At 39.1% G+C, this 288,358-nt stretch overlaps 1 protein-coding gene across 7 annotated transcripts; it reads left to right on the top strand.

Moving 5' to 3' along the window:
* The first annotated feature begins 96,833 nt into the window (after positions 1–96,833).
* Megf10 (multiple EGF like domains 10) lies at positions 96,834–266,141 on the top strand. Of its 7 annotated transcripts, none has more exons than XM_063232420.1 (25): positions 96,834–96,988; positions 153,176–153,311; positions 160,010–160,111; positions 161,498–161,598; positions 183,609–183,701; positions 204,903–205,149; positions 206,717–206,837; positions 210,774–210,910; positions 216,637–216,849; positions 223,543–223,717; positions 225,063–225,183; positions 225,961–226,124; positions 228,168–228,270; positions 241,435–241,581; positions 242,728–242,862; positions 243,369–243,497; positions 245,707–245,835; positions 247,914–248,042; positions 250,222–250,350; positions 252,390–252,755; positions 253,657–253,784; positions 255,390–255,513; positions 258,991–259,035; positions 260,246–260,452; positions 261,933–266,141. In XM_063232420.1, exons 2-25 carry the CDS (start codon positions 153,196–153,198, stop codon positions 262,145–262,147), a joined length of 3,576 nt encoding a protein of 1,191 aa, XP_063088490.1. In that variant the 5' UTR covers positions 96,834–96,988; positions 153,176–153,195; the 3' UTR covers positions 262,148–266,141. The 7 variants fall into 7 exon arrangements, with proteins under 7 accessions (XP_063088490.1, XP_063088491.1, XP_063088489.1 ...); XM_063232421.1 differs by lacking the exon at positions 96,834–96,988 and adding an exon at positions 104,217–104,563; XM_063232419.1 differs by lacking the exon at positions 96,834–96,988 and adding an exon at positions 104,217–104,668.
* Positions 266,142–288,358: the final 22,217 nt, after the last annotated feature.

Here is a 288,358-nt window from a genome sequence, read left to right as displayed (position 1 = left end):
TTTGCAACTTGAACAACTATTTCTAAGATGAGAATATGTAATCTATTAACTAGTGATTTCTTACTGTTTATTTTTTAAATTTTGTATTACTTGTACCCTTGTTCTATTTTTTTTCTTTTTGTCCTTAAATAAAAGTTAAAAAAAAAAAACTATCTCATTTATCCATCGATTTTAAAAGATAGTTGTGCAGGGTACATCAGTCTGGGTTGGAAGTTACTTTCATTCAGGATTTGAAACACTTCACCCCAAACTTTTCTTTACTTGATGGTTTGTGTTGACAAGTCTACCACGATTCTGACTTGTTTTCCTTTATATGTGATGTTTCTTTTCCTTAATAGCTTTTAATTAATATTCTGTTCTTGTTCTGAACTTTTGGGATTTGATTATTATATGTCTGAGTATAGATTTACTTCGATTATGGCTAGTTGTAGTTCTGTATGCCTTGATTATCTGTATGCCAGTTCTTTTTCCCACGTTTGGGAAGTTTTCTGCTATTATCTTTATAAATAGCCTTTTAATTTCATTTGTGTTGTCCCCTGCTTCTTTACTGATATTTATCACTCTTAGATTATGATTCTTTGCATCATCTTGCAGCCACTGAATTGTTATTTCCTAATTTCTTGTTATTTTTAAGAAATCCTGAAAGCAAATAACTTCCATTTTCTTCCATGACTGTATCTCCCAGGCTTGTTCTGTGTGGGCTGGAGGTCTGAGATTGTCTTTTGCTCCTCCCCTCTTGACATTCTCCTGGGCTCTTCCCAACGAACTCTTTGTTGGGCCCCAGCCACTTCCCACTTTGGCTGCCCCTCCATGGTGTAGTGGAATGGGACAAGCACCTGGGTTCTTCCAACCCCACATTTACAGGGAGGTAGCAGGGTGTGGAGCAGTTTTCTCCAGATCTGTGTGGCTACACTGGGGCTTCCCCCAATGACCAGGTGTGCATGGAGGTTAGGCTGCTTCTCTCAGCCTGTGTGTCTACACTGGGACTCCTGTGATGGTGCCAGGCACACAGGGGTGTGTTTGTCTGATTCTCCTGGTGGGTGATGACTGCCCAAAGGAATCAAGGGCCTCTAATGGTGTCCTACAGTTGCACAAGGCTTACCTGGCTGTGTGTTCCTGTGCCTGCTGGCTGCCTGCAGGAATGAGCCTTTTGGTGGCAGCGTCCGGCGGGCAGAGGCAGATCTGCTAGCTCTCTCTGCCCATGCTGGCTGTCTGCAGGAAGAAGAATGCCTGTATTTTTAAAAAGGAGAAAAATCTTAAATAAATAACCAGACTTTATACATCAGGTGCTTTAAAAAAAAAATCAAAAGGACAAACTGAACCCAAGTTGACAGAAAAAAAAAAAAAATAACCGAGATCAAAGTAGAAATAAATGAAGTAGAAAAAATTTTTTAAAAGTCCGTGAAAGTGCGTTAGAGTCTTAAAAAAAAAATAACATAGACTAACTTTTAACTAGACTAAAAAAAGACATAAAATCATAAATGAAGGAAATGTTACAACTGATTGTGCAGAAATAAAAAGAATAAGAACCCATTATGAATAATTACAGACCAAAAATCTGAATACCTTAGAGGATTGATAAGTTCTTAGAAACATATGGCCTACCAAGGCTAAATTATAAAGAAAGTTTGCAGAGTCCTATAAAGTAGTAGTGAGACTGAGTCAGTAAACCAAAACTTCCAAACAAGGAAAAGCCCAAAATGAGATTTACGATGAATTCTACCAGACAGTTAAAGAATTAATGACAGTCTTTCTCAAACTCTTCTAAAAAATTACCAAGAGAATACTTCTACACACATGAGACCAGCGTTACACAGATACCAAAGCCAAATAAAGGCAATATAAGAAAAGAAACTGCAGGCAAATATTTGCAAAGAATATTGATTAAAACAAAACAAACTAAAAACCTCAGCAAAATGCTAGCAAACCAAATCCAACAGCACACTGAAAAGATCAGACAAGACGGGCAAGTAGGATTTATTAGTGGGATGAAAGTATGGTCCAAACTGCAAAAACTATGATACACCACACTAACAGAACAAAGGATAAAAATCACATGCTCTTTTCAATGAATGCAGAAAAAGCACCTGGCAACATTCAACACCCTTTCTTGATAAAAATTCACAACAAACTAGGAAGAAAATGCTTTAGCATAATGAAGACTGCATATGAAAAGCCTATATAACACCATACACAATGGTGAAAAACTGAAAATTTTCCCTCTAAGATCATCAGTAAGATCAGGAAAGAATGCCCACTCTCACACCTTTTGTTTAATAGATAATGGAAGTACTTGCTAGAACAATTAAGAAAGCAAAATAAAGATTAGAGGAAAAAATAAAATTGTGTCTGTTAGCAAACAGTATATATTTACAAAGCCCTAAAGACTTCATTAAAACAGTTAGAACTAATGAAATTAATTTAGTAAAGTTGAAGAATATAAAATCAACATGCAAAAATCAGATGTATATATATACACTAAAAAGAATGAACTAAAAAGGAAAAGGAGACATTTTCATCCACAATAGCACCAAAAATTATAAAACACTTAAGAATAAGCTAATGTAGTTTTTAGCATGTAAAATACTTATATACTAAAAACCATAAAACATTGAAAGAACAAAGATATATAATAGAAAGACATTTTATGTTTATGAACTGAAAAGCTTAATATTATTAAAATAGGGACTTACCAGAGTTCAAAAAATGGCCAGACTGACTCTGAGAATGAAATAATGCTGGAGACATCAGAATTCATTTTACAATATATTACAAAACCATTGTAATCAAAGCAGTATGGTGCTGACAATACAGACTAACAGTGGGGGAAAAATCCATGCCATAAAGTTAACTGATCTTTGACAAGGATGCCTTGAGTACACAAAAAATGTAGGATAGTCTTTTTAATAAATAACTTTGGAAAAACTGGATATCCAATCCACAGGCAAAATAATTGATTAGACTCTTACTGTATACCATATATAAGTTAAGTCCTTACTTTATAATGTCTCAAAGTAGGTTAAATTCTTTTTTTTTTTTTTGCACCAGGAATCAAACTTACAACCTCATGCTTGCCAGGCAGGTGCTTGTTCCATTGAGCTATATCTCCTGGTTGCTTAAAATCTTTTTTTTTTTTTTATTTAAGGAGAAAAGAAAAGAAAGAAAAAAAAAACAGTGAAGGGGTACAAGTTATACAGATTTACAGAATAAAAAATGCGTAGTAGGAAATCACTAGTTAATGGATTACATATTGCCATCTTAGAAATAATTGTTCAAGTCACAAAATTAAAGCTTGTAGAGTGGACATTCCAACAATGGTACTGCAAACAGTTCTGTTCATTGATCCAATAAAACTCTGTGATATCATTTTCTATCTTATACACTTAAATATACATGCAGTTATATAGTTTAGAGCACTTTCTTTTCCTCTCTTTTGTACAGTGACTATTACACATTTTGGGTTTCACTGCTCCCACAGTTCTTATTGCTTTTTTTGGAAGAGAGTAAAACCAAATGTGACATAACAGAACAGAATCGGTCAAGTCAAAAGGGTGGACATAATAGATAATATAAAAACATAATACAAGGTGATCAACAATGGTTACCATAATGCCTCCCGCTATTTCTAATAGAATTGCCTATACCATTAGTTGTACTACAATTGAACAAAACCGTAAAGAATAAAACCGACAAAACCAAAACATTGGAGATATTGTAGGTCTTCAAAAGTAGATAAAAGTCAACGAGAATGGGCGTTATAATGAATCTCATTATCTTCTCAGCTGATGCCTAAACTTTCGAACCTGATACTATCCAGCAAAACAGAATAGAGGAACCTCAGTCAAAAACAAGATGGTGAGAGTAATACAGGGCTTCAAATCGAGATAATAGAAAGTCAAAGTGGGTTACTATATTATATCCTGCTATATTTTTCCCTTTAATTAAATGGATAAAAATAAAAAAGTAAATAATGGAGTGGAGATTGAGAAAAAAGAGGGCATAACAGCGAAACAGGGCAGATCAAAACATAACCATTTAAGCAGAATAGTGTTTCACCACCAGATAATCCTGACCCAAAAATAGTTACCATATTGACTCCCTCCCTGAAGTCCTTGAGTACAACTTCATATACTGTAGCATTAAGTATATCAAAACAATGTAAATCCATTTAAGAGAATGACAGCGTTATAGAGTATTTAGAATCGACTAACAGAAAATGAACAATGGTCTCTGTATAATCTCCTTGTCTTTAAAAGGTTTTTTCTTATACTATCGTACATAACAAAATCCAATAAGATACAACCTGTTTAGACCATTGGAGACAGAAAACAAACGCTAGATGAGACTTCAAACCAAGATGGTACTAAATCAGCATTACCTATTAAGATGTCATTTTCTCCAAAAAAAGCTGTTCCTATCATCCAATCTTCTCTGTCTCATTTCTGTTGAGCTCTTTTTCTGTCAGTAGCTGTCAGTTTGTCTTCTTCATTTTGTTCTCTGCTCCATTCGTTGTGGCCTCCCCGCCCCTATTTCTGGGTTCTTTGTATTTTTCTTTTTTTAGAATATCCTGCAATACTTTCTGTAGGGTTGAATTGGTGGTTGCAAATTCCCCCAGTTCCTCTTTATCCTGGAAGCACCTCGTTTTTCCATCAATTTCCAGGGACAGTTGTGCAGGATATCTCAATCTTGGCTGGAGATTATTATCTTTCAAAGCTTGAATTATTTCTCCCCATGCTCTTCGTGATTTGATGGTTTGTGAAGAGAAATCTGCTGTAATTCTGATGGGTATTCCCTTGTAAGTGATCTGTTTCTTGTCTCTTACAGCTTTTAATATTCTGTTCTTGTATTGAATTTCTGGAATTTTTATTATTATATGCCTGGGTGTTTCTCTGTTAGGGTTGTAGGTAGCTGGGGTCCTGTATGCCTCATACATTTGAGTATCTTTACCTTTTGCTAAATTAGGAAAATTCTCCTGGATTATTTCTGTGAGTAGCTTTTGTAGTTCACTTGTTTGTGTCCCTACTTCTTCTTTTATGTTCTTAATCCTTAAGTTATGGCTCCTCTTATCATCTTCTTGTCTTTGTATTATTGCTGTGTGTTTCTTTGTTATTTTTAAGAAGTTTTTCATTTCATTCTCCCATGTTTCAAGTCTGCCCTCCAATTCAGATAGTCTGTCCTTAGTTTCTTTCAAGCTGTTATGCCAGTCTTGGGTAGACTTCTTAATTTCTTGATAGTCCCTTTGCACCTGCTTCACATACTCAATGCTTTCTCTGTTTTCTCCATCAAGCAATTCTCCCCTCTTTTCCTGTTCTTCCATTCCACCATCTGCTTTTTCCTGGGTGGTGCTTAGCATTTCTCTAACTATTCTGCATACTTCTAGCTTCAGGTCATTGATAACTTCATTCCTGAATTGGTCTATGAGGCTCTCTAAATGGCGCTTAATGTATATTGGTGCAGTGTCCACTATTGCCTGATTCTCAGGATTGGGGGCCGGGGAGCCTTTTTTGTTGCTTCCCTTCCCCATATTTTCTGTTCCTTATAAAATGCAATCTTACACAGGAGGCCCGGCTTCCCTGCCTGTCAGCCACAGCCTGATCAAATTGCGCTGGGTAGGTGTTCCCGCCCACCGCTGCGCACCAGGGAGTTGCGGAGGAGGCAGCCTACTCGGGAGTCGGTCGCTCCTCCGGGCCACCGTCAGGCTCTGGGATCTGGGCTAGGCCAGCCTAGGGAGTCCGCCATCAGCGTCACTCCGGCCAGGCACCTTTCACCAATCCCGTCTGAGAGGGAAACGTGCGGTTGCAGTTGCCACCGCGCCCTGCTCTTACAGGACTGCCCAAGCCCAGAAAAAACCTCCGCTGGAGTCAAACTGCGGTAGGGAGTCAGTTCCTCGCTCACCTCGCCACCAGTCAGCCTTCCTCCCTGTCCGTCGCGTTTCCGACTCCGTTCGCAAACTCCCGTTCCCAGAGCTCGGCGGTCGCATCTCTTCTTGCCGAGCCGCTGTGGAGGCAGCCAGCCGCTGGGCGGCGGGAAATCCAAACCGCGGTTTCCAATGGCGCGGAGTCGAGCCTCCACACCGAGATTTTTCTGTTCCTATTTTAGCGCCAGGACTGTATTCCAAGTTGGATTCTTTCAGCCCAGTTCGTTCCTGAGTCAGCAGAGCATATCTCTACTGGTTCGTATCTCCTTAGTCCGCATCATTCCTGGCCTCTGAGCCGAGCCTTTAGAGAGCGTTCAGTAGCTGCTGTTGTCTGTCCGCCATGTTCTCTCACTATCTGCTTAAAATCTTAAATGCAAACTGGAAAACTCATTAGAAGAAACAAAGGAGAAAAGCTTCTTGACTCTAATGTTGGTGATGATTTCATAGGTATTATCTTAAAAGCATAGACAAAAAAGCAAACATAAACAAGTCATATCAAATTAAAAACTGCAGAGCAAAAGAAACATTAAACAGACTTGAATAGACAGTCTGTGAAGTGGACGGAAACATTCGCAAATCATGTATTTAATAAGAAGGTAATCTTCAAAATATGTAAAGGACTTCTAAAGTTCAATAGCACAAAAACAAATTACTGAAAAAGGGCTAAGACTGTGAGCAGATGTTTCTCTAAAGAAGATACGTGAAAGGCCAATAGATCAAAGAGAAGTGCTCAGTGTCACTAATCATCAGGGAATTTAAGTCCAGACCACAGTGAGAATCACTTCACCCCTATCAGGATGACTATTGAAAAATCCCAACCAACCAACAAACAAAAACCCAAAGGTCATAAATATTGGTGAGGCTGAGATGAAATTGAGATCATTGTACACTTCTTATGAGAATGCAAAATAGTGCGATGTGATTGGACAACAGTATGAAAGTTCCTAAAGGAATCAGAAAGTAGAGCTACCACTTGATCTAGCTATCTCATTTCTGGGCATTTACCTAGATAAAATGAAATCAGCGTCTCAAAGAGATAGACATGTCCCATGTTCATTGCATCCCTGTCCATAATAACGAAAGACATGGAAACAGCCTAAAAGTTTATCAACAAATGATGGGATAAAGAAGAGAGAATATTTCCACAATGGAATATTATCCAGCCATGAAGGGAAAGGAACCCAGGAATATGTGACACCATGGATGAAGCTTGAGGATATTATGCTAAATGAAATGTTTGTCATGGAAAGGAAATGATTCCACTTATATGAGTTATTTAAATTGGTAAAATCCTAGAATCAAAAAGCATAGTGGTGATTACCAAGAGCTGGGACATAGGAGTTACTAATCAGCAGGTATAAAGTTTCAGTTAAACAAGGAAAGTAAGCTGTAGAGAGGTGCTGGACAATATTGTGCCTATCATCACAATAATCATTGCACATTTAAACATTTGTTAAGAGGGTAATCCTTAGCTTAAGGATTCTTTATGAATTTTAGTTTCTTAGTAGTATATGATGCTTGCATTCCTTCTGGGATGTTGGTACATGCACCTAACACATCTTAATTCCTTTCCCATCCTTTTCCCTTCCTTCCCTCCACCCTTCAATTGTCTCCTGATGCTCCTCCTTATTTTCTTTGAATGACTGCAGTACGTACTGCTTCATTCTTTGTGTGCAGTTGATACACGTTCTTACCACAATACAAGCTAATACTAATTTAGAGAAATGAAACCTGTACAGCCATCCTGTGATTCAGGAATTTTCTGCTCAGATGTGAGCCCAGAAAGGCAATTTCTCTTCAATTTTGTTTACTTCATGGAACTCCCCAGGAAAAAGACGAGATGTATGCGTGTACCCTAAACATTCCCAGGGCCATTTCTGTTCATTACACCTGCTCTGAGTCTCGTTTGGCTCAGAGCAGAAAAATTTTCCCTGAGATAACATGGTTCAGCTCTCAGGAGATAAAGTATCTGTACAATACATACATTTCCCTTTCAGATCCCATTTTTTCATGCTCTTTCACGCAAATTCTCATCTCCATTCAGGGCATGCTTTAATTAAACCTAGAAACACATAGAAATGGAAAAAGCTGATGCCAAAAATGACACATCAAAAAGTGCATAGGTAGATATATAATTTTTATGGATATTTCCTTACTATAGAAATGCATGTTCATCAAAAATTTTTAAAAAGATATAAGTAAAAGATTTAAAAAATCTCTCTTATTCATCTTAGTTTTCAACACTGTGAACATCAGAAAACCTATTGCAGCATTCTATTTCTCAAAGTCTTTAGTCTTGTCTTCTTAAAAATTCACTCTAAAATATTTTTGAACAGAGTAGTAATTTCTACATACAAATGTATTAATGATTTTTCCCTTGCATTACTATATTGATAGCCCTGCTAAGGGAGATGTTTGTATTGTATTTTAACATTGTTCTTCTGTAATCAGTGCAAGGAAACAAATCTAGCGGTTGGTCCTAGCGGAGATGTTTTAAAATAAGAGTTTTCTCATGTTTATATCATGACATAGAGATGGTCCATCCATTTGTCCACTAATGACTGTACCCTAAAATGAACTTTTCTCCTATCTCTCACAGCTGTTTTTATAGAGGGAAGGGAGAAATCCAACTCACTATTCATTTTAACTGACATAGATTAAAGGTCTCTCTGCTTATGCTTGGCATTTTGTATCAATGTCAAGTACACCTTTGAACACGATGCATGACTGGTTGTAGCGGTTAGCTACCGTCACATTTTAGAGTGTGTGGTTTCTTAGTTTAATCTTCTGTGTCACATGATGCTGTTAGATTTGGAAGAGGACAAAGGGACATCCCACATTAGCTATTTCTGTCACTATTTGTCAGAATATATGTTAATGAATAAATGCGTCCTTTTTCTGTGCCAATATCTTTGTGAGGAGATAGATGGCACTTCACCAGCTGGACAACATCGTCTTTCAAAATCAGGCACTATGTTTAGCTTAGGTAATGTAATGCCAGGGAGGTGTTTGGAGGAAAGGAAGTTGCTGGCAAGTGAGACTGAAAATGCCTAATACTGTCAGACTGAAAGTGGGCAGACGGTTAACCTTCCACAGCCAGTGAATGAGACTGGATTTGTGGTCCAAACCAGGACAAACTCCAGGAAGATCTTTTGTGTATTTTTTAATATGCTGATCAATTTGCCTAAGGTATCTCATAACAGAGGCCATAACCAAGTAGCGTCAAAAATCTAGACACAGTGTCAAGAGGCAAATGGCAGCGGTGGGTCAACTCTCATCTCATGCAAAAAGTGGCAAACTAGCTTATCACAGGGTCTGAGATGAGACCCAGCTGGGATCATCAGGTGGAAGCCAGTGTGCAACAAGCAGCTAAATAGGCTTCCTATGAGGGTTCATGTTCAGAACTAGAGGTTGGTCCTAACAATGCCACTAGCACATCTAACAAGACCCTAGAAGGAATAAAGATAAGTCATGCAAGGCACAGGATTACAAGCAAGACAGCAACATTCTGATTGTTGTTTCAGATGGATCGCATGTTAGACGTGTGAGAGGGAATGGTAGAAGATGAGGCTGAGAAGGCAGAAGTGACCCAATAGACAATGGTGAAGAGGATTAACATGGAAGAGGAGGGTGATCATGAGCTGGCTGGGACAATCAGCAGAATGGGTAAGGATATATGTTGCAGCATTATTTGCAGGGACAAAACACTTGAAACAACCCAAATAGTGAGTAACAGGAGTTGGAGACATCTTATTGTGCAAAAGAATAAGACAGCACTCCCTACATACTGACATGTTACTTGAAAAGGGCTAAATGTGCATACTATCGCAAGAAGTTGAGTGAAAAAAATGGAAAATAAAATCGTGTTTGCATATGTATACAATCTAGTGTGAAGGTTGGTTTACTGTAGGACTTTGGATAAAAAGGGGTTATTTTTCATTGCATAGTCTTTCATACGGTTTGAATTGTTTGTGTGGAAGTATTATAATTTGTAAAAGTTGATTAAAAATTCTTATCAAATAGCTTATGTGAGAGAGGAGTTTGGAACTCATGAATTCCAGGGTATGGATTTTCCTTAAAGCAAATCTGTTAACTGCAGCTACCAGGGCTTACTTTCGAGAGTAGAGCAGTTTGAACTATTTATTTACTTATTTATTTATTTTTGATGGTGGCATCATGCTGTTCTATCCCACATTTTCTGGCCTAGGTGGGTGATGACTTGTGAAATTGGGAATTAGAAGACCAAATTTGGACCAGGATGCCTCCTTCCCCTCAATTGCTTAAACTAAAGTTTCTTTGCCATGACATAGAATTACAAGTGCTCTCTTTAGCCATAGAAGCCAGTTATATGAGATAAGTTATAGGTAAAATATAAAAGGTGGCACAATATTTGATAGATAATACAAATTGTATTTAACACAGCTGTTATAACAACTGCAGTGAACATTGGGATTTTCGGGGTGACATGGAAAACAATGCTCTTTCCCATCTGCCTAATCCACTATTTGAAACCATTGTTATTCCTTTGGAGCTTTTAAAATTTTTAACTTCTGGTATAATGTGTAAATATAAAGCCAAGCTGAGATCTCACTCCCCGTAGGTTATTCATGAGGCTATTTTTTGTCCAAAATACTTCAGTTTTTTCATGTTGTTTTAAGTCTTTGAAAAAAAACAATAACCCTACAACTCTGTGGTGTATAGATTTTCCAGTCTCCCTGAAGCACCCAGAATTTTTTGTTTCCTTCTGAGTCCTGGAAAACAAGCCTTTTTTAAAAAAAATAGTTTTATTCACACATCATTAAGCTGATTTACCATATTATGTACCAGTGTGGACTTAGTAATCGTAGCTTTGTCTCATCAAGAGAATGCAATGATTATGATTACTCTAAGTCTAGTATAATGAAAGGATTTTGCCCAATTCTGAAAGTATCCATCTTTGGGGATTTTTCTAAAATTCCTGATTTCATTAAAGTTCCCAAGGGGAATGGGTATTAAGTAAATTATAAATGCAATAAATGAAATGTAAACTATAAAGTAGGAGTGCATGGCCCTTAGGGCTTGGCTGACTAATGTAGAGCATTCTGAGGGAGTAGAATTTTTACCTGGGGTTTGCTCTGTGTTTTGGAATCTCTTGATTCCAAGTTTTCTTTCTTAAAACACACATAAACACAGGCACACACATGCACATACACACTGACACACACAAGCACACGATTTTTTGTTTCTTTCAGTAAATGCTAGACTTTAAATAGTCTGTGCTTCTCTGTAACATGACAAAGGGGAGGATCAAAAGTGATTATTCACCTTGGTTGGGCTCTCCAAAGGCCACATCACGCAGGATAATGAGCAGGAGTATGCAGCACAGAGTAGAGAGGAGGGAATGAGGGGCATTATTGCCTGCAGTGAGCAACCACCCAGAGGCTGAGACAGTGGCATGTCCTAATCAGAAAAACAAATGACCAGCTGCAAGGTTAAAAGCTTGTCATTCAAGGAGTGTCCTTCATATATTTGAAAGCATCTGGAAAGCAACTGGCATCGGCAGTAACTACAAACTCATTTACAAAGCTTGGCAGCATCGCTCCACTTTGACACCTCCTTAATCACTCATCCTGTGGGCCCAGAGTGCTTGCGCTGTGCTCATAAATAGCCAAAGCAAAACTGAAAACCAGCAGGATTTTATTGGCTGGATGCTTGCCCGGTGGACCCAGAGTACCCTGGAGAGACCTGAATCTTTAGTCTTTTGGTGCCGTTTCCCACTCCGTCAAGTGCTGTAGGGCTATATCTTCACTTCTCTCCTCTTTTCTTTCTGTCTCTCTCTTTCTGTTTCTTTCTCTTTATTTTGATTGTCTCTTCTTTCTTGCTCTTTCTTCAGAAAAGACCCAGAGAGGAACAGTATTATTAATGTTCAAAATGAAAATGCAACACAGGCACTTCTGTAAATCATCCACAGATTTACTTTAAAAGACACTGTTAGAAATGGAAGTGCGTGCAATACATTATTCTTCAGATGCTATATGTGGAGTCAAAGTGATAGATGTAAAGGCCAGATGTCTGCTTTCAAAATGTGCCTTATGAAGGAGAACTTAGCCACAAATTGTCCTCATGTTGGAGAAAGCTTTTCCCATACACTGGAGGAAGATATCCTACTGATGGAAGGTTGGAAATATCCCTCCGGGAGGAGTAAGGAGCCTGCCTAATGTTCTGTTGAGTCTCTGAGCTGATCAAACAATGAGAGTAAAAATGTATCCTAAGATTTTCACAGGTTTGGGAAGGTCCAACATAGAAGGTAAAACCTGGAAAAGTGCTATTCCCCTTCACATGTAGCACAATGCTTTGCATCACGAATGGTTCACCAATTCCAAAAGATAATCAGCTCTAACGGTCACCCATGTTTCCATTTCCTTAGTGTTTGGGTTTTATGGCTTCTCCAAACTCATGAAATCATGTTGATTATATTTTAGGAAATGATAAAATTGGAGGATGACACAGGTAGTTTTATATGTAAAAAGTGCTAAGAGAAAACTTATTATAAATCAACTAGGAGAAAAGCTGCTTTAGGTTAGAGTGAGGCATCCAGTAAAGGTGAAGAACCAATCAATGCCTTCGAATGACAGTTCTCAGTGCCTCAGAATATTATCATCACTGTTACACTAAATGAACCAAATGCATGGCCAACCAACACTTGCTTCATATTTTAGAATCTGTTTTACTGTAGAACAATACTTCCAGTTCACTCACAAGAATCTCAGTGCAGCCTGGACTTCTGATGAGAACTGCTAACAGCTTAGAAGAAATTTACAATTATGTAAGAACTAGGAAACTTGTGAGAATTATTTCAATATCAATTAGTTATTTTAATATTAATTATTTTAATTCATAACATCAAATTTAAAATATATATGAGGGATAAAGCTCAAATATTGAGAGATGAGATCTTTAGTATCTAGAAACATCTTCAAACATTTTAGTATGATCTTCTATTCTCTGTTTTGTGGATTTGGAAATGCACATTTTTGTTCATTGATTTCCTGGAAGAATGATACAGTTGTTCAGGTTCAGGGGAAAGCAACATCATGAGAATACTCACAAAGAACAGATGTTGACATAGGGGACAATTCACTTCTGTACCCAATAGAGAGGATCAGATACAGCTCCTGAGTTTGCTTCACTCTGTTTGGTTAAAGACTCCTTATTTATTTTTTGGTCAGGGACTCAGTAAGAACCCAGGCTGGCCTCCAACTTGAAGTTCTTCTGCCTCAACCTCCAGGGTAGCTGGGATTATAGGTATGTGTCATCCCCTATGTAATGATAGCCTTGATTCCTGATTTGAAAATGAACACTTTAAGCCTTGTGATGGGAACAGGGTAGATGCTTGGGGAAATGCTGGGATAACACTGAAGAAGGACATAATCAACTTATTTTGCTTTGCTGAATGTCCTACTAAGTGATTTCCCTACACTTTCTTTAGAGGCTTATCCATGGTCTCATATGCTAGACAGGAGGGAAATCCAGTGGAGCCCAGGGCCCCAAACCAATGGCTGTCTATGGTCCTCAGAAGATTGTGACTACATGTGTAAATAAGCAATAAGATGGAGAGGAATGAGTACCCATTTAGTCCCTAAAATCAGGATCAGTTCGTTTTGTGAGTGCCAGAGGGGCAGTGACTCTAGTTCAAGTTGAATAATAACTCTGTGACTGTTAGATATGGTCACATGATAGTTGACCTGATTAAAAAGGTTGCACTATCCAGTCTTGAAAATGCTGAGTGAATTTAGAATAAATCAGTGAAACTACCAGCCCTTTAAATTATGGATAATGTAACCGTGGAACATGTTATCCCAAGAGGAAAGAAACTGAAAGCATAAAGGCTTTTTGGAAAGCTGCAGAAGAATTCATGATGACAGAGCTAAGTGTGTTAGTAAGAGACTAAGCTATTTGGAGGATCTGACTTTTATCTTTTCTGCATAAGAGAGGACAATCCTTTTTCTTCACAGGGAATGTCTTGGGGATGACAATCTTTCATTCTATCAGAGGGGCGGGGGGAATAGCTATCTGACCTACCAGATCTACCATCAGACGGACAGTGATGCTGCCTACAGAGTTAGGTGTGGGCCATCAGAGGATGGCCTCCCACAGTGATGCATGGCGACCTCTCCGCATGGGGCTCTAACATTTGTGAGGCGTCTTTCCATCACAGGAGCACTTCATAGAGTGAAGCTGATCCCTGCAGTCTCTCCTCAGAAGACTGTGACTGTGTGTATAAAGAAATAAGCATCACTCACAGGGCAGGTGGCGCAGAGGGTCCTGAGTGAGGCCTGAGACTGGTCCAACTCCTAGCATGCTCTGTCTCTCCTTGAACAGTCTCAGAACCTACTTCACCAGACCTTTACTCAGGTGAATCAAAACCGAGCCACCATATGATCTGTTCTCTCCTTCCTGTCCTCAAACACCTGAGTTTTAAATAATCAAACTTCAACTTCACCAGAAAGCCAGGTTCACATCCTTTTGTTTGGGACCCTGTTCTGAGCATGGCTATGGGGATGAACTACAGTAAAAGAAGAGCACTAGAACACTACTTACTGGTGAAGGACCGGGGACAACAAGAAAGTCTCCATTGGATTCTGGGTCATTTCAATTTATTTGAGGTTCTTGGGATGCTGAAAGATAAATGTTTTTCACAATAGGATTCCAAATATGGTGGCACATTTGGGTTGCATCAGACAAAGACAAATAATGCTTTGAAGACCAGAAAGCTCCCAAAACTCTATGTAGCATCTTATTTGGGGAAAAGGTTGAAAGTTGACCTTTGGGTCCCTTTGTAAGAATGATGCCTGAGATAATTGGCCTGATTCACCTTGTCATAAGCCTCGGAAGCTGAGACTGAATCTTTGTGAACATTTAATAGGAGGATCAGTAATGATTTTGAGATTTGGTTACATGGAATAATGCCCTGAAAAATAACATTTTAAACAAGATAGTCTATATGTCTCTCACATAAAAGAAACCTAAATAGAAAGTTGGTGTAGACCAGAATGGCAGCAGTAATAGCAAGAAACTGTGTCTGTTTGTTAATTTCTCTATGTAGTTTCCATCCTCAAGGCAATGTCATAGTCCAGGATGGCTGCTTAAGTCTAGCCATCATATTGTAATTCTAAACAGCAGGTTGGAGGAAAGTGACAGAGGAAATATACTCTGTTACAGAAGTTTTCCCCAGGTTTAGCACAAAACACCTCTTCATCTAGCTCACTGGCCAAAACTAGTTATATCCTAGGGTCCCTGAAAAGCAGGTTATGAAATGTCATCCTTTAGCTGCATAACAACATGTTCCACTTAACATAGATTCGGGATTATTCATAAGTTCCTACCATCAGCTGAAGCCTTCTGTATCCCACTCTCATGTTTATTTTCTTTGCCTGTCCTAATCCAGGCAGAGCTCTGCCACTGTTGGTTTCTTCTGGCTTCTTCTCCACCATTGTTTTTTACTGACCTGATCATCCGTGTCCAGCACCAGGAAGCTGAAGTGTTCTCACCACAAGGATAAACACACACATTCTCCTACCTCACTTCCCTCGATGCTCCCTGAAACCTCTGTACTGCTCTGTGGATGTTCATGGCATTGATCTCTGCCTCCTCCATGGACACAGTCCATGCTGCCGTTAATCATCTCATGCAGTTCTAGGGCTTCCAAGGCTGCCAACAGTGGGGTGATGCTTTGTGGAACTGATTAACATTTCATAGAGCTATTGTTTTGGCAGAATATTAGTTCTTCAGGTAAAATGTCCTTGGCTTGTTTAGTTCCTATTGATTTGATTGAATCAGTTTAATCGCTTTGTTCTTTTCATCCCAGTATGTTTGCTGATCACCAGGGGATGGGGCTAGGAAAAACAAGCTGCACGTGAGAGGGGTGCAGACGTGAGGCCAGAATGAAGGTGCCTGGATGCTGTGTTCTTCTGGGAGGGCTGAGGAGGACTGACTGCCTCAGTGCAGGCTATGTCTGTGCCGAACAGGTGAGAGTGACCACTGGGTGGCTGGCCAGTTGCCTAGCACAAATCTGAATATCAGGTCTGGACAATACTCTTGCCACATCTGTCATTGTATCTCAGTCACCATTTGCTTTCCAATGTGATTTTAGGATTTTAGTTGTTCTGGGAATTTTACAAAAATTTCAGTATGCCCAGCAGGGGGATATTATCTGAGGAATATTATCTGCCAATATTATATACTGATAAATAAATGAGAGAGAATCATGGGACTGAGGCATTATGGTAATCTTTAATTAGGCTTCATCATCTTGAATATTCTTGACAAGTTTACCTATGATATTCTTGAGGGTGAGAAAAGATATAGCATATTTGAGTTTGATCGAATTAGCATATCCAGTGGATGCTGATTAATGGAAGTAGGTACCTAATGGGTGTCACTAGCCTCTGACCTTGCCTAATGAAGATATAGAAGGTATGCTAATCAGGTTTTCACTAAATTGAGAGTGATAGCTCGTATGTCGAGAATGTTAGACTCAGGATCCTAAAACATCTCAGCTGCCAGTGATGAGCTGAGCATAATGACATGAAGGTCAGTGGAGGGTAAATGTGATATCCTCTCTGGAATCCAAAAATGCCAAGCTCACACATACAATTTGGAGGAAACACACCTAAGTTCATCATGATTGAGTAAAAATTTTAAACTCACATTATTTCATTCCTTCATTCTTTTGTTCAACAAATATTTTTCAATGCTTTTTTGTTCAAGGTTGAAAATTTAACAATGAACAAGATAAAATAATTTATTTTCTTATGGAAATAAATAAGTATAACAAGGCTGACACATGTAATAGCAGAATAAAAATGTAACCATTCAGGGAAGCTCACCTTGGGAAAGGGACATCAAGGCTGACATTTGAAGGGTGTGTAGAAGCTTCCCAGACAATGGGCGAGAAAAGAATGCTTCAGTAAGAGGGAACAGAATGTGCAGGAATGGGCGGTGTCATTAACACTGTGGTATGAAGGGCGTAGGGGAGTAATGAAGGAAGAAATTAGAGAGGTAGGCCTAGGGTAGGCGTCAAAGAGTTTTGCAATTCACTTAAAGAGCTATTTATGTGGGGTGGGAAACCACAAAAACATTTGGAACAGGAAGTTACTTCATCAGAGTTTCCTTCTTCAAGGTCCCTTCCAGCATCACTCTAGGAGTGATGAGTCAGGAGAAGGGCAGAACTAAATGCCCAGTGACCTGGGAGGAGACTACTGGAGTCATTCAGATGAGAGATTTGGTAATCTCCCCCAGTGACACTGTAGATGGAAAGAAGGGGGCAGAGATTTTAAAAAAATGCACAGAAGAGAAATCAAAGAGTTGGTGATGATCTGGGTGTGGGAGCAAGTAGAGGATTCAAGGATGACTCTCGGGCTTTTTGTACTGAAACAATTGAGTGAATAGTGAAGCCCTTTATTGATTTTTGGGAAGCAGGAGAGGAGAATAGTTATGAGCGAAGGTAATGTGTTCATCTTGGGACATGTTGAGTTTGAGGCAGTCAGGGGTAGTCCAAATGGCTGTTGTCCAGAGAACATTTGAATGCAAGAATCTAGGAAGGAAGAGAAAAGTTTGGGCTGGAGATATAGATTTTGGAACAACTGTGGACCAACAGAAAGAGAAAATTTGGTTCTCATCCATATTCATAACAGTAGGAAAGTGATATTTCTGAACTGGGTTATAGGATAACACGGCGCTAAAAGCTTTGACCCTGATCAATTGTGATTCTGCTTCACATAATTGTGTGAGCCTAAGGGTAGTGACTTATATCTTTGAGTTTCAGTTTTCATCTGTAAATTGGGAGTATTAAAAAATACAGGTGGTTTTGTGAGAATGAAATAAGATGATGAATATAAAATGCGTAATGGAGTGTTTGGCATTAATAAGTACTTTGAGAAATAAAAGTATCTTTATTTTTGTTGTTGTGATTGTATTTTGCTTGTTGTTTGGATGAACTTGCTATATGAGAGACAGTCTGTGTTTTATGCAGAGGAGATACTAAAACTTTGTCCTGTGAGGAATGATTAAAGAGCCTGGGGCTGGTCAGCTTTGGGACAAGAAGCTTGAAATAGCACATTTCAAATACACGAATAATTTGGAGGAAAAAGAATTCAGAATTACCCTGTAGGACCCCAGAGGGGAAAACAGGATGAACTGACAGAGGGTTCAGAAAGACTCAACTCAGCAGACTATAATAGGAAACTCCTAATGGCCCAAGATTGCTAATTTGTTTTTTTTCAGAAAGTAAGGACTTCTTCGTGATTTCTCTAAATTAGAGATCCTATTATTGCAATTGGAAGAGCCATCCTTGTTTCTGGAGATGGAGTTGGATGTGGCCTTACTAACTGTATATAGAACTAGTGCCCAGTTTATCTATGGCTTGGTGTCCTTGGAAAATTCATTAAAATTTATGAACATTACATTACAACATTTAATCTCAAACTGTACTTACTTACTCCCTCACCACAAGAGACTGTTTCTTCCCTGGGTTGGGCAGAAGCTGAGATGTTTTAGATGGGACCATCTCCCTCCTGTGGGGCTATGTGCCACAATTCCCTGCTTCCATGTTCCAAATGCGCACAAACAGTGTCATGGGTAGAGGGCACTCATTGTCCAGGAGAGCCGCTGTGATGTTCTGTTGGCCCCTTTCCCCTGCATGTGTCATTATCTCCCCTTCCCTCACGGTGCAGCCCCAGAAAAGACACAGTGCTAAGTAATAAATTAGAAGAGAACGAGATTTTTAATCTCACTACCCTGTTTCCTTTCTGACAGTAAAATGGAACCTGCATTTGTGGGCTCCTTTCCTTTCAGAGGTTTTCCAGTTGTATCTTTGCACTATGCTTAGCATTTATGATATAAGGTATTAATATTTGGAAAGGACAGCCCCTGGTGCTAATCAGTCATACCTGCTCTGATAGTGAACTGGTGAGCAACACTCACATTGTCAGATCCGATCTATGCATTAAGTTCTTCACCTAAAATAGGTGGGAGTTATAAGGCACTATGGGTTTAGCCATTAGATTTCATGGAGAGTCTATGGGATAGACTAGTAAATCAACCATGATAGGGCTGCTGAAAAGCAAGCCAATACCTGTCTGATAAACAGAGTCCTCACGAGAGACTTTGAGTCAAGAAGTGTGCCAGAGACATTAAGAGGATATGAGGGTGGAAAATGGAATTAACTTTTCTTAATTCAGAAAGGAAAATGCTTGCTTCCTCCTCCAATTCTTTGGGTTGTCAGATGTACTTTATTTCTAGTAGCTATTTGTAATATTAATCATTTTAACAGTATCAAACAGACTGGGTTTTTACACTTGATAAATTTTTGATGTTGAACCTTTGAAAAATGCAGTGGTAAGACATTTTTTCTTTTCTCAAGAGTTTCTCCCCAGAAGCCAGTGTTAATTTGCAGATGCCAACACATGACTAATGATTTTATCTCAAAAGATTAATACACATTAAATTAACATAAGATGGAAGCCTCAAGACTGTAGACTTTTGTTGTGAATGTGGGCGTTGTCAGTTTGACAGTGACGGGCACATTTATGAGGGATGATCATGGTCAGTGGTTAGTCAATTGGTCAGTCAGCTTGATAACCCAGTTTTGCCTACTCTTTTCCTTGCCCAAAAACAGTAACTTAATTCAGGGAGAAATGTGCTCCACCCCAGGTGATGGGACTGGTGTGCATCAGTTTTAGTGAATGAAATTCCCTTCCTTTCTGATTGATTTAGGGGAAAAGAGGTGATTCAGTTCTTACCAATGCAATGTAAGAAAAGGGAAATATTTGGAAAGATTGAAGGCAGACAGGGTAATAGTTTTCGGAAAAGAAATAAATGAGGTCATCATGCTAGTCTTTTCATCTCTACTAATTTCTTTCCTGACATGGGACACTGTTGTATATAAACCTACCTGGAGCCAGCAGCCATGACGGATCATGAGTGGAGATCATAGCCTGTGCTCAGGGGATGGGGCAGAAAGACAGAAAGGGCCTCATTGTTGCCATCGAACCATTAATTTATCGTAAATAGTTGTTTTCCATTCTTATTGAGAGTAAAGTGTTTTTCATTTTAATGTTCAGATAGTGGTGGTGAACATATGGTATGCATGCTTTAGCAGGTTGTGTCATTCAAAGGTCTAAAAGATTTGCTATTGATGGCCTAAATCGTCAGTCTCTTAATCTTTTTATTTGTTGAATGAAAAGCTCTTTCTGAGACCATATTAGAGTAGTTTCTCTTACCCAGAGTCAACTGTGGTCTAACAGTATTAATGGAACATTCTCAAAAGAAACAACTCATAACTTTTAAATTGCATGCTGCTCTGAGTGGCATGATAAATCCAGTGCTGTTTTATGCCACTTCCTCCAGGATGTGACCCACCCCTTTGCCCAGTGTATCCATGCTATATTCACTACCTGCCCATTCATATTTTAGTAGCCATTTTGGCAGATGAATTATTGAAGTGTCCCAGTGCTTATGTTCAAGGTAACCCTTATTTTACTTATTAATGGACTCAAAGCACCAGAGTTAATGATGCCTGCAATTCAGACAAGGCCAAAAGGAATCTGTAAAGTGCTTCTTTTAAATGAAAAGACAAAAGTACTGCTTTTACTACAGTGTTATAATTGTTCTATTTTATTGTTATTATTAATATTTTACTGTGCTGAATTTAACATATAAACTTTATTCTAGATACCTATATACAAGAAAAAGCCCTATAAATGAGTTTTGGCACTCTGCAGCTTCAGACACCCTCTGGGGGTTAGGGAACACATCCCTCTCCAACTGCATGTTGGGGATGTCACTGCAATTTCTTAGGTGTCTCACTTCTTATTCTAATTTGGCTATAAAATATTCACAAAGAACTATAGAAAGACAGAGTTCCCTCTTCTAGCAGTATTGCAGATGAGAGGCTTTGTGCCAATTTAAAGTTTCCTGTAACTTTTCCTTAATCTTTTTAGCCTTCTTTCTTTAGTGTTCAAGTCCATAAAAATGGAATTGGGAGTAGGCATTTATATACCATATTTACTCTGCTTAATACTCAATCTTAAATCATTATTATTATATCTTCCTGGAAATTTTCTTCTCTTCATTCTTTTAAAAAAATAATGTTTAATTCATATAATCTAAAATTTCACTTTCTGGGCCTGGGATATATAGCTCAGTGACACAGTGTCTGCCTGGCAAGCACAAGGTTCTAAGTTTGATTCCCAGTACCAAAAAATAAATAAAATTCCACCTTTCAAAGCATACAATGAACTGGTTTTTGTGTAATCAGACAGTTGTGCTACCATCATCACTACGTAGTTTTAAAACATTTTCATCACCCCCCAAATAAGCCCTGTATCCATTAACAGACAGTAGTTCTCCATTTCCCTTTTCTCCAATCTCTTGGTGACCAGTAATCTTTCTGATGGCTTTATCCTGGGGACTTCATATAGATGGACTTATAGAACACAAGGCCTTTATGTCTGGTTTCTTTCACTCAATCTAAAATTTTTAAGATTCAACCTTGTTGTAGCATGGAAATGTTAATACTTCCTTCTTTTATGAATAACGTTTCATTATAGTCTTATATTACATTTTATGTATCCATTATTCAAATATTTTAAAAATATTTTTCTTCAGGGCATTTTTTCAGTTCTCCCCGATACTTCCATGAGGTAAATGTAGCACTTCTATTGATTCTTTATGATTTTAACTTTTCTGCTGTATTTTTAAATTTCCTTTTGCTTATCATTTTGATAAATTATCTTGATTTTTTCAGCCTTTCTGATATAGGTAAAAAAATTTTTAGTAGTCACATTTTAAGTTTTTGCTAATACTTTTTTATCCTCTGGTTATTCCTTTTTTTTTTTTGTAACAGGGATCGAGGCAGGCTTGTGCTTGCCAGGCAGGTATTTGTGCCACTAAGCTAAATCCCTGGCCCTGGTTATTCCTTTTTAAAAGTCTCTTTTACTTCACTTTTGCTTTACAACATTTAGTTTACATTTACTGAGCAACTATCTAGCTGTCCTAGGTTGATGGAAGACACCTCCAAATGTCTTCCCTAGGGAGACAAGGGGTATCTTCCTCGGCAGATACATAAGGTCTTTTGGATGCCTAGACCTGCCGTGTTCTTACTCTACACTGGGACTAACAACCCTCTGGCACCTGAGTCAGTAAGCATTGCTAAGGTGTCACCAGGCTTTCTGTCTGTCAGTACTCCACGCTGTCAGAGAAGGGAGCTCTCCAAAACTGCTGCAAAGCAAATTGGATGCCAAGGACTCTTGCCTTCCTTCCTTTCATGGTTTTTGCTTCTTTTTTGAAGTTCAGGTTTGCTGACAATATGCTTTACAGACAATAAAATGCATGCTTTTAAGGTGTTCAGTTTGATGATTTTTGATAAATGTATACAGGCATGTTACTTTCACCATTATCAAGATACAAGATAGTTTCATTGACCCCAAAGCTCCCTTGGGTTCTTCTCTAACTCTCATGTTGACTGTGGGCTTCTTCGGTATTTAGTGATGATCGATTTAGCACTGTCCTGGGTTTTCCTGATCTGTTTGCTTATAAATTTTCCTTGACTGTCAGGGCTGAGAGGTCTGATTGTGAACTCTGTGGGGATGACATGCTTTCCTTTAGGGTATGTGGGTGTGGAGAAAGGCAGCTCAGATTCCAGTCTCCTGATCACTTTGATATAAGGAATGCAGTGGGAGGGACTGTCTGTGCCAGGTAGTTCACAATTAGTCCTTTACTCCATTATCCCAGCTATCGATATATGGCCTGTGATTTGTTTCTTGTTATGTACAAAGTTAGAGACAAAGTCTCTAAGATGCTGTCATAGAGAAGCCCCCACCTGCCATCATTCTTCCAAATTATCCTCTAGGTTTCTGCTTTCTTTGTGCTAGCTTATACAGTAATGGGTTCCATCTTCCTTTTGTTGCCAAGAAATTCATCAGAACATACTCCTCCCTGATGGTCTTCCTTCCCTGTAGTCACAAGGATGTCTCGCCTTCACTCCTGCTTTATTTCTTCACTGTGAATGCCACGTTACTTGGTGAGGCAGTCACAAACATGTGTGCCCCCCGTGCCATCCTGAAGTGTAAATCTTAGGGTACACTGTGTATATCCAACGTCAGCAGTCACACGTAATGTGGTGCCTTTAGATGAAATATTTGTACAGGAAAAAGAAGTATGATAGCTACCAGTGAGAAATCACAAGGCTCATGCTACCATTAACTGCATTCAAGCTAGTTTTTTGTCTTTGTTTTTTAAGTACAACAGAGTCCTAATAAGAAAAATGAACAGCCTGTTACAGGTAATTTCAAGAAGTGTTCCAAAAAGGCAGTTAAGATTTTGACCATTTAAGAGAAGTTCAGTTTTAGCCTTTCTGTAAATAGGGCCTGACAGAAGGCTGCCTCACCAATTTTATATAACATTTGGGAAACTGATGGAAGCTACAGTGAAGTTTTTACCAAGGTAGATTCGGGAACAGGGCAGCTTGATCGCGCCACCGATAAATTCAAAAGGGAACCAAAACATTGTATTAACATCAGTTCTACTACAGCGGGTCTCAGGTGATTCGTGCGTTTGACTTTACTATTACTTTCGCTAAATAAAATTTGTATGCTGTATTAACAAAAACTGACTTGAGTGGGTTAGAAAACTCTAAAATACACAATGGAGCATCTTGACTCCTACTAACTTTCTGAGAGAAGTTCTTTAGCAAAGTCACTTAAAACTAGTACATCCATTTCTTGTTTCAAACCACAGGTTACTACGGAGATAGCTTTCACATGTGCTATTTTCTTTCTCTGCTTTAAAAATTCAAAGGGCGCTGGAGAGGTTATAAAAATAGTCTGCGTTACATCTGCAAAGGGAAAAGCATGGGGCGGCAGTCCTGGGCCGGTGGGAGAAGCAGGGCGCAGCAGTCCCGGGCGGGTGGGCCGCCGCTCCTCCGGGCTCGCCCAGCCGCCACCCGGCCGAGGTCCCGGTGTGTGGAGGCGGAGGCCGGGGCGCTGTGCAGGCCGTGGGGAGGGCGAGGAGGCCCTGTAGGCCCGGCCGGCCGTGCCCGTCCCGCGGTTCTTGCAGCGCCCACCCTGGAGGCGTCCAGAAACTCGGGCAGCGCTGCAGGCCGCGTCCGCCGAGCTCCGTCGCTGGGGTGGGACCGGGCCACGTCGGTACCGGGCCGAGTGGTTCTCACCTGCGGGCTGCGTTAAGTCGCGCGCGTGTGCGTAGCTCGGGAATGCAGGGCTCCGGGTCCCGCGCGGCCCGGCCCACCACATCGGCCGCGCGGCTTCGGGACGGCCCGCGGACCGGGGCCCTGCGCGGGAAGGGCGGCCCGGCCCGGCGGCTGCGGAGGGGCGCGCGCCCGGCGTGGGTGGAGGCGGCGGCCGCGCGCCGGGGCCGGGACCGCACTGCCCCCCCGCGGCCGGCGCGGGAACTGCCTGCCGGGCGCCGCGCCGGGGCCTGCAGAGCGCTTCCTTCCCAGAAGTCCCCGCGGCAGGAGCTCGCAGGTGCAGTGGCAGAGGAGAAGACGCAGAGGCGCACCTGCGCGTCCCGTCCTGCAGCCCAGGGCGGCGCGGCTCGCTCCCGCGTGCGCTCTGCAGATGGGGACACTGAGGCACACGGGGTCAGCTTGCTGTCTGTGAGCCTTCGGTTGAAGTCCAGTTTCTGCCATTCGAGTTTGTTTTTTCTCGAAATGGAAATTCCACTACCGCCACTAAAAAACTCCAAACATACATCCTAAAACTCAGTAGAACTGTGATATTTTAGTGCTGAGGAAGTGACCAGGGCTGCCTATTCCATTTCTTTCAACGCCTTCATTTCAAAGTTAGAGAACCAAATTGCTCAGGATTGCGCAAGCCAGACTCGGTGCTTTCTGATGTCAGTAAAGGGCACTGCCATTCAAACAAGTCTTCCAGCCCGCATCTAATACCATCTGAGTGACCCACATGCAATCCATGTGGAAGTCCTAAAAAGCTCTGGCTCCAAAGAATCAAATTTTACTCCTTGTCTCTCTCGAATACGTGTAGCAGCCTCCTAATCATGAATTATAATTCCCCTCTCTACCAAGTAGTCATATTGATGTTTAAAAAATGAAATGGTTTTGTACTTCTGCTTAAAGCATATCAAATACATTCTAAACTAAATAAATACAAATTTATTTTTCCTAGCCTAACTAAAGTGGTTCTCTTTAGGCTCCCTGTGCTTGCCACACTGACTTCCCTTCTGTGCTTTGGACATATTAAAACTGAGATGTCAGAAATGCTCTTCCTTGGAATCTATCACCTTCCCAATTATCTGTTAGATTGCTTAAACATCACAAAAGCCTTCCTCGACAAGCATATCCCAAGTTATCTACAATGACCATCACATCATTTCTATGTATTTCTTTTATAGCATCTATATAATATTGATAATTTGTGTATTTGTGAATTTTATGCCTTCACAAAAATGTAAGCTTCTTGTGGACAGAGAGCTCACTATCTTTTTCATGACTTTTCTAGGGCTTAGATTAATGCCTGACACATTGCAAATGCTCAAAAATATTTGTTGAATGAATAAAGGACTAAATTAAGTGAGGCCTCTTGGTTCCAGCTCCATTTTGCAGTAGTAACTGTGTTATTAAATATGTAACTCCCTGGAAATTGACAACAAAGCTTTCCCCCAAATGCTAGTGAGTCTGCAGAATGGGAAACTGGAAAGAAAAAACTTACACCCAGTCCAAGAAGATGGAAAGGACGCGAGAAACTGCGTGGTAACTGTGGCATGTGCCAGGTCTCCAGTGAATGTTTCTTGATTTATCCAAAAAATTTGTGATAGGGTCTTATTACACATGACAGCAAATTCCAAAGCAGCAGTGACAACCAAAAAGAATGAAAGGCTAAAAAAATAAGCCCTGGGAAGCAAAAGTAGGTTTTAAGACAATAGTTCCATGCATTCAGCATTCTTCATGGATTTTAAGTTGCAGTTATTTTTACTTGTATATTTGACAATAAAAACTCTTGTCTATTTATAAAATGGAGATAATTAAACCATACTTTTAAGGTTTCCTTGTTATTCTATTATGCTTGTAAGTGTAATAGTTCCACCCCAGTCTAGAGAGCATATTCTGTAGCACCCAAAAACTGTCTCCCTAATTATCTTCTCAGTTTTGCTTACCTTTCCTATTAGTAACAGAATGGTGTTTTAAGACACAAACAATTAATATGGATAAACACTCATTGAGAATTTACTGTTTAGAAGCCAGTGAGCCTTGTATACACCACACAGACCTCTAGAACCTCAAGGGCAGCATATTGGTTAGCGTTCTGTCACTGCAGCAAACACCCGGTAAAACCAACCTGAAGGAGGGTTTATTTAGCTTGCAGTTTGGAAGGTTTCAGTCCACAGTCACACGGTCCCATTATTTTTGGACCTGCTAAGGCAGAAGATCACTGCAGAAAAGTGCAGCAGAAGAAAGCTGCTTACTTCATGGTGGACAGAAGGCTGAGTGAGAGGCAGGGTCAGCGGAAAAGACCAGGGGTGGGATACACCCTGCACATGCTTGATCCCAGTGCCATACTACCCGCTAATAGCTCATTCATCCCTGAACTACCAATGGATTAACCTGTAGGTGAGGTTGGTGCCCTCAGGCTCCAGTCGTTTCGCAGGGTTTCGTCTGTGAACACTACAGCATGGAGGATGAAGCCTTCAAATACATACGTCTTTGGGGGTACTTCATACTTAAGCCATAGCAGGTAGGATCCATGTGCTGTTCATTTTGTCCTTGGATCTGGGACACAGTGGATGCTCACAAAATATTTGCTAGATAAAATTAAGACATGGAGCATGAGGGATCAAAAGGCAGAGGGGATGTTTAAATTGAAAAAAAATACTCATTATAGTGAAAGACACATTGTCAGGGATGATTTGAAATGAGAATAGTGAGTATTTTGAGGAAGATTAATGATCATGTGTCTTTTGCTACAATACATTTTAAATTTAATACTCATTGTAGTTTTGATCATTGCATATGTACTATGCTAGGTACTTGGGAAGCAGACAGTCACTATGTTCATGGTGCAAAGCAGGTATTCAATGACTTTTTAGAAATACAAAGTAGGTAAGCAGGTGATTGCAACACAAAATTTGAAGAGTAAGCATCCTAAGTGAAATGCAGCACTGAAGTTGGAGGAGACTGAGATCATTGCAGTTTACCACAGAGATTAGGAAGGGCTTATGAAGAGAAAATATTTGAGAATATAAAAGGTGGACATTCCTGATTGAATGAGTGAATGATTTTTTATTTTTATTTTTGCAACAGTACTGAAAATTCCAAGTGAAAACATACAGGATAGTGCAAGGGGTAGGATTCAGGCGGAAAAAGAAAAGCCACGGGTGTACCAGTTCAGGAAACTGCGGTGTTGATACCCTGCAGGCCAGCAGACTCCACTGTAGTGGGCTATGTGAGATATCCCTCTCACCCTTCTACCTACCCTGCTAGTGATTTATTCAGTGTGTGGTGTGGGGCTGTCTTTCCCTTCCGCGGTATATGGCAGACTTCACTAATGCCTTGAAAAACACGAGAACTGCCTCTTTGTTTTGGCTCATCATGGTGAGCTTTCTGTCAAAGTTGTTAGAGACGCCTGAGTGGCAATGGCTTTGGGTCTCATTATTTTTGGCCCGCAGGTATCTTTCTTCACCATGGAGCTCTGGGCAGGGCTATGGCCTCCCTCCATGTCATCTCCCTAGGGAATGGCAGAAGCAAGACACAGGTTTCTGGAACCACCACACCTTCCCAGGGTAGGGAAATCTCCTGTCCTTTGCCTGTCTCCTCTGCCACTCCTCTCCTCCAACATAATGCGCTGCAGGGATTCAAAGACCAGTCACCAGGCAGGGGCAGTAGAAATTGTGCTTCGAGCTTCTGCCACACACTTCCCTGGCAGCACTTAGACTACTTACTTGGAATCAGGGAGGGAAACAGACGCAGTACAAAGTGCAGATTAAAATTCCATAAATTATCCCACATGTGCTTAATTGGGTGGACAATGAGAAGGCACTGAAGGTTAATGAATAATGGCATTTGCACTTTACTGTTCATTTTCTTCTTTTATTAGGTTAAGGATAAAGGAAAAGATGAAAAGCAAAGGGAAAACGTTGTAAAGGATGCTAGAGTTTGGAGATCTGGTGCACACAGTCAGCTAACCTGGCTGCCCACTTCCTGCTTTCCTGATCTGGTTTTGTTGCAGGTGGAAGCAGGTGGCTCTTGTGCCAGGAAAGAGCCGTTTCCAGTAGCATCTAGGTGGGAATCAGGCCTCCGTGTTTTCCTCGAATATTATATTAACTTTGCAGGTTTTCCACCTGCAAAGTTTTAACCTGAGACTGTTTTCAAACAGGGCTTTCTTTTTGCTGGAAATTCGCCGGCCACACGTAATGAGTTATATTGGGAAGTGAGGAAGTCTAGGGCTGGTGTGGGACTTCTTGGAGCCCCCTGGACCTTCCATACTTGGATTCAGTAATTATTGTGTTCTTGGGGGCCTCGTGATCATAATGCGTGTGCCCGCTCCAGCATTAGGTTTCCAGACAGGATGAGGGGGGAGGGCAAAGGATCCTCTCGGCTGATTCTATCTGCCTCTCTGTCCCAAGGTGCCATCCATTGATTTTATTTTATTACGTTCCCTAGAATTATGTCAAATGGCCACGACAAGTGCGAAAGGGTCTAAAAAATGACATTTTCAGCCGAGATTACATTGCTGCCCTGAGAAAAATTAAGCCTCTGTTAGTAAACTGGGGACGGGTGGCGGGGAGTGAATACTGAACAGGCAATAGCGGGAACTGCTACTCTCCAAATCATTTTTCTCATCTGTCCAACTTAATGTGGCTTCTGGGAGAATAAACTGAGTTCTGACAAACAGAAGTAAGTTTTTGTAATCTTTTTCTGCGCCATGCCCCCACTAAGATGAATATATGATTTTTCTATGGACATTTCATAGCGTATAATTCACAGTTCCCTCACTGGTATAGATCATCCTGAACGTATTCTACTTATGGATGCTTATGCAGTTATTAATACAGCTGCCCCTGGTGGGTTGGTTGATTATTCAGCACCCTTTAGCGTTTTCTTCTCATTATCTACCTCTTGATGTGGACCGTCATCTTAATCTGTATTACTTGGTTCAACAACCGCTTAGTCCCAATTCCCAGATCTGTATGTCTGAGCCAGTCTTGACTCATGATGGTGTAGTCCTGTGCATCCGACTGCAGTCTCCCGGGTTTCTTAAATTCAACTCGGCCAAATGGCCTTACTGTCTTTCCCGCCCAAACTCCTACATCTCCTGTGTTTGCTCATCGCGGAAAACATAACTGGGTTGTTTTCGGGAGTTGTTCCACGTCTTCCCTCACATTCCCTCCTCCCCACAATTTGATGTTTGTTATACTAAGATGCTAAAAAATTAAAATAGTTGATTAAAAGATAATTAGCAAAAATAGTTAAAAAGATAGTTACTAGCAGTATTGCCATTCTGTACCAAGCTCGTTACCTTAGTAACTTTTGTTCCCCTTGTAAGAGACAAATGATGCTGTGTCAACCATTGTTTCCTTTATGAGAGACAAATGTTCTTGGAATTGACAGACCAAGGGCTATGAATCCGCTAACCACCCACTGTGAAATGCCTCTTGCCTCAAGCAAAGGGGAACAAAGGCCCCCCTTATTTCTGTTTCTCATCACTATGTACTTAATGATCAATGAGCTAATCATAAATGAACTATAAAAATCAGTCAGAACTCTAACTCAGTTGCACAGCTTTGCAAATTCCATCTGCACTGTGTCGCTGGGCCAGCTAAAATAAAAGCGCTTCTTTTAAAAAAGACATCTTGCTCCATTTATCATCTCGGGGATCTTGTCCCGTTTTTCATCATGCGGCCCTTCTTTTTGGGTGGGTTACAACAATGTTAAGTTTTGTTCAGATAACGTACTGAATATTCTAAATGCATCCCTTTCTCTCTAATTTACTATTTCTCAGCTCTCCTTGCCTGGACCAGCTGTTTTTAGCTAAATTATTGCCACCTGAATATCAGACACTTAGATTTCATTAGTAACTGAATATAATCTGATATCCAAAGCTCTTTGTATAATTTAAAAATATACTTCCATTAGGATAATACAGTATTTTAAAAACCTAAGCAGTTGTGGATTACTTGAGTGACTTTCTCAGTACTGAATAAAAACAGCTAATTTTGGTGTGTGCACATCCGTTTCTGTTTTCCTTGGGCCTTGCTCTAACAGTGACTCCTTGATTGTTGAACACAATTCATCCCATATTCATGTTCAAACACTGAGAAGTTTGAGAACTGAACATATTTTTCCCATTAGAAAGAATGGAAAACCAAATGATTGGTTCTGAGGCTCTAAATTAGTTTTACAGATTCATTTTTCCAGCCCTTTAACAAATTTTACAATGATTTCTTTAACTCTACCATGGCTCTCAGTTTTTCTGTTAGCTTTACTGCTGGTATCTTAACTTTCTTTGGAACCATGGTTTTGATATTTTATGCAAATAAAGAACACACACCAAAAGCACAATGATGCATTTTTTGTAATTTAGTTTGGTACAGTTAGACATGCATAATGACCACATTTATCACAGGGAGTTTGTAACTGTATATGTTTTCCCCATTCCCCTCCTCTCTCTTCAATTCTTCTTCTCTTACTTACAAAACTATGTCTCCATTTTATCCTTTCTTTCACATTTTTCCTTTCCCTTCAACCCCCCCAACACCTCTTTCCCACTGAACAATTCTTATTTCACACTTATTGGTTCTTATTTACACTTTCAGTTTCTCAAACCAGAGAGACAATGTGATATTTATACATATGTGTTCGATTTATTTCACTTGAGTATGGTCTCAAGGTCTATCCATCTAGCTATAAATGTCTGAAGTTTATCCTTCTTTATGGCTGAGTAGTACTCCATTATGTAAAAAAATTCTTACATCTTTTTTTATCCATTCATCAGTTGATTCATCAGGGGATTTGGTTTGTTTCCAAGGCTTAGCTGTTACAAACTTTGCTACTATAAACATGGGTGCACATACATCACGGTGGTATGATGCTTTTAATTCTTTTGGGAAGATATCAAGAAGGGCAATAACTGTGTTGAATAGAATCTCTAATCTTACTTTTTTGAGGAATCTCCACACTGATTTCTACAGTGGTTGCAGCGGTCTATACTCCCACCAACAGTGGAGAAGTATTCCTTTTCCCCCACAGCTTGCTTGTATTTGTTATTGGTTGATTCGTTGATAATAGCTATTCTTTCTGGAGTGGATGGAACCTCAGTGTTGTTTTAATGTTTTTCAAATGATCTGTGATGTTGAACATTTTTTCATGCATTTATTTGCCATTTATACTTTTTCTGAGAGGTGTATATTCATTTCAGATGGCTGTTTATGGAACAGGTCCTTAAATCTGGGGGGTCTGATTTTTTAAAATTCTTTTTATGTTTTAGATATAAGTCCTTTTTCTGAAGAACACCTGGCTAAGTTTTTTTCCCCATTCTGTGGTTGTCTCTTCACTGTTTGTGTGATTTATTTTGCTGTGCAAAGCTTTTTAACAAGATGAGGTCCCAGTTGTTGAGTCTTTTTGTAGTTGAGGTTTTTTTCATGAAGTCTTTGCTGACACGTATCTCGTCAAGAGTCCTAACTATTCTCCCTTCCAGCAGATTTAGTGTTTAACACAGTAACACAACACTGTATGTTGACTGGGTGAGAGAAGCACTTAGACTGAAGCATCACTCCTTTGGGTCCCTGGTGAGAGTCACTGTCCACCTGCCAGGGTTTTTTAAGTGGGACTTTCAATACAACTCTCAAGCAAAGTTAAAACACTGAGCAAATTTTCTTTAAACTTTGTTGTTCAAGTAGTGGAAAGTTGAGCTTAGAGCCATTTGACAACCAAGGTACTGCTGTATTAATAGAAATAGGAGAAGGAGAAAGAGAGAGAATTGCATTCTCAATTGAGGCATCTGAGATAAAGGCCAAAGAAGTCGCTGTCTTTTGTTAACAAAAGTTTTTACCTTTGATCAAATAACTAAAACCATCATCTGGCCCAGTGTTATAATTACTGGATTAAAATAATCTGTATTGTGTCAGTTGGTCCAATATTAACTGTAGGAATTTGTTATCAGGCAAATGATATCATCTATTATATCAAATTAATACCATTAATTTAAATGTTATTCTTTATGTTAGTTTAATTTTAATACTCATTTTATAATAGCAAAATTGTTGTAAACTTAAGGTATTTATACTTAATCATAAGTATATATGCATCTAAACAATATACTACAAAAAATCTAAGTGGAACTTTAAGTATATAAGAACTTTTCCTTTTAAGAAGCTTCCTGTGATATTGGTTGCATTTCATCATTAAAATTACTATTTATTTTTTGAGGGATATTAATGCTGGTCATCTAGTTGTTAAGACCAAATTCATTTGCTCTAAGTAGTTCTCATTAGATGATGATGGTAGTGACTCAACATGAGTATATTTTATCATGTGATATTTCTAACCGAGCCCCATTTTCAAAATATACATCACTGTGATTGACCCCAGAGTGTTTGCACTGAGTTACATTCCCAACTCCCTTTCCTTCTTTCAAGACAGTGTCTTGTTAGTTTTCTCAGTCTGGGCTCAAACTTGCAGTCTTTCTGCTTCAGTCTCCCAGAGTGCTAAGATTACAGGCATGTGCCACCCCGCTTGCCTCAGGTAATATATTTTATAAAGCAGGGAGGCTGGTGGTCCTTTATTAGAAGCATCATCAAAGTCACCACGCCATTGACTGAGAGCTTTTCACATGCCAGGCATTGCACATGGGACACTGCAAGGCTCATGCCAAAAGTACCATGAGTTTCATGGTTACCTGGGATGCAGGGGAAGCAAACCCAGAAGGGTGAAATAACTTGCCTCAAATCTCACGGGTGTTAGCAGCAGCATCAGGACAACTTCCCTGCAGTGCGGCTCTTGAGGCTGTGCACCTCGCACCCACGCTCCACGTTTCATCTGCCAGGATTTTATTTCCTAAGCATGCTAATTTTCCTTAATTGTTGCAGGATATTCATTCCCCATCAGTGTCGATTTATGATCTATATCCTCCTTTCCTGAATAAAAACCAATAAAGCTTTGTCTATATAAATGACCTGTGTAAATGTCTTTTGGCATTACGATGGCCCATGAGGAAATAGAAATTATATTTTGCAGTCCTTGTCTGGTTTGCTGGGTAATGGATTATGTCTACAGGATATGAATTCAATCAGTTGAAAAAGTGAAAGAAGCATCATTAATAACTATGCAGCTGACATCATAGGACTCCAAACGTGACATGCCGAAAAGGACTCAGCATCACCCCTGTGACAGCACTGCCAAAAATGCTTCACCTGAGTCTCATCACAGGAAGAAGGTCGGACAAACCCACTAAGGACATTCTGTAAGGCAATCAAGGTCATGAAAAACAAAATGACTTGAGGAATTCTTTAAGAGTCATGGAACCAGCTCAGGAGGAGAACCAGAGTTCCCAAGACCGGCCATGGTGGGACTCAGGCAGCTTATTCTCCTGCCCCCTTGGTTAGTGTCCCCTGCGAGGGCCAGGAGGAGAACCACTGGCTCCTGTGAGCCTACCGGCACATGGGCTGAAAATCAACACCCCCCCCGTAGCTACTGGGGATAGATGTCTCAGCATCTCTTGGGAGGATGACTATATGATATAGCAAATATGGGGGATTTCCTTTATCTTCTGTTTGAAGGCAAAGGTTGTTTTCACTCTTTTGTTATGTTTGTTTTGCTCTATGCATTACTCTCAATTGGTTTTATAACGTTCTGTTTTTGGTTTGATTTTGCTATACCTAATTGCCTGGACAACCATTATGAAGTTAACGAGATCTACCACAGTACCTATTACTACTATCCCAGTATCCTACTGTGAAATCCTGTGCCAATTTCACTGTATTGTCTCGATTGGCTTTCGATTGGCTTTGTTCTCTTTGGTGCTGTTGCATTTTTACTACTTTCAAAAAAAAAAAAAGCAAGCTTCGTGGAACCTTAGGAGACAGACAACATGCAATGCATGATCTTTGTTTTGGTTCTCAATTGGGGAAAGTAATAACTACAAAGGATACTTTTGGGATAAATAGGAAATATGGAACATGGACTATACAATAGATAATTTAAAGTTTCCTGGTAATAATTGTATGATAATTTTTATAGAAGAATATCTTTTAGGGGTAGGTGATGAAATAACACATAATACATATGCTATACATAGTTTATGTAATACAAAGTTACTGAAATATCAACAATTAATGCATCTTAATAAATAGCAAATATTGTGCTATTTTCACACCTTTCTGAGGATTTGAGCTATTCCTAATTTTAAAAATGTGTATGAGAATGGAGAAGTGAGTGGAGATCATACAAGATTACTCTCAGGTTTGTTGTTACTGGAGCTTGCTGTTGTGTACATTAGAGAGTCACTGTAGCATTCTGCTTGTTACTTTAGGTGTTTAAGATTTTCCACAGTTGGGAGGCTGAGGCAAGAGGATTGCTGTGAGTTCTGTTGGGCGCAGGCGCTCAACATACCATACCCCACCCGGGACTAAGGACCATGCCAGCTTCCGCAATGCGCTATGTCCCTCTCCAAATTAGCCACCCCATGCTCACTTCTTATTCGCCCCGTGCTGACTCTGTGGCAACCCCTGATTGACCACAGCTGGGTATATTAGCCAGAGCCCGCGTCTCATTCCAGCCCTTCCTCCTCGTGGCAGCCCTCGTGGCAGCCTGATTGTCCACAGTCAGATATATAAGCCAGAACCCGCAACAATAAAGTTGGCAGTTACCTGTTACCCACAAGAGCGTCCTCTATCTCATTGCGGGGCTGCGCCGGTCAAGTTCTAGGCCAGCTTGGGCTACAAGGTGAGTTTAAGGTAAAATGGATAGCAAGACCCTGTCTCAAAAAGACAGGGGGGGGTGGAAGGAAAAGGAAAAGGATTCTCCACAGTAAAGTTTTAAAGAAAAGAATGATTTAGTTTGGCTTCCTGATACTGGTTATCACTAAGTGTTTGATAAGGGTAAGTAGCCAAACCAGTAATTTCTTTCTGTATCTTGTGATCACTTCACTCCTACCCAGCTGCCATTTTCTTTTGTCTGTACCGTGAGACCTCCTCTCTCCCCGACTTCTTACCCAACAGGAAGCCAAGGTGATTTTGTTAAGCATGCAAAACCAATCATCCCAGGACCGCCTGACTTCTACTTGCCTTGTTAGGAACAAGCATCTCATTATGCATGCTCAGCCTGGGCCCTGTCTTTCTCCAACTTCTCTCCTTGGCTTCTGGTCACATGGCTGACCAGCGCCCAGCCTGGTCTACTCTGTGCCTCTGTAGAGGCTTGTTCCTCTGACTAGCATGCTTTTTCCCCTCTTTACCTAGTTACCATAATGCCTACTCATTTTCCAGTATGACTTGTTCAGGAAATCCCTCTGTGGTCTCTGGTTAGGGGAAAGCTCCCCACATGGGCTTCTATGGTAGCAGGTACCTTACTGAAGTAACCTCTCAATGGAAGTTTTAATTCTCTGTGATTGAATTAATACTTTCCTCCCTCCTAGATTGCCACCTGTTTGATGTATCTATTTAACTCACCATTGTGTGCTTAAAAATGATCTCATATTGGTACATATTTTAAAACAGCTTTTACTAATACATTTTTTGTCACCAAAAGTATTTAGAATTTTTGTCTTTGTAGAGTTTTATTGTACTTTTCCTATAAAGGACAGGAAAATGTCTTCTGAGGCTTGATATCAGTTTTTAAATTGATATGGCCCTGTCTCCAATGCAGAAACATTATCATGATCATTCTTGCAAAACAGGTTAAGTCACTTGGCTTCTGTTTCTTTGCACAATTGCTATGACTTCATGCAAAGTGATGTAGTCATTCACAGCATTCTGTCAGCCCCCATCAAGGAAATACTGTTTTCCAAAATTAAAATTATGAATCAACTAACAGGAGGATATTGTTAAATAAACAAAGAATCATTGCTTACATTACGCTGCCAAATTTTTGATAAGCTTAATTCCTCTAAATGCATTTAAGTTTAATGAAGAGCAATACAATTTAATAACAGCATAAAATACAATCATTTATCTTCCTGGCTCAAGACATTGGGCAGATGTCTGCCACTTAATGCATTGTTTCAAGATGGAAAAGTTTGTTCCTTCTTCAAATTTGCCTCACCTCATTTGTATAGATGTGACAAGAGAATGCTCTACATGTACATGGTTAACTAAATCACTTATTGGACTATCGTGTTTATGGTTAGGAATCTGTAGGATTTGTTGTTTCAAGTTCCTGATGCAATGTAACATATATAACCCAATAAAATCTTAATTATTAGTATAGTAATGATTATTTCAGTTGCAAGTGACAAAATCTAATTTAAACTGATTTAGACAAAAGTGGAATTTACTGGCACATGTTACTGGGAGGCCAAAGGCATAGAGGCTGGTGTCAGGGACTTAGTTGAAGTTGACAGGGACCTCTCCTCAGCTCTCGGCTTACTTACCATTGTGCTGGCTCAATTCTCAGGTAAGCTCTCTCCTTACAGGTAATGAAGGAATGTTCCTTAAGCAGCACAGTGAGTTATTCACTTTCCTTTGGATATTTATCAGTAGGGTAAGGGGTCCCAACAGAAGGCCAACTGGGATTTAGAATGCGCCTGGGTATCTATTTGTGTGATCTTCCATTTGTGTTTTTGTTTTTGATTTGTCTGTTTACTTTGGTTTAAGGAGAGATTTTGTCACAAAGCTGCCGAGAAGAGGCAGAATGAGAGATTTTATCTGGTGGTATGTCTCTCATGAGGCCCTCAGTCTAGTTATTGATCCTTTGTGGAAAGCAGGGTGAGAGTGAAATAGTCGCTTTTTATGAAGAATTTTATAAATTATAAAGGGAATGCAGCAAGATTTGGTGCATTAAGTGTGTGACAGTTTTGAAATGTTGGGAGACAGCATCAGTGCGAGAGAAGACAAGGCCATGCTGATAACCACAAAGATCCTATTTCATTCTGGTTCACTCTCTGGGGCTCTTGGAACTGCTGATGTCCCTGGGGCTCAGAGCCAAAGCAGAGTGGATTATAGAAACAGCAGATCCAGCCCCTTGTTTTATGGAGGATGCTTCTAATTAGTTTTATAGAAATAAATTATGTAACCCAGAAAAATTTCTTAAAAGGAGAAAAATGATGTAGAAAACATTGTCAGCACTGCATCAGGGCAAATGAATACAAAGATATAAATCGGGGACTGCATGTTGACAAATCTTTCAAATTGATAAAACGACAAAACAGGCATTTTATGTGGAAAGCCGATGGTATCATCACAGACTGTTTCTCATACACTCCCCGTCAGGAAGTCATGTTACTGCTCTGGATGAGCCTGGGGAGACAGTAAAGTCTTAGAAGAGCCATGCCAGTTATGCTGCAAATGATGGAGCAATATTAAGATTTCCCCACATTGGAAACGCTCTCCTTCTATAACCTCTTTTCTGGACAAAAGCACTTAAAAATTTGAAGAACCACATGAAGTACAGTTTTGGTGACTTATATATTATTCACATCAGTTATGTTGCCTGCAGAAGTTAACTGTAAGGTGTTATCTAGGTAAAACTCTATTATCTTTGTGTAAACTAGGATCCTGAAATAAAACCGCCTCTGGCAGAATGCTCATTAAAGTGGATTTAAATTTCAAATGAAAACCTATTGATTTCAAAAAGAACAAACACAGCTAAGTGTCTGGAATCATCTGAAGTTATTGAATTACCTATTTATATACTGTTATTATATTTAATATTTTGCTTGTTTATTAAGTACACTGTGTGATGCATAATGCTTGAAATGAGATGGAAAGATACTACTACTAGTAGGTACTTTTTATGTACATTTAAAAGTTAATGGTGTGCTGAAAAGAAATGGTGATGGGTTTTGGTTTCCTTTCCCCAATTCTCCTGGCTCTCATAAAAATATAACCCACTTCATGTCTATGGGAAAGAAGGATTAAGATAGGATCAGATGATAAATTTTCAGCCATCAGTATCTGACTAAAAGAGCCTAACTTAACCCTATCGCATTTCCCATGTATATTTATGTACTGTACCATTCAAGGATTATAATAAACATTTTTTATATGCCCCTGGAGGCAAAATTGAGTTATATATTAAATGGCTATTTTCTTTGTTTTCTGCTTAGGTATGCATGTAATGTGGCAGTATAATATATATTCCACACTTGTTTCATTCCTGCAGAGAGATAATATTTTTGCAGCTGACAGAGAAAAGACATCCTGTGCTTCCAGAATAAGAGAGGACATATTGGCAGGAAAAAATTACAGATGTTTCCAGTGGTTTTTCTCTCATGGCTGTTTTTGGCAAAGCTTCACTTTCATGGGCATTATTTCCCTGTCTTTGTCTGGGAAGTTGGACATAGAAGTGCACAATACATTCGAGATTATAAAATATGATTTTAAGAAAAGTATTTCAAAAACGTTTTTAGTTAAGGAAAATTAACTTAAAAATCCATCCCTCCCAAAAGAGCTTTTTTCATAAGAATGTTGAAATCAAAGTAACTTTCCCACATCTCTGTAAGAAAGGAATTGGAAAGATATGAAGATTTTCTTTTAAAGAACTTAATGTCTTTTAGGATAAAGACAAACATAAAACTTTTCTTATCACGGTCTAGAAAAATAAAAGGAAATTTCTGTACCAAAGATGGTATTGTAATTATGTTTGGTGCCTTCCCTTTCCTATTCCAGAACAAAACAAGCCAAGGCATATAAAAAAGATATAACAAGATTTTTCAGGTATCACCATCAGAAACTTTCTACCTATGTACATGCAGGTGAGAAGTTTTAAATGGAGATGAGAGAGCTGAGAGTGAATGGGGAGACGCTGAGCAGCCACTGCTCACATTGTGGGTGTGTTTGTGCTTTAATTCTTCCTCTGTAATGATAAAAGTTGCTCAAGAAATTCAGTGGTTCAAATACAGTGGATCAAATCTGTACATTCAGATTAAATGATCTTTGTTGAAAGAGTTGCCACAGAATAAAGGTAAGAAGTTGGGTGGGGAAACCTAATTTTTTGCTCAGATTCAAAAGGATCAGATTGAACATAAAAAGCAAAAATCTAGAAATAACAAATGTAAGTCTTTGAAAAGAAGAGCAGCTATGGAACATTATTCCAAAGGCAGAACATAAACTCCAAGGGTTGAAAATTTAATTCAGAAGGAGAAAAAAAAAAGGAGAAGCAATATTGTCATCATAGAATTTCCAGAAGGAGAAAAATAGAAAACGATTGAAAAGCAATAATTAAAGAATATAATTTCTCTGAGTTGCAGATTTAGTCTTCACACTGAGGTGGCATACCATACACTGGGGCGGTATAATAGAAAAGCAGTCATATTCGTGTGGTTCATCATATCCAGATAAGAACAAATGCCAGGGGCAGCCCACTGGGAGAAAGGGATCACACACACACACAGACTCACACACATACGGACACACTCATGCACATACACACACTCCCACCCATGTACACATGAGTTTGACATTAGACTTCTTATTTGCAACACTAAGGGTAGGCAACCTCAGAAGAAATAACATAGCTTCTCAGGAGAAATCATTGTGTAGACCAATCCAAATTGTGATCTACATGCAACGCAAGTGAAAACCTGATACAGATTTGTAAGAATTCAAAGATGATATAATTCACGAATGCTTTTTAAAAAATGTAACTCAAAGTAGACCTTCAAACAAGAACTAATCTAGATAAAGGATTTAAGAAAGTAGAGAAATCAACAATGGACAACAAAACCTTAGGTTAAAGTGCAATAAATTATTTGTAATGTTGTTATAAAACCATATATATATATATATATATCTCCCTAGCAGTATGGAGATGAGGGAGATGGAGAAATAGAAGGGTAAACTTTTTACTTTTATCTCTGGACTGCAAAGTCCATATATGTACTGTGTTCTTGATATTAGAGAACAATAAATTTTATTTTAAAAAAAACGTTAAACAAAATAATTTCAAATGAGACACATAGTTATTCCAAAGGATGTACACTGTGTGTGTGTGTGTGTGTGTGTGTGTGTGTGTGTGTGTCTAAGGAGGGTTCAGCAAGAAATTATGATTAAAAGAATCTATAAGGTAAGATGCAAGCAATGAAAAGAAACACATCAATTATGTTTGTCTGTTACAATCATTTCCAGGCCCCAGCAGAGTACTTATTATATTATCCTTCCTCTATGAGACCAAACAGAATACTATTTTTAGCATTGGGAAGGAGGCAGTGTGAGCGTAAGGTCTGAGATGAGGTGAATAGTACATTCGACCTCATTTCATGTCTGGGAGAGCTTTCCTGAACGTGGCACAGAGAGGTGCAGCCTGAGGGAAAATCATCAGTCTTTCTGAGCTCAGAAGGCAGAAGTTAAACACTGACCTGAGAGGCAGCTGGCATTTTCAGCATCAGAGTCCAAAGAAAAGGTAGCTGCTCAGGGAGAGGTGGCAGAAGCCTGTGTGGGTATTGTAGCTTTGGATGAGAGCTGGTCTCTGCTTTGCATGTATAGCTTGGGATTCACAGGCCCTCGGGATTCTGCAAGGGAACAGTTGGTATGGAGCTAAAACATGACTGGAAATGCTGGAGGTTTGCAGTTTAAAGAGGTCCTGGGATTCCAGTCATTCAGTTGAGATCTCAGCAAGGCAACTCTTTAGAAAGGAGTCAAGGTAAAAAAAATGACATAGATTAGCCCAAACCAAGCATAAAATGAAACCTATAACTATGATAGCAGTGTAATTTTTGGCCCTAAAATATTATATATTTGAAAGAGAAACAATATAATCCCAACCATCTATAAAGTATCACTCATAACATACAGAATATGATAAAATTGCTATATATGCAAAGAATCAGAAACATGTGACCTATAATCAAGATTTTGAAAGCAATCAAAAAGTTCTGGTACTGTACATCTGTAATCCCAGTACTTAGGAGGCTGAGGCAAGAGGATCACTGTAAGTTCAAGGCCACCCTGAACTACACAGTGAGACTCTATCTAAAAAAAAAAGATAAGAAAGAAAAACACAAAAAACAAAAAGAAGCAAGCAAAAGAAGATCTGAGATAGTTTGGATTGTAGTTAGGACACAATCTGTAAGTGAAAGATTGTATGTTCAAGGACTTGAAGGAGAACATGGACATACAGAATGAACAGAAAAGAAATCTCAAAAGAGAAATACAAGATACAAAAAATAACCAATTAAAATATGCCACAACCATGTGGCTGTTGAAGTTCTTGGAGTAAAGGCCCATGAGAGGATAAGAAAATATAGAAGAGAAAGTTTGGGTCAGGTGGAGCCTTTACTCTTGATGGGAGAGAAGGAACTGCTCAGCCAATGAAGCACATGTATTTATACACTCAAGAGGAAGGCGTCAATTTCAGCTCTGCTGCCTTGCAACTTGTTTGCATGGCTGGCCTGGGCCCCTTTCCATCTTGGAGCTGGAATGGCGTGTTTCAGTGGCTTGTTTAGTGCTCTTTGTGCTTTCAAGGCTGTCTTGCTTTAGCCCCACACGTGTCATCCGTCTCCAGCTTCAAGGGCTTCTTACAAAAATAGAAATGCAATTTTCCCTCAACGACTCAAGAAAAGATAGAAGACAACAGTATGGAAAGGAAACTGGAAAACACCCATGGACAATATCGAAGCTGAAAAACAGATAGAATAGATTTTTAAAGTTAACAGAGCCTTAGTATTTTGTAGGATGAGGTCAATTGCCACACATATAACCAAAGACTCAGAATAAAAGAAGAATAGATATAAAAATTGTCTAAATAAATAATAACCCAAAAAAGCCAAAACTTGGTGGAAAATAAATCTATAGTTTTATGAAAGTAATAAAACCCAACGGAACACAAAATATTCTTTAAAACTGAAGGTTAAACATATTTTCAGATGAATGTAAATGGAAAGAATTTGTTTACAGTATAATAGCATCAAAAAAAGAGCCATACTGAAGAAAGTTTATTAGGCTGAAGATATAATTTAGAACTATAGTAAAGCATGAGCTCACTAGACATGATAAATACTTGAGCAAGCATAAATGAATTTTATTTTTTCACTTTTAATTATTTTTAAAAAGTAATGTATTGGTTAAGGTAAAAGTAATAACATGTTGTTGAATTTCTAACATTGTACAGTACACTACTGAAATACAATGATAGTACTAATATTTGGTAGGGTAAGTAGAATTCCACATTTTGAAAATGCTTAAATTCTATGTGAAATGTAATAATATTAATTAGAAATATAATAAGTTAAGGATTTATACAGTAATTCCTAGAGAAATCATGAATGCATGTACACACACACACACACCCGGGTGGAGGGGGATAAGAAAATGATCAAGAGAGCAAGAGTGCAAATAGAAATGATAAAACAGAGTCCCCCAAAATATTCTGTTGATCCAAGAACCTGAAGAGGACCAACAAAGACACAAACATGAGACGAAATAAATAGCAAAGTGCAAGCTGATAGAATTAAAGCCAACCATCTCAATAAGCATTTTCAATGTAAGTTTACTAAATATTCCAATTAAGACACAGATATTATTAAACTATATATGAGGAAGCCAACTAAATATCTCTGAATGTCAACTAAATGTCTCTAAGAAGTACTATTTTAATGAAATCACATAGATTTTAAGGAAAGGCATGGATAATATAAACCAAACAATAACCAAAAGATAATTTATGTGGCTGTATTAATAAGAATTATTAGCAGAGATTTTAAAAAATTCATAATACTTAGAATATATAAAGAACTCAAGAAATTTGATCCCTCAACATGAAAGACCGAATCAAAAATGAGCAAAAGAAATGAGTAGATAAATACATGAAGAAATGTTCAATATCACTGATCATTAAAGGAATGCAAATTAAAGCAATGTTGAGGTTCCATCTTACATTAAAACAAATGGCCACATAAATAAACCACATGTAACAAATGCTAGTAAGGCCTTCATGACAAAGACACCCTTCTACATTGTTGGTAGGAATGAATACCAGCATGTCCACTATAGAAATCAGTAGGGAGATGTACCAAAAAGCTAAAAATGGAATTCCTTTTAGCTCATCTGTTCTCCTGCTAGCTATCTTCCTGAAAGTGTTACAGACACAAGAGTACAGTGATTAATGCCCATCCATGTTTATAGCAGCAGAATTCATGATTGAAAGTGGCCAATGTGTTCATCAAAAGATAAATGAAGAAAATGCAATGTTTACAAATGATGGAGTACTACTGTGCTATAAAGAAGGAAACGTCTGAGTCATTTGTAGGAAAGTAGTTGCGCCTTGAGACCATAATGTCAAGTGGAACAAATCTGACACACAATTTAAATATTCTATGATTAAAAATATTGCATAATTTTTATTATATGAGGAAACCCAAATTATAAATAAAAAGCAAAATAAAAGATAGCTAATAGGAAGTAGGGAGATAGATCTTTCTCAGATGATAAATGAATTAAGAGATGGAGCGAGGGAAAAAAAGGAGGGAGAAGTGAGGAGAAAGGAAATTACAGTGTGTTAGGGACTTGCACCAGCTCTACATAAGAAATGTAAATTGAAAACAGGTACTAATAAAAATGAATAAATACAAATTCAGAATAAAAAGAGTCAATTTTCCAAGAGGAATGAGCAATCCTAAATATTTGTTTACCTAGTAACTGTATTTAATATAGTTCCTGGAACAGGGTACAAGTATATTAAACAGGTATTTTTAATGCAAGGCCAGCTCGGCATTATGAAATCCATTAGTGTAATTTGCTAGGTAAATAGAGCAAAGGAAGAAAAACTGAAGATATTTAAATATGGGCAAATAAATCATTTGCTAAAATTCAATAACCACTGTTGTTAAAAATGAGTCAACAATAAGCCTCAGTAAGCCAGCAATAAAAAGAAAACTTCTCAAGTGAATATTCACTTAAGAAGTGAATACAGATTAGTATAAACTAAAGGCAAATAATATATTAATGTAAAAAACTGGCAACCTTCCTACCAACCTAGAAATATGACAGATTTCTTCCTACCACTGCTATTGTTAAACCTTGTAATGGAGGGTCTAAGTCTAACCAATGAAATAAAGCAAAAAGAATAACATAACATAAATATTATAAAGGAAAACAAAAGCATAATTATTTGACAAAATTGCCTCGAAAAATCCAAGAAATTACATGAAAAAATTATTAGAGTCAATGGAATGTTTAGTGACTATATTAATAATGGTAACAAAATTAGTGCAGAAAAAATTAATGCTTTCATATATATTATCAACAATGTAATAAAGAATGAACTACAAAAAAGAGAATCAATCTAATAACAATAAAAAGTAAAAATGCCCAGCAAAATATAAGATTCAGATGTTGAAAGCTATAAAACGCAGGAGAAAGAAAAATGAAGGTCCAATAAATGCAGATATATAGCTTCTTCCTAAATTGAACAATCATTTTGAGATATCAGCCCTTGCCAGTTTAATTTTGAAATGTAATGTAATACCTTTCATGTCTTATGAAATGTAATAATCTGATTCTGTAGGTCAAATGGTGCAGAAAAAAATAGAAGAAAAAAAATAAGAAAACTTCTGTTTCTGAACTTAAACCATATTTGAAAATATCACTCAAAGCAGAGGGTTCTGCGGGTATAGGCAGAGATACTGATTAACAAGGATGCATAAAAGGTAATCTGTGGCAGGGGAAGAGAATGAGGAGTCACCAAAAAGCAAGCCCTCCCTGCAAATCTGCACCATGAGTGGGCCACGGGGGGACAGCCAGGTGCAACCCTTTTCAGTGCACTTCACAGACTGCAGGGGAAGAGAACAAAAAGTCAGCAGTAAGTGAGCCCTCCCTGCGAATCGGTGCCATGTGCAGGCTGCTGTGGGGAGAGCCAGATGCCAGCCCCTTCCACACATGGGCTGGGAAACAAGACGAGCCAACCCCCGCCCTGACAAGTGACCAGCCAATCTGGAGAAATTGAGTGCTGATAGCTATTGGGGTAAAATACAATTTACTACCTGTAGTGTTTAGTGCTTCACTGACTTTGCAGATCTAAAGCTGGTGGTCTGATCATCTATCTATTCAGAGGATAACTATACACATTGTAGCATCTATGGGGATCTCCTTCTGAAAGTGGTGACCATTGTTGATTCTCTATTGTCTAGTTTTGAAGTCCTATATCATTTTTATTGTTTCGTTGGGTTGGTTTTTGTTTTGTTTTGTTTGATGTTATTATATCCGATGACATGGGCAGTTATTTCAAAGATAACAAGATACATTATGGTAGCTATTTTGCTCTTATCTTGTTTTGAAGTCATTTATTGCATTCATAGTTTTGTTCTTATTGGTTCTCTTCTATTCTGTTTCATTTTTACTATGTCTGAAGGTATCTGCAGCTATTTTGAAGACAACAAGAGGCATTATGGTAGCAATTGTTGATTTCCTGTTGCTTTGAAGTTCTGTGTCACACTGGTTTGTCTTGATCAGCTTTATTTCTGTTTTATTTTGCTTGGTTTTATCCTTTTTAAAATAAAAATTTTAAAAATGTAGTTAGTATGTACCTTGCAATTTAGCACAGTTGTTAAGATCTTGATTCTCTCGCCAGGCTACATAGTAGTTATATATTCCTGGGAAGTTACTTAAACTCTTAGTTTCCTTACTGATGAAAGAGAGGTCATTATATCACGTACCATCCCCTTGTCATAAACAGTAAGTCAATAGTCATACAGCACACAGGGTATAGAACATGATCGGAACTATGTAAGTGCTATCTGATCTTAAGGCTATGGATGGTAAATTAGTTGTAAAATGATACAGTACTTTTCTAATTAGGCTGAAAATTGATTAACCATTTTTGAAAAACAGCAGAGGTGAATGGTTGAAATGCAGTTACATGTGTGATCAAAGATGGTGGTGAATATTTCAATTTTTTAAAAAAAATCACTGCATTAAGGACCATTGTCATTAATTCACCCCTTGAAATATTGTCTCTTCACTTTGAACACAGTTATTCCATCCTTCTTGCCACTTTCTGAAGCAGTTCTGCAAGGTTTCCTTCACATCTTTAGTTGTGCCATTGTGGCTGCCTCAGTGGCTAAGCCAAGTCAAATGTTGACCCTTCACGGTCATTTTAATTTTGAGGAGGAGTCAGAAATTGCATGGTGCCAGCTCTGGTGAATAAGGTGGATGAGGACACACCATTAATGTTTTTATTTGACAGAAATTACCATAAATGTTTGATCAATGAGAAGGTATCATAAAATATGGTGCATCATTTCAGTTAAAAATGTATTACACCTGCTGCACCCCCTCCAGGGGGAGAACCACCAGCAACTCCTGAGATCTGCTCCATGTTGGAACTTAGGACCCTGGGAAACCAAGCAACCAGCCTGCCTCCCTGCTAAGCAATAGTGAACCTACTGGTGCACGGCCTAGAGTCAAATATCCCACTTCCCCCTCTCTCCTTCCCCTGTCCCCCATTAGCAAAAGGGAACCAGAAATCTGAGCATCTCCTGGGACATTGACCATAGCAAATAAGGGGGACTTCCTTCTACCATCTCTTTGAAGGCAAATATTTTTATTACTGTTTTGCTCTATTCTGATTAATGGTACTGCTCTATTCAATATTCTGTTTTGATAAGTTCTATAATGTTCTGTATTTCATTTTATTTTGATATATGTGATTGAAAGAACAACTTTTGTAAAGATAACAAAATATACTGTGATACCTATTACTGTTATCCCGGGAACCTGCTGTGAAGTTCTGTACCAATTTCACTACACGGTCTCAGTTGGCTTTATTCTGTCTTGTTCTGTTGTATTTTACTACCTCCAAAAAAAAAATGTATTACAGTAAAAAGCACATTGTCATTAATGTCCTTCAAAATACTCAAAATACCACCCCTCTTTTAAGCAGTTATACCACTATTCTTGGCAATGTGTCTATCACTGTAATATTTTTATTTTAATTGGGACTTTCATACTATTTTTCAATCATTCCTTGTAACTTAAATCATACCCAAAGATCTAAACAAAGCAGTGTTCAAAAATATAAGGTTGGACTGAACCTACCTGAGGAAGATATAAGATATTAAAGCCAGAAAGCAAATAATTACTTATTTAAGCAATAAAAAAGCTGGAAAGGAAACTTCTGCTTGCAAAAGATGTAATAAACATCAACAGACAACTGACAGCCTGAAAACATATTTTCACTCTATTAGCAAAAGATTGATATAATGAGTCAATAAGAAAAAGATAAACACTCTAATAGAAAGATGAGAAATAATATTGAAAAGCAACTTATAGGAAAACAAACATAAGCTGGGTGTGGTGGTGTATGCCTATAATCCCAGCACTGAGGAGGCTGAGGCAGGAGAATCGCCATGAGTTCAAGGCCAGCCTAAGCTACATAGTCAGGTCTTGTCTCAGAGAGAGAAAGAGAGGGACAGAGACACAGAGAGAAGAGAGAGACAGAGAGAGAGAGAGAGAAACAGAGAGAGAGAGAGAGAGAGAGGTGTTCAGTAAATCCTATAAAAATACTCAACCTCATTAGTACCATGACACATTAATGAATTTTCTTCCATCAGAATACCAAAAATGTAAAAGCTTGACAACCCAGGGTTGGCAAAGATGTGGCACATGGGAATGTTGAAACCATATGGTAAGGGAGAAAGAATAAAGTTCTAGGATACAGTGGACCCCAGAAATTCACGAGGGTTGTATTCCTAAAGCACCTGCAAATTGTGAAAAATCAACGAATTTCAGATATAGACAGAAAAATGCCTGCAAATGTCTATTTTTATAGTTTAAACCCTAAATATATTGTGTCTCCCACAGTTATGTACTTTAATAAAACACTGTGCCAATAAAGCCTTAGAGGGTATCAGATGTTTTGGCGGCCTCTTAGGGAACTGGGGTTTTAAGAAGAACAAAACCAAGACCAGTGGAGCCAGAAGGCCTCGCCCTGCAGGGCTGCTGCTGCGTCCACAGGAAGCGGGTCACAGGGCAGCCCCCAATCCGAAGCATGCAGAACCGAGTCACTCTGGGTTTGGCCACTTGCAAACCTCCCCGCCACAAAAACAGCTGTGGGAGGGTATTTTCGGTTTCCTTGAAATTGCAGGAGTCTCTGCGAACAATTATTAGTTAAATTCTAACGAAAAATCCACAATGACTGAAGCTGCGAACTCTGAACTGTGACTTCACAAGGGATACGCACATACACACATGGTGTGTTTACATAGAATATGTCAAAATAGAGAAAAACTACAGAAAAGAGAGTGCTAAACTGTAACCCTAGTTAACCCGGGGAAGGGAGGGAGAGGGGATTAGACTCTTAAGCTTTCCTTCGTCACTCTTAGGTACAGTTTTAACTTTTAATAGTGAAAGCTCACTCATGCTTCCCACGGGTAGTACAGGTCAGAGAAACGTAACAGAAAGTCTTGTGCAGAGGGCAGATCGTTTTCTTGGCAAGTGTTCTTAATGTCATAGGTAACTCCTATGACTTTAAAGCTGTTTTGGAGACAAGACATAGTTAACAAAATCCCAAAACCAAATCTGACAAAAATAACATATAACTAAGTTGCAATTTATACTCATATGCACAGATACAAACATTTAAAAGAAATTATTAGCAAGTCCAGGTAATAATGAAGTCATGTGCAAAACTTGTTTAATAATATGACATATATTAATGCTGTCATGGATTAAAAGTAATAGAACACCTGACCGTCTAAAGGTGACCTTTCCAACTAATTATCCATTCATTTGAATATTTATGTTGATTTAAGGATTATTCTCGGTTTTGCATAAAATCAAACAGTAATGTGATAAGGTATAAGGAGAGAATTTCTAGATGTAAAAAATTTATTTTTAAGTTTGTATTTGATATCAATAGAAAACGTTTCATGTTGAGGAAAACTAGGAATATTCTCATTCAAGATGAAAGTAATACAATTAATTGTTCCTGTTATTAATGTATTCAACAAGTGCTACCTCACTGGAAAGGAAAATCATAGTATGCAATGATAATTACTTATATATATATGTGATTGTCTATGTGGAAAATTGAAGATAATTGTTTGAAAAAGTATTAGAAAATAAGCGTTCAGTAAGGCAGCAAGTTACAAGCTTTCCTAGGCACTGACAACATTCGTAATATAATTGGAAAAGACTCTATCATAATTGTAAAAATATGTCTAGGCATTAACAATAGAAAATGCATAAGACTTGTAAGAAGAAAATGATAGAACTGTATTTGAGGGTAGAAAATAAGTCTAACCATGTTTCTAGAGGAATAATCTCAGGATTATAAAGACGTTAATTCCCTAAATTATATTTTTATAAACACAATAGAATTCTAGTAATATAGTAATGCAATTTGGGGGGATTTAAAAGTGATTCTTAAATTTTTAATTTTTGGAAATTTTCATTGACTGATAATCGTACCTCTTTGTGGGGTATGGTGTGATTTTTTTTTATACATTTGTACATTGTATTGTGGGAATTCGAGGTACTTCAATTATCTATTATCTCAAACACTTATTTCTTTCTGACAAGAACAAAACTTTTTTGGGGGGTTGCAGAAATGGAACTCACGACCTTGCGCTTGCCAGGCAGACATCATGCCACAGAGCTACACCTCTGGCCCTCAAAACTTTATTTTTATCAAAATTATACACATGCAGTTTAATTATGCTGAGTACTACTAGCTTAAACAGCAGTCATCGGCTTTACTTTTCCCAGTCTCTGATTCCTGCTTCCAAAGTCAATAATTTCCAGTAATTTAGATAGTTTTCACTGATGTCTACATGTCTATTTTTAGGCGTGTGGATTTTTTTTAGCTACTTTTATTTTTGTTGTATTGGAGTTTAAAATATGGACCAAGCTACATCTCCCACCTATTTTATTTTGACAAAAAGTCCTTAAATTGCTTAGTTTCTCAGGCTGTCCTCAAACTTGTGATCATCCTGCCTCAGCATCCCAGAGTACTAGTATTACAGGAAAATGCCACGACATCCAAGTGGCTATTTAAATTTCATTTTTATTTTCAATTTTGAATATTATCCATGGATCTCAAATATGGAATACAAGATTTAATGTTCTTACCCTCAAACCCTCACCTGTCTGCTTCCTTCCATTCAAATACACACCACACAAATGCAAAGGCATTTTTTCTCTTTATCCTGATAATGTTTTTGTTCCAACACCCAATGTTAGAATTAGAACATTTACATAAATATTATTCTCGGGTATGTTTCACAGCATCCTACAATTCTCTTTCATATAACCTGATTTTCCAGGATGAATAATTATCCACCTCTTAAAATTGATGCAAACTATTTACGGGGTAAAAATAATGGTTTGATGTTAGGAAGTGTCAAATTGGTGTAATTGATAGGACTATCACTTTACACATTAACCATTTTATTGTGATGATAGCATTCAAAAGCCGCTTTTGGAGCAGAAGGGAGACAGCTAAAGAAGGGAGTGGGGATCGGGCAGAAAGGGCGGGAAGGCAGGAGGAGAAACATGACCAAAGTATGTTACCTGCACGTGCGACTGTGCCCAAATGAAATGCATTCTTCTGCATAACTAATATGCACTGATTAACTTTAAAAGCGCTCTAGCTATTTGGAAGTATTTTGTGCATTGTTGTCAACTGTTCCCCTTCCTGTGTGGCAGAGTACTAACACTCATCACCCTCCCTGTGACCTGTGACCGCCCCTGCTGAGAATCACCAGCTGTTACCATTGCTTTCTTGTTGGAGGGAGAGAGACAAAAACAGACACCCGGGAAACAGAGACAGAGGACACAGAGAGAAAACTCCTACACAGCAAAGCCCTTGGGGACAATGTAAGGATGCCACTTTCTGAGAGCGCACATGCTGGACCCGCCCGGTCACTCCACACAGGGTTGGCTGTTCTTCAGGCTCATTGCTGGTCTGTGCTTAGGGCCTTCCCTTCATCCTGAGAGCACAGCTTTTCTTTTGTTGGGGCTGGAGTCCATGTCTTCGTCCTTTATTATTTCCAGTCTCTTGTGTGGTGGCACTTTCTCTAGATTTCTGGGGACAGCCACATTACTGGCCTATGAGGGCAATGCTACTGCCACTGCACTGCCACACCCTTCTGTCACTTCTGCCCTGCTACCATGGACTAATCACCCTCGCCTTCTGGGACTGGATTCTCTCATGACTGCGCTCACTGAAGCCCAGGAGCCTCTGCATTTGCACATCAGAAATTCTGCCTCACATTTTATTTAAAAATTAATGTTAGATCTTTTTACTTAAATACATCTTAATCTGTTAAACCCTTTTCTATAAATACATCTTTACAAGCTACACATCTACATGTTGAGAGACGTTAATGTTAAGAAAACCTCCATTCTTTCTACATAGGTTGGAATAGTTTGAGCTCAATCAGATAGTGTCCAAAATGATCCTAAGTTAGCAAGTACAACCAACCTAGTACAATAAATCTAGTTCATAATCTTAACATACACAGTTTTAAAACATAACATCGCAACAAGGACTTTCTCCTTTGACTAAAACTTTAGGCAGGCTTCCCCAAGTTCTCTGTTTGTGTGACTTTGGGATTCCCTCCCCCTGCTTGTAGAAAACCATCTGAGCAAGAATCCCGCTGAGACATTTTAGGAAAGATCCTCCACACTCAGAACCTGGCCACCCTTGCTGCCCCCACATCTATCTTCTTCCCACAATAATTCCATCAAACCGATTTAACCAGAATCCGTTATCTGGATTTTTCAGCACACCCACTCTGCTCATGGGTTATAAATCCCCCTTGTGCCTGTTGGTGTACGAGTTCAGGGTCAGTCCCACTTGCCTGATGCCGGGCCCTGTCGTAGATACTGTCTTGGCTGCTTCCTCTCTCAGAAAAGCCCACCTTACCTTTGCAAGCATGACAGATGAGTTTTTCTTTAGTAATCTATAACACATGATCTAATTACAAATCGCCAATTCTGTACAAATATTAAAAGCAACTCTAACTCTTAACTATGATAGGAAGGCTTTGTCCTTAGGAAACAAACCTAGGAACATTCGACCTTGTTGTGACAAAATTTAAACTTCTTAGTGATAGACATGAACATAACATTACTTATTAACATTACTTATCTATTTATAAATATTTAAGAACACAAGAAATAAACAGGTTAACTTTTCTTTTTTAATTAAAAAGTAAGAACTGTTTCTATATTCCAGTAACATTTTCTAGCCAGTATTCACTCATTAACATGGTGATGAAATGTAAGAATCAAATTATTTTCTGCAAGTTGATGGACTAAATTTCTTCTATAGAAGTCTGATAATAGGCATCAGATGGAGACTGTCAATCTGATAATCAGCTTTACTTTTCCAATTTTGTACAGTAGTCTTAATTTCATAGTAAATTCTCTGTCTTCTAGAATAAAAACATGAAAAATGTCCCTTATTCTCAAAACTGAGACATTTGTGTTAACCTCAGTCTCTCCCTGAAGTCATTTATAACCACCTAGAGAAAATGGGATTTGTTAAGATGCTGTACCACATATAGGAGGAAAATGATAGTAATTACATGATGCTTGTTTCATGCACTATGCTGCTTCAATTCTAAAACAGTCTTAAATGAAGACAGTTGTTAAATACTTTCATGTTCCAAGCAAGACCAACTTTGAGTTGAATATTACGCATCAGTAGTTATTTAAAATTTATTTTTTACAACAGTTTTGGAACAATATGTCTTCAGGAGACAGGTAAGGAAGGAGCATAGTATGGTGGAACAGAATTTATGACCATTTTCATAAGTTTCTCTTACCTAGTACTTTGGTTGGAGTGCTTGTCTCCTTCAAAACTTACTCCAAAGTTTAACTGTATTGAGAAGTGACCTTTAGGAATTGTTTCAGTCATGAAAGCTTCAGCCTCCCGAGTGGATTAATGTCAGGAAGAGAATGGATTTGCCCCCTTTGCTCTTTATTCATCATCCCCTTAACAGATGCTGGCACCTTGATCTTAGCCTTCCCAGCTTCAGAACTCTAAGCAATACGTTTATGCTTGTTATAAGATATTCGGTTATAACAGCACAAAATGGACTAACACTAGTTACATATACATTTTTAAATGAAGAAGTCAGTGGTGGTCACAGGTTGTGAAAGTGGTCAAAGGTTACCAGTTCTACAAGGAAACCTCATCATCGGGTGTATCAGTAGTACTCACTAGAGAAGCAGATTTAATGTAACATATACAAATATATAAGGCTTTACAGGGCAGGCAGACAATAGCTGCCTGCAGACTCATGTGTGAAACAGTGCAAAAGGGAGATGCAAAGGTTCCAGCCACAGTGCAAAGGCCTGGAGCTCACTGCAGTGTCCTAAGTGAGTCTGCATCAGGAGGCTGTAGGGTCTGATCTAGAAGCCAGCAAAGGCATCCACAGTGAAGGTAAAGGCAGGAGCTTCTCAGAAGAAACAGAAGCCAGCTGTTTTTCTTTGCTCACCTTCGGTTCCATTCGGGCAATGATCCTGTCGGTGCCATTCACACCCAGGCTGGGTCGTGTGTCTTCAGCACGTCTTTAATCACACTCAGAACTATGCTGACCCAATTAGTTTGGGGCATTTCCTATTCCAGCTGACACAATCAGTTAAGTATCACACCAGGGCTGTAATGATGATATAAGTTCTGCTGGGTGAGATGATCTGAGCAGTTCTACATGAGAACACAGAGCAGAGGAGAGTGTGGTGAGGCCAAATGTGACCCTCCATGAGGGTACAACGGGGGACAGAGTGGGGCTATTCAAAGTACCCACAGATCCCCTTCCTCCCTCCCACTGATGAAAGAAAGAGTGTTGCACAATTGAAATGTACACTTCTAGGACTGTAACTCATAACTTCACTTATTTTTTGTGGTCTCACAATCTCGATCTTAAGCTTCCATTCTGTTGTATAACGGAAAGTTAACTGAGACCGTATGTTGTAGTCAGGGGTTGTACACAGAGGACAATTCAGATCAGGACATGGAGTTTATAATATTTTTATAATGGTCACCTGAAGTTAACACAGGAGAATGCAGGAAATCTATCTGCAACACCAACGACATAGATTATTTAGTCAAGAGTCTAAACCCCACGGCAATGTCCCAAATGAGTCCAGATAAAAACCCAGAGCTCAGAACAACACCTCCACAAGTCCAACTGGAAGTCCAGCGCCTACAAGAAGGACTCACGCCAGTCTCTTTTACAGATCCGTGCCAGGAAGACCCAACGGTCAGCGGTGGAAGCCAGAAAGTCTATGCCAGCAGGATGAAGGAGCTGTGCTAGTGGGATGAGGGTTCTACGCTGGAGCCAAGAAGTCACACTCACAACAAAGAGCGGGGCTGTCCTGAAAGGAACCACAGCTATCCTCAGCAACACGGAGGCCCCGAGCTCCTCCGACGACAAGCACAGTCGGGTATGTGCCAGGAAGCAGCGTGACGAGTTCATCCTGGAGACCAGGCAGCACATGTCTTCCCCTCCGGAGCCAGGAAGCAATGCTCAATGTGAAGACCAAAGCTTCTCCAGGAGAACCAACATCTCAGACAGCAACTTGTAGGAGAACCAACAATGCCTCCATAATGCCTCAATTCCTCTCCACACCTCTCTTCTTCTCCACCTATTTATCCTGGCAACCCTCCTCAGGTGGAGCATCTTCTCTCAATGCATGCTGATGTAATCCAGCTGGCGTTAAGTTGACCACTAGTTATCAAACCATAACACCGTACATCAAATTTCCAAGTGGTGAGGGATTAGGACAGGGGCCTTAAATTGGCTTGAGGTGTCAAGTGGGGACAATGGGACTCCAAGATACCATCTGTCCTGCATGCATTTGCTGTGTCACGGGCACCATCTGGATTCTGATCGTTGCACAGAATCAGCTGTGGGTCAGGTCTCTGGTTTTCTGCACCTTGTGCTGCTGTTTCCCCTCATGGTGGCTGTGAAAATCTTCAAGTTCAGCACTGAGGTAAATTTCACAGCCTTTCGGAGTAACTCTTGAACTTTAGGAATCTTATCTCACCCTGGAGCTGTGAAACTTAGATGGCGTCTCAACTACTCTCTGCCTAGAGGGGTTATCAAACCAATAATGGCTCAAAGTATTATTTCCAACTGCTTTAAGGGGAGATACTAATTTATATAATAAGTGAGGAGATCAGGTGGGCTTCAGGCTGTGTTGATCCCGACAGCAGTTCAATAAATGCACTTGAAGACCTGCATTCTCCTCCCTGCCTCTGTATTACCCTTCTAAAACAAGATCTTGTTTTGGTTGTATAATAGCTGTCAGCAGAAATTAGAGATTTCTCTTTTGTAATTAATTGGTTTTTCATGATTGTTTCTTAAGAATGAAGAAGGTTGCTCCCAGGAGTCTTTGGTAGAATTCTCTTCTTCCATTAGAATGAACTGGATCGCAAGTCCACTTTTGAACCAATTTTCAGCAGAGAAAAGAGATTACCCTTGGGCCTAAACCAGGCTGAACTCTGAAGCTGTGCGTAGAATCCCTGTCTCCAGAGGTGCCTGGCTGGCTACTTGGGAGACAGATGAGTCCCTGAAAAAGAATGAACATCTTAGGAAGAGAACAAGGAAGACGGATGCTCTCCAGGCATTAATATCAGTCAGAATCTGGTTAGGAAGATGAACAACTTTAAGGATTTCATCAGAGTAGGATTTAGCACAAGGAATTAACCTGAAAAATCATTAAAAAGAGTGAAAGAAAGGATAAGGTGATGTTAGTCCAAGTTAAGGAACATTCGGAAACTATGGCAGCTGCGGCGAGACGTGCCTGTTTAGTCCCGTGTTTCTGAGTCCACGGTCTCCCCCCCTGGGACCAGGGTATGTCCCACCAGGCACGTTGCTGCCTTGGTCAAACCCAAAGAACACGGCTTTGACTCCTTCTTCCCTGCAATCTTTTCCCCACATGGTACTTGGGATTGAACCGAAGACCTTCACCCTGGGTTCCTTCCTCAGCCAGATTTTTATTTTTATTTCGAGATAATGTCTCAATAAGTCACTGAATTTCCCAGGCTGGGCTCAGAGTTGTGATCTTTCTGTCTCAGCCTCACAGATTGCTGGGATTACAGGAATGCAGCAATACACATTGCTTTCATCCATTTTTAAAAAAGCAGATATAGTGAGATATAATTTATGTGTTAAACAATTCATTCATTTAAAGTATAAAATGAACTACCTTTAAAATATTCGTAGAGTTGTGATTTCACCACAACCATAAGTTTTAGAACATTTTCATCGCCTCAAAAATGACTTTCTATTTAGCTATCATCTTCATCTTATGCCTCTTTTTCTTCAGACTTGGGTAACAACCAATCTGCTTTTAATTTCTATAAATTTGCTAATTCTAGAAATTTCATACAGATAGACTCTTACAATAGTGGTCCTTTATAATTGGATTCTTTCATAAAGCACATTGCTCTTAGCATTACAGTTGATTCATGTTGTAGTATATGTCAGCACTTTATTTTTATTGCCAAATAATATTCTATTTTATTGATATATTGTATTTTTTATCCACTTATTAGGTAATAGACATTTGAGTTAATTCTGCCTTTTGGCTATTGTGAATAATATTGCCATTGCCGTGAATGTACAAGTTTTTAATGTGAGAATATAAATATATGATAATATATCATAAATATATATAGTCAGAAGTGGAATGGCTGAGTGATACGGTAACTCTATGTTTAGCATTTTGAAGAACTGCTGAACTGATTTTCAAAGTAGCTGCAGTACTCTCCACTAGCAATGTAATCATTCCACATTCTCACCAACACTTGTTATCCATTATTTAAAATATTATCATTCTGGTAGCTTTTTTAGTGGGAAATTCTTAAAGCGTTTGCTGAAAGTAACCATGAAGCCCACGCTAAGACAAAACACCAAAAAATTCCTACTACTGGGTCGGGGCAGAGCTCATTGGTAAGTAGATGTGTGTTCAGCATACAGAAGGCCCCGAGTTCAGTCCCTAGCAAGGCCTCCACCCCATTCCTCCTGCTTTAAGAAACATATTAGGTAGTCGGGGGTGCCTACCCTTGCAATATATTGCATTGCTTTTCTTAATTTTGGAACAATTTGAAACACACTATGGTAAACTTTAAAAATAAAGAAAATCTTAAAGGTATATGAGATTATTTTAGACAGATTATGAGACATTATAAAGCAGTCTTTTACCTGATAGATTGGGATAATGCTTCATGAATGGGATGCATTGTGTCAGAATCAATGATGAGGCTTCGGAAAAGGGAACTAAATAATTATAGATAAGGAGCTAATACTAATAGGCAAGCAGGACATTCATAGCTTGGCTAGAGATTGCCATTTGTGACTATGCAGTTATTCGGGGTAATTTAAGGATGATTTTACAACTGTATTTTACAATGAGCCCTAGCATACTAATATAGTCTGAACTGTTTAAATATCTTGGAGACTTTAATTTGTTCAGCTTAAGAGCTTAGTTAAAGAAAGAAAGAGAGGAAGAGGGTATGCTGTAGGACTACATTTCTAGAATTCTAAATTTAGCTTAAATATAATCCTTTATTCCAGGGATATCTTCTTGAAAGTGCATTAGAATTTCTTAATCTTAGCACCTGCATTAGTGCAGGGATTCAGATTGGCAGAAGCATGCTTATTGAGTTTTCACTGTGTCAATTTTTGGCCTAGCTAATTCTGCAAATGATTAGTTAATTATATTCAGTCTGATTATTAAGCTACTTAATTTAAACCCAGTATGATCACAAAAAGTGAGTCAATCTTCACTGCCAATAAAAAAGACTCCATGCATGTCATGTCTGAGAGGCAAAGGCACTGTGCTGTGTAACTAGAGCACTCATAGAATAATCGCTGGTACACTAACAATAAATCAAAAAGGAATAGACTGTGGGTAGAGCCACACATCCCCCTTCTGAGTCCATGACCCAAAGGAAACATTGCTCCCTAAACTGAATCTCTTGTGAAATGTGGTGAGAAACGTCCCATGACCACTTGTTTGAAATATTCATCCCCATTTTAAAGGTCCTGGGTGGTCTCACATTACATACAGGTATAAATGAACTTTTAAAGAAGAAGCAGAGGGGCTGGGGATTTAGCTCAGCGGCATAAGCGCCTGCCTTGCAAGCAAGCAGTTGTGAGTTCAATTCCCGGTACCAATAAAAAAAAGAAAAAGACAAAAAAAAATAGATGAAGCAGAAAAGGAAAATTGTGTTTGCAGGCTGAAGGACAGCTCTCAGGGGAAATTCAGAAAGGGAACCAGCACATTCAGGGTATTTCTAATATGCAGAACATACTAACATCTCATTTAGTTTCCCATGACAGGCCAGAGAAGAAAGCATTGTTCTACATGTGGAAACTTTACCTGAGATATATTAATTCTAGTTCATCTGATTCCTGTTTGATACATTTTGACAGCACTCTCAGGCACAAGACAGAAACACCATTCGAATTAGATTAGTAAACATAGAGAATGTATTGTCTCATAAAACAGAAAAGTACAGACATGCTTCTCTTCAGTCAGTGTCACTGGCTACAGGAATGGTTGGATACAAAGATCTACAAAAATGGAACCCTTTTTTCTCTGATTCTTAGTTCTGCTTGCCTCTGTGTTGTACTGGTCATCCAGTGGGCTCATATTTTTTTCTTTCAGTTCCATGGAAAAAAAAAAGATAATACTCTCTCTAAGTTGGTAAAAAATCCCAGTATTGAATATCATTGTTTGGTATGGTTTAAGTAATACAAATAGCAGGCAATAAGAAATTTAAAAGAAAAGTGAACACATAGAAAATATGTGTTTCAGAAAACCTGAATCCTAGCTAACGATATATATGCTAATAATCCTAGCTAATGATATATATGCTAACGATATAAAGTGCAAAGACGTAGATTTTTTTTACATGGATCACACACCTAGATAATGATAGCAATCAGTGCTGGTCATGAGGATTCCTGAAGCAAATAAATGATCTTCTCTACTGTTGAAAAGGTTTTAACTACACAATAAGGTCAAGTGTACAGGTTACTTTTCATCTATAGGAGGGTATATTTTATAGCACACTTTCTTTAAAGTGATTTTGGAAAGCAAATACCTACTTCTGTAAAGGCAAAATATAGACACTTTGTATTCACCTTTGTAACACACAAATGATTCAGTAGGCACTAAACATGTGGCTACGTAGGTTTAAAATTAATGAATTAGAATTAAATTAAAATTTAGTTCCTTGGTCACATTAGCTTTACTTCAAGTATTGAATAGCTCCACAAGACTAATTGCTATCATAATGAATAGCATAACTGCAAACCATTTCCATTGTCAAAGACAATTCCTTTGGAAAGTTCTGGAAATATGTCTGTTGTTTACTCTTTTCTTTTTTTGAAACTGGATCCAGTGCTTTTAAATCATATTAAACAACAGCATGAAGAAGCGGCCTGTACAGAAGGTGGAATTTTATATGAGAAAACAGATCTAGAAAAGTCAATGTCTTCAGAAATTCTGTAAGAAAAATCAATGTGAGCTTAGACAAGGCAAAGTCCTGGGAAAAAGCAGTGGGAGTAGAAGGGACTCTTCTCCATCTCAAAAAGTTCCACAGGGGTAACAATAAGTGGAATGTTCAATCCTCAACGGAACAGAAACAGATAAAAACATTCTACTGTGTTAAAAAAGAAAATTTGAAACTTGACTATTAGAAAATGTTTTGGAGTTACAGTAATTTTATTAGATGACAAAGATATTGTGGTTTTGTAAGAGTATCATCATAGTGATTTTCTCTCATTTTGAGACAAAATACTTGACACCCAAAGTAAAAAGGGGAAAGGTTTATTATCTCACAGCTTGTAGAGGTTTTAGTCCATAGTCAGCTAACTGCAAGGCAGGATGGCATGGCAGACAGGCATCACAGAGGAGTAACAGTTCAAAACGGTGGACAGAAGCTAGGAAAACAAGGGAAAAGACAAACCTCTTTCTGTCCCTTACATGGTGCCAAATGAATCAGTGGACTGACTTAGCAATCACCCACCCTTAATCCTAGCATTGCACCGTGAATCTATCACACACTTTAGATTCAGCCACCTCTGAAAAAGCCCCACCTGTGACCACATGGGGCTTTGAGGGGATAGCTAAATACAAGCCATAATAGATATATTCTAAGTTTTTGGCTATCCAAACTGAAGTAGTTAGAAGTGAACTGTCTTGATATTTACATTTTCTCTGGAATAGTAGCATAAAGGACACAGAGAGGGAATTAAACAATTCTGACACAATACAATGTAAAATCCAGTGGTAGGCATTATTGTTTCTAATTTTGGTATATTTTAAAATCTCTAAATTGAAAAGATTTTAAAAATCTATCTTAAAAATAGGTTTGGCATTTGGTGTTATATTTTGAAAGTATTTTCTCTAATGATTCACTGAGACTGTCTTCCAATACTTCTTATGGGTCATTGCTTTTACCAATTAGATTTTTTATCTATTTGTTTGAGAGTAATATACAAGATTAAGATTATTTTTATTTTTGGCACCTAGGTGGCAGTGACTATTTTGTTTGCTTCTTTAAATTCTTTTACCAGTTTTCTAGAAAAAAGCCTTTATTTTCATTTAGGAACTCACATTCTTCTGGTTATATGTTTTGAGTAGCACAGAATCAGAAAACTAACCTTTACATTCTTTAATTTATCCTTGCCTAGGAATAACTAGAACAGAAATCATAGTCATCGTTGGCACCTTAGTAGGCAGCTCAATGAATGAGACTCTGCCAAGCCCATAGGAGCCAGCCTCACACCCTGCTTAATAGACGGGGCGAGACTTGGGAGCATTTAGCTTGGGACAGTATCTCCACCATGAAATGAAAGATAACGTTATATGTTCATTTTTGTATTACCTCAAAAAGCAGAATTTCTCAGTTTCCTAAGAAGAATATTTCAGCCGTGATTCAGACAAGAACATAGTAAGCACTCGAGGTGTTCCAAGCAGAGGAATGAACAGAGGACGTGAGGTGCTTACATAATAAAGAGCAAAAGGAGGTCAAATGAAAGGTCTACCTTTGATTACTTACTTTTGACTGTCTCCAAGTTCCAGGGATGTGCAGAGCTCCTACTTATCTTGTGTAGCTCCACGTAGGGAGAATGGCTGAGACAGAGCCCCTGCAGACATCCCCATCTGGGAGCTCATGCTACACACTCTACTCCTGCCAGCAGAGGAAGAGAAATGCTTCTCGTGTCCTGTCTGTGTTCTTTCAAGTAACGTGCGAGTTTATCTCTAAGATAGAGCCTTCAAATGCCTCCAAGACTCTGCTATTGAGGGCATCAGAGGAAAACAGAAATACTTCTCAAGCAGCAAAAGGCACCCACTCCCCCACCATGATATTTCAGTTTGTTAGCCGCCTAGGTGGTAGTTCTGATTATAGTTAGTTTTTTAGAATCGGCTGATCACTGTGCTGCATCGCTGGTCACAATGTGTAAGAACCAATCCCCAATTGACAAGCCATTCTGCTTCTGTACTTCCTGCTTGCTCATCCCATAGAAGCCCTAGACCACCAGAGATTAAGGCCTGATATTTTGGGAATGATCCTGATCAGGGCCTGTTGACAGTAAAATAAATCTACCTTCAAATCCTGAGTGTGGTTTCAATGTTTCTGCTTGCTGTTGCAATTGGACTTCTAGACAGAGCAGTATAAGATACAGACAAATTTATAAAGCGAAATGCGTGTAAATACACAAGTCCAGCGGAAAGCTGAGGGACTGTCCTACAATAGTCAGGTGTTCATTTTAAAAATTCAAGATATTGTTAACTTGAAACACTGAGAGTGGACTATGTTTGTGATAGGAAAATGTATTTGTGAGAATGCTGATGTTGAAAGTAATTTGAAGGTATAAACCATGGGTGGCCTACAGGAATGGTTTCACCCATCCCCTGGCAAGAATGAACTTCCTGTGACTTCACTGGATTTAGCAATAGGTGGGTCAGCCAGACCAGGACCTGGCAGAGCTGCAAGCAGAGCCAGTCACAGAGAAGCCAGGTGGAGCCTCCAGGACCTCTCCTTTACCTCACTGTGCCCCATAAACACAGCTGCTAGTGCATTATGAAAATGACAAAGAGGCACTATATTTTAGTAAAAGAGTTTCCTACTATTTTAATGTGAATAATACTCTAGAATGTGAGGCACAAGAAGTGCAAGAGAAAGGCTGTGGGGGGTGCATTCACTCTTCACCCCTGTGTACATATCATGGCTATAGAAGCCTATAAATTTCAAATACAATACTGATATTCCAAGGGATAACATTAGTTAAGTAACAAAGTAGACTGATATAAATTCCCTGGATTTCCAGAAAAGTTAAAGCCTTGATTAATTAATTCTTTATCTGCAGTTCCTCCTCTGTTTCTTTGTTTTTACAGCAGGAGCGAGATAATGATTATAATCTGAAAGATAAACATGCTCCTTTTGCAAGATTCAGGCAACTCTGTGGTTTGGGCAAAAGTATTAAGTGAAATGAATAAATAAATTCATGTGCATAAGACTCTGATCTTAAAAATAATTTGCTACTTAGAAAAGATAATTTCCAAGTGGAAAAATTTTAAAAAGCCTCTACTGAGGTGTAAAGCTTTCATTTAGTATACGTTCATTATATTTGAGAATTAGTTTGCACCAGGGTATCTCTCTGTGCTTGAGATGCATCAGTAAACAAAACAGATAAAGATCCCAGCCTTTGAGAAGCTTATGTTGTAGTGGGAGAAAGACAGATATCAAACAATACACATAATGAATAGTTAAATTATATAGAAGCTTGGGAGGTGCAAAAGGAATACAAAAAGAGAAAGTAGGTCATGGGAAAGGGGATCAGGTCTGCTGGGAAGCCAAGTGGGCTGCAGATCAAACGTGAATGTTAACTGGAAGACAAGTAAGCAAGTGAGAGGTCAAGGAGCCAGCCACACATTCTAGGCGGAAGGGCTGGGAGGAGTGAGGCTGGTGTGTTGGAAGAAAAGCCAGGAGAAAGGGTGTGGGGCAGAGGGGGAAGGAGAATAGCCAGAGGTGAAACTGGAGAGGTATTCAGAGCCTGTAGTGGGCGCTAGTATGTGCTCCAGGACCAAGGCACACATTTCCCTGACTGCAAAGATTGTTGGCTACAGATGACACTTAGCTGAGTTTCTTACTTACAGTGCCCAAGTGGACCCCCGTCCCCAGCTTATACTCTTTCCCTGGGTGCAGCCCATATCCAGTAACTGTGCTGTAATGGGGGATAAGAATTGGGGACGCATGCCTTAATGCAAGCCCACTCTGGAGGACCCTCTGCGTTTAGTCTACACTTCCTTCTGCCCAGTTCTGCTTTCTCTCCCTCTGCACGGGTGCTGTTTCTTCCATTCTGCCTTGAGGCCTTTCCAAATAGACTTCCACTGTAGAAACAAACTCCAGATGCAGCCCCCGTGAAGGCCAGCTGATCTGGAAGCAATGACTACGTAATATGTGCATCATAGAACAAAATAAACAACCTAATGCTTTATCTCAAGCTTCTAGAAAAAGAAGAGCAAGTTAAACCCAGAGCTCATAGAAGAGAGGAAATTGTAAAGATTAGAGCAGAAATCAATGCAATTGAACTAAAAAAAAATACAGAGAATTAATGAATCAAAAAGCTGTTTTTTTGAGAGAATCAACAAAATTGACAAACCTCTAGCTAACCTTATCAAGAAAAAGAAAGAAAAAACCCCAAATCTATGCAATAAGGACTGAAAAGAAAGAAATTACTACAACTCCCATGGAAATTCAAAAGATCATGAATACCTACTTTGAAAACCTCCACTCATATAGAGTGGAAAACACAGAGGAAATGGACAGATTTCTAGAAACATATGAACTACCAAAGCTCAATAAGAAGATATAGCAATTTTGAATAACCCAATATCAGCTATTGAAATTGAAAATGTAATTAAAAACTTACCCCCCCCCCCAAGCCCAGGTCCTGATGGATTCAAGGCTAAATTCTAAAAGAAATTTAGAGATTTGATGCCAATACTCCTTAAACTCTTCAATGAAATTGAAAAAGGAGCAATCCTCCCTAAATCATTCCTGGAGGCAAGTATTACTCTGATACCAAAACCAGAGAAACACCCAATCAAAAAGGAGAACTATAGGCCAATCTCACTAATAAACATTGATGCAAAGATTCTCAAAAAAAACATGGCAAATAGAATGCAGCAAATCATCAAGAAGAATATATATCACGACCAAGTAGGATTTATTTCAGGAATGCAGGGATGGTTTAACGTATGCAAATCAATAAATGTAATACACCACATCAACAGAGCCAAAAACAAAAACCACATGGTCAACTCAATAGATGCAGAAAAGCTTTCAATAAAGTCCAACACGTTCATGATAAAAACCCTTTAGAAACTCAGAGTACATGGTGTCTACCTCAATCTTCTAAAGGCCATCTATGACAAACCAACAGCCAACATTATACTAAATGGACAAAATCTGAAAGCTTTCATTTTAAAATCAGGAACAAGACAAGAATGTACACTCTCACCACTCCTATTCAATACAGCTCTGGAAACACTAACCACAACAATCAGACAAGAGAGAGAAATAAAAGGAATAAAGATAGGAAAGGAAGAAATTAAATTATCACTATTTGCACATGACATGATTCTCTATACAGAAGGCCCAAAAAAACTCTGTTAGAAGACTAGTAGAGGTAATAAATAAATTCAGTAGTATAGCTGGATAGAAAGTCAGCACTCAAAAATCAACAGCATTCCTGTACACAAACAAAACTCTCACTGAGAAAGAAATTATGGAAATATTGCCCTTCACAGTAGCATCTAAAAAAGTGAAATACTTTGGACCTAATAAACCTAACTAAGAATGTAAAAGACCTATATGCTGAAAATTATGCTATGCTAAAAAAAGGAGATTGAAGAGGATATTAGAAAATGGAGGGATATTCCTTGCTCTTGGATAGGAAGAACCAACATTTGTGAAAATGGCCATACTCCCAAAATTGTTATATAGTTTTAATGCAACCCTAATCAAAATACCATTAACATACCTTACAGATCTAGAGAAAACACTCCTAAAATTCATTTGGAAACAGAAAAAAACCTAGAATATCAAAGGCAACTCTGGGCAACAAAGGCAAGGCAGGACGTATCTCAATTTCTACTTGAAACTACACCACAAAGCTACAGTGATACAATCATCATGGTACTGACAAAGAAATAGACCCGAGGATCAATAGAACAGATTAGAAAATGCAAACACAACTATGAAGACACTCAGTCACCTGATATTTGACAGAGGGGCTAAACATGTTCACTGGAAGAAGGATACCCTCTTTAATAAATGGTGTTGGAAAAATTGGCTCTCCACATGCCAAAGACTGAAACTAGACCCATGCCTATCATCATGCACAAAACTAAAGTCTAAATGGTTCAAAGACCTAAATATTAAAACAGAAACACTAAATCTACTGGAAGACAAGGTAGGTAGAAGTCTTGGCGACCTAGAGGTAGGCAGAGAATTCATGAACAAAACACAAACTGCACAGGAAACACTATAAAGAATCAACAACTGGTATCTCATATTATTGAAAAGTTTCTGCACTTCAAAAGAAATCACCAACAGAGTGAAAAGAAAAGCCACAGAATGGGAAAGAATTTTAGCCAGTAATCCCTCACACAAAAGATTTATATCCAGAACATACAAAGAATTGAAAAACATCAGGCCCCCCAAATTCAAAGGCCCTTTCCAAAAGTGGACATCTGAGATGAACACACAGTTCTCAGATGAAGATATACAAATGTCAAATAAATACATGAAGAAATGTTCATTACTGGTCATTCAAGAAATGCAAATTAAAACAGCTTTGAGATTTCATCTCACTCCGGAAAGAATGGCTGCCATCAAGAAATCAACTGATACCGAATGTTGGCGAGGCTGTGGGGAAAAAGGAACACTGCTCCACTGTTGGTGGGGGTATAGACTGGTGCAGCCACTATGGAGGTCAGCATGAAGATTTCTCAGAAGACTAGGATTGGAAGTTCCATTCAACCCAGCTATTCCCCTCCTATGTATTTTCCCAGAAAAACTGAAAAGGTCATATCACAGTGACATATGTGCACCCATGTTTATAGCAGCACAATTTGAAATAGCTAAATCTAGGAAACAACCAAGATGCCCTTCAACTGCAGAGAGAATGAAAAAGATGTGGTATTTTTATACAATGGAATATTACTCAGCTATAAAACAGGATGAGGCTTTCAGAGGCAAATGGAGACAACTTGAGGCTATCTTCATTAGTGAAATAAGTAAGAATCACATTTATAAATATCACATCATGTCTCTAGTGTAAAAAGTAATAAGAAATGTAGGAGTAATAAAACCCAAAATGTGTAAGTGCTATTATAAGAAAGAGAGGAAAAGAGAGTGCTCTAAAGGATATAACTGCATCTATGTTTAAGTGTGTAGGGCTGATAATCATATTAGCAAGTTTTTCTTGGATCATTGAACAGAACTGTTTGCAGTCTCACTGTTTGAGTGTCTATTTTGTATGCTTTAATTTTGTAACCTAAACAACTATTTCAAAGGGGACAATATGTAATAATTTATCAACTAGTGATTTCTTATGGTTTTTTTGAAATTGTGTATTATTTCTACCCTTTTTCTGTTTTGCTTTTTTTTCTCTTTAAATAAAATTTAAAAACATATGTGCATTGTAGCATTGATCTGATGGAGGATGATGGTATAGAAAAATCATTTCATTGTATCAAATCCATTTTCCCTTCTGACTAGTCAACGTCAAAATGATCTGATTGATATGCTTTTTCTGTATATTTCTGTTATTTCCAGAATTAGAAAAACAATAACTTACAAGTGTTTATTTTTAAATGTATAGCATGTATGCATGTTAATGAGCTTCTGTAGCATATGATTCAGATGTGCCCACTCTCTGTCAGTGCCACTGAGACCTTCATTCATCCACAGCCAAATTCCACGCATGATGCAAGAACAGAGGCACTTACTTCATACTGATGGTTAGTTTTACAATAAGTGTGAAAGTCCAATTTTTTGTCCAGCTTTTGTTCACCCATTTTGGTTTTATAACACCATTTCTCCATTAGGTCTTCATTATGCTGCACGTTCGCCTTCTGCCCTCTGTCTTTCTCCATAGCGGGTCTTCCTCTAGTATGTTATCTCTTTCAGCTGCTTCACTTTTTATATTTAAGAAACACTCACTTTATTAAAAGGGTTACTGCATAGAGTTGTTCAATGTGTGTCCTGCATTCAGGCACCTAGCCAAGGGGGAGGGAGGTCTACAATCCGGGTGTGCTTTGTCCCCACACCCTGACAGTGACCTAAAATCACCGGAGAGAGGAAAGACCTTTGCTAATATTGCTAACAGAGACACGTATTTTCTGCTTTTTTTGCCAATAGCACTATAGAGGCTTATCAAAACCTTGATCTAAGCTTGATCAAAGGAAGCAACTTCCTTGCAGGAAAGAGACAAGAGGATAAGTACTTGATTCTTCTATCTCCTTTGTAGCAGGGCACTGGACATGTGACCGAGGCTCAGCCACCCAGGTACATCTACTGCTGACTTTGGATTTGGATCTTGAACAACAGAGAATTCTTTCTGGCAGCTTAGTGGAGGCAGCAGCCACCCATGGCCAGTGGTTGACTCAGGCTCAATGTCCAGAGCTGGTGGTACCAATGGCAAGAACTGCAGCATCTGAGATCAGGGTGTGGGGCAGGGCTTCCCGGGCAAGCTCCAAGGAGTGAGGTCAGCTCCACGTGCAGAACCTCACTGTCCCTGTGTACCTTCCCAATCTATTCCTCAGCCTTCTGATAGAGTTATTTCCAAAAGATGAAAAATATTAACAAAAGATGAGAAATATAAAATAAAAGTGGCCTTTATTCTGAGAACACGGAGAGAGATGACCGGCACCCACCGCTGGCATCCGGCGATCTCTCCGGCGGACACGTGGCGTGGGGGCCTGTAAATAGCCTCGGTTTGGGATGGAACCTAAGGCGGGCCTTAGGGATACACAGGTAGCCCATTGGTCCTAGGTTTGGCACCATATGTAAATTTCCAGGGGTGGGAAGATGGCGTCACAGGTAAATTCCTAGGGGCGGGGGAGATAGGGGCTTCCTGCTTCCCGTTGTGGCTTTCCAGACAGTGTCCTGTCTGGGCCAAAACCCTTTCAGAAGCATAGTGCTTGGGTGGGCTCTTGAGGAGGCCCTGCTGGGGCTCACCTGCATGGGCCTATCCACCACAAGCTGCCTCCTCTCCTTGCCCTTTCAGTTTCTGCCTCTTGGTTATGCTCCTTTACCAGCAGGCAATCTTCTCGGCAGGGCAATAACAATAACACTGCTTAAGCCCATAGCTTCAGCAGTTTTTGTTCTGCCCCAAGGAAACTCAGGCTCATGCTCCAGCGAACAGCGGGAACAGAAGTTTCCCACTGTTGTCTTTTTTCGATCTCTGTCCTCCTATTCAAATGTGTATGCATGCACATACACACACACACACACACACACACACACACACACACAGATCTACCTGCTATGCACAAACAGAAGTAAACCCAGTTTTGAGTAGAGATTCTGGCTTCCACCTCTTGCTAGCACCCCTCATCTCTGTGATCATGGCTTTTTCTTCCCCTCTCCTTCTATCCTTACTTGTCATCCGGAGGAAAAAATATTTTCCTTCACTCTCATATTGGGAAGGAAAAGATACCACTTGGATGATGACTTCTCTATGACAGGGATTCTGATAAACTAGAATTCTTCATTTTTTTTCTTATAGGAGTTTGGATGGGGAAGGAGGGACTTACTGGTGCTAGCAGAGCTAGTTTCCTGATTGTTTTTTTAAGTCCTGCAAGAGTTTGGATCCTGTGTTTAGAATGTGGGCCATTTGTACTCCTTGGCTTTGGTACGATAGTCACAGTTCCCTAAGAAAATCTATTCCTCCTCCTGCTGTGCTGGCGGGAAGAGCCCTGACTGATTCACAGAGCTCTGTGCAGTACACCTCACTGACATCTTAACACTCATTTCTTCTTCCTGGTGGCTTCTTGACTGAGTTTTGGGACATTTCACCTCCTCAGTTTTCTGTGCTCTTGGAAGGTTGTCTGTCCCTCTACTATGGAAGTCCTGTTTTCCTAGGACAGCCAGAAAGCAATGTGGAACTCTAGTTCAGTCAAATAAATGCCCTGTCCTGTGATTCTGGTCTTGAGGTCACCATGTGAGGACTAATGAAAAAGGTGGTCCAAGTGCATTGACCTCAGGGGCGGAAGTCTGGCCTGGTGTGTTCTGCTTGGAGAACATGACTTTAATTCCTTTTTCCCAGGCCTCTAGAGCTGTTCTTAATCATTTTTCAGCTTTAGTCTCACAGTTGACCACTGTCTGTTTTGGAATCCCTTGGTAACATTCCCAGTTTTGCTTTTCTTGGGTTACTCAGACTTGGCCTCTGTTACTTGAAAATAAGCATCCTGACTGGCACGGTGAGCATTCCTATGGCAAACTAAAAGAGACGTCATGCAGGACTGGTTTTCTGATGTATGTCACTGTCACAGTCACCTTCAAGATCTGTGAATTTCTTTTCACACATTATTATAAAAAATTCTCAGTATGCAAAATGCTTAGATTTGAAACTGCAATAGATTTAGCCATCATGTCAAATGTTGCAATTAGGAAAAGCATTGCCAAGAAGATACTGTGGCCTCTTCCCCTGCATCAATTTCTGGTCCTGGTATATGAGAGATGAAGACTTTTTAAAACCACTTCCAACACACATATTCCTGAGGAGGTCTGCTTCTACATGAATATTATAGATAGGCACGCTGTCAACTCAGACCTGCCCCAAGTGTGGCGCTACACCAAGGAACACATGAACAAAGCTTTTACAAATTGCTTGATATGTTCAAAAGTCATAAGAACAGTGTAACATTTAAATAAAATGTCCCAGAAATAGAAGCAGCTACCTAGGAGTTTGACAAATGCAGGCATTATTCCAGACATGAAATCAGAATCTCACATTTAGGAAAAATCCCTACCTGATTAACCTGCACCTCAAAATTCAAGGATTAATACAGAAAATGTCAGAAAATATTAACAGTGGTTTTATCAAACTTGTTCTAGATGTAGGGAGCAGTTCAGAATGGCTGCCACTGTCCTGCCCCTCCCACCTGAGGGCATTTTGTGTGTCAGCCTACATTTCCCATGATCCTCCCCTTGCCTACTATGCACATGATGTAAGCACTTTCCCGCTTCAGCCTGTATCTCCCATAATCCCCTCTTGTTAACAACACTTCCACTTACCTATGTGCCTACGTATGACTTCCTGCTAGTCTGATAGGCCCATGGCATATGAGGAGATCCAAGCCGGCCCATCCTGTAAAGCCACATCCCCTTTGACTCTTATATAAGCCATGTACACTTCCTGAATAAACGAGGACTTGATTGGAATTGGTCAACTTGTCCTCATCTCTCTTTCCTCTTGACCAGCCCCCCATCCCCGTTCTCTCTCCAGGCGAGGCCTACAGACTGATCCGTGGGCTGGATCATCTAATCACATGCATACACACACTGAATTTGGTCATCATGATAAATGCACTTCTCGCTAACATCACATTCAAGAAGGGTTTCTTTTCCCTGAACAACACTGAGCCAGGGGAAATAAGCGACCAATTTGGAATCTGTTGTTGGTCTTCTGTATAAGAATTCTGGAATTTTCTCACATCTGTGGAAACACGCTGAATACAAGAGACAGAAAAACATCCCTAACCTCTAGTATAGGGTCAGAAACTACAAATAGGATTCCTTCATTCATTTTTTTCTCTGCCCTCTTTTTTTCCAATACTTTTAAAAGTGACTCATATTTTCAAAATGCTGGACAAGTATCATGCACCATCCTTGAGAAGGGAGGGTAAAGAAAATCTAGAACAAGGGGGAAGGAAACGGAAGTGACATTTGAAAAGACACCCATGAGTCAAGACCTCGACTCTTCCAATCCTCCCATTCATGGTAAGTGATACAGCCTACCCAGTGTGGTCTGATTTTATGTTGTGCGGAGAAATGAAACTGTGTTTGCCCAAGAGTTTCTAAGTCTAAGCAAAGATTGATTCTAAGAAAAATCAAACTCCATAAGGCAAAATTGCAGTGTCTATGGGGAAAAAGATTTCAAAACTAACCCATTGGTGAACTTTGAAGAACCACGGCAGGCACTCAGGAGACCAGAACAGACCAATGCAGCTCTGAGACAGCTGAAGGGAAGAGGCAGCGAAGCTTTGGAGTCAGACATCAGACCATCCCCTCCCGTGCCATTTTGTGACCATGAGTGAGTTCAGTGATCTCTCCGAGCCTGCAAAACAGAAATAATGACACATAGCTCTTGTCATTGTTAGGACTGATGAAATAAAAAATGTTAAGCTTCTGCTATATTTATATGTGGAATATATCCAAATTCTATTGAATTTGTTAGTTAGTATTCTTTTCAGGATTTCTGTGCCCATATTCAGGATGAATATTGGTTTATGTTTTTATTTTCTCATGATCTTATTTGATTAGTTATTATGTTGTAGCTTGGCATAACTAACGCCATCTTGTGCCCTGCATTTAACTTGCGCCCTGTATTTGACCCAGTGGAGTAAGAAATTACTCAGGGTATAAGTGCCATGAGAAAAGCAGAATGAGCAGAACCCATAAGAGAAAAAGTTAACTTGCTCAATAAAGAAGCAGAATACAGGTGTCAACCAAAATTAATGTAAGATTCTAGCTAAATTGTTCCCAACAGGATGTTGTGCTTTGTGGTTTCTGTTAAATGCCCTGTAACTCTCCAGTTCAGGACCACTCATTTTGACTCTAAAATAGGAGTCTACAGGTGGTCACTGAGCTCAGCTAGTAAAATTCCAAAATTTATCAATTTGGCTGCTTGGATTCCTATATTGTTTAAGAACCAACTTCAATTCAATCAATTTTTAAAAAAAAATCTATTCAGTCACTCTTGTTTTAATACAATTAATAATTCAAAGATGGTTTAAAAATAATTCAATCAATTAATACTAGGAAGGATTAAAAATGTCCAATAAATTCAGTTGATGCAGAGAACATCTGACAAAATTAAAAGTCATTCATGGCAAAACATGAATGAAAGGAACTTTCTGAATCAGTAGAAAAGTGTTTTATAAAATTTACAACATTTTACTTAGTGATAAAAGGCTTCTTTTGACCTAGGATGAGAAATAAAGCTAAGATATTATTTCTTATAAGTTTGTACTGAGTATCCTATTCAATGCAATAAGGCAAGAAAAATAAATAAAAACAAAACAAAATCACATTTCTTTGCATATAGAAAATTTTATGGAATCTTTCTCTTAAAAAGCAGATACTATTAGAACTAGTAAATTTAGTCATGTTAGAGTAGAAAGCTACTATACAAAATTCTACTGTACAGAGATTGAACATGGCTGAATGAAGGAGGACTCACACTGGTGTTTCTCAGAAGAAATCAATTAAAAATGCAGGTAATTGCAAGAAAGAGTGGGACATACATCCTGATGCTAAAATGAATCTGAGATGAGGGGCTTGTAGAACAAACAAAACATAGGCATAGGACTTTACAAAATGACAAACCAACCCACAGTGCTGGCCGTGTGTTCCCACCAATGGGATTGGGATTGGAGCAAGAATCCCCATTCCCAGGAAGACTCCCACAGCCAAAATACAAAAACAAAAAACCAGAGAGATGGCAAAGGTGTGGCAAAGGCAAACTCAATTCACCCAAGACAGACCTAGAATAAGGGCCCTTACCTCCTTCGATCTCCTGAAAATAAAGGATACTGCAGCTTGGCAACAAATTTCACTGGCACACATAGTGGTGAGTGACTGCACCCTCCATGATGGGCTACCAGTTTTTTTTCTCATTCTTCTTCTTTTTCTTTCTTGGTTGAGCACCGTAATTGCTAATTGGAACAACAAGGTTAGTGACAAGCCACAGCACTGAGGACTGCTAGTGAAACAACACAATTCCTCCTGCCCTATGACTAGCACAAGGGAGGGACTTGGTGGCCAGCTACGGCCCTTCCAGGGGGAGAACCACCAGTGTCTCCTGAGATCCGCACCATGTTGGAACTTAGGACACTGGGAAACCAAGCAAGCAGCTCCCCTCCCTGGTAAGTGGCTGCGGTGTGGCAGACTGTGGTCCTTCTATGGGGAGAACCATCAGGAGCTCCTGAGATCTGGGCCAAGTTGGAACTAAGGACACTGGGAAACCAAGCAAGCAGCTTGCCTCCCTAGTAAGTGGCTGCGGTGTGGCCGTCTGTGGCCTTTCCAGGGGGAGAATCACCAGTGTCTCCTGAGATCTGCACCATGTTGGAACTTAGGAGGCTGGGAAACCAAGCAAGCACCTCTCCTCCCTGGTAAGTGGCTACAGTGTGGCAGACTATGGCCCCTCCAAGGGGAGAACTGCCAGTGTCTCCTGAGATCCATACGATGTTGGAACTTTCGAAGCTGGGAAACCAAGCAACCAGCCAGCCTCCCTGTTAAGCAATAGTGAACCTAGAGTCAAACATCCCACTTCCCCTACCCTTCCCCCCACCCCACTGCCCATTAGCAAATGGGAACCAGAAATCTGAGCATCTCTTGGGAAGTTGACCATAGCAAATAAGGGGATTTCCTTCTACCATCTCTTTGAAGGCAAATATTTTTATTACTGTTTTGCTCTATTCTGATCAATGGTACTGCTCTATTTAATATTCTGTTTTGATAAGTTCTATAATGTTCTGTATTTCATTTTATTTTGATATACGTGATTAAAAGAACAACTGTTATAAAGATAACAAAATATACTGTGATACCTATTACTGTTATCCCAGTAACCTGCTGTGAAGTTCTGTACCAGTTTCACTGTACGATCTTAGTTGACTTTATTCTGTCTTGTTCTGTTGTATTTTACTCTTTTCAAAATAAAATTTAAAAAAACAAGAGAGGGACTTGAGCCATTCCATAGTACATGGGACAAACACATAACTGCTCTGAAACTGAAGTGGGTTCATAAGCAATGTAAGAAACCAAGGAGCCAAATTGATAAATTTCGAATTTTATTAGCTGAGCTCAGCGACCATCCATGAACCTGTTTCAGAGTCCAAACAAGTGGCCCTGAAAGTTACAAAGCTTTTTAAAGAGAAAACCACAAAGCTAGACATCCTGTTGGAAATAATTTAGCTAGAATCTTGTATTAATTTTTGGTTGACATCTGTATCCTGCTTCTTTATGGAGCAGGTTAATTTTTCTCTTATGGATGCAGCTCATTCTGCTTTTCTCATGGAATTTATACCCTGAGTAATTTTTTGCTGCTCTGGGTCAAATACAGGGCACAATATGGCATTAGTTATGCTGAGTTACAACACTAGCGACCACCAACTCAAGCACCCTTGAGCAGGGAATTCTGTACTCTCACTGACTTGGGATAACCAGCCCAGGACAAACTTGTAACCACCAGCACAACACAGAGCCAAAAGGACAGAGTGTGAGAGGAGGCAGTGACGTGGAACAGAGCAGGCTGTACAAAGTCCAGGATGAGCCAACTGTACATGGGACTGTTTGAGCGTCTTTGGACCAACTGTTTGAGGGTGCCACTGCAATTGGGAGAGCAGTGCAGACACAACAGGCAAGGAGCAGTGAGCAGGCCATCCAGAAAGCTGCAGACCCCACATCCAGCAGCTAAATGCAGACACCACATCCAGAGGCCAACAACAGTTTCACATGCAATCCAGCACTAACCTTATCAGAGAGTTGGTGAGATGCTGACTTAGACACTACCACAGACTAGTGGATACCAGAGGGATTTAAATTTTTTCTTTCCCTTTAAAAAAAAATCTGATTGCTTCTTTCTTTCTCTAGATTTATACATATATTTTGTTCTATCTATTCATGTTCTGTCTCCCTCTCCTCAATCATCTCTCTTAAGATATCTTCATATGAGTAAACATTTTCTCTAGCCTCTCATATTTGCTTCAATAATCTTTTGCTTTTTCCTTCATTATTTCTGTCCTGGCCTATCCTCCAGCTTCCCAAAGCTTGCATGATCATGCTTTGTCCTCCAGCCTTGCTTCAACTATATTTCTCAACTTTCTCTGTTTTGACCTCCAATACCTCTTAAATTGCCCCACTACCAAGTAAAAGTATTCTACGGGGTGGTGGTGGTGGTGGTGGTGGTGGTGGTGGTGGTGGTGGGAATCATTGCATACAAGTTCCTGATTTATATTGGACTTTGCTATATAATTGTGGATCTTGCCCCTATGGTTAAAGATACCAAATCAAGAATTGCCATAGTTTGTCAGATTCTAGGCCAGGATAATGCTACTGTTATTGCTAATTATAAAACTTTTACCCATGTCATGCTGGTTGCAATTAGTTTTTATTCCTTTAGTAACAGCACAATGATTATTTGGGAGTAATAATCATAGTTCAGTTCCAAATGACAGTGGGCTGAGCCAAATAGATAGCAACATGTTTCCTTAATAAATTTGAAAGGTAGGATCTTGGGACAGACACAAACACCAAGAATTTCCTACACATAGATGACATCTCTGAAGGACAGAAGTTTCATAGGGAGGCTTCAAAATTGGTGATAAAGCTACCTACTATGAGAAATATACAGGCATCAACCCAGAAAAAATGAAATAAATAAAACAAAATGAGAAAATGACAAGATGCATAAGGAAAGCCCAATTCTAGACCTCCAGCCCAATCAGGAAAAATTCAAGAGACAATGGGAAAGAAGAAAATGGAGATCTCCCATTTCAAATTTCTGAAATGATAGCAGTAGAAATTCAAGAACAGGTACATGAGACTATAGAGGAAATCAGATAGTAAATAATCTCCCAGTTAAAAAAAGAGATAATGACCATAATGAAAGACTTACTCAGCAAGTCTAGAATAGACATAGATTTAAAAATAGAGGAGCATAGGAAAATGATGGAAACCAAGAATGCCCAACATAGGAAAGAAATGGAATCCATGAAGTGGATTAAAAAAGATGTCCCCTGTTGTACTCTGACTAAAATGCCACCATCTTGTTCTGTATGTGTTGTTACCCTGGTAACCCTGTGCTCTGTCTCAACGTTTGTCCCCTTTTGTGAAAGACAGTTGTTCCTGGAATCAGTTGACCTCAAGTTACCTATATTCTGTTTAACCCTTTGCCCCCATTGTGAAGGACAGTTGTTCCTGCAATTAGCCAACCACAAATTGTCAAGTTTCTGTAAAGGAGGAACTCACTGACCACCAGCTGTAAAACTTCCCACAAAGGCAACTGATTAAGCAAATAACTCTGTCCTCAGGCCAAATAAGAGAACAAAAGCCTTCTCCACCCTTATCCCGTCTCACCCTTGCTTTGTGGTTTTTTTCTTGATAAGCCTCCCAAAAATCTAACCTAGTGCACAGTCTTGCAAATTCCAATGCACTGTGACACTGATGCCAGCATAAATAAAGCACTTCTATTTCTTTTAAAGATATCTTGCCCCATCTTTTGAACAACATTTTGGGGTCTCGTTTTTGGGGTAAAACATTTGGGGGCTCATCTGGGATATCTTGAGGATCCCTCCTCAAATTATTGTTCGCTGATCAGCTTAACATCTGTAAGTATCCTGTTTGTAATTTGGGGCTTTTTGCCCATTTGGGTGTGCACATTTGTAACTGCAGACAAGCCTAGTGCTCCTTCAGTACTGGAGTGGGATGCCTTCTGGGGGCTTTTCACCCATTTTTAATTTGGGGCTTTTTACCCATTTGTAATTTGGGACTTTTTGCCCATTTGACTTTATGTTCAGTGCTTTTGTACTTTGTTGCTCTCTGCCCATTTGAATCTCTTACTAACTTTGGGGTTTTTTGCCCATTTGAACTTATTTAATTTGTTACTAACTTAGGGGCTCATCACCCATTTCTGTTGCAGGCTCCATGTGGCTTATTGGACTCAAAGGTCATAATAAAAATTGTTTCCCTTTAGGTCACCAGACCATGGACAGAAAAAACTTTGTTTGTGTCTTTAATGTTGGTCTTGTCTTTTGTGGTGCCTTGTTTATTGTTTTAGTCCTCAACTGGTGACTTGCAACATCGGCATGCCTTTAAAAAGTATTTTTTCTTTCTGATTAAAATGTGCATATATATATATATATATATATATATATATATATATATATGTTTTTAAAATCATATTAACTTTACCATGTGAAACCAGGTCACACTGTTATTGAGCCAGTTAAGAAAATTACAGTTTTTAAAGTGTAGCATTTTAAGGTGGTGAAAAGACATGAAATGATTCAATATATTTTAAACTACTGAAAGAAAGTCACTTCAAGGATTTTGTTGAAAGTTTTAATGTCTGAAAAGCAAGAGAGAAGGTACTTGACTGGTAATAAGTAAAAAAAAAAAAAAAAGAGGAACAAAGAAAATGGTTTTGTCTTCAAATAAAAATGTCTGGTTGTGCCAGAATGTGAGAGAGGATAGAAAAAGCTCAATTTGAGGGTTTGTAGTAAGTAGTAGAAAGCTTGAGGGGATGTAAATTTTGTTTGCTTTGTTTATAATACCTGTAAATAACATTTTTTTTTTAAAAAGAGAAATAAATGTGTTCAGAATTGGATCAGTAAACCTTTGCTGCAAAATATTTCCATTAAAATGAGATTATACTCCAAAAGGGGAAGGACAAACTGGAGCCCTCTGTCATCCCAAATTTATATAATAATGATAAGTCACTGTTGTTCATTATATAAAATATATTTTCCAATGGAAAAAAAATTTAAAAGGACTGTAATTCTCAGTCTCATCCAGACTAGGAGTCATTGGTGTTCAGAATCGTCTGCCTCCTCTTCCTTAACCTCCTTTTTCTAAGGACCCTCAGAGCCTTATTTCTCTTTTGGAATCTGTCTTCTCCACTCATTGCCCCACTTGGGACAACTGCGAGCAGATTTTTTGGGTTCTGTTTACAGCAGAAGAGAGAGAGAGCATTCGTAACCTGGGACAAAAAAGCAGTGTGCAATCCAGATGGAAACCTGTCCTCTGATCCCGAATGCCAGAACCATGTTTTCCCTTTGTCCCGTCTCTATTTGACAACCAGAGGTAAGGAGGCTCTCCATTGGTATCACCAGTTGTTCTCAGAAGCCCTTAAGGGTGCTGCCAGAAAACCCACTAAATTTGTCCAAGGTAGCAGAGGTGAGACAATTGGCTAAGGAGTCTTCTGGAAAGATTGCTAGGGTTTCTGAAAAGATTGCTAGAGGCCTATCATATTTATACACCCATAGATCTGGTAGCACCTGAAAATGCAAGGACCATTAATATTGCCTTTGTAACCCAGGGCCCCTGATATTAAGTGAAAATTGCAAAAGCTTGAGGGATTTGAGGAAATGCCCCTCAGTCAGTTATTAGAGATTGCTTAAAAGATATTTGACAACTGGGAGGATCCTAAAGACCAGAAGTGGACAAAGGTGCTGAGAATGCTAGCTGACAAAGTGACCCAACCCAATGCAAAGTCTCATCTGCCCCTAGACAAAAATCAATGTGCTTATTATAAAGACAATGGGAATTTGCAAAAGAACTGTCCCAAGATCTTCTATGGGCCTTAGATGAGCTGAGCTATAATGTCTCTACTAAAAAGGCCCAACTATGCCAAAAGCATGCAACCTACTTAAGTTACCAAATCCATGAAGGAAAACATACTCTTTCATCTCAGCAGGTGCAAGCCATCCAACAGATTCCAGTCCCTGTGACTAAAAAGCAAGTGTGAGAATTTCTAGGAGCCATAGGATATTTCTGGCTTTGGATTATTAATTTTTCTGAGATAGCTCAGCCTGTTTATGACTCATTAAGGGGAGCCACCTAGGACCCTCTAGAGTGGACAGATTCTCAAGATCAGGCTTTTAAACAGCTGAAACTTGTCTTAACTGAGGCTGCTGCCTTGGCACTCCCAGACCTGCAAAACCATTTTTCCTCTACGTTGATGAGAGGTGAGGGATAGTAAAAGGGGTATTGACCCAGAGTTTGGGACCATGGCAGAGGCCTGTTGCCTATCTTTCCAAGAGGTTTGATAACATGGCAGCCAGATGGCCACCTTGTCTGCAGGTGATTTCCTCAGTGGTCCTCCTGGTAAAGGAAGCTCAAAAATTCACTTTTGGACAAAACTCTTAATTGTCTTCTCTCATTCACTGGAGACCCTTATCAAGGCTCCACTAAACCGGTGGCTGTCCGATTCCCAAGTCATGCATTATCAGGCACTACTTCTGGATCCAACTACTATCAGTTTCAAGGAGACAGTAGCTTTAAATCCTGCTACTCTGCTGCCAGATGATGACCCCTCCATGACTGTATTGAGGTTATTGATCACCTCACGGGGCTCTGATTGGACTTGATAGATCAGCCCCCTATCCGGAGTTCCATCATACTTTTCCAATGGGAACAGTTACTTCTGTCAAGGTAAGTGGATTATGGGAGCTGCCATTACCACATACTCTCAGATTCTATGGGAACAAACCTTGGAGCCAGGAACATTGGCCCAATGGGCTGAACTCATTGCCCTCACTGAGGCCCTTAAGTTTTCAGAAGGTAAAGAGATAAATATTTACACTGATAGCAGATACGCATTTGCTACTGCCTGTGTTCATGGGGCCATTTATCAAGAATGGGGTTTATTGACTTCTGGGGGCCAAAAGATCAAAAATGCTCCCCAAATTTTAGATTCATTAGTTGCCATTTGGATGCCGAGGAAAGTGGCTATCATTCACCATAAAGCCCATCAAGTGGGAGATGATCCTGTTATACGAGGAAACAATCTGGCCGACGGCACCACCAGAAAGGTGGCCATAAAATCAGTGGGGACTGACATTACTGCTGATCCCATCTACTATGTCAGAGCCCATTTACACTTGAAAAGACTTGCATCTGGCGGCTCAACTTCAAGCAAAGCCTAATATCCCTGGGGGCTGGTATCAAAGCTTACCCCATCTGTGAGCCTCAGATGCCCTCAGTGTCAATTAGTGAACCCAAAGCAACAGCAACAAATAGAAACCTCACTACTGTGGGACCATGCCTAGAGAACATTGGGAAATAGATTTCACAGAAATAGGAGGGCCTATATTTCAAGGGAATTAGTACTTATTAGTAATGGTTGATACTTTCACTGGATGGGTCGAAGGCTTTCCTGCTAAGTCTGAGTCAGCTCTGAGAGTAGTTAAAAAGCTCTTATATGAGATTATCCCCTGATTTGGCTTCCCCTTATCTATGGGGTCTGACAGTGACCTGACTTGTATAGCCCAGATAACTCAAAAATTGACCCAAGCCTTGCAGATTGATTGGAAACTGCATTGTGTTTACCAGCCTCAAAGTTAAGGACAAGTGGAAAGGATGAACCAGACTTTAAAATTCTAAGATGGCCTTGGAAACTGGTGAGAACTAAGTGAATCTCCTTCCTTTTTGCCCTCTTGTGTGCACCATGTACCCCTTATGTTGCTGGTATTTCCCCTTTTGAGGCTCTATATGGGAGACCCCTTCCCCTCATCCCTAAGATTTCTGAAGAAAAACTAGCTGATCTAGCTAACCAAGATCTTAAGTCCCCCTAGGCCCTTCAGCCAGTTCTGACTTCTATCCACTGGTTATTCCAACAGCATCCTCCAGCAGCCCATTCCAAGAACAAACACCCTGCAGTGGAACCTGGGACACTAGTCCTCATCAGAAGACATCACTGAGAATCTCTCGAACCATGGTGGCAGGGCCCCTACACCATGGTCCTCAGCATTCCAACTGCCGTCAAAGTCATTAGGAAACCTGCCTGAGTTCATCATTCCCACTTGAAGCTGGTCCCAGCCTCTGAAGGTGATCGACCTGCAGAAAAGTGGACTGTTATCCCCTCCAAGGACCCCTTAAAGCTTAAGATTGCCAAATGTACCTAATAGTCCTGTTCCTATGGGTACTCCCTTATGGAGACTTCAGGGGCACATCTCATGATCTTCAATTTGGAACTTGGAAGATAACTGGTTACAATACTGGCGAGATGTTGGCAACCAACACCACTGTCCATGGAATAATTAAACTAGATTTATGTGCTCTGTTAAATAAGATCCCAGTAAAAATTAGACAAAAGAGGATAAAAACAGGACAGTGTGCCATGCAGCATGTCTGGCAGACTAAAGAAAGACGAACTGGGCCTGCAAAGACCTAAATGGTCACAAGAGATTACAGTCCATTGGCTGGTACCTCTGCCCCCAAATATAACAACCAGCTACTGACCTTGCCCATATTGGAGTATCTAGAGATTATCATACCTAGAGGTGTTCACAGACCTTAGATACAAAATGCTTTTGTAGATATTGGGGTGGCAGGATCAATGGGTGTAGGAGTGTCCAGCCTAGTAATTGGAGAGCAGAATTATAGGCACTTAGTGCTCTTATTGATCAGGATCTAGCCACACTCAATGACTCTGTCTCCAAGATAGAAGATTCCTTGAGTTTCCTGGCTGAGATGGTTTTACAAAACTGATGGGGACTAGATCTATTCCTAAAAGAAGAAGGTCTCTGTTTGGCTTTAAGGGAAAACTGCTGTCTGCATGCCAATCATTCTGGAGTCATCAGGCAGAACGTGACTAACCTCAAAAAAGTGATTGCAAGACCAAGAATGAGCCAGGAAGGCTGGACAGAGCTGGTTTGAATGTTGGGTTTCTTTATCCCCTTGGCTAACAACTAATAATGGCAGCTGCAGGGCCTTTGTTAATCTTCCTTGTCTGTGTAACTATCAGGCTTTGTATTACAGACAAATTGATATGTTAAAGACCAAGTTCAACCTGTTAAATTAATTATCTTAAGGACACAGGCTATGAACAGGTACCCTAACTGAAGCTTCTTCAGTGAGTCAATGATTTGACTCACGGGCAAAAACCAGTGGGGAATGTTCTACTCTGACTAAAATGCTGCCATTCTGTTCTGTATGTGTCGTTACCCTGGTAACCTTGTGCTCTGTCTCAACCTTTGTCCCCCTTTGTGAAAGACAATTGTTCCTGGAATCAATTGACCTCAAGTTACCTATATTCCATCTAACCCTTTGCCCCCATTGTGAACCACAGTTCCTGCAATTAGCCAGCCACAAGTTGTCAAGTTTCTGTAAAGGAGGAACTCACTGACCACCAGCTGCAAAACTTCCCATAAAGGCAACTGATTAAGCAAAGAACTCTGTCCCCAGGCCAAATAAGAGGACAAAAGCCTTCTCCACCCTTATACTGTCTCACTCTTGCTTTGTGGTTTTTTCCTTGATAAGCCTCCCCAAAATCTAGCCTAGTTGCACAGTCTTGCAAATTCCAATGCACTGTGTCACTGGTGCCAACTTACATAGAGTGCTTCTTCTTCTTTTAAAGAAAGATTGCCCCATTTTTTGGACAAAATTTTGGGGTCTCATTTTTGGGGTACAACATCCCCAAAATCAAAAACTGCCTCAACGAAAGTGAATATAGAATTTCATACCTAGAACATAAGATTGTAGCTAACAATTAGGAAAGATCTCTTAAAAATATCAAATGACCATAAAAAATAACTTAACAGCTACAAGATGATGTAAAGAAACATGAAAAAGCAGGTGTCAGCACAACTGACATAAAAAACCTGTTCACAGATGTCATGGCAGAAAACTTCCAAATATGAAAAGAGAATTTGACATACAGAGAAGTGAGGCATATAGCTCAATTAGCTATGACCAAAATAAATCTATATTAAGGAATATAATTAGATTCCAAAAATTCAGCACACAAAAACAATATTAAAAGCTGTTAGGCAGAAGACAGAAATCACCTATAAAGGAAAATCCATCAGAATTATAGCAGACTTATCAACAAAACCCTTAAGTCAAGAAGAGGTTGGAGTGAACTATTTAATAGTCTGAAAGAGAATAACTTCCAACCCAGATAGATGTACACTGCAAAATTTTCTTTCAAAATCAATGTAAAAATGAAATACTTCCATGACAAAGAACAGCTGAAGAAATTCATGACTATCAATCAGCTTTACAATAAACCAAGCAATTAGACAGAGGGTAAAGAAGAGGATACTAACATGATCCTCATGTTAAGTCAGGATAAGTCAATACATGTCAGTTATAACCATCAACATAAATGGTATCAACTCACCAATCAAAAGAAACAGATTGGCAGAATGGATCAAAAAGCGAGCAAGATCTAATAATATGCTGAATGCAAGAAACACATTTAACTCAAAAAAGAAATTCATATATTGAAATTCAAGGAGAAAAGCCAGCATCTCCCGTGAATCCACCATGCCAGAACTTGGGGGACCCACCTGGAAAGCAATGATCCAGCCTTATTGGTAAGCAGCGCAAGGCTACCAGAGCACAGGCTGAGAATTAACACCCACCCCCTAACAACTGTATAGTTCCGAGGACAGCCTGAGTTGATAGCAACTAAGGTTCATAAAGTGACTAAATGCTTATATTGTTTGGTTGATTATGCAGGCCTGGGGTCAGAGGTCTGAGCATCTCTTGGGAGGAAGACAGTATGCAAAATAGCAAATATGGGTGATTTCTTTCTGTTTTGTTTTTGAAGTCCAACACTGTTTTCACTGTTTTGCTATGTTCTGATTAATTGTTTTGCTTTATTCAGTATTCTGTTTTGACTGGTTTTATTGTGTTGTGTTTTTGGTTTGATTTTGCTCTACCTGATGGAATGCACAACTATTGTGAAGATGACAAGACATACTATGGAAGCTATTGTTGTTTTCTCAGAATCCTGCTCTGAAGTTCTATTCCAATTTTGCTGTATTGTCTTGATGGTTTTCTGTCTTGCTTTGTTGTATTTTACTATTTAAAAAAAAAAAGAAAGTTAAAGGATAGCAAACAATATTCCAGTGATGGGAACCCAGAAAAAAGCAGGGGTAGCTATTCTTTTTGCAAACACTGTGAAATTCAAGCCACGACAGATGCAAAGAGATAAAGGTCACTACATTCTTGTTAAGGGAAAACTCCACCAAGAAAAATCTATAATCATAAAAATATATACACTAAATACAGGAGTGCTCAACTATATAAAACAAATATTATGGGACATGAGAAATCAAGTAAACATTAACACAGTAATAATAGGATACATTAACACTCCATTGTCATAAATAGATAGATCATCTAGACAAAAAAATCAATGAAGAAGTATCAGAACTGAATCAAACTGAACAAATGGACTTACGAGATGTTTACAGAACTTCTACTCACAACCCGGGGGTACACAGTCTTCTCAGCTGCACATGGAAAGTTCTCCAAAATAGATCCACAAACTGGCCCATGGAACACACTTAAGTAAATGCAAAGGAACTGAAATTATTCCATGCATATTATATGCATTATATATGCATATATATTATATGCACTATATATAGTGCAATGAAATTGGAAAACAACAGTAAAAGAAAGCACAAAACAATCCATTAATGCATGGAAATTAACTAATACCTTACTGAACAATAAATGGATTACAGATGAAATTAAAGAACAAATTTAAAAATATGTATAACTAAATGATAATGCCAAAACAACATATAAGAACTTACAGGACTCAATGAAAGCAGTCCTAAGAAGGAATTTTACAGCCATGAACACTTATATCAAGAAGATAGAATGAGCTCAAATTAAAAAAACCCTAATTTTGAATCTCAAATGTGTAGAAAAAGAATGAGTCAAGTTCAAAGCTCTTATGAGGGAAGAAATTGTAAAGACCAGAGCAGAAATTAATGCAACTGTAACTTAGAAAACAATACAAAGAATCAATGAATTGAAGAGTCAGTTCTTTAAAAGATTAAATAAAGCTGATAAGCCCTTAGCCAATCTTATCAGAAAAAGGAAGGACTCAAATTCATGCAATTAGAAATGAAAAGAGTGAAATCACAACAGATCCCGAACAAATTAAAAAAAAAAATAGCTACTTTGAGAAAATTTATTCTAAGAGAAAACACAGATGAAATGGACAGATTCCTAGATACATATGAACTACCAAAGTGGAATCAAGAGGATATAAAAATCCTAAATAACCCAATATCAGTCAATGAAATTGAAAATGTAACTAAAAACCTATTAACAAAGAAAAATTCAGGTCCTGATGGATACACAGCTGAATTCTACAAGAAATTTAGAAAAGATCTAATGCAATTACTTCTCCTACTGTTCAATGAAATAGAAAGGGAAGAAATGCTCCCAAACTTATTTCTGAAAGTATTACCCTGTTCCTGTTACTAAAATCAGAGAAGAATCCAATGAAAAAAGAGAACTACAGGCCAATGAGCTTTGATGCAAAAATCCTCAGTAAGATACTGGCAAACAGAATGCAACAAATCATCAAGAAAATTATACACCATGGTCAAGTAAGGATTCATTCCAGGTATGCAGGGTTGGTTCAATATATACAAATCAATAAATGTAATCCACCATATCAACAGGGCAAAGGACAAAAATCACATGATAATCTCAATAAATGCAGAAAAAGTATTTGACAAAGTCCAACACTCATTCATGATAAAAACCTTACAGAAAATTGGAATACATGGTCTTTATTTCAGCCTGGCAAAAACCGTCTATGACAAACCAACAGCCAACATCATATTAAGTGATCAAAAACTGAAAGCTTTCACTCTAAAGTCAGGAACAAGACAAGGGTGTCCAGTGTCATCACTGCTACACAATATTGTTCTGGAAACATAAACCAGAAAAATTGGACAAGAGAAAGAAAAGAAATAAAAGGAATAAAAATGGGGACAGAAGATAAATTATTTGCAGATGATACAATACTCTACACAGAAGACCCCCACAACTCTACCAAAAGACAAATAGATTTAATAATCAAATTCAGTCATGTAGTTGGATACAAAATCAACACCTAAAAATCAAATGCATTTCTGTACACAAATAACAAATTCACTGAGAGTGAAGTTAGGGAAATCACAACCCTCATGACAGCATTAAAAAAATGCTTAATCAATTTAACAAAGAGAGTAAAAGATTTATACATCAAAAATTACATTGAAAAAAGAGATCAAGGAGGATTTCAGAAAATGGAATAATATCTGTTATGGATTAAAAACTGGTGGTCAACTTAACAACAGTGGAATTAAATCACCATGGTGCTGAGCATTGCTGTTTCACCTGAGGAAAGTTGCCAGCTGAAAGGGTTTTGGCTCAGACAGGACACTGTAGCCAGAAAAGCCTCAGCCGGAAGCAGGAAGCCCCTATCTCCCCTGCCCCTAAGAAGTTACCTGTGATGCCATCTTCCCGCCCCTGGAAATTTACATATGGTGCAAAACCTAGGACCAATGGGCTACCTGTGCATCCCTAATGCCCACCTTAGGTTCCACCCAAACCGAGGCTATTTACATACCCCACGCCACGTGTCCATCAGAGAGATCACCAGACGCCAGCGGTGGGGGTGCCGGTCATCTCTCTCCATGTTCTCAGAATAAAGGCCGCTTTTTATTTTATACTTCTCATCTTTTGGAAATATTTTTCATCTTTTGGAAATAATCCTAGCATTTGGTGCCGTGACTCGATCGGCAGGCGATTGACTCCTGGGACACACCCAGTTGAGTCCCCTAGCTGATTACCAGATAACATCCTGGATTAATTCTGAGGTTTTTCCTCTCCCGAGACGTCCCTGTCACCAGCCACCTGCACTCATTATCAGCCAGATTGATTTCAGGTGAGCACTCCACGGGGAACTCTTGGCACTGGGCAGCCCCAGTCGACTGTTCTCCCCATTCACGTGGGTCTGTGCATTTTCATGTCCTTAGGACAGCCCAGGGCAGGGTTCTTTCTGGGCAAACCTGTGTCCACACTATAAAATCTCTCACGTTCTTTGGGTTCTGATAGCCCAAAGCAGAGATTTTTGGACTGCCCACACTGAAAGAACTACCTCACTTCCCTTAAAGCCTCATGCTTTCACGGGCAAAACTGTTACTGACCCCACGTGGGCTCCACTCGTAAATCTCTCAGTGACGACTGGAATATATGAGATTTTGGAACCATAGCTGCCGCATGGTGCCACAAACGAGTGATGGCTTGTTCTGGACCACAGGCTTTTTTCTTGCCTGAATCAGTCATGGGGAATGTATTTTCTAACTCCCAAAAGATGCCTTTACAATGCCTAATTTCCAATTTACATACTCTAAAAATTAAAAGTACCATAAAAACTAAACAATTAACTTTTTACTGCCAGAAAGTCTGGCCAACCTACCCACTTATCAGCAAGCGTTGGCCCAAGGAAGGAACATTTGACCCCTGCATTCTCAGGAACTTGTATGATTTCTGTCAAGCTGGCAACAAGTTATTAGAACTCCCTTATATTCAGGCCTTTCTTATTCTGAGAACATGCCCATCTCTCATTAAGTCTTGTGTTCCCACTCAGATACTTTTAGCTAACTCTACTGTGCAGCAAACTTTTCCGTCCTGCCCTCCGGTGTTTTCCCAGCTGCCGCCTGCCTACCCCCAAACTCGTTCCCTGCCGTTACCTCCCACCGGACTGCTCTCCCCTCCCCCATGCCTGATTCTCTCAGCAGCTCTAACCCCTCTCTGTTGCAGACACCTCCCGCTGTGCGATCATCTCCCTCTCTGCTTTCCGGGACCCATAACTCTCCCAGCAACTCTAATCACTCTGTTAGCGCTTCCTCAAAGTCTCTGATTTCTTGTTCTCCTGAGAATTCTCTATCCCCTACAGCATTCTCACCACCCGCCCACCATACTAGGTCTCGATCACTATGTCCTTCTAGCAGGCTGTGTGATTGTTCCAGCTTGTGCTGGGAAGAGTCGCCATGTTGCAACCCTCTGCCACGTGGCATGGCACCGCCATGTTCAGGAGAGTCACATAGCGACAGGGCGCCGCCATGTTTTGGGCCACGTGACAAGGCACCGCCATGTTCCCAGGACCCTCACTGTTAACAGGCGCCCCCTTGTGGCTCCTCTTGTGAACTGCAACAGCCACCCTGTTGCAGTGCACATGATACTTCACTGTGCTGCCAACAGCAGTCCTCTCACTGCAAGGCACACAGTGAGATGCCATCTGCCTGTGTTTCCCAGGGTGACCAGCAGCAGCTCTGTAGCCGCTCTACAGATGATTGCTCACATGCGTCTACTGGATGGATGGCTGCCCAAAGGCCCTCTGCTCCGGAATCTTCTCCTCAGGCTCTGCTACCGCTTCGGGAGCAAGCTGCCCCCGAGGGACTTGTTAACATCCATGTGCCTTTTTCCCTTTCTGATCTACCTCAGATTACCCATAAAGTAGGTAGCTTCTCTGTTGACCCACAGAATTATATCAGGCAATTTGAATTTATTACTAATTGTTATAATTTACATTTTAAGGACGTTTATGTGATTCCAAATACCACTCTCAGCTCACAAGAACAAAATCAGCTATGGCAAGCAGTTCAAAAAGCTGATCACAGACATAAGGTAAACACCACTGATAATGACCCTGGGCCTATAGCTGTGCCAGAGCAGGATAAACATACTAACTATAACAAACTTTTAAAACAGGTCCAGGAGGCTAATCAAAACCCAGCTATGTTCCTAACTTGGCTTTCTAATCCTTGTGCCCCGCGAACAGTTCCAGCTTTCCATGCTGCGTCATGCCGCCTCCCAGGCCCTCCCCATGCGCCATCCCAGCCCCTCCCTCCCCTGTGCGCCGTCATCGTCGCTGCCTTACGCATTTCCAGGGGCAGTCCCAGCCCCACGCTGGGCGTGCTTTGCTGGCGCGCCACAAAACAGCAGCTCAGCGGCTCCGCTCGGCATGCTTTTTTTTTACAATTCGGCTCCGCTCAAGAGATGCTATTTTTTTAAAATCACAATTCTCAAACCATTCAATCAAAGTTACTGGCCACCTGATAATTTTACCAGCCTTGTTTATCAATCAAAGTCTTCACCAATCTCCTGTTTAACAATGAAGGTTATAAATTCCTTTTTGCTGGGAACCAGTAGCTTTATTTCAAGATGAGGGTTTTCTTCAAAGTTTTATTATGTGTCTTGGTTCATACTACTGCAAATAACAGGTTTTAAAAAAACTAAATTGTTCAAAATTTGACAGTATTAGATCAGTTTTGATAGATTTATTCATAAGATTGACAAACCTTTACTGCAAAATGTTTCTATTAAATCCTTTTTAGATAGATTAAAGCCTTTTTTTGTTAATTCCACGTGGCACCCTAATTAAAAAAAAAGCAGTGTGCCATCCAGATAAAGCCTGCTCTCTGATCTGAAATAAATTCCTGCATACTTACTTAACTCCACTGTAGTCCAAATCCCAAACAAAAAGGCAAAACTTGACCTTCAAACCTTATAGAGATCTTAATATAGTTTATCATATTTTAACACTTTTGACACTTGGAGTTCTGAGGCAGGTAAACCTACACAAGGTGGAGCTGCCTGGCCCCCCATGGAGCATGCTCAAATGCAGCAGAAGACATTGGGCAACAAAATGCCCCATCCTGGTGTTCTTTGAGACCTTACTTCAGGGCTGCTGGACTGTCCTAGCCACCAAAGCGTGGGTAAGCCATCCTAACTTCTAGCCCTCACAGGAAATGTCGACACTGCCAGATTCATTGCTGAAAAAAATTGCTGCTGAAGACTGAGGGGGGGTTCAGGGCAACAATAGCCCCCTTTAAGGTGTCTGTCTCAGAGTCCAAGTTGCACTAAAGTCTCAGGTAAGACAATTTTCTATATTTGTGGACATAGAGGCCATATATACAGAGTTCTTCCTGAGTTTTCAGGCTGCTATAATAAGCCCTCAATCTCTATGACAGGATATTGATGGTCAATCTATGCCATTTACAAACAGGGCCTATATGGAGCAGGTCCCAGTCCTAAATCTTAAAATGCTTTCACTCCCTTATGTTTATGCAGGCTCACTTAGACACACTGAGGCCTCAACAGCTTCCACCTGTTGTTGCTGGTGGACCCTTCCTCAGTGATATAAAACCACCCACTTCTTATTCACCAATTTGTCAGACAGATACATTTTGTCTTCTCACTTTGTTTATACTTTTTCAGGATACATAAAAGCCTTTCCCACAACCAGGTAAACGGCTGATACAACCAGGTTATAGCAACCCATGCCTAAATCAAAGTTGCTAGACTTCCATTCTGGTTTCGCATCATTCAAGCCCTAAATCTGATCATTCTGAGTGGTCATCTCATCTTCTGTCGCCTACCTGTCTCTGTCTCACAAAGGCCTTGCAGCCACAGTTAACAGGCTAAGTCATGTTTTGTTACCTACTTTGGTTCCTAATTTCTTACGTTCTATTAATGATCATTTTTACAGCAGGACTCTTTAACAGTATTGCCTGCAGACTGCAACGTCATGCATACCAGAGACAAGCCTTACACACCTACCCTTTTTAACTTTTACGCTTTTAGATGGGGGAGTAATCACCACTCATAACATCATCTCTCCTAACCTCACACTTAATTTTCAGAATTCTGCCTTAATGTAGAACATGTCTAAATCAAAGGCACCTTTCCCTCTACCTTACCTGGGTCCTTAAATATGACAGTGCCATGTCTCCTCATAACATCTTGTCTCTTTGTTTTTCCAGTCTAACATATGTGATTCACCAGTGAAGTTGTCCTGGCAAAACACCTGGCACCAGCTTCTACCTGGGCATCAACCTTCATCCCGTCGACTCCCCTAGGCTCCAGTACAGTGCCCTCTGCCAGCAGGAAGTAGTTAAAGAGAGGCTTCTTCACCCCTTTTCATAATAATAATCATAATATGGGATATGAAAGGGTTTTGGCCCAGACAAGACACTGTAGCCAGGAAAGCCTTAACTGGAAGCAGGAAGCCCCTATCTCCCCTGCCCCTAGGAAGTTACCTGTGACGCCATCTTCCCACCCCTGGAAATTTACATATGGCACCAAACCTAGGACCAATGGGCTACCTGTGCATCCCTAATGCCCACCTTAGTTTCCACCCCAAACTGAGGCTATTTACATACCCCCACGCCACGTGTCCGCCGGAGAGATCGGTGGACGCCAGCGGTGGGGGTGCTGGTCATCTCTCTCCATGTTCTCAGAATAAAGGCCACTTTTTATTTTATACTTCTCATCTTTTGGAAATATTTTTCATCTTTTAGAAATAATCCTAGCACCAGCATAAATAGAGACATGGAGGAGAAGGGAGGCATTGAGGTGTTGTGGATTCTTCTATGAGTTGTTGTTTGAGCTATTGGTTCTCCTGGAGAAGCTCTGGTTCTCACATTGAGCATTGCTTCCTGGCTCTGGAGAGGAAGATGTGTGTCTTCAGGTCTCCAGGATGAACTTGTCATGCTGACTTCCTGGCACGTACTTGACTGTGCTTATCGTTGGAGGAGCTCGGGGTCTCTGTGTCTCTGAGGATGGCTGTGGTGCTTTTCAGGACAGCCCTGGTCTTTGTTTTGAGCATGATGTGTCGGCTCCAGGTAAAACCCTCAGCCTCCCAGCACAGCTCCCTTCACCCTGCTGGCATGGACTTTCTAGCTTTCACCACTGACCTTTGGGCCTTCCCAGCCCAGATCTGTAAAACAGACTGGCGTGAGTCCCCTTGTGGGCTCTAGACCTCCAGCTGGACTCATGGGTGGCACTGTCATGTGCTCAAGGTTTTCATATGGACTCATGTGGGACACTGCTGTGGGATTCAGGCCCTTGGCTAAATATTCTGTGTCTTTGGTGTTGTGGATAGATTTCCTGCACTTTCTTATGTTAACTCTGGGTGACCATCATAAAATAATATAAATTCTGTATCCTGTTCCAATTGTTCTTTACACAACCTCCGACTCCAACAATATCCCTTTCTCATAGACAGGAAGGACCAACATAGTAAAAATCACTATACTCCCAAAATTATTATATAGATTTAATGCAGTGTTAATCAAAATATCATTAATGTATCTCACAGAATTAGAGAAATTATTTCTAAAATTTATTTGGAAACAGAAGAAGAATCCTAGAATAGCAAAAGCAATTTTGGGAAACAAAGGCAAGGTAGGAGGCATCACAACCCCTGACTTGAAATTATACTACAAAGCTACTGTGATAAAATCAGCACAGTACCAGCAGAAAATAGACCACAACAGAGGATCAGTGGAACAGGTTAGAAGATGCAGACACAACTCCAAACTCTCTCAGCTGCCTTATCTACCTTATCTATGACAAAGAAGTCAAACACATTCACCAGAAGAAAGACAGCCTCTTTAATAAGTGGTGCTAGAAAAACTGGCTTTCTGTATGCTGAAGACTAAAAATAGACCCATGTCTACCACCATACACTAAACTAAAGCCAAAAAGGAACCAAAGATCTAAATATTAAAACACAAACACTAAATTTATCAGAAGACAAGGTAGGTAGAAATCTTGAAGACATAGGAGTAGGCAGAGTTCATGAACAAAACCCAGACTGCAAGAAAAATACTTCAAAGAATCAACAACTGTGACCACATCTTATTAAAAAGCTTTTGCATATTAAAAGAAATCTTTCTCTGACAGTGAAAAGGCAACCCACAGTTGGGAAAAAATTTTAGCTAGTTGTCCCTCAGACAAAGGACTTCTAACTAGAACATACAAAGAGTTAAAAAAAAATCAGTCCCCCAAATTCAAGGACTCAATTAAAAAATGGACATTGGAGATAATATACACTTCTCAGATGAAAAAAATACAAATGGCAAATATGATAAAATGTTCAACATCGTGGTCATTTGAGAAATGCAGATTAAAATAACACTGAAATTCCATCTCACCCTGAAAGAATAGCTATTATCAAGAAATTAACCAATAAGAAATGCTAGCGGAGCTGTGGGAAGAAAAGAACACTTACCCATTGCTGATGGAGCGTAGACTGGTACAACTACTGTGGAAATCATTGTCGAGAAAGAATTAGAGGTCCCATTTAATCCAGCTATTCCCCTGCTGAGTATATTCCTACAAGAATTAAAAACATCATACCTCAGAGATGTATGGGCACCCATATTTATAGTAGCACAATTCGTAACAGCTAAATCTCGAGAAACAACCCAAATGCTCACCAACCGAAGAATAGATAAAAAAGATGTTTTTTGTACAGTGGGATACCTCTCAGCCATAATGATAAACCTTAGACTTCTACAGGTAAATGGATGCAATGCAAGACCATACTCATAAGTGAAATAAATGAGACGTACATATGTAAAACTTGTATTGTTTCCTTGCTGTGAGAAACTAAAAGAGTAAATAAGGTTCAAAATGCACAACAGATGCTGTAAAAGAAATTGTTCAAAAGGAAAAAGGAACTAGCATGGGGAAAGGGGAAATGGAAGAGAAAAGGAAAAATAAAACCAAATATATGACAGTTATACTACTAGTTTTTCTTACTTTATTGAAAAAGTTGTGCTAATGTTTGGAGAATGTTTTTATACACATATCTTGTACTCTGACTAGCTCGTTTATAGATAATAATAAATATATTAACTCTTGTTATCCTACTATGATTTTGTTGTCAAAATGACAAAAGTAACTCCATTTTGTTTCAGGGCTCCATTTTGGTTTGTAGTTAACCTTTAGATGAACTTACTACTCAAACCCCCACCCAGTTAACCATAAATTCCACAAGGAGGAACAAATGGTAACTTCAAACACCAGGCATGCTGACCCTGGCCTGTGTCCTCTGACGAACCACCCAGGTGCTCAGGAAGACCCTGTAACATTCCTGTAAGACTCTAAGTAAGGTGATAAGGTTTCTATGATGACTGAGGAACTCCTTAATGTACAAAAACCTTAGAAAACAAAGATTCCTGGTCGATGCGTCTTAGCTGAGTGCTGACCACATAGTCTGCTGGCTGAATAAAGCTTGCTTGCATCCGTACCTGGCCTCCATGAATATGTATCCCACTTTTATGAATTTTTAAAAACTTTTTTCCATTAAAAAACCCACAAAACAAATTTGTATTATATTTTCCTTTCCTAGAAATGAAAAAGGATCCTAAAGTTTAAAAATAATTTCATGTCCAATAGCATAAAATAAAAAATAATAGGAAAAAAAATTTAAAGTATGTAGAAAATTGCCATTCTGAAAACTATAAGATATTTTTGAGATAAGTTAAAGAATACATAAATTAATGGAGAAATATAGCATGTACACAGATTGGAGGAGTCAATATTGTTCACATGTTAGTTCTCTGTAAATTGATTCATGGGAAGAAGATAAGCAAACTAACAGAAAAAAAGACATTGATTAGTTGATTCAAGATGCTTTCAGTTTAAAAAGTGTTTTAAAAACATTGACAAGGTAATTGTCAAAAATGACATGGAAGATATAAATCAAGATAAACTTCAAAAAGTAGAAGAGCTAAATACATTTTGAGAAAAAGATAAAGACAGAAAAGTTGAAAGATTTTAGCTGTTAGAATTTTATTATAAACTTATAGTAATCAGGACAACATGATATTAGCACAAGAATAGAAATATAGACCAAATAAAGGAGCAGAGACTCAAGAAACAAAGAGTCAATGCATATGGCAAATTGCTTTTCAGTAACAATGTTGACACCATTCAAAGGGAAAAACAGCCCAAACTGGATATTCGGTAATGAACCTCAGCCCTCACTGCACACCATACACAAAAATTAACCTGGAATGTGTTATAGACTTAAATATGAATTCAAACGATAAAATTCTGTAAGCAGACAGACTAGAATCTTCATGATGGAAAAGAGCAAAGATATTTAGATATGACAAACACAACCATAAGAGAAAAAATTGATAAACTAGACTTCATCAAAATTAAAAATACTAGTTTTAAAGACAACATAAATCAAAAAGCAAGAAAAGATGTGTGCATTTGCTATACACACATGTGATAAAAGTCTTAAGGACTCCTATAGCCCAACAACAATACAAACGAGTCAATTCAAAACTGAGCAAAAGTATGGATACTTTATCAAAGAACAAAAGGGAAGAAAAACACATGAAATAGTAGTAAACATCTCTGACAGTCACCATCCTTCGCCATTAAGGAGAAGCAAGTTAACACTTCAATGAGATGCCTCTTGTACATCCTAGAGAGTGGCTAAAATAAAAATACAACGAACATGTACATGGCTGTTGGGAATAACAAACGATACAACCACCTTGGAAAATGGCTAAACACATTTCTTTATGAACTGGGGATCCCTTTCTATGAGATGTGGGGAAATTGTGCCTCTAATCCCAGAACTCTGGGAGGCTGGGGCAGGAAGGTCACAAATTTGAGCCCAACCTGGGCATACCTTGTGTCAAAATTTTTAAAAAGTTAAAAAGAGATGGGGCTGTGAAGCGAAGTGGGGGTTGACTTAGAAGTTTTGGGGACACGGGATTATTCATGATGTCAACCGTGGCAGCGGCTAAACAGGAGTGTATGTTGTTCAAAACTTGTCAGACTGTGCCCTTCATACACCTGCAGTGCACTGAGCAAAACTCATATCAAAAAAATCGATTAAAACATTCAAAAGAAAGTGGTACATGTCCATAAAGCAGATTACCCCTGAGGAACAAGTGGCCTAAAATAATGGCCCAAGTTCCTAGAAAACAGTCATAGGGCTCCGTCTGCTCCAAATGTGTTTGTCCTTACACTGCTCTGATCAAAGTCCAGACTCCCAGGAGGACGGGACTGAGGAACCAGCTTAGGTCAGTGTCCACTTCGGAGTAGGCCGAAGCTGGACGGTCCTCGCTGACCTCCCCACCTAGACTGTACTCCGCACATGGGGCACGGGGCTTCCCTGGCGAGAATCGAGGCTCTGCTGCCGAGGACTGTGGTGCCTGAGCTCAACGGGCTGATCAGCGAGGCGGTCCTTCCCCGTGGGTTTCCAGGGGGGGACGCCGCTAGCTCATTCCCGCTGGGCATTCACCGGACGTAACGCGCAGCCTGGACGGTGCGCCAGGAGCCGCTCCCGGCTGGTCCAGAGGAGCAGGCACTCAAATCTCTCTAAAAATAAAGAATTCACAGCCATGCGAGGAAGAGATCATCTGGTGCAACTTCAGAACCGTGTTTGTTTTCGCGTGGGGAGTTAACGCGAGAAAGCACTTTCTGGCGACCGGGCTGGTCTGCACCCTCCGTCCCCCTCGGTCGCCTAGAAAGCCTGCGGGCGGTCGGGAGGGGCCGGCGGACCGCGAGGGGTCCGCTCCGTGAGACCCCGGGGGGGGGGGCGGGGGCGCCGCCTTCCTCGGGGTTCGCTCCGGCCCGGGCCTGCGGGGCTCCGCGGGCGCCGGCAGAGGGCGCCGTCTGCCAGGACACCGCGGCAGGGACGCCCGGGCGCCCCCCTGCGCCCCGGTCCGCCCACCTCCCGGACCCCGCCGCGCCGCTCTCTGCCGGACGCCGCCGGGGACGCGCTGTCCACTCTTGTGGCAGCGGGGCGCTGGCCGGGACCTCGCATCAGCTCGTCGTCGGCCTCCAGGGGACTTGGCGAGGGTCTCGCGCCCTGCGTGGGTTTGCAAACTGCTCGCCCGAGCGTCGGCGGGGTCGCCCCAGGCGGTGGGAGGCGCCCGGGCCGGGGCGACCCGCGAGGGGGCGCGGCGTCGGCGAGGACCCGCGGGCTGCATGCAGAGGGACCTCGAGCTGCGCCAGGCGCGCCCGGCCCCAGCCTGCACCGCCTGGCAGCTGCGGCGCACCCCGGCCGGCTCAGGTTACTGTGCTCCTCCTCCTCCAGCATCCCAGGCCAGGCGGGGGAAACCTTGCTCAAGTTTGCAGCGACGACTTTCCCGGTGCGCGAAACCCGGAGTCTGGAGACGCGCGGGGACGTCGCCACCTGTCCCGCGTCCCCGCCTCCGCGCTCCAGCCGGGACTCCGGGCTCGCCCTCCTCCGGGGCGCTGTGTGCAGGCGAACTGCGCCGTCTAGAAGAGGTTTCCCGTCTTGGCTGGCGTTGGGGGAAGATCAGGTTGCGCTGAGAATTTCAAGTTTTCTGAATCTGGTAAGAGTGAGACAAACTCGACTCGGGAGGCCGTCGAGCGTGGCCGGACGCTGCGAGGCTTCTTAGGGGCGAGGGGCGCGTGAATCCCTTGGATAAGGAACCTGGGGTGCAGGTCGAGGTGGGGGCGCGGTGGGCTCTGTCTGGATTGTTTGCATGTCTCGCAGGTTTAATGTTACCGTTTGTATTTGCGTGTGTCACTTGGCACTGTGAAGGAAATTTTTAGACTGTTTTTGCTAGGAGAACTTCACCACTGTGCACCGCATTTTGCATTAGCTTCTATCCTTGCATCGCCGTGGCTGTGCAGTGTTTGTTCCGCGTTGAACCATGACGTACCTGGATGGAGGGAGATTTGGGGAGAATCCGACTCTGGAAAGCATTTTCAGCTGGGGCTTTCTTTTCAGCGCTGCTGCACTTGTCTGGGATCTTGTTTTCTAAACTTTTCTTTCTCTAGTATTTGCTATTTAGATTGCGCAGGCTTGCGGGATGCTCCCCCTTCTACATCCTTAGCATTCCTCAGGGGTCCCGGGGCTACCGGCTGGGTCCTTGTCAGAATGCCTGGCTTTTCTGGGAATGCTAGAAGGGCCAGTGCTCCAAGCCATAGTTACTTAAGAAAAGTGTATCTCACGTGTTACTTTTTCTCCTAAATTCCTTTGATCTGGGGCATTTTGCCCTGGTTTAGGAAAATGTGTTGTCTTTATTTTTCTTTCTGAAAGCATTTTCCTTAATGGTGTCACTGAATAGGTAAAATATAGTGATATTTTCGTGGCTTCCAAAAATATCCTCTCATAAAGAGAAGACCTACATTGTTCAGTGAGATTTAGTTGTGGTTTTGTGTTATTGATCCTCTTTATCACCATCTGTAAAATCAGCCTGGTAATAATAGTGTTTATCCTAGAGAGTTAAGAGGACTTAAATCAATTGATGCATGTGAAGCCCTCACTTGCCACATACTAGGCAAGTACTAGTTACTATTTTATTACTGAGGCGGTGTTAACTTTACTAGTTATTATGATATTACTTGGCTGTGTTAACTTTCTCATGGCTATAATGTATCTTTTTATTAGCTGTCACTGTTACTTTATTGCTATTTGGGTGGATTTTGAACATTGCTCATGTGTGAGCCTCAGACTGATGAATTTTAAAACTTAGCTCAGATGCAGCCTTTATATTGCTTTTTGTTTGGACACAGTCAGTGAGGGAAAAGTGCCCAAGGCAGGACTGGGATTTGGGTGAGTGCTGGCATTGGCTGAACACAAAAGAGTACTTGGAACAGATTAGAAGTTTGGAAATCTATACTCAGTTCACAACCTACTTCCTTGGAAATGCTTTGCGTTAATATACCTCCTTTAACGTAGTTTTAGAGGCCAACCGTTCACTCATAAATATTTATTAGGCATCATTACATTTGAAAACTGCCCTAACTTTTGTATCATTTAAGTTCTGTGGTTACATTTTATAAATGAGTGTGCATACGTATTTGCTTTATGACTACCCTACTTCGTTTCAAGCCTGTTAGACACTTGCACCCTGTAAAGTAATTGCCCAAACTTTTTAGTTACAGTGATTTTAGTACCTGTTATACTAAAAGGTAAAAGCAGGTAAAAGCAGGCATTGTTGAGGAACTGAATAAAATATTCAACATGACCTCAAGCAGTGTGCTTCTCAACCTTTAGGCGTGAAACACGCCTCATGGATCAACCTGTATTGGACGGGGGAGATGGACACTCTTGTGTTCCTTCTGACGCAAAAGTCCTTAAATTAGTTGCCTTATTTGGTGGCTGTTTTATTCCTTTTTTTTTTGGTATCAGGAATTGAACTCAGGACCTGACGCTTGCCAGGCAGGCACAGCACCACTGAGTTAAATCCCTGGCCCTCTGGTGGCTGTTTTTGATCCCCTTTTTACTTCTGACATTTGTTTTAGGTACATAAATTATGAAGCCTGCATCTTTGCACATTAATGATAGTGATAATAAAAAGAGAAGAGCGTTTGTTTTTGCTTGTACTTCATCTACTGTTTCAAATTTTGGTGTAGTTCAGAGGCATAGAGGATGTTTGTTAAAAATGTTAGATTGAAGTAGAAGAAATTGCTTGATGATTTTTGACCTAAAAAGTGTAACAATTTTATATGGTTCAACCTAATGGAAATCTTGCCCCATCCACCTTGATTCAGATGCATTAAGTCCTGGGTGAGGTGTGAAGTCTGCATTTTCAGCCCTTCCCCAGGTGGCTTCAGAGCAATGCAAGACACATGCTCATTTAGCGATAGCCTATTTTTAAAATATAGGCTGGGGATTTAGCTCAGCGGCATAAGCTCCTGCCTTGCAAGCAGGCAGTCTTGAGTTCGATCCCCGGTACTGATAAAAAGGAAAAAGACAACAACAACAAAAAAACCCCAAAATATAAAACTGATCGTGGCATTCTCTTGTTTGGAAAAACTTTGGCAGATCTCCAGATGGTAAGTGTGCCTGTTGAAAATATGGATCCAGGACTTTATCTTTAAGGGCCATAAGTGTGCACGTGGAGATGTCTTCTAGAGGTGGATCTCAGTTTATACTTGGAGATACGCTGGCTTATGGCATGAAGCCAATCTTTCTCATAATACACAAGACCACTTTGCTCTGTCTTCCATGAGTTGTTTCCTTGCTTCCTGTTCCCTACCTCTTTGGCCACCACAAATGTTCATATTGTTACTGTGCCCCAAATATATTGTATCCTTTCATTCCTCCACGTCCTCGCTGTGTGTGTCATCTCCTCTGCTGGAAATGCCTTTGACCCTCTTTTCTTCCTTGTTGAAATGGCTGGCATATAGTCGTTACATCATAAATGCCCAGAGAATGTGGGAAGAGAATGAATGAAAGAATAATAGTTTACTTTTTCAGTGCACAGAGTGTTTGGGGCAATTGCTATGCAGAGTTTTAGGGAAGCCAGTAAACAAATTATTATTGGGCCGGGGCTTAGTTCAGTGGTACAAGCATCTACCTGGCAAGCACAAAGTCACAAGTTCAATTCCTGATACCAAAAGAAAAAGAAACATTATTATTTGGTTGCACATTCTCTACAACAGTGATGGCGAACCATTTAGAGACGAGTGTCCAACCTGCAACCCAAAACCATTATTTATCACAAGTGCCAACACTGCAATTAAACCTGAACACTGAGGTTTTAATTGAGAAAAAAGACAACTTAGACCTTAACACCTTTAGGTACATAATTTATATACCCAAAACAAATGTCTTAAAAGAAATGCAAGTAATTTATGGACCACCGAGGTTTACCACCCTGCTCTACAATACTCAGAGCCTAGAATGGGAAAAAGATGTGGTAGGTTATTCTAAGTGGGCTCTGAAACATCAAAGAGCACTGAATTAACATTACATGTTCAACATTATGTGGAAACATTGACCGAAGAACTGAGCTCCTACTTTGGGGTGGTTTGGGTTGTAAATGACTGTGGGAGGGCCTTGGAATAGAAGTGCCAATGCCAATGTAAATAACTGCCTTTGCAGTATGCTTTTCATTTATAAAACATGGTGATGGATGATCACTATGTTTCCTGCTTTCCTGGAAGTACATCTGATGATGGTGCAAAGGCTGTGTGTCACACGGAGTGCTGGCTCCCAAAAACTAAATGCACTGCAAAATCTCTAATGATTCTTTGCCACTTGCACAGCATTCAATATATATGCCACTAATTCCTTCGTTAAGCTTTCTACAAATATAGTTATTTCCTTCTCATTTAAACAATTGTTGATCTATTTGAGTTCAGTAAATGTGTGATTCAGACTAAAGATTTGCCACTGTCGATGTATGGTAACTTCCATTTTTGTATGATTTAGGTCAAGTTTATCAGGAAGATGTTTCTTCTGATTTCTATTAGGCTTTGAATTTTTCCACTTCCCATTTCTTTTTGTTGTTGTGATAAGGAAAATTTGCAAAAACATTTGAGTCAATGAATGAATAATTTCTAGGATAATGACAAAGATGCTGCTGCTGCCAAAATTGAACAACTCGGCTCATGGACAGCTCTGCCACCAACTGAACAAGAAGCAATGTCCATTCATCAGCTACTGTATGGAAGCCTCTGTTTCACAGGGCAGGAGATGGCAGTATCAATAAATGCAGCACAAAGTCCAGATGGTGTGGCTCCAAACACAGCCACATGAAGGGTTGTCTGTACTCTCAGGTTCTCAGGGGTATGCACCCAGTGTTTAGTTTTAAACCATAGCTTAGCCTTAAGAATTAATGTGAGTTCTGGTGATTTGCTGTCTTTTATAATTCTGTTTCTTTTTCGGTACCGGGGATAGAACTCACGACTGCATGCTTGCAAGGCAGACAGGCAGGCAGGCACTTATGCCACTGAGCTAAATCCCCAGCCCCTACAATTCCGTATCTAAGGTAAATCTTTACAGCTGCGCACAGAGGCACAGGCCTGTAATCTCAGTTCTCTGGGAGACTGAGGCAGGAAGATTGAAAATTTAAGGCTAGTCTGGGCAGTTTAGCAATTTAGCTCTGCCCTATGTCAACATAAAAAATGAGAGAAGGATGGGCTTGTAGCTTGATGTGAAGGCCCTGGGTTCAGACTGCAGTACCAAAACAAACAAACAGCGAAGTTTTCTACCTTAGTGGCGCTTGCATGCTTTTCAGCATGGACTGCTGCGTGTCTTGTGACTGGTCTAAGAAGCTCTTCATACATTGTCATCCATTTTATGTGAATTTCCCCAATTTTTTTATGGATTGCTTCATTGTTTAATATTTTTCACTGTAATCATTGTAGAGGATTAATTGGGAACACTTAGCAGAAGCATTTCTTATACTATAAGGAAAAAAATAATAAGATACAAGCCAATATCGCTGTACTTCTTAGGACTTCCTACGTGGACCCACAGTGGCTATGTGGATGGGACTCAGGGCTGCATTCTCTGTGTCATTAGCCCATGTGAAAGTGTGAATGTGATATTATATCCTGTTATTATCCCTATTCACCTCTACGGATTTCCTCTCCTGCTTCATTTCTAGTGATTTATTCTCCTAGATAAAGAAACTCTGTAAAGCATTAACCACCTCAACTTCCTACTCAGAAGGCATAAATCATACTCTTCCCACTTCTAAGACAATAGTATTTCAGTGTAGAAGCTCGTTAGCTTCCTATGTGGGATAATAATGTCTAGTAAGAAGTCTTATCTTTGGGAGCAAAGAGGTTCATGGTCCGGGCTGCCTGAGCACTTTGTCATTAACATAGTGTCCAACCCAGGTGAGCAGCAAGGATTTAGCTGATAGACAGCAGTCTCAGAGACTGTGGTATTTCTGGCAAACACTTCTGTTTGTCTTTACAAATAATTATGGGTCACAAATTTAACATTAAAGCACAAGAACTATGAAACCTTTGTTTTGAGCCCAGGGATTAATCCTACAATCAAAACAAACAAGAAAAAATATAAATCTCGATTTCCATTGATATCTTGAGGAAAGTATTTTTCTGTTTTCAAGAAATTTGGATGAGGAATTGGTGGCAGGATGAAACTTTGGTTCCTTTAAAAATGTGACTGCCATCAGGAGCAGTGATATACCCTTGTATTTCCAGCTACTCAAGAGCCTGTTGCACAAAGATCACAAATTTGAAGCTTGGGCAAGTTGGTGAACACCTGTCTCAAAACAAAATGGTACAAATGGGTGGGGATATAAATGTGGTGGTAGGTATCCACCTCTGGGCTCAATCCTTGGCACTGCAAAAAAAAAAAGGGTCTGATCAGTTTTGTTCCATCAAATATTTATTAGGTATATAGAGCAGAGCAATAAATACTATGGGTAATTATTAAGAAGTTCTTGCCTTTAAAAAAAGAAGTCTAGCTGGGTGTGGTGGTGCATACCTGTAATCTCAGCCCTCAGGAGGCTGTGGCAGGAAGATCACCAAGTCCTCAAGGCCAGCCTGGAATAGAGTTTAAGACCAGTCTGTAACACAGTAAGACTTTTTTGTCAGAACAACAAACAGGGCCAGGGATTTAGCTCAGTGGCATAAGCACCTGCCTGGCAAGCTCAGGAGTTCAATCCTCGGTACCAAAAATCAAAAAACGAACCAAAGCAAAAAAGTTACAACAAACAAAATGATGACAGGTAATACCTGATCACTTAAGGCTGGGTGTAGTAGGATCCAATGGATGGTACTGAGGGCTCACTTCAGGTGGGGCTCTGTGAGCTCATCAGAGATGTCATGGTACCATGGCAAAGGGAATTTGAAGGGATGGGGCATCCGAGGCAAGGGAACAGGCTCAGCAAACACAGGGGCTGTTGGACTGGGTCTTGCTTAGCTCTATATGCATTAATGAAACTCTTCATAGTATGTTGCTATTATTGTATTATATAAATCAGATGTGGGTTGGGGCATCTTACTGAAAGTCAAGTAAAAATTGGTGAGAGTCCTCCATCCTACCACTGTGAGAAGATGTTTTATTCCTTCTAATCACAATGAAATTCTTAGGCATAGACGTGGGGACAGGACTCATGTATTTTTCTAGTGTCATTTGACGCTAAATTTATGTTTATCCCTAAGAAGCTTAAAGATAATCTTACCACCACTGCTGTACTGTCTCTTTTAGCATGAAGCCCCCCACCCCAGCATCAGTGTCACTGTGATTCCTTCACTTTGTAAAATGCATATCTCATGTCTAAGATTTGAGACTATGAATAAGCTCCAATCATAAAAGTCAAAGCCAAATGTGAAGCCTACTTGTTTTTGAAAAGCTCTTCCTTCCATTAGTACTTTCTCACCATTCCCTTCCCTGAAAATCTCTACCAGATTGCTCCAGGGGCCCCCTCCTACTCTCCCTGCACCCCTGCTTCTGCTCATGGTGACCTGCTTTCCAAGTTTGCCAACTTTGGAACCACCATTAACTTTTAAAAAAGGTTCCTGCCTCCTTTCCCACATAGGCTCATCTTATTTTCACCTGTCTTCTTCCTGAGTGATTTTTGCCTCCCATAGAAAGAAGGGTCATCATGGTGTGAAGTCCTTTCAGTACGGCCCTTGCCTGTAGTTCATCCCCTACTCAGAGGTGCAAAGTCTGAGCTTTAGTAAGGTGGGACACTCTTGAGGGTTCTCTTTAGCCTATGTTGCCTAACTTCTAAGGCATGAGAGTCACTTGCAAATACTGGTGTTTGTCTGAATGTTGATTTAGTAAGTGGTTGGGCTCCAGGTTGTGTATTTCTAACAAGGTGTGGCGATGCAGGTGGTCCATGAGGGCATAAGAATCCTTGTCAGGAGTATAGCACCCCCTTCAAAAAGTGTGTCTTGTAAAAAATTTTAGTAACTTGGCCAGAATGGGTCATGGAGAATAGCTGGCCTGTGGGAACCCATGCCTTTCGTCCCTGCTTGCAGGGACAATGGCTGAAATGCAACTCTGTTCATGTGACAGCCAGAGAAAGGGGCTCATTGTTCCAGGGTTGGCTGATGCTTCCCCAGGCTCTGGCCAGCCATCCCGCTGAGCTTGGTAGACCCAAGGAAACAGACACACTTGAATCAGAGAGACAAAGAAAGGAGGTCAAGGCCTTCTGAGTTAAACTGCTTGCAGCAGTGTGTCAGAGGTAGGATTTGGGGAGGGAAATAGCAATTCCTTGGAAGCGTCATTAATCTGCTGGTTTTGGAGCTGCAGACACTGGTGTTAGAGAATCACGTCTGTTAGAATGCCGGTAGGTTTTGGCTCACAGAGAAACTGTTTTCTCCGATGTGTGCCACTGACTTAACTGATTGCATTTATTATTGATTTTTCAAAGTGAAGAAAATATCTTCTGTCTGTGATAGGCAAAGACACACATCTCAGCCAGGCATCTGTGGGGAAGGACGGCCAAAATCAAGGCTGACCACCTCTGAGAAAATTCCTTTGCTTTGGGTAATGCTTGCTGTGTTTGTGAAGTATTAATAACTCCCTCTCAAATTTATATTCAGAGGCCAGTTTTAAAGTTAAGAATTTTTTGAAATATATTTAAGTTCCTTTAAAAGTGACTGATATATTTGGATAGTTACGAGGTTGGAGGAGTCTCTAGATATCACTTAATACCACTCGGCACTTCCAACTTCTACAATTGAATTCTAACCCTGCAGGGAAAGAGTTGCAAACTTCCTGTGACGATCTAATCACGAGCTCAATAATTGTGTACAGTTTTTGTGTCGGAAGAAGATTCAAAGTCAAGGTCATGCCCTTTGCAAGGCATGCCGCATTGTTCCTTTAGCCTGATTGCTCCCTTTATGGAAAATATGTCATTCATTCAGACTTTGCCTCTGGGTTCCTTTTAGAGAGAGACTTAGTCCCTAGTTCCTGTGGATATTTGTAGGTGGCTTTTCCTGTTAAAAATATTGGGCATATAATAGGAACTTGCGGGAAGCAGAACAGGGGAAGCCTTTCCTGGGGGGAATGGGGTCTGGGGAGTTCACTTAAGCGTCCAGGCAGCTGGTGCTTGTGGGCCAGTGGGGACCCTTTTGTCTGTGAGATAAGAGGTTTCCTGACTGGGAGTGTTTTATTTAAGTTGGTTTGTGTACCAGAGAAGGCGATATATAATTTGCCTGAAGTTACTTAGAGCTTCTTGTAATTAAGTCTGTCCTTGTTCCTTGATTATAGATTATCATTGTAAATCCATTAAAGAGGGAGGTGTAAGTGCATTGCAGAGGTAAGTGGTTGCACTTTCCTCATTAGCCTTCCATTGCCTCCTCCCTTGCAATCTGTTTATCCTGTATTAAGTAGCTATTTGGCCTTGTCAGTGGTACAATGCCTTTGAGGTGGAGAAGGGAAAGAGGCGACTTCACAGGTGGCAAAAGGGTTGTGTTAAATAAACACTCCCCTGATTAGTTGGTTAATTTTGAACTCATTGTCAGCAGGCTTGCTCATTTGGCCCTGTGTGACTTAGTCTTACCCCTTGGTACTGTGAGGAACAAGTGCATGCTGTTTTTGAAGTTTTGCCTAGGTATAGTGTTTGTTGTATATGTGTGTTGATTTATGACATTGTACGCTTTAAATATTTGCAGTTTTTTTTATTAGTCAGTTATATGTCAATAAACTTAGAACTATCCAAGGCTATTGTGGCCTAATGTCAGAGTTCCAAGTTATAGACAATGGAGTTTTCATTTGGACATTGTTTTATTTTTTACTTATTTTATTTTTATTTTAAAAATATTTTTAGAGGAAAAAAACACAGAAAAACAAAAAACAAAACCCAAACAACAATAACAACAGCCCCTCCGCCCCCAAATAGCAATTAGGATTTCAAGACAAGGTGATAGGAATTTAATAATAGTTGTCATATTACATACTGTTAGCTTCAGAAGCGTTGCTCAGATTACCAGATAACAGGCATACAAAATGATTAAACAATATGAGCACTAACTGTTCTTTCCTTGAGCTAATAGAATTATCTTAGCTATCATACATATTTATGTTTTTTTTCTTTCCTTTTTTCCTCCTTTTTTCTTCCCCATGTATAGTACTTTAAAATATTTCTTGCAATTTGTTATGGGATGTATCATAGAAAAGTCTCAGCTTGTATGATACTTGACAAATATTGGCCTTGGAAAATTCTGTTTTCTTAATGTTTTTGTGTAGCAATTTGGAGAACTTGGGGACTAGTCCAAAGATGAACCTTTGTTTTACTTGAGTAATCTTTACTCTTAAGCTTAAAAAAAAACAGGCTGGATATTTAGCTCAGTGGCTTGCCCAGCAAGCATAAGGTTGTGAGTTCAATCCCTGATACCAAAAACCAAAACCAAAACCCAAACCAAAACAAAAATTAGAAAAAGCAGCATATTTTATTTTACTTGGAAGGAATTGCATGAATTAATGGATACAAAGTTTCTTGTGAAATTTTTGTGGGTGTTAGCATCACATTTATTCATGAAAAAGGTGAGAAATATAATATGGTGGACCAGAGTGACACATTATTTACCATTTCATTGTGCTCAGTGACACAGCTTCGGTAATTTTTCATTAATGCTATTCGCAAATCTTACCTTTTCTTGGTGTAACTGAAGCATTCTAGGAAAAACCATTTATGTTAAAGGTGACAGCACTGTCTGTTTTGGAACATGTACTTGGCAAGGAATTCATTAGCCAGTTAAATGTTTATGTCACTGTCACATTGCAGTTGCTAACTTTTTTGTTTCTGCTTGTGGGAATAACACAAGCTATTAGACATTAATAGGCAGCATGTAACTTCTTATAACTTTTCCTAAAATTAGATGATCTGAAAGAAACACCAGCCATTATTTCCAAGGATAACTTAGCACTGCTGTATTCTTGATACAAGCTTAAATGGGCATGAGTTCAGAGGTAACTAGAAATACCTGTATCAACAACAGGAAAACTGTTTATCAATGCAGAAAACAACTGGAGCTTCTTATGAGAAAGAAAATTAATAAATAACCTACTGAGGAGTTGAGAATACACACACACACATATATTGCATATATATTTGTCACATGTATATGTTTGAGAAGGAAAAGTATTTAGAGGGATAACAAAGTTAGCAGGAAAAGTGAGAGGTTTGTGTATAAATAAAAATGAGATTCAAGGAAGCTGAAACAAAGGTGTCAGAAGGATAAATGTAAGTACTACCATTCAGCAAGAATTAGTGCTATAGGCAAAACAAAACAAGAATATCAACCTATCCTCAAGATTAAGGCAGACTGGAAATGTCAACCTCTACAAGGAATATAAGAAGAGGTGTAATTATGGGAGAATTGATTATCAATTTTAAATGGCAGTGACACGCCGGAGTGGAAATCTTGGAGAGAGCTGGAGAGAAGTTTCGCAGCCATTCAGATCGCCCATCCCAGAAATGGACGTCCTGGAGCACAGCGAGGCTCCGTGGATTGCCTAGGGAGTGAGGCTCTCGGGACCTCTCTCTGTGTTTCTTGGACTGTGTTGCATACCGAGGTGCCTTGTCAGTGCCTCATGGACAATAAGTGAAAGAGGAGAGATTATACTTAAAGGATGGAGTACAGAAGTTTGAAGCAGGTTCGAGGAAATATTTTAGAATCAGGTTCTAAGGATGGAAGACATCAAGAAAGAGACATTTGGGAAAGAATTGGCTAAAACCTCAAACAGAAAGACTGTGTACCTGCAGGATCTGTATGGAAGTTCCCAGGGCACTAAAGTCCTAAGTAACGCTCGGAGTTTGGGTGACGCCAGTTCCTGGTACCATGGTGATGGTGCTCCATGTTCCTATAATACACCTAAGAAACTTAAAGTGGTCCTGTGACAGACTTGGGGTCTCTGTTGGGTCAGATGTGTCAATTTGCCTTGATCACTCTGACTGGATATTTGAAAATTAGCTTGGTAAACTTGGGGAGTCCAATTGAAACCTCAAATAATGTCAGAAAAGGCTTGGGACATAGTTAGTTGCTAATCTGGTTAGAAGCCAGCCCTGCTGTTTTGAGAATCTGAAGGCTTCTTAGGGGGATGTGGGGATGATGATGGTAGTTAAGAGATAGTGAGTTCAGGGGTTGATCCCGACTCTTCAGGGACTGTGTAGGACAACTATGTCTACTTGTGGGTTGCAGAGTATCTTCTACAGCCTCAAGTGACTCTCTCTGTGAGTGTGGCTGAAGGGGAGCTTCCTGTGCTTCTTAGCATTTCTCTGCAGCCTTCTGGGCTAGCTCACCTGTTTTATCCAACAGAGCCTTTTCTCTTGCCTCGAGAGAGTGTCTGAGAGTGCCTGTGAAGCGCACTGCTTAATGAGATTTGGGAGGCTCAAGGAACTGATGAGGGCTGGTTTCAAGGGTTTATTAAAGAGTTGCTTCCGGGAGCAGTATGCCAAGTGGTTAGTGCATTCGCACTGCACTTTGACACCCTCTAGCTCTGTGATCTTGGGCAACTATTACTTCTGTGATCTCTGAATTTCAGTTTCTCCACTTGTCAAATGGATATAATAAAATAGCCTCCCTTGTGGAACTCCAGAGATTATTAAATTAGGTAATGTAACATTGTAGGAGAACACACTGGGAAAAATTTGTTCAATTCAAATCTTACTGTTGTCATATCTGTTGAGTGAGGGTCTGTACTTGATGGGTCCTTTGGCATTCTGAGTCCTGGGGTGCAGTAGATGTTAAGTAGTGACTTGGTTTCTCAAAATATAACAAGAGGATCTTTCCAAGATTCACTACTTAGCTTGTTGTTGTTTTTTGTGGCTGAGACAAGATACCTGACACTTTCATCTTAAAGAGGAGAGGTTTAATTTGACTCACAGCTTCGAAGGTTTTGGTCCATGATCAGCTGGCTGCAAGACACAAACATCATGACAAAAGAGCACAGTGGAGCAGAACTGTTCACATAATGGCAGCTGGGATTCAGAGGACAGGGTAAGCATGGTAGACAAGGGCCGGGGAGAGATATATACCCCAGGGTCACACCTCCATACCCCACCTAGAGGAGCTGTTTACTAAGTAGGTAGGCAGTTCCCAAGCCAATGAAACTGGCAGTTAAGCATAATCATCACATCAGCCTCAAGGACACCCAGTAACTCAAATCTGCATGAATTCAGAAGGAAAGAAGAACATGGCCATGGAAGGTGAACTCAGCTCCACCTTCAAGGAAGTGAAGTCTGTGTACCCTGGAGGCTGTGAACTCTGGTGTTCTGATCCCAAGCATTACTTTACCATAAGTCCAGGTGTGGAGCTTTCTGAGTCTGGGTACCAGCAGGAACAAAAGTATTTGGATGTTTAGGGAGAATCTGGGACCAGGGTCTAGACATTATAAGAATCCATGGGGAGTAAATTACTGCTACCTAGTATGGGAAGTACTATAAGACACTACTGACAGACGAAGGGTGTGGCATTATTTGCCACTTCCAGGCATGTTTGGAGGAGCTGGTGTTGTGGCTTAGAAGATGAACTGTGAATCTAGAGGATACTGCACACATGGAGAATTCCTGCCTGCTATGGAAGGCTTTGAGTGTAGCAGTGGTAACTAACAATGGTACTGCCAGGGACAGTGGAAGCCTGTTATTCTGCACTAGTTGTGCTTTATACCATCCGTGCATGTGGCATAGCCTTCCTCAGGTTCCCATGTTCAAATGTCAGACTCTCCACATCTCCATGTGGTCAAGCGAGGCCTCCCCTTCCTCCCCCCCCCCACTGGCAGTCCTGCCCCTGTTTTCCACTTAACTGAGATAGTTCATGATATTTACAAGCACCGCTGCTGTGAAAAATAGTGAACAGTTTCACGTTAGCTCATGTGTCCTTCATGTATGTTTTTCCTATTAAAAAAAAAGCTTTCAATGCTGGCATACAAATAAAAATGCCTTAAAATGTGCACTGAATAAAGTTATAATATTTCACTTCCTTTGAAATCTTCTTTGCATTTCTGTCTATAAGTCATTTCCCTTGGACCGGCTAGTTATTCTTGTTTCTCAAGCATCAAACTGCAAATACAAAGCTTAAATGCAATATTCCCACAAATTGTTACTTCTCCTTTCTTTATTTCTCTTTGTTCTCGTTTTCTTCCCACTAGAATCCCCTTAGACATTTTCAGTGGTGCCAGAATGTTTGACCTTCAGTATGAATGATCACTGAACACAAGAAGCGTTTAGAGAACTCTTTGCTCATAAATTTGCTTCTTTAAAAATATTTTTAAGTTTATTTCTTTTTATCCAGTAAGTTTATTTCACATTGAAAAAGTTATTAAAACTCTTACATGTAAGATATTGACTTTTCTAGGCTTAAGCCTAATTATGTTTTTCCATAAATAGAATATGCAGGCAAACAATACAAAATCATTCTTCTTGTGTCCTCATAGGACAAGGTGGCTGTTTTTATTTTGTACACATCCCCTTACTTATTTTGCAAAACCAAGAATTTCTCCAACCTTAAATGTAGGTAAAAATTTACATTGAGATTCAGGTATCAGCTAAAATGTGAAAATAGATATTGGTACCTGATCTAAACTGCATTTGGGTTAAGTGTCTTTTCAGTAGACACTGCTGTAAGTTATGCTGTTTTCTAGATTCATATATTCAACAAATATTTATTGATAAATTACCATATGCCACAATGTTCTTGGCACATGGGGTGCATTAATGAACAAAATGAAGTCCTTATCCTCATTCTGTGGTGTGTGCATTTGAGAAGGGGTAGTGGGAAGGAGAAAGCAAACAGAAAATGTGACAAATCAATAAGTCTGCTGTTTGTCAGGTGAGGGTGTTAAAATCAGAACATGCTAAGGGGGATGTAGGCAAGAGAGGAGCTTTCGCAGGTCTGCATAGGGTCTGGGGAAAATAATAGGCTCTGGAGCCTTTTAATGCAAAGTCTATGGTGTTTTGTGAAGTAAGATCTTATATTATTGCTGGGATGTGATGGGTTCAGCTTTTCACAAGTTCTCACCTTGTTGAAAGTGCCGTTGTTGAAATAAGTCAATAAAGACATAATAATAACATGTCAGGATAAGGGTATTTCTAGAAAATGACTCTCTAATGCTTATATGTAGCTCCATTCTGTGCCAGGGGGAAAAGGTCAGAGCAGTGAATCCTCAGCTCTTCATCTTAGTTACTATCAGGACTGGTAAAGGTGGATTAAAAGTGAGACATGGACGTCACAATTAAGGGGTGTTGGGCAGGCCTAGTCCTAATGTTTATGGGGTTCTCAGTAAGAAATTCTTTCCAGTTGTATCCTGAGTGTGATCTAGAAAGGGCCTGTGGGCTCTGGGTGGACTGAGTCTCTTGGCTGCAGGTTCTGTTTTTATTTTTATTTTTTTGGTACTGGGGATGGAACTCATGACCTGGTGCTTGCCAGGCAGGCACTTGTGTTGCTGAGCTAAACCTATGGCCCCAGCTACAGATTCTTAAGTGAGTGTGATGGGCCAGAGAATCACCAGAGCGGGCTGTAGACACAGGGCTCACCTGTGTCCCATTTGTCCTGAATGAAGGCCAGGGATGTACAGGGACAACAGAGAGATCCAATAGCAAATGGAGAAAGGCATTATGAACCCTGTATTGTGTAGTCTTTATCAGTGGCACTAGTTTCGAAACATACCCAGTTCCATTTTACTGCTAAACCTGAATAGGAAAGATGATTACCTGCAACCAGTAACATCATGAAGGCACGTATTATCTTAGTCCCTTTCTTGTTATGGGACATAATGCTGAATACCTATGTCTTAAAGGAAGAGAGGCTTCTTATGGCTTGTATTTCTAGTCCATAGTTGGTTGGCACCAGAGTAGAAGTGGCACAGTAGGAGGGTCTGACAGAGAATAGCTTCTCATGTCTCGATAGCCAGGAAGCAGAGAGAGAAGGGAGGAGCAGGAGGGAGCGATGCCCTTTCATACTATGGCCCCGTGGACCTCCTTTTCTGATCAGGCACCGCTGATAGTACCACATTCAGCTATAGCACCCGTAGAATCCAATCAGCCTCTAGAAGCCCTGCCTCTGAGCACATGAGAGTTTTGGTAATCATGTTTGATCTAAATCATAAGACACACTTATGTTCTAGAATGACTTCCTAGGCATTCCTCAAAGACAAAGGGGATTTCAGAAACATTGTATTTGCCAGGTAGTGTGGCACACGCCTGTAATTCCAGCATTCTAAGAAGCTGAGGCAGGAGAATTGCAAGTTATAATCCAGTATGAGCATTAGGGAGACCCTGTCTTAAAATAAAAAGGGGCTGAGGTTGGAGCTCGGTGATAGTGTGTTTGCCTGGATGTGCAGATCTCTGGCTTCTTTCCCCAGTACCACACAACAAATCATTTTATTTAACTATTTTTGTGAGATATTATATGAGCAAAATGCAAAATTGAGAGGATATAAAAGATATTCAGTAAAACATAAATCTTTTAAAATAAATAAAAAAGAAAATATCTCCTCTAATCACCTGGTTTTCCTTTTAGAGACAACCATCATTACCAATTGTGTGTGTGTGTTACAGAGAGTATCATGTTTTTATCACTTAAAGATGTAGACATGGTTATACAACCTAATTTTTAAGCCATAACACAACTTGGATATTATTCTGTAAATAGAATCAGAATATAATACAGAAACTGATAGTGTTTGCTTTTACACTCTGTTTCTAGTAATAAGTAACTGACCTATATTTAAAGATTTTAAAAAGAAAATTCTTCCATAATCTTTCTTGAAAATGTGCCAATCTTTGGTAGATTTTTTACATTTCCTTTTCAGGCCCTGTTTTTTATTATTCAGTATAAAATTTAAGGGTTAAAAGGGCCTCTCACTCAGAACTATATTGAGATTCAGTTTCCAGTCCAGTTGCAATTATCATTAAGTAGATGAGACACAGAGGAAATCAAAGATAAAAACCAAATAGATTCTTCCACTGAATCATGGGAAGGAAGAGAAGACGCCATCACAGTTTCCCAGCCACCTGCTTTGATAAGAAACATTTGGGCATATGGACTTTTCCTTGTTTGAGGAATCTCTCAGTGGGTCTGGATCGGGGTCTGGAGAGGGCCCTGGAGATATCATTATAACAAATACCACGTTACTGTTTAGTTATGTCTTGCCACAGAACTTGGTGACTGCAAACATTACATTATGTAACTTACGTGTTATGTGGTCCTGTTGGCCATTTTTAAGTAGGGCACAGTGCTTGTCTCTCCTCCTGATGCCTGAGATCTCTGCTGGAAATCTGAGGTTTTGTTTCTTCCTGTATGTGGCTAGTGATCCTGACTGTCAGCTGATGCCCTGATGGGGCTGTCAGCCCACAAACTTATAGATGTAGCCTATGTGTGTGTCCATGGCTTCCAATCAGAATGGGTCCGTGTCTCATAGAGAGTGGGATGGAGAGAGAACAAATACTGATTTTTATTATATTCTAGACTCAGAGGCTTACAAAGCATCATTTCTGCCATGCTCCATTATGGGGGGCAGCCATCTTTCCCCTCCCAATTTGAAGTAAAAATAAAACAGATCCACTTTTTGGTGGCAGTCATATTGTAAGAAGAACATGTAGGATGGGGTAAATATATTCAGACAAAGTACCATCTCTCAGATCACTCTGGCTACTATGGTCACATTTCTCTGCCACATAGAATGTATCCCATCCTTTGGACCCTTGATTACTGTCCTTTATAAGAGTAGGGTCAGGATTTAGGCTGGAGGGTGGGCTGGCCTCCAGAATTGCTCTCGCATGAGCCACACTTCCTGCTATCCATACCTTTGGGCTGTTGCCTGTGTTGCATTAGAACTGGGCCTCACACCAAAGCAATATAACAGAATTGCCACTGTGTGACTTCTAAGCACAGACTCTCGAAGGCTTCTGCAAAGGGTGCTGATGCATGTTTCAGAGGAAGCTAGTCACTGTGCCACTGTGATGACACTGAGCAGCACTGTGGAGAAGCCCACATGAAGTGGAACTAAGGCTTTCTGATGACAACCAGCTCTCATTTGCCAGCCAAGAAAGGGAACCACCTGGGGAGTGCATCTTCTCTGTCAGTCTAGCCATTAGTAGAAGAAGACTAAAACTTGACCCATGTCTATCACTATGCTCCAACTAAGGTCAAAATGGATCAAGGATCTAAATATTACAACAGAATCACTAAATCTGGAAGACAAAGTAGATAGAACTTTTGAAGACATAGAGGTAGGCAGAGAATTCATGAACAAAAACCAAACTGCACTGGAAGTACTTCAAAGAATCAACAATGGGGGGGAGTCCCATCTTATTTAAAAGTTTTTGAACGTTTAAAGAAATCATCAACCGAGCAAAAAGAAAACCCAGAGTGGGAAAAAAACTGTCCCTCAGACAAAGGACTTCTATCTAAAACATACAAAGAATTGACAAAAATCAGGCTCACGAAATTCAAAGACCCAATCCAAAAATGGATATCTGAGATGAATACGTATTTGTCAGTGAAGAAATACAAACAGCAAATAAATATATGAAAAAATGTTCAGCATCATTGGTCATGTGAGAAATGTGAATTAAAATAGCACTATATTCCATCTCACCCCAGATATAATGGCTATTATCAAGAAATCAATCAATTAGAAATGCTGGAGGGCCATGGGGAAAAGGAACCCTTCTCTACTGTTGGTGGCCATGTAGACGGGTGCAACCACTATAGAAATCTGTGCAGAAATTCCTTGAAAACTAGGATTAGAGGCCCCATTGGACCTAGCTATTCCCTTTCTGGGTATTTTCTAGAAGAAATAAAAACATCATACCACAGCAATATATGTGTACGTATTTATAGCAGCACTATTTGTAACAGTGGAATCTTGGAAACAACTCAGATGCCCATCAACTAAGGGATGGATACAAAAGATGTTGGTATTTCTGTACAATGCAATACTACTTCAGTATGAAATAAATCATACTCACATGTGTAAACATTGGATTGGCTCCCTAATCTAAGAAACTGGAGGAGTAAATAAAACCCAAAATGAAAAGTAAATATTGTGAAAGGGAAAGGAACTGTTCAAAAGGATAGAACAACTAGTTTGGGGGAAAGGAGAAAAGAAGGAAGAGAAAAGAAAAAATACATGTACATACACAAGATAGCTTAGATAATTATACTAATAATTTCTTTGAGTTCACTAAAGAGAACTGTTTGTGCTTATATTGTTTGATCAATTTTGCATGCCTGTATCTTATAATGTGAGTAACTACTTTGAAGGTAACAACACATAATATATTAACCATTCTCTCTTAAGAAATTCTGTATCATTGTTTTTATTGGTTTTTCTCTTTAATATTAAAAAATGAATGCTAATTATAGAAATAGACTTCAAAACAGGGACAGAGCATAAGAAAAAAGATTTTTGATGATGGAAACACCTTCCATTATCATAATCGATCTTATTAGAAATAAACTGTGCACACCAAAAGTGGAAAGTGAGTGTTCTGCTGGGTTTTGAGAGATAGCATGCTACAGGATAAAGCTTTACCTCCAGATTAAAAAATAAGGAAATCAGGCACATTTTCCAATTTGTGGTAAAGCAATTTTGAATTTCAGGTTGTTGAGACAGAAACTCCACCATGTGAGAATTTATTCTTAGACTTGGACTTGAGATTGTGTGTGTCATGGCTGGGTCCCGTAAGAGCAGAACTGTAGAGCACCGTATTTGACTGTCACACCTCAGGCTGGTTACCCATGCAAATAAGCTCCCTGCCCTGGTTGTGTTTCCTGTAGGTCATCTTCAGAGTAAGCCTAGCAGACTAATTCAGCTCTTATATTCCTATTATCTGCCAGGGGCAGGGATGTCAATGTGAGTTTGAAAGAGCAGAAGCCTCTTTTCAGTGAGACAGTTTGTTATGCTGTCAGCTACAAATATATTATTATTGCAGGTGACCAGAGTTTCTTAAAATGTCAAACAGTTCCTCAACTATTCCATGATTTCTTTTATTTTTTTATTCCCTTTGGAAAAGTACTACTGAAATGTTTGGTTATGGTATATTTCTACAGTAAACTTGTGGAATAAACATAAAAAGTTCTTCTAAAGGTAATGGGATAACTAAAGATTAGTATCAGGAGTTTATCAAACCCATTGCTTGTGGCAGCCCTCAGCCATCGTGTCTTCTATCTGCAGCCTTTGAGCCCCTCACTGTTGCCTGACATTTACTCCTTTATTGGTAAGTTAGTGTGTGTCTAGGTGTACAAGAAGCTGGAGGACTCAGGGCCAACAAGTAGCTAAGGGGTTTTGTCAGAGAAACTGAGACAAATACATAGGTATCGATGACACAGCTCCGGGATGATATGAGTGATAAATGAGGGCTTGGATATCTAAAATGGGGTGGCTTGAGAGCTCCTTTTAAAATACAGTTGAAGTGATGATTCAGTTAATGACCAATCACACATATGCCAGTCGTCGTGGAGCTGAAGACGACCTACTGCCTAAGTGATGTCGCCATTTTATCATTTATAACACACGACACGTGTGTGGTTATGGTGGTAAGAATAAACTGCCCTGCAAGTAATATAAATGTAAACATGCATAATTTCTATGTAATATGACACCTGATAATTTAAATAGCAGTTGTTGCTGATTTGTTTCTAAATAAAAGAAAATCCATTATTTTACTATGCAAAAATAATCATTGTTAACAGTTCATTGTGCAATTTTAAGTTTCTAGCTAATTATCTAGATATGATCAATCTGTTTATAAGATTTTTAAAAATAAAATCAAGATTACATCGTACAAATTCTACTGCTGTCTTTTTCCATTAATAAATACCTCTTCTTACTACTTTTAATGAATGCATGTTTTATCAGATATGATACTAATGAGCATTTAAATAGTTTCTAATTTATCCAACTATGGACTGTAATAATATAAAATTCTGTTAGCCAACTTTTTGGTGCACATTCATCATTTTTTTAAAGAGTAAAATCCTAAATGTGAAATTTTCAGATAGAAGAGAATGCATAATTTCAGAACTTCTAAGTCATTGTTTTGCAAATAGGCTGTGCCAATGAAAGGTTCATTACAGGTATATGTAATTTTGGTAGTATTGTTAGGGAGGAAAGAAACTCGTATGTGAAAGGTATAGAAAACAGTATGCATTTCCCTGCAGAGAATGTAGTATGAGAAATGAATTGAAAATGGGGTCCAGGAAATTTGACTGGAGAACAGATTCTGAGTAGCACTGGGACCAGAAATATGAATAAGAAGATTGCATAAGACTAGAATATAGAAGGTTTGAATGGCAAAGAAGGGCTTTTGCAAATTTTCCTTCAGCAAGCAATTGAGAATCACTAAAGTTTTGGAAGACAGTGACAGAATCAGAATGAAAAAAAGTCTTCACATATTATTCTCCAAGACTTTATAAAGTAGTATCGTCAGACTATTTTGGAGGACACAAATGTAGTGGCAGCAGATGACAGAACATTTTCTAAGGACAGCATATTGATGATGATTATTTGAGACACTTGGAATGTGAGGCAGGAGGCAGCATTAAAGAGCACTATGGTGTTTGGGGCCTGTACTATAATGACATTCAATGGGTTACAGGGAGCCAGTAGGTTATAAATGTTAGAAGAAAGAGTTGCTGAAAACAGAAGATGGTAATTTGTGTTTTGGACGTTGTATCAGTCAGCTTTCTATCGCTGTACTGAATACCCGAGATAGTCAATTTATAAAGTGAGAAGATTAAGTTTGATTCATAGTTTCGGAGCTTTCATCCATGGTCAGTTGTTTCCATTGCTTTTGGGCTTGTGGCAAGGTGATTCATCGTAGTAAGAGTTCATGACAGCCTGAAGCTGTTCAGCTCATGGCCAGGAAATGCAAGATGGAGCGAGAAGGGGCTGGAATCCCACTAACTGCTCCAGGGCACACCTCCAGTGACCTGAGAGCTCTCAGTAGTTCTTCCTTAAAAAGATTCTTCCACCTCCCAACAGTGTCTAGCTGGGTTCTGACGCTTTACTACAAGGACCTTTGAAGGACATGTAAAATCCAAATTATAGCAGAGATAATTGTATTTAAAGTGATGGTGGACATTCAGCTAAGACGTCCATCAGATCACAGGAAAATACCAAATTTCAACTCAGGAGAAGTAAAAAGTTTAGCTGGAATCTTCTTAGATGTTTCATTATTGAGGCAGTTTGATTGATGAAAACTGGGAAAAACAAAATTAAATATTGTAAATGTAGGTTAGCAGTGAGACTAAAATGCCACAAACCATATAAAACACATAATTATATTAAATCAAGGTACACTTTTAGAAACATTGTCTATGCTGGATTACAATTTTATTCCTCTTTTTTCCTATTGCCTATCTTTTATTTTGCATTTTATTTAAATACTGGCATGAGATATTTAAGCTTGTGTGTCTGATTTACTTCACTTAATGTTATGGAGGTCTCAGGGTGCATCCATTTTCCTATAAATATCCCAAATTTATCTTATGGCAGAGTAGTACTTCATTGTATTAAGTACTCTGTTTTCTTTATTCATTCACCTACTGATGGATATATAGGCCGTTTTCAAGATTTAGCTATTGTAAATTGTGCTGCTAGAAACATGGGCATGCTTATATCACAGTGGTGTGTTGTCTTTGACTCTTTTAGGAAGATATATAGAAGGGGAAGAGCTGAGTCCAATGAAATCTCTATTTTTAATTTTTTGAAGGAGCTCCATATTGATTTTTATAGTGATTGTACCAGGCTGGGGATTTAAAAGCTCAGTGGCACAAGCGCCTACCTGGCAAGCACAGGGTCATGAGTTCAATCTCTGGTGCCAAAAATAAAATAAAAACCCATAGTGGTTGTACCTGTTTCCATTCTCATGAACAATAACGAAGTGGTGCTTCCCCTTCATTGTGAAGCCTCTTCATTATTCATTATTGTTTGATTTCATGATTGTAGCTATTCTTTCTGGAGTAAGATGGAGTCTCAGTGCTTAGATTTATATTTCTCAAATAGCTATTTTTTTCATGTACTTGTTGACCATTTGTACTTTTTCATCAGAGTCTATTCATTTCAGATGCTCATTTTTTTGATTAGGTCTTTACATTTGAAGAGAGTCTAATTTTTGAATTTTATATTTATTCTAGATATGGTATTAGATCTTTGAGGAGTAGCTGACAAATTTTTTCCCAATTCTGTACATTGCTTCTTGACTCTGTTGGTTTTCTCCACTATATGAAAGTTTTTAAATTTGATTTGGTTCCATTTGTTGATTCTTGATGTTATTTCTTTTTTTCTTTTCTTTTTTTGGCACTGGGAATCGAACTTACAACCTCACACTTGCCAGGCAGGCACTTATGCTGCTGAGTTAAATCCCCAGCCCTGATTCTTGATATTACTTCTAATACAACTGGGGTTCTGTTCAGAAAGTCTTTGCCTGTGCCTAGATATTTCAGGGTCCCATCTTTTTTGTCTTCCTTTGTACTGTTTCTGTTTTAACATTTAAGTCTTTGATTTGTTTTAGTTCTAGTTGAGTGCATGGTTAACTTTGTCTAAGTTCAATCTTCAGCATGTGGATGACCAATTTTTTTAGCACCATTTGTTAAAGATGCTGTCTTTCTTCCAGTGAAGGGATTTGGCCCCTTTGTCAAGGAAACACGTCTAAGGGTGCCTGCAGTTGTTTCTGTGTCTTCTATTCTCTTCCATTGATCCATTAATCTTTTTTTTTTAACCAAAATGTGAAATTTTTAAAAATCACTATAGCTTTGTAGTATAACTTGAAGTTTGGGGTTGTAATGCCTCCTGCCTGCCTTTGTTGCCCAGAACTGTTTTCTTGTTCTATGTCTCTTCTGTATGAATTTTAGTTCTGTGAAGAATTCTATTGGTATTTTTATTGGGAGTGTGTTAAATTTATGTAGCAGTTTTGGAAGATGATCATTTTAACTACCTGGTTCTGCTTATCCAGGAGCAGGTTATCTTTTCATTTTCTGATGTCTTCTTAAATCTCCCTTTTCATCGTAGAGGTCTTTCCCTTGTTTAGATTAATTCCAAAGTATTTCTTGATGCTATTTATAAAAGTATTGTTTCCCCCATTTCTCTTTAGCAAGTTTATTATTTGTGTATAGGAATGCTATTGATCTTTGAGTGCTGACTTTGTGTACTGCTATGCTATTGAATGTGGTTTTTCTAGAAACATTTTGGTGGAGTTTTGGGGGTCTTCTACATAGAAGATCATGCAATGTGTGAATGTGATTTATCTTCTTTTTTTTCCCTGCCTACATCCCTTTTCTTCTTTTCTCTTGTCTAACTTCACTGGTTAATATTTTGAGAACTATACAGAAGTGATGATAGCAGACATATTTTTCTTGTTCCTGATTTCAGAGGGAAAGCTTTCAGTTTCTCTCCATTTAGTGTGATGTTAGCTATTGATTTGTCATAGATGACTTTTGTTAGGTTGAGATAAACACTTTACCCATTTTCTTCAAGGCCAACGTGATATTTTATCACTCTACTCAGACTATCAGGCAGTTTAAAACTTGTAAGTTGTTTATTTCTCAATTTTTCATTTAACATTTTGGGGTGACAGTTGACTGCAGATAGTGGAAACCTATGGAAAGATAAACCATGAGTTGGGCAGGGGTGGTGGATGGATATTGTACTTATAATAGTTGGCGTTTCCAAAGAAGACAGTAGAAAATTATATATAGAAAAATGATGATATAAAAAGTAGTTGAAGAGAAAGCCAAAATTAAAAAAAATTTGTTGATAATTATAAACTCATAGATCTGTAAATCTCAGTGAAACTCAAGCCAATAAACATGAAGAAAAACATGTAAAAGTAGGATATATTAAAAATCGCTCAGAGAGTATCTTAAGAACGTCCATAAGAAAAGACATGTTACCTACAGAAGAACAAAGACAAGGAGATTATAGCAGGCTTTTTTTTTTTTTCAAAAAGCAATGTAAATAAGAAGTGAAGGAGCAGTTATTAAAGTGCTGGTGGAAAATTGTTAGCAAAGGATTCTATGCCCACTGAAAATATCTTTCAAAATTTAAGGCAGAAGTGAAGAGTTTAATATATAAGGTTACTTATACATTGATTTTAAAATAATGCAGTACGAATTGGTAACATATATAAAGTGAAATGTATAGCAAAAAGAAAAGGCACAAGTGTTGGAAGAGAAGTAAAAATATAGCAATGTAAGTTTCATATACTATATATGAAATGGTATAAAATAAGTGAAGTGCATATAAATTCCCAGATGGAAAGAAAAATATTGCCAGATGGGATCAGAAGAAAGCAAACCTGAAGCCATATCTTGCTAACAAGAAATACTCTTGAAATGTAAAGACACAAACAAGTTAAAAGTAAAGGAGGGAGCATAATTTTCATGCTAACATTTGTTGAAACAAAGAGTGGCTGCATTATTATTGTATGTTAGAGAAAGTAAATTTTAGAGAAAAGAATATTACCAGGGTGAGAGATGGTTATTTCTTAAAGATCAAGTTTGTATTACTTAAAAAAATAGTACCATGCATTGAAAATCAAATATGAGAAAACAATGCTCTATGTGACCGAGAACCAGAGAGTAATAGGGGCAACTAGACCGGTATTTGTGGATAGGTTGGAAACACAGGCTTTAACAGCTAAAGGAATACAATTAGAGATCAAGTCTAGGAGAGAAGGTTTGGAACCACTTAGGTAAATAGCAGGTTGTGTGTCCTCCCCGCCCCAAAACCAAGGGTCTTGGTGAGACCCAAAAATGTACAGTGTACCCTGGGGAAGTGAAAGGGGAGGGAGAGTCTTAAAAAAGATGGCAGAAGATATTGTTAATAGTGTATCAGGATTTAAAACCCACATTACTCACACCACTCTGCTTAGATAGATTTTATTCTGTCCCAGTTTGTCTACTTGCATTAGATTTGAGGGCACAGATAGCTATCCCAAAACAGGATATAGCACAGTAATCATCTTTAATTTCCTGTTAATTTAATCTGGATCCCTGTATGACTTACACTATTTTATCATGACTGAGCTTAGTTAAATCTGGTTTGTTTGATTGCTGTTTGGTATCAATAGATTTTATTCAAAACTAATATGATTGATAGTATTAAGTCTGAGAATATAGGCAACTACACTAAAGATAACAAGACTCACTATGATATACATTCTGGTTTGATTACTGCCTGTTTTTGAAGTTTTATACTATATACAAAGTTGTGTTTTTATTAATACTGTTAGGTACTGATATATTCAATTATACTATGTCTGATGATATAGCCAATTCTATTGGAGATAACAAGAAACAACACAGGAAGTATGGTAGAACTCCTTGTACAATGGTCTTATATGTCTTTTTTGTTTCATGTGTTTGTAGGAATATGTTTTGTTTTGTCTTGCTTTGTTTTGCTTTTCCCTCTAATATAGAAAGGATAGAAATATATGTTAAGACTCATGGATGTGTAGAATCTATAAACAGTTTATGAGAACTGATCTTATGACACATGATGAAATGAACAAATACTTTGAAGAAAAAGAGACACTAAAATGCACAGTGCTGACCCTGGAGTGTCATAATGTGACACGCAGCAACAGTATTATTCTTTGTTCAGAATGATATTAGCCTGCTTTGGTTTGTTCAATCTCAACATAATTGAAGATATTGATAACTGCATGTATGTTTAAGTGTATAGGATTGATAACCATATTACTAAGTTTTTGTTGGATAATTGGACAGAACTGGTTGCAGTCTCACTGTTTGAATCCCTACTTTATATGCTCCACTTTAGTATCTTGAATAACTATTTATAAGAGGACAATCTGTAATCATCAACTAGTGATTTCTTACTGTTTATTTTTTTCTTTGAAAGTATGTATTATTTATACCTGTTTTCTGTTTTGTTTAGTATTTCTTTAAATAAAATTAAAAAAAAAAGAAATAGTACCAAGGTAAAAATCCTCATTATTTTTTAAGATAATTGGATAGGACATTTCACCAAGGGGAGATAATTTTTCTAACTTGTCTGACTTACAGTTCAACTTATACAATCAACTTATATGATGGAAAATACAGAGACGCCTGGTTTCATGGTGAACTGGTTCAACATCTCAAATATATCATAAGGAATCAGGTTATTTCCATATTTTTGCCCTGCCATACCCAGGACATCAACGTGGCCCTCAGACTTTCTCTCCCATAAATACAAGATGCTGCCATCACTCTAGGAATCATATCCATATACCCAAGGAGTAAAAGGAATAATTTCTTTCCAATTACCCTCCTGTAGACTTTACAATATCAGAGCACTTGCCTACCTATAAACTAAACCAAACACTGGCAAGAAACGTGGTACTACTATGACTGACTTGTATAAGTAATTTGTAGTCTTTTCCTGTAAAGGAGACAGATGGCAAGTTTTACAGTTTTTCAGGCCATATGACCACAACTACTCATTTCAGCTACTTTAACATGAAAACATCCACTGACTATACATAAATGAATGTAATGTTTGTAGCACCTTTTTATTTACAAAAGCAAAGGGCAAGATTTGCCATATGAACAAGTTTGCTGACCTTGGACTTAGATTAATTGGCTGAAGTGGGTAGGATACTTCAAAATTCACGGTCTCTGCAATAGAATTGGAAAGGATGGCTGTTGGACAAACACTCAGCAGCATCTGCCACATACTGTGTTCCCTTATCCGCCACAGTATCTGGCGGTTACAGGTGCTCAGTAGAGGTTGAGTGAATGGTGACTGACTTATGTAGTAATATGGTAAGAGCACATTTGCAGACCACTTTAAGCTCTGATAGTTTGGGGCTCTGGGAATTGTTTTTACTACTTCTCACCTCTTTGCCTTAGGGTCTTGCAAATCCTTGAGATAATACTTGCTCTCCTTTGCATGGCACATCATAGGTGATCTGGAAAGAAATCAGGTGAGGAAGAGAGATCATGAAGCCAAAGTCACATACCTTCTTCCCTAGGATGACATCATTTACTTACTCAACTCCCTACATGAAAACTTCAAGAGGTAGAAGCAACATAAATAATAAATTTGAAAGGAAAAAGATCAGTCATGGTGCTATATGTCAGATAAGCTGAATTACAATGTTAAGAAAAGAGAGAATGGGAGCCTATTTTAAAAAATGTAGACTTGTTTTTCTTCTTTCCTCAGTAAACACAGTCCTGTTATTCTTTTTTTTAAATTTTATTTTAAAGAAAATAAAATCAAACAAAATAAATTGGAATAAAGCCAATCAAAACAAAACAGTGAAAGTGATACAGGACTTCGAAACAGGGTAACAGGGAATCAACAATGGCTGCCATAATGCCTTTTGGTATCTTCAAAATTGCTGCCCATAATAAAATCAAACAAAACAGAACAGAATAAAACGAATCAAAACAACATTGAATAAAACAAAATAATCAAATGAATTTAAAAAAAACCAATGAGAACAATATTGGATTTCAAAACCAAGACAGAGGGATATCTCTTTTATTGCATATTGTTATCCTCCCAGTAGATGCTCAGACTGCCAGGTTTAGGCCTGCAAAGTCAATCAAATGATTCAAGCATTAAGTTGTGTTTTGTACCTCAGTTGCTAACAGCTCAGATTGCATTACTCTGAATCAGCTGGTTGCTTACAGGGTGTGGTGAGAGGTGTTTTTGTCTTCCTGCCCGCACACTGGCTGGCTCACGGAAAGGATGAATTGGCTTCCTGTTTCTCCTTCCAGTCCCACATGGCTTGTGCCGGCTCATGGGAAGGGTGAATTGATTTCTTGTTACTCCTCCTGGGACCTGCATGGCTTCTACTGGCTCATAGGAAGGACAGATTGGCTTCTTGTTTCTCCTCCCAGAGTCCTGTTAGTTCTGTTATTCCATTTTTCTGAACTGAATGTGTACATGCTGTGAAAATACGTGTGTGCTCCTGCTTAGATGATCCACTTCGTGGTATTGAATCCTGGCTCATTTCATCATTTATTAGATATATGTCCTCACACCAGCTGCCCTATTCTTCAGTTTCTTCACCAGTTAGATGGGGATCATACAGCAACTTTTTACATAGTTGCTGTGATGATTTAAGTACCTGGAATATAGAAAATACTCCATAAACCTTACTTATTTGCTTGCTTATATCTGATTGATTTCTACCCAGGGACTTGTCTAAGTCATTTGTGGTTTTATTTCAATGAGTGTGTTCTGTAAGCTTTGCATGTTGTATCTCAGCTCTAAGCACTTTTTAATATACCATACAATGCTGGATATGAACTTGTTGAGTTAACCAACATACAAACTTTGTCTTTATATTTCACATAACAGCAGTCTTGGGGGAGGAGACTGCATAAACTTTCAAAATCCTTCTCTCTTTAGCATAAATTGATCCTAGAATGTAAGTTCCAAGGATCTAACATATTTTTATTTCTAGTCTCCAAAGGTCAGGCATAATGCTATGATGAGTTATGTCCCTCTTCTGCCCTAAACTCCAGTGGTAAAGTGCTAATCCCTGATGGGCGATAAGCCTGTGAGGAGGTGATAAAGGTTAATTTGAGTCAGACAGTGGAACCCTAATTTGCTAATTTGCTACTACTAACCAAAATGTCCTTCCTATTTGGCATATGAGGACATGGTGAGACAGTGGCCACTTACATGCCAGGAAGAGAACCCTCCCCAGAAACCAAGCTGGCAGGTACCTTGATCTTTGACTTTTAGCCTCCTGAATGCTGAGAAAACCCAGCCAGTCTGTAGTAGTTTGTTGTAGCAAACTAACACAAAGAGATAAAAACATTAAAAAAAATGTTATGTGGTCCTGAATAATTTCAAGATTATTCAGAGCTATAGCAACACATGAATAACATAGTCCTATGCTCGTTACATGAATAATTTTGATTTTTCTTCTGTCACACACCAGTGAGGTCCAAAAATTGAATCCTTGCTTTATTCAAACTCCCCAACCCCATCTCTCCTCTACTATGGGTACTGATGAAGAGAAATGTGGTCAAAAGCCAGTGAGGACTATTGTTGGCAGGATATGAGGTAAAGGAAGAGCCTGGGAAGTTTACATTTTGGCTTTTAGTTTTGGAAGGGTTGGCTTTAGTAGCTGTTCCTTCATGGAATGCGGCCAGACTGCTGGTGAGGGGTGGGAGAAGAATAGGCAGCAATAACCCAAGACCCCTGACCACTCAGGCAGCTCTGCATCTACTGAGAGGAGAGGCTGAGGGCCTCTTTGCACAGAGGAGGAGGGATGGTCTTTCTAGAAAGCGAGCTTGCATGAGACCCAGCCAGAGATTCAGGTGTAGTGCGTTCCTCAGTACACCAAATGTTTTCCTGTTATCATGGTTGTAGTTTAGTGCCTTTAACTTGGAGGGGAGGCAGTTTTCCTCTGCCAGAAAGGAAAGGAAAAGAGAGAAGAGGAGAGGAGAGGAGAGGAGAGGAGAGGAGAGAGGGGGGGGGGGAGGGAAGGGAAGGGGAAAGGATGGATTGTGATATGGTATTTTACCAAGCTAGGGCCAGGAAAAAAAACAAAACATAATGATGACAACAAAAAAAACCTCCCTTGCCTCTCTTTCCAGGCAGTACATAAATGATGCTTTGTAGTTTTGTTTGTGTTGTCCCTAGAGACTGTTCAGAAGGCTTCTCTGCAGCCCAGCACTGATGTGGAATTTGATTTTTATGATCACAATCATCTTGCAAACTCTCCTTGTAGACCTGTTATTACTTCCCAGTGTGCTTGTCTTGGGTTGAGAATGTTGTGTTGTTAGGAAGTCCTCAGACCGTCTGAAAAGTGATTGCTTAAACTGGCTTTTAAAATTTCAAGCTCATATATTTGTGTAGCTCTGTCCCTAAAGCATAGCCTTTTACCTTTCTGGATTTTTCACTCGTGACAGGTAGAGATAGTAACTGCCCATCCATGAAGAATTTCTAGTAGCTTGACCTATGACGTGTCCTTCCTAGCTGGAGAATTTAGGAGAGGATTCTCATTTCCTAGTCTAATTGTGCTGTTTGCAAAACTGAGACCTAACAATTAGAACCTGGATGCTTTACAGATCCATTCGCTGGCACTAAGGGAGCCGGTGCTGTTCCTATGGGTTAGTGTCTTTCGGTGTCCTCTGATGGTGAATTTGTCACTGTTGAGAAGGAACGCGAGCCAGTCTTGAAGGGCAGTCTTTCAGAGCAGTTGTTAGTGAGTCTAACTGAATGCTTTTTGTCACTGAGTCCTAAGTACTAATTCTTTAAAACGCAAGCAGCTTCACAGTCTCTGTCTAGGTGTTGGATCCTTCATAAGCAGTGATCCAGGCAGAAGAAAACCCTTAGAGTATGTAATGGGAAGCTCTGTAGGGCTCTGCCCATGGTGCGTTCTCTCAGACATGAGAGGTGACTGCGCCTCATGCCTGGCTCTGGACACGGAGCCTGACAAGAAAGAGCCATCTGCAGTGGCCACACTGCCTCCCGACTGGGCCCGGCAGTTGGCAGCAGAGCAGCCCAGGGGGCGTGAAGACGCTTGCGGGCTGTCAGCTGTGCGCCTCCTGCTCAGTGTGGAGAAGGCTGAAAGAGGAACTTGTGCAAAGAAGTCCAGATGATGAAACAAAGCCATGTGAGCAGCGATTCACTTTTAGTATATTTCACTTTAAATTCTATCTTAAATGCACTTTATGCCAAATTGTGGGAGGTGATGAAATCACCCAAATTTGAAATCTGAGGATTGTTCATAAGCATAGCTGCCCATTTGGGATTGCATCAATTTGAGGTCATGTTTTCTTTTTCTAATTCTGGTGCAGTGAAAAACATTGACCATGCCGCAGATCTCAAGGCTGATGTCACTAATCCACTAAATTTTTGTTTTGTTTTGTTTTGGTGTGGCCTTAAATGAAATGAGAAAATGATTCCAGAGCGAGGAGAGCATGCTTTCCCCCCAGTTTAGTCAGATAACCCAGAGTAGTGGGAAGAGCACACTCAGGGCCCCTGAAGCCCCTTATGTTCTAGTGCTCTCCCTCAAGGCACCTGAAAAACTTCTGCTGAGCTTCACTTTCTTTGCTCATTGAGAGTCAGACACCAGAGAGCCCATCTCCAACCTGATTAGGGAGCCCCTCAGGCCTTAGCAGGGTGCAGATAGGGCTTCCTGTAGGCAGCTCCTAGAGCAGAGCCCAGCTTTGCTTGAGTGGCCACCAAGCCAGGGCACGGAGCAGACCCTCTGAAAAAGGGTCAACTGCGGGCCTCACAGAGCTGCTTTGCCTGCCCTTTTTTGTGCTTTGGAGAAGCTGAGATGGGGTATGGGGCAACTGTTTCCTCTGTTGGTCTCACAGTTAGGGCACAGTCAGAATATCTCTGTGGAGCCCTTTCATGTTAAGTAAAGCTTTTGCTCAATTTCAAAATGGAGCTGACTTCAGACCAAATCCAAATCTTTTGTCCGCAGTGCACATATCATTCATTTTACTACGAGGATCTTGGGAAAAATGTATAAAAATGAATTCTTTTTAAGATACACATATACTGTGTTTTAGAAAAGTAAACAGTTGGTTTTTAGACATTTGTGAAGCCTAATACCTGCTTCTCTCCCCATCCCCCAAACCTTGAAAGTGTGTGCCAGGTTTGGGGGTGGGGCCTTAGTTCTGGGGTGTGCTCTGTAAACCTCAGACCAGCCCCACTGGCTGCCAGAGACCCAGGACTCGGATCCACACACATGCTGTGACCCTAACAGACCCTGCAGGAAAACAGAAGTTTTGCTGTCAGCACTGAGCAGTTGCTCAGAATCCCTCGTACAGCTGTGGCCTGCTTTGTTGGAAACTGCAGCGTGACCTGATCCTTTAAGCTCTTTCCTCCTTATAGGTATTATAAATAACAACTGGTCTGTGGAGCGTGGTACCTGCCAGAAGCGCCTGAGATCTGCATTCCACACTCAAAGCACCCCATGTTTTAATAATCCTAATTTCGTCACCAGCTACAGGAGAGCAAAAACATGAAATTTGAAAGCAAAGTTGCTTCTTTATGATGAAGAAAATCCAAACTGAGGAATACAAGTTCCTGTACAGCCTCAGGTTTCTTAGATTTTCTGAGAAAGCAAGCACTGAGTAAATAGGTCCAGATTCTTCAGATCTTCCAAGTTCCACAGTCAAGTCAGAATCTGAATTCAGGCAGCAGCAGTTGAGAGCTGGAATTCTGACCTGCCACCTTGGCTTGGAAACTTATGATGCCTTTTGGTTTCCCTTTGCTAGAAACTAAGAGACTTAAATTGCACCTTTTGGTTTCTGCGTCTGGATTCTAGAAATTGCTATCTTTCAGAATCTCTAGAATAGGAGAAGGGGAGATTCTGAGAGGAGAGAGCCAGGGGCTAGGTGACCTCCTGCTGGTTTTATTTTTCCTCTTTCCATGCTCATGTTCTAGCCAATGGAGCGCACCAGTCCACGCGTGCAATCCACAGAATGTGAATGTCTGTTAATAGTGTGGTTCTTTTCACTAAAAGAACTGAACGAGGAGTCTCTACCTTCTGGGCGGGTTCTATAACTTACTCCTTACAGCTTGGCTTGCTTTTAGCTTGCCTGCTTCTGTCTTTCCATCCTTTCATCCTTCCTTCCTTCCTTTTTCTTTTGTCTTCCTACTTATGTTCAGTCTTTTCTTTAATCTGTTGAGTATTAGATGGGCTTCCTTTATTCGGTATTTTCAGATTTTTTTTCTAAAAAAGTGAATACTCTGTGGCATTTTAAGAACTTTCACATTGTTATGCAACTATCACCCCCATCCACCTCCAAACCTTTCTTACTACCTCAAATTGAAACTTCTATATCCATTAAATAGTATGCCTCCCCCCTCCCCTCTCACAAGCCACAGGCTACCAGTTTTCATTCTCTATGAATTTGACCACTCCAAGTATTCATTCAAGTACAGTCTTCTTTTTAAATTTTATTTTAAAAAACAGAAAAAAAGGATAGAAGTGTTACAGAATTTCAAAAAAGAAAAAAGGGAATTAGCACTAGTTAATATATTGCATATTGCTATCTCAGAATTAGTTCAGTTTACAAAATCTAGACACAAAAGTGATCAGTCAGTGACAGTCTTTTAATGAACTAAGAGAGATTAGAAGTATAGTTATCTATCTAGCATACATATACATACATAGATTTATATGTTTAACAACATATATATAATCTTTTCCTGTCTTCCTTTTTTCCTTTCCCCTATCCCAGTAGTTCTGTCTTTTTTGAGCATCAAGTGCAGTCTTGCAGTGTCTGTTCTTTGGTGACTGGTACTTACTCAAGTACCACAAAGTTTATCCATGTTGTAGTGTGTCCGGAGCTTCCTTCGTGTCTAAGGATGAGTATTATTCCATTGTATGTCCACACTACATTTGTCTTGTTCATTTATCCATTAGTGGACATTTGTGTACCTTTTGAATATTGTGAATAACAAATCTGTGGACATTTGTGTGTAAGTATTTGTTCAAATCACTGCTTTCAGTTCCTTCAGAGTGTATACCCAGAAGTGGCATTACTACGTGATGTGATAATTCCATGGTTTTGTTGTTGTTTTGTGAGAAACTACCATCTTGCTTTCTGCAGTAGCTGTTCTATTTTGGTTTCTCACCAGTAATGCATAGGTTCTAATTGCTCCACATGCTTACCAACACTTAGGATTTTCTGTTTTTCCCTTGGGATGGAGGTGGGGGCTAGGAATCCTCAATGTGTATGAAGTAACATCATGATTTGATTAGTCTTTCCCTTTTTGATTACCAGTAGTGTGGAGCATCTTTTCATGTGCATATTGGTCTTCAGTGTATCTTTTTAAAAGAAATATTTGTATCAAATAATATATTGATATTCAAAAATAATTCCTTTCAGAATGTGACATTAATTATGTGTATTTTTAGCTTTATTGAGGTATAACTGACAAACAGAATTGGGTGTATTTAAACTGTACAAAATGATTTTAAATGTATATATTGTGAACTAATTATCAAAATCAGATTAATTAGCACATCCTTCAACTCATATAGTTCCATTTTAAAATTTTTTTTTGCCAGAAATAAAGAAATAATTTTAAGAAATACTCCTTTAGCAAATTTCGGATAAATGGTACAGTGTCATAACTATAGTTGCTGCCTAGCACCTTAGATCTTCAGAATTTGCTCATGACTGAAAATTCATACTGCTTGACCAACAGCTCGTCATCCCCCTGCATAGCCACCAAGGAGCAGCAGCAACACTGAATCGAATTACTGCAAAGGAGAGAGGTAAAAGGTTGGCGCTATGGTTTTGTTTTATTTTTCTTTAAAATATAAGTGAAACAGTGTGCAGATAAAGTGTTATGTAATAGTCTTTGTATATAATATTTCTCAACAAACTAATGATGTGCCCTGATACTGAGACTCCTATGAAATTAAAAAATAAACTCTTAAAAATGTCTATGCAAGTCATTTGCTGTTTTTAATTAATTGGGTTTTTTTTTATTGTTTGTTGAGTTATAAGTGTTACTTTTATAATCTGGATACCGATGCTGTCTCATATACAAGACTTACAAGTATTTTTCCTAAACCATGAGTTGTTTTTACATTCTGTCTCTGGCATGCATTGATACACAACAATTTTGAATGTTGATGATGTCCAGTTTATTTGTTTTTTCTTTCATTGTTGCCTGTGCTTTTGCTAAGGAATCATTGCCAAATTATGTTTAAATATTTTAAAAGTATAGTTTTTTCCTCTGTAACACCACAAAAACCAACATAAAAAGCCTTCTGAGGGAATTTTGCTTTGAGATGTTTCTTTTTCACTTGTGTGGAGAGGAATCGTTATATTATTTCAGAATTGGTGGATTTCGGTTTCACTCGCTCTTGGGTCCTCATCTGTTGTTCTCAAGGGAATTCGAAAGGCTCATTTATAGATAAAGAGGAAAGAGAATAAGACTTAGTCTCAAAATATCCTAAATCATTTTTTATTATAGTGGCCTGGGATAGAAATGACAGACTTCGGAGGGCCCTTTGGCAAGCATGGCTTGCAGAGAGTGTGTCATACGAACCTAGAATGTCATTTGTCTGAGAAGGTTGAGCGCTGTTGTCTAAAGTCCCCTTTTTCCTGCAGGCTGGAAAGAAGTTGGGAATTGCCTGGTCCGTGGGGTAGATCACTAGGAAATTGATTCACAGTCTCCGCCTCCCAAGCCGAAAGGGTTAGCCCCTATCTAGATCATCACAAAATGTGTAATCCCTTTTGTAAATACCGATTTCTTTTTAGGAAACTATTTCTTCTATTTTTATTAAGTACTGAGAAGACCCTTATAATTAGAAAGCCCCTTACCCACTTGGCAATTTCTCACTCTTCACTCAACGTTATTTCTCAGTGACCTTGTGTGTATAAAATCTCCACTAGAAGCAGCCCCACATTCAAAATATTATAGATACTGCTTTGGATAAAAAAGAGTAAATGGTTGGTACATCATAAATTCATACAGTTGCACATGGAGGAAAAATTAAATACAGAGAGTGCTTCAAGGACATTCTTTGCACCTAATGGTTCCTGAAGAAGGTGTTTTAAGTGGTGTGCATGTTTTTAGTTTTTCTCATTACTTATGTCACACCGTGTATTTCTGAGCCGTGGGACTGCTGTTTGCTTTAGACATTTAGGGTTGCGTTAAGTGAGTATTTGTTTCTCTCCCCAGCATGTATGCAGATGGGAGGGTGGCTTTTATGCTTTGCTTCTGGTCTGAAGAGTGGTTTTAAGTGCCAGTAATTGTCCCTTTGCTGCTGCTTGTGCAGGATCCTGATTTGGGGATACACAGAGCTGTGGGTGTTCAGATTTTTGCACTTTTAAAACATTGAATGATGGCACGTTACGCCCAGGCAGCCCTTTGAAGATGAAATGAGAGATGCAGAGAAATGAGTCCGTCTTCTGCTTGTCTTGCATAGCAGCCCTGAGATCAATTGAATAGCTTTGCTGAGGGTGAAGACTGATGGCAATATTTCGCAAATATGCTGACAACATTTAGACTACTGAAATCTCATTTGGTTGTTAGTCTTCAGAAATCATAGTCTATTCATGGGGCCTGAGGTGCAAGGTAATCAGAAGCCAGCTTCTTGGTGTTGCATGTACTTTAAAAGTCATAATTTCCTCAGGAGCTAGAAAACGCCTTTAATCGGTAGCATCCTGTCTTAACTCTGCTCGGGCCCTCGTGACCTCTCTTGGTTGCTTCTCTCCTGATGTACTTCTTTATCGGGGCTCCGGGGACACATGGGTGAGCCTGAGAGAAAGGGAGACGACAAAGAGGAGCAGAAGTCAGAGTCAACAACCCAGGTCCTGCTTCCACCTCAGCTGGCACTGGGGAAAAGTGTCTTCAGCTGGCACAGGGACTATGGGCACCAGGCTCTGCTTGTTTTCCGTGGAAATCCTGGATGTAACAGAGACTGATGCCATTCAGGCAGTGAATGGGAAGCTGCTTTTATGGGGAGGCTTTTTGGCACTGTGTCCAACATACACTCCAGTCAATCATGGTAAAGGGCCTAATAACAGATGTGGTCATTAAGCCTGAAGAACTCTGTCTCTGCTTTTTCATTTTTATCTTAGAGAATAACAAAGTGTCTAATTAAATCTCCAACCACACTGATTTTTGAGCGGGGCATAGGAGTGTTGTCTGGAATCATGTATGTGCAAAGGCCATCTTCAGAAGTCCTTTTCGGAAGTCACAGATACTGCTGTGGGAAGGTTGGGTCTCTTTGGTTGGGACATATATTGCCTTTCTGGGCTTTGCTTTCCAATACTGCACCATATACTGTTGCCTGGTCACAGCTGGATTCCTTTAAGAACTTTGGATAGAAATAGTTTTACCTTTTATGTGCCTGTATGAAGAACACAACATATATCTAGACTTGTTACATTCAAATTAGATTGCTTATAGCAAGAAATTATCTTCAGCTTTCAGTCTTAGAATGTTTTCAGATAACTTGAAACAACAGTAAATGACCATATTTTAATAAGATAAATTATCTTGGAAAAATTAATTACATCTGAAAAGATCTGACTGTGGGCTGTTTCTAAGGCAAAAGTCTTTGCTAAGTTTGTCTTATTTTTAAATGATGAACATGAGTCTGGCTCGTCATTAAAGGAAACTAAGGATTTAATTAGTTGGGATGAGTAGAATCTTTTCCCTTGAACTCTGCCTGCATGGCAAAGAGCAGGTTCTGTGTGAATAGACGGCTCTCAGCAATGAGCCGAGCGCTCTGCTTGGGTCTGACAGGGCTCTGTGTACACAGTTCCATTGGATGGTGTGGGTTTGGAAGGCACATTTGTATCAAGATGGTTTGTTTGTTTGTTTGTTTCTAATCCAGTGTGATCATGCGTCCATTTTGTAAAATTGATTCATTATCTTGTCTCCACATGCAAATTTTGAGTTTTCAGAATATGTCCAAGATATTGTCTTGGTTGAGTAGATTCTTATTTTATCTCTCTGAACCTGGCCCATGAAATAGATTACTCAGAGCAGAACTAAGATTTAATTTTAATAGTTATATTAATAAAACATAAACACCTTAAAGAAGAAAAACTGCTTATTTTAAATTTGTATACATATACATATAAGGGCAATGCTAACCTTAATGACACTTCATATTTGTTTACTCATATGAAATCTAGTATTTATAATTCAATTTTTATCACTTTGATTCATTTAGACATTTTCCTTCATTGATGTCAAACATGTTTCTTGCTAACTATAAAGTCAGTAATGTGTAGACTCACTTTTTGCTATAGTAGAGTCCGTTTTATTTCTGTATACAACTTCAATCTAAAAATGAGAACTCTTAGGTACTGTAGTCAAGAGACTGTCTTGGTTGATAGAATAGCAAAGCTTTTCTTTAAATAAAATTCAGACTAGTGTCCTAATGTTTCTCCTAAGATTAACAAGATCTTCTGTGTCCACTGAACTCATGTTACACCCCAATCCCATTGTTGGAGAAAGTAATTTTGCTAAGTTTGCTGTAAAATAAATTGAGTATTTGGTCAACCAAAGTGGCCTCAAGCGCCACCTCCTGGTTGAATGGATCATGTCAGAGATGCTTCCCAAAGTTATCAGGGCTCCAGCAGGGCATCTTTTTTTCTTATTATACATGTCCTCCGAAGTTACTTGTTTCTCTTTACCAGTCCTCTGGATTCATTTTAACTGTCTACGACTTACAGAATAGGACTCTTGACTGGCCTCCGCCTCTCAGCTCACTGTCTGAGACGATAGTAATGTTTTGTGATCTCATAGCTCTCAGTCTTGATGTAATTCAGCAATCATTTATTGAATATCTATTAAATTCTCACAGATGGGGAGAGAAATTGAAAGAAACTGGGGAGAGGTAGAATGAGAGATGAGATAAAGTCATGGGACTTATTTTCAAGAATCTTATGATGTAGTTGAGGAGATGGGATTGGGTTTGTCAAAAGATGGTCAGTGACCCCAAATAACGCAGGAATCAGATAAAGGATATGGAGGGCATTGAGGATTTTTACGTAGTTACTAGTGGAAAAAAAACCCTGGAAATATGTTCACTTTTACTTTGAATACATTATTAAATAAATGAGAATGAAAGACTACATTATTGCAAAAAGAGAAATAAATTGACAGGACGCTTATATTATAGTTTGATTTTCAAACAGTTAGGGAAGCTTACTTTTTACCTGAGAAAATCAGAAATGAACCATAGACTTCTGTCAAACTAGCAGGGTAGGAAAAATATATTCTATTCAGGAACCCATTTCCATCCTCTATAGCGGCTTCAATTGAGTATATGAGAGCCACTTAATTTTATCTTCCCATTTTAAATGAAATGATCAGGAAGTTTAATACCTTGAACAAATGACAGTAGTATAGTTCCTGTGGCTTGCTTCTCTGTGAGAAGAAAATGGATGCACTCATGATGATGGGTCACACACGTAGCTACCTATGGTTTCCAGTATGTACAAGAAAGCAGAGGTGTTGCTATTAGACATGTTGAAATTAATACATATATAGATATAGATGAGTCGAACAGAAAATTTATAATAAAGATAAAAAGGAAATAACATGTAATAAAGCCAACAATGAAGGAGAAGAGAGAAATGTCAGGGCTTACAAAGTCTGTGGCCCTGCTGAGTTCAGAACTCACAAACTCAGCTCAGCACCTTTAGCTTCCTTGGTTCAGCTGTTGACAAAGAGTTACCAGAACTTGCCGAAAATAAGTTTTTCCCCACAAAAACTAATTATTTCAGTGTTAGCATTATAACTTTTTCTTTGTTGTTAGTATTAAACTTGGTGTTCATTTATGTCCACATTAGCACAAAAGAAATGCTTGCCTCATCCGGTTAAGTACAAATATATATTTAGGGCCTCTCAAAATACTCTTTTATTTTTTATTTTTATTTAGAGGAAAAAAAGCAAACCAAACAGGGTAGAAATAACACAGAATTTCAAAAAAAAATTAAGAAATTACTAGTTGATAAGTTACATATTGTTATCTTAGAAGTAGTTGTTCAAATTATAAAATCAAAGCATAAAATGTAGACAATCAGTGACAGTACAAACTATTCTGTTTGATAAACTAACAAAAACTTAGTATGGTTATCTATCTTGCACACTTAAACATACATACAGTTATATCCTTTAGAGTACTTTCCCTTTCATTATTATAATATTTATTATACATTTTAGGTCTTATTACTCTTTCAGTTTTTATTATTTTTTATACTAGAGAGACCATGTGATATTTACAAATATAAGACTGATTTAGTTCACTTACGAGGATAGTCTCAAGTTGCCTCCATTTACCTATAAAAGCCTCAAGATTATCCTTTTAAAGTACTTCTATTTTTTTGTCTTTTTCCTTTTTATCAGTACCAGGGATTGAACTCACGACTGCCTGCTTGCAAGGCAGGTGCTTATGCCGCTGAGCTAAACCCCCAGCCCCAAAATACTTCTATTGATAGTCACAATATGACTTTCATCAAAGACCATCATTCTCAAAAGCAGGCTTTATGGGTCATTTTCTTTTGCTTTCTGTATATTTCTAGCATAGATTCTTAATTACTTTGTAATAACAATTGGTCTTTTTTGTAAATTAGATTTATATAATACTTCATAAACACACTAAAGCAAACAGGCCAGTGCTTTAGTTACTATAGACTCCAGAAATCTGTTAAATCATGAGGTTCATTCTACTGTGTTCCTGGATATCGTTTTGGAAAAAGGGAAGTTGACAGAAACTTTATATTATTGTTTGATTTTCACACAATTAGAGAAGCTTACATGTAACCTGAGATAATCATAGAAATGAACTATAGACTGTCAGATTCGAAAGGTAGGAGAAATATATTCCAGGCAGGAATCTACTTTGCAGAGGTTCCCTGAAAGGGGTCCCTAGACCCGCCCACTCAGGCAGGAGCCTGGAATTAGGCTGTCTAGCAAAGAAGATGCAGTGTTTCAAATGAGTTCTTAGCATAGCAAAAGGCTGCCTTTGAGAACTGGCCCCGTTGCCTGCCTTCTGTAGTATGTATTTATTGTTTCCCACAGACTTCCGTTTCCTCACTCTGAGCCCCTCTTGGGTGCTCCCTTCGCTGCTCCCAAATATGTGTCCAGGATCACTTCATCTTGCCCACAATTTAGATGAATACCAGGTCTACAAGAATCATAAACAAATACAGCCACATTATCATAAACCACTTGTTGAGAAAACAATGCCAATGAGAAGAAAAGCTTGAGCTGTAAAAGGAATTTACAGTGTGATTAAGTAGTAATTAAACTCTCAGAAGTGCCTGGTTCTCTTCAGAGACTACACATGTTTTCTTTAATTAAAACAAGTATTTTTTCAAGTAAAACTTTCGTTGTTTTTTATGCTTGCAGTCAACTAGTACTGCAATTATTTTGTTTCAACTCCATGGTTTTCCACTGCAGTTGATGCCACTGCAGTAAGCATTGAGTAGCATAATCTTTACCTTTCCTTTTATATTGGGGGAAAACATTGGAATCCAGAAAAACTGATTTAGATACCCTGAGCTTTATTTTTCCCGTGGATCATTCATTCATCCATTCATTCATCATTAGTGAGTAGTTCTGAGGTACTATGGGATCCTTTTGTAGCAGGAACGCAGCAATGAAGTTTACTGTTCTGACATTGAAGAGTTCATCAGTTAGTGGCATAGTGAGCGTGAAAATGGCAAATCTAGCAGTGTGTGTTAGTGCTCTGAGAACAGTCATATCACCTGCTGTCAGTGTGTTCCATGAACAAGCAAGAGGGATGTTTTATGTCGGCCTAGGAGCTCTGCTAGGAGGAAGGCACATTTGATCTTCGAAGAAGGAGTGTGAATCAAGTCGACTATTCCAGGCAGCAGCAGCATGGCCAAGACAGAATGAAGACTTGTGATATTTGGGGATTGCTCAGGTGATAGGCATGTGTGAGAGTCTGCTGGGTAATGAGGTAGACTTAGATCATCTTTAGTCTCAGGTGTTAGTTTTGACTTGTCTTAAAAGTCATGCTCTCCAAAGCGTCTAAACCAAAGGGTGTAATGCTCTGATCTGTGTTCTTTGAAGTTGCGTAGAGGGTAGTGTGTAAGTTGATGGGTGAAAAGGATGAACTGATTAAACAAAAAGCTAGCCAAAATTAGTGTTTCTAGGCACTGGTTTTAAAACCTCATTATCAGAAAGTGATCAGTAAATGGGATTAAAGACCCCAGAGCACTCTTGTCCCTGTCCTCACATGGGGAAACAGCCAGCAGGCACTATCCGTGAACCAGCTATAGGCTCCCCAGAGGGGATGTGCCAGCACCCAGGGGCTGTTTTTATATGTGTACCAAGAGTGGCATCAACCACAGAAATATGTAATCGTGTCTTTATTATCTTTGTATGTAGCATGTCATATTATTGGGCAACAGAAACTGATAGCACCTTTGAGTGTTGGCTTAGTGTCACCCGAAGGGGAAGCTAGTTAGGAAATACATTTGCAATCTTGTGCACATGAAGAATTTCTCTGGACCATAGCAACATGTCTGTAAAATTAGAGTACTTCCTGCTGAAGGCTGAATTCACACAAAAGTCAATGAATCATAGGCATTCCAGAAGTGAATAAGAAAGGTAAAGAGGAAAATATGACTCTCTGTAAAGTTGCTTGCCTGAAGAGCTGCTTTCCTGCTGATGTTTTGAAAGGGAAGTAAAGCAGGAGGACGTTAGTGGCCTGCTAGGGATCAGTTATGTCATGAGCCAGACCAGAACTTCACCCGTCACTGTACCCTTTGTCTCCACGCCTCTAGATCTGACTTTCACTGTAAATGGCAGAGGGCAAGTCAGGAGTCATAGGGCCATCAGGAGAAAGAATTGGGAATATGGAAATGAAGGGTGGCGGGTGGAGAGTGGCTTTTAATTTTTGTGTCAGTATGATATTGTTCTCCAACTCTTACTCAGGGTCAGTCAGGGTCATTTCTTGAATGAATAAAAGATCTGTCTGGATACCACAGGAAGTAGTGTTGCTATTTTAGCATGTAGTATATTATCCAGTAACACAGAGCCTTGTTTTAAGAGCCATATGGTTGGGATTTTGGTTGTGGCTTTTTATATTTGCGTATATATGCATTTGGTGAGGAAGTGGAGGTGGGGAGGAAACTGCTCAAGCACTTTATCCTGAATGTTGTCTCCTGACCAAATGCAGCTTTGAATAATTATTGTTCTTTTGCTTACTTGTAGATCCTCTGCAGTTTCCATACGTATTATCCCAAAGCTTCAAAACTTTGATCATGGGGTCTTAAAACCACAAGGTCTTTGTGGCAGTGCAAGGGACATCTGTGGTCACCCCACATCCTGATCTAGATTAGTGGTTCAGAACTGCACCCACTGTGGAAAGGGCAGCTGAATCACTGTCACTGATTATTTGAGACGTCTGCAGAGAATAAACATGGAAGTAATTTATGCACTTTCTGATTCACAGTCTTAGTGAAGTAAGTAGCTTTAGTCACTTGGAGAGTCAAACTTTTAATGAATTTGCATTTCAAGAAGCATTTGTTGGTTCCACATACAGAAAAACTATTGTTTAGAAAGATCAGGATGATTTTACCTGAGAGAGAGGTGATTTTATGGAAGCTGATGAAACTGAGTTCTGGCTTCTAGTGTTAGATCACTCACAAACTGTCTCTAACTCATGATTAATCATCTTAACTTGGGGATCAAATTATTTCGGCATAAAATAAGTCATTAAGGTGTTTACCTTGAACATTTCTGTTCTACTGTTTCATGGCACCAAAGCGTTGTGAAAATCAGGATATATATATAGTGGTTTGGGAACTTTCAGGAGCAAATGAATGTTAAAAACCTAAGTTATATAACCATTAGAAGGATGCTCTTTTTGTGTTTGTATGCACTTGTGTATGTACTCATGTTTACCTTAATAGGATCTGGCATGGAAATTGTCAGGAAAATTTTTTGAAATCTTGCTTCTGAAGAAATTCTTTCCATCCTAAGGTCTTTCTTCCTCTGTAGGATTTTCTTCTCCAAGAAATGATCTTTAAGGAAAGAAAGACTTGATTTGCATTGCTTAGCTGAGACCTAATAGTGAGGGCCTCAGTAAGTGAAGATTAACTTAATGATCCAGAGCTGGGCAAGCAGGTGACAGGTAGGTATTCCTTGCCATGCCAGTGATGGGAGCAGATGGCCTATTGTCATCCTTGGCCGCATGTACCATTGGGAAGGATATTCCTGCATATACCTGGGCTTCCTATCAATCATCCCTGTCCTCCCTGCACTGAGTCAAGAAGGCTCAAGATTCTGGTGACATTCAACATCCTCCTGTACACCAAAGAATTATATTTGCTCTTCTTTCTCCTTATTGTAGATCAATTTTTTTCTTTTCAAAATATGTTGCCTTCCTTTGTTATTCTGTTGTGATTAGAGTTTTTGCTGCTTATATTGAGTTAGGGATTGTTGAATAATGAAATGTTGCAAGTTCTTCAACAATCAGTATTTTTGTTTGGAGATATAAAAAATAAAGCAATCGGTTCTTTTTTTCCTGGGTTGATCAAGTTCCATTTTCTACTGCATTTTTCTTAAATCTATTCACCCTTGGAGCACCTGCGACTTCCTGAAGTGTTTGGATTTGCCTTAATGAAATGTTGACCTATAATGCTTATCACCATTCTTGATCTGGCTCCAACCTTGGTCTTTTGCTCATTTACTTTTCTACTTAGAACTCCAAGTAATCTTTATATACAACCTTTATATATGCACATAAATGTGTGTAGATAGTTATTCACTTTTCTAAATCTCAAGTAAATTTGAAATTATTTCAACACAAAAAAGTTTAAAAATAAATTAAGAAATTTAAAACTGACACAAAAAACATGGTATATATTTGGGTGGTTCCTTTTTTCCTATTGAGGTTTTTTTATTCTAACATTAGAAGATGTGTACTGTGCAAATGTTTTCTCCCATTCTCTAGGTCATCTCTACCTTCTGCTGATAGTTTATTTTGTTGTGAAGGTTTTTATTTTGAGGTAACCTCATTTGTCTATTTTTGCTTTTATTTCCATTCTTTTAGGGTTTTGCTAAAAAAAAATCCTTACCCATTCCAATGTCCTCAAGAAATTCCTCTGCATTTTTCTAACAGTTTCATAGTTTCAGGCCTTACATGTAAGTCTTTGTTTTACTTAATTTTTTGGTAACTAATGAGAGATGGTGTATAGCTGCATTCTTTTGCATGTGGATATCCAGTTTTCCTGCACCATTTGTTGAAAAGATTATTCTTTCTCCAGTTTGTGTTCTTAACACTGTCAAAAATCAACTGGCTGTAGTTGTGTGGGTTTACTGCTAGGCTCTCTATTCTGTCCTACTGGTCTATGTCCCCATTTTTATGGCAACACCATACTCTTTTAATTACTAAGCTTTGCAATATATCAGGAAGTATAATGCCTCTTATTTTGTTCCTTTTGCTCAAGATGGTTTTGGGTTTGCTTGTTTGTTTTGTTGTTATTTTTTGTAATTTCATATAAATTGAAAACATTCTTTTTGATTCTATAAAGAATGTCATTGGTATTTTGATAGGGACTCCACTGAATCTGTAAATAGCTTTAAGTAATATGGAAATTCGAACAAATTCTAACAATATTATTTCGACCAACCTATCATGTATCTTTAATTTATTTCATCAGTGTTTTATAATTTTCATTTATTTAATTTCATTCATTTAATTTATTTCATCTGTTTTATAATTTATAATCTTTCATCTCCTTGGTTACATAAAATTATTCCTGAGTATTTAATTTCATTTTTTATTGGATATTGTAAATGAGACTGCTTTCTTGATTTCTGTTTCAGATATTTGACTATTGTCATATAGCAAGCAGTGCTACTGATTTTTATGTTGATTTTTTTATCCTGCAAATTTGCTAATTTGTTTATTAGTTCTAATAGGTTTTTTAAGGAGACACTTTGGTATTTTCTGTACTTAAGATTGTTATCTTTAGTGACAGTTTTACCTCTTTTTAATATTTTTAAAATTAATTTTATGGTATACTTTTGACATACATAATGACCATATGCATCATAGAGAATTTGTACATGTACATCTTATATTTTTATTCTTTCTTTTTGCCCATTTTCCTCTTTCTCCTTCAATTCTTCTTCCCCTCCCCCTTTACAAAGCTTCTAGTGCCCTTTATTTCTTTCTCTTGCCTAATTGCTTTGGATAGGGCTTCCAATAGGGCATACTAATAGGGCTTTTATCCATTGAATAAAAGTGGTAAAAGTGAGCATGCTTGTCTTATTCAGGATTTTAATTTTGTAAACCTATAGTCCTCATTTCAATATTGTGTCATTAGCTCCTAGTCCTTTATTATAGTAAGGATTATTGCTTTTATATTTAATTTATGCAGAATTTTCATAATAAATGGTTGCATAATTTTACTAAGTGCTTTTTCTACATCTGTTTAAATGATCACATTGCTTTTATCCTTTATTGTTGTCTCGTGTGGCATTTCACGTTTATTGATTTACATATTTTGAATCACCCTTGCATCTTGGGGATGAATCCTATTTGATCATAGAGAATAATCTTTTTTTAATATATTGTTGGATTTGGTTTGCAAACTATGTTCATCAAAGATTTTGGCCTGTAGCTATCTTTTTGTTTTGTATCCTTGTCTGGTTTTGGTACCCTGGCAGCATTGGCTGAAGAGAATGAGTCTAAAAAAATTCCTTTCTTTCCCTTTTTAGAATAATTTAATAAATTTTATAAGCTCTTCTTTAAATATTTGATAGATTCAACAAGGAAACTATCTGGTCCTAGGTTTTTCTTTGGTGGAAAACTTCTTGTTACTTGTTAAATCTTACCTATTATTGGTCTGTCCAGGTTTTTCATTTGTTTATGGTTCAATCTTGGTAAGTTGTATGTGGCCACAAATCGCCCATATTTTTTCATGGTTATCAAGCTTTTTGGCATATATAATGATCTCTACTAATGTTTTGTATTTCTGTGGTGTTGATAATAATGACTTTCTTTTATCTGATTTTATTTTTTCAGATTTTTTGCCTTAAGTTGCTAAGGGTCTCTCAATTTTATCTGCTCAAGAACTAGCTTTTTGTTTCATTGATCTTTTGTGTTTTTTGTTTTATTTAATTTTTATTCTGTCTTTCCTTCTCCTAATTTTGGGTTTGTTCCTATTTTTTAAGTTCTTTGAGCTGCAGTGATGGAGTTTAAGACTTTTTTATTTTTTATGTCTCCAGTGATTGTTAAAAATGTTAGTCTTTATTGCTATTTTTGCTGTGTCTCACATGTTTTGGTATGATGGATTTCTATTTTTATTAATTACAAGAGATTCTTTAATTTCATTCTTAATTTCTTTATTAGTGTGCTGGCATTCAAAAGTCAATTGTTTAATTTCAGTAAATTTGCATAGTTCCCAGATTTTTTCCTTGCATTTGCTTTGCAGTTTGATTACATCGTGACCAAAAAATGATACTCCATGCAATTTCTACTTTTTTTTTTTGGAGGTACTAAAGATCAAACCCAGAGCATTATACATACTAGGCAAGAGCTTTGTTACTGCACTATATCCCTAGCCCCTGACTTTAGTTTCTAAAAATCTTCTGAAACTTGTTTTATGGGCAACTATATGATCTACCCTAGAGGATGCTCCATTTGCTGTAGAGAACAATGTATATTCTGCAGCTGTTGGGTGAAATGTTCTATAGATGTGTTTTAGGTCCATTTGATCTAGACTGTAGTTTGGCTCAGCTATTTCTTTATTGACTTGTTTTGTTTTGGTCTGGATAATCTGTCCATTACTGAAAGTAGGGTATTAAACACTTGACAGTTTATCCTGAGTATCACTCCGCAGCATGTTTAAGTGCCATCCCAAGCATCACTTGGGCAGATGTCATTTCAACCAGTCAATTCTTTTATTGAATAAATTTGATAAAATTGTCATTTTATATTTCCTATTATATTACCTTATAAAATTAACAAAAATATGCAATTTCGGTCATCTTGTATTAAATAGTTGGACTAGTAAATGTTTAAAGAATCTTACTATTTAAATTTTTGCATACTAATAACAATACTATGAACATGGAAAGCACTTCAAGTGCAGAGAAATAAAATAAAAGGAACATTTGTGGATGAAACTAACTCAAAGAAGAGCTTGAAATCCAGTCTTTAGTGTGTTCCAAATAACCTGTAGCATAGAGTACATAGTGAACTCTCCAGGTTATGAAGTAGTACAGTTTTTTTGCATAAAGCAGGTTAATTCTTCTGGATAAGCACATATTAAATGGTTAAAGATAAATGACATGATAACCTGAGACACAGCTTTGTGTGAAAAAATAGCAGATGTGCCTCAATATATCGACATTGGTGAGATCATATCTCTGGACACAGAAGAATAAATTGTGACTAGGTGAGGTGAGATTCTTGCCAAGAGTTAAAATATAAAGTCAAGATTTCAGAATTAGTTCAGATGATTTCGCCTATGTGCTACGTTTACTCAAGGTACCAACAAAATGACTGGCATTATTGAGGGATATTTTGGACATAAACCAATATAATTTCGGTATGGAAATACTTAAACATAGTCATGCTGATTTTCTACTGCTGGGTAACATTATCTAACAACTCAGTTGCATAAAGCAACAAACATTTGTTACCTCACAGTTTCTGTTGGCCAAGAATTAGGAGTAGCCTAGCTGGTGCTTCTGGTTCAGGGTGTTCTGAGGGTGTAGTCAGGACATTGGCAGAGCCACAGCTGTCTGAAGCCTTCACAGTGACTGGAGGACCTTGTTCCAAGATGGGTCACCATGTGGGCCTTGGCAAGGGGCTCCCGTTCCTCACTTTGTCAGTCTCTGTCTAGGCTGCTCGAGTGCCCTTATGACCCGGCAGCTAGCTTCCCGCAAAAAAGAGATCCAAGCAAGCTGAAACCGCAGTGTCTTTATGACCTAGGTTTGAAAGTTACACTCTTGTCGCTTTTGCTGTATCCTGTTAGCTGCACCAGTCTGCTTTCTACTCAGTGTGAAAGAAATTCTGCAGTCGGGGACCACTGACGGTGACCTGGAGCCTGGCTGCAACAACAGGGTATAGTAATAGTTATTAGAGCAAAAAAAAAAAATCAATGGAAAAAGAATTAGTAGACTTGAGAGAAGAACGGTTGATATCAGGCAGGAAGAGCTACTTTGGATTTAAGGCATAATCCCAGTTCTTATTTTGTAGGCTCTACAAACAGAAAATTTAACCTGGATTCCTGAGCCTGCTGCTTAAGGTCCTTCATCACTGCGCCCTACCCACCTTTCTAACACTGCTTCTCAGGATCGTGCATAAAGCCTTTTGCTCCCCACCTCCAAAGCTTGACTTCTGCCTTTGTCATTGCCTTACACCATTTTCTTTGCCTTGTGACCCCCTTCTAGAGTTTTCTTTGCTCAGAGCTTCCTTTTAGCTGGGTGCGATGCTGAGAATGGATCACAGGCATTGTAGCTACCAGCCAGGTTTGTTCAAATCTCAGCTCTGGCCTAATGTTTGACTTCAGGCTAGACATTTGATGTCAGTGTTACCATGTTGGGATAATGGATCTTCACCCTGACATCAGGGAGATTGCATACATGAGGAGCCACTCAGTGGCTTCCCAGTCCTTTTTCTATTTTCAAATCTTTGGTCAAGTTTGACCTCTGTCATGCACCTTCACATGTCACACTGATTTCTTTTCCTTTTAAAGTCCCAGTAAGTCATTTCTAAATTGCCTTATTTATCAAATAATCAAATTTATTATTATTTTTCTCCCCATTAGATTTTGAACTGTTAAGGGTAAAGGCCATGACTTACAAGTCACAGAGGTCCACATAGTTTCTTACATCTAGATCTTTAATGCATATTGTTTTGCGGATTTTTCCCATGTGTTACACGAGTGTTGGATTCATAAGGGCATTGAACTGTGAAAAATTGATGATAAATGGGTCACTAAGATCTTCCCTTAATTATCCCTTAATACCATGAACAAAGTGACAATGGGGCTATCTGATTAAGCAGATAAAGTCATCTCTCTATGTTCCCATAGTAGCTTATTTTGGCCCCAATCATGGTATGTGTCGTGCTATATTGAAACTGTCACCTGTGTCTGCTTTCTGTATAGGGTTGTGAGCTCCCTGAGAGTAGCTCCGTGTCTTGCGTCATCTGTGCTTTGCCCAGGGTTTGCTTGGTGTCAAATGCCAAGGAATACTACAATCATGATTAAACACTCACTTGGTGCTAATGTGTAGGAGTTTGGGGTGGGTGGGCTTGTTTATAAAACTATTATAAATTTATAAAATAGTATTTGACATTAATTTTCCTTCATTAATGTTAGTGATTCTGCTCTTAGCTTATATGCTTAGAAGCTTTCTAAGAATACTATATGACTGCCATTACTATAATTTAATTTATTTAGAATACTTTTGTTGGGGGATTTGATACAAGAAAAAATGACATGAGGTCCTTAAACAAAATCTACATTGTGCATATATTGCTTGAATTAAATAGCAATGCATGGGCAATAGAATATACTGTTAGATTGACTATCCTTGTGCCATAGTTTAGGTCTTAGATGTTCCCCCAGTGTCCATGTTTTGAAAGCTTGTTCTGCAGCATGGCACTGTTAAACGGTAGTAAAATCTTTAAGAAGTGGAGCTTGATCATTTTCTGGTGCTGGGACAAAATACTAACACCTTCAGTTTAAAGGAGGAGAACTTGATTCTGGATCATGGTGTCAGAAGTTTTCATTCATGATTAGTGATTCCATGGATGAAACACCATGGTAGAAGGGCATGGCAATTGAAAATTTCTCAATGCAGTCAGGAAGCAGAGAGAGAAAGGAGGAGCCAGGGACAAGAATTCCTCCTTTTAGGTCACACTACTAAGGACTGCTTCACCAGGCCCACCTCTGGACAGCACTTTCAGCCAGGGGCACATCAGTGAGGTTAGTCCGCTGACAAAGGGTAACGCCCCGTGATACAATCATTAGCAAAGTTTTGTTTTCACTGATGTCCTCGTCTGAGATTGTTCTCAGGGCAACCACCAATGTTACTGTTTCGACATTTTTAATACTTTGAAACTGGACTGGTCATGCTCTGTTCACAGATTCGGAGTCTCAGAAAGAACACAACACATTGCCTTCTGCCCTTTCTGAGTAGTGTGAGGAGAAGCAAGTGATGCATTCTTTTTAAGTAATGTGATGGAGTAGTGTGATAGGTGGGTAAGTTAAATAGAAATTATACACTCAAGGGGCTAGCTCTCAAGGAAGTCAGCACAAAAATAAAGATGTCAGAATTGTGACTGGAGGTATATCTGAAGACCAGGTCTCAAAATAAAGATACAGTGGTCAGTGCTACTTGCCTCCCGAGGGGACAAACAGTATCTTGAGATTATATTGTCATTAGCACCACCTGGTCCAGTAAGTCCAGGTAGGCATCAGTCACCCAGATGGGTGACCAGAACATCTGACCCCATGTCTTGTGTTTTTTCCATGTAGGCTTGTTGCATAACTTATTTCCCTATTGGGTCAGTATTAGCCAAGCAGCTATGTTTGTGTAGCTTGTGTAGGTTATATACTTGTATAATTGTATAGGTTGATTGTATCTGTAGTTTGACCATGGTTGTACCCAGGGTTGTACCCTTGTTGTGACTTTGCTGTATAAATTACCCTGACAGAGGTCCTCAGTGGTAGCCCACTTTTGGGACCCCCCCCCCCCCCCGTCTCTCATGAGCTTTCTCAGCAAAGCTTTCATGGTCTTAACCTGTGTTCCTTAGAATTCATTCTTTGATATTTGGGAACATGAACTTGGCACATCTAATGCCTAGCAGGTAGGGGAGTTATAACAAGTGAACAAGTGAAATAGGTGACTCTTGATACCTGGAAGGAACATTGATTGTGGAAAAGTAACTACACTTAATTAAAACATCAGTTTTAATTTGAAGGACCACAGGCTTGAGAAAAAACTGGATGAAGGCACCCAAGTTATTTCTATGTGCCTGCTTAATAATTCGAGAAAGGTAATAGATTTTAGAACCAAAAGCAATTGTCTAGAATTATATATCCCTCTGTGGTTGCAAAAATAAATCAGTAACGCAGTGCCCCATCATTTATTTCTCCTTAACACATGGATAAAGAAGCCATCTGCTATTAGAACCCAGACTCATCCCTTGTAAGGGTTTTATCAACCTGATTACTTATGAGAACTTTCTGTGGTAGGGTGAGCAAGCTCTGCTTTCTGAGGGGGCTGCAAGGCAGAAAGAGTTAACTCTGCAGGCCATGTTTCCTCCTTCTAATAGGAGCTCTTTAGCAATGCTAATCAGTGGGACTGATTTTCTGTTTTGATTTTTCCATGGTAATTATGTGAATGATCTGGGATGCAATCAAGTTTGCACTAGGGGGTTCATGCAAATGAATTATTTTTTTACATGTAAAATTTTGTTAAATGGAATCATAAGGAACATTATTTGAAGATGAAGACTGGGTAGGTGAGGACAGCTTAATGCTCAATTTAGAGTTTTAATATATTCAAGCTATCTATTTTTAATGAAATAAATTAGCAGTGTGTTGCCTTTTTAAATTGAAATAATGCTATTTTTTAGCAATTGTATTTTGTTTTAATTTGTACTCCAGAGGGTAAAGTTATAATGGGATAGGATGGCACAGCATATAGGAAAGAAGTAAGAAAAATGTACTGGGTCTTTTCTCCTTTAGGATAGGAATCAAGGGAACCCACATATACTTCCCAAAACATATAGAAAAAATATGGAAAGGTTACATGCTATGTTCTATCAATTGCTTATTTGGATTCTATAACAATGCCTTCATCAAATAAACTAGAACAAAGAGACAATTCACATGTCTGAATATAATGAAATATATCATTGCTACAGTTATTTATAGTTTATTAGCATGTTGTGAGGTATCTTCCCTCTCCACTATATATAACATATATATTCCTTTCTCAGGTTTAATCAGCTTTTGTAAGTTTGCATGATCCCTGCATTTTGATCAAGAAATTCTTTTCACTTTTTGTCATTTTATTCTCTAATACAGAACATTCCAGAATTCAGTTAATTTCTAATTTAAAATTAGTAAAATTCTTTGAGGTGGAGACCAAAGCATTTTTGTATGAATACACACACACACACACACACACACACACACACACACACACACACTTTAGTGTGCTGATACTTTCTTTACTGCAAATGCCCCTGCAACTTTGTAGTGCAGTTTGCAGTTTCTCAATACTGACTTTAAAAGCAGTGGGGAGATGACCAAATTCTGCCCTTTCCCTGCCCTCCCCATTCACAGGGGATGCATCAGGTGCAAAGCGTGAAAAGAAACGGAAAGATCAGTGTTAGGATTTTTACTTATTAAAAGAGAAGGCACAGTTTCTTTCTTTTTCTTGGCAACTTGATTCTCTTCTGGCAGTTTCTAGCTTTACAGACTAAACATTTCTAATTGGTAAATGAATGGTTTGATTTGAGATGGTGACTCAGGAAATAAACCCCCAATTTAGTGTAATTGTTTATGAGTAGGTGGCAGATTACTGCTTCCTAGCCTTGATTTTGCTTTGGAGGAAAGAATGAAAGCTCATACATATATTTTGCATTTCACTGAAATGGAATATTTATTCTGACAAAGAAAAGCTATGAGATAGAGATGTTTGCTCTGCTTACTTGTTACAACCACATATATTAAAGCTTTCTTCTTCTGATGAATGAAGAGATGCTAGCTGAATCTTAATATGTCTTCAGCTGTGAAATGGGGACAACAAAAATCCCTACTTTTTGGGGAAGTTGCTGTGAGAATTAAATAATCCACATAAAAGTCTCAGTAACATATCTGGTATTAGCCAGAAAATGATAGCTGCCACTTCTATTATTATTATTATTATTATTATATCATCATTTTTTATTTATGTTAAATTTATGTTAAATAGAGTAGCTTCTTTAGTTGTAGTAAATTTCAGATTTTACAACTTCATGTCATGAACCTGTGAGAAATATAAATACTTTGAATTAATGCACAAGTCATATTTTGGCTACTTATGGCTTATATATTAGAGTTACTTAGTAACTATTGAAGTAACTTTTAAAAAGATTTTACAATCTCTTATTAATTTACACTTTTAATTACCTTACAAATTCATAATGTTTTTTCTTTATTCCAAATCATTTTCTATTGCTTTTTCTTTTAACCTGTGTGAGATAGATAGTTTTTCATAATGTACTTAAAATACTTGACCTTTTAAGTAATTTTGATTTTGGATATTTCCTCGATCCATAATCCTGAAAGATTGAGGGACAAACTGTATCCTAAAGTTGGCTATTTGCTTTTATTGTTATTGTTTAAGATACTCTTATCTTGTCAAAATACAAAGCTATTATTCAACACGTTTGAGTCTCAAGTAATAAAAACTAATAACCTCACGGGGTAGAAAATTAGTGTAAATGCCAATTTTCACCCAGAAAATAACTTTCTTGGTCAAATAATATGGCCCGTTATTGCTAGTTTCAGAATAGGTTAATGCTTATTTTCTTTGTAATTAGTAAATGGATCTAATTTCATGTCCATTTGTGTAGTGATTTGATGATATAGGACAGCAAATTAAGTTTTTGTTTCTTACCGAGGAGGTGAAGCCGTGTGTGTCATTCCCATGCTATTTCAACTGCTACACACTCCTGCCTGATGCAATTCTTGGCATATGATAAGAACTCAGTGAAAGTTTGTAGATGGCTTCACTATAGCAACCTCAGAGCGGACATCTGAAGTGTAATTTAAAAATACAAGTAATATCTAAATTTTTAAAAGTTATTATGGTATAAGACACATTGCCATTAGTCACCTGCTCTAGTCTCACTATCTTGCTACTTTCTGAAGTAGTTCTGGGAGCTTCATCAGTGTCTTTAGTTATGCTGGTGACTGCTTTCAGCCTGCATTGATTGAAAATGCTTACCTTTTGAGGTTGTTTTGACTTTTGGAAACAGCGAGAAGTCAGATGATGCCAGACTTAGTAAATAAGGTGTGTAAGGACACAATGTGATTTTTTATTTGATGGCAATTGCCATCAGTTTTTTTTTTTTATCAATGATACATGATTATAAAAAAATGACTGCTTAAATTAAAAAAATTTACTTACAGAAAAAGAAGCATTGCTATCAATCTTCCAAATACTCCCCCTCACTTTGAGCATCCCCATTAATTCTTGACAAAGTGTCTTTACAGTAATAAATTTTTAAAAAATATTTAACACTCACCATATCCTTTGATCACTCCTTATATCTAAAGCTGAACTCAGAGCCTCCCCAATCCACAGAACTTCTGTGCTTCCCATCTCACTGAAAGACTGACCATTTAGCCCATTTATTCCAGTTAACCTGGAATCTTGCTTCCCCCCAGTTTCTACACTCAGGTGACAAGTCCTGTTGGAAGAAAAGCTCCCTGTAGATTCAGTCTACTTCCTACCAACCCAGTGCTGCTTTCTAGTTCACCCTACTCCTGTTCTCCCTGGTCTCATTACAGTCTCCTCAGCGGCCACGGTGATCTTCACTCTGTGTTCTGTTGCCCTTCGATGGAGTTTCTGATCTTTACAATGGCTTACAAAACTCTCGTGGCTCATAAACCCTCTGATCTGCCCCAGTCTCTCTCTCCAGCTTTCTTCTCTCTTGTCATAAACTAGTTTGAGTTCCCTAAATGTACCTGATCTTCCCTTCAGTTTCACACGTTTTCCTACGTGTATATTTTTTGAGGAACCACTATAAGATAGTTGCTTTTGTTTTTATTCAGCAGTTGGAGAAACTGAAACGCTGAATTTAAGTTATGATTACTAAACTGTGGGCAGATTAATGGGCAGGGAAGGGGACTAGTTCTATATTTTATTCTGGTTTTTCATCGTGGCTAGAATCGGGTGGGAACGTTGTATACCCACAACTATTGAATGAATTTCAGTTTGTTTCCTGAGGTATCAATCTGTAAAGTCAGAGGACATTCTGGCTCATCATTTATTTTCTGGGAAGATGAGGCTGGATTTCTCTGTGGACTCTCTTCTTCCAGAATGAAATGTGCCTAGTGAGATAATCTGGATGCCTATGTTGGTTGTTCTGATGAATTCCTTTAATGTCAACTGGCATGGTTGAGAAGTGCTTTTGTTGTGGTGGTAATTAATGATGATTTGCACATTTCAGCAATTTGCAGAATGGTAGGTGCCCTGCACAACTTAAGAAACACCCCTTTTCCCTGGACTATGAAATCTGGTGACCAGCTATTTAAATATATGTTTCATTATCCTTATTTTAACTCTTCTGGCCATTGGTGCTGAGTGACTGCACTATTGAAAAGAATTCTGTTTGAGTGATTTTAATGTACCTTTAATTTTTTTCTTCTAGGTTGTCCTTCAGGAAAAAAAATGGTTATATCTTTGAACTCATACCTGGGCTTTATCGGTTTATTGTTATTCCATTGGACTGGGACAGCATCGGCTCTGAATCTTGAAGACCCTAATGTGTGTAGCCACTGGGAAAGGTAATCCTTCTGACAACAGCTTGAGGAATAATTGTCCATGAGTTTTTTTTTATATATTATTATCACCAATCTGATGTATAAACTTAGAATCTGAAAAGATATGAAATTTTCTGCAAAAATCATTAGGCATTTTTAATAAATTGAGTAACTACTATTCACATAATAGAATATATATTATGTGCAAAAACTATATATCTGATTCTAAGACAGATGCAATTGTAACATCCAGGGAAAATGGTTAATAGTTAAATTACAGTGAAATCTCTAAGATCTGGTTCCTGCTGTGAATCTATTTGCATTAGTTTTGTAGAGCTAGATCTATTTTGGGGGAAAGAGCAGTGGAAGGCAACATGGCATAATAAAATAAAGTTTTGAAATGTGTGGGATAGAAGCAATGTGTAAGAAGTAGCTCAAAAGGGGAGACCTTATTTTTGGAGGAATGGGCAGTGCTCCCTGTTGGTCGCCTCCCTGGAGGTGTTCTTAAAGAATGCAAGAAGAAGCAGTTGTTGGAAGGGGTTCTAGAAATGGAAGGTAGCTTGAAACCAGTGCCATGTGAACCAATGAGGACTGTGTCCCTCAAAAACAGACCCAAGTATAGTGCTGGAAAAGGATACGGTTAGATATGTCATATGAAGGATATATCACGTGAGTGTCTTCATGGCGTGGCATCAAAAATATAGTGAACATTGCAGTCAGTTGCTATCCCACAGAAAAGTAGGCATGTAAAAACATTGTGGTGTGGTCCTAACTCACTTTATTACTTTAATTGAGAATTGTGTGATTTCTGGCTTTTCTCCATACTCAAAATACCATGGAGGGTAAATGTTTTGAATTGATTCAGGATACCTAGGCAGCTACAGCAAAGCAATTAAAGATGCTCATGCAAAGACACTTCCAGACCTGTTTCAGAAGGTAGCAATGCTTATGGGATAAGAATGCTCAAATTGAAGGGGAATATTTTAAGAGTGGTTAAGACAAAGCATCTTTCACTGTAATAATTAGAAAAGAAAATTAAACATTCACCATATTTTTATCACATCTTATACTAGAGGGTAATATGCATGTCTAATACACGTAAGTACAATTACACAAAACTTGGTCATGTGTACGTGTCATCCTCACTACCATGATTGGCAAATCACAAAGTGCACATTATAATAACTGTTATGCACAAAGTCCAGAGGCAGTGTGGCGCAACAGTGGTGTTATTCAAGGGGCACAGTAATGCCTTTCTCATAGCATTATTATTTTGTTTTTAATGAAAGCTTGTCTTTATCTCATTAAGAGTATTACAATCAGGGTAACAAGAATAGATTTATCTAATCAATCAATGAAGTTTTAGATTGTTACATATTGACATTTTAGAGCTAACCCATAATGTGCTATTCCTGGCCCCCAAAAGACCGATATTTGTCACATTATATAAAATGCATTCAGCCTGTGTCTGAGAGTAGCCAATGTCTTGACAGTTTGATCATTATTCAAAAATTCCAATTCAGTGTCTCCTTGGAGACTCAAGGCAAATGCTTAGCTCTGCACTCCTGTAAAAATCAATGAAATAACAGCACGGGTAAACATTCCCATTCCAGAGTGGACAAATTGGGGGCATAGAAAAAAATTGGACCTTATCAAGACCAAAAGCAGCATGGCAGACATTAGCATGTACAGCGCCCAATCTGGCACGTGGGGCACATGATGGTGTTACGTGAGCCCCAAGAGCCTGGGCACCCCTGTCTCCATGGCCTTTCTGGTTGCAGCCACATGACTTCTCTCTTGGGCTGGTTCTGCCTGTACTGTAGCTTTCTTCAGGACACATGCCTCAACACTGGCATATCCTGGGGTCTCCATTGCAGCTTCAGGTACCAGTTTTCTGTATCAGCATTTCATCACTGTCAACAAAACATCTGACATGCACATTTTAAAGAAGGAAAGATTTATTTTAGTTCATGCTTTGAGAGGTTTTAGTCCATGGTCAGAGGGCTCCCTTGATCTTTTGTCTGAGCATGGCATAAGAAAGTTGCTCATCTCATGGCAGCTGGGAAGCAGGATAGGAAGACGAAGAATGAGAGAGAGAGAAAAAGAGAGAGAGAGAGAGAGAGAGAGAGAGAGAGAGAGAGACACCAGAGACAATAACAATGCCCAGGAACCTTCCTCCAACTAGGCGCATCTCCTAGCGGCCCATTCAGCTATGAACTCATGAGGAGGGAGTACCCTCATGATCTAACCACCTTCTAAAAGTCCTTCTTCTGAACACATGAGACTTTTGGGGGACATTTAAATCTAAACCATAATACATAATGTGAAACTTTAACATATATCATGAAAATAGGTGAATAAGGTTTCATATATATATATATATATATATATATATATATATATTTCATATATATTTGTGGTAGTAACTATATAGAATTTAAAGGGAGGAACTGCCTGTTTATCTTTCTAAACTTCCCTTTGACATTTCATTAAAAAGTACATAGTAAATATTTATTAAAATAATAGAAATAAATCAGTAAATATAAATATTCAGGTTTGACAAGCACCAACAAAATTACTTCTACCAGTGCAGCATCCTCATGGGTATCTGAATATTTAGTTTCCATATAAAACTGTTGTCTTGTTTTAGTGCAGCAACTGTAATTCTAAGAAGTCATGTCTAAAATGAAATGAAAGAAAGCTAAATCATTACAAATACAAAAGAAGTATTCGTGATTAAAGGAATTCTGCACAGCACCCTTTGGAAATGGAAAGTTCTGTGAGTTTCTTCTGCCCCATCTCTTTTCTCTGTGAGTTTGCCCTTTTTCACCTGGTAGGGATTCTTCTTAAGAAGGCACAAAAGAAAAGAAATTGCTCTTTACCCAAACCTTTAATTACTAATAAAGAAATGGTAGTAATTGAATCAGCAGTCCTGAAGCAAGCCGAGATTAGAAATGATGATTCTTATCACATCTGATTAAAGTAACAAGATAATTTAGGCAGATAAAATGTAATTAACCACTTTGGAACATGGCCAAGTCATGATGGTTTCCCTCCTCCCTACCCTGCTCTTTGACCTTAAATTAAATCTTGCTGGGGTTTCTCTTGGATAACACTTACTAGGTTAAAATCACAATGATGATATATTTTCAGTGTGTTTGAGAGAATGAAACAAGAGAAAATGAGTTTTGTATCCTAGCACTGAAAATAGCACCCCTTTTTGGGGCGGGGAGGAAATACCAGTAATCAAACCCAAGACCTCATCTTTGCCAGGCAGGTGCTGCACCACTGAGCTGAATCCCCAGCCCCAACAAATTCCTTTTATAATGAAGTTTGGTGCTCCCTGCCTGCCGCAGAGGCTCTCCGTGTTATTCGAGGGACAGGATGGTTTCTGCGGGTCCTGGTGACTCACTGGTACTGGAAACTTAGTGTTGCTCACTTATCAAGAAAACCACAGTGGAGCAGACAGTGGAGAAGGCGCCTTTCCACACGGAGGCTCAGGAGCAGCTGCTGGACGGGTCACTGAGGAGCTAATTCAGTTCAACCAGCAAGGCAAGCACTAGCCACAGCAGAGTGGTGAGGGTCCCAGGAGGCCGCCCAGACTTGAAGACATTTCCCTTCAAACCCTGTGGGCCCCTCAACAAAACGGACACCCTGGTTGTCTAATGGTAGCTGACAGAGTACTTGGCTGTCATAACGTGAGGACTTTACTAACATGGAAAAATGCTTAAAGTTTCAAAAGTATATTCACAACATGGTTACAATATAAAAAATTATCAGAGTCTTCAAACTAAAGGCATAAAACACCACCTAAAGGCTACAAGGGGACACAGCAAAAAACAAACAGAAAACCTCTTGATGGTTAGGTAAAAGTTATAGAATTTTATTCTTTTTAAAAATTTTGTTTCCCAAAATTTCGAGTATGATTTATAATACTTTTCAAAATAGAGTGGGAACCAGGGTAAGGAGAGTGAGGAAGGGAGGGAGTGGCTGAATAGAAAAGGAAAAAAGTATATAAAAACTACAGAGAAGAACTTTGGCTTGAAAAGTCTTCTCCACAGACTGAAATGGAGGCCTCAGTATTTGAATGAATCTTTACAGTAATTTAGCTTTACTCAGTGCTAGGTTGGGTTTTAGTATGAAAGAAATTTTAATGAGAATGAGTCATGATTGAGGAGAAATGCTTAAAATGTAATACATTTTCTCATCTTATTTTCCCCAATTGATGGATTTCTCTATAAAGTCATGGTGTTTATATTTAGCATTTATATGTGGATTTCTCTCAGATTAAAAGCTCCCTGAGGGCAAGAAATGCATGAAAGTTGCTCAATAAATATTTTTGGAGTTGGAATCCTAAATACCATCATGTCTCTTCTATGGAAAAGAGCTTTTTCATGTCCCAAGCCAAAGAGGCATTCTGTAAATATATGTTACTGGTGCAGTTCCACAAATGAACAAGAAGAAATTCATGGGCTGCAGCATCTCCTCTAATCTGAGGAATCTTCATGGTGCCTAGAAATCAGTATAAAGATTTTTCCTATTTCACTATGAAATCAGTTTCTAGCCCACAAGAAATAGCCTTGAACAAGGTTTATTTGTTAACAGTCACTTTGCTCTCCAAGGCACATGCAAGGAAGTCTTAGCATTTGTACCAACCTGAACCTTGGGACACCATTAGAAGAAAACTTAAATAGTATAATGATTCCAAGAACATTAAGATTTTAGCAGAGGTCTCTGGCTTGACCCCAAAGGAGCTGTATGAACATATATAGGTGGTTTTACGCTCTACTCTCATCTGACTCTGTGTTTGGCAGTAGAAAAGTATCATCTGCTGGGGTGTAAACACTGATCTAAAATGTATGTTAGAAATATAGGGTGCCAGGAGTGAATGGGTCATGAGCAGTCTCTGACCTGTTTTAAGATGGGATTACCAGAACCCAGGGAGGTGAGGTTATCTGATGACAGTCACTCAGTTACTCATGTCAGATCAGGAGTATAACCTTATCTCCTTCTAGTCCAGTGATCTTTTTATTAAAGCATCTTCTTCTTCTGTCTGCCATTTAAAGAGAATTCCTAGAAATCAAATTATAATAGACCAAAGCATGGAATATACAAACTTGTGATTAGTAAGATTAGTGAATGTATCTCTGATTTGAAGTCCTACTGCATGATACCTTCCAGAAACCAGCTGCAGAAAAAAGCCTTACGCCACTATCACAGGGCTTTGCAAATCAGCAGATCTGCCCTCGTCTAACCTGAATTCTTCATGCTAAAATTTCAGTCTCTTTATTTCTATAACTTTTCTAATTTCTAACTCCTATTAATGAACTTGAACTGTTGATTGGCTTCAAGTGAGTCAGTGATTATGGCCCATTTTCTTTGTTAATATAAAGTAGAAATTTTAATGAAAATCTCTAAAAAACTTAGAGCAAACAGAATAAATTGTTCAGCAAAAGAGATTCTCCAGATTTTCCTGCAGGCAAACGTTAAGATCTTGGAGGTTGTAACAGTATCTTGGAGGTTGTACCAATATCTTGAGACCATAATGTCAAGTGAAATGAGTCAGACACACAAACTTAAATATTGCGTGGTTTCCCTTATATGAGAAACTCAGAATATACGGGGCAAAATAGAAAATGGATAATAGGAAATAGGGAGATAAATATTTTTTTAAAAAGGAGGCATATAAACGTAATCATTATGCATTACAAACGTACTAATGAAAAAATTGAAAGAAGTATGGGATTGAATGTTCTTTATATTTCATGGATATTTTACCTTCTTGGGCCCATTGGGTTGTGTGTTTTTACTCTAAGCAGAATCTGTTATTGAAAATGTGAGGGAAAACAAAATGTGTAACTAGCAACAAGCTGTTGGTATGATTATTCATGGGAGTTGTCTCAGCCACATGTTTTGAACCGATCTGAAGACTTCTTTGCAGTTTTTATTGTGTTGTATATATCCTGCAGCTGTCTGAGAAGCAGAACCAGAACATGAAAGCAAATTAGTCCAAATTCCCATCAGAGAAATATGTTCCTTCTGACTTTGCAAAATGTACTCCATTATAAATGCTTGGTAATTAACCTTAATATCTGTGCAGACTTAGAGTACAAACGTTCCTGAAGATCTTTGTTTTCCCTGGGTCTCTAGGACAAAGGGAAGGAATTAAACACCAAAAAATACAGCTATATGTCTTTAACCTTGGAAATCTTAGGGTTAATCATGAGCAGTTTTTGTTGTTGTTGTTGTTTTGAGACAGGGTTTTACTATGCTTGACCCCACCTTGAACTCACTTTGTAGCCCAGGCTGGTCTCAAACTCACAGCAATCCTCTTATCTCAGCCTCCCAAGTGCTGGGATTACAGTCATGCACCACCACACTTGGCTCTCATGAACATTTTGAATTATTAAATTTCATTTGAAATGTAATAGTATACAGACATATACTAATCAAAAAATAAGTTCAGAACATAAGCCTTTGTCTTTTAAGTATATCATTAGCATTGGTCTTTTGAGGTTCAGGTTCAAATAAAAACTTATAGAAATGTGGGAATTCTCTGAAAAGTTGATATGGAATTGCAAATAGGGATAATTTAGCCTTTCTTTGCTCTTTAGTGGGGATTTTATCATTAATGTAAAAAAATGTGGTTCCTTTATCTTTGCTTTCCTGTATCATTATATCAAAAGGAGACACACTGATGCCTTCTTTTTCTGTCCCTCCAGCTACTCGGTGACCGTGCAGGAGTCGTATCCACACCCCTTTGATCAGGTTTACTACACCAGCTGCACTGACATCCTGAACTGGTTTAAGTGCACGCGGCACAGGTGAGGGAAGCCAGATGTGGCTGTGAGCTTGGCTGCTCGGGAGTGTGGTGGGTAGGATCAGAGATACCAGTTACTGGAGAGCAGGCATTCGGTGAACTGCGCTGAAGACTCGCTCGCTGGCATCCCAGTCATGCTGCAGGTCACCAGAGACACAGGAACAGACAGGTAGCCCATACCCTGTGGGAGCTCACAGTCTCGCGACAGAGGCAGTGTCCGCTCTTGATCATTTGGTCAGCAACGTCCATCCAGCTTCTGTGTTGTGGTTGACCAGGAAAGACCCTTGTTAAACGTAGATGTCACCAAGTAGAAAGAAAGGCTTTTCTGGAATGTTTCTGATTGAACTTCTTACTCTATTTGTGCTTAATTTTGACCCTTAAGTAAAACAAGCTATACATTTTACTGTATAAATGTAGCTATAAAGAGAAAAAAATCAAAATCTTATTATATATCATTAGCTTACAGAGAGGTGAATCTTAATACCCTGATTTTTTTAGTCAAATATTTATGTGTGCTAGTGAGTTACGGGTTGAATGTGACAGCTGCTGACTTACTCTCCATGGAATGATATTATGCTGTCATTTCTTCCCACAAGCTGAACCAGACCTCTCTATCTAAGCTGCCTTTCTTTCCTGTCACAAATTGCTTTCCTTGTCTCAGACTTTAGGGTTTTCTCATTGTATTTAGTCATTGTCAGCTATTTTTTGACCTGTTTGTTTATTATGTCTTTATTAAACAAATTCTACAAGATCTGTCTTCCTCAGTGAAAAGTAAGTTGTTTGAGGGTAAGAACTTGGTACCATTTTGTTCACTATTTCCTAGTGCCTGGAATATAGTAAGTGGTTAATCAAACATATATATGTGGATCAGTGAATGAACAATACTTTAAATAGGAAAGCATCTCTTAGTCTTCTGCTTTTATAGTAGGGTGACTCTGGGTTGAGATTTTCAAAAGAAATTCTCTCAAGTCTTTCTTTAAGACACAGGTAAATGACTGATGCTTAGACAAGCATCGCACAGGGAAATCAGTACTCTGCAAGTGATTTCAGGATAAGTGAAGAAGGAAAACCATGAACAATAAAGTATAGGTTAGTGATGGCCAACCTTTTAGAGCTTTCGGTGATAAGCAGACAGCCTGCTGCATCACATGTGTCGTAGGTTTGCCACCACAGGTACAATTTGACTTCAGTATCAACAGCACATTGCTAAGAGTTAGTGTAGTATTGGTCAAGACATATATTCCATGTTGATTCTTAATTACTTTGAAGTACTTTGCTTTGTGTATTTTATTGTAGTCAGCAGTCCTCCCAGTTTTACTAATATAAAAATTGTTTCTGAGCAAACTGTCAGTCAAAAGAACTAACCATGTGATTTTTTTCTCTTATATAGAATCAGTTATCGGACAGCCTATCGACATGGAGAAAAAACTATGTATAGGCGCAAATCTCAGTGTTGCCCTGGATTTTATGAAAGCAGAGACATGTGTGTCCGTAAGTAAGACTTTCTTCCCTTCGAAGTGCACTTGTTTGTCCTGGTGCTGGTTTGCTTTGCTGAATGGGATGAAGACAGAGACTTGGAGAGGTGGTGTGTGCTGGGACACTCTCTCTCTCTCTCTCTCTCTCTCTCTCTCTCTCTCTCTCTAGGCTGCCACTTTCATGCCTTGAGGGGAGCTTTGACTTTGTCCACCTCTGCTGTCTCTGAGTGAGAGTTGTGTCATCAGGACGTGTCTGTTTCTTTCCAACCTTTAGATGCTATTGTTTTTAATATAGATGGTGGCAGCCCCTCAACTTTGGCTCAGAGCCAAGGCTATCCGTGATACTAAATGTTCATGGAAAAAATAGAATATGTAATAAGCAAAAGGAAGAAATTGAATACATTGTGAACAAATTTCTTGGTTAGTTAATACACTTTTGTAAAACATTGAACATATCAGTACAGTTGTATTATTGCACAATAGGTATTTTTAGCCAGTCTCAACAATTGACAATGTTACTTGATTTTCAAGTTGCATCTATTATGAATTACCATTGTGATTAAGTAATTATTCACATTTTTAGTATAGTAAAGCCAAATTGTTAGACGTACAATTGCTGGGCCAGAGATGTATATATTTCTAAGACGTTTGGAGTGTTTCCAGTTTATAGATGCACCAGCAGCAAGCGAGAGTGCCTTTTAGCTTTTACCCTGTGCCAGCTTTCCCTTTGGTAATGTTTTCTTAATTTGCATGCCTTTGATTAATATTGATGGTGAATCAGAATCATTACCTGTTTATAATCAAACATCTTAGAGAATAATCATGAACCAGTCCCCGTGGCCCAGGCGAGGGGGAACTCAGATGAACACACAGGCAGAGTGGGGAGGCTGGACTGGATGTCCAGCTCGCAGCCTGTGGGTGTGCTGACCAGGATCCAGTTTTGCAGGCACTATTGTCAAGGCTCTGAGAGAGGACCTTTGTCTCCTAGGATGGTTGGTTAAAACCCCCCAGTGCAGGACTTGTATATAGAGCCAAGCTACTATCTCATTACCTGCACAGAGCTTGGAGAGATGCTTGGTCCTTTGTCTCCTGGCTCATAGGATGCCAGCACATGGGGACCCAGATTTTACTGGCAAGCTAGAGCAGAGACAGTGGACTCCCAGTAGGCTGCTTCAAGAGAGGATTTCAGTGTCTCATGGCCTCAGCTTTCTGTCTGCTAACACCTCTGTCATTTTATTCAGTAGCACAGCCCTTGGAAAGTTAGACAAGTCTGCCCAAGCACCGTCATCCCGACACTGTATTGACAAAAGTGAACCTTGATTTTCCCCTACACAAGTGGGCTGGTGTCCTCTGGACCTCTTAGATGGACACCTTTTATATTTGCCTCTGAAATTCTCCTTTTCCTAGGCTTTCTTAGCTGACCAGCTGCCCTAGAAGACTGAAACATTTTTTTTCTTTAGATATGTTAATATATTTAATCAGTTTACTGTCTGTTCTTGCAGGCCTGGGAGCAGTTTGGTCTTTTGAAAGGTATTTTACATTTCTAGGCTGTGATGTCGTATTTTATCTCTGAATCCCCAGAGACACACTGACTTTTTTTGATACCAAGGATCCAACTCAAGACCTTGTGCTTGCCATGCAGGCACTTACGCCACTGAGCTAAATCCCGAGCCCCCGCACCAACTTCTTGTCCTACCTCTTGGTCTTTTTTTTTTTTTAAATCGGTATGGGGGAATCAAACTCACAACTGCCTGCTTGCAAGGCAGGTGCTTATGCCGCTGAGCTAAATCCCTGGCCCCTACCTCCTGGTCTTCGAGGTGCCTTGCAGTAGCTGTTCTGTGCTCTCCATGGTGCTGCCAGCAGGGCAGCCTCCTGGAGAGAGATTTAGAGGACACAGGATGCTGGGCTGTCCTTTCTTTGGCAGGCACATGTCGCTGCCAGACAGGTAACACAGTCTTCATTTCTAACTGTTTCCGGTTACCAAAAGATACGGAAATACAGGAATCAGTCTCCATTTTAGTTTAATTTCGAGTACTCAGTTTATTTGGAAGGAAAAATAAAAAAGGATGTTTTTGTAAAAATACCATGTTTGAAAATAGTTGCTTTCAGGCAGCCAGAACAGGTGCATTAGTAGAGCAGGCAGCATCCTCTCAACCCTCCCAGATCACACTGCGCAAGGCCATGCTGGAGATCTGGTGGGGTCACCAGTTGCCCCATAACCTTTACCCTGCTCTGTGAGGACCTGGCTGGTCCTCCAGCCTCTCACCCATTAGCAGCCTGCACTTCTAGACTCTCCCTCCCTCCTTCAGAAATTAGAATATTTTACAAGGTTGATTTACTTATTTACTTTGGTTTTTTGGATATAGATTCTCTCTATGTAACTCAGGCTGGCCTTGAACTCATAATGTAGGCTTGGCTTCAAAGTCAAGGTGATCCTCCTGCTCCACCCTCCCTCTTGCTGGAATTACAGGCATGAGGAAAATCATCTCTAAGCTTCAGGGACGTGTGTTGGATTTTGACAGCTAGTTCAGAGTCAGTCTCAGGGAGCATCTGGTCAGGCTCGCCATGGTGAAGGGGACCCAGAACTGTGAGGACAGTGTAGAAGCCACCAGAGAGGCTGTACCATGCAGTTGAGGGTGACTCCTGCTAGGAGAAGAATGCAGTTTTCTATCCTACTTTTCCATGTGAAGGAATTCACTGTCCTTATAAAACAAGTTATTTCTTCCTATTTGTATGAAAAATCAGATTCAGCAGAGTGGGTTTAATGTAATCGAATTTAACTTGGATTGATTAGATACCTACAATATAAAAACCAATAGGCTGGGCCCTAGTGATTATATACATATATGAGCCAGACATATTTACTGCCTTCCAAGAGTTCACCTAAAGTATTTTTTAAAATGTGTTTAGCACAACAAAGTAACAATAGCTTTATCGAGTGTTTTCTATGGACTAAGGCACATATATTATCTCATTAAATTTCTAAAGCATCACTGTGATGCAGGCTTTGAGACATTAAATCACTTTTTCAGTCTGATCAGTTAATGGTTGGTGTGGGGGATGGTGCCAGTATTCTAAATAGAAAATAATGATACTCGATCTAAATAAAATAGAAAACAATAGAGCAGTTTATGAACCAAATATTATCCAACTCCTGTCCATATCAGATTTTGCAGGAATGTCTTAGCAACATTAATGATTATGTGACTTTAGAGATCAAAATAAGTTATTAGATAATTTTTCCTCTATAAAACAAAGTTAAGAAATGTAATTTTCTTCCTGAATTCACTTGTGCATTCTCTGTTTAATTCTTTTTAAAGTGATTAAATTCAGTGAATATTTTTTTTCTTCTGAAATTGTATGTGTAAAAGGTTCTGAAAATGAAGAACTTTAAAGAAAATAAGCGGATCACAGACATGGTTACCGTGGGCCAGGAGACCACTGGCTAATCTTGCTGTTGCACGGGGTGGGTTGGGGACAGAGGCTGCTCCTGCATGTTGCTCTGTGTCTCAGAAATCTTCTAAGGGCATCAAGGCAGGTCTTTTCTCTTCCTCAGTGCTTTCCAGGTTCTGTGAACTGGAGCTCAGAGGACTGAAAATTCTTACTTGGTACAGTTGTGGCTGGAGTGGCCTGGAGTTGGTGGCTCTCGTTTGTGTTTACATACAATACAGGCAGCAGGTGGTGCCTGAAATGGCACTGCGTGCTGTCAGCTGTGGGGATTCTGGAGAACCCTGGTTTCTTTGTTTCTGGAGCTCAGTGAGGAGATCAGCTTTGCTTCTGCCTGGAGCACACAGGCAGAGGGACTCAGAAGTTTTTAAGGGGCGTACTGTGGTTCAGGGGTTGTGGTGTCCTTCTGGTGAAGTCTCAGGTGCTGTAGAAGCTGAAGGCCTGGAGTCCACATGTTGAGTAGCAGGGCATTCTGTCCAGAGAAGGATGCTCCATACTGAGCAGGCAGAACCAAAGCGGAGGGGATTAGCATGGTGCAAATGCCTTTTAAGGAAGATACGAAAAAAATCAGTGATTTTTTTTTAATGAGGTCTTACTCTATAAATTTATTTTAAACTCTAAATTTGTTCATCCTTGGATTAGTATTCTTGCTTGATCTATGTCAAGAAAGAATTTAGATTTAAGCTTTTTTGATTTGGGGAATTTTAATTATTAATAAAGAAACACCCAGGAAAATTAAATAGTTTTAATGTATTTATGTACGCGTATTTGTGTATATATGTGTGGCTTATATGTTTCTGTGAATGCACAGATATATGTCAAAAACTGATCTCTTATAAAAGTAACATTGACTAAAATCTCAGGATTTTGTTTTGTTTTGCACATTGTAATGGGAGTTGAACCCATAGAGAACTGGAGAGCTGAGCTACATCCAAAGACATTTTTGAATTTTAATTTGAGACAGAATTTCATTAAGTTGCCTGAGGTGGCCTCAAATTTGTGGTCCTTAGTCTCTCAAATAGTTGGTGCATCACGTCATTCTGCATAATCTCAGGTCCTTGCACTTAAATAAATGTTGAGTCAAGTATATTCCAGTGTGTTTTTATGAGCAAACACCAGTTTCATAAATATTCATGGTGTTCATATTGTTGTTTTCTATGGATCTTTAACAGATGACTTTTAGCCAATAGTTTCAGTTGTTTACACCAATCCTAGCACATAGATGTGAACAGTGGTTGTATCAGGCATACAAGGAAGCAAGAAATGTGATTATTTAAACTTGTGGTTGCACAACTTCCAGATACTAGTCTCCTCTTTCCATATACTCACCAAATATGAGCATCCTTATGACCAACATATAGTCAGTCACCTGCTGCGAACTGTGCAGGGATCAGGGTCCCCAGAGGAAGTGATGGGAGATTAAGAAAAAATATAGACGCACACTAAAAGGAAAATTGGGACCAGGTGGGACCTGACCTCTCGGACGGAGAGGCAGCGACAACCCAGCATGGTCGGGCTCTTTGTACACTGTAAAAAGTGGGTTAAGTGCACGGTGGGGCTGACAGTACAAGGTCTCAGTGTTTTGCTGAGAACACTGCAAGTGAAACATCCTGAAAGCTATCTGTGCTGTAGTTAATAAGACACCTGCTGAACTGGCCTTGCTCTAGCTCAACAGCTTGTTTACATGGCTCACCTCCGTGAAATAAGTGGTGTGTTGGTTGCTGTTTAGTGTCTATAGAATGTGTGGTACATGCTTCCTCTGTGATATGTGTTGGTGTGTGTGCGCACGTATGAAGGTGCGGTACAATGCAGAAAAGCCTGTGTAGAAATTAAAAATTAATATTTGATTTATAGTGGTATAAATCCAAAATTCTAGCTGTTTTTAAGCAAAACTCAGTTTCGGATATTTTATCAATCTAACAAAGTTTAGCAAACACATGACAGCCATTTATTAACATTTTACAAACTTAAATACCTTGAAGTTGGGCCAGGAATGTAGCTCAGCGGCACAGTGCCTGCCTGGGAAGTGCAAGGTTGTGAGTTTGATTCCCAGTACAAAGAAGAAAACAAGGCAAAACAAAAACATTGAAGTTTTTAAAATGGAATTGGACTAATAAGTTTGATTTCCATTTTAAGTTACTCAGCTTCCATGCAGATAAAATGTTTATGGATATTTCAATAATTTTTAAAAATTTAATGGGTTTTAATATAACTAAGATGAAATCTTGAACTTTCTTAGACACTATAATACTGTATTTTTAAGATTTAAATTTTAAAATAGTGTTGAATATTAATTACTCCACTACATATTCAAAAACTGAACTTAAAAGGTAAACCTTTAGTTTTGCAGACTGTCTCTGTCACTGTCTCTATCTCTGTCTGTTTTTCTCTTGCAATACTGGAGGTGGAATGTGGGCCTTTGCACTAAGCTACACCTGCAGGGCTTTTTTATTTTATTTTATTTTTAAAATTTTGAGATAAGATCTTGCTAAATTCTAGATTTCCCCAACTGTGCTCAATTTATGATCCTCCTGCATCAGCCTGCCAGAGTAATGGGATTACAGGCTCTAAAATCTTATCAATAGCTTCTTAAAACTAAAATTTATGAACTGTAGATTTGAATTTTTTATGCATTTAGGTACTCAATTAAAAATAACTAAAAACAAATAATCATGCCATCTTATATTTCTTGCTTAATTTTTGTTTTGCTTTTTAATTTTGGTGACTCACTTTCCATTTTGCTGGCTTTTATTGGCATTTATTATTATTATGTTAAAAGTATCATTCAGTTTACCAATTTAGCCACTTTAGAGGCCCACAGTTCAGTAGTGTTAAGACATTCCCACTGTGCAATAGGTCTCTGAAATTCCTTTGATGTACCTGCCCCCTGTTTTTCCTTCCTCTCTACCCCCAAACATGTGACAGTCACTTTTCTATTTTCTATGATTGTAACTACTTCATGTGAGTGAAATTGTACAGAGTTTCACTTTTTGTGACACATTACCTTCCTTTGCATAATGTCCTTGAGGTTTATCTGTAGTGTAGCATATGCTAGAATTTCCTACTTTTTAAAGCTTGCATAGTATTTCTTTGAATTATTTGCTGGAGATTTTAAATACTAGAGAACTTGATCCTTGTTTATTATCTTGTTGACGGTATACTGAACTCATTATCTATTCTAGATAGACTGTCCTGTATTCCTCCAGTTGAAGACACAGTATTTATTAGTGTGTTTCAAATTTTGGTAGAAACCCCAGCCCAGTTGGCTACATTAGCTGACTGAATTTTGCATATCTTTGCCAAGCTATATCAGTGTACTTTTACTGCCTAACTTCCACAAAAATCGACACAATCATGTATTCTTTTCATACAGTTCTTATCTTTTTATAACCATACAGCCCTTGTAAATGTGAAAATGATATCAGTTGCATTTTGTAAGCCTCATGGCTATTTTGGAAGTGAAATCACAACCTCTAAGGTCATTTTGTCCTCTTCCATCTGGCCTGGGCTCATCCCATGCGTAGTCTGAAGTTACAAGCGTGGCAGCTGTGTGGCTCTTTCTGCAGGATATTAATTTCCTCCACAAATATCAGCCATCTCCAGACACTTCCCATCCTCTCATTGTCCCTGTCCTTCTGCTTGCCTAAGGTTCCATACAGTTCTCTAATTTGGAACTCTAATTTTCTTCTACAGATGAAAAGATGTGGAGCATGAACAGGCTCAAATGTAGTGCTCCAAGATTCGTTGGGCCTGTTTCCTCCTGTTTTTCTTGCCTCCCTCTCCTTCTTCCTTGCATTTCTTCACTCTCCTTCCCTCTTTTTTTCTTCCTTTGCTCTGCTCTGCTCTCCCCTCCCCTCTCCTCCCCTCCCCTCCCCTCTCCTCTCCTCTCCTCTCCTCTCCTCTCCTCTCCTCTCCTCTCCTCTCCTCTCCTCTCCTCTTCTCTCCCTCTCTCCCTCCCTAAGCAGAAGGCACATCAGAGGCTGATGAGTGAGCCATGCAGGGCTCAGTCTTGAAGTATAGTCAGTGAGAGGAAAGGGAGGCTCTCTGCTCTTTCCCTGGCAGACTGTGTCTCTTTGTTTATTAGAAGTAAAACATTTGTTGTATCTTTTTAAAATTGCTAAAAAATTATTTTTTAGTTAAGCCATTTTTTGTCTGTCACAAAATTAAAAAACAGGAAAAATAAATCACTCATTGTCCTGTTACTTTGTGTAACAGCTTTATAGATTTTTTCACTTCTTTAAATCAAAAATAAATTTATAGAATTAGACAGTTCATGTTTTTTATAAATTGTCTTATTCATTTGTTTTATTATAGATATATTTCCTTGTAAATAAATTATGTTGAGTAAAATAAACATTAATGTACATGACTAATAAATTCACCATGTTTATGAGTGAACATACAATGTTCAAGTATTCTAGTGGTAATGGCTTAAATAGCTTAGGGGCTAAGTATCATTTTATACATCTCTGCACACATGAGTGAACCATAAGATACATTATAGCAGACGGAAGAGGTAGGACCAAGGCAAATGGTAACACCTGCTGTCTCCTAAGGAAGGTTTGTAGAAGTGAGCACATTCCATTTCTCCTCCATCCCATTGGTCAGGAACCTAGTCACATGGCCTGAACAAGCAGCAAAAATAATGTGTAAAATATTCTGTGGAAAGAGGGTAATGGATATTAGGAGACAATGCGATCTGAGCCACATATTAATGTGTTTTAATACAAATTCTCAATAGCAATCCAGGTTGTAACAATTTACATGCGCACCAATAACACATAGAGAGATTCATTTCTTCACATGCTTAGTATCACGAGATCCTACTATTGCTTTCAACCTATTTGATGGAAAATGGTACCTTGTTTTATTTGGTATTTCCTTAATTATAAGTGGTACTCTAAACAGTATGCCAGTTAGCCACCATTTGTATTTTTGTTTAAAGGACAGGAGCAAGATGAGAGCTAAAGGGAGACTATTATGTCCTTCAGAAATCTAGAGAAAGACTGCTTAGAACACCGATGACAGTGAGGAAGGAAAGAGAAGCAGCCTGCTTGGGGGCTAGTACCGGAAACAGTGTGAGAGTGGATGTGACCTCACACATACCCCAGAGGTCAACCCAGCAAGTGTTTCAGGTCCTTTAGAGTCCTTCCCCTAATTGATATCATGGGTACCTATTTTGTGTACACCGCAAAGTCCTCTAGGACTTTTCTTTCCCAAGGCTTCAACTTTTTACAGATCCAGGGTGATATGGAGCCAGGACAGCTCATCTTCTTCCCTGGATACCATGCCAGTGAGGAGAGCTCTTGGCCCCACCGAAGTGGAGTGGAGGGTCATGATCCTCGCAGTCCTGTGGTGATTCAGGAATGTTTTGGAGCAAATGGGAAATTTGAGGCTGCCCTGAGGACCTGACTATTATTTATAACCTTGTAATTCCAATAAAATGTGTTTGGAAGTACAGAAAACTAATTTTCAAACCTGTATTTGAAACCTGACTTTTGATGAGATGGGAGTTTCCTCCAGACATGGTTACAAGGGACATGGAGAAGCTCCCAGGAGAGGCAGCAGAGCGGAAAGTTGGCAGCCAGCCTCTGCAGGAAGGGTCGGTAAATCTAGAGACGGGGCCAGCTATACATTTTTATTTGGATATCCTTGGCTTCATCTTTGTTGACGACAGAAAAGCAGATCATTATAATTAGGGTTGCCTGAAGGAAAATCATGAATGGACAGAGAAGATGGGCAGTGTCCCTTTTCTCGTCCAGCTCCCATCCTCTTTGCGTGGATACCACGTCTGCTGCCTCTGGCTTCTGTTGCTATGAAAGGGACCATTCTGATGCCTGTCTGCTCTGGAGTAGACTTAATTCTTATTCTTGTTAGGTGGAAGTCAAATGTAAACTTGGAGGTTTAAGCTCTCCTGGGGTATCCAGGCTGTGTGGCTTACAAAGAGGATGGAGCAGAGAGGCTGGGAGCCTGGGTCACCCACTCTGGTTTGCAGGCCAGAAGACGAGTTCCCATGGATGTGCCCTGCCTGTCTTTGGCACTTGTTGAGAGAACTTTGGAACCGTAAATAAGAAACCTTAACTCCCACACACTGAACTGTATATGATTTCCTGTTCTTAGCAGAGAGGAGTGTGACAATTGATTATCAGAGTAACGAATAAATGTTCACAGCTGATTTTTAAGTTGGCCAACTTCATGTAAAACTGAATTGGTTGTAGGCATCTGTAAGGATCTGCAACTGTGTTTGGTGTTTATATGAAAACTAATTCCATACATAGCCTGTATTCTTGTTTAAATATTGTGCTTCAGAAACAAACAGGTCTTAAACCCAAATGCTGGGATGAAGGCTTATAGACCTGGGTCACTTCTCCTTTCGAGAGACAGATATGCCACCCAGGCGCTGCTTTGGAGAGCCACATTAGGGTATGTGCCATATTAACCGTGTGCTTTTCCCTGTTTCTTCTTTTTTATGTTGGAACATTTTTATTAGTCTGGAATTAAAAACTTTCTTTCTGGGAAAGTATACCATCTCTTGTAAGCGGCTGCCTGAAACATTGTTTAGAAGGCATTAGGGGCCATGTCTTGGCTAAGAGAGGAAAAGCAGAGTGACCCAGAGTGCCCTGGAGGGGCAGTGAGTGGCCCTAGTGCCGCTCATCTGTCATCCATGTAGTAGACTGACATTTTGGATCTTTCAAGTCAAGGAGCATTGTGGCTGGAGGATCATTCACCTGGCTGAAGACACTGCTATCACACCCAGCTTCACCATTTGTGACAGAGAGGCCTTAGCTGCTGCCACTGCTTCTGTCATAGGAAAAATTAGCTGCTTCTTTGTCACCTGGAAGATCTGTCAAAGTCCTGTAGGTTCATGTTATCCACAGCTTTGCATGGGGATGGGCAGGGGTTTCCAAAGCCTAGTTCTGTTGCAGTATCAGCTGTAGGAGAGTTAGGTAGGCACAGACGGGCAAATTCATAACCTGGGTGGGGCGCTCCCTGCCCTTGGTGATTGTGCAAGGGACACATTTCATTCTTCATCCAGGCTTCATGTCATTTTAGAGTTTTCCTGATGAAAGCTCTTTTTTTCAAACTGAGAGTTGCTCAACTTATTTGGGACTGGGAAGATTCAGTCTTTGGTGGAAGGTTGTTTGCTTTTGAAGTTCACGGTAGCCAGAGTCTTCTGCTGTGGGTTTGTTTGCTTCTCAGGGGCTTGTTTAATAATAAAGTTGTAATCTTGTCAAATATTTCCTAAAAACCTTAGTCTATAGATTTTTTAAGCAGACCCTTTTGAGAAGAGACAAAAGTGAGAATCCTATTTGACTAGCCAGAAACCATAATGAACTGACAGCAGTCAGATGGTTTGTCCCCAGTCTACCCACTCAGGGTGCCCTTCCTGCCACCAGCAGTGCAGTTTTTCATGTTTCCATAGGGATCCTGCACTCAGTTGCTATGGAGTCTGACTTGGTTCAGAGGCACCTACCAGTAACCGGAGGGAAAAGCTCTTTGTCCACACACAACACCAGCAGACATTTCAGTGTTCCCACACACGGGTTAGAACTTAAACTCTTTCTTTCTAACTTTGACTATTAGACTTCGCTAGTAGTGAAGTTAGGATTTAAAAAATAATGCAGGTTTCCTGGCTGCCAACGCTTGTTCACTACGTAGAATTTTATACACAGAAAATTCACTATCATTTCAAGATAACAGCAGTTTAACCAGATGGAAATCATTTTGCTTAAGAACAACTGGCATTAGAGTCCCATGGAGACTGGCTAAAAGGAAATAATAAAAAAAAAAAATCCTTGTCTTATTCATGGGAAGTAAGTTCCTGAAATTGTAGTCTTTGCAATACAGGTAGGATTTTTACAGATCTAATACTTTATGCAATGCCCTCACAGGGAGAGATAATAGCTAATATAAAAACTCAGAACTGAGCAGCAACTTTTATTGTAATGTGGTTCAGGGCCAAGTAATTTAAAAATAATGGAGAAAATACGTTTTGATCTAAATGAACAATCACAAAACATTGACATGATTGGTGACATGACAGATGGTGACAGGCTTGCATTGTGTTTTAGTCTGTGACAGCGACTGTGTTTTTACAGCTAATCCAGTGGTGAACCTAGAGTATCTACCTGGGCCACACAGAGAGGTGCCAGTGGGAGGCGGCCGTGCTGGGGGAGAATTGATACTGCATTTATGCTTCAGCTGTAGTGATAGACCAAGCTTCAGACCTACTTTTTTCCTTGACAAGTAATTCTGCAAAGACTAGAGGAAAATCATGTAACTCTCCAAGAGAGTTTCTACTTAGAAGAACAGCTTGTGAATTTATCAGGTCACAGAAGACTGAGCAAATACTTTCTGATCTTCTCTGTCCTGTCTGACATGATTACTCCTCTAAATTTTCCATTTATCTGGCTCTTGTAAGCATTTGAGCTTGTGCTGTGTTTTGGTAGGACATTTTATTAGCAAAGTGTCTGCTTTCTCTTTCCCTTTTGAAGCCTTCAACTAAGGCTTCTACAGTGAAATACAAAGATTCCAGACAAGGGAAATAATCTTAGCTGTTGTTATCAGTCACTGGTCCTTGGACACGAAGACTTTATTTTTTCTCACGATGGTGGAGACATGAAAGGCTCATGTAGGGAACCCAAAGGCACCTTAATCCAAAAGGATGTGCCCAGGGGCCACCGCTAAAGTAGAAGGAGAACAAGGATACTTAAGTAGGAAAAGTGGTAACCGTAATATGACCTTATCGCCCTCTGCTTTCCCAGGTCTGGCCTTTATTATTGACACGTGACTTGGATACATACTGAATAATCGGAAGCAAAGTGTCTGGGAACAAGTGTCAGCAAATGAAACAGGGCAGGCTGGGGAAATGCCTTGTGGTGGAAAACATGTTTGCGGGAAAGACTAGTTTTGAAAGATTCCTAAGGCACCACTGAAAGTGGTCAGACCAAAGAAATGCCATTCTAAAAACAGAAGAGCCTGGCGTGGTACTTCCTGTGGAATCATCCTGCTTTCTTTGTAGACGCACACATGACAGGACCAGGAGGGAATAATGTGTCCCAGATGAAAGAACCTTCCTCCAGGATTCAGGTCTAAACAGCACATAGACGATTTTTACGTCCTTCTTAAACTCAAATGGGTTTGCAGTTTTATTATTGGGCGTGATGTAGGCTGAGTTGCTAGAATTTCTAGTTAGACCAGAGTTTTTTCTAGTGTCTGTTACTGTTTTGAAACTGTGGTTCATTAGGATCGTGTTTCTTGTGTTATTTAAATCTTATTCAGCCTAAACAGCCTCATTGTGAGAGTTGTGGCCAAAATAAAAATGCCTATGTACGTGTAGAATTAGACTAAAAACCTTTCCATTTTCAAATAAGTGAATAGGATTACGTGCCCCACAGATGGTATTTCAGTCCCTGTGTGAGATCCATTACAGTAGCCTATTCAGCACAAGCTGTATTTTTTTTCCAGTATAAGTAATTTAGTTTGTAGAGGAAAAGCTTTTCAGAACATCAGATTGTCATCTTTTTAATGCTACCATTTCCTCAAATGGATTTTTTGAATGGGCCTAAAGCCAGTGCCTTCTTATACATTTGGAGAATTCATTCATTCATGGCCGCAGACTCATACTGAAATTGCAAGGTCATACAGTATTTTAATGTTAGCTCAGTTTATTTTTCTCTTCCTTGCTTTATACATATAGTGAGCTCTTTGCTCCTCTCGGGAAATTCTTACAATGTACTTATTTTTTAAAACAGCTTTATTGAGACAAAATTGATATAATGTAAGCTGAACATATTGCTAAGAACTGATAGATGTATACAACCTTAAAATCTTACTTCCTTTACTGTATGAACTTACTCATCACACACAAACGTTTCCTCACAGTCTCTGCCATCCCTTCCATCCACTTCTCCCCTTCGCTTCTTCCTCAGAGAACCACTGATCTGATTTTCTCTTCTAGATTACTGTGTGTTTTCTAGAGTTTCATGCAGATGGAGTCATACAGTTTACTTTCTTTTACACACAGAATCATTTTGAGATTCAGCCACATTGTCTTGGGTGCATCATTAGTACTTTCTCTTGTATCTCTCAAGTATATTCTATTACGTATATATAATGATAATATTATAATAGAATAACATTCTATTATGTATGTATATGTAGATTATTTCCAGCTTTTGATAATTACAAAAGTGCAGCCTTGAAAACTTATGTGTACATCTGAATATGGACACAGCTTTTATTTCTTGTGGGTACTGCCTGGAGTGGAACGGCTAAACCATGTGTCATTTGGACGCAGATGTTCGGAGCTGCTTTACTTATGATAACTGAAACTTGTATGCAACTCAGATGTCTGTCAATGGTCTAAGAACTGCCAAACTTTTCAAACTTTCCAAAGTGGTTCCTCATTTACGTTCACATTGGCAATGCATGCAAGTTCCAGTTTCTCCAAATCTTTGCCAATACTTGTTATTGTCAGTCTTTTACAGTCCTGCAAGTAGATGTAATGCTTTATTGTGATTTTAATTTGTGCTGTTGTAGTGACTAATGATATTGAGCATCTTCTCGTGAGCTTATTTGCCTTTAGGATAGTGAAATGTTAAAATCCTTTGCCCATGTATGTATTTATTTTCATTATACAGCTTTTTGATCACTGTTTCTTGGATGTTCTTTATATATTCTGGATACAAGTTGTTTATCAGAAAACATTTTTTCGAGTATGTGATTTATCATTTCATTCCCTTAATGGTGTTTTTGAAAAGCAGAAGTTTGTAATTTTTATGGAAAAAGTTATTAACTTGTTCTCTTGCAGAGTGTGTTTTTAGTGCCTAATGTAGAAATTCTTTACTCAATTTTAGATCACAAAGGTTTTCTAATGCTTTTTAATGGAGATTTTAAAGTTTCATATTTTAAAAATTTAGATCTGTGATTCATTTTGAGTTAATTTTGTGTAAATTGTGAGGTATATAAAATTTATTTGCCTATGAATACCCATTTTCCCCAGCATTGTTAAGAAGACTTCTTTCTTCCCAGAGTTGCTTTTGACCTTTTGTGAGAAGGCAGTTGCCTGTGTTGTATGGATTTATTTCTACATTCACTATTTGGTTTGTTGATCTATTTGTCTGTGTTTATACCAGGATCACCTAGTCTTGATTACTGTAGTTTTAGAATAAATCTTAAAATCATGTGCCATTAGTCCTCCAACTCCGTTTTTCTTTTGTAAAGTTGTTTTAACTATTTCAGGTACTTTGCATTCATATATGGATTTTAAATCAGTCTGTCAAATTCTTAGAAAAAACTTCTGGGATTTTGATTGGTATTGCATTGAATCTGTAGCTCTATCTGGATGAAACTTGATAGTAATGTTCAATCATCTGAGAAATAAGATTACTATTTAAAATAATGTGTATTATTCCGTGGTTGGGTGCTGTATTATATAAATATCAAATGGTTCAAGTTGGTTGATCGTTTTATTCAGCTTTTCTTTAATTCTTCTCAGGAGTATGGCTCATTTTTAGTGCTCAAATCTTTCACATTGTGTTTATATTTATCCCTAAATTTTCATATTTTTATGTTGTTGGAAGTACCTTTTAAAATTTAAGTATAATTGAGTTTTTATATACTATTTTATTTGCAACTTTATTGTACTCTTGTGTTACTTTTAGTAGAATTTTTGGTAGATCCCATCAGATTTTCTAAATAATTGCATGTGTTTACATAGTCTATAAGGCAGCTTTCCTTCTTCTGTTCCAATCTGGAAAACTGTTATTTCTTTTTCTTAGCTCATTTTACTCACTACACAATATAGAGTACTTCTCTGCCATAAAGAAAAATAAGCTTGAGCCATTTGTAGGAAAATGGATGCACCTTGAGACCATAATATTAAGTGAAATAAATCAGACACACAAAACTTAAATATCACGTGCTTCTCTTATATAAGAAACCCAAATTATAAATAAAGAGCAAACTGAAAGATAGATAATAGGAAGTAGGCATATAGACCTTTCTCAGATGGGAAGGGGATCAAGAAATGGAAGCAGGGAAAGGATGGAGAGAAAGGGATGAAAAGAGGAATGAAGCTGTGTTATGTGCATGTAACACCTCTATACAAGGAATGTAATCATTATGTACTGTAACCATGTACTAATAAAAAATGGAAATATAAAAGCCTCATTAGGAAAAAAAGGGAAGAGAATATTAGATGCTGTCTTAGTTATATTTCTCATTGCTGAGACAAAATACCTGACACCCAAAGTTAAAAAGGGAAACTGTGAGTTAGCTCACAGTTTGTGGAGGTTTCAGTCTATAGTTGGCTGCTCCAAGGTAGGGTGACACACGGCAGAGAGGAGTTGCACAGGAGAACAGTTCATGGCACCTACAAGGTAGCAAAAGCAACAAAGGACAAAGACAAGACTCTTTCTATCCCTTACACTGTATGCAGGTTGCCTGCCCTGGGGCAGGTTTGTCACTCACACCCTTAATCCTAGCCAAAACTATGCCAAACCAATCAGTGGACTAGTTTACTAATGACACTCTTGACCCCAGCATCGCATGGCTGAAAAAGTCCTATGACTGCATGAGGCTTTGGGGGACATCTAGACACAAATCATAACACATGGATTACCCACTGTGTTTACTACATGCAAACTGCGAGGCACCTAATGTTCTCTTGGTTTCTCTATGACTGATCATTTATCCATGTCCATCATGCATATGGACCACGGGGAGTTGTGGAGTAAGAGGCCCTGGCCCCAGCAATAAATTATGTAATTTTGGGGTATGGTACAAGGAGTATGGGGTGTGAGGCAACTGCTGCAGGCCACTCTTCTCTGAAAGGTGTTGTCCAAAGGTGTTCACTTCCTAGGCTTAGATGTCCTCTGGTTCTTTAGATCCTCTTGATCTCACTCCAGTTCAAACTCCCTTCCCTCAACTCCTGGATATGTTCATGACAATTTTTGAGATATAATTCACATACCATACAGTTCAATAATTTGTATTATACCATTCAATGACTTAGTGTATTTGCAGAGTTGTGTAACCATCTGTGGTCAAGATTTAAGTATTTTCTCTATTAAAAAAATAGTATCTCCCTTACACTCCCCCAGTCCTGGAAAACCAACTAATATACTTTCTATATAGATTTGCTTCTTTGGGGATTTCATATAAGTAGAACCAGTCAGTACGCTCTTACAGAATTCTGCTCAGACCTCTGTTACTGTCCTGTGTACTAGGACTCTGAATATTGGGTTTGATGGTCATCACAGTAGTGTCTAGCAATGTGCCTGGTGTATCAGTTAACAAACTAAAGAAAAAAGAATTCTTCTTCCCTTTTTGTAAGAGGGAAAACAAATATAAGAAATAGGCTAGAATGTAATATTTAGAAATATGAAAACAGTGATTCCTGTCTGCAGTGCACCTAGTGATAGCAATTGGCTTTGGTAAAATTTTGCATATGAATGACCTCAGAGCAGTATGAGGAGAGTAAAGTTTACCTGGAAAGCCAACTCTGTTTGCTGTCCCCGTCTTGCCCTTTTGCCTCTTTTGACTCTTAAACCTGGCAGTGGGGTACAACTAGCCCACTGTGTTCTCTCCTGTCCTTCCTCCCCTTCCCTGGCTACTCTCACTAAAACCCACTATGAGTTTGATGTACTCTAAATGCTCATGTTCCAGTGTAGTGACACTTGCAATGAATGAGAGAAACCAGATTTGTGGTGCATCCTCTTTATTTATAACATCTACATAAAAGCACCTTCTGAGGGAAGATAGATTCACTGGAAGGCTGTCTGCATATGGCAGTTATTTTCAAGAGATACTTTGATCCTAGAGTCATTTGTCAAATTAATTTAAGTGAACTTATTATATTCTTTGAGACATGGTTATGTGTTACCTTTAGAGATTGTAATTTAGTTACAAAGGAATATTGAGGCTGCCTATTCCTCCTTTCACCTTTCTATCCATCCTTAAGTGTAAGTCCAAAGGGAAATATATGTGGCAGAAGAAAAAACAATTGGCTTGTTAATGGTTCTCAGTGGTAAAGCCAAGCATTTACAAGTGAAAGGAATGAGGCCCATGCCCTTGGTAATGGGATTTAAATGGATTTAGGAACTAAGGCTGAAATAGGAGCCTAATTAGAGAAGATTCCAGGGTCATGGTGTCACTCCTCACCTGTCCACCAGTCAGACAGACTGTCCGCAGCTTTTACTTCAAAGACCAGGCCTGCTCTTCTCATCAGTCTTGATGTGTCTACAGCAGGGTACTGAGTGTGGGTCAAGATTCAATATCTATCTGGCCTTAAAAAGTGGCCGCTGAAAATTTAGACTAAAATATTTAATGATTTTCTTAAAGAAAGGTAGGGAAACAAATCATGTTGGATAAGGCACTTCTGCTAAGTTAACCTTAGTTTTAACTGTCTTTTTAAATATAGGAAGAGGAGGTGTGGATAAGGAGTAAAATGACTCTCTGTTCTGATGAAGGGGACAGCTACATATAGAGGGGTCTTTTTACCCTTTTAGATCCAAACTATTGAACATTTACTAAAGCGAATGTCTATTCTTTGTGTCCTTTCCAAGTACACTTTGGCGTTTTGTGCATAGCTACTTTCTGTATTTAACCCACCTTAATTTCCCCCACAGTTTGTTGGTCATGGAAATCTAACAGTTAGAGTTGGTGGCACTTAAGGCTGAAGCAGGGAAGATGAGGCTGGGTGGGGAATCCAGTGCTGCTGATTTTCCAGACCATTGGTGACACCATGTGTGTGATGGTTAGTGTATCTGCTGAGTGGTGAGTTGGGACTTCAGTGAACATGGAGAGAGCTGGAGCTCTGTTGCTTTTCTTGCTCCTGAGTATCTTATAGGTTCTTGGGTAAGGGCTGTGGCTGGACACAGAGGATCCAGAGGTGCTGGAAAACAGCACTGAACAAAGACGTCACTTACAGTTCAGTGCTGTGTGAAACTTTCTCATTATGGAGGTAGAATGTGTTCTTTCTTTATGAGTCTAAACCAATGGTATTTCCCATCATTTAGGTCATCATTTAACTTCAAGATTCAATGCTTGGAGTTGATTTTATTATTTTGAGCTTTAAGGAAAAAGAAATGATCAAGAAAACAGATTTGTTCTTGCATTTTCTAGTTAACTTTCAGGCAAACTTGTTTTTTGCTAATGGTCCATCCACATTTAGTTTCAGACTTTGGCCGTATGTTAGCTCAAGGTTTTTATAAACATAATTCATATTTTGACATTGTAATCACAGGATTTTTTCATTTGTTGTAACTGACTAGACCTCTCAAAATTCCTTTCATAAAAACGCAAAGTATGCATTCTATTTTTTTTTTTTCTCTTGGTTTTTTTTTTTTTTTTTACCGGTACCAGGGATCGAACTCACAACTGCATGCTTGCAAGGCAGGTGCTTATGCCACTGAGCTAAATCCCCAGCCCAAAGTTTGCATTCTAAAGCAAGTTTTCTTTAATTCTGTACATAGAAATTATTATTCTTTTCCAGAATTAACAAAATAAGAGCAACAAAAAACTCCAGATTGAGATCTGAGCATAGGCAGTTCTTGATTCCTAACCCTATGGAACATATGCTTAATGTGTGTGTTTATTTATCTGTTTCAGTAACCTTATTTCAGTGGCAGGGCAAAGGTGGTATGGGCATGTGCTCGGTCTTGCCTTCTCACTAGCTGGTTCAGGTGGCATCCTAGAAATCATTTTAAGTCATCTGTGCTTAAAAGCCAACACAACTATAATGAAAATCAAATTTTAATCTGAAGTTTCTTTGGTAACTGTGCCTATCAAAGCAGTAGTTTATGGCAGAAAAAGAGAAGATTAGTAGTACAAATGAAAAGAAAGATGAAATGAAAGGTAAGAGAAGAAAGGGAGGAGTCTGAATGTCATCCACAGCCAGTGACTTCTCAAAAAAAATACAAAACCTGTGTGCTTCCAAGAGTCAACATCTCAGAGACTCAGAGGTTTTCAAATTCTCAAGTAGGGGAATTAGGTTTTTTTGTCATATAGACTCTTATATGGGTTTCTAAGATTTAAAAACAAATATAGGGAAATTTTATTAGCATAAATGTACCTTATTACATTGACTTTATGTTATTTCTTTAGAATAAAATTAAGTGGCAAAAGATACATTATTAAATAAACACAAAAAGTTGCAATTTGAAGATATGAATGGTACTTCTTTCATTAACCACCACTTCCAGTTTTTGTTTTGGTTTAAGTACACATCCCCAAAGAAGTCTTGTTTTACATTAAAGATAAATGGTGTCTGGTTTCTAAAACTTCTAGAGATATGCAAGCGGAATTTGAAACACTCTAGAATGGGGAAGGAGGAGAAATTGCTACACTGATCACTAACAATGTGTTAGTGATCAGATGCTGTTCGGACCCAAGACAAGTGGGCAGCACTCTTGCTGATAGGTTCACAGTGGGGCGTCGCTCTGCGGGACAGTCCCACATGCACGTGCAGCTGTGTGACACAGTGTAACATGGTGTCTGGGACCAGTCCTGCACTGTTAAACCCCTGACTGACTGTGGCGTTTCTCTGGGCCTCACCCAGTGGAGTGCGGTAGTTTGCCAGCGTTATGTGTGTGTCTGCCTAAATTTTAAGGAAACAGCAGAGAGCTGTGAGTGCCATGTACAAGGTCAGACATGTGTGCAGCAACGGAAGGAGACACTCGGCTCTGAGGTGGTCGCATAAGGACTTCACAGTGTGTGAGCGTATTGCAGGACCCACGTGGTCATGTGTCATAAGCATGTTCAGTTTTAACTACAGTCCAATGTGTAATTGTCTGAATCAAATAGTACAAGGTTACCACGTACTTCCTCAGAATTCTCGTGATTCTCACCACACTCCCAAACTCTGCAGACCTGGTGTCCTTCACCAAATTACTGGGGTGCTAAAGAATTATTCAGATGACAAGTGAGCCTGCATTTCTTGTGATTTATGGTCAGTTTATTCTTTTGTGGGGTCCTCAACCTGATGGTTTCTTGTAGCACATTATGCTTTCCATTATGATTCCTAGCTAATTATCAGAATAAAACAGTGACATTTTAACTTGGTTTTAAAGGTCTCTGTACCTTTCCTGTTTCCCCAAATGTCATACTCAAACAGAATTTCTTATTTTCATTTATTTCCTTTTTCGGTTATCCCTTTACCAGTTGAATTTTCTTCCTCTGAAATGCCTTTTCCATGTATGTCTTCATGTCCAACATAGAAATCTTGGAAGTAAACAACATTTTAATTTCATACATGGAGATACAGATATAGATGATGAGTACATACTATATGTGTACACTGCACATACAATTGTGGGTAAATTTTTAAGTAAATATTCAATGACATGGAAATATTTTTTCCATTATATGGAGAAGAAAATCAGTTCTAAGCCAGGTATGATCCCTGCACTCTGGAGGCTGAAAAGGAGAATCATCTCCAGTTTGAGGCCAGTCTGGGCTACAAAGCCAGCCTTAAATGCATAGTAAAACCCTGTCTCAAAAAGGACCCTCCCCCCCAAAAAAAGCAATTTGAAAATTATGATAATATTTTTAAAGAGAAAAATATATAGGAAAAAAGCCTGAAGAATTCAACATTCACAGAAGGTTACTAGTTGGTAGAGCTAAAAATGAGGCTCATTTAACTCACTGGCATTTTATATATAGGAAAGTAAACTTGTTTTGCTACAAGGTACTTTATCTTTCCTTAAATACAAATTTTAATTGCCTCTCCTTAAATAAAAGAATTTAACTGTCTGTACTCTTACAAGTTACTCTTATGATTACAGTACTCAGATAGCCAGGTATTTTGAAGAGCGTGTAACCAGTGTGAGAGGCACTAGTGTGGAAGGCCATGCTACTGTTCAGCCTAGTATATTTTTGGTGCCCTTTATCATCAGCCAGCTGAACTCTGCTTTGGGAGCTTGTCCTCAGACTGTCCACTCACGTTCATAGTGATGCCCGCTTTCCTCCTCACATTTGCTCACCCCTGAGAGAGGATAAGATGTAGTATTTCCCAAAGACCTGCATGACATTTTTCAAATATTCCCTTCGATGAAAAAAGAGTATGCAGTTCTTCTGTGCCATAGTTATGAATAGTATGTTCACTTGAAAAGTGAGTATTTCTTCTGGTGACTGTGTTACATAAAAAGAATTACCTCTTCATCCACTGTGTCACGCTGGAGTCCTGATATGTTGCTTTGGGGTTTGTTTCTTTATATAGGCTCCTCTATTAAAAAGTTTTTTTAAAAAAAGAATATATTAGTATTCATTGATAATTTTTAAAAAATAAAAGTTAGGTAATTTTTCTTAAAAAAAAAAAAAAAGTCCCCTAATGTAGCATGACATAGAATTAAACAGTAGAACTGGAGGAATTTATTTGGAGATAACAAAATAAGAGGGGGAATTGTTTGGTTATACAACAGACTGTAAGAGGACTAAGAAGTGGATTGAAGAAAATTATCAAGCATGCATGTTGTTTTTAAGTGATACTTGAGCCTAGGATGTGCAACAGCTGTGTTGTTGACTTTTTTCCCCTCGTGCCAACTTTCTTTATGTGATTGATTTTCTCCCTGACAGCTCACTGTGCTGATAAATGTGTCCATGGTCGCTGCATCGCTCCAAACACCTGTCAGTGTGAGCCTGGCTGGGGTGGGACCAACTGCTCCAGTGGTAAGTATCCACCTGCTGCTGTCTGTCTCGGACTATTCCTGCTGCGTAGACTGCTTGTCTGCCCCTTATCCTGGGCCACAGTTTGCCTCTTCATCCCAAGCAAAGCTTGATCTGGACTCCCCACCCCACCCATTCATAGAGTTCCTTTTCAATCTGTACATGCACGATACATGGAACTGCCATTAATTGAGAATAAAGAAAAATACTTAAAAAGAAGGAGAGTTCATTAATTTGCTACTCATACTCCTGTGGTTATGAATGCATTTTCCAGAGTAGAATCCAGTGTTTAGATTCCTTACTTACAGAAGTTAGCGGTGGTTGTGTTCTAAATTCAGGTTTTAACTTGATTAATCCAAGATATTTTGGTGGTTATGAAATTTGCCACTTGTTGATTTTAACTCAGAAGCAAAATAAGTATTTTTGATGTTAACATATGTTTTTGTCTCTTTATTCTGAGAGGGAAGGTACTCAGGTGCCATTGGGGAGATACATTTGTAATCAATGAAAATTCACAAACATGTTGGTACTTGGTAATGAAATCATAATGTACCATGTAATTTGTCTTCATTATTCTAGAGTTACAATTCTAAAACGATGATAATTTGGAATCATCAGAAACTTTTTGGTTTGGTATAACCAGCCAGTACCTATAATCCCCTATCCATTATCATAAAGATGAAATGATGGAATGTCACTAAGTACAGTGGCTTTCCCAAGTTTCACTGTTAAAATTGAAGTCCCCTTGTTAACTAATTGCCACATCCATAATTTTATTCACTTCTTCTGTCTTTTAGCCTTGAAAAATTAAAGTACAGAGAGAGAGAGAAAATAGAAGTGCAGCAAATGTAATGGGCAAAATGTCACTTTATGATAGTTTTAAAAAATTAGCCGGTTCCCATGACAGCACAAATTTGGCTTCATTTCTACCAAATAATTTTCTGAGACTAGTCTGAAAGTATGTTAAGCTGTCAAGATAAATTGGTTTTAAGAATTTTACTTGGCTACTTTGGAACTGGGAAGATTGCTCTTGACCTTGTTAGGAGAACTTGTGGTCTCTTGGCTCTCCCTGAAGCAGCGTCTTCAGAGGAAGCCCCTGTGCTGTGTGTGCTCAGAACGCCTCCTCTGAAAGGGCCTCTTTCTGGTGCCTTAGCCAGGGTGTGCATGTGTCTTTCTGACCCTGAAAGGCTTCTAGATTCTGGTGGGTAACTGTCTTGCTGGGTTTTGTTTTGCCTCTGTAGGACAGCAGGAGGAGGATGGGCATTTTGTTCACACGCCATTGAGGCAGAATATCTGGGATGTGGGATTTGGCTTCGGTCTATCTTCTGGCCAACTGCTTCCATTAACTTTTCTAACTTAAAAATCAGTCTTGCCCAGACATTTTGAAGAAAAACACCATTGCTGTAAAGTGGTGGGACAAGGAAAAGTAGATATATTCATTTGCAAAATGAAGTTTGTTCCTAATTTTGGGGCCAGAACGCTGAAATTTCAATTTTATTCATGCATTGTTTCCTAAAATCTCCAGCCTGCTTCAAGCAAAAAGTCAGACTAAAGAGTGTATAAAACAAAAAGCCTATATGGGTTTCATTCTTTCTAGAACCGATTTGGCCCTTATAGAAGTAAACTGTTGCTTTATTTTAGAATTTAAAGACTTTTGATCATAGACTCTAGAATTCTTTTAAAAGAATACATATATTATTCTTTTAATACTGGAATATGATAACTAGGCAACTGCTAGGATATTTCTATAACTCAGTTACATAATGGACAAAGCATAGATAAGCATGTATAAATATCTTAATTCTTTAAAGATGTTCAGAGAAAACCATGTCTGATACCTTTTTTTTAAGCACAAAAGAAAGTACTATTCTGTGCTGAACACTGAATTTTGCTTCTTGAGTTTCGTCTATAGCAGTTACCCTAACTGTAGAAAATTCATGAGTTTGTATACATTTAGCCAGTTAATTATGAAAACAATGCATGCCATTACAGTAGTCTAATACTGAGCAGTGTTAAATTTTAACTTCTAAAGAATCTATTTCTATTTCCCCCTACTCTCTGGTTATTGCTGTACCTCATTTTGATGCTATATGTGAGATGTATGAAATGATTGCTTTGATAATTACTCTGGCTTTTGGTATCATTAAAGGCTCAACGAGTAGACAGAAACTATAGAACTTTTCCGGCATAGTTTTTGTTTCAGAACAATTTGAGATTTATACAAAGTTGCAACGTTGAGATCTAGACAAAGTCCCATACATCTACACCTAATTTCCTCTTGGTTAATTTACCACTAGTTTGTCAAAATTAAGAAACTGACATGTGTACATTAATATTAAAAATTCCAGATGTTACTTAAATTTCAAAAGTTTTTACACTAATGCTCTTTTTTTGTTCCAGAGTTTAATTCAGAGTCCCACAGTACATTCGCTTGTCCTGTCTCCCCAGTCTCCTCTATCTGTGGCAATTTCTGTCTTTTCTTGTTTTTCTAGAAGAGAACTGGCAAGTATCCTGTCAGGGCCCCAGGCTATGTGTGTCTGTGTGTATCTGGTTTGTCATAACTGAATGACTACAGAGTTAAGTGCCCTGCTCATCACATCATAACAAGATAATCACATGACATACATAATGTCATCACTTGTCTAAAGTAGCATTTGCCAGGTTTCTTCATGTAAAGTTACTATTTTTTTCTTTCCTTACAATATTCAAAGAAGTGAGTTACCTGTGTCATTTGGAATCATTCTATTAAAAAATTGCTTCTTTTCCCTCATTTACCCAAAAATTTGTGTTTAGCTCATATATATTTATTTGGAATATTATAATACTACATTACGTATTTTTTTGCTCAAATTGCTCTAGCTTTGGCCATTCTGTCCTTTTGCAATGTTCTGTCCATTTGATTTTGAGTACTTCTGTACTTTTTGGTGCTATCAGATACTCATCTTGGATTTTTCTTGCTTTACCCGTTATATGACTATTTTTTCAAAGATACCCTGGGTTCTTTCTTGAAGAAAGATAGTTAGAAATAAAGATCTAGGAGCTACTGACACACATAGTAAGTTGAAAAGATAAAGTTTAATAAAAAGTAGTTACAGTATTAAGTATAACAGGAGATTGGAGTGATGAGGGACTGGCCATTTAGAGGTAGATTGAATTTTACAGATGATATGAATGCAGATGTAGACTAGCCACTAGCTGGACTTACACAGAATTTCAAAAAGGAAGTCCAGGAGGATGTGGTCCAGATCTTGTTGGAGGAAGCACAGCAACAGCTCACTGAGTGTTAGAGGAACTGCTGCTATACTGCTGTGGAAGGACTTGGTGGAAATATGCTGTCTAGAATTTGGCCTTATAGAACTCATGAGAAAGCCATTCATGGAGAAATGTCTCACCAAAGGTATTCTGCTACACACAAAGGGAACCTGTTGGCTGGTGGTTACTGTACCGTAGAGTACTACAGCATGTATTGTGTTAGCAGTGCTGGCCATGCTACAACAGCTTGGTGCTGGAGAAGCTCCTTTGGCTGCAGAAACAGAGCATTAGAAAAGCTCCAGGTGTTATGGGAGCAGGTACCAGAGGAGGCATCATCTTATACCTGCACTGCAGGAGCCATGTGCATTGTGGAGGTCAGCTAAGCCAGTGTACCAGGACCGAGATGGAAAATACTTTCTTCTGCAGTGTCTTTACAGCACTGTCTGCTTAGTGTGCGTGACATTCAATCAACCAGTGAAGACCATTAAAAGGGCCTTATCCATTTTTGTAGAGGCAGTGAAGGGTAAATTTAAATCCAGGAGGCAATAAATTGTTAATTGCTGCAGTCCACCCCTTTGGTTACTCTGGTGCCATATGCATTCTTTCACGCACACCTGAGTTCTTGTACATCAACAAAACAGCTCTGTGCTTCCACCTGTCCATTTCACAGGTGTCCATACAGCTGTCCATTTCACAGGTGAAATCCCAAAATAAACATGCAATTGTGCTAACCACTGCTGATGTTACCTTATTTTTTTTAAAATTTGATCACAGTTCTCCTGGATGTTCTATGTCCTACATACTAAAGTAAACTTCCAACTTATATTTAAAATGAAATAAAAATAGAAAGAAACAGGAAAAGAGGAAATAGCAAACAAAAATAAATACATGCATATAAGAAGCAAATAAAAATATTATTAAAAATGCCTCTTCTCTGCAATTGTGTCTCTCACAAAGCTATCGGTAGAGTTTCTACATTTCCTTTGTTCACTGCTCAGTCTGCATTTCTGTGTACTGAGTCAGAAACTCAGTTACTTACGGTTCTTTACCTGAAGCTCAAACCTTCATTCTCAAAAAGTTTGAGTCCCCACTTTCCCCGCCTGTTTTGGTTATGTTTTCTGTAAACCTTTGCTACTGGGCATGGAAGCCGTAGAGGATACCCTACAGGGTTCCTGGATCCCAAACATAGTTTTTCTTTCCTGTCTGTGTAGAAGTAATCCATGTGCCCCCTTGAGAATCAGAATCATTCACTCCAGCCAAAAGAGCGATCCTTTTAGACATTGAGTCTAAAATGGCCAGATGGCAATAAATTAATAACCATTATACACAGTTACTTTTTTCCTTCTTAAAATATATGGGAGATTAAAAGACTGACAGTTATTTTCAAACACATGGTTTTACGAAGGACCCCCTTTGAGAGCGGAGGTGGTTGTTCACCATGGCTGTGGAAGGACCCCTGCCTGTGACGTGGCATCCCAGATCTCAGTGTGTTTTTGGTATTGAAAAACAGGTGTGTCAGAGAACTGTTCAATGTTTGTTCCCAGGAATGAAATCATGATTTATTTGACTAGACTCAGACATATTGCTTCTTCCTAAATTTGATTAAAATGATTTTTTGAAAAAGCACACACATATTTTACTCTTATTGGCAACTGAATGTGTACCTTGGCCTATGCGAGGAAATGACATTAATCTATTCTATCTGTCTCTCCTCTTTCCCTCTGTACTTCTCCTCTCATCAGTTTAGCTGTCTAAGCACCAAATCTTCAGTTCCTTTCCCCACCTCACTGGATAATAAACAACTTCTAGAGAGCATGGGCCATGTGTTACTGATCTCTTTAACCTCTGTTGTGCCTGGCATAGGGTTGGAGCACAGAAAATGTTTACTCCACTTAATTAGACTGAATGAACCACATGATACTGTAGCATTCTAAGTAGGTCACTCCTGTGTTCACTTTGTGAGCCTGCATGAAGTGGTACCTGGTGAGAGGATGCTGTGGGCGTGGGAATGAGTGAGCAGTGTTTCTGATCTCAAAGCTCACCGCTTGGAGATAGACAGAAAGTGTGAGGGAGAACTGTGCCCACACAAGAGGCAGAACCACGAAAGCTAGATAGGTAAGATAGTAGGAGGATGTCTGAATAGATGAGCGCAAAAGAAGTTACATAGAATTCCTGGGGCTAAAAAGCAGAGGGCTGCAGGGTGGGAAGTAATAAAAAGATCATCACTAGAGACCAAGTTTCCAGAAACTTCTCTGAGAAACCAAGGAGACCGAGCAGAGAAATAAAGAAGTAAATACAAGATCAAGTGTATGGTCAAAAAAAAAAAAGGTTTTTGTTTGTTTGCTTTTGCTTATATTTTAAGATGAAAATGACTCAGAGGCTTAGAAGACGATGAAACAAAAGAGGGCAAAGCGAGAGACTGAGTTAAGGGAGGGAACCGTTTCACGGAGCCTTGTTGCTCCTGAGAAGAGAGCTGGGAGATGGGCTCGCAGGTGCCGATGGAACATTAGCAAGAACTTCCCCAGCAGGATGGGGAGCAGGGAGTGGACGGTGAAGGAGGGAGGAGCAGCCAGAGCACACACAGATCAGATCTCCGTGTCCCGGGGGCTGGTGGGCAGTGGTGAGCAGCATCTGGGGGACTCTGTGGTTGCTAACCTTTCTCCTTGGTGAACTGGAGGGACAGAGGAAATCTGCTGATACTAAGGTGGGAAGAACAGGGTCACGTCAATACGAATAACGATAATAGTTTATCTTTCTCGAACACTTCATATTTTCCCAGCATCCCTGGAAGAATACAGAATCCACCTCATTCATGTTTACAACTATGAGATTTAATTCTCACAAGTATTTAAAGCTATGCTATGAGATAGTTAGAGTTCCTAAGTTGCAGATGAGGAAAGGGAGGTGCAGAAAAATGAACTTGCATGAGTTTATATATCTAGGAAATGCTGCAAGCAAACTCAATCCATTCAGAACCAGTAGCTTGAATCACCATTGGTGCTGTCCTGTCGGGTTGGAGAGGAGGTCTAGGGAAAATAACTGAGCTCAGCAACAATGAGGGAAATAAAAGCAGGAAGCAAGGATGGACGATACAGGACAAATATTAAAACAAATCCTCTGAAAGATGATGAATTTATAATGGCACCAGTGTGGACTTTCCTCATTTGTAATGTTAAGAATGTTGAGCCAGCTTACATTTATGATCTATTTCAAGCAAATGAGTCTGTGTGTGATTTCCCTTAATGAACATATGCATGCAATTCCGGAAACCATTCTTTCTTTGTGTTAGAAACTCTAGACCATTTTTAGAAGTTGTAATAATACATTCATTTTCTTAACCTATGTAAGTCCATTTATAATTGTCTAAGTGGCTATCGAGAAATTTATTTCTTCTGTGGCTATAGGGCACAGAAGGAAGAGTCCTGAATCACTCTGTAGTCTGCAAACCATTTTCTTTTTTTTTTTTTTTTTTTTTTTTTTTGCAAACCATTTTCAAGCTCTTGTCCTCCAAGCTGTTTGCTTTTGACATTAGAATCAAATAGAGACAGAACTAGAAGTTAATTTTATTTTAGAAAATCTGAGCTGAGGTCTCATTTAGTCACTGGTAGCATTTCTGGTCCTTGTAAGTACTAAATGTTTGCTGCAAGGCATCTTCCACATTTTCTGATATCGCACAGCATAAGGAGCACTGGTGACCTTTGTATGAAGCAAGCTTACTGTGCACCACGGGGATAAGTAATAAGAATTTGCCCATAGGGTATTCAGACGGAGGGATCCATCTGAAAAGCATTACAAGCCTGAAATTTTAAGGGAAAAAAAACCTGCACATTCTCTAGCAAGGTCTGCTAGATAAATCTATTGCCTACACACAATAGTGAAATCGATGCTGTCTGAGAGAAGGCCCTGGTAGCCCAGCCTGCACAGCCAGCCATCCACATGTCCATTGTTAGACTGACTCTAGAAATCAGCCTGATGGAGCAGCAACAGCAAAAGGAGATTATTTGCGTTCACCGGTGTGGTGGGAGGGGCAGACTGATGATAGGTGGGAAGGCTGAACTCAGAATGGTTCATCAGAACTGCCTCAAAGGCCATTTCGCTGATGGGCTGTCCATATGGTTTGATGAGCGTCATGGAAGGAGTCTGAGATGGGAACTATGCTTGACCTCTCCCCGGAGGGACAGAGAACACCCATCCCCATCCTCAAGCCCCTCCCTGGAAGAAACTGCCTTCCTCCTAGCTGCTCCCCTCTCCTGTGATGTCTCTGCACCTTGCTTCTGTCATGTTTAAAATAAAAAATTCAGAGTATTACTTCATATGCTTGTGAGGGTGCAAGGATAGCATGATAATGGCAATTAGGTGATGTTTGCAGTTGTTGCATGAAGATGCTAACTTCTGCCACACTCTTTTACACATACCCTAGACTTTTGCCAGGCAATAGATAGGGCAGCTCTGGGTGGGCATTTCTGTCCCCCACCATCCTGCTTTAGCAGGAGGCTTTCCTTTGTAATTTCTTACCAGGAGGTTCTCCAAAGAGAAACCCTGTTGAGGTAGTGTGTTTTAAAATTTTGTTTTGTTGCCTATTTCCAACTTCTCGTCATGGATATCTGTACCACATGAACTTATGTCTGATCTATCCTGCTCTTGGCACCATGAGAATGCTATAGACATTTGCATTACTCATGCTAGTGAGTCCAAAGGCAGTGGCTAGAAAGAGAAGATCAGACTGTCATGCTGTTCATTTCTACTCCACATCATCTATTGATTTTTTTTAACTCTGTGCAATATTCATTTATTAAGAAGCTTTATTGGTTTAACTCTCACATAACCAGATCAAATCTGTCTTCACTGTCTCTGCCGTTGCTGTTGCCACTGTAATCAAGGCTACCTTTCTCTCTTCACTGAGGATTATCATAGTCTCCTTGTTGGTTTTCCTGCTTCTTTTTTGGGTCCCCCAAGAATCACTTCTCTGTATGGAGACCACAGTGATTTTATAAAAATATGCCTCAGAGCACAGTGCTTCCATGACCAGGACTCCTCGGCACGGTTGGAGGAAACTCCCACCATCTGCCTGTAAGATCTGTTCCTCTCTGTCTCCCTGACTCCTTTGCATTTATAGTCTCGCAGAGGATGACACCACTTAGCCTTCCTTTGTGTTAGGCAGAGGCTTCATTCCTCATTTGCAGTTGATATTTCCCCTGCCTAGAATACTCTCTTCATTGGAGGCTTACGTGATGACTTCGTTAGGTCAGTTAGAGCTCAGCCCTAATCACTGAAAATACTTGACTCATTTGCTTGTTTTGTTTTGGCATTTTTGGTCTGTCTTTCCCTCCAGAATATAAGCCCCCTTAAAAACACAGATCTGACCTGTTTTATTCAGTGCTGCCTTTTACTCACTACTGCACTGTCTTGCATGGTAATGGGCATGCAGTAGCATTCAGTGATTATTTGTAGATGGAATGGAGGTATAAAGGCGCCAGGAGCAGTAACGGATATAAAATTATATACAAGAGGTGAGTAGCACTGTGTTTTCAATCAGGGTGCTTTCAGCTTAGAAGAGGAGCTGAAGGTTGTACCTCAACAGGTGGGGCATGTGTATAAGCAAGGGAGAGGGGTTTAAGACCTTCTAGAGAAAAGGCAGGAGGAGAGGAAGTCTTTTCCTTAGGTAGAGCAGACTTCTGTGACTCAAGACCTAACCTTTGGTATTGCTGTGTATGTACAGTGATCCTTGGGGACTTACCAGAAAGTTCCTTGCCTATAAACTAGCAGCTGCAACAAAATTATAGAAGCCAGCAAGTTATATCAGATGTGTTTTTCATGGGCTTTGAGGAAAATGTGGTTCTGGGAGCTCCTCTCTCTCAGGAGAGAGAAAATTGTGATCTAAACATCAAGGATGTTACTCATATGCGAGGTCGGACTTTGAAATGGTGGCTCCGTGACTGAGAAGAGTTTGAAAGTTAACCTTTATGTGGATAGAAAATGCTTCATAATTCTGCCATCTAAACTGTTGCATATTCCTTCTCAGGGTGAAGATTCTGCATAATAATATAGAACTTAGCTGTTAATTTGTACCCAAATGGCAGAAAGCAATTAGGCACAAAATTCAGGCTCCCAATTATTTCAAATCACATAGCCATGAGAAGAATTTTGTAAACCATTTTAGACTTCCTTTTTATCAAATGAATAGCACAGAATAACTTGACCTAGTTTTTAAAAATATTCACATAGCAAATATTAGATTATAAATTTTCATATTTTTTCCTCTAAATATGAAGAAGCATTTCTCTGATTGCTTCCTGGCTGCATTGCTTAGAGAGCAAGGGTGCTGTTGGTGCTGTTCACCTTCTCCTGTTGTCCAGGTCATTGATTCTGATACAGCCACAGGTGTCTTTTCTAATGGATGATGTTGTCAGTTCGCTGAAATTAGTGTTAGAGATTATTTATAGCCCAGTGTCTTTCATGCCTATCACTGATATTTTCTTGTTTGTGATTGTATCCAAGATTTTTTAAATACTTAAAATTTTCTTACAGTAAATGTTTTTAAAAGAGTTTTAATTTTTTCTTCTTCTTTAAAAACATCTTTTAATTTGTAAAAACATCTTTTAATTTGAAATCTAGTTGATTTCAAAGAGTGTGAACATTTGTGTCTGTAGCCTAGAGCAAATTAAACACATTCAAGATGTATAAAACCAGCAAAGAATGGAAAGTATTAAAACTATAATACTTACCTTACTTATAAAGGACTATTCCAGCAGGTTAAAGAGATCATAAGAATTTAATTCCTGGATCATAAACAAATGGTGTCATCTTAAAATTCTGTGAAAAATGAATAATTTCACTATTCACTCCTGTTGGACAAAGCCAGAGGAAGTAACTTTCAAGAATTTAAATTTTATTGGAATTGATTTGACCTTCAAGTTAACACATTTATATATGTGAGAAATTTTGTTCCTTAAAAAATAAGAACCTTGTTTAGTGTTATGTAATCAGATTTATCTATTATATGATATGAGTTACTTTCTAGACTATAAAGACCATATCAAAGTTTAAAATTTCTTTGACAGAGGATACCATCAGCAAAATTGAGAGAAGGGACTGTAAGTAGCTTCTAGCAATGAATAAATATTTTGTAAAAGATTTTTGTGCAAAATAAATAGACAAATGACTAATATTTTGAGTACATATCCTGCAAATCAGTAAGAATAAAGAACCCTTAAATTTAGAATATGCAAATGATTCAGTGAATTCAGTGGCAGGGAAACCTGACTAGCTAATAAACATATATGAACTTGTTTTTCTTATAATAACCATGACAAAGGAACATAGACCAGGTCTTACCATCTAAATGGCAACGCTAAGAAGTCTGACAATATCAAGTGTTGGCACGGATATGAAAGGAATTTTCCACACGCTACTCTCATGGAGTAAATTGGCAGAATAACTTTCGACATTAGTTTGGCTGTCTCTACAGTAAAGTTTTAGTGTGTGTGGATGATATGAATTAGCAAGTTCTGCCTCTTTGTAATTTATGTATATACCGTGAGGAAGCCTTTCATCCATGTACAAGGGGATATAAGCTTTACCTCTTTATAATGTTGAAAATTCAGTAACAATTTAAAATGGCTATGTGTAGTGGAGATGCTCAGTTTGTTGGGTGGCTGTTAATATAGCAGAGTGTTATATAATAGCTTACATACCTGCAGTGTGGCATTCTCCCTCTATTAGCAAAGCTATCAATATTAGTAGACCTCAGTGTCAAAACTGAGTTTGAAAAAAGCAATGATAACACACTGCTCTTTATATTTTGTATAACACTAATGAATATTAGAGTGATCGTATTATATATTATTTCTGAACACTACACGCAGAGACCAGAAGGAAGCCTGTTAAATCCGTAACAGTGAGTACCTCTAGAGAAGGATAAGGGAACAACAGGGGGCTGGGCACAGTGCAGACACGGAGGACTTTAACTTTCTGTGCAGTGTCTTATCTAGCACTGGACGATGAGACTGTGATGCAGTGATGGTGTTTACAACAGTTAATTCTTGATTGTGGGTTGTGAAATAACAGTTCGTGCTTTGAAAATTCACTTAACAAACACTTTTAAGAACTGTCAAGATTCTAAGCCATGGATTAAAACAAATCTGTACAGCACTGGGTGGCTGTCTGTGCTGGCCTTAGTGTTGTCAACTCTCGGAGGGCTTTTTGACATGGGAAGGACATAGAGTTTAGTGCTTTCAAGGGATATGGAAAATCTGCTTTTATTGTTCTTCTTCATGGATGGAAAAGCTCTTACAAAGCTGTTTTATTTTGAAAGCTCTTGATGTTTTGAATAAGGGTCTTTTATTCTGTGTTAACAAAGGATAAGACATGCCACAGCCTTGTCAGCCTGGGGCGCAATCACAGGAGATAAAAGACCCCGAAGAAACGGAGGCTGGAGAAGATGGGGAAGAATCCTGTTTTTCTATCCTTGGAGATAGTAGAAAACTATTTTGGGTCCTTAGAAAAACACCCACTGTGAAGAAATATTTTCTTGAAAGTGACTTATTTGCAATTTGCCTGTATGTTAGAAGATGACAGGTCGAATTTTGTTTTCTGTTAATATCTTTTTCAAGAGAGCCAAAGTTCATGTAAAAACAGATTTCCAAGTCAGTGTGCTGGCTTCGATATGTTCCTGAAAGCTACTTGACATTTATTGTATATGTTAAGGGCACTTATAGCCTTGGTGACTTCCCATAGCCCGCTGGTGGGATTGCTTATGTGCTGACATCCTTTTCCTTATGTTAAGCTGATTTCTAAGATTCACTGTGTCTGGTAAAAAGTATCATCACCAACTTGCTGACTCTCACATAATTTTACAGTTACAAGTTACATCCCAGAATATTGTTTCTTTGTTTGTTTTTAAAAATCCTGACCTATTGAGTCTATCTAGAGAAGATTTAGTGTAACACAAGTACACAGAACTGGACACCTCTTGCTCTATAAGCTGAGCCAGTTGACTTAAATAAATATCTAGTAGCTCAAAAATTTATTTTAAGATTGTTTCTGTGGTCCTAGTTGGTGAACCATGGGCATAGGTAAACAGGCAAAATCTAGTCGGCAGGGTCATTTGGTGCCTACTAACTTGGCAAGATTCTCTAGGTTGTGTTTATTGCAATCTATTTTTTTAAGCTAAGTAGAGACTAGTAAGAAATTTATGTGTTTATTTTTTTCTCCTTTTACATTTTTGGGCCTAATATATAAGTGTATACCACTGGAAATGCACTCACCAGCAAGTGGGGCATTTCTAAGTCCAGTTTTTAATTACCAGTTAAGAGTAAGTAGGTTTTCATTTTTGGCCTGAGTTTTTCCAGGTGACTTTATCACAGTGGATGAAAGGTCTAGGACTTGGTTTTTGAGATTTACAGGGTAATTTTATTTTTGATACATTGTGAGAACCAAGATGTCCTTTTTGGCATTAATGATTCATGCAATACAAGCAGCACAAACCAATGCTGGGTGTGTTGCTCCCGTCTCACTGCCACTGGAGACAGGTGTTAGGGCATTGTTTCCCTGGGATGGGGCATTCCAGTATGCACAATAAAGAATAAAATTTCTGCTATTGACCCTATTCTGTGTCTCATAACAGCAGGTACTCTGTGTCACTAGCATTTTACCATTTTCATCTTACAAAAAGAAAATCAGGTGAAAGAAAAGCCGGAACTCAGTAGGTTCTACCCCTGAGAGGATGCATGGCCAGCTAAGGGCCAGGTCTGTCTACACAGAGTAAACATACCTTACTTTGAGCCAGACAGTGATTGAGGAATTATGTAACAAGGTGAACTTAATGATAAGCATCATCTAAGCACAAAATATTTTATTCTTTCTTTCCAGAATTCCACCTGAAAAGGTTCTTGGCTGGGGCAGTACATTAATCTCCCTCCTTTCTTGCAAGCACCTCTCCTCTTGGCATTTGTTTATCTCTGACTGTGCTCCTTTGATGGTCCATTCTCTACACCAAGTCAGGAGGTCTGCTGAACCATCTCTGTTCAGAGACTTTTCCTAGCACTTGCTTTTGTTAGCATGTGTGATTGCAGAGCTGTTGGGATATCTCTTATCAAAACTATTGTGAAGAGCCAGCTGCTAACACTTCAGAGCCTGAGAAATATTATTTCTCAGATGAACAGTTGTGAGACTTTTGTTCTAGAATCTTCCATTTCAAAAAGCAGCAGATACTGTTAATCTGAACTGATTCTGGTGTTGTGATTGATACTACTACTTGCTAGGGAAGCTCAGCGTGGCGTGGGGGAAGAGGACAGCATTGGAAACCACAATACTCACAGATTTCAGTGATGCTTTGCTTTTGCCACTTGAATGCCTAGCGATTTTGACGTACTGAGTCTATTGGACACCTGGAAATGTTGGCACAATTGAACCTATCTCATTAAATTACTGCAAGCTTCAATATAAATAGTTTCATAATGTCCCTAATATGTTGCCTGGTGCGTGTTAGAAACTCAATCTTTATCATATACACACTATCACTTATCACCATCTCCACTTCCTTTTCATGAAAACTGAGATGAGGTTTTGAAATAGGTTAGAAGAAGACGGTGTACCTAAAATTTTATAATGGTTTTTGGATTACTCTGCTTTGGAAGGTTTTAGCTTTCCACTTTCACAATCACTTTCATTTTCTAAACATCTCTCAAGCAGAGCCATGTGGACTATTTACTGTATCACACAGTATCAGCTTTTTATGCAGGCCTGATTGCAGGCCTGTGTATGCCTGGCGCCAGTGACATTAATACTTTTCACCGTGATCTATCTCGATTTTCCCATTCACATCAAGTCACTATCAGCTTATAGAAGCTCTTCAATTTTTTTCCTTAGAGGAATGTTCTATATTCCTACTGTGGAGGCAATTTTCTTTTTTTTTTTTTTTTTTAAATTTTTTTTTATTTTAAAGAGATTAAGGTAAAAGGGGACATAACAAAGCAGATCAGAACAGAACAATTTAAGCAACACAGTATTTCATCACAAGACAACACAATATATCAGTAGCTACCATCATGTCTCTTTCCTTGCAATAGTTGAGTATACCTTCATACACAATAGTATCAAACATAACAAAATAGTATAAAATCATTAAAGAGAATTAAAGTATTACAGGGCATTCAGAACCAAATCACAGAATATGAAAAATGGTTACTATATTATCTCATTGTCCATAAAAGATTGGTTTATCCTATTACACATAATAAAATCCAGTAAGATACAACATGACAGAACCAATGGAAACAAAAGAACAAAAGCATGGTAGGACTTCAAAACAAGATGATATTAAGTCAGCACTGGCTATTATAATGTCTTGTTTGCTTCAAAATAGCTGTTCATACAATCACAGATAATAAAATCAAGTAACCCAGGATAAAGCCATTCCAACTAGTGAATGGGAACTTCAAAGCAATGTAATGGGAAATCATGATTACCATAAACTCTTATGTACTCTTACCGTTTCTTACACTAGGGAAACTATTCGATATTCATACATGTGAATTTGATTTATTTCACTTATGAGTATGGTCTCAAATTGTGTCCATTTATTTATAATGTGATCATTCTTATAGCTGAGTAGTACTCCATTGTATAAAAATACCACAACTTTTTTATCCATTCCTCAGTTGATGGACACTTAGGTTGTTTCCCAGGTCTGGCTATTATAAATTGTGCTGCTATAAACATGAGTGCACATATATCACTGTGGTATGATGTTTTCAATTCTTCTGGGAATATGCCTAGAGGCAGAATAGCTGTATCAAATGGGACTTCTAATCCCAGCTTTTTGAGAAATCTTATGGAGGCAATTTTCTGTTCTCAGTATTCCTAAATAGTCTTTGATGAACTCCAAAACCTTGCTCAGTGAATTATTATTTTCTTCTCTGTCTTGATGGGTTGTGTTAGATGATATATAATTGTGGGATATTCTATTTACACAAAACATATGCTGTTGGTGTCTCAGTTGCAGAATGCTTCATGAAAAGGGCTTGCTTTTTTGTGTGCAAAATATTTTAGACTTGAATACCAATGCTGCCACTTATTAATTGAATGTTTTTGGACATTTTACCTGAAAGTCCTACTCTTTAATATCCACTGTGCACAAAATATAATAAGAATACTTACCAAATTGTCATAAAGACTGGAAAGAGATGTATAAAGCACAAACCAGTCATAATATATGTGTAGTGCATATAAAAGATTTTTAACACATTGACACATTTCTTGCTTTTCTTTTACTCCCCAAGGGATATTGTGTATAGTAGAGGTTTTAGAAGATCAGGGTCAAACAAATGAATTAAAGAAAAATCCTGCATTATCTCCTGCAGATAGTCAATGTTACCACTGTACTGTGGTGCCTCCATGTCCCTTAGTCTCTGTCTTTCTGAGTCTTTTCTCTTCTCCTTTGGCCTCCAGACAGCAGGTCAATCCATATGCAATTGCTGATATTTGACCATAGTTTATTTCCATTAATGACAGTTTCACCAGTCTCCTATTATTGGAAAATTAAGTTGTTTCCAATTGTTTGTCATTGTAAACAATAGGAGATAAATAGCTGTATTAGCTTTAGAGGACTGAAATATAGTGGTTTAGAACACAGATTCTGGCTGGGTATGGTAGCACACACTTGTAATCCCAGCACTTGGGAGGCTGATGAAAATTTTACATTTAATTTTGTTATTTTTAGTTTTGTTTTAAATTTATTATTAGTAGTATTATTATTTGTACCAAGAATTGAACTCATGATCTCACACTTGTCAGGCAGGCATGGTGCCACTGAGTTATATCCCTAGCCTATGGCTCATTTTAATGTACTGTTTATATAATATGTATAATATTTTTATAGGTATGATATTACAAACATTTTTCCAATTTATTATCCTTTTATAATGTGACTTCTAATTGTGCATTCTTTTACATTGTATGACTATTGTTTTTTAAATCAGTCTCCTATGACTGGAAAATTAAGTTGTTTCCAATTGTTTATTATTGTAAACAATGGGAGATAAATAGCTGTATTAGCTTTAGAGAACTGAAATATAGTGGTTTAGAACATAGACTGTGGCTGGGTATGGTGGCACACACTTGTAAGCCCAGCACTTGGGAGGCTGAAGAAGGAGGATCACTATAATTTCAAGGTCAGTCTGGGTTACTTATTGAGTTCAAGGTCAGACTGGACTACACAGAGAGATCCTGTCTCAAAAGAAAACACACACACACATACACACACACACTCTAGAGACAGATGGTGTATGCATAACCCTTAATACCTATGTGACTTTGATCATATCAACTAAGTCTCCATTTCTTCATCCATAAAATAAGGATATTTTAGACACCATAGAACCACTCAGAATGAATCTATTGCTAGTGTTTGGAATAGGATCTGTGGGCATACAAGTATTTTTAATGAATTAAGTGTTTAGCTATTATCTTTAAACACACACTTGCTTATTTATCTCAAAAAATTATGGATAAGAGGCTTTTAGTACAGTTTTTCAGAATGAGCTCTAAAAACCTATAGTATAAAAGGAAATTTACTCTTCAGCAGTACTGTATAAGAGTGTTTCTATTATGGGAAAAGATATCAGGCTCATCATTATTATATCCTACCCATGATTCAACATGCCCAGATTTACAAAGTTCTGACTTTCATGGAATTAGAAAGTATCTAACTTATTTGCAACTACTAGGATCAAGAAAGGACATCAGTATATCTTAACATTTTATGGATTTCATTTTCATTTAGGAGACATGAACTGGGCAGAGATACATAAAATTGTGACCTAAGTGTGAAGTGAATGATGTAAAAAATAGGTTATGTTGTTTTCAGAGAGCATCTTTGCTTAGATCTCCAAATTGTTCCTGAAGAACAAAGTGCTCTCTGGCCACTTTTGGAAGACTGAGGAGGACTGATAGGGAGATGGGAGGGTCTGCTGTGTATCCTTTTCTACCCGTATTTCTGGGGCAATGACATAGGCCTTAGTGCAGTTGTGCAGAAGCCTGCGATGGCATTCATGGACCCTTTGACTGTTGTATCATTCTCTGAATTAAATACCGCTTGCAGACTTCAGCCCTCTCACACTGTGACTTCCTATTTTAAAATCCTCTACCATTTAACTGAATATGATACACTCTGCCTGTAGGTCTAAGCTTACACATACTTTAGCTGGGGAGCTGTTTCTGGTATCCTGAAATTTGTTAATTACCATAGCTCTGTTTCCCACTGTACCTATCCCATACCCTTAACTTTATTATTTATTGCACAGTATTTTATTTCCCAATGACTTGATGTCTGTCTCGTTAAACTAACAGCTAGAAATAAGTGTTTTTTTGTTCTGCTTTGTACTCCTGGCACCTGGCCCAGCACATGGCAGGTATATAATAGATTTAAACTGAATGAACCACATTGCCCAGCCCATGAATGTAACCCATGGTTTCTTGTTGTAGTCATAAGGGTTCCAGCATGAGTTCATTGTTTTGGGATGATCTAGCGCTTTGCTAATTTTCACTAAGAGTTGAAACATAGATTATGTACTTCTGATATTACTCAGTTTAAAATTCCTTTAATTTCAAGTTTATTATGAGCGCTTATTTTAGAGCAAGCTGTCTGTGCCTGTCTGAGATCTTCATTAAGTTGTCTCTTGTACATTGCATGAATCAGGGCATATTGCATCTTAGAGTCTATTTCCAGCTGTTGGTCCAGTGAGAGCTGAAACGAAAAGCTAAAAATGAGTCATCACTGACTTACCAGCATTTAGAGTCTTTCCACTTAATCTGAAAAAAATCTTGTTCTTTTGATTTTTTTTCCCCTTCTTAAGACACTTGTTTGTTGTTAAGTTTTTCTAAATCGGCAGTAGGAGTGACTAGTCAGTTTCTCTGGTGGAGTGAAACTCTTGCCTCTTGGTTAAAACATTAATTAAAAGATGTCAGATGTTTATGTTTATACTCTTTGTAAACTAGTCAAATATGGTGCTTGAACTGAGGATAATTGGTCAAATTTTACACTCATTACTGGTACAAAAATTTTGCTTCTTGTGTAGACAAATTCTGCATACCCTAGAACCTGTGGGGGTTGGGGGGAAAAAGCTGATTTTTTTATACCATAGATAGTGTTGACACCATGGGATACACCTAAGAATGGATGAATTAGTTTAGCTATAATAAATAGAGAAAGGAAAGGCAGTCACATTGAATTGAACCCAGGTTTCTGTGTCATTCATATATATATATTCCCTGCCCCCCCCCAGAGGAGCCCTTCTCAATACAACAGTATTTGCATTGTGAGATCTGTGTATCAGTGGCCTTTTAAGAAAATGTAGCTCAAAGCAGGAAAGCTATCACTTCAAAGCATGCCACAGTGCTTAGATATAGCCAGGAAATTAACCATGTCCACGGCATGATAATATTTCCTGTAAAGCCTGAAACCTCTTTTCCTATGCTAATAATTATCAATATGTACTATTTCTTACTTGTTTCATTTTGGGTGATGTTGGAGGTTTGAGACAGGGTCTTGCTATTTAAAGCAGACTGACTTTGAACTCACATTTTTAGTCCAGACTAGCCTCAAACCCACCATGATTCCCCTGCCTCACCTCCTGCGTGCCCGGCTAATCTGTACTGTTTTCATCATGAGATGTCTTAGAGTTTTCCTGGGTTTTCTTTTTCCTTTTTATGTCTTGCTTTGTTGATCTCTCCTTGACTGCTCTTCAGGGCAGCTGCTGAATGGGACGTAGAAAGTGTCATAAAGAATCCTAGCCAGTGCCTCTACTCTGTGCCCAGCTATTGTTTCTGGTACTCTCTGAAACATCCATGCTCCAGGCCCCAGTGTCACAGTGAGGGTGGGGAGGCTCTCTACTGGCTATCACAGTTTTTTAAGTGTTTTTGACAGAATCTCAATATACTTTTTAAGGTAATTTTGTTAGTCTTTTTTTGTCAATCAACTAACTTTCTTTTGAAAGTGCAGACACCCCATGATTTCACTGTTGGAGGCTTCTTGAACTTGAAATACAGGGTCTGAAAAAGAACAGCTTTTGGAAAAATAAATAAAAGTGTTGTCGCAGTATTTAGTTTAGAAAAGAACAGGGTCATTGTTGTATTTGTGTGCCAACGCTAAGATGTTTTATAAAATTGGAGATAGCAATATCTTAGGTTGACTACACTGTCAGAAAGGCAAGGGAAACTGGATTCAGTTCTGGGCAACAGATTTGTCTTAGGTGAGCTGATGATTTTCTTTACTCTTGAGGATTGACTAACCAGGGAACAGATTATAAAAGACTGGTTGACTTACTTTGGAATCCTAGGGAAAAAAAAAAAAAAAAACAGGATAAAATGTTCTCTGCCTGAGATAGCCATGAAGATCTGAAGGAACATACCATGTAACATTTTAAAATGATTTTCTTTGAAGATCCTAGTTTAAAAGTTACTTTAAAAAAAAAAAATAGCTCTGTGTCCATATACCTAAGCAGTAAAAAGAAATAAGTGATATGAATACAATGAGGCTTAAATCCCATTTTATTTTGTGCCTAATTTTATTTTGTGAAAGAAGATTGTGAATTCCTGGGTAATTGCTTTCTTGATCTGCTTTAGGCTCAAAAAAATCTCTCATTGTTTTAAGTTGGGTTAATGTCTGTTTATTAAAATACTAATGAGACCAAAATCGTGCTGATTAAAAACAAAATTATGTATTTAAACTTTGCAACATTACAAAATCAAAAATAGATTCTAATACTAGAGGACAGATCCAACACTTCTAATGAGTTGCTTACTGTGTGCTCAAACTTATTATTATTTTTAAACGAGAGTTGATTCCTGGTCTGTTGAAATTACAAAAGTGTTTCTAAAATTTTTAAAATCATAAAAGTAGCTTATCTTTAGAGTCCTCGGTAGGGTGTCTCTTCCCCTAGTGATTTGTACAGCGTCTGGTTAATAAATAAGTGCTCTGCTGGTTGGGCACTGCACATTGAGTAGATTTTATTTGTTGACACCCATTGTAATATTTTAGGATGTCTGAGGCTGAGATTTCTTTCTTTCTTTGCTCCTGTTTTACTGCTCATTGAGTTTTGTCTTACAATCACCCTTCCTTTCCTTCACTTTAAATATACCCTTCAAGTGTTATTTTCTGACTTTGTCTCGCCTGGTTTCACGTGCCTATTATCTTTTGATTTGCAGTCCATTTTCAGTTTGGAGTTTGTCCCATTTCTGAAGTAGGTCACTATACTTGGAGGTATTCATCCAGTGTTCTCTTGTCTTTTCTTTGGGAGGGGCTTGGACTTAACCAAACATACATACTTAGACTGAAGCCTTGAGGCAGATCAGCTGTTTTCTTGAAAGAAGCAGGGTCAGTCTGCTCCCCAGTGGCCCTGTCCTGGGGCCCCCCTCCATTTTTGCTGTCACTGGCTGGGATCAGTCTCCTTCACTGACCTCACTATCCTGTTCAATCATTCTGCTTCATACTCTCAAACATAGTAAGAGGCGAATTGTGCCTTCTCCCCTTGCTTTAAATCCTTCATTCCCAACCTCTTGTCCACAAAATGTGACCTAAATCCCTTCAAGTGCATAACATCCCCAGCATGCACTGATCCTTCCCAGCTGCCTGGGCACCACCTGTCCCACCACACCTTTGCATTCTTCCTGCACCCATTCATTCCTCCAGCCACATCCCATTCTATATTCTGGGTGCAGGAAACAGACTGCTCAAAGGCTTGGAGCTGGAAATGCGCTTGTCAAGCTTCAGCAGTGGAATCATAGGATGTGGCTGAGCTGTGCTAAGCACCAGTGTGAAGCATTACCATGAGTCAAAGGCAGAGGCCCAGAGTGGATGCAGGGTCACCCTACCGTTCCCTAGGGAAGGGGAAAGCTGGCCACAGTCCACGCCCGCGCTCTGATATCACCCTCTGTTTCTCTCCCCAACTTCAGCGTGCGATGGTGATCACTGGGGGCCTCACTGCAGCAGCCGGTGCCAGTGCAAAAACGAAGCTCTGTGTAACCCCATTACTGGGGCTTGCCACTGCGCTGCTGGCTTCCGGGGCTGGCGTTGTGAGGACCGCTGTGAGCAGGGCAGCTATGGTAATGACTGTCACCAGAGATGCCAGTGCCAGAATGGAGCCACCTGCGACCATGTCACGGGGGAATGCCGTTGCCCACCAGGATACACTGGGGCCTTGTAAGTGACCCATACGCTGCTAAGCAGGGAGGCAGAACATACCTGCCCTCTCATCGTGTTCCTTGTGCCTCTGTTTCTACTGCAGTCTGAATAGCTACTGGTGTGTATGGACCCCGAACACAGAGAGGGAGACGAGCAGGAATGGCCCCTGGGTCCCCCTGCTGTTTAGCCTTTCACTGTCAGAACCCGGGTAGAATCAAAGGATTAGCTCAGCAAGCTGAAAGGCTCACGTTGTGTGAGTAGCAACAGAGGTCTTTCTGCAGATTTGAGTTCTGTTTTTATTCTGCCACAATTATATGCGCTTTACACTGCTACAGAACAATCATGGGCCAGATCGTTCTGCTCTCTGACAATTAGCTGGATAAAGCAGGGTGGGTTAGAGTCTTTCCTTAGAAAAGGAAGATGTTACAAACAGTTCATACAAGTTTACAAAGATGAACTGGATGACTTGGTGCCCAAGGTTGTGTATGTTGCTGCGTGACTATCAAGATGTGTATATCCAATCTGTATAGATAGTATGCATGCAATAGTTTTTAGCTTTTCTGGAGAACTTTGAAGCAGCTATTCAATTCCCATTGCTTTCTTTATCTTATCAGGAAGGGGATTCTTCAGTTTGCTTCTGTTAGCAAGCACAATAAAGGCAGAATTTACCTTTCCAAAAAATTATGAAACAGAAACATCTTGTTCCCTTACTGAGAAAATTATGCTTATATAGCACAGAACTAAAACTTAGGAAAAAGTGGGGCACATTGGGTAAATACTTTCTGCCATGTGTTAATGTCCATAAAGAAGAGCTAAAGAAAAAAACTGCCCAGAAGGCCCTACTTTTCAAAAGAATGGATGATCATCATCTCAAACTGTTTAATTGTTAATATTTTTTATGGGTTTTCAAAGAGGCCCCAGTTGAATAGGGCTGTGGGAAAGTTGGAGCTACTTCACAAGAGAGCAAAAGAGACACAGGCTTAGACAACAAGATCCGAGCGACATAGGGGGCCAAAGGAAGGGAGGCTTGTCTCTCTGAAGAAGTGCTGAAAATTGACTATGACGAATATGTGCACCAAAGGGGTAATTTGCGGATGGTTTGATTGTCTTTGAAATTAGAATAAACACAAAGAAAGGCAGGCATAACAGTGGCACAAGTGTTTTCTGAGGTTTATGCACAAAGTTCTTGTCACTGATAAGTGGTGATTTGGCCATTTTTAAAAGAGTGCTCTCTTTGAAAAATGGAAAGATTTTCTTCAAACTGAAATTGTTTCCTTAGAAAGTACCTCAAAAGAAAGGGACAACGTTATTCTCAGTAGATTGTATTGTATGAAAAACTTTATCCAGTCATACAAATCTGGAGACGGATGGAAGTAAGCTAAATGCACTGAATATTGCAGGGAAAGAAAGGGAAAGTGAGCCCCCCAAGACATTTTTAGGCAACAAGATAAATGCCTTGGATGTTAATTAAATGCTCATCTAATGGGAAAATCTTGTCTATTCCAGACCCTGGTTGTGTCTGTGAGCCTGAGGGTCATATGGTTGGGTAAATAACAGTGGCCTTTGTTATACTTTAATCCCTCAGCTGTGAGGATCTTTGCCCCCCTGGCAAGCATGGACCACAGTGTGAACAGAGGTGCCCCTGCCAAAATGGAGGAGTGTGCCACCATGTCACTGGAGAATGCTCCTGCCCTCCTGGCTGGATGGTAAGTGTCCTCCTGCTCTGCCCCTCTCCTCAGGTCACTCATGTGGAAATCAGGTGAAGAGTTTCTGAGCAAAAGACAGCAGCAAGGGTAGATAAAGATTCCCAAACTGGAAACACATAGCTGCTTTAAAACTGAAAGCCTTGCGTTCAGAGAAAGTGGGATGATCTAGATGTGGACTTGAAGTATATGGAGGACCTTCATGGGACAGATAGTGGCCATCTGTCCTACATTTTTCCCTAATGGCAAAATGATGCAGAGCTGATAAATACAGGAATTGTTTAAGAACTATTTCATAATTATGTACATCGGTTGCTTTTATTTTTGGAGAACATTATTCTCAGTAGATTAAGTGTTGTGTGAAAAACTTTATCCAGTCATACAAATCTGGAGACGGATGGAAGTAAGCTAAATGCACTGAATATTGCAGGACTTCTCAGAGACCTCAGTGTGGCGATACAGGAGGAAGCTATAACTCGTTAAACTCCCCAAATTTCACCTTTACACCTTTTCTTCATGTAACAGTTTCATAGGTTTAGTGCTATATACAACACCCAGTGTCAGCTCATTTACTAATTAGACTTACGGGCAATCAGGAAATAATTTCGGTTCTTAACTTTCTGGGTTGGTTTTTGCAGAAGAGTGAATGACCAATGCCTGTTTGCTTCATTAACAATCTAGTTAAAAGAACTGTTCCTCATCTGTCTTCATTATCAGCTACCTCTCTCAGTTTCCAAGGTAACAAGTGGCTTTTTACTGGCCAAATGCACTGAGGACTCTTCTGTTTTTACTCTGCTTCACTTCTCTAAAGTTGTGATCACTTACCTCTCTTTGTTAACGTTTGCCTTCCATTCCTCTATTTTTTTTTAAGGTACCAGGAATCAAACCCCGGACCTTGTGCTTGCCAGGCAGACGCTTGTGCTGCTGAGCTATACCCTCAACTTGCATTCCCTCTCATAACCCTCTTTTTTACGTCTCTTATTACAGATCTCTTTTCCTGACCCTCTTTTATTCACATACCCCTTTAATTTGGCATTTCCTAGGTTTTTGCTTTATTTTTCTTTTGCTCACTATAAACCCTCTCTAGAAATTTCATGCCGATCCATGACTTTTGCAACTATCTGCTGATTGTGCCAAATCTCAGTCTTCCCTACCCTAAGCCCAGATGTATATTGGTCAACCATCCTTATCGACACTGCAACTTTGATAACCAAGAGACACAAAGATACTATGTCCCCGGGCTATGCTTAAACTGGAGTCTCCATAGCCAGATGTGGATGTAAAATGGCCTGGAATTTCTGGAATTTTGTGGATCTGGAACAAAGGAAACCTGGAGTCTGCTTCCCAAGAATGGTCTCCCAAAGTATGGTAATGATCAAGATGTCTAGTCCGCTGAGACAAATATACAACAAGTACCAAAGGGTTAGAAATGGTAGGTTGACCAAGGTCCGACTCTAGAAACAAAACAAGAAGAAATTCCACAAGACAAGGGCTTCAAAGGGAAGCTGCCTTGTATTGAGGGCATTCCTGAGGATGCAGCCAACAGAAAAGCTATTGAAGGAACACCAGAGCTGGTCCCAGCAACTGCAGCAAATTTACTGCTAATGAAGCCAAATGTGTCTAAGACTCTCACAGCCATTCCTCCTCTACCTTTTAAAAACTCTCTGGTATCAGAGATTAAACCCAGTATTTTCCTGCTGAGTTACAGCCCCATCCCTTATCTGTTTATTTAGGTTTTAATTTTCAGACAGAGTCTTGCTAAGTTGCTAAATTTCCCTGGCTGAGCTCAACCTTGAAACTTCCTAGCACGGCCTCCCAGAATGCTGGCATTACAGGTGTGTGCCACCACACCCAGCCTTTACCTTTTTTATCAGAGGGAAATTCAGCACTTCATTACCCAAGGTAGAAATACCAGACTATCTTTGACTCCAATTCTTGTTTACTTTTCTGTGTTCAGTCTTTTGCCAGAACAAGTTGTTGGTTGGTCCTTCGCAAGGGAAAGATTTACTGGACTGGTTGTGTCCAGAGGGCTCTGGACTGTGCAGATGGAGCTGCAGGTGTTCTCCTTCCTGATGCTCTTGTCTTGGTATTATTTGTGAGTTGTTTCTTCTTCAGTTTGCAGCTTTTTTCTTCCCTGGTGGAATGGTTGTTATGTGAGCTAATTGACCTGGACCATGTGAGCAGTGAGCAGAGATATGGCCCTTCCCTGGGTCCAGTGGAGCCCACATCCCAGCCCTTCCTCTGTGTGAGGCTCCTGCCTTCAAAGAGGCTTCTCACTGAGTCTTGAGATCATTTTTTCTTCTCTGTGTAGCGGATCTTCTCACTTATATTTGTCTCTTATGACACTGTATGTGTGCTATCATTTTAGAAGTTTTTCCAAGGTGAACATGTAGTCCTATTAGATAAATACACACAGGCATACTTAAACTAATAGAAATAATGTCTCCTCAGAGATGCTTGCTCACAGTAGGCCTTGCTCATAAATGTTTCAGCTGCATACCTGACCTTGCACGGAAGCATTATGGGTAGTTAGAAACAAGTTCTGAGAGTAAAACTTTGCACAAAAACCACAGCCCACTATGCGCTGATCCTCATCATGCTGTCCTTTGACCTTACACTAAGTAAGTAATGAGGAGTTGGAGCTGTTTTTATGTGTGTCCCCCACGCTGGCTTGTGAATGAATTAGGAACTGTGTCTTTATCCATGCTTAATTCTCAGTGCTTGGCACACAGATAAGTTTCAGTTAAGCCCTAATTTGAATTATCTCTCAAAGGCTTTTTCAGTTCCAAGAGTCTGCGGACGAACTTTTTCTGTTTGCAGATAGCTAGAAACCACCAGAGGAGACTTAATTAGCACACCAACTGCCTTTGTGGGTAGCCAGTAGTTACAGAAAATGTATTTTCTTATGCTATCCAGAGTAAACATTTACAAAACCATCTGGTGTGTGCTAGCCTCCAATTTCATGGTGCTCACAGTCTGCCTTTTTTAAACAGAGGGAGGACAATGATTTTCTGATAGTTAAAAGAATTAGAAAAATCCCTGTTATATGAAATATGTTCTTTGCTATAATTATAATCCAATAGACACTCCAATAATTATAACTCTAATAAACCCAAAACTACCAAGTTGTGTAGCTTAGTGAGGTAGAAAATAATAGAGTATTTCATCTGCTTCTTGGTATCTTATTCTTATACATGTAGGATTGTAATAAATGTAAAAACCGAGCTGGAAAAGGTGGACAGCTTTTGGAGGAGAAATACCCAAATTACTCTCTTGATTTTTTTTTCCCCTGGGAAATAAGCCTTTTTTATTGATCTTGGCTCAGAAGTACTTAATGGAACTGCTGAGAATAAGTCTTTTTCTTCTGAAATAAATTCCTATAGAGTAGTTCTTGGTCAGTGCTGTTGTTAATTCAGGTACACAAAATTTTAATCTTACATTGGGATACATTTTAAGAAATGAAGCCAATGATGATATGTGTGATATGTGTTTTCTCTGGAACATATGGTAAAACATTTGGATAGTCCATTTGGACCAGATGTTGCCATTTATGTAAGGGATTCTCAATAAGTATTGTTGACTCACTGTGCGTATCAGACACAGGAAGAGCATTTAGGAGGACTTACCCCATACATTCCTTAGATCATCATAATGGTGTGATGTAACTTTATCTTATGCTTCAGTTTTTTTTTCCTCAGGATTACTGTTTTGCTGTCTTTGAATATATCTTGAGATTTGGACTTAGGAAGGAAATAAGTCCCTCTAAAATTTCAAACATTTTAAGGTGATGAACTGTGTGTTCTAAAATGCCCTTCATCAATTGTCTTGCAGTCCTTTCCCCATTTCCCCTTCCCTTCTGCTTCCTCTCTTTTCTGTTCCTTAGTTTGGTCCTTCTCTGGCTGGAGGCCCATCTAATTTTCCATGTCTCTTTGAATGCAGGGCACAGTCTGTGGCCAACCTTGCCCGGAGGGTCGCTTTGGAAAGAACTGTTCCCAAGAATGTCAGTGCCATAATGGAGGGACATGTGATGCTACCACAGGCCAATGTCATTGCAGCCCAGGCTACACAGGGGAACGGTAAGGGATGCCCTGGTGTTTTTCTGACCATTCACAATGATATGAGAGAGAAGCTTGGAAGATTTGGGGAGACTGTTCAGTATCCTGTGTCTGTAATTGTACACAGTACCCCCAGAAGCACCTATAAAGTATCCCTACGTTTGAAAAAGCTATTCTAGTTCAATGTGTAGAACTGAATCACAGACAGCAGTGATGAATGAAGATAACAGAGGAAGCAATAAGGAAAAAACTATAAAATATTTGCTCTTCGGAATCCATGATGAGTGTGTTGTTCTGAAAAGCTGAGTGGTTAGGACTGTCATTTTCAGTTTAAGTGTTGCTAGATAGATTGGCTTTCAAATGAGATGTGTACCTAGGCATCTTTAAAAAGCATAAAGTTAGCTTCCTATGATTTCATACTCTGGTAATAATACTATTCATTATTTTACATTGTATAATTACGTGAGATCACAGAGTTCTCTGATCCGCATAAAATAGGGGTAACAAGGATATTGTGGGGTCTACTCACCCTACTTCTAATTGCTCTTAATCCATTATGTCTGGAAGACTGAATACTCAAGCTCATTGACTGTGTGTGTAGAATGAGAGAAAAGACTCTAGAAGGTAACACTTGAAAACAAAGATTTGAGGACCTAGTTTAGGTCCTTAGAAACATCTGTAATGTTCAAGTAGTAATCATACTAACCATATTTTCCCCTGGCATATAATATGGAATAAATAATTAGTACATTACGGCCTTTAGAAAACTAATAGAAATTATACATACAATTTATATATAATATATAGTGTGTTTATTATAGTTGAATGACTTCTGTAAGCTGTACAAATACGTGATCATCTTTGAGTAAATACCAATGAACTGTATCTGTGAATAAAAATTCTTTTTACCTTTTCCCTCAATTTCTTTCTATGACTTTTAATAAGATATTGTAGAATTTTCCCCCCAAATGAACACTGGATTTAAGTTTTTAAAGCTCTATTTGAGATTCTAACTGGGTATTTCTAGATAACAAAAACTTCTAAATATTTACTTTTTTTGGTCACGCTAAAAACTTTAGCTAAAAATGTTATTTTTACCAAACATTATTTATTCAGTCATATCATCTGCAGATAAAAATATTAGCCTTCTTTTTAATATTTATAATGATCATTCATTTCCTTGAATTACTGCATTAAATTGAACCTCTGAATAAGCATTAACAAAGACAGGTCTGTCTTCTGAATTTTAATGAAAATGGTTCACTATTAATTTCATATTCATTATTGATTATTGGTAAAATGTCCTTTTTTGTGCTTATGTAGTTTTGGTCCATATTTTTATTAAGAACTTTAATAGTGGTACCTAATTAATTTTGTCAGAGGCTTTCTTTTGCTATTATAACTATGTTTTCTTTCAACTTTTTGATATTACAAGTTATTAACACATTTAGTATATAGTTTTTATAGCATGTAAATGCAATTCAGAATATATGTTACCAACACCCTAGTTTTAGGTTGTGTTTTGGGTACATAAGATTATTAGAGATGATTTCTGGATCAAGGTAACAGCTCGTAATGGAAAACTGAGTCAGAATTAGAAAGGGATTGTACCATGTAGAATCCAAAATAATGTTTTACATTCAGTGATTGGGCTATAGAGATTTCAACATAACTTTGTTATTACCCTTTATGGATTCAGTTTTAAATGAAGGGCAACCCAAAAATGACAGACTTACAAGGATAATAAGTTCATACTCGTCTTCTGTGGAGTATAGAGTGTCATTGCTAATTTTCAGATAAATTTTAGATTTCAAGCAAGAAAGGTAAAGAGCTAAAGAAGGTGAACAAAAATGAAATTTTCTTCTTGCATTATTGCTGTTGTAACTGCTGTTCTCTGACCCATCTATGACTTTTCAGTTGTTACTACATCAGGATTCTGGAGTTAACACACATACCTGTGCACAGTGACAACACACACATTTTCACTGTGAATGACGAACACTGTGTGGCTGTGGACAGTTTGTGGCAGGAGATGTGGGGAAGATGCGCTGATGTCTGACAGGTCTTAATTTGTTCCTTCCCTTTTCATGAGAGCTCAGTATAACTTGATCTCCGTGATCAGGACAGAGTGCTGCTGCCCACAGAGAAGGTGCCACCGCAGACAGACGTCAGTTAAGCAGTTCCTGGATGTGGGAACAGCCCTACCAGCCACAGGGCAGCAAAACAACAAAGCAGGCCCCTTGTAGGTTGTTGGCAGGGTTTCACATGGGATAACAAAACAGAGGCTTGGGGTTTGTGGGAAGGTCAAGGAGACACTGTGGTCTGGAGAGACACTGTGTATGTGGTCAAGTGAGGATGAAGAGGGAATGGGTTCCAGATTCTCACAAAATTCTTCGGAGGAGGCTGAAAGAAAGCTTCCCTAGTGTTAATGGCATTTTCATAGAGTCATTCTGATGCCTTTGATGGCCATTGTGGGTTTGTGCAGAGAATGGGTGCTCAGTTTTTGCTGGATAAAGGAATCTGGGACTTAATCGTGGAATTTAAGGCAAACCCCAAGACTGCTGTGCTAAGCCTCTTCCCTGAGAGGGAAGGAGGGAAAGCCAGAAAATTATGAACAGGCTGGCACGTATGGAGTGCAGCACTGGTCTTCAGTAGAGGAACTATTTCCTGTCTCCAGGACCTGGGAAAGTTGGCTCCTTCCCAGTGCTTTTTATGTTTTCTCTGGAGTAGCAGTTCCAGATGTTAGAAAGCAGGCAGTTGACCTATCAAGTCTAGGTTTAATGAAGAACATGATTTGTTCACACTAAATCATGATTTGGCCCAACTCTTCTGGTCACTGTGGGGAGGAACATGCTCCAAAGGACAAGGGGAAAAGAGGAGACTGCCACCTCACACAATCACTTGCTTAAGTTCACAGTGACATGCTGCATAATAACCAAATTGGCATTAAAATAAATCTGTGATCCTGGGTGGTTTGGGAATTGGTGTTGTATTGTCTAAATCTCTACTTAATGTTTATCCATTTTTCCAATTCCACGTTATTTGAATTTTTTTTAATTGGATTCTCCAATTTCTGTATTTCTACTTATTTTTGTCTTTATTGGATTTTCTATCATATCTCTTACAAAATGTATGTTCTCCTTCACTGATTCCCGAGATCCTTTCCATATTCCACATGGGGGTCACAAATGCAGCATTTAAGGACATAAAATATGTTTGGAAAGGTCCTTCTTGAAGATAAAGAAAGTGACAAGAAGCCATTCGCAGGCTACTCAGTGATTATTTTTTTTTCCAAAGTACACAGCGTTCATGTACATGTATGGGATTATCACCGTACATTCTATCAATTTGTACAGTTAAAATAGTAATGTAAAAAAAAGTAGAAAATATATATTGCTAGAAAGACATCCTGCCTTTTGATCTGAGAGATGGAAATAGATGCAACTATTAAGAAGATTCTCTTACAAGTATAACATCCACTAAAAAAGAACTACGCTAACATATTGACTACTTTAGGAAGTAAAACCTAAGGTAGTTTCATTTGTCATCTATATTGCAAACCAAATATGTTTAATTATAGATTAGAAATGTAAATAGGGGTCAGGGCCAACTATTATGTATTTCGTTTTCACAGAGAATAACAAAACTCTACCAAGCTATGATAACATATGCGCTCTGTTCTCTGTAATTTTGTAACAGATACTTTTTCTGGCTTCTAATCTCTGCTTCCTTTAGAGTGCTTTCCAACTGAGTCAAAAGTATGAAAATAGTCCAAAGCTTAACATTTGACTTTGTTTCCAAACCTGTTTAAGAGAAAGTGACATTATTTTATTCTGTATATATTTTTTCCTTTCATACTGAGTTAGAAAGAAATCCAAACAGACAGGTTGTAAAACTGTCTTGCTACCCTTCAACAGGAGCCATAATGAGGGGAAGCCATTGTACCTCAGTGTTTTTATTTTTTTGTCGTTTTCGTTTTATCGGTACCAGGGATTGAACTCACGACCGCACACTTGCAAGGCAGGTGCTTATGCCGCTAAATCCCCAGCCCCAGTGTTTTTATCTTTAAAGAATAAACTAGAAGTCTTGGCCTATTAAAGCTTCCTCCAGGTTGAAACTAACAAGAACCATTAAACATATTGTGGCCCAAAAATGAGTGTATGAATGTATAACTCTAACACATGCATTTGATTTTATGCTTTGAGCTCAATCGCACCAGGATTTCTCACATAGTTTAGTGTTTGAAGACTTTGTCTGTTGACAGGGCACCTGCAGATGTGTCTAGAATCTGTGACACAAAGCTCACTGGAGCCCCTTTTCTTTGTTTCCGTCACATTTAATGTATGCTAGGGCCAGAGTTAACCAGAAAACTATCACAGGATTTCCAAGATTTGTCCTCTGTACTAAATCCTAGTATTGCCAGCCACTACGCCCTTTCACTAAAAGTATAGTAAGCCTTGTGAAAAGCTGTTTCTTTTTTGAGTGTGTTTCTTTGTTATTTTGTTAAGTATACTTAAATTTGTTATCATGCCCTTCTGTTCAGAGAACAGATCTGAAACACTTAATGCCTCCTATATTTTTGATTCTGTCTGGAATGGCTTGAGAGCCACCCAGGAAGCGGCTGCAGAGACTAAGTGGACCCCACTTGTGATGAGTGCTCAGCTAGAGGCCACCCTGTCTCTGTCGTCCTCTCCTTAGCAGAAAGCTTCCTTTCTGTTGCAGAGAACCCCAACATCTCCCCTCACAGTTTGGCCAGCCCAAGAATGTGTGTGCCTTCTGGGGAGCAGAAATAGATAATTTTTCTCTTTTCTGTCATGATTTTCGCAGCAACTCAGCCGCCTGCCTCATTCATGCTAACCGTCCTCCAGGATAGAACATGTCCATCTTGCAGGACAGAATTCTAGTATTATTTTTTTTAAAAACAAATAAACTAAGTTTTCAGTGTCTAATATTTTTTCCTTGCCATTTTGCAGATTTTCTTCATCACAGAAGATGACATCCCTCTTGCCAAAAATTTTGTTTTGGGACACTCCGATTTTTCCTATAACCTACTGGCAAGAGCGTCCCAGTTGAAATAGAGGACACCTGTTGTCGATAGATCAGAATTCCCCAAATCTAAAAGAAACTTTACTCTTGTTAGCTACATAGCTTTCTAAATGAGGGGCAGTGATTACTACTGAGCTTTAAAAAGAGAGGAGTCATAGTTGAAGGAAGTTTTTTTGTTGTTGTTTTGTTTTTTGTCTCAGGGGTCAAACTCACGACATTGCACTTATCAGGCAGGAGCGTGGCCACTGAGCAAATCCCCAGCGAGGAGTAATAGTTGAGATAAAAATTAATGTCAGTGTGAAGCTAGGAAATTGAATTTCAGTGTCAAGTGGTCACAAAGTTTTCTATTGGAAATGGGGCAAAGTGACTTTTTAAATTTCCTCCTTATGGTCTGGGACTACCGTATGGACAATTCCTCTTTTTCTTGGTGTCTGCTAAAGTGCTAACTATGCCTTTGGCAAACACAAAGTGTGAAGCATTCTTCACGTCCCGAGCTTACAATCTGATTATGTTTTGGTACTTGTTCCTCTGCTGTTTCTATTATATAGCCAGAATAATTCATCTTAATGGTTTTCTACCTGGAATAGGACAATCAGTAAATAAAAAGTTTTATTTGTGTACAATAAAACCATTTTGAATGCACCATTTCATTTTACATGGCACTAACTCATCCATCTTCTTCCCTGCCTCTTGGTCGCTAGGTGCCAGGATGAATGCCCTGTTGGGACCTATGGCGTGCGCTGCGCCCAGACCTGCAGGTGTGTCAATGGAGGGAAGTGTTACCACGTGAGCGGCACGTGCCTCTGTGAAGCTGGCTTTGGTGGCGAGCTCTGCGAAGCACGCCTCTGTCCAGAGGGTCTCTATGGCATCAAATGTGACAAGCGGTGCCCCTGCCACCTGGACAACACTCAGAGGTGAGTGGTGGTTGTCCCTGGAAGAATGTGTCCTATTGAAGTTTTAATCTTAGTGTCCAGGATTTGGAAGAATGGATCCATAGAGTCTCCCACTGTGAGACCCTTCCTACCCCAGGAATATCCTGGACAGGAATCATCACGCCAAAGGAATCAATGTGTGATGGTCCAGGTCAGAAGTGCTACAATGGTTAGATGGTTGTTGGTGGATATGAAATTCTCTTATCCATTAATAGCACCTGATAAAGATTAAGTTTGCTGCATGTAGTACACTGTCCTTAAGAGAGGGATTCTGTGACACTCCCTTAGAAGCAAAGACGCAGTGGAGAGACAAGCGGTTAAGCCAAGTTTAGAACATAAAAGTATCATAAAATATTTTTTACTGCACTATCTTTTACTTGACAACACATCTGTGGAAGGGAAAGGCCTGCAGAGAGGAAGTGGATCAGTGAAAGTCTTGTGAAAGTGCTTCACATGTGGCCGTCACATGGGAAATATCTTTTCAGAACTGATTACTCAAAGGGGTCTTTTAGCTCAAAAATCTCGCAAAGAATTTGAGAACAGGAAACCACCATCCCACCCACCCTCCTGGACCTTGTCTGCTAAAAATATCTTCTCACCCTGCCTCTTCATTTCCCTTCTCTAAGGACCAGATTAGATACACATAACTTAGAATTCTGGGCCTTGTTTGAAGACTTCTGGAAAAACTGAATTTGACAAAAATGTAGTGCTTTACATAGCAATTCAGATGTCGTTAGAATTACTATTCTTTGCATTCAGCACAGCTGTTACTTCATTTATACTTCTGAAGGATAACTCATGGCCACATGAAATCCCAAATGTGCAAAAGTCAGAAGTAAAAAGAAGCATATCGTTTGTCTTTTCTTCAAGTCATTGTTAAGAACAGAAAAAAAAAAAAAAGAAAGAAAGAAAACAGTTCACTTTGTTTTGTATCTGTGTGGTGTGCGTTTATCCTGGAGTGTATTTTAGTGGGACATGTCAAAAAGTATATCCTCCAAGTTTTGGGAGTTTTTTTTTCAATTGAAAAATATTACCATTCTCAACACAATGTTTAGGTAAACATTTGAGGAATAAATGTGAATAGCCTCTGTGGAGTTTTGTTTTAGTTCTCCAATAGTTAAAGAGCTAGTGGGATTAGAGACAAGCCATGAATGTGGCTTACTTTCCTGAGGCATGAGGCTTGTTGGAAAAAAAAGTGTGAGTTTCGTGTAGCAATAGCTAAGAACATTATGTCCATGTTGTATTTTGTTGAAATCAAATGCAGTGATGTATCTTTAGAAAGAAAGAGCTCTGCTATGAGAAAAATGGTAGAAGCAGAGAAAAAATTGGCATTGTTGAAATTGGATACTATGTTAGTAGTGGTAAGATGGAGGTAGAGAATTCCTTGATACCAGTACTATGATAATTTCGCATCAGGCAGCATTGTAGCTAAATACGTATGCTTTAACAAAGAAATACGTAACCTTACTTGACAATTTCATAGATAATATAAAGATAAAATTTGTCTACTAATGTATATCAGATATCAGAAGATTAAAAGTAGCATGAAAGCTACTGCTAAAGACTAATTTTTATAAATTTCTATTACAATAAGTTACATTATTATATTGATTATGTGACTATCTGGTTGGGTTCATAGTCAGAGCCATCTGTTAATTTCTATATCTTGACATCCCAGAATTCCTGTATCTTGGACTTCCATATAAAATTCCTGGAAAAACAGTGTCCCTTTGAACCAAAAAGCACAGGAACTTTTTTTTTAATTCAAAGATCTAACTTATTCATCTGCAGTCTAATCAAGCAAATGGAGCTTTGCTATTGCATAATTCATGACATACATTTATCCTTAAAGCTTTCACTATACTTTATATTTCATTATACTTTGACATTTCATTTTAACTAATGAGATAGTTAATGCCATATAAATTAATATTTGTTATCTTTAGGTTAAGTTTTGAGTTCAATGGGTGCACACATTGACATGTACTGCAGCTATATATTTAGGTAGAGGTTTTTATTGATTAGCTTATGCCACGTCATAAAAAACAATCCACCCCCTAACATAGTGGCATAAAGCAGATTTATTTACTTACTAGCTGGTGATTTTTTGCTTGGCTATTCTGGCTGGGCTTAGAGTGGGGATTCTTCTGCTGGTCTTCCGGTGTTCACCTGGTGGGTCAGGAGATTGGTCCTGCATATACTCATATGCACATCTGGCATTTTGGCTGGGTGCTAGGAGTGCCTGAGCCATGTACTCCAGCATCTAGTAGGCTGTGTTGGGCTTCTTTACCAGAGGACCACCTTGTAAAAGCAGCAAAAGGCAGGGGAGGTCCCAACATGAAAACACCGTTCAAGCCTGTGGTTGTGCCATATTTGCAGTTTTTATTTCTAAGACAAAGCAAGTCCTGATTCAGTATACTTCACCTCTTTATGGAACGAGTTGCAAAGAATTTATAATCATTTTTACTTTGTGATCTATTGTTGAGTTGAAATGAGTTTATATATATATATATTTTATATATATATATATATATATATGTATATATAGTATTAGTACTTTAAATTTTAACACTATTTCTGAGCCTAAACACATTTCATCATGACCTGAACTTTTCACCTGAAAATACCTTTTATGGTACAAATGATTTGAATAAGAAAATAAAATTTGATGTTTAATTAAATTCCATATGGCATATGTATATTAGCTCTTATTAATACAGACATTCATTCAGTAGCTGCTGGCAATCAGGATATGCCTCTCTGCAAATGCCACCTAATTGCCACTGCATTTGAACATTAATAACATTTAGGAAATGAATAAAAGGAAGCTCGATGACTCGTCCTGTTCCAGTTAATATTGTATATTATTATTGTATATAATATTTAATTATGAAATTTAAAAATAACTAGAAAGTGCGTATGTAGTAATATGGGTAAGATAACAAGCATTCCCCTATGTGTATAACCCTGCTTTCCTATGTGCAGTTTATTCTTTAGCTAGAAAAGGTATTGAGTATATCACCCTTCAACCTCCAAACTGCTACTCCTACATCAGCACGTAAATCTCATTACCAATTAAGTTGCTTGCATGAGAACCCATCAAATGTCTCCAAAGTGCTCTGGCTTCCTACCTCTAATTACAAATTGCAGAATGCTAATTTCAGTGTCAATCAACCTGAGAACCAGTGCGCTGCACCACCACTCACTGGGGGGTGTCGAGTATCAGTTTCTCTGTTGCCTCTCAGTTCAGTTCTCTGTCCCCAGGTTATCCATGTCATTCAACACATTTATACCTACATCATGAATATTATTTTCTACTTTTCTAATGTAAAGAAATATTTTCTACCACAAATGCCTTTTCTTTTCTAGTATGTTAACATAATGTAAACTAACCCACTACTTGCAATATTTTCTTCTCCTTTTCTCAAATGTAGGGCCTTCCTGAAGTAAATTTAAATGGACCCCACTCCTGTTTTGCACGATCTTGCTCACCTGATAGTGATTAGAAGTGCTGACTCCTAAATTATAGCAACTGTTTTTCATATCTAGTGCCCCTTGCAGGCTATTCGCAAATTTCCTTTTTCTTGGGTATAAAAACAGACCTTGGTTCAAGTTTGATCCTGCCACTACCTGTGTGAGACTTTAAATAAGTCTGACCCGTTTTATGACCATAATTTCAAACAGTTACGAGGATTGAATTCGATATCACACGCGGAATGTTTCCACTGCCTGGGACCTATTCAGTGCTTTGTAAACACTAACTGCTGGTCTGCACCTTCACTCACAGTAACAACACAAATTCTAATGGTTCCTAGTGATGGTTCCCTTTATGCCAAGACTTACGCAGTTATACTGGTTCCCATATAGCATTGCTTGAGAGACCGTCTTTGACAGACTTCAGGAAGAAAGAGACTAATATGTGGAAGCTAGTTCTGGAGTTGGATGCACGGAGCATCAGTTGTGTCTTTACTGAAAAGCTGTCATGTGCAGCCCTCATAGACCTCACATTTTGGAGCAGAAAAAAGACATTAAAGAACTGTAGAAGTAAACATAGTCTTATGGGTTATGATAAGTGAGCTGAGGAGGCGTATCAGACACAGTGCAAGTGAACAGGAGAGAACTATTTGAAATTTGGGAGAAGAGCTAGACTAGAAGGGCAAGATGGAGAGAGACAGTTAAAGAGTAGAGACATTTCCTTCTGGGAAACTGGAAAAACCCACGTGGGCACCCTGAGGTTGGAAACACTTGATGCCTTTACACACTAAAAGAAATGCATTGTGGTCAAGCATTTGATGAAATGATGAAAAGAGGGGTAGAGAAGAAGCAGTGGCCAGAAGCCCAGGCCGTGTGGGCTATATTTAGAGTGACTGTGTATCTGATTTCACAAGGACAAGCTGGTTAAGCCTGTTACCCTAATGTGAGTATTACAAGCTCCCTCTTCGCTCTTAAAAATGTTCCAGTTTACACAATAAATTATATGGTCATACCATCTGTAATACACAATATGGCTTTTATTCTAAACGTAAAGTAAAACTTTGAAGAGTTTGGCGGAGGAGAATGAGATCATCTGATTTATGCGTTAGGCATAAATGTGTGGCTGCCACAGAAAAAATTGCAAAGTTGTCGAGGAATTCAGGTGATACAGAGTAGTTTTGTGACACAGAGTAAGATGTAATAGTAAGACAAAGGGATGTGGAGAGAGTCAAAATGTTCTAGAGATTGGAAAACTTAGGTCCTAGTGATAAATTCAATATGGCAGGGAAAGCTGCAGGAATCTTCAGAGTAACTCCTGGGTAGACAATGAGGATAATTCCTGGATAAACCATGTACAGAAACATGAGTGGAGAATACAAAATGATAAATAAAGGGAAGAACTAGGACTCAGTTTGGTTTGTTGTGCTGGTAATCAAGCCCGGGGCCTTGTGCATGCTGGGCGAGTCCTCTACCTCTGAGTTCCATCCCCCGCCTTAGGGCTCATTTTTTTTTTTAACATGTTATGTTTGATATGCAATAGGGATGCCAGATGCCTGCTCAAGAATAAGCAGTTACCCAGGCATAAAAACAGAGATCTGGGACTCCAACCCTTATCTTTTGAATCTAAACCTTTGATACCCAGGACATTATCTCAATAGCAGAATTACACTTGTATATTTCTTCTAACCATGTTTCCCGAGTATGTTTGTGCTGGATACTGACTTAGTTACTTTTGTCGTTGCTGAGACAAAGTACCTGATACTTCAAATTAAAGAAGGAAAGGTTTATGTTAGTCCAGAGTTTGTAAGAGGTTTCAGTCCATTGAAGGCTGACTTCAAAGCAGGGTGGCATGGCGGAGGGGTAGAGCAGAGGACAAATAGTCCTTGGCAGAGCAGGCAGGAAGCAGAAGCAGGAAATCTATAGCAGCAAGCCTCTCGTTCCCTTTTATCCCTTTCAAGTTACAAGCCTTTGGGGGTTGTGCTACCCATACCTAAAATGGGCTTTCCCATCATCCATACCCAGAACTAGGATAAACCAATCTGTGGAGTAATTTAATGATTACACCCTTAATCCATATTTGCACACTCTTAATCCACATTCACGTAGCCTGGACCAGCCACCTCTGAAGAGCCCACCTGTGAGTGCGTGAGGGCCATCTAGATGTAAACTGTAACAGATTTTGCCTGTGAGTACCTAGGTATATTTTAATAAATTTCTGAGCATGAGGAGCAAACCATCCAGCCTGTGGTCTTTTTCTGAAGAAGAAAGAAGGAGAAAGAAAAGTAGTAGAAGAAAGAAAAGAAATATAACAGGAGATTCTGAGGTGTGACTGGGACCCTCTCTGGACAGACTGCAACATCAGGACCAGGAGGTTGTGTACCTTCACTGGGGGAATTACAGCCTTCATGTCTTCTAGACCATCATTTGTTCCAAACATAGACAATCTGTGAGCTGTCCTCTGGTAGGAGTTGATTTAGCAAAAGTGGGTGCAACAGCAGGTTCTTGTTGTTGGCTCTGGTTAAGGGAAAGGTTCTGACTCCACTGGTCAGAATTCATCTTCAAACAGTCCTCCAATTGTCAGCAGAGCTACTTTGATTGGTAGGGCTTTCCTGTAGTGAGAAGCACATGTGTTTTGAGCCAGCGTGCCACAGAATGTCCTATTGTGTCAGTATCCTCACACATGTATCTAGCACAGCTGATGTGGCCATTTGTTACGGAGCAACAGCTGGCTGCCTGTCCCCTCAATGAGCCTGCTGTTTCAGGTAACAACAGCTGCTCTGCTGCCAGGTAGAGGGAGCTGAGGAGACACGCAGGCTGCCAGGATCACTGCTTTTGGAGTTGTTTGGGCTCACACTGGTTAACTAATGTGGTATTTTCATTGGATGGAATTTGGCACTTCTCATAGTAATGGGCCTGTGATTTGAATTAGTGCTTTTGATTCAAGAAAATTAAAAAGCATTTCCAATAAAAGGATATGGTTGTAGTAGTCATCATGCAAGTGCATGATACCGATTTCATACATTTCTGCAGTACCAATCAGGTTTCAGCCAATTAATTAAATGATACCAAGCCTGGGAACGCAGTTGATTGTGCATGGAATTACCCACACATTTAGTGATCATGGCTAAAGCAACATTTGCACAGGCGTAGGGTGTCATGTTTATCCCAGAAAGACTTACTCCTTTCATCCACTTTTCTCAGCTGTCACCCCATGTCTGGAGAGTGTGCCTGCAATGCAGGCTGGTCGGGACTCTACTGTAACGAGACTTGCTCTCCTGGATTCTACGGGGAGGCTTGCCAGCAGATCTGCAGCTGCCAAAATGGGGCCGACTGTGACAGTGTGACTGGAAAGTGCACCTGTGCCCCAGGATTCAAAGTGAGTGACTTGGGCAATGCAAGCAGAAGGAGGGTGTAAGAGGCAATGTGTCAATACCGTAACTTACATGACCCACTGCGCAGTGCAATAAATGTGCTCAGATCATTCCCATTATTAATAATAGGGAGAATAAAGAGAAAACTATTGGTAGAGATACAAGTGATGACATTTGAGGGAAGACTAAGAAAGCTGATAGAACTGCAAGTGTATCATTAATTTAAAATTATCATTAATTTTAAAATTATATTAATTAAATTATCTTATATTAAAATATAAGAATGTATCCACAAGTATGATGCATTACTATCATTCCTTAAACTGTTATTTTATTCTCTTTTTATAAGGAACAAAAAAGTTAGTTTTCAAGTAAGTTATTATTGTCAACAGTTACTGTTTTAATTCCGTGAAATTCAAAGAGCCATCAGTACAGCAAGTTAGCATTTATTATAAATTTGTGTTCTACAGTTAGTTTTACATAGTTTTTAGGTCCCTTTGAGAATCAAGGCACTACAAGTACACCTCTGTGCTGGTAAAGCAGAATTGTCCCTCCGTTTCTAGGTTTTTCTAACTATAGGTAGGAATCTTTTGAAGGAGAATGTGTTGCTCTTGAATTATGTGCTCCCGTTCTAAAGGCGATAAGATTGAACTTTGAAGAATGTTGATGATTATTCCAGACCATATACTGTTGAACTGGGAGAATCATAAAATCACAGAACTGAGGGAATCTTCACAGAGTTTCCTAACCTATGCCCTTTTACTGAACCCTTCATTTAACCTTTGTTTTGAAAAGAGCCCTGGCTCCCCCACATTTTTGAGAAGAGATGCCCTCCAGTCATCCCTGGTAGCCCAATTCTGTGTTTAATGCTCATTATTGAATAAATTGAATCATGCTGCTGGCTAATTGTGCATTCTGTTGGTTCATTGCACTTACTAATGATATTACATAGTACACATGGAGGTCCAGGAAGCATTGGAAACTAATGAATAGTCACATCTATGCCTGTATATTTATCTACAGTAATTTTACAGCTACAATTTATCTTAATATATCGACTTGTCTGAGCAAGGATGAAAGGCTTATTTTTTTAGTTTGCCTCCGAAGGCAGTAGGCTTTTTGTGGTCTCATTTAATATGCTATCCTAAACATAAACCAGCTAGTATTACCCTTGAATCTCTAAAATGTGTATAGCGGTGATGTTAGAGCAACTTGAAAAATGCACTCTGTTAAAATTAGAGAAGAAACAAAACCAGCGTTGCCAAAACATATTTTTGTTATTAGTGTTGGCCTTGCCAAACTGGTTACAATTGCCAAAATGACCTGCATTTTGCTATTTGTGCCCTGTAGGGAATTGATTGTTCCACCCCATGCCTCCCAGGAACCTATGGGATAAACTGTTCCTCTCACTGTGGCTGTAAAAATGGTGCTGTCTGCTCTCCTGTGGATGGTTCTTGTACTTGCAAGGCAGGTAAGGCAAATGAGTCATTTGTTTGATTTGAGTCCTCTTGTCTCCTAAAGTTACAGGAAGGCAACCATGACAAGATTCCTTGTCACTTGCTACACCAAAAGTCAGTGCCTGATCTCAGTAGGCCCTTCCTGCAATCCATGTGGGCTCTGATGTCTTCATGGGTCCAGGAGAAAGGGTCACATCAGATGATCTCTGAGGTTGCTGCCAGCTTTAGAAGTCTGGGAGTCTGTGATTTGGGGAAGAGTGACAAGAAGACATGTGCTCCTGAATTCACTGGCCTGGACGTGGGACAAGAAATGCAGCCAAGCACAGATTGTGAGGCCCAGAATATGTCTATCCATAAATGCAACCAGGATCTTCGATACATGTTGTTTGTGGTTAGTGGGGTCCTACATCACAGATAGGACATTCTTTCAAGCACAACCCTTCTGCTTCTTCCCATATAAATATTCCAGTTTTCTCAAGGTGAGCAGTATTCAGCATTCCATCATCATGCATCACTGCACATTGAAGTTGTCCCATTCTATATTTCTTTCCCCAGTAGCCCAGGGGTGCCTCTCAGTGTTGGCATCCTTGGCAGATGACATGGCACATGCAGCTGTTTGGGTCCTCAGGGTGCCTTTTGTTTATTTCTGGTGGCAGCCTCTGTGGAGGAGCCAAGGCTCTCTGTGGCTGGGTCTGGCTGGGAAGTGCTGTTGTGCGTCCCCAAGATGCTTCCAAAGTGAAACATGGTAACTGCTATGGATTCTCACATGCCCCCATATTCTTCTTGTGCAGGCTGGCATGGCGTGGACTGCTCCATCAGCTGTCCCAGTGGCACATGGGGTTTTGGCTGTAACTTAACCTGCCAGTGCCTTCATGGGGGAGCTTGCAACACCCTAGATGGAACTTGCACGTGTGCCCCTGGATGGCGTGGGCAGAAGTGTGAATTTCCCTGTCAGGTAAGCCTGCTCCAGCAGGGAAGGCCTAGGAGGAGCGGATGCTGGAGAGCTGGTTTCTTTTTCTGCAGTTTTCCTGACTTAAAGTAGCTGAGTGTGAACCAAATTTCAGCAGCTACTAGAAGAACCAAGGTGGATATAAGATTAGACGTGAGATGGACACAGCAGTCACTCATAAAGGCTTTGTGAGAATGTCTTCCTTCTTCTGTCTCTTTCCTGGTTCCTCCACACCCGTCCAGTATTTTCTGTTTCTCATATACTCATTAGTTGCTGGCAGCCCATCAGCAGCATTGGTCAAACACTCAGTGTATGCCTGTCACTCTCCAAAGGTTTTGTCCCCATTATAATGGAAATCCCTAGCCTTTGGGGTGGGAAGTAGCAGGGAATTGAAAAGGGGTGGCGACTGGTGTCACAGAAATGCTCATTGAAGTGACAAAAGGTTTGGAAACAGCGTAGTTTAATGTAAATAACTCTGGAGGCAAAAGAATCTCCTAAGATTTCTCTCATTCCAGTGCTCACTGCATTTTTTTGACCTATTTAGGAGACATGAATTACTAGAAATCTGTATCTGCTGCAGGCTGATGGGGTGCAAATGGGAAGTGTATTCTCTAGTAACCTGCTGGTTTCTCTTTGCAAAGCACTTGACTGGTTTCTTTCCCTTCTTTGCATCTCTCTTCCATCCAAATTCTTTTTTGCAGGGCCATTAAGCACTCTCTCAGTGGTGTGTGTTCTCTGCCTCCAGGGCATCATCAGATGGCATGATAACAATGTGACCCCCTGAATTAGGCCTCTGGAGAAGGGACTTCCGAGGAGGCTTTTCTCTTTCTGGGCTTCCTCCTCATTAAGGACAACCCATTTCCCAAAGGACCGAGGACTCCCTCCCCCAGGCTGTGCCATGCCCTCCAAACCTCCAGGACAGAGTTACTTTAGCTTTGGTGCCTCTCTTCAGACCAGTGAACAAATTAGCAGTACGTGGAAATGGGTCCTAAGGTCGCCTTTCATTCCGTATCTGACTGTGGACAAAGGAAAGCCTCTGGAACCACCTTTCCTGCTTTAGACACATTAGGAAATCGGTGAAAGCTGATAGTTTAGTGGACTGTATCATGACAGAGGTAAATCCTGTGCAGGCCTATCAAATAATAGTGCAGCCTAAAAAATGATTCAATAAGTTCTAGACAAATGATCATGCCATCTGACACCCACTGCTGGTTGCTGATGGTGCCCATTGTTTCCCTGCTTGGTAATGGTATACCCAGGTTTTCCCATAGTCCTGGGTTAGTCTGGGGAGGTTTGTAACACTCTCCCTTAGTTCCAGGTCTAGATGAAAAGAGCAGGGTTTTCCCTGCAAGTGCACAGCCTGTTTTTTTTCCATAAATGAAATGATCCATCCACCAAGAGTCTCATCTCTGCAGACCACCCACACTAATATGCCAGGAAAAACATGCAGCTCTAGGAAGGGAAGAAGAAGGAGGCTGGAACAACATGTATTTAATATTTCACGTGGTCCAGACTTTTTCCTGGAGAGGAAAATATTTATTAGGAAAAAGAGAAAATTTTCACTTTTCTCTATAATGCCAATATATCACATTGAAAACATGGAAATCAGCTTATTCTGATTAAAACTATAATTTAAAAAAATGTATGGAGCCAGGGTCCACGAAAGAACAGAATGGATTACAAGAAGCATGGAATTGTATTATAAAAATCTTTAGGAACGAAAGAAAATATTTTTATGTGCTGTGCTTTATGATAAAGATTTTTTTAATTAGCTGGCATGTTTACGTATAATGTACATATGCATACCAGCATGCTGACCTAGTCTCACTGTTCATGATCCTAACCATTGTATCAGGCATACACTAGAGTTTGAGCAGTTTTAAAACTCTGCCCTGCTGGAGCTTGCACTTGAGGGAACCAAGAAGACCCGGGAAGAAGCCATTGTGATGGTGTCTTGGGAGAGTAGGTCCTGACCTGAAATCACTGCCCGTGGCTCCCTTCTGGGAGGCCCAGTGTCTCACTGCTGTCTGTGATCCGGTCTCCCTGCAGGATGGCACCTACGGGCTGAACTGTGCGGAGCGCTGTGACTGCAGCCACGCAGATGGCTGCCACCCAACCACGGGCCACTGCCGCTGCCTCCCTGGATGGTCAGGTGAGAGCCTAGGGCAGCTCCTTCGGAGCAGAAACTGGCAATGTAAGGCCACACACACACACACACACACACACACACACACACACTTTGACCCTGGCATGTAATCACTAGTTTTATTTTGCCTGTAACCCAGGGCTGATGTTTGATTTGCTCAGGGACAGTTCTCTTGAGCTCGCACGCTAAGGTCCAGTTGCCAGAGTTCAGGCGAGAAAGATGGGAGAAATGTGGATGACTGTGAAGAGTTCAGCTGTGAGGACGTCTGTGCTAAATTCAAGCAATGAGGAGGGGAAAAGCATTGAATTAAACCTTAGGAATGTAAGGCTTGTTTTGCTTCACCCTAGTGAGGCAAAAATGTTAAGCACTAATATTAACATAGTAAATATGCGAATGTTTGAGCATTCTTTCCTAGAAATAAAAGTTTAAAACTTTGGTTTTCTTCTAATCTACTTCAGTCATGACAAATTGACAGTATGATTGAGCACAAATTTTCTAACCACAGAGTGGAGATTTTTCCTTATTTATATGGTATTGTGATTTTAACCGGCAAGTTTATCAAGCTCACAGTGATCCTGGAGAAGGAATGATGATCTTGCTCATGATGTACAGGCTCACTTGGACATTTAATACCATCTTCCATGTCTCTAAATCAGAAGCAAAAACATTGTTATCCTTCCAGGACCACTTTGTATTCCCACCAGCAGCGTATGAGGGGTCTATCTTGTCCGTATTCTCACAACACATCTGTCTTTTTGATTATAGCCACCCTCGTGCATGTGAAATGGTATCTCATTGTGGCTTGCATTGCATTTCCCTGTTGACTAATGATGTATCCATGTATTTGTTGGCCATCTGTATTTCTTCTTGGTAGAAATATCTTTTAGAACCTTTGCTAACTTTAATTGGGTTTATTTTTCTTTTTAGTGTTGCATTCTCTGTATATTTCAGACAATGTCCTTTATCAGATAAATGATTTGCAAGTATTCTTTTCCATCATTTGATCTGTTTTTTTTTTTTAATTTCTTCATGGTATTCCTTGCAGCAAAGAAGTTTTTATTCTGATAAAGTACACTTTATCTGTTTTCTGAGTTCTGTTATTTGTACTTTCACTGTTAAATCTAAGAAATCATTGCCTAATCCAAAGTGACAGACTTATGCTGATGGTTTTTTCTAAAACTTTTACGTTCGAGTCTTTGATCCATTTTAATTGTATGATTAGTGGATCCCACTTTATTTTACTCTTCTGCATGTGAATAAACAGTTGCCCTAGCATCATATATTGGAAAGATACTGTTTTCCCCATTGAATTGCCTTGACACCATTGTCCAAAATCATTTGTGCATTGTGATGGTTAAGATGGATTGACTTTTTGATCCCCAGTACAAAAAAACAAAAAAGATTTTTTGATTGGGAGCCACCCAGGGATTTGAGTATGTCTGGGTGGGTCATGGACTTGGCTTTTGGGTCTATGTGTGAGTCTTTGGTCCCTTCTGTTATGGTACTGTTCCTCTCCTCTGTTTCCAGCTGCCTTTACCTAAGCATCTGTGGTCTGCCACACTTTTCCACTGTGTTTCTGTCTTGGAGCTCAGTGACCATGGACTAAACATCTGAGATCATGAGTCAAGTTAAACCCTGTCTCCTTAAATTGTGGGTGTTGCGTTGGTATTGGACACAGTGTTTCACCAATCAGAAAGCTGATTGATACAGAAAATTTGGACCAGAGTGGGATTATTCATATGCTTATACTTGACCATAAGATTCAGAAGCCTTTGGAACTTAGTTTGTGAGAGGAATTTGGAAAGATTTGGAGATGTAGACACAGTATCCCTAGAATATTGTAAACCGCATAATGGGTGATTCTGATCAGAGCTCAAGGGACCAGAATCCTTATGGAAATGAAGGCCATAAATGACAGGCTCAGGAAACTTCAGATTAATAGTGAAAATCAAGGACAAAAAAGAAAATTTGAAAAATTTAAATTTTGTCCAAGAAGGAACCATGCTTAAAGTTGAGGCCAAAGTAGAGAACCCATGGGTCCTCTGCTCAAAAAGTTCTGCCTAAGGGTTTGGCTCCCTGGGTTTCATTCTACCATGCTTGGCTATGTAGGCACTCAGAAGTTGGTGCAGCCGTGGTTCATGGGCCCTGGATATTTCTTGTGCTGGTGCCAGACCATGGCGTCATCCATGTGATACTGGTTTTACTAGCATGCAGAACGCAAGATTGAAGGAGTCAGGGAGACCTGGGGAAGCTAAGTAAAAAGCCCGTGAGATAAAAATATGGAAAACTATGAGAATGCAATCAGTGGTGCATTGGAGACCCCATGAAGCCTAAGAAGGCAGAAACAGGAATACCTGCTGATAGTGCTGCAGACTCTGGGTGTAGATAGTCTATGACCACGTTGGCTGCAACCAGCAAGGCTGCAGGAATGGGCTACCCAAACCCTTTAGAACTCAGGTGCTCTGGGTGCCAGATATGAAGCCATGGGACTTAATGTTTGCCCTGCTGGATTGCAGTCTTGCTTTGATCCTATTCTTTTCTATTTCCCTATTTCTTTGTTTTGGAAAGGGGATGTTTACCCTGTGCTATTTATTATAGCTTGTGATTATGTGACCTGTTTTGATTTTTAGAGAGACTCACATCCAACAGTTTGCCTTGAGTCTCAGAAGAGAGCTGGAATTGAGCTCTTGAAAATTATTGTGATTTTATAGAAGAGATTGCATTTTCAGTTTTATGCAAGATACTTGTCTAATTTTAGGCAGAATTATGAATTAGTGTTCATTTGGGAATTAAGTATTGCTTAAGGAGCTATGTTTGGGTGTCAAGTACCCAAGGAGTAGGATGTGACAGTAATGTGTCAGCATTATTGGCTTGGGAGCTACTGAGGAGATTGGTGGAACACACTTCTGGGTTTATCTGGGTGGGTCATGGAGGTGTGACCTCAGTGCTACATCTGAGCCCTCACCCCTTCTGGAATTGTTCCCCTTCCTTGTTTATGAACCACCGTGAATTAAACATTTTTGTTCTGCCACACTCTCCTACCAGGATGTTTCTGCCTGGAGAAAGCTGGCCATAGACTGAATCCACTGAGACCTGATCCAAATTAAACTTCTTCTTTAATTTGAAGATGTCAGACACTGTGTCTCAGCAACTAGAAAGCAGGCTAATCACACCCACAAATGAACTGAGGTTTATTTATGGAGTCTATTCTATTTCAGTGATCTATATGTTTATTGTTATGCCATACCATACTGTTTTGATTACTGTAGCTTCATAGGATTTTTTTCAGAATTATTTTGACTTTTTAGGATCTCTTGAATCTCCATGTGAATTTTAAGATCAACATATGAATTTCTATAAGAAGCAAGGTAGAAATTTAGTGGGGATTCAATCTCTAGATAAATGTGGGAATAATGCCAATTTAACTATATTAAGTCTGCAAATCCATAACATGATTTGTTGCCAGTAAGTTTTTCTATGTTTCTGTGAGTCCCTTAGAATTTGTGGAGCTTTTTTTTTGCTTTTTGATAGGAGTAAAATGACGTGATTGTCATGTGCTTGGTTTCTGGTATTTGAGAACTGCTTCTGGAAACAGACCAAGGTTGGTGCAAGAAACTTCATTTCATGTCAGTGAGAACCACCCACAAACAGAATTTACTCAAAACAAGCTTTCTGGAAAAAAAAGCTACCCCATTTTGAGAATAAAGCTCCCCCATTTTGAGAATAACATGATGTCCTGTGTAAGTATTATATAGAATTTACTCTTCTTTTAGAAAAAATAAGTCAATTCTTAGTTCAACTGTAGAATATTTTTGAACTGTCAGATGTTTTGAGCAAACTCCTTCTTGACTTGTGTAATTCTCACTTTAGAGTATGAAATTCCACCTTCCTGTGTTCTTATTGGTTCTCTATTACTAAATGCTAAAATTTAATCACACCAGGGATTAAATTAAATTGTGTGACTTCACCAGGGAACTTGGAGTTCTCAAATACCCTGACCAGTTCTGATTTCTTAAGATCACAGTGAGGCAAAATAGGATTTTTAACCTTATGTCATTCAAATCTTCCCTAAAAGAGTTTCTACATCATTTATTTTGAAGCCATACTGCTTGAAATCTACGTTTGTCTTAGGAATATATAAAGAATGTGAGGTGTCTCTGAACACAGCAGTCACTATTCAAGGGTCCACCTGCTTTGATGATTTAGAATCAGCCTATGAAAAGCACACACGAGAAAAGCAAGAGATGACTGGCCTGAAGCCAGCCGGAAACTGGCATTCCACTGTCTGGGTCAGGGGGGTAAGACAAATGATCCCATCTGGCCTTAGACCTATCAAGCTCCTTCAGGAATGCAGAGGGTTTGTCACACAATGCAATCTTGTAATCCTCTGCCCATCTGTGGCTGGCTTGTTTCTTCAAAAGGGAAGAAGCCTGGCTGCCTCAGGGGGCTCCATCTCTCATGATGCCGTGGCCATGCCTCATGGCCTGTACATCTTCATTGCTCTGTGGTTAGGTCGGTTGTTCCAATGCTTTGTCTCTCTGGGTCTTCTGTATGGGCTGTTGGTGTGTAAACATCTAAGGCTGCCATGAAGTTGTTCCTCCGTACTTACAGAACACAGTGCGATAAGCAAACACATGGACAGGAAAAGAAGTTCCAGAATGTCAAAAGCACTCTACAGTTGAACCAAGAATTGGCTTTTTCTTTTTCTAAAAGGAAAGAGAAAATTCTGTGTGAAACTTACACAGGATATCATTTCATTCTTAACATTGGCTAGATTAATGTTTTTATCATAAGCTGTGTTGCAAGTTTCTTATTAGAAGCTTTCACAATATAGAGAAAGCTTTGCCCTTCATTTAAACATCAGATCTGTGGCCAAATCCTTAACAGAAGCCAAGGGAAGCAAGTGGTTCTATTTCTTCTTCTCTCTTGCTGAGATTGCCTTAGGGGACATGTTAAGGACAGCTGAAGAGGGTTGCCGTGTGTGGTGTACCAGCAAGGTTTTTCTCCGACCACATTGATAGGATTACGTACAGTGCTCATCTGCTGATCAGATGGGGTTGGAGCCAGAGATAAATTTCAAGGGAGCCTTGCCCCTCTGCATGAGAAATTTAGCATGCCAGTATTGAGAATTCATACCCACCTGATGTGCCAAGGAAGTTTTTCTTTCTTACTGTGCAGGTCATCACCATGCATTACTCCACTTATCTAATGTTTGTTTTTTTCCTCATAAACAATTGAGATTTTAAAAATTTCTACCATAATTGACAGTTCCTTTTTTACCTAGTCATGAAATCGTACTGCAAAACATACTGTCATGAAAATTAAACGAAACAAAAGATGCATTTGATGTCCCAGTAACTCTTTCTTAACAATCATTCTTTGAAAGAAAGGACATGCACTTTTATTATATGTGGTTATTTAAAACTTTAATTTATCAATATTTTCAATCACTAGAGTATCATCATAAAGAGGCAGACTGCAGTAGGAAGAAAAAAAAGTACCATTAAGGAAGTGGTCTGTCCAAGACTTCTTCTCAGTACCTCTGCTACACACATACCACACACACATGCATGTGCACACATGTACATACGCAGATACATGGCTATAAAATGAAACTGGATTCTTGAAGTGATTATTTTAAAATTCCAGATGTCAATTACATGTAATTAGTTCTGTATAGATGCATATATGTATGTCGTACTTATAGAGTAGTACAATGATATACTTTATAGAGAGTATTTCCTAAAAATGACAGAAACAGCTTGATACTGATATTTATTTTTTCCATCCTGCTTTGAGCTCAGTCAGCCAGAACACCTTTTTGCTGAGGATTACAGCTAATCACGATTTCATTCCAGCTGTCTGGGAACACGTGTGGTCTGCAGCTTGGTTTCCAACTCTGGCTAAAATCACTGTCACCTGAGATCTCTCAACTTCCATATTCCCAATTGCCTGCTCACACCTAATGAGTGAGGATTTGCAGAGTGGCTGAGGAGGAGAGGTGAAGGGAGAAGAGGGGGAGGAAGGAGAGAAGGGAGGATTTAGCTCTTGCCGGTCCCTTAAACAGAGATTTGGATATGCTCAGGATGCACCTTGACACTCTGAGTGAGAGCTGACATCCACCGTGACATAGCCCTTTATCTAGGGACTCTCAGGCAGTTATACAACCTGCACAACTGTATTTTGCCATGTCTGCTATTTAAAGAGTTGCCACAGTAGCCCTGGAAGGGACAGTTACCATCTGTAGACTGGTATCTTCTATACCTTATTATTCTAATTTTTGAAGAATTTCAATCTAGGGAAATATTTTTTGGACAGGAGCTACATAACCAGTGGCAAAAGAGAAGACAAGGCTTAAGGATGCATTTACACTAAACAAGAAAGTTGAAAGTAAAATTGGTGGAAAAGGGATTGGAAAAGGGATTGGACCATCAAGTCCCCCTCTAGGGATCTTGGGAAAGAGAGAGACTAGCAAGATGTGATATAGTAATTATTAGACCATCATTACACTGATAAGGAAGGGAATGACGAACTGACAAGGTGGTGGGGTACTCAGATGAGTACCAGCCAAAAAATGGGGAATTGGAGGGATGAGCCCTGTGGGTAGATTCATGAGAAGAGTCCAGCTTCTTTACTCTTCCCAGCCAGTGGAACTAGGCGTTCAGCAGCCCAGCCCTTCTCCACAAGGACCACCTTCCTTTCCAGTGCTCCCCAAACACCAGCCATGACCTGTGGATTCAGTGAACCACTACTTCAGGGTCTGATCTGTCCCAAGAACCTCTCACTCAGTTTAGTGAGGCTGGAGTCATTATAATAAGGGGAGACCTGTCTTCTGTCCAGTGTCACAAGTGTGTGCAAATCCAAGTTGGAGGTGATAACTTCATCAAATGAGTTTAATTAACTGTCTGTACCCAAACATCCACAAATACAGATGATTCACTCTCTGACCCTTTTGGGTACTTATGGATGGAGAATGGGTCCTCAGATGTCTGTCTGTCTCATGGTTTGGGGGTAAAGGAGTTGTATAGAAGCCAAAGGTTGGGTCCCTGAAATAAGGATGGCTTGGTTACTTTTTATTCATCATTGAGATAAAATACCTGATGCCCAAAGTTGGGAAAGGAAAGGTTTATTTCTTACAGTTTTTGGAAGTTTCAGTCCATACACAGTTGGCTCCAAGGCAGGGTGGCATGGTGGGGCTGCAGTTCATGACAGCTGCAAACAGCAAGAGAGAGACACACCTGCACCTTCTTCCTGCCATTACATTGTATGCTGGCTCCACCCCTACATGGGTGTAGCACTGACATCATCAATCCCAGCACTAGACAATGAACCAATCACAAATGCATAATGCAAATGCATGAGGCCCGGAGGCCACCGGCATAAACCATGACAAAGGGTGTAGAGAAATGCTCATTTTCCCCAAAAAGAGACTGAACAAAAAGCCAAAGCTCCCAGTTCTCCTTCTTTAGCAAGCATTCTATTCTGCTTGCTTTTATTTGGGCCTAGATGATATTCCCCAGTACTTTTGTCTAGCTGCAAATATGGATCGCTTAATTCTGATATAGCTGATCAAGACTTTTCTCAGTCTGGTTACTTATCTGAAGCAGGTCATTTTTTAGGGAATCTATAGTATCCAAACAAAAAAGATCTACCATCTCTTTGTTGAGTGTGTCCAGGTTCCATGCCATCCTAGTCCTTGGGTCCTGGGAACAGAGGTAAAGTGGCCCCAACCTTCATCTTATAGAAGCTTATGTTTTGTCAAGGCAGACACATGGGGCAGAGGTGTATTCTTGGGTGAGCAGCTTCTCCGCATTATACTACACTGTGCTACTGCTTTATTGGTCAGAGGATTAGCAAGCAGCAAAAGTGTTGGAAGAAGTTCTTCCCTCCTATAATCATCAAAGCCAGTTATTATTAACAAATATTTCTTTTTGTTCTAATATTTTCTTAACAGCTTGTTGTCCAGGATCAAGATATTGAATCCAAATGATTTCCTTTATGTACTAATGCTCCACATATAATATTGCAATACTGACATAAGGAATATAAACAATGCACAGGACTAGGATTTGGTGTTGTATCTCTGAGGGGAAATAATGACACCCCAGATGATTTATTTACTGCATTCATGCAATCACAAATGCCTAGTGAATGCTGATTTTGCATTGAGGCCAGTGGCATAATGAGTCAGGAATTAAATGCACGAACATTTCTTTAGAACTGCTTAGCTGAAGTTTATCACGATTATTCAGCCATTGCCTAGCAACTTGCAAAGGCTATCAAAGAGCTCTTTGTCCTCAGTCCTGGCAAAAACAGCTCCTCACAGCTCTTCTTATCAGCATTAGAGCATTTATCAGAAAAAAAATGTCTCATTGAACCAGAAATTGCTACAAATTTAAAGCTACCCTCTTCTCATTTTGCCCCTTCTTCCAAATATTTCAGGAAGCTATTTCTCCAAATAACTCCAACTTGTGTTCTTATTCAACATTCCAGAGAAACTTCTTGAAGATGATCAAAATTTTATTGCTTTATAATCAATATTTAAAATGCAGACCTGAGCTCCTAAAAGTATACCTTCTCAAAAATAAGCAAGGCAGGCATTACCTAGACAGAGTGATTATTCTATATACACATGTTATAAATTTATTGGGCTTTCTGGCTTGAAGAAAGATTTATTTGGGGAAGCAAAGAATGCATTATTGCTCCATCCAGTTGGAAAGTGATCTGGAAGGTCATGCACAGAGAGGAACTCTGCTTATTGTTTCATTCAACAAGTATTAACACCATTCATATGCTAGCCACTGTGGGAAGCAAAACATAGGCTCCATCACTTTCATTGGGCTGCTAGAATTAATCAGTTACCTGGAGTGATTTTGGTGATTAAGGTGGTGTATCTGCTCGATTGGGTTTGGATTCACTTGGGATTTTGGCGTATGGGCAAGGCAGGGAGGCATGACTTTGGGCTTTGGGCCTGCCCCCTGGTCCTTGGCTCTCTGACAGTGAACTAAGCATCTTTGCTCCCCCATACTATACTGCCATGTTTCTACCTTGGAGCCAGAAACCATGGACTGAATCCTCCGAAACTGTGAGCCAAATCATACTTCTTTCAACTGTGGATGTCAGGTATCATGTTTTAACAGCTCAAAAGTGACTAAAAGGTGAAGTAGGAACATAAGGATCCCTTAGTGTTTTGTGCTGTATATCTCTGCAGTTCATCTTCCCTTACAGACTAGCTGTCATCAATTCAGTTGACAGAATGCCTTGTCGTGTTTATTATTTTTCACCTGGGTGACTCCAATGGCCACTTGACTTTTCTTTCATCTAAACTCACCTCTTCAAACTGTCTTCTGCCCTCTTATAAAATAGAAATTCAGTCACACCCACTCCTTCTGCAAATGTGTACATTTGGTCCCCAACACCACCAGAAGAGGCAGATTCTCCCCAGCCTGGCGTTCCAGCTCTTCTCCCTGAATTCACTGCCTGGCTACCCAGCCCACATATCTCACATACTCTTACCAGCCCCTGGTTTCAGTTGTACCCAGTCTTTGTGGTTCTTAAAAAAAAAAGGCACATACTGTTTGGGGCCTCCATGGTGGTTAGGGCAGCGTTAACTTTAATTGGCTTTCAGATCTACCCTGGAGATTGGTGGGGCAAACTTCTGGGTTTATCTAGAGGGATCACAGAGTTGTGGACTCAGGGTTTATATCTAGTCCCTCACCATTTTCTTTCTGACACTCTTGCCTTGTTCTGCTCCTTGGTCACCATGAAGTAAGTGATTTTTCTCTACCTTGCTCATAATATTCCTGCCATGGGGCCAGCCAAACTAGGGGTTAAATTAAATCTTTCCTCTTTTAAATTGTGGGTATCAGACATTATGTCCAAGAAAAGCTCACTAATGCAGCCTCTGAGGCTGGCACCTACTGTTCCACCAGCATGAAACCTTCCTCCTTCCTTTACAATCCACCCTCCTCCCTGATTGTGATCCCCAGACAGAGCTCATGGTGACCTGACCCAGCCATCATCACCCTTGAATTACCTTTCTTAGAGAACATCCCATCAGTAAGCCAGCAGCTGGCTATACTCTCTGACTGTTTATTGACTTCAGTTCTCTTGTGGGTATTTTTACAAATGAGGAAACAAAAGTATATCTTAATATAGCAAAATTGGTAAGAAATGTGTTGAGAGCAATAGAAATAATTAAGGAATAAAATACACACACACACACACATACACACACACACACACACCAAACCCTCCAATTCTTGAAAAGGAAACTTACTACTGTTTATCTTGGGGTGAATTTTACTACAAGATTGTCATTACATGGAGGATTCATTAGCAGCTTTATACCTACGTGTGACTTAGAGATGCACTTACCCAGTACTCCTGCCATGCACCTAATTTCCTGAAATGTCACAATTAGATATTTGCTCCTTAGACTCTTAAAAAGTATGCCCTCTTAAAATATTAACATTCTACAGAGAATTTTCACCTTGGCAGTAATAGTTTTATCTTGTGCTGCTGGGCTCAGAGGTCTGAAGGGAGGAGCAGCATCGGGAGAAAGATGTGGCAGAGGGAGGAGACAGCTTCTCACTTTCCCCTGGATTTGCCCCTAAGACATCCAGATATTTGACTTCAAGTAGTTGAGGTATTAATATCTGCTATGTGATGGCTCATTTTTACTGGTGATCAAAAGAAAAAGGCTTAAAATTCTTAGGGGGGGTTGATGATAGAATGTTTGTAATTTACATTCAAATGAGAGATTTCTCTGCATTCCTAAAGTACAAGTTATTTGAAAGTACGGTTGGTTTTGCTGAAATAGGCTTATATAATTGATGGCCAAAGGCTGATAAATGACCTGTAGCATTCCCTATGAGACTGGAAAAGAAATGGGGAGCAAAGCATGTAGAACAAGCTTATTTTTGCAATGAATCTCCTTACTATAGTGTGGGGCTTGTTACTTACATGAGAATTACCTTGATAAAGTGATGATGACTGATGGTTATGCTAATCAGGTAGACAAGTCTCTTAAGGGAAGAGGAATCAGATATGAAATAAAGAATCACTTTATTCAGCTTTCCAGGATGATCTGTGACATGCTGTAATTCAGAGCTTACCAGGCAATACATAAATCATGATAACCTATCATATAAAACACTGGCGTGTATTTTGAGCTGGAGTGTGCTCCATTCATCTTAACTGAATTTAAGTGTGATGTGAAGCAGTCATTTGGCAAGAAACTGATAAACTAAATACCCATAAATGGCTAACTCTCATCTCTCTAAAATCCCACTCCACCAAAAAAAGTATCCGAAATCAAGACTAAAACTATTTTCCAAGATGTCTATCAGGTTAACCAGATAATTACCTAGCTTCCAACCTTTAAAGTTCTCATGGAGACTAGTTTGAATGGCTGCAGACCAAAATGCCCAGGATTGTCCAATCTCTGTGCAGCACATGTTTCCATCTTCGCTGCTGTTAAATTGGAGCCCTGGCTCCCATCAGTGTTTAGCATCTGAATTTGAATTGACTGTAAAGCTTGTAGGAGGCTACTCTTGTTGATATTTTCTTTAAATTCATAAAGTTTAAGGGCCCCACTCCCTTTTGGAGTAGACGACTACTCAGTATGTTTGATGCTTCTGCCTAATACAGGTGTTGGCAAGATGACCAGCCAAGACTGAGTGGGTCATGTGTCACATTGGGAAAGGACAGAATTTGCAGTTCTATCTCAACTTGCTAAAAGATATTTGAAAAGAACAACAATGTATTTATGAACGTAAGACAAAAATCACTTAGTAGGGCCAAATTCCATATTTTGTCTTATAGGGAATGTTTACACCCCAATTAACTTTATAAACAGACCCCGTCTTCTTGCTTCAGCCAGCAGTTTGAGCTGAAATACAAGTCTAGTGTTGATTTAAGCTGGACACAATGAGGTCTGGGTGTTTTCATGCCTCCTTAGCAGCCTATACCGCGTGGGACACTTTCAAAAGGAGAAAAGCAGAACCGTGGGGAAAGAGAAAAGATTCTTGTTCAGCAGAAATGGCTGTGAACCCATGAGCACATTATAGTCAGGGCCCTGCTTCCACATTAAGTATTAGGGTTCCAGCCTGGGGTTTTCTCCTAATCACCTTACAAGCAAAAGCTGTCGTGCCACCCTCAGCTGGCTCTGCATCCTAGGCACCAGCTCGCTGCTACTTCTGGAATTCGGGAATGCGTGCGTGCTTGTTCTTGCCTTGTTTTCATTTGGTCAAAAGCCAGCAATCACTAGCTCACTACTAATTATAACTCATTGCCTTTCAATGTGAAGAGCATTTCTTTGAGCTGTAAAGAATTCTGAGTGAAAAAGACCCCATTATACTTCAAATACAGATTTACTAGCGAATTCCCTTTATACCTCAAATAAAACCTGTTTTATGTTTTATTTTTTTGCAATCTTGATTTTTTTCTTTATGTTCTTTTAGACATTTATTTATTCATTCATGGCTGGTTTTAAAGTTTCTTTATTTCCAAAATGAATGTTAAATACGTGTATACAGTTCTGTAATAATCAGTAGTGTGTATAACAGCTGTAAATAATACCAGTTGTGTTATGTTGCTTGTCTCTGTTCAGTGTGAGATTAAATTTTTAAAGAAGAATTTGGTGACATCTTAGTACATCTTTCTGTTCTGCGCGGTGTATCATCAAAATATTCTACGATCGTGTTCATGTATGGATTTACTCCGGGTAGGGTTTTTTTTGACGTAAAATAGCTTAACCTCCCGCTGTGCCTTAGCATTATACACTGTGTTCATTTCTCTGTGAGAACAAAGAGTAGGGGGAAAGAGGAAATCAATACTCTTTTTGATAAATTTTGCCTTCACTAGACAGAGCCCTTGGGCTTCTGGATTGCTCCTTTAAAGTAATAAAATCAATGTAGCAAAGGTATTTCATTCCTTCTTCACAGCCACGTGGAAAAATAGCCCTGGGCATTATTTTAATGTTATAATGATATTGTGTGTTGAGGTATATGAGATGGTATCTGGATTTTAAACCTGGTGTCAGCTCGGTGCATCATTGCCCATGGTACTCAGGTTTAATATTGTGAACTTAGTCCCATTTTTCAGTGCGCGTCCACAGAAGGCCTCACACAGCCTCCCCTCAGCCTTGCCCTGTGTGCCTCGTTTCAGGTGTGCATTGTGACAGCGTTTGTGCCGAGGGACGCTGGGGCCCCAACTGCTCCCTGCCCTGCTACTGTAAAAATGGAGCTTCGTGTTCCCCCGATGATGGCATCTGTGAATGTGCGCCTGGATTCCGAGGCACCACGTGCCAGAGAAGTAAGTGTCTCTTAAGCATAAGTTCCATCTTCCCTTCCTGACACATGTGGGCAGCACGACAACCTCTATGCCACCCCTTCGTTTACAGCGATGTTCTTTTGCTACCAAGGTTACAGGAAGGTGTGATAGATCACCTGTCCTTTGCAAAATTGTCCTTAATAGCATTTCCCCAAGAACTTTACTGTTTTTAACCTCCTGGGCTGTTTCTTTGCTGTTTCATTGCCTCGTTGGCATGTCATCAGGACATGATTCTTCCTTAGACTTGCACATGGTGTTCTAGAAATCCATTGACCTGTAAATATTTTATTAAGCAATTTGGCATTGGCCTTACCTCAATTACCAGAAGTCAACATCAGCCAAACCTCCAGGCAAATCATACATTCTGCTAGCAGTGTTAAAGTCAATGCTATGGGGAAAAGAGTTGCAAAGTTAAAAATGGGGACTGTTGACATAGGTCAATAGAATTCTTGAGTTAAGACATTATCCGTAACATTTCACTAAATCTTTTAGTCAATGCAATTTAAAAAGAATATATGACTAATTATAAAATACACAAGTTAATTTTTTAAGTTACTCCCTTTTTCCACTTAGAGCTGTGTAGTCATCTTGTACTTAAATCCAAATAAAGTCTCAGGAAGCACCTAAGTATGTAGCATTTTGCTTGTTTACTTTCCAGTCTCAGCTATCAATCTGAGTCATCTTGGAGAGGGAAAGATCTCATTTTGACTGTGAGTTTAATTGCCAAAAATGATTATTAAAAATAAAGGTTGAACAAATAATCTGGGGGTACTTATTTGAGATTAGTACTAGTTAGAATTTTAATTTCTGTGTTCCTCTATGCACTCAACAAAAATTCTTTGAGCCCTGGCTTCTGCCCAGCCTTGAGTTAATTACAGGGGCCTTAAATTGGAAAATAAAGAGGGCTAGGACATCTGCTTGCCCTGGAGGAATTCAGAGTGGCTTTAGTGGCTTCTTTCCCTTATTAAAGAGTATCCTTGTTCCTGGTGTCCTTCTTATCTTGGAAAATTCTCTATCTTTTTTTAAAGGTTTTTATTTTTTCCTTCAAAACTTTAATGAGAGCTTGGTATAGAAAATGAGATAGTTATATCTCGGAAAGGTAACAGTTGATTTCCATTCCATCTTCAGTCTGCTCCCCTGGTTTTTATGGGCATCGCTGCAGCCAGACATGCCCACAGTGTGTTCACAGCAGTGGGCCATGTCACCACATCACAGGCTTATGTGACTGCTTACCTGGCTTCACCGGCGCCCTCTGCAATGAAGGTAAGGCTCATGAGCATTTCAGAGAAACAGCCTCACTGTGTCTGTTGTTAGGCTTCCAGATCACACGTCTTCACCCTTTAGCTCTTGATGGCTGCTGATTGAGAGATGTGCAGCTTCTGAAATGACTCTGAGCTTAGGGAATGCTGGCTTGTTGTACCAGCAAGACCTCTGTATCTCTGAGGTATGCTGGTCTTCAGTTTTATTTGGGGACATTCTCCCATGAAAATTCAATAGGGGTAAGGATTTTGACTCCCTGAGTGAGATGCTAGGAAGCCAGCTTTCTAGAAATGCGATGCAGTCTCTTGACTTATTATTCTCAATGAGAGTCTTTGGCTTTGAGGATTTATAAAAGTGAGCCCATGTAGAATGAGGGATGGTGTTAAACAGAGGCAGTTACTCAATGGGCAACTGGACTAGTGACCTTTGAAGTCATTTCCCGGCCTAGGGCCTAGGGTTCTGCGAGCTGGTTTGTGATTGTGAGTTACTGATCTGTGGCTTATTCACAGTGTGTCCCAGTGGCAGATTTGGGAAAAACTGTGCGGGAATTTGTACTTGCACCAACAACGGCACCTGTAACCCCATTGATCGATCTTGTCAGTGCTACCCAGGTTGGATCGGCAGTGACTGCTCCCAGCGTAAGTCTTGTTGCAGAACAGCTGAACAATTGATTCTTTGCTTTCCAGGGCCTTAGGATTAAAGTTTGAGCATCTGTACAACCACAAAAAGAAATTATGACCAGTTACAAATAGCATTTTAGGTTTTAAGTTCCTTTCTTTCTGTTAAGAGTTCTTTGCAGTGACTGTAAGGATAAATCCAAATGTGTTGGAAAGAACCTAAATAACTACCATTTTGTTGACTCAGTTTTCAAGGATTCACTATCCACTGATTTAAGACAAAAATAAGTGTAATTAGAAGTCTACCTCTTCACTGTGTGTTTATCTGGCAAGTTCATTATGGAGGAGTTAAGACACAGAATTCAAATGCTGTGAGCCCAGGAGACTCCTGTCTCCTGACCATGCAGCCCACCATCTGCCGGTCACAGCTTTGCTCCCCTCTGGTGCTTGTTCTGCCTCTGAGTCAGACAGGGACTGTGTCTGAGGAACTGTGCAGGTGATTTTTAAAATTACCTTGGTCACAAAAAGATACCTTTGACTGTGGATAGTCTGTGTGCTGTACAGGGAGAATCTGGATCTGTTCATTAAAATTTTCATAGAAAATAGGCAACGTTCATATGGAACCCACCTGTTGAGCACATAAGAACACAAAGAATGACTACGTACTGATTGTGCATTGTGGTTTATTGGCCATTTAATTAAACTCTATAGTTATAATCAATCTGCAAGTATTTATCAATGAGTGATGTATTTTTCCAAAGATTTTTTTCGTGATATTTAGTTTTGCTTGATCAATTTAAGCTGTCTCATTTGTGAGGAGTAAGGAGACAGAACACACTGATCTTGGCAGTGTAGCTCTTTGGAGAAGCATTAGTAGATGTAATTCTGTGGTGCACTTCCCTGTTTTGGGGGCATCACCTCAGAAGTAACAGAAGTCTGTTAACTCTACCTGTGTTGCGGGATCTCTGATTGAGGTTGGCTTACAGACAGGTCAAAGGGTAGGTACCAAAATCAAATGGCAGGTTTGAGGAGAAAAAATAAAAGACCCACTATTACTGCCATTGCTGATGGATACACTTTGTTCCTTTTAAAAGCACTCTTTATTTTGGAAGTTGTTCACTTCCTCATTTGCAGAAGGAGTGTGCTGGAAGAAATAAACAAGTATACACCACTATGAATGGAGACAATAGTGTTGCCTGTCCTGTAATCACTCTGGAGGAAGTTGGTTTATTTGGCAAAAGATTTTCCTTCTCATGGGGATCGTTGCCTTCATTGATTCCCTTATGAACTCTGTGCAGCCTTCTTAATAGTTCTTGGCTGATTATCAGCCTGTCTAAAGAGAGAAAAGTCCTTCATAGTGAAAAGAGTGACTTTGAAAATTAAAGAGGTGCCCTTAAAAGGGCAGATGTCCTTGGCAGGGTGATTTTTAAAACCCTGTTCCTACACTTACCTTTTGGGAATGTAAACATTCTGTGATTCGTATTCCAACTCTCTAGTCATGACTAATATACTTTAGCAAGTGAAGCCTAACCCGAGTAGGTTACCTTAGCATCCTTCATTCTTGCCTTCCCTACTAAGTTGTTTTTTTCTGTAACATTTGCCATCATTATTTTTTGAGTTGGTTAGCAGATTTTTTACCTCCTCTCCTAGAATATAAGCAACCAGAAAGTAGTTTAGACTTTGTCCGGTTCTCTGGTATCCCCCTGTGACTAGTGCCCAGGACAGTGTTGGGCAAAAAGGAGGTATTATTTGTGTGTTTGTTTAAAAGTTGAATCTGTAGGGCCTGGGGATTTAGCTCAGTGGCATAAGCGCCTGCCTTGTAAGCACGTAGTCGTGAGTTCGATCCCTAGTACTGATTAAAAAAAAAATTGAATCTGTAAATGAGACAATTCTTGCTCCATTGCCAAACTCTGCAGTTGTGAATTAATATGTCTGTCAGTAATGATGGGGTCATCTATGGGGTTAAATTGCCCTGTGGGTCTTAATGTAGAATTCAGGGTTTTTGTACTAAATTGTGATCCTCATGTTTGTTCTTAGTCCTGCTGTATTTTGCTGACCTCTCTCTGCAGGGGATGTGTAGGGGTGGATGGATGGATCTCTCTCTCTCTCTGTTCTGTCTCTGTCTCTGTCTCTCTCTCTCTCTCTCTCTCTCTCTCTCTCTCTCTCTCTCTCTCTGCCTGGTGCTGGCCTGGGACTCTAATACACTTCTTCATGCATATTGTGCTTTCAGCCTGCCCACCTGCTCACTGGGGCCCAAACTGCATCCACACTTGCAACTGCCACAACGGGGCTTTCTGTAGCGCCTATGATGGAGAATGCAAGTGCACTCCGGGCTGGACAGGGCTCTACTGCACTCAGAGTAAGTCTGACCCGTGGGGGGTCACTATAGGGTACCCCAGGAGGAAACAGCCTCCCACTTTGCATGTACCAGATGGGCTGAACAAGGGTCTCTGACATGGACTGCTTCATTTACACGGTGACCTCTCTCTTGACATCCAAATTGTTACGAGTGGTTAAGACCTACTTTCTTCCAAGCATTCTGTTTCCAGATTGTCCAGCAACAATGAACCGGCAGCAATAGTGATGGTGTATAATTTCTTTCTCTTTGCTAATAATAAAAATTAGAAGGGTAGTACAGACAGTAAGACTCACTACCTAACAAGGTGGAGTATTGGCAAAGATGGAGTTCAGTGGTTTCCAAACTTCACCAGGATTCACAGTGAAAGCCGAATGCTGTTCCCTTCCCAAGGCACTCTGATTCAGTACGTCTGGGCTGAGACTATAGATGTTTTTTCTGCCAATGGTGGTAATGTTAGCCCAGAACCACACCTTGGGAAGTATAACTCTAATTATTTTTCCCACTTCATATCCCATATTGTCACCCCATATTTCCCACTTCATATCCCTAACCGTTTTTTCCCATGAGGCTTTTAACATCATAGGCTATGATGTAGGAATTTTTCCACAGCTGAGCACTCCTGGGGGGAAAAGTTTGCCCTTCTTGCTTTTAATTGAGTAGATGAGACCAGACAGAAACATGTTGTTATTATGAATAACATATAATTTAAAACTCTAGCAAAGGACCAAAAGGAAAGATGGATCAGAAATTAGGTAATTCTTATTAAATGCTAGTAATAGAAATAAATAACAGTCTGAGCAAGACTTTTGGAATTTTCCTACAAGGGATGGGGAGCTTCAGACTAAGATTTGAAAAGAAGAATTGGCAAGAAAAGAGACTGTCTGGGTGTATTTTCCAGAGATTGTGTATCAAGAAAGATTTTTTAACTCCTTAGAAAAAATACTTTTAAGATACTGTTTATAATTCTAAAATCAGGGTTTACCTCAGACAGAGGACCTTTTTAAATGGACATAACAAGATGTAACAGAAACCACACGGGCCCTGGAGACACATGTCCTTGTGTTTGTGTTATAGCTCTGCCTTCCTGCCATTTGCTAGTGTGTGTGTGTGTGTGTGTGTGTGTGTGTGTGTGTGTATGTGTGTGTGTCAGGGCACTGTCTGTAAGATGGGAATATCCATCTTTGCATTTCCAGGCTGCTGTCAAGATTAAATGAGTAATGTATAGGAGGAATCTGGCACAGAGAAAATGCTAAATGAGCAAATGATGTTCAGGATGCCATTATTTGCTTGCATCTGCATCCTGACTTTGCTTGTTAAAAGTGGATTTTCTTTAAAAATCATAAGAAAACAGGAAAATAAGAAGCATATGCATTATTTGGGAACAACCATTGAAGCAGCCTGTATCCAAGCTTTATTATGCCAGCGAGCCATGAAACTCTCATGTAGCACAGCTGCTAGACCCTATAAACCAACAGAGATTGAGTGTGTCTTTAGTGCAAGGGTCCTCAGCCTTGAAGGCTTGAAAGTCATTCAGCAGTATGAAGATTTGCTACTTTTTTCAAAGCACCTGCGAAGAAGCACAGTTGTTTATGAGGTAAGCATTCAGCCACCCATCTTTGGTGGAGGTGATGATATTATCTAACTTAATAACAGCTACAGCAGTTAAGTCTGGTAGCAGAGTTGGAGGTATCCTCTACTACAAGTAAGTGCATACAGATGATTTTAATATGAAGTACTCATTTCAATCTAGGAAATTTGAGTCCAGGATTTTAGCACTGAATGAAAGGTGAAAGAACATTCCCTGAGTTCCCAGGTTTCAAGTGCTGCTTAATTGGAAGACACTGCTCTTGCCTTGGGGGTACCAGTGATGGTTACACTGGTAGAACTCTTCAACCTTTCTGCTTGTAAATTATAACCTTTTCGTGAGACCCTACATGTGTGTGACAAGCTGAGATGTGCATTTTTGTCTTTGCTGTTGAACGGCTCAGTATCCGTCAGGTTTAAACACAAATATGCTGGAGGCTGGAGCTGGTTTCTTCTGCAGCCTCTGACTTCTGCTGTCCTCCCTCCTTGCACAGGATGTCCTCTGGGGTTTTATGGCAAGGACTGTGCTCTGATATGCCAGTGTCAGAACGGAGCCGACTGTGACCACATCTCGGGGCAGTGTACCTGCCGCACGGGCTTCATGGGAAGGCACTGCCAGCAGAGTGAGTATGGGAGCATCAGGCCACGTGGGAATATTTTGTTCCTTTAAAATCAGCTCTCCTGGATTTCTGGAACTATTAAGGCAGAATTACAGCCACTGTTCAGCTGTACAAGGGATGGAGTTCCCTCTCGAGGATCTGCCTCTCTGGAGTCCCTATTGACGGTGTTTCTCTCCAGGTACTTATTAGTAATTACCTGCTCAGCACTGGGGGAGGAGATGGAGATTCCAGAAGGAAGACAGAATTCAAGTTTTCCATCCGGTTTTTTTCTAGTTGTCTTGTCTTGTCTTGTATTGTCTGTCTGTCTCTCTCTCTCTCTCTCTCTCTCTCTCTCTCTCTCTCTCTCTTTCTTTCTTTTGAACATGGCTGATCAGAAATAGCCCAGATTTTTCTTGGCAGAGGGGATCCAGAGAACACAGCATTAGGTGGAAAGAGGGCCGAGGACCCAGGTCAGCACTGTTGCTGGTGTGGGACCGAGTCCATGCAAATATTGTCACCCTTTTGATCACCTTCTCTAGACAGAGCTTTTATACTGTTTCCAAATAACAGCTTGTCATTTTAGTCCTAACCCTCAAAATCACCTTAAAGACTTTTTTCTTAAGTCTAATTCACAGAGAATGCGCTCTGTTGGAATTATCCACCCTGTGTTCCCGTTTTCACTCACCTGCTGTGTGTCTGTCTGCTCACAGGGTTAGCCTCTGAATGAATGTTTCACGTGAGCTTCTTCTTGCTGCTTTCCTCTCTGACTTTCCACAGTGAATAAATAAGGGCTGTGATCCAGTGCGGCTCTCTTATGGAAAAAGCCGTGGAGGCCAGAGACATTACCCGGGAGTGTGCCCTTGGCAAGGGTGCTGCAAAGATTGGTGGCTGCAGGGGCAGTGTGGCCTGCAAAATGGACAAGCAGAGCAGGGCAGTGAGGCACCCCACCCTCCACCCCACAGCACCCCAGAGCTCCTGGGCAGCCAGGTGGTCTCGGTCCTATGTGCTAAACCCTAGCCCAGCTCAGCAAGTCTTCTCACTAGCAAATGCACCAAGAGAGAGTCTCAAGGAATTAGATCAAGACAGACAGATTCTAATATCAGTTTTGCTTTATTGTTTCATTTAATTATAAAGCAAGGGGCCAGGGATTTAGCTCAGTGGCATAAGTGCCTGCCTGGCAAGCATGAGGTCATAAGTTTGATCCTTGGTACCAGAAAAAATAAATTATAAAACAGGTACTGAATCACACAATCCCATGCACGGCCCTCTTTGTGCATGTAAGTACTGTGTGTATCAGTGTGTACACAGTGACGCAGAAGCAGAATAGCCCCTGACCAGACTTCCACTTGAATATCCAATGACTCCTCAGGATTTTATTCAATAAAAATATCTTAAGTGCTTCTATGATTATTCTGAATATCAAATTTGTCTGTATTTTTGAAGACTTTTCCCAATGTTCATTTGTAAACAGAAACCTGGTGTGAGTCAGAGAACTCATAATAATAGCATATTGCCACCTGCTGCTCATTTTATGAAAAACAACAGAATTTTATCCTGACTATTTTTAGATTCATCATATGTAGTGCTATTCTTTGACATTCATGTACAACTCTCATTTTATAAGAATCCTCCTGTTTTAGTCTGTGACAATTCAACTTGCAAATCCAAAGTTTGAGCCATTCTAGGGCAAATGAAATTCCTACCTGGAAAACAAACAAAGCTTAACCTACTCCTCTTCACATACTCAGCTAATCCAAGTGAGAATGTATCCAATCAGCAGGATCCCCGAGCCCTAGTACACTATGTATGCTGTTAAGGAAGTATCTCTAGCTGACACTCTTGTCTAGCTCCCTCCCAGCCCACAGTTTTGCCTGAGGAAGTCATCTCAAACTGCTCTTCGTGATTAATCCACACTGTTCCCTGGGCACTCAACAAACTGTGCACACATCAGTGAAGTGGTGTGACTGTATCAAGAGCTGTAGTGTTAAGTCACACAGTTCCTAGCCCTGTGCAGCCTGGAGGGACCCATCCTGATGCAAGGAATGCTGTGAAGCTGAGGGACACCCTGGGCTGCACAAGTCTGCCTGAACAGGAACCCCCTGCACGTGCTCATCTCCAGATGTGCAGGGGCACACAGAAAAAAACAGTGTCATCCCAGGTCCCCAAAACTGGGAAGCTGCATTGACTGAATCTCCTTCTCCAGAATGCCCTGCAGGAACATATGGCTACGGCTGTCGCCAGATATGTGACTGCCTGAACAACTCCACCTGTGACCACATCACTGGGACCTGTTACTGCAGCCCGGGATGGAAGGGCGCACGATGTGATCAAGGTGAGATGATTAGTGTACAGTGACTACCCCTCTTCTTGTGTACCTTAAATGAGTTGTGTGTTTTTATTTGTGTTACTTTGTGCCGTCTTCATTGTAACTCCTTATGGCATAATTGGTTCCTTATTTTACTTATTTAGTAGCAGGTGGATGCCTTAGTGTTGCTGTCCTACAGATAAAGAGACTAAGGTTTAGAGAGATTATATAATTTTCCAAAGTCATATAGCTATTATATAAATTATGTCACATCTTTGATGATAGATTTATTCCAAAACTTCCTGTTGGGCCTATGATTTTTTTCAGCTTCATTGATATATGAATTAATATGCAATATACATGAAGTATATGATTTGATAAAATCTAAAATGTGCATGTGCTCATGAAACCATTACTATAATTATGACAATATTCATCCTCTATAAGTTTGTTCACCTCTTTTACAGCCATTACTGTCTTAGCCCCCCTCCAATCTACTTTTTGTCACAATAGATTAGCTTGTATTTTGTAGAATTCCATATAAATAGATTAATACTGTATTCCTTTATGTCAATGTTTGTTCAGTCAGCATAATTATTGTGAAATTGAACTATGTTGTTTTAGAAATCAGAAGTTCTTTTTGTTGCTGAGAACTATTTCATTTATGGATACACCATAATTTAGTGAGTCATTCAGTTGTTGGGGACATTTGAAGTCCCATTATTGGCTACTACAGATTAAATTGTTGTCTATAATAGTGTACTTACTTTTGTATGTCATGTACTTTCATTTCTTTAGGATAACTGTCTAGGAATAGAATGATTGGGTCATGCATTAGGCATTGATTAGCATTTTACCAAGATTCCTACCTTGATATTTCAGATAGGAGTGTATCATAAGTATTGTGTATATTGTCACATATATAGTCTGCCCTGGACATTTCTGATGTGGGGTAGATGGAGGTTTCCAGAAAGTCTTTCTGCTGGCTGTGAAGCTGCCTTCCAGGATGACAATAAACAAGTGGGCAATAGAAGCCTTAAGAAAATTCCTAAGTATTGTAGGTAGGATCGTCTTAAACTGAGGACCATGTAAGCACTCACATTACTACATTTAAATCCTTTTATAAAATAACTTTTACATGCTTCTTATTTGTATTCAGTTGCAATTTCAATTAGGTGTTATATTTTGTGATTGTGTAATTATTACAAATGCATTGTAATCTCATGACAATAACTTCATTGCTCTTATTGTTACTGTCCTGTAACAAGATCTTCTAGAATTAAAAACCATAAAGTCACAGGGATATTTATTTGAGCTAAAAGCAGCTATATGAAAACCATTTTCCTCATTTATAGATGATGAAATCACAGCTTTAGAGCTCTAGGAAAAGTTCAGATGCTTAATTTCTCTTGTACCTTTAGCGTCTTCACTTAATGGAAGAACCGTGTAAAGCTAAATTTTTAGTTTAATTAGTAAGAGTGTGTAGTGATATCAGGTATTTTCAGGAGAAATAGTAATGTCATGAAAAATAACTTTAGACAAGACAGTGTCTTCTGAGGTTAAAAGCTGATTGGAATTAGCTAATGGACTAGATCCATAATGGAGCTATCTTGTTAGTAAGGATGATCACTCTTAGAAATATTAAGGATAAACGTGAGATTAAGTTAGACAGTTAGACATTTTAGGATTTATTCCCATATATACTCAATATTGAATAATAAGCAAAGCAAAATAAAATTAGATAATTATCCCAAGTTGGTCATGCGTCTGAGTGTTTAACTTAGAATCTTTGAGAAGCTTGCAAACTCCAGCTGTGACTCTTGGGTTCAGCTCTTGTCCTTTTGAGACTTAGGGCTGCCTTTCTCTGGGAATAGCCTTTCTTTAGGACATCTGAAAATGTGGAATGTTTGTTTTTCTTTCCTATTCTATTTCCAAAAGCTTCCAGATTAACATTTCATGAACCGATAATACCTAGGCATTATCACAGTAGGAGACATTTGGTAAATAGAGATCAGACATTTATGCAGTGCACTGTCATGCTTACCCAGACCTCTCTTTTCCCATAGCTGGCGTTATAATCGTTGGGAACCTCAACAGTTTAAGCCGAACCAGCACTGCCCTCCCTGCTGATTCCTACCAGATCGGGGCCATCGCAGGAGTCATCATCCTCATCCTTGTCATTCTCTTCCTCTTAGCCCTGTTCATTATTTATAGACACAAGCAGAAGGGCAAGGAATCAAGCATGCCAGCAGTCACCTACACCCCTGCCATGAGGGTCATCAATGCAGATTACACCATTTCAGGTCAGCCTGGAGTCCTGGAGGGGTCTGACTCCTTGGAGAGTGAGTCCTGCTTCTTTGACATTGGGTGTTTGGCTCTGCCATCCCTTGTCACAGTCAGTCCTCCTGGAGAGAACTGCTTGTTGAGAAAAGGTATACATTATTAGAGATGCTCTGCATCTTAACATAGGACACTCTTAGCTCTGTTACTTTTTGTGAGGGTTTTTAAAGTGACCTCATCTGTGAGCTTACTTTGTTTCTGGGGAATTTAAAGTGCGCTGTGCACCAAGCCATCCCCAAGTTTTGTTACACATGAGTGAGGAGAGAGGGAGCAGGGGCTCTAAAGTTTCCCAAGATCAGAGAGCCAACCAGGGAAACAGAAACTTCTTCTGTGTCTTTTGTGCCTTCTTCAGGGCCTCTGCCTCTCCCTGGGCCAACACAAGTCATTAACAAGGGAAAACCAAATTATACAAAAACTACTTTTCGATATTACCAGTAACCAAGAAGTCCTTTAAAAAAGCTGTTTTCAATCTTCCTTTCTGGCTCAAGCCCCCATAAGAGAAATAGAAGGTTGTAAGTGACACATTCAGTCATTTGAAGAAGTGAACGCTTAAACTAAAGAATTTGAAAACTGAAAAACTTTACTTTTTCAGCAATTACTGAAACATTTCAGGCTGGTTACATGTTTATTATGATTTTGAGGGGAGGTGCGTTAAGTAGCTGATTGAAATAAGTATATCTGCCATGTAGACTTATCACATCAAGAAATCAAAAGTTGTTGAGAGTTAGGAAAGAAGTAGCTTCAAAGGGTGCCACCCCAGCTCTTGAGACACCCTGAACCTGGAAGTAGCTGTTTGTATTTTCACGGAGGTGAAGAGGAGGGTAGGTACCTGCTGCTTTTGGCAGCTTTGCTGAGTGAGCTGCGTAGGACTGGGGTTTCGCCCAGGCTTGGTATATGGAAGTAGTCCAAAGATTGGTTCTGCTATTTTGATATCCTTTTCCATATGGATTTAGGGGAGCCTGCTGTCATAACCACTTCCTTTCCTTTCTGCAGAAACCCTGCCCCACAGCAATGGTGGAAATGCCAGCAGCCACTACTTCACCAATCCCAGCTATCACACACTTGCTCAGTGTGCCACATCTCCTCACATCAACAACAGGGACAGGATGACCATCGCCAAGGTACAGAGAGATGTGTCAGGTCTCAGAGAGCAAGCCTGTGATGAGGGCCACTGTTTGCCAGGCTCTGACCTAGGTGTTTTGCATGTATTGCCTGTTGATCCCTGTGCTTACAGGGATTGCATAATGCTCTGTGTGTATCTCAGCATCTCAGGGGTAAGGAGGAAGAGCTGAGTGACAGGGAGTTTCAGCACTCTAAACCCCTGGCCTCTGCTGAATGGGACATGCTATGTGAGAAAATCTTCCTATCTGTACAATCCTTACCATTTGCATTATACCTCTTATAAGTTTTTAACTTTATGTGAGGTTTTAAAATAACATCTCCTAAGGACATTCATAAAAGCATAAAAGATGAATAGAAGCATCAACCCTGTCTTAGTTACTTTTTACTCGTCACTGAGACAAAATACCTGATGCACCAAGTTGGTTTATTTCTTACAGTTTTTGGAGGTTTCAGTCCATACTCAGTTGGCTCCAAGGCAGGGTGGCATGGCAGGGCCGCAGCTCATGGCGGCTGCAAAACAGCAGGGCAGAAACTGGCAAAAGAGAGCAAGACACGCCTTCTTCCTGCCATTACACTGTGTAGTGGCTCCCCGCTATCTGGGTGTAGCACTGACACCATCAATCCAAGCAAGACAAGGAACCAATCACAAATGCATAATGCAAATGCATGAGGCCTGGGGGCCACCGACATAAACCATGACAAACCTTAGATAAAATCATCATCTTTTCTGATCAAGTCTTATTTTCTTTCCTATTTATATTTCAGTAACAACAATGACAATATGTACTTATTTGGATTGAGTCGTCTGAAACTGCCTCTTTCTAGGTCAAAACTTGCCTACAAGCTAATCACTTTATAAACATGAAATTATTTAATCTTCATGCCAATCAAGAGTGATTATTATTCCCATTTTACAAATGAGGAAGCTGAGGCACACAGAGGCTTAGAGACCCAGCTGGGGCCGTACCCCAGGTCCTCCCCATAGTGTTCTGAACCCCAGACATTTCTCCCTTCCAATCATATCCCAATTATATTTTCAATTTCCTGTGAGTGGCTCCTGAAAGTCCATCTCTCTGTTAGAATAAAATAAAGCTAATTAACTTAATCCCATTGTCATTAAGTTAATGCATCAAGATTTTAATTATGGTGCCTCATTGTTAAATAGCATTTGTATTCTCCAGAGATGTTAGTAGCCACCAAGCCTTTTGTTCTCATGCTAGTTAGGAAGGAAGGTAAAGATTATCCCCTCTCATGTTGCTATGGAAAACTGCTGAGTTACCTGGACTCACACTGGATTATACAGAGTTTGATAAGAAGGCTTAGATCAAGACTCTATATTGTTCTTCAATTTAGACTTCCACAGATGTAGGCATAAGCAGAGTTTAATTGACACAAGGAAACGGAGTGAAATGAAGACATTCAGATCATGAAAAGTATCGATGGCCTAAGTTAGGACCTGCACCCCTTCTGCCCTCCAGGAAATGTCCTCCAGCCCCTTGCTCAGCTCTGTGAGCTGAGGACTTGCTTTTCCCCAGACAGATCACAGAGTGCTGCACCACGCTGCACTCTCATTTTAAATGTCTTATCATTTTTGTTTTTAACAGTCAAAGAACAATCAGCTGTTTGTGAATCTTAAAAACATGAACTCTAGGAAGCGCGGCCCAGCGGTGGACTGCACCGGGACGCTGCCGGCAGACTGGAAACATGGTGGCTACCTCAACGAGCTTGGTGCGTCCCCCAGGCGTGACTAGGGCGGCCGGTACCTTGGCCTCACCTGCATGGGGACCGAGCGGTGCTTGCGTCACTGTGGTCTAATGCAAATGAGTACAGGAAAACAAAATAGCAGGATCACACCTGACAGTTACTTTAGGGCTTACTGCTGTTCAAAGTGCTTTCTCTGTTCAGTGTTTATTGAGCTCCTAATTCCAGCCAGGAGTGGATGAAGAGACAAATACCTCTGTTTGCCTGTAGCTTACACTCTAGACATATACATAATAATGTCCTTAATTTTCCACAAGTACACTACTCGACTAAATACTCGTATTAGAATACTAGAATTCTTGTCATTTCTTGTGTGACAGTCGGGAAACTGAATCATTAAGAGCTTGAATAACTTGCACAAGACCTGGTAGCCTGTAAAAAGTTAGGCTAGCATTTCATCCCTGTCAGTGTGACGCCAGACAGTGGGTTTCTCTTTGTTTCTTTTATTTTGGTTTTGTTTTGTTTTTGGATCAGGGTCTTGCTATGTAGTCCAGACTGGCCATGCATTCATGGCGATCCTCTTGCCTTAGCTTTTTGAGTGCTTCCTTGTGCTTTTTGAGTATCAGGCATCACACTTGACATCAGATGAGGCAAATACAGGTATCAAGAGAGGATAGGTATGTGATCCTCAAACTTTTAAGCATCAGGATCTCCTGATGCTCTTAAAAATTATTGAAGTACTCAAAGTAATTCTGTTAATACAAAGAATCTATTGATATTTAACAAATATTACAAATTAAAACTGAAAACATTTTGAAATAATTATTTAAAAGCAGCATCATTCAAAATGACAAAAAACATGTTATAAAAATAAAGTTTTCCAATCCCCTTAAAAGTCAGTGAGAAAAGTAGCACTGGTTTACATTTCTATTATTGAAAAATTTTAAATCATTGACTTGAGAAAAATACCTGGATTCTTGTATCTGCTTCTGCATTCAGTCAGCTATGATCTCACACTCCATCATACGCTTAAAAGAGAGTTAGCGTGAAAAAGAAAATACTGTCATTACTTGATTGTGAAAATAGTTGTTAGCACATGGAACTTCTGCAGAAGGGTGGGGATGCTGTCCATCCTTGCACCAGGGTGGCATCAACGGGTATGTGGTGCTGTTTCCAGGCATGTGACCCTTAATTTCAGGGAGGAACTTGTTGCTATAATTAATGCATGCACGCCTTATTAATAACAACCCTTTACATACATTTATTTGGTGGAAAGCCCAATTAAATTGGAATTTCAGACCAACAATAAATAGTATAATATAAATATATCAGAATTAATGCATGAAGTATACACTAAAAATTATTCATTTTATTAAACTAATTTTTAAAAATTAAATATTTTTAAATTTTTTTTTAAATGAAAGAAAAATTTTTAAAAACTTCAAATGTAACTGATCTTTCTGTGTTTTTATATGCTAAATTCCAACTCTGTTGGGTGGACTCTCCCACCAGTCTTATTCGAAAGTTGCATAAACTAGAAGCATGGAGAGATTAACTCTCCGGTCTAAAACTTCATAAAAGACAGAGGAAAGCCAGGTCTCAAAGCTGGTGTCCAGACTCTCCAGCCTGCTTCTTCTGTGGACACCATGAGTGTCAAACTCCCCTGGCCTGACAGAGCCCATCCATCTGAGGCCTGGAACAGCTCTTACTGTAGAAATAGAAATGTCTGAGTAGAAAAGTGAGTACAAATTCTCTCCCCTCCAGAGGAACAGTTGATACTTCATGATCCAAACTCTCCACTCTAAATCAGATAAATAAAAACACTTTTAGTGGACAGGTATTCCAACGATTTAGGAATCACCTCCTAAAGGCCGGATCGCTCTTTGATGAGGCTGATTCTTCACTATGAATACTGCCTCCCTGCAGAACCGTGTAGCTTTCCCTTCCCATGTGAGCCAGGCTAGACTCTTCACAACCAGACCCCAGAGAGCATTCCTGTCCCCCAGTGTTTGGTATCTGACACACTTTCCAGCTTTAGGGGAGTCAAACTCTTTCTCCACTGAAGCATGCTTTCCTCAGTGGCCCCAAAGAACACTGCCATCAGAACCTGGGTTTAACTCTATTCCCAGGGGATGTCTCCATGAGAGTTAGGGTATCATGTCCTTACCCAGCTCAAACACATGTTTTCAGTACTCATCTCAGGTCAGTGCTCTCTGCTGTTAATGTAAGACGATGAAGTTTCTTTCAAAGATTGTCGAAGATGTCTAGGAATGCTCACATAGGGGCTGAAGCAGAGGGTGGTATAACACATTAAATGTTACAGTAGTTTACACACCATCATTTATAGATTGCTTCCAAGGTTACAAAGCTTTTTCACATGCTCTACTTCACGTAATGATCACAACAATTGGTATAAAGCTGGAAGGCAGAGTTTGTATTCCCTTTTAGAGAAGAGAACATTGATACTCAGAGTTGAGCATCTGGCCTGAAGTCACATGGGCAGTAAACTCTTTGTCTCCTAATCTATTGTCTTTTCCTCTTTGTCATAGACACTTCCAGTAGAATCCTTGATTCTTACTTAGCATAATCAATGCAGTTTAGCACTTACACACTAGTTGATTTGCTAGGTAATATCCTGTAATTTCCTTGGTAATAATAATATGAATTTGTAAGGAATGAATTTATAATATTACATTTTTAAGAGTTTGTGATTAAAGGCTTGTTATATTTAAGATGTTTGTGCCTTTCCTGACTTCAGTAAATCACTATATATTCGTTTTTGGTGCCAGGGATCGAACTCACAACCTCATGCTTGTCAGGCAGGCACATAGGCCACTGAGCTAAATCTCCGGGCAGTGATTGCATATTCTCACGGCCAACATACTTCATTTTTCCAAATGTAAGCAGAATATTTCTCTTCTGACCACCCCACCACCATTACTGCCAAATAAAGGGCAGGTATTTTAAAACGAGAAGGCCACTGTTTTATCTCCGTAGGTTCATACAAAAACACCTCCTTACCTGGAAAAGTCAACTGTTAAAACAAAAGCTAAATAAAAATGATCAGGATCTTGTATTGGTCTCTGAAGCATTAATCAACATTTTTTGAGGCTTCCTGCTTTTAGAAAGCATGCTGATAGTGGAGGCAGTCATATCACTGCATAGTAGTTACTGAGAAAGCAATTCAAAAAGCACAACAGCTTTGAAAGAGCTGCCCCTGGGAGTGAGTTCTCAGTCCTAGTCTTGGCTGAATCTTCTCCACTGGTTAGCCGGGAAACATGTGTACTGATTTATCTTTCTCTGTGCCTCAGCTTTACCCTGAACGTTGCCAAGCCCTTATAAATGATCAGGTGAAACATGTCTGTTCACTTGACTTGGCACAAGAGGTTTGGAACAAAGGCTTGAAAGCAGAAGCCTTAGAGGTTCTCTGCACAATCTTGGAATGCTGGATAGATTTTCTCCTTCTTTCAATTCTTATGGATGTTTTTCTTCCCTTTATCACAGGTGCTTTTGGACTGGAGAGAAGCTATATGGGAAAATCCTTAAAAGGTATGGCATAAATTTGAGAAAGAAATAAGTACACTGGAATCATGATATTTTTAAAAAAATTATTTCAGAGACTGGAATAACTTTCTAAACAAGCGAAAGTGGCCAGGCAGTGGTCATGCAGAAGTGTCAGGGTGGTGTTACTACACCAGTGCACAAACACATTTGACGGTTTCAAGAGAGTGACCATAGGTGGATCCTATTAGGGCAAAAGTCTTGGAGACAAAAGTTTCAATTTGCAAAGGAAATGACTCATAGCTTATAGAGAGAGAGGAATGTAAAATAGGAAAGAGTGTGGTGTATTGGTCAGCTTTTCCTTGCTGAGACAAGACACTTGACAGCTGCAGCTTCAGAGAGGAGGCTTCCTTGGACTCACGGTTTCAGAGGCGTCTGCCTATGATCAGGAACAGCAACAAGGCAGAAGGGTGTGGGAGAGGAAAATTAATCAACTCATGACTTCCAAGAAACAGAGCAAGGAAAGAGCAAGAGTCAGAGAGACTCATCGAAGGCATGCGCTCGGGATACTTCCTCTAGCGAGGAGGCACCTCGTAGCAGATTAAGCTCAGAACTCAACAGTGCACTAATCCAGCGATAAAGTCAGTGCTACACCTCTGAATACATGAGCATTCAGGGGACATTGTTGACCTGAACCATAATGCAGGGGAAATCAAAAGAGATCAGCATGGTTAAGTGGCGACTTAAGTCTCTCTTCAGAATGGGTTTAAACAATCAGTTTGAGGGTGTGAAGGTTTTACAGGGAATCATTACAGCACAAATGTATTTCCCATCATGATAATAGAACCCTCCTGAAGGTTCCTAAGGCTCCTGAGGCTTATGCGCCTAACTGCTGTTTTTAGACTGAAAATTCAAAGATTTCAGTTAGTAACTCTTCTATTACTGAAACAGAATGGGATTAATTATATTTGAATGTGATTAATTATATTGGAATGTGATCATCAAAGTTAAATCATATCTATGATGTTTCCATTGGTACTTCCCTTAGAGAGGAGCTAAAATTACTTGGTATATGGGTAATTCAACAGAAAATTGGCTCAAAAATAAGTAGAAAATGTGTAGATTTATTTTCATTTATATAGTAATAGAGACTCAGTCATAAAGAAAAAGAAGCAACCTACCCAAGTAAATTATTACCAAGAAATGATGTTGCCCATGAAAAAACATTTGCTTTTTTGCCTTCCAAATCTCTTCACAGATCTGGGGAAGAATTCTGAGTATAATTCAAGTAACTGCTCCCTCAGCAGCTCAGAAAATCCATATGCCACTATTAAAGACCCGCCTGCACTTCTCCCTAAAAATTCAGAGTGTGGCTATGTAGAGATGAAGTCACCTGCACGGAGAGATTCCCCATACGCAGAGATCAATAGCTCAACTTCAGCTAACAAGAATGTCTATGAAGTTGGTAAGTTCTCCTAATCATAGAGATATCAGATGGGGGGTAGGAACAATTGTAGTGGCCCGTATTTTAGATCTAGTCTGTAGGTACAATAATCACTTTAATTGATACCAAAGGAATTTTTCAGAGAAAATACCACTTAGCAATTTTAAAGTAATGTTTCTTAGCTTCCACCTGCTCACCCATCTTTTGTTTTGTAACCATGGTAAATATTGGAGCACACATGCAGAATTGCATATGTATCGTGTTAGCTAATATATTGAGTTAACTGAAACAAATGCTTTAAGTAGATTGAACAGGTGGCTTCATTTCCTGGTCATATTTATTATATTAATATAATGCTCTTAGCAGGATCGGAACATTTTATTTTAAACTAGTCTAATATAGCTATAATATTCTCAGAGGCATATCTGGTACCAATCAGTAAGAATTAAGTTTAAAATTATAGTTATATGGATTGTCCTTTGTGAATATCATTTGGGAAAAGAGAAAACATACCACAGCCACTGTGAGCTTGGCAGAGGGCTGTTTAATTTCTTTGTATCATTGACTCTCTCTCAGTATCTTGGTATTTATGATTTTTACTTCGAAAACTTCTCTACAACTTGTAAATTAAGAGATTGGGGCTGGGGATTTAGCTCAGCGGCATAAGCGCCTGCCTTGCAAGCAGGCAGTCGTGAGTTCAATCCCTGGTACCAATAAAAACGAAAAAGACAAAAAAAAAAAAAAAAAAAAAAAAAAAAAAAAGAGAGACAGTTTGCTGGGGATTTAGCTCAGCAGCACAAGCGCCTGCCTGGTAAGCATGAGGTCATGAGTTCGATCCCTGGTACCAGAGAGAGAGAGAATGAGAGAGAGAGAGAGAAAGACTAGATGTTAATTTTATGCCATAGACGTGTGTCACTGAAAAAAAGCAGCAAGTTATCTTTAAAGCATTAAGATGGCTTTTTTTGTGTGGTCTTTTGAGACAGGGTCTCACTAGGTAGCCCAGATGGGCCTCGAACTCCTGGTGATCCTCCTGCCTCAATCTCCCAAATGCTGGACTGTGGGCATTTGCCACCACACTTGGCCAAAATTTCTTTTTAAAACAGAAACTATAGTGAAATCAATTTATTTTTTCTTCTTGAACTAAGTTTATTTTCATCTTAAATCAGTAACAATAACCCCTTTAAACTGTCTCATAAATAGCAAGATAGGAATTCAACTCAGGGAATGAGTTTTGAGTGACTCATATCCAGGGTTTTTTAATGTGACAGTTTCCTCCTAACCATGTGGTTGTCCTTTTGTTTCGAATATCATGTGTGTGAGGGCATTAGTGTCTAGCAGTTATAGGGTTGTCAGTCCTATATTATTATGAAAGTAGTATTGACCTATATTTTTTGACTTATATTTGTATAAATGTACTTCTTGTGGGTTTGACATTTATAAGAAATGGCATATGCTTTCTAATAAATTTCCCTTGCTGATAATTTGTCCCTGATTATCACAGAACCTACAGTCAGTGTCGTCCAAGGAATATTCAGCAATGCTGGGCATCTCACCCAGGATCCATATGACCTCCCAAAGAACAGTCACATCCCTTGTCATTATGACCTGTTGCCAGTCCGGGACAGTTCATCCTCCCCCGAGCAAGAGCATGGTGGCAGTGGCGGCGGCAGCAGCAGCAGCAGCAGCAACAGTAGTAGCAGCAGCAGCAGTGAATGACACCAAAGGACTACAGGGTGACCGTTGGAACCCTTCCACAACCGCAGTTCAGTCCTTCTCCATCCAAGTTTGCCTCCTCCGTGAATGTTAAACAATTTGGTAGGCAGTGGTTGGACTTGAATCAGTAAGCTCAAAGCTGAGGAGGCGCTGATTGTAGGTGCTTTTTGCACAGGTGGCTTGGAAGGGGATAGCATAGTGATTTCCTATTTGTTAGTTTTAGCACTGCACCCGTGGAGCATGACTTACCATAAGATGGTGGCTAAAAGCATGAACTTGCAGAACTCCTTCAGAGACATGGGCTGCAGTGGATATTGGTACTATTGCTTGGAAAATTACAACTTAAGTTTTTTTCTCATTTGAATCATAGAGCTACAACTAGGGTTATACAGCTTACCAGAAATTTGCACCATAAAAGCGGGAATCACTAAACATATAAAAGACAAAGAACATATTGTTGAGTCTTTAATTTTTTCCAGCTGGACTCAGAATTGAAGGAATTGCATGCATGCTGAAAGAAATATGCTGTCAGGTGGCCATGCTGGATAAACTGGGGAAAAAAATGAGAAATGGATAGCAAATTTAAATGAAAACATTTAGAGTTCTTCTTAGAATGAGAAAATGTACATTTAGAAACATTTTAGAAGCAGTAGAAGTATTGCAGAAATCAGTACACGAATGCACTGGGCAAGGGTGGACTTTTTCTGTGATCCTCGGCCCACTTTGGATCCATGACATTCTGATCGCTGTCCCCATCATGCATAATTTTCATTTGAGACACATATCGATAGTTATTTCATGAATCTAAAAAGGAAACGATTTTATTTTTGACAGACTGGATGGAGTGAGTGTGTAATGATTGGTAAAAGTTGTAAATTTTACATGTAAAAAGATGCTTCTGTTTTGTAAACCTTTAGTAATACGTACTGTAATATAGAACTAGCAGAAAGTTCTGATTAATTTTTCCCTAAAAGTGATCTAAATATTTTTGTGCATATTTGAAAAGGGGCACTTTCCTTTTATTAGATTTAGAGAAACTATGCTTAAGCTGGTCTTTTGCATTGCTAATATGACATGTACCCCATTTTTCATTAATTTGTATTTTCATTAAGTTGTATATTCTATGTTTTGTAGTGTTTGGATTGTTAATGAAAATCTATTGTATGTTCATAGTTTCTTGCATTATTGCCATTCATCTTTTGCTTGATTAAAATGGTTTTTTTCTTATAAAGGGAAGAAATGAAAACATACAACTTAAAAAAAAATCATTACTAAAATAGTACCATAACCATAGATGAATAGCTTCTTAATATCCCAAAATGAATTGGCTTTTGATCTTTTGGTTCCTCCAGTCTTGATTAAATAGGAAGAAGGAAAATACCGAAGTTGAATCTTCATGAGACCCTAATTGTGGTCATCATAGAACTGACCATTCAAGCTGGGCACTTTTAAAGTGAGGACATTACTAATAATTACCTCGCAATGAGCAAACATCTGCACTATTCCAAGCAAACCAGAACAGATGCTTGTCCTGTGCACATTTACACAGTAACAGTTTTCTCTCCGAAGTAGTAGTTGCATTGTAAGAATGTCAAGATGGTGCAGCAAAGCCAAGTTTTCCTTCTTTGATCTACATGACAAGCAGAGAGGCTGAAAAGCTGCATAAGGAAGCAATTATAAAAGTTAAACGTGGTCTTCCATCTTTTAAGTCACAAAATCTCATATGATGTTCTGAGTGAATCAATGTTATTTGTTAAGATACTACGTGTCAGTAGTGTCCACAGGCATTGTCTCTGCCAGTTGAGTTGGGAAATCCAGCTTTTTCATGTCATACACTTCACCCATGATGATTTGTTCAGTCAAATGGATAGCACAACAAATATCGTTAGCACACTAACTCCTGCGATGACTGCTTCTTTTAAGAAACCCTAAAATTGATTCAAAGAAATAGGCAATTCCCTGGAATACACATGAAAAACAATTTACTTATTCCTGTAATTATGTTGACCCTTGACTGTAGGGATGGGCATCAAATGAGGCCTCAAATAGGTCAGTGGCCACAACAATCCTTTTTTAGGTAAGAAACACAGTCAGGATTTCCCCTTTCTTTTAAAAGGAGCATCACTTCAGAACTCCATGGTAAGTTGGTGTGTCCCCATTATTCTGGAGATAAGTTTTAAAAATCTGTTTCTTTTTCATTCTCTTATTTAGAAAGGAAAACTTCATGTGCAAAGGTTACAGTAATATAAGAAAGTCTGGACAACAGATGTGGACTCCCCAGGGCTACTCCTGAAACATTTGTACATGAGACAATTCTTATCAGTGTTCACGCAAAACTTTTCAGCATCAGAACAGATGTAGCACTTTAAATATTGTAAAACTAGTGTTATGTTTAGGAGGTCTGGTGGAAAGGCAACACTTTTAGATATTTTTATATAATTTCTCTCCTCTATTCATTAAGAGTCAAAGCACTGAATGAGTTTAGGGATACCTTGCAACAGCCATTCACTTAAGAATGTGACCTCAACTGCTATTCTTTCCTAGAAGTTAATGTCTCAGAAAATTGAAAAGTATTTGTTTTTATACATAAATCATCAAAAGTTGCACAAATGATGACTCACATGCTTGCTTTAATAAGAACATGTTATCTGTGGTTAATCACATGATTATAAGGGAACTTCCGTAATTATTTACTGTTAGGCATTAGTTTCTCCCCTATTGCACATAGTAATGTTAAGAGTATAATGTGTTTAACCAATTTGAGGAAAATCAACCATATAATTTTATAATAGGACAGTATAATCTGTCTCAACCAAATCCAGTTTTACAGCGTGTGTTGTGAGAAACGCAAACAACGTGATGAGAATTTGGTCATCTTGACCTCAGTAAGTCACAGAAGTGGTAAATTTAAATTTTTTAAAACCATAAATATAAAAAAACCATAAATATTGTAAAAGTTAGTGACTTACCAAACTTTGGTAATGCTCTGTTTCATATTATTGGAGTCTTGGACTCGTGTATTTTTGTTGTATACTGTTTTCAAGGTTCCAACTAAGCAGGACAGTTTTGTCAACAGTTTTCACGGCAATAAAAACAGCAGAATATTCAAGAGTCAGAGCAATATAATTCATGTTGATATTAGAAGTCCACCTTACACTGAAATAAAAATTTTTTAAATTGAGTTTTAAGATGATGCTTTTTAAAATAATGAATCTTCTATCTCTAGGCAATATGCCCTTGATATTTAAACTAAATACTTAGGAGCTATTTGGGTCTTACAGGCCTTATGTCATGGAAGTGTACATAGCTATAGAAATGTGAATCACATGGTGTGAACAGACACTTGCTTATTAACTGTAGTTGTATGACAAGTTGCCCTTTTAAAGTCCTTTTAGCATTATCCTAACACTGGGTCTGCTTAATCCAGGTCAGTATTTAATCTAGGACTCATTTTGAGATAAGACCAAAATCACAATATGTATATCTTAAATTCAAAATACATTAGGATTTATTTGGTTACAGCAAACAGTGCTTTCGCAGTGTCGAATATCTCTATTTTCCAAAGACGGTGAACTTTTATCAGTATTAGTCTACATTGTCGTTTATATCACCAAATAAATTTATAGATTAATGTAATAAACTTTCTAATAAAAATTTCTAAGTAGTGCTTATTTGTACATATGATTCTACTGTTGAATAATGAGATGAAAAGTCTTATGATTCTACTGGATAATTAATGCTTTTGTCCTGTGTGACTTCATACCACCTTACATATACATTTAAAAACCAGTAAACACCATCATATTTAATTGCTAGGGTATGTTTTTCCTTTAGATTATTTGTTTTTGAAGGACATAGGCAACATTTTATTCCTCTGTGGATTCTTGGCTGAGTCTGGTCTGTTGTAAAGAGTTTCATGTTATTTTTTTGTGAATTTGCTTTTTAAATTTCAGTGTCTGTTAATGCTTTTATTAATAATTAAAACATTTTTAAAACATTCAGCTATAAAACTGTGATCTGGGATTCAAATGGAGATAAAACATTGTTTCTTCTAATAGCTGTTTATCTATTGGGTCCTAGAGTAGAGGCTGCAGACAAGTGTGACACGAGTTGTTTTCAAATCACTCATTATTCATTTAGAGAAATCAAAATCCTATTAGCTGTGTGACTTTGGTAAGTAACTTGTTCTTTCAAGGCTTTGGTTTTTATATTGTATATTGGCAATAACAGTGCCTGTTTCAAAGGGTTTTTAGAGATTCAGTAATTTTATAGATATATATTTATTTCGGTGCCAGACACATAATAGAAATGTAGTAAATATTAGCTAACATCACTTATAAAATTTATCCAATAATTTAGCTAGTTTTCAGCTATCTAATGATGAGACTGCTAAATTGGAAGCAAGCATTTAATGAATGCTGTAAAAACTATATATTTGTGTGATCATATTCTGATCTATTTTTTATTAACTCAAGATTCCACAACAATATTATTACTAAAGAAGTCATTTGCAGCACAGTAATAGTATGATTTCTATTGAAGTATTATCTTCCTAATAGTCAGGAATGCTTTTAAAACTTAAGGGTGTACGTTCTGGGAAGATGATGACCTGCTTTCACATTCCTGTTCTGGAGAATAGAAACATCTAGAAAAAGTCAAGGAAAGAGTGATCTTGCAAACATGAAGAGTTTCCATAGACAGTGTGACATCAGGTTCTTGAAAGAAGATTCAGGTAGAAGTAAAGACATAAATATCAGTTGGTGGGGGGGTCAGTAGATTTGGATGAATACATCAAAAATAAAGTAAAAGATGTCTCTACTTTTCACACTATGCAGCAATGACAGTTGCTAATGGTCTCTTGTCTCTTGGATAATCTTAGGCATTTTAGGTAAGTAGTTTCCATATCAGGCTGCTGTCAACCTGCCTCTACTTGGACTTGTGAATGGAGAGGCCTTTGGGCACTTACATTAAGTGGCTAAGCCGAGCACCAGCTGCCCACTCACAAAAAATGCCTGCTCTAATTGTCTCTATATAAAGACCAGAGAAATCCACAGAGGTATTGAAATGCAGCACACTACCTGCATGAAAAGGCTGAGAAAGATCCCAGACATTCACTGTGAACATGACAGCCACTATGGACAAGACTAAATTATAAAGCTACAGTGGCTTTCTATGGTGGATGGGAAGCTAATGCAGGAAATGGAAGAAGACCTGGGTTAAAGGTGTTGTAAAACTCTTAAAGGGATACAATTATAAGACCAGACAAAACTTCTTGGAACTGAAAATAAATATTCCTCAGTTTTTTTTTTTTTTTGTTTTGTTTTTTGTCTTTTTCATTTTTATCGGTACCGGGGATCGAACTCACGACCGCTTGCTTACAAGGCAGGTACTTATGCCGCTGAGCTAAATCTCCAGCCCCCGAATATTCCTCAGTTTTAAAAAATTCATTAGAGGAATGTAAAAACAAAAACAGTACTTACTGCTGAGGCTGGATTCATATTTTAGAAGATGAAATGCAGTAAGAAAGAAAATTTCAAGAGAGAAATCCTGGGTAAGAAGAAAGATTGATCCACTACTATTAATATTTAAGGAGCACTGACCCAAGAGAAGAAAAAAGGGAATCACGGAGAAGTAGTAATGAAAGACCAATAAAAGTTTCAGGGCGTGAGTTTCAGACTTTTAGATCTTTTAGATATGAAAGGACACACTACATTAATGAAATAGAATTGATGAAAAAATACGAAGGAAGTACATCCTGGTGAAATTTCTGAACTTAAAAGACAGAAAAACATTTAAAATCATATAACTAGAATGTTGCTCACAACGGAACTAACATGTTGCTCACAAAAGAACAAAGATTAGATGAAACAGAATGTACAGGGTGGGTGAATGCGGAGGAGGCCACAGCAGGGCAGCCTGTGATGTGGAGCAGACTGAGTTGCATAGGTTCCTGCTGTTCCATGCAGCAAAGCTGCACCTCTTCCCAGAATGCCTTGGCCACCTTCCAGTAGACTGCTAAATGGCCACTGTTCATTCTGCTTCAGATGTCCACCCCGGCTAGTCTAGACAAGACAGAGATGGTGGCCTCAAGAAGAAGAGGAGCTAGTGTGGTGGACTAGCATGGAATAAGAAGCTAGGAATGCAGAGAGATCACTTATCATGGTCTGCTGAATCATTAGCAAAGAATAAATTTTTAAAAATTCAAGCACAAAATTCATGGAAGCTTTGCATGACTCTTGGCTAATAGTATATTATTCTTCCTTCTTTGTTGATAACATGGCCTTTTTTCAACATAGTAAAACACAACAAAGTCAATCAAAACAAAGCAGCAAAGCTGGTACAGAACTTCAAAGCAGTACATTAAGGAAACAACAATAGTTATGGTATATCTTGTTATCTTCACAATAATTGTCCATTCACCAGGTATAGCAAAATCAAGCCAAGAACAAAACAGAATAAAACCAATCAAAACAATATTGAATAAAGCAAAACAATCAGAACAAAACAAAACAACACTATTGGATTTCAAAGACAAGGTAGAAGGAAATCCCCCATATTTGCTATACTGCATACTGTCATCCTCCCAAGAGATGCTCAGACTGCTGGTCCCGACCTGCAAAATCAACCCAACAATATAAGCATTTAGTTGCTTTACGTAACTTAGTTGCTATCAACTCAGTGTTCTCTGAACTCACCAATTACTAGGGGAGTGTGTTGATTCTCAACCTGCATGCCGATAGGCTCATGTGAGGCGCCATCTTACTTTTCTCTTCCTGGAACTCATGTGGCTTGTGCAGCTTACCATAAAGGCTGGCTAGTTGGCTTCTTGTTGGGTATTCCCAGTCCCAGCATGGCCAGTTCTTGAGAGGTGCTGACCTTTTTCTTCCTGGAGCCCATGAGGCTTGTGAGGCTTATCAGAAAGTCTGGCTAGTTGGCTTCTTGTTAGGTCCTCCCAGTCCCAGGATAACATGACCTTCTTTACTGGCTATCATACAGTAGAAAAATCCAAAGTAGGCCACTGAGTGGCCACTCTACCATGGTGAATTGATGATTAGGATATAAAGTAAAAGTATATGGAAAAAATGACCTTTAAACACCTAAGAATAGAATTTCAAGTCTATTGACATTGACAACACTCCACAAAGCTGAGAATAGATTGCTAAACTACTGTTGGAGTTTTCGCTTTTCTAGACTTTGAGCTATACAGCTATATCTTTGGATAACTAAGCAACACTGTCTTCTCTAGAAGTCCAACCATGATCAGGACCTTGAGACACTGCTCCCCAAGTGTTTGAAAGAGAATCATAGATCCCATGCTGAAATTCAGGTGAAGAGTTGGGAGATTGTAGACCAAAGCTGAATGAAGTGTATCGGCATAGTACTTGTAACAAATCACATGCAGCTCTAAAACCCAATGCTGCCTTTCCTGCCTGAGCTCTGCCAATCAAGGCACACCACAAAGGATTATGAAGAAAATAAATCTAGCACTTGTCCTCACAGTTCACTGTTTGGAGTAGCGTAGTTAGACTTATAAATTGTAATGAGAAAGAGATCATTTTTAGTACCTATTTTTTGTAGTTGGCTTGAGTAACACCTAGCTTGAGTATTATGTGTAGCTCAAAGACAGAACTTCTGTCTAGTATGTAAGAGACCATGGGTTTGACTCCCAGCACAGCAACAAAAACTAAAACAAAGCAAAGCAAAACAAAACCCTATAATAAGATCAAATAATGTAATGAGTAGATCCAAATATTTTTGCCTTAGATTTCCCAACTAAATCTTCTGTGTATCCACAAAAGGGGGTTGTAGTTCTTCCTGAGTGCTATTATTTTGTGTATCAACAAACATCCAAAATTGAATAAAATTTAATAATTCAAGATAATGCTTGAATTATACATATATGCCCTAAAACAAGTTTTTAAAAAATTTTTCACACTTACAAAGAAAAATATATAATAAACCATTGTTGTTTTTAAACAAAAAAAATATTACCCTCTTTGTCTTGTTTATACATATACAGGACTCTAGCTATTATCATTTAAAATTTTCTTCTAACACATTGCAGCATATGGAGAGGATTTGTCTTTAACCAGCCCTTTAGGAACTAAGAAACTACTAGAGAAGATGTCACTTCAATGTGTCTATCTGTAATATCTACTAATTCTGGAGCACAATGGGCTCAATATAAAGTGGAGGTGGGGTTAGTTAGGACACCATTTTTCTTAGGCAAAGGAAGGTAGAACAGTGAGGGTTGAATTAGTTTTCAATAGGAAAGGAGAAAGCTTTAATCTTGGCTACTACTTTATCATCACTTCTTGAGAAAGATCTTCCCTGACCATTCGTGTGATAGAGCACCACTGTCCCATAATCCACTACCCTGCTTGACTGTCTCCACAAGGCTATCTGAAGTCACATTATTTCACTATTTTGTTAATTTATGTATTTTTTGTCTTTCTAACTAGAATGTAAGTTCAACGAAGGCAAAATCTTTTCTGCATGGCTCACGGGAGTACCACCAGAATACTCAACAGTGTCTGTGACATGGCAGGGACTTATTGAATATTGATTGATTAAATCAACGAATAATGGCCTCCACTTACTTGGGCAATGCCCAGTTTGGCTTTGTTCTTCCTTAGTATCTCAAATGATTTGAAAATGTTGCTCCTTCCTTCTAATCCTACAATTGCAATAATTCATGGTGACAGCAGCAAGTTCAGAAAACTGGTAATCTAAAGGACTATAGAATAGAAGATGTCAATTTGTATAGTAAAATATTTGCTTCTTTTACTTTGAAGCTCAAGTCAGGTCTTAGATGCTTAACCACAAAGTCAGGAGCCCCAGTCTTAATGTTTGGGTGTCAAGAGCATTTTTATTCTATACTTCAACAGATGGTGCCAAGCAATAGATGTTAATGAGAAGTTTTATGTTCAACACCTACTTTGCATTTCCATGAGCCTTAAATCATAGCCAAGCGGTACCATTTTCTGGTCTTCAATCTTTCCAGACTTGCAATTCTTCCTCTCTGCCTTTGCCCTTGTTGTTACCTACACCACAACGCTTTCAAGATACTTTTGCTTACAGATTCCATATTGGCCTGATCGAAACTTTTTTTTAAACATGTATTCTCTTTATTATTGTTAGTGTGTGTGTGTGCATGTATGTGTGTGTGCGCGTGTGTGCGTGTGCATGTGTGTGTGTGTGTGTGTGTTGCTGAGGATCAAACCCAGGACCTTGTGCAAGCAAAGCACAAGCTCTACCACTGAGCCACATCCCCAGCCCAACATTCTCTTTAATTGAAGGATTACTCAATGAATTTTAAGTACATAAAATGCGCTAAATTTAAATGTTTGTTTTATATATTTGTGTCTATATCAGTTATAGCAGTAAAACTGCCACTTATATGAAGATACTGAACACTGATCTTAAACATGACTGCCATGTTACTTAGCACATAAGCCTTTTAAATGTGAAATATTGTGTAATAGCCTTATTTCTACCTAATAAAAATGTTTCTATTTCTATGACCTGAGGAGTTTCTCTTATCTTTAAAACTTTTAAATCTTTCTTTCATACAAATGTATCTCATTTGGATCAGAAATTTATCTGGGAGTTAATCTGAATCATATTAATTGGAAATCTAACCAACTTATGAGTATGACAATTCACCCTCATCCTTTGTTATTCTTTTTATGCTAATTTTAATGTTTCATTGCTGTTTTTCTTTTGCTACTTTTTCTTGGTTTTTCACTTCTTTTCAAATCCAAAACTTGATTGGGATGTATATATTCTTTTTTGTCCACAGCTCAATGACACATTGCCTTATATGAACTCTGACCTGATGTACTAACATTTTTCCCAATGAGACAAATTTTATGTACCCTTCTCCAACTAGTCCTTAAAAATTTTCTTCTTACACTATCAATATTAACATTATGGTCAAACTTGCCAGTTTTTTTTTCTTTCATGATTACATAAAAGAAATAAAACTGTACAATCTTCTAATTTGATCAGGTTAACATTTAGAATGTCTTTACTATATTTTTCCTTACCACAGTGATCAAACACTTCTATTTTTCATATATTTGGCTTAAAAACAAGCACCTTTTCCTGTAATACTGCATGGCAAAAACAAAACAGCATTTATTTGCCCAATACATTGAATATTTGGCATGCTACTTGACAGTTTAAAACTATATAAACTGGAAATTTAAGATTCAGCTTACAAAAATATTTTTGCATTTAGTTTTATTACCCTGTATGTACCAATTTTGGACTCTATGCCCCTTATTAAGTTTCAGTGCTTACATCAAATTTTTCATATAATTGCCTCCTTCCTCTTTAGTTACTTTTAATGTTCTCTGTTGGCTGCAGTGAATCATTCAGCAAAAATTTCAAAGTCTCTTTGTTGATATATTTGCTTAACCTTTGAGTGTCTGAGATTGTCTTTCAGTTCCTTTCATACAGAAATAACAACTTGGTAGGGAATATAATTCTTGCTTAAAATTATTTTCCCTTAAACTTCTGTAGTGTTCCAGTGTCTTCTAACATTTCAAATTGCAAGAGAAAGATATGAAGTCAGTCTGGCATTTGCCCCTTTATAGGCATCCTGCTTTCTATCACTGGATACTACTAAATTTTTTCCTTCATCCTTGAAATTATAAAAAGTCACCGGAATATGGCTAGATGTTGCTTTCATTTCATTAAATTTTAAAGTTATCTTGCAAGTCTTTTTCATTTGTAAACCTACCTTGTTCTTCAATTCTGGATAGTTTTCTTCAATTAGTTTTTAAATTATTGTTTCATATTCATTTGCTTTATCCTTTGTTTTAGGTATTCCTACTACACATAGGTTGTGTCTCCTGGAAAAGCCCTCCTGATTTCTCTTTTTCTTTTTGTGTTCCTTTGCCATTTTTTCTGTATTTTGTGAGAATTTCTCTTGTAATATAAGGTATTTAACACTTTCTAGTTCTTCCATGGAGACCAATATATAAATTTCAGGAGAAAGCTTTTTCTCTTTTAACTGTTTCTATCTTCAGAAACTTCTTCTTTGAGTAATAGAGGACAAAACTTAAAGGTAGTCTTCTAAAACCACTTGTCCTTAACTTTCTTAGAACTGTTTTACCAGTCTCAGACTCTACCTACTGAACTTCACTTTCTTTTCTATCTCCTTATTAGCACTGGACTTCCTTCAAATTGGAGACAATATATGACCTGTGAGAATATCTAGGTAGGGCCGGGAGAACATGGCGGACAGATAATAGCAACTACGGAGGCTCTCTGAAAGACTGGGCTCAGAAGTCAGGAAGGGTGTGGAGTAAGGAGACATAAGCCAGTGGAGATTTGCTCTGCTGACTCAGGAATGAACTGGGCTGAGAGAAACCAACTTGGAATGCAGTCCTGGTGCTAGAACAGGAACAGAGGGGCCTCAGTGTGGAGGCTGGAGCCCGAGCCATTGGAAGCTGCGATTTGGGTTTCCTGCTGCACGGCGGCTGGCTGCCTCTACATCGGCTCGGCAAGGAGAGAGACGCGCAGAAGCTCTGAGAACGGGAATCTGCGAACGGAGTCGAAAACAGGATGGGCAGGGAGGCGTGCACTGACTTGTGGTGAGGTGAGTGAGAGAAACTGACACTCTACCACAGTTTGACTCCAGCGGAGGACATTCTGGGCCCGGGCAGTCCTGAGGGAGCAGGGCACGGTGGCGACTTCAGCCACACACCCCCCTCTCAGGTGGGATTGGTGAAAAGTGCCTGGCCTGCGTGATGCTGCCGGCGGACCCAGTAGGCTAGCCCAACCCAGATCCCAGAGCCTGACGGTGGCCTGGAGGGGCAGGCCCCGCGTAGGCTGCCTGGTCTGGAACTTCCTGGTGTGCTGTGGTGGGCAGGAATACCTAACTGGTGCAATTCGATCAGGCTGTGGCTGACAGGGAGGGAAGCTGGGCCTCCTATATAAGCTTGCATATATAAGGAACAGAGAATATGGGAAGAGGCAGCAACAAGAAAGGCTCCTCAGCCCCCAATCCTGAGAAACAGGTAATAGCGGACACTGCACCAATAGACATAAAGCGCCATCTAGAGAGCCTCATACACCAGTTCAGGAATGAAGTTATCAATGACCTGAAGCTAGAAGTATGCAGAATAGTTAGAGAAACGCTAAGCACCACCCAGGAAAAAACAGATGGTGGAATGGAAGAACAGAAAAAGAGGGGAGAATTGTTTAATGGAGAAAACAGAGAAAGCATAGAATACTTGAAGCAGGTTCAAAGGGACTACCAAGAAACTAAAAAGTCTATCAAAAACTGGCATAACAGCTTGAAAGAAACTAAGGACAGACTATCTGAACTGGAGGGCAGATTTGTAATATGGGAGAATCAAATGAAAAACTTCCTTAAAATAACAAAGAAACAAACAGCAATAATACAAAGACAAGAAGATGATACGAGGATCCATAACTTAAGAATTAAGAACATAAAAGAAGAAGTAGGGACACAAACAAATGAACTATAAAAGCTACTCACAGAAATAATCCAGGAGAATTTTCCTAATTTAGCAAAAGGTAAAGATACTCAGATGTATGAGGCATACAGGACCCCAGCTACCTACAACCCAAACAGAGCAACACCCAGGCATATAATAATAAAAATTCCAGAAATTCAATACAAGAATAGAATATTAAAAGCTGCCAGAGACAAGAAACAGACCACCTACAAGGGAACACCCATCAGAATTACAGCAGATTTCTCTGCACAAACCATCAAATCGCGAAGAGCGTGGGGGGAAATAATTCAAGCTTTGAAAGATAATAATCTCCAGCCCAGATTGAGATATCCTGCACAATTGTCCCTGGAAATTGATGGAAAAACAAGGTGCTTCCAGGATAAAGAGGATCTGGGGGAATTTGCAACCACCAGTTCAACTCTACAGAGAGTATTGCAGGATATTCTAAAAAAGAAAAATACAAAGAATCCAGAAATAGTGGCGGGGAGGCCACAACGAATGGAGCAGAGAACAAAATGAAGAAGACAAACTGACAGCTACTGACAGAAAAAGAGCTCAACAGAAATGAGGCAGAGAAGATTGGATGATAGGAACAGCTATTTTGGAGAAAATGACATCTTAATAGGTAATACTGATTTAGTATCATCTTGTTTTAAAGTCTCATCAAACTTTTGTTCTTCTGTCTCCATTGGTCTAAATAGGTTGTATCTTATTGGATTTTATTATGTACGATAGTATAAGCAAAAACCTTTTAAAGACAAGGAGATTATACAGAAACCATTGTTCATTTTCTGTTAGTTGATTCTAAATACCCTGTAATGCTGTCATTCTCTTAAATGGTTTTACATTGTTTTGATATATTTAATGTTACAGTATACGAAGTTGTACTCAAGGATTTCAAGGAAAGAGACAATATGGTAACTACTTTTATGTCAGGATTATCTGGTGGTGAAACTATTCTGCTTAAATGGTTATGTTTTGATCTGCGCTGTTTTGCTGTTATGCCCTCTTTTATCTCAATCTCCACTCCATTATTCACTTTTTTATTTTTATCCTTTTAATTAAGGGAAAAATAAACAAAAATAGCAGGATATATTATAGTAACCCACTTTGACTTTCCATTATCTCGATTTAAAGCCCTATATTACTCTCACCATCATGTTTTTGACTGATGTTCCCCTATTCTGTTTTGCTGGATAGTATCAGGTTCGAAAGTTTAGGCAACAGCTGTGAAGATAATGAGATTCCTTATGACTCCCATTCTCGTTGACTTTTATCTACTTTTGAAGACCTACAATGTCTCCAATGTTTTGGTTTTGTCGGTTTTGTTCTTTACTGTTTTGTTCAATTTTATTATAACTAATGATATAGGCAATTCTATTAGAGATAGCGGGAGGCATTATGGTAAACATTGTTGATCACCTTGTATTATGTTTTTACATTATCTATTATGTTCACCCTTTTGATTTGACTGACTCTGTTCTGTTATGTCACATTTGGTTTTACTCTCTTCCAAAAAAGTAATAAGAACCGTGGGAGCAATAAAACCCAAAACGTGTAATAGTCATTGTACAAAAGAGAGGAAAAGAAAGTGCTCTAAACTATATAACTGCATGTATATTTAAGTGTATAAGATAGATAATGATATCACTGAGTTTTATTGGATCATTGAACAGAACTGTTTGCAGTATCATTGTTGGAATGTCCACTTTACAAGTTTTAATTTTGTGACTTGAACAATTATTTCTAAGATGACAATATGTAATCCATTAACTAGTGATTTCCTACTGTTTATTTTTTTCTGTAAATCTGTATAACTTGTACCCTTTCTCTGCTTTTTTTTCCTCCTTAAATAAAATTTTTAAAAAAAGAGAATATTTAGGTAAAAATATTCCTCATGAATTATGGCTTTAGAGACATCTGTGGTATCACAGGTTTTGTGGTGGCATTCTGATTTCCTTACTGAAATCCACTGCTCCCTTATTTCCCTGATCTCAGCCTGGTGACCCCAGTTATAGACTGGTAAATTGTTTCCAACCAAGTTTCTGAAAACATTTAGAAGGCACTGAATAATAGCAACCAACTGTTCTCAAGGTGAATTCTCCTTCTATGGGCAATTTCAAGCTTCAAAGATAGTGTCACTGCATGGAGAATTAGGAAGAGGTACTCAGTAACTCACCATTAAATAGTATTTCCAACAACTTATGTAGAAACACCATCTTTTTCTTTTTTGATGAGGTTGGCTAAGGCTTTGTCACTTTTGTTTATTCTTTCAAAGAATCAACTCTTTGATTCAATAATTCTTTGTATTGTTTTCTTAGTCTCCATTGCATTAGTTTCTGCTCTGATCTTTATAATTTTCTCCCTTGTATGAGTTTTGGGTTTGTCTTGCTCTTATTCTTCTAGAAGCTTGTGGTACAACATTAGTTTATTTAATTGTGCTCATTCTGTTTTCCTGATGTGAGAACTCACTGCTACAAATTTCCCTCACAGGGCTAACTTCATTGCGTCCCATAAATTTGGGCAAGTTACATCTGCATTCCTGTTTAGTTGTAGCTATTGTTTAGTTTCTTTCTTAATTTCATCTGTGATTCATTGGTTGTTTCCATGCATTTATGGAGTTTTTGTGATTGATTTTTGCCACTGATTTCCAATTTAATTGCACTATGGTCAGATAATATGCATGGGATAATTTCAATTCCTTTGCATTTCTTTAAGCATGTTCAATGGGCTAGCATGTGGTCTACTTTAGAGAACATCCTTTGTACAGTTGAGAAGAATGTGTACCCTGATATTGTGGGGTACAGCACTCTGAAAATATCTACTAAATCCATTTGTTCACAGTTTATGTACATTTCTGATATTTCCTTGCTGATTTTTTGTCTAGTTGATCTATCTCTTTCTGACCATGAAGTATGAAGTCTGCCATTACAACTGTGTTATTATTTGATTTTTCATGTCTGTTAATAATTTTCTTATATGGTTGTGTGCTCCTGTGCTTGGTGCATATGATTATCATCTCTTCCTCTTGAAGTTTTCCCCTAACTAGTATGTAGTGACCTTCTTTATCTCTTTTGATCACTCTTGGGTTGAAGTTCATATTGTCTATAAACAAAATAGTTACGTTTGCTTTTTTTTTTTTCTGGGTTCCTGTTGCATGGAATATTGTTTTCCATTCCTTAACTTTCAGTCTATGAATTTCTTTTTGAGTTAAATGTGTTTCTTGTATGCAGCATACTGTTGGATTTTGTGTTTTAACCCATTCTACCAGTCTGTTTATTTTGGTTCATAAATTGAGGCCATTTACATTGATAATTATAACTGATATGTACTGATTTATCTTTGTCATGTTATCTTTCTGTTGTTGCTTCTCTACTTTTTCTCTATGTCTGAATGTTTGCCCTGCTTGATGATTTGTTTCTAGTGTTCTTGGAATTTTGACCATCATATCTCTTTCTAAAGTATCTTCCAGTACTCTTTGTAGTGTGATTTGGGTGCTTATGAATTTCTTCAGTTATTCTTTGTCATGGAGGTGTCTTATTTTTCCATTGATTTTGAAAGACAGATGTGCAGGATATATCAATCTGGGTTTGAAGTTGTTTTCTTTCATGACTTGAAATACTTAACTCCAAACTCTTCTTGACTTGGTTTGTGTTGAGAAAGTCTTCCATGATTCTGATCATCTTTCCATTACAGGTGATCTGTTTCTTTTCTCTGTCACTTTTTAGTATTCTGTTCTTGTGCTGAATTTCTGGGATCTTAATCATTATATGTCTTGATTTAGTTTTATTTTAGTCAAGGCTGTTTGAAGTTCTATGTGCTTCATTTATTTGTATTTCAAATTCTTTATCCATGCTTGGAAAGTTCCCTGCCATTGTTTCTGTGAGGCTTTTTTATGGCATTTGCACTGTCTCCAGCTTTCTCATTGACCCCAATCAATCTTATGTTATTTTTCTTTTCTTCATCTTGTAACTGTTGGATTGATGTTTTGTGGTCTCTTGCTATTTTTAAGATAGCTTTCTTTTCATGATCACTAGCTGCAATTCTGCCTTTGAGATTTAAATTCTATCCTCTCCTTTTTCAATCTGGTGCATATACTTGCAATGCAGGTTTTAATCTCTTGGATATCTGTTTGTATTTGTTTCATGGATTCCATTCCTTTCCTATGTTGGGCATTTTTTTCATCATTTTTCCAAGTTTATCTTTTACCTTTGCCTTTTCTAATATCATTGGTTTTAAGCATCATTTCTTTTTGTACCTGAGAGATTATTTTTTCCATCTCTGTTGCTATCATTTCAAAAATTCCAGTGTTTGACTTCTAATTTCATCCATCTCATTGAGTTCTGAGATGGTTCAAGATGGGCTGAGGCTCTGGAGTTGCATTTTGCTTTTGCATCTTGTTGTTGTCTATTTTTATTTTAGTTTGTTTTCTATGTTGATTCTTGCTGATTAGATAGCTTTGTCCTAGTATTTAGGCTTTCCTAGGAAATGTCTGTTCTTCAGGGATGTCCTCTAAATATAGGTAATTCTTTATAGCTATCCCAAGAATCTATCTTCCCAATTTGTAAAGAATGTAAATTTACTATTTTGTTCAGCACCCAATCCTTTGGTACTGGGCTGTGGTGGTGATTATAGCTACATACAATCACAACATTATCATACAGGAGAGAAAAACATTATAACATGTATGGCATCTTGGCTGAAATACTAGTTAGTAACTGCAATAGTATCAAGTACAGTTTACCTGCTGACAAACTATGATAACCATTATCTTGCTACCTCCCACCACAGAAGCAAGCTCTAAAGTTATATAACAAAATCAAACACATTCCATATACTTGTATGCTGTGATTTTCCCTTTAGTAGAGTGATTTTACCGTTCTTCAGGGGTGAGTGGGGTTTAAGATGAGTAGTGGACAGGATACAATAATGAATGAGGTCAAATATAGTAAAGTAAAGGCTGGAGGTCAAAGGCTGATCACCTGAGTTTTAGGAAACTGGAGGACCCAAAAGGAAAGAATGAAATAGAATGTGAAGTAATCCAAAAAGGAAAAGGCAATGTTTACTCACTTGAAAGTTTAAATTCAAGAAGACATTGAGGAAAGAAAAAAATATCAATTGAAGAAAAGGAAAAAGAAAGATAAAAAACCCAGACATTGAGATAAAGAAGGAAGAAAGAGAAGGAGAATGAAAACAAAAGGAAGAGGAAAGGGAAAAAAAGACCAGGAAAAGAGAGAAAAAATCCCCCAAACAAAAATAACCACAATATACAAAACAAAATGACATCCAGCCAGACAGGAAACAGGTAGTCAGTCAGACAAATGAGAGGGTGATAGTAAAACACCTCTGCTTTTACAGTTCTATGAGAGTGTCCGTGTCAGATCCCAGGTATGTGCTGTGTACTCCAGCCAAGTTTGCCATGGGAATTGTGCTGCATTGGAGCTGATCTTGGCAGGCTGGGACAGTCTGTTTGGTGGATTTCACCAGAGCCCAGCTGCTGGCTCCACACTGCTGCTTCAGATGCTTCCTCATTACTGGTCTCACTGACTGCCCTCCAAACACTTGGCCTGGCTGTCCCAGGTCCTGGAGACTTCCAGAAACACCATTCTATATTCCATTCCAATAGATGTAAATAACCTCAGGAGCATAGCTGATAGTGAAATAGTTTAAATTGATGAATTTTGAGTACTCACCTCTTTCAAAGATATGATTTATTGCATTGTAAGTTTACATAATGTAAATTTATAATGATCATACGTACCAACTGCCTCACAAAATTCCAACAATTTAGTAGTTGGTTCTCATAAGACTGTACCAGCTACTCATATGTCCTTAGGTTGCCAAAACCCTAAGCTCTCATCATTCAAGCAGGGTTGAGAGAACAGTTCACCATCGGTAACCACACTGCTGACCTTAACTCACAACATAGGAACTGGAAGGGAGTTCAGAGCATATTTCTCCTACCTTTCTGTTTTATGTCTAGAGAAAGTGAAGTTCAGAAAATTTATCTGTTCAAGTAAGCACTTATTTACTGAAGATACTAGGAGCCAGCTCTCCTTAAATCTATGTATCCCTCATGTACTCATTTCCCCAGAAAAGGTGATAGCAACTGGATTTGCTTTTTTTTAAATAGGTCCTCATACTAATTGGCCCTGGAGGATTCATCTTCTTTAATGTCTTTTCTGAAAAACACCAATTAGGAAGGTGACTCAAATCCCCTACACTCCATTTAATATAGAAACTTAGCAGCAGAGTTTATTTATGAATTGCTATTCAGAAAAAATACACTTATGCACAAATTTATTTAATCATATCATTGTTTATCACTGCACATAGACAGTACTCCTTAATTTCATAATATAACATACTTAGGACATTTCCAAGATGTTTGCCCTACTGGTAGAGGCTATTAAAAATGGATGTCAATGTTTGGAAAGCTCTTGTTTTCTTTATATTATACTCATTCTTTTTTTTAAGATTCACTTTAATTTTTTACATATTAATATTGATAAGTAGCAATAATTATTCTTTATGCTTGATTGTAACAGAAAATTTATTAAGTAGTGTTGTAAATATTTCATTTCTATTGCAGGTAGATTTTGTTTCTAGCAGAAAACAAGATAGAGCTAAGTCACTTGCCAAAGATAATTTAAAGCACTGGAATGAAAGGCAAGATTTTTCTTATTTGCCTAAAAATGTTGAAAGAGAGCCTTGACAGACTAAGCTAAAATGTGGATCTTCAAAAATATTATAATATTTTAAAAGTAGAGAAAAGAAAATAAGAGGCTCAAAATATTCTTTTTCTTCCAAAAGAAAAGGATGTAAATGCGATGAATATTTTTAAACTTAGACTGAAGAAAGATGGTGATATTAGTTACTAGAAAATAAAATATTATCAAGAGTGCATTTTCCCTTAGTGAAATAACTGATTCTTCTACAAGTTCACCACCTGATGGGTATCAAATAAGTTCCCATTAAATGCTTTTAACTGAATTAATAAATATATGAATATTATTTATTTCATTAAATGCCTTATATATTTGAAAGCAAAAGTCCTTATTAAACATTATGAATATTAAGAAGCTATAATGTTATTAAACAAAAGCTTAAAAACATAAGCATACTATTAAAACATCTTCATGTAACTATCTTTTGCATACCACTGGGCAAATTTCCTTTGTGATTGTTTTTGGTAGACAAAGATCTCAGAATATTACTATTACCATCTTTTGCTTCAAGAAATATTAACAGGATTAAGGTAGTTTTTGTTGGATATGTGAGGATTATATGATTCAGGGCCATCAGATATTTTCCTTTCTAACAATCCACTCTCATAAGAACTCAAGGGAGGCTCTTAAAATCAAAGTTTCAATGCCAAAATCCACATGATTATTTTCAGTTTTAAGCAAACTAAATGTAAAATGTAGTTTGAATGTTGGAATTGCATCAACGCAGACTTACTCCTGATGTTGGGCAACATTGAGCATCCTCACTTTTTTAGGTGGTTATTTTTCTCCAATCAATTTCTTGAAAAATAAGCAGCATTTCTCATGTGTCACTTATGTGCTCTTCACATGCGTTAAAAAATTCTAAGCAACTAGAGTTATCAAGTGTGATGCCACATGACCATACAAGAAGGATGTAAAGGTCAGATAAAGTTGATGTTTCTTTTTTTAAAAAAATTGGATTTACTGCTTTTACAGTCAAAACTCTTCTATTTTTTTAAACTGTTCAGAGACTAAGGGAGAACAAGTTCTCCAAGAAAAACCTCAGAGAAATCTAAGAAAACCAGTAAACACTCTAAGAAGCAATGTGTGTAGTGGCCCAGTGACAGAGGTGGCCGAAGACTTAGATTTCACAGCTATGAGCAGCCAGGATCCAAGTCCCTGATTCATGGTGAATTTCTTCTTGACATTTTTAGTTACAGCTGTTCCAAGCACCTTGTCACTTAAAGCTTGCTAAAGTGGAGATTCTTGTATTCAGCCATTACTTTGAGGGTTAAGCTAGATGGCACAATAGCATTGCTAAGAACATGAAGATGCTGCTTCTCTCCTGTAGTCTATAGAGCATCATCTTACCCTTTCTCGAATTCCTCCCATTCTTTGTTCTCATCTGTCTCCTGCAAGTAACATTGCTTTGTGATGCAGAGAAGATTGTGCAATTATACTTAAGGAAGTCTCATCTCAAATTAATGGGTAGTCTCAGTCATTTTGTTGGGATTCTTATTGGCGCAAGCGCGGAAAGGCTACGGTTTCAATAATCCCCAGGACAGACATAGCCCAGTCAGCTTTAAGATGAACTTTCTGAGAAGCTCTGTTTAGATAACTTTCCACCTGATGAATGAGATATGGCATTTCTAGCCACCAATCACATGAGAGAACAAAGATGAAAAAGAGGCATGGGCCGGGGGACTTACTGGGAAGGGGTAGGAGTGGGGTGAGGGTAGAGGTGAGGCGGGGGATATCCGGGAGTGGTGGTGCACTCCTGTAATTCCAGTACTCTAGAGACTGAGGCAGAAGGATCATTGCAAATTCAAAACCAGCCTGGGTTACAAAATGAGTCCAAGGCCAGCCTGAACTGCATGGGGAGACTCTGTCTCAAAAAGAAAAAAAAAAAAAAGAGGCATGTCTATGGGATAATTTCTTAAAAACATGTAGTATTATAGCAGTACTGTATTATAACTTTTTGGAATGATACTCCTATAAAAACACAAAAAATATCTTGAATTCAGAGATATTTTATAAATGAAACATTTTAAATAAATTAATAAAATGTATTGTTATAGTAGTTTTAAGATCATAACAAAAATTGAGAAGAAAGTAGAGAGAATGTTCATATATTCACTTTGTTCCCGTACTGATATAATCTTCTTAGTTGTTGACATCTTCCACCAGAACGATACATTTGGCACAATCAGTAGGCCTATGTGGATGTGTATTATCACCCAAACTACTTAGGCTACATTAAGATTCAGCCTTGACAGTGTCCAATCTAGAATTTTTGACAAATGCATAAGTGAAATACAACCACAATCATAATGTCATACAGAATAGTTTCACTTCCCTAATAAAATCCTCTGTACTTCATCTATTTATTTCTCTCTATCTCAAAACATCTGATAACTACTGATCCTTTTTCTAGCTACAGTTTTATCTTTTTTCAAAATGTTGTGTAGTTGGGTTCATACATTATCTACCCATTTCCAAATGACTTGCTTCACTTAGTAATGTGCATTTAAGTTTCCTGCATCTCTCTCAAGGCTTGATAGCTTGTACTTTTTTTTAAAGCACTCAAGAGTAGTCTCCATTTACCACAGTTTTTACCCATTCACCACTAAAGGGCTTCTTGGTTGCTTTCAAGTGCTGGCAATTGTAAATGAAGTGGCTATAAGCATATACATGCAAATTACTATGTGGCTGAAAGTTTTCAACCTTTTGGGTAAATATCAAGAAATCTCATTGCGAAAGCATATGATGAGAACATGTTTAGTTTTCTAAGAAACTCAAACCATCTTCTTAAGTGGCAATAACATTTTGTATTCTCACGACAGTAAACCAAAGTTCCTCTGGCTCCTCATCTATGGCAGAATTTACTGTTGTCAGTGGTTTGGATTTGGCCACTGGAATAGGTAGGTAGTGGCATTTTGTTTTGTTTTAGTTTGCATTTCTCTAAAATCTTAAATCTTTTTTTTTCATATTCTTACTTGTCATTGGTGTGTCTTATTTGGTGAGATGTCTGTTCAGGTCTTTCATTTCTTTTTTCAGTACCAGGGATCGAACTCACTACTGCCTGCTTGCAAGGCAGATGCAGGTCTTTCATTTTTAAATTGAGTTGTTAATTTTCTTATTGTTGTATTTTAAGTATTCTTTACTACAATTTGGATAACTACTTTACCTTTGTGCTTTTTGCAAATATTTTTTCCCAACCATGGATTGTCTTTTCATTCTTTGCAAAATGAAAGGAAGTTTTTAATAGCTTTTGAAGGAATAGCAGGAACGGAACTCAGGACCTTGAGCTTGCCAGGCAAGTGTTGTGCCACTGAGCTATATCCCTGGAACTGTAAAGATTTGGTAAAATTTTATTTATTTATTTATTTATTTTGTGTGGTGCAGAGGATCAAACCCAGGGCCTTGTGCATGCAAGGCAAGAACTGTATCTCTGAGCCACATCACCAGCAAAGTTTTTAATATTAATGAAGTCTAAACTGTCAATTATTTCTTTCATAGACCATGCGTTTGACTTGTATCTAAAATACCATTGTCATAAGTAGGGCCATCTTGGTTTACTCCTGTTACCTTTATAGTTTTGCATTTTACGTTTAGGTATATGATCATTTCTGTCACAGTGTTTTTTCGTTATCTCTATCATTTCTTTTTTACTCTTCATGTTTCCATCTATACTTGCACATTATATACTTTTTCCATTAAAATGCTTGGAATGTTATTTATATATTTGTTGTATTTCTGGACTGAAAATTTCATCATTCCCACTGTGCCAGACTCTGATTTCAATCCATGACTATATAGTTTCTTTAGCAGTTATTCGTTGCTTTGTAATATTTTGTTGAAAGGTAGGCGTGCAGTGCCTGCTGAAAAGGAGCTGCTACAAATGCTGTTAGTAATGGAAGGATAAGTTGCGTGCAGAAGACGGTGTCCTGTGGCTCTATAGCTAGCCTTGGTGTTCTGGTCAGCCTGCCCCTGCACTGTGAATTTTACAAGTGTAGTCCAGTTTCCCCTTTACTCCTTGGTGGGACAGGATGGCTAGATGTACCTGGAGCTGGGAAGTTCCCTTAGGTGGGTTACATTCTGCCAAAACCCTCGAAGATTAGGCTGGTTAAATAATTCCTCCTGGGAACAACACCGGGGAGTCCATGGAACTCTGGACATAAAAGACTGATAATAATTCAAAAAGCATTTATTCAAGAAAATCACATGGAGTTTCATTAACAATAGGAAGATTTGTGACAGTTCAAATTGTGCTAGTCTCAAGGGGAGGAGCAAAGATGGTGGATAGATAACAACTGGCTACAGAGGCTCCCTGAGACAGTCAACTTAGAATTCAACATAATACAGTGTATGGGGAGCCCCAAACAAAGGGAGATGAATTCTTTCATCCCAAGAAGAAATTAAGGTGAGGAGAACAAACCAACATACAGTTCCAGTGCTATTATTGGAACAGCTAAAGGTTCAGTGTTCCCGCCGCAGTGGGTGACTTGCTGACCATCCAAGGTCCCGCCGTGACTTGCCAAGCCATCTGAGATCCTGCTGCTTCGACTCACTGGAGGCTCAGTCATGTTGAGGTCTGGGGTCAGCAAGCTGAATGAAGAGCTGAGTTGGCAGGGTGCTTGCATCGACCTGTGGTGAGTGACGGGAGTGGAGCCATTCCACAGAAAGGGGAGCTCCGGCAGACAATTCTGGGACTGTGCAGGACTGGCAAGTATAGGGGGCAGCAGTGACTTCAGTCAGCTTTTTGTTTTTTTTTTTTTTTTTTATTAAAGGACTGGAGAGCGCCCGCGGGTCTCGAACCACCGGACCAATCGGCCCGGGCGGTTGGGAAGCCAGACTGGAAGGAACCGCTGGGCTAAAGCCGGCCCTCAGTCAGCTTTTTGGAATGGGATTGGTGGAGACAGTTAGGCCTGGGTCACATGACCTGGCTGAGACCCAGTAGGTTATCCAAAATGAAGTCCCCTACAGTGGTGGCACACACTAATCACACTAACCCAGTGAAACTTCAGAAGTTTGACTGACCTGGAGGGGAGGGGCCAACATAGCTGTCCCTGTCTGCAACTCATTAGCACATGACAGTGTGAAGGGTCATCTAGCCAGCGCATTTCAAAAGTATTGTAACCAACAAAGACAGAAACTAGGGCCTTCTGGAAGAAACAAAAAAGACGGGAAGAGGAAGCAACAACAAAAAGCCCCCAGGTCCCAACCCTGAGAACTTTGACCCAGGTAAATACAAAGGAGAATGAGAACATCAAACATGCAATATCAGACACAGCACCAGTGGACATAAAGAAATATATTCAGGACCTCATAGACGAGTTCAAAAGTGAAATATTTAGCCAAGTAAAAGAAGATGTAAGAAGATTAATAAAAGAGATATTAAGCACCCCGCAAGCAGACACAGACCAAAGAAGAGAGGAACTCAAACAAAGGAGAGAACCATTTGATGAAGAATATAAAAAAAATATAGAATACATGAAGCAGATTCGAAGAGATCACCAGGAAATTAAAAACGCTATGGAAAGATGGCAAATCAACTTGAAAGGAACTAAGGATAGATTATCCAAACTGGAGGACAGTTTTGCAATGTGGAATTATGAAAGGGAAAAATTTTAAAAAGAACAAGGAAACAAGCAGTAACAATACAAAGGCTAGGAGATGTTTTGTCTTGCTTTGTTTTGTTTCTCCCTCTAATATAGAAAGGATAGAAATACATATTAAGATTCATGCATGTGTACAATCTATAGAAAAGGATCTATAACTTGAGAATAAAGAATGTGAATGAAGAAGCAGGGATATAAACAAAGGAACTACAAAGGCTATTCACAGAAATAATTAAGGAAAATTTCCCAAACATAGGAAAAGGAAATGATATTCTGATATATGAGGCATACAGAACTCTAGCCACCTACAACCAAAACAGAGGTACACCCAGGCATATAATAATCAAGATCCCAGAAATTCAATATAAGAACAGAATATTAAAAACTGTTAGAGACAAGAAACAGATCATCTATAAAGGAAGGCCCATCAGAATAATGGCACAAACTGTCTTGACACAAACTGTCAAGTCAAGCAAAGCCTGGAGTGAAATATTCCAAACCCTGAGAGAAAATAATCTCCACCCCAGATTGATATACCCTGCTAAACTGTCTCTAGAAATTAATGGAGAAACAAGATGCTTCCAAGACAAAGAGGAACTTGGGAAATTCACAACCACCAATGCAACTCTACAGAGAACACTGCAGAGCATTCTAGAGAGAGAGAAAAAAGTACTAGAATTCCAGGAACAGTGGCAGAGAGGCCTCAATAAATGGAGCAGAAAACAGAATGAAAAGATAAGCAGACAACTGATGGCAAAAAAAGAGCATAACAGCAATGAGGCAGAAAAGATTTTATTCAAAACTGATGTGATTGATAGTATCAAGTCTGAGAGTACAGGCAACTACACTGAAGATGATAAGACTCACTACAATACACATTCTGGTTTGATAACTGCTGGTTTTTGAAGTTCTATACTATAAACAAAGTTGTGTTTTTATTAATACTCTTATGTACTGATATATTCAATTATACTATGTCTGATGATGTAGCCAGTTCTACTGGAGATAACAAGAGACAACACAGGAACTATGGTAGAACTCCTTGTACAATGGTCTTATATGTCTTTTTCATTTCATGTGTTTATAGGAATATGTTTTGTTTTGTCTTGCTTTGTTTTGTTTCTCCCTCTAACATAGAAAGGATAGAAAATACATGTTAAGACTCATGCATGTGTACAATCTATAAACAGTTTATGAGAACTGATCTTATGACACATGATGAAATGAACAGGTACTTTGAAGATAAAGAGACACTAAAATACCCAGTGCTGATCCTGGAGTGTCATAATGTGAAACCCAGCAATACTATTATTCTTTGTTCAGAGTGATATTAGCCTGCTTGGGTTTGTTCAATCGCAACATAATTGAAAATATGGATAACTGCATGTATGT

The sequence above is a fragment of the Cavia porcellus genome, unplaced genomic scaffold (assembly GCF_034190915.1).
Source record: "Cavia porcellus strain 051 isolate PalLab524CR breed Dunkin Hartley unplaced genomic scaffold, mCavPor4.1 scaffold_21, whole genome shotgun sequence".
Taxonomy (NCBI): Eukaryota; Metazoa; Chordata; class Mammalia; order Rodentia; family Caviidae; genus Cavia; species Cavia porcellus.
The sequence above is the reverse complement of the archived record's forward strand: the minus strand, read 5'-3'. Positions and strand labels throughout refer to the sequence as shown.

Excerpts from the sequence above, each read along its gene's own strand:
- Megf10 (XM_063232420.1), top strand. The coding sequence starts at position 153,196 with ATGGTTATATCTTTGAACTCATACCTGGGCTTTATCGGTTTATTGTTA. Across the intron at positions 160,112-161,497 it reads TTTAAGTGCACGCGGCACAG|AATCAGTTATCGGACAGCCT; the intron begins GTGAGGGAAGCC and ends TCTCTTATATAG. Across the intron at positions 250,351-252,389 it reads GGGCGCACGATGTGATCAAG|CTGGCGTTATAATCGTTGGG; the intron begins GTGAGATGATTA and ends CTTTTCCCATAG.